At 39.1% G+C, this 288,358-nt stretch overlaps 1 protein-coding gene across 1 annotated transcript; it reads right to left on the bottom strand.

Moving 5' to 3' along the window:
- LOC100737183 (cytosolic beta-glucosidase) lies at window positions 112,562-228,173 on the bottom strand. Its single transcript, XM_021101070.1, has 5 exons — window positions 228,016-228,173; window positions 189,927-190,154; window positions 178,619-179,415; window positions 177,809-177,932; window positions 112,562-113,800 (listed from the first exon to the last, which is right to left on the bottom strand). The coding sequence occupies exons 1-5, from the start codon at window positions 228,071-228,073 to the stop codon at window positions 113,598-113,600; spliced, it is 1,410 nt and encodes a 469-aa protein (XP_020956729.1). The 5' UTR covers window positions 228,074-228,173; the 3' UTR covers window positions 112,562-113,597.

Genomic DNA, 288,358 nt, shown 5'->3' with positions numbered 1-288,358 from the left:
TATGTAATAAGTGTACATAGCTCAGCAGTTCTAAACCAGCGTGAAATAATACACTGGAACATCTTAAATATTTGTAAAAGATGTCATAAAGAATCTGTTAGTAATAATTATCAAAGTATAAAAGTTGAAAATAATTTATTTTTTAAAAATTTGAGCCAATACAAGATAATTCCTATAGCAACATTTCCTAAATTTACTTCATTTATTTAGTACTGTCAGGATTTTCTCTTTATATTATTGCTGCAGCATATCTGCACTAGTATGCCTTATGTTTACTGTTATTTACTTAAATATTTTTTTCTTTTTTTTCTTTCTTTTTTTCTTTTTTATTTTTTTTACTGCACCCACTGTGGGCAGAAGTTTCCAGGCCAGGGGTCAAATCCATGCCACAGCAGCAACCTGATCCACTGCCATGACAACACTGGATCCTTATCCCTCTGAGCCACCAGGGAACTCTGTAAATCTTTTTCTTTTAATGGACTCATTTTTTTTTACTTAAATAAATGTACTTATGGGGAAAGTTTATACCTACTATAAATAGAAAAACAATATCACTTGCCAAAATAGAAAATAAAATATAAAATAAATAAAATTACCAGACAATGTTCTTAAATTTTCCTCAGACACTGTTACTTACCATATACATTGTTGGTAGCTGAGAACTCTGAGTCAGAGCTGGGTTTTGATCTGTTCAAAAGGGGAGATCGTAAAAGCTGAAATGTTTAAAAGCACACTGGCAACAAATTGAGTCGTTCCCCTTGATGTAATCTAAGATTGAAGGAATTTAAATAGAATTAAGCAACTAGGTGCATCAGTGTCATTTGATTCCTATCTGTGGAATACCTAAAACCACTCTTTGTGGAACTCGGCCCTAAGGAAAAGGCCACTTTTACTCATTTGCGTAGGGATATGCTTTTGAGAGTGAGAGTGAGAGTCGAGGGTGAAGCTTCAGTTCACACACCAAGAAATTTTAGTAATCCTGCCAATGCCATGGGTTGTGAACATCATCATTCATCTGTGTCCAGGAGGTAGAGGGGCAAGGAAATCCTGCCCTAAATCCAGCTATTGTCTCAGAGCCATGTCTTGGGGAAAAAATGTCACAAAAATTAGTCATCCATACCCATGGGCCTCAAATCCCAACCATCTTTCCCTCCCAGGTGCTCCTGGATGAAGTTTGGCTTCCCGACTTGAGAGGGCTGTTTTCCACTGCCAGATCTCCTTGACATGCTCTCTGGAATGTTTGTGTCAGAGGCTGCCTCAAATGTTTTCATCAACCAAACACTCCTCCCATGAAAAGAAGATGATTTGAATATCTGGTCGGCAAACCTAACCTATAATTATGCTGAGGATCTGTCTGCCTTTGATATTCTTAAACTTATACTGCACTCTAGGAAAACATTTTCCTTTTAGAAACAGACAGTCATGATGCATGAAAATAGTTGTGGCAGCCAGTCTGTCTCTTCAAGTGGCATTCAGCTACGGCTAGTTATCACAGCTGCAAAAGGGAAAGACCTCAACTCTCAAAAAAACTGGGACAATGAAACACTATGGCCGTGGATAGACTAGACATTGCAGGAGAAGTGTATCAGAATATGCTACCCTAAATATGCCACTTTGGCATAAGGATTATTCTGAGCTGAAGGCAACTGAGAAAGGGAAAATACAAGAAAAGCTCTCTGCCCCCCCTCAATTTGCCTAAAAGTGACATAATTCATAAAGGTGGCCCTTCTCCCCATCAGGAAGGACAAAAGTAAATCACTGGGGACAACTCTAGGCCCTTATCAGCCCAGACACACATCAGAGAATCTACATAAAAATCTCCCCTAAAACCAGCCCTTATCTACCCTTAGTTTTCCTACACATTTGCCTTCACATAGTGTACATCCCCTAGAAACTCAAAGTCCTTTGTCTTATCCCTTCCCTACAAAATTATTATTCTTTGCTAAGATGCTACAACACTCAAGTTCTAACCATTGTCTTTGACTTGCTCATCATTGAGTGCTTCCATGTATATGTGTGACATACCTGTTAATAAACTCCTTTTTGGTTTTCTCTTGTTAATCAGTCCTCTGTCAATCTAATTTATAGGACCCCAGCCAATGAACCTGAGATGAGATAAATAGAAAAGAATTTTTGTGCCCCTTCTTCCCAAGAATCCAAAGACTAGATATACAATTTCTTAGGTATAGAGATCGAAGTTCAACTTAAAATTCTGGTTATCACACTGAGGACAAACAAATGTGACACTAAGATGCATTTAGTGATAACGGAGGAAATTTTATTGATGATGGGGATAAAGAGATGATGTTTGAGTCGTGCTATGTAAATTTAAAGGTTAGCCCATGTATTTCTCCCCACTCTTTAGAGACTTGCAGAACATGACGCTAACTTATTCTGATTTTACTCCCTAGTGGTAAGTCAATCAGAAACTCTGCAGGTTCAGGAACTATCTCAACTTTAAACATTTATCATTTTTCCCCTAAACCATTTACTCTCAACTTGGAAGTGATGAGGTACAGTGAGGGAGTTACATTAAGATCATACTACTCAGCCATAAAAAAAGAACAGAATAATGCCATTTGCAGCAGCATGGATGCAACCAGAAATTCTCATACAAAGTGAAGTAAGATAGAAAGAGAAAGACAAATACCCTATGACATCACTACTACATGGAATCTAAAATATGGCACAAATGGACCTATCTACAAGACAGAGCACACTCACAGACACAGAGAACAGACTTGTGGTTGTCAACGGGGAAATAGGATGGACGGGGAGTTTAGGGTTGGTAGATGCAAACTGTTACATTTAGAATGGGTAAGCAATGAGGTCCTACTATATAGCACAGGGAACTATATCCAATTTTTTGAGATAGAACATGATGGAAGATAGTATGAGAAAAATATAATGCATGATATAGATATAGATAGATATAGACATAGATATGAATGGGTTACTATGCAGAGCAGAAATGGACAAGACTGCAAATCAACTATACTTTAATAAAAATAAAATAAAATGATCATATGGGGGCTATTACCCAGTCCTCTGAACCCTCAAGATTCTGATGTCCCTAAGAATTTCCCTTCCCAACAATTGAGAAGAATTCCCTTAGCAAATTGCTGTTACTAAGAGTAATCTGCGGGTAAGCTGCAGGCTTCCTTGATTAGTAAATGCCCCTGAAGAGCTTATATTTTGGAGACCTGGGCTGCATGTCTAAGATTGCTCTTTACAACTAAGAATAGGAGAGAAACCTCTCTCAAACCTCTCTACGCTATCTTTCCCTGAGTAGAGCCCAGCTCTCCCAATTTTGTATGTCTCTTCATTCCATTTAGCATAATTTTCTTGGTGTTGCAGGAACATGTGCAGGAGGACATCTCAACATGCCCTCCACCTTGAGATATCTTTGATCCCATAATATAATCATAATGGAAACTACCATTAATACTTGTCAGGTAACAGAATCCAAAATCTCAAAACTTAAAAGAATCCTATTATATCCTTCCCCGTACTTCCCAAATGAGAAGAAATGACCTTATCTGGGGAATTATTTTCAGCTGCAATTTTTAGCCATTGTAAACCAGGCTCAAAACCCAGAGCAGTTGGATAGAGATCCTTAATTTACATTTAGAAAAATATATTTAAATCTCTTCACATGTGTGTATGTATTTACTGTGTATAACTAAACTGCCTGATAACAGAAGGCTTAAAGAATGCTAGCAGTGGGGAAGAGTTGTAAGCGGGAAAATGTTGCATTAGTCTGGTTCTTTAATTACAAGCTGTTTGCACTGTGGGTTGCTTATCGATGTATTTTTGTTTGTGTATATACAGGTTGAGCCTGATATTTGCAAAAAAAAAACTTGCGAATAGAAATAGTAAAGATGGTTTCATTATTCCCCCTAAATGGAGTCTTATGATTTGACCCTTTTTTCCAGAATCACAGACATGTAAAATTTCAGGGTTAGAGAAGAGATTATAGCAATCCAGTTACTGACTCAATTATTTTTCTTAAAATGTGCCTGACAAAATGTCATTCAACCCCCATCTGAGTGCCTTGAGTCAAAAGGAATTTCTGGAACAGTCTATGCATTTGCAGCAGATGACTAATGTTTTAGCTCTGCATCTTGCATTTCCTCTTCTTATGAAGGAGGCACCTTGGTTTTCCTTAGGGGAATTGTTCTTCCCCCTTTAATGCTGTCTTAATAGTATCATCAGTAAGAATGGCCTCTTTTCTGTTAGCCAAGGAGTGCGCATGTGATCCAAGCTATGACAATCCAAATCTGTCTCTGAAGGATTTAAATTCTGAGTGTAAGGGGGTAAGAGAGAAAAATAGTTGAAACCAATTTATCCTAATGGCAATACCTTGAAGAGCCTGGTTACCTGTAAGAACAGATCCTTCAACTTGAATTTCAGATTGGTGAGTACCCAACATTTTCTCATAAATTTGATTTTTGCCTAAAACTAGGTACGTCAATTTATATTATTTTCAACCAAAAAATATTGCTACCCTACTGGTCTTGTATTTACCCATCTGGAGAATATAGACAGGCATACTCTCTCTTTAATATTGTAGTCCTTCATATGTACGCCTACTTAGCATGTTCTTCAATCATTTTTATTTCTTTATATGACTATTTAAGAGGCCAGTTCACCTTTGTTCAACATCTACTATGTGTCATAAGTTTCCTTTTCCTCCATCATTCTCCTTTGTCTCCCCCATTATTTGGTATTCTTGAAAATATCTAGAATACAGGATGACAAATACTCATCCAATTTTTATTAAGGTACTTTTGCAATGGTTTGTAAAATCTGTACAGGAAGAACTGTAAAACTATAAATTCAGTAACCAAGGAGTTGACATATGGTGAGTGGAAGCTGGAATTCCCCAGGCCACAAAATTTCACTGTTCAGCACATCCTTTTTTTTCATTCTTGGTGACTGAGGTATCTCAAGTCTCCTTGATTTGCTTACATGTTGATTTCCATTGTATAAGATGTGGTGTTTCTGGCCTCCATCATCCTTGGGGCTTTAGTCATTGGCATTATTTTCTGAGACCCAAAGAAAATTCTTCCTTTCCTTGCATAAATTCAGTTGTATGTTTGGATATCTGAATTCCTTTGAAAATACATGGACACGTCTTCCCAAATGGTAAGGAAGAAGGAAGAAAACCCGTAAGTTCTTTTTTTTGCATGGCATAATTGCTTTTCCCATTAACATATAGTTTTGAGATTCTCACTCTCAGAAAAAGGTAAAGAGTAGCTTCTGGCTTCCTTTGGAATCTCTCTTCCCAGTCAATTTCAACCCTTTCCATTGTTCTTCCTGTGAGGGGATGATCCCCTACCTGCCTAACAGGAAGAAGCCCACTACTAGCCCACCTGCTAACATAGATTCCAGCTGGGTTTCAACATGACTACAAGTCCTACTCATGTCTGCTTGATCTCTAACAGATCAACATGCTCCAGCTGATCTGTCCCACTCAATTCCATAATTATGTACTGAGCCCCTACTAAGTGCCAGGATCTCTAGGTACAAAGTCGAATTACACATGGATCTTGTCCTCCAGGGTAGATGGACACATAAGCCATGGCAATGAAAAGTGATGAATTTAATAGTACAATTGAGCCCGCACAAGATGTCAGTGATTAAATCTGGTGAGCATGGGATCGAGAAAAGATGACCTTGAGTTGTCTTTGGAAAGATAAATAGGAATACACCAGGCAGACAAGGGGGCATGTCATGAACTTAAAAGTGAATGTGTCACACCAGGTGTGCAGAAAAAGGGGAATGATCGCTTTCTTATATCCTCTGTAATTGCAGCCTATGATCACATTAGTCTTTTTGGCAGCCACAACACACAGCTGGCTCACAGAGGGCTAAAGCCACTATCTTTCTTGCATTGTTTTGCCACATCAACCCTCATCATTCATACCATCATTCATTATTCTTTATCAAGGAAGCAAAAGCAAGCTCTGAGCTCCTTTGGCTGTCCCTCCTTGATCACTGCTCCTTGGTCCTGGGGAACAAAAAAAAAAAAAAAAAAAAAAACCTGTCTCTTCCACACTCTGTATGAAAACCACTTCGCCAATTTCCCCTCCTCTCCTCCTCACACATCTCCTTCAGTGATGATGTGCTCCAAGCTTTGCAGGAGACAGAAATCATCTTTTCACAAGTTTTATGGAGAGTTAGAGGCAGCTTCTACCCAGCTGTTGTCCAGTGTTCTCTGAAACCAAACAAAGGAAAAGAAACCAAAAACATGTTTGCAAAAATCAAATTAAAGCCAAGCTCTGATGGAGTCGCAGCTATCTACGCCCATATGGGCTGCCTGCCAAGAATGTTTTTAATGTAATAATCGCTCATCCATAGACCCATAATAATTGATATTTGCAATTCGATAATGCTTCTTAACAATTTTTTATTTGTTTCCAATCTCTCTGCTTCCCTCCTCACCTCATCTGCCCAACAACCCCCTGTGTCAGCACATTCATGGCTCTTAATGACCCTTTCAGCTGCTACTGATCAAAGTCAAATTTTAATTATGAGTCTAATTTTGGAAGTTTGCTTCCTTTTAATCTGAACTTTTAGTCAAATGTGTGCTTGCAACAACTCACAGGAAACATACCAAGCTCTAGGACTACTTAAGCACAGGCAGCCAACTAGTTTTGAGCTTCATGCTCCCTATCAGTTTGTATCTACCTGGTGGTTATGCCTATAGAATGTAAAATACATAACTAATGACTGCAGTCTTACCTAGGAGACAGGGATAGTGCAATCAAGATGCAATTGTGTGAGCACAGAACCTTACTCTCATCATTTGAGAATAGCTGCTTTTTCTGCCATACTCTTCTCTCTACACAGTTTGGTTTGAGCCCACCTCAAGTTTTCTCTGCTCCTTGGCACTATTACCACTATCCCTTCAAGAATATCTTACTTTAGTCTTTGGAAATCCTAACCATTCTTACAAGACTTCAAAAACTCCATCTTTAGTCCATTTTGTTGTTGTTGTTGTGGTTGAGCCCTCCCAATAAAAAAGACCTCACACTGGACATCTCAGAGCCCTTATTATCATCAATAATACCAACAAGTAATCACGATGATAATAGCATTTATTGAGTGTACACTATATTGGTGCCTAGGAAACATTATCTTACTTTATCCTCCCCAAAATTCTGTTGTGTGCTATTTTCATCCCCACCTTATAGATGAGGAATCTGAGTCTCCTACATTAAAATATGTTCAAAATCTAGTAACCATTTAGTGGTGGAGTGAGAATTTGAATGCCAAGTCTACCACAGCAAACCACAAGCATTTATATGCCTCCCACATGCACAAAAATAATCTCAATTAGAATGTAAGCTTGTACAAGAAAGAAATTATATCTCATATTCTTGGATTCTTTAATGCTCACAAAATTTTCATTTAATAAATATTTTTGGATGGGATGACTCCCTCTCAAAATGAATGCAAATATATTTAGAAATTTGCTCATGATGTGGAATATGTAACTTTTAAAATATTATTTCTCTGCTTCCCAACACTATCTTTAGAAATTTGGCACTTCAAAAAGACAACAAAAGTGCTACCTAAATAGCACCACAGCAAACCTTTAATGGAAAGATAAAAGCACAGACTTAGGCATCAATAGTGCCATCATTACACAGCAGTAAATAAGGACTTGATATGTGGGCACTACCATGCTAGCTGCTGTACATGACATTAAGATGAAAATAATTATTCTTGCCATCAAAGGAGTATTCCATCTATTTAGGGGCACACCAAACTCCCCCATATTTCCTTTTGCTAATCCAGATAGCCTTCTGAAAAGATTAGATAATGATAATGACAGTTTTTTGTTGTTCTAGAGATTATTTAGACGAATAGTGTGTGCATTTGGAGTGGGATCCAAAGGGAGAACTCAGTGCTTATAAATAATGGAAGGAGAATTCCAGATAGACTCTGGACTAAAACAAGAAGACAGCAAGAGAGAGAAACTGTCAGTAGCAATGTTTTAGGAGAAAAAAATAAATGTGAGCTCTGAATTGTAAGTTGTTCAATGGGGCTGCAGTGGAGGGGGTTCATAATGTATAGCCCTCTTCTACGAAATCTTCAGTAGGGTCCACACTGATCACTTGTAATTTTATGCATGTGAACATTTCTGTGAAATAAAAGCATGTTTAATTTTACATCTGTGTCAAAGCACTGCAGTCCAAGGGGAGCATGGAGGGGCCCTGATAGATTCGCCAAAGAAAAGTGAAAAACGGTTGTCCTTCAAGATGATCACAGGGTTGCAGCCCACCCCCACTCCTTCATACCTTGTCTACCCTTATTCTCTTCTTCCTGAATTTGTCTTCCCGCTCTTTTATCACTGGGCTAGTGCCCTAACCCCGGACCCCGTTGTTTTGGTGGAATTCCCTTTTAACTTCTTGGCCCCAGTACTCAGTTGAATCATGACTTTCAAATATCTGTACCCATCCTGAACCTCAGGATTGATCTTATTTGGAAATGGGGCTTTTGAAGACATAAAATCAAGAAAAGATGAGGTCATACTGGATGAGGGTAGGCCCTATTCCAGTGACTGATATCCTTGTAAGAAGAGAGAAATTTAGGCAGACACTCAGGGAGAGCTCTAAGTGATGACGGAGGTAAAGATTGAAGTGATGTGTCTATAAGCCAAGCAATCCAAGATTGCCAGCAACTATCAGCAGCTAGGACAAAGGCAATAGAGCAGACTGTCTCTCAGCAATTCCGGGAAGAGCCAAACCTGCCAACACCTTGATTTTAGACTTTCGACTTCCAGACCTATGAGAGAATAAATTCCTGTTTTGTGAGCTGCCCACATAAAGCAAGCCTAGGAAATAATACAGACTCTTATTTCCTAACCGAAAGTCAGGATCCTCCAATACTCACTGAGACAGTCTTCCTCTGTCCCATGTCTGAGAGTCCAGTTCTAGCCAGATTTGCCCTAGGAGGTGAGGTGAGACAATTCAGCAGAGATCCTTACAGAATTTTCTTTCTTCCTTCCTTTCTTTCTTCCTTCCTTCCTTTCTTTCTTTCTTTCTTTCTTTCTTTCTTTCTTTCTTTCTTTCTTTCTTGTCTTTTTATGGCCACACCCATGGCATGTGGATATTCCCAGGCTAGGGGTCAAATCAGAGCTATAGCTACCAGCCTATACCACAGCCACAACAATGCAGGATCTAAGTCATGTCTGTGACCTACATTGCAGCTCATGGCAATACCAGATCCTTAACCCACTGAGTGAGGTGAGGGATTGAACTTGCATCCTCATGGATGCCAGTCATATTCATTTCAGCTGAGCCACGATAGGAACTCCATATTTCTTTTTTCTTGAGATCCTGACAAGGTAAAACCCTAAGATATATTTTTTCTATCACAACCCTTTCTGATTCTCTATATAATAAGAGCTCAGGACTCTTTGGAGGTTTAGGGCTTCTGAGTGATCAAATCACTACAGGAACTCCATAACCCGTCATGTTAACAGACAGTTAAGTACAATGTGGCAAACTTCATTTATACTTGAAAACACAGATGATAGGACTGTCACTGTCCACAAACTCATGTGTTCATCTATACTCTGTAGACAGACAATAAATACATATTGACCTAGAATATGGGTGTTCTCTGCCATGTGGGCATTTCCTTAAATGACCTGTCCAGAATTTTTCCACGAAGTGAGCACAAGGCAAATATGATGCTGGTCTGATAAGTGACTCCCTTCAGCCATTTGACAAATATTTTTAAGTACATATTGGGAGACACGGGATTAAGGACTTAATTATTAAAGAAAAAAAAAGACACAGGACTCAGGGTACAGTTAAGAAGGAAGAAGCACAAGCACCCATTTCTGATACATAGAGACAAATGTTAGGGCTTGGGCCCTGGGAATTCATAGATGTCACTGAAGTTTCACAGATTCAGGAATGAGCTGAAGACTTTTCCACAAATTTAGATTGTCAAGTTTAATTGTTTGTGTGGTGGGTGAGTCTAGCTAACCGCCCAACATTAGCATCTCAGATTTCCCTGTTCTCTATTCATCTTGTGTACATAGTTACTCTAGCGAGTGATAAAACCTTTGTTTCTTTGAGAGAAATGATCCTCCAGTGAGAGATAAAACTTTAGTGTGAGCTGAAGACGTATATAACTTGCCTTGTGCGTCTAAAGACTCCAAAACACCAACGGGCATGGAATTTAAGAAAAACTACATCACCTAATCAAATATTGTCATTGTAGAAAATGGAGACTTTAGACCACAGATAAGTGGCAAAGTTCACTTAATGAAAATGAGAGAGAGAGACGTTTTGAGCACAATCAAGTAATAAAGATCTGATGCTTCATTGTTTGGGGGTGAGAAGTTTGTAAAAGCATTGGTAGACAATATCCACCCTTTTGTCCTTGTATTCACATGAGAAATATTCAGTTAGCGTGAAAATGCCAGCCTCTCTTCCTTATTCTTATTGGTCTTCCAGAAGAAGGTCAGACAGGGGATTCATAAAAGTAGACAAAGACACTAGGCAAATGTGGCTTAGCTCTTCCTGTCCTCTGTATTTTCAGAACTGTCTTTCCTTAAGAGGCACTTCTGTAAGAAACCCTATCACGGGGAGGCAGAGCTGGACAGCCCCTGCTGCCTTTGCCTTCCACTCAGTGGATAAGTATAATTCAGCAAAAGCCAGTCTTAGGACCTCAACTGAGGCACAGACACCCAAGCTGCACCTCCAAACACCTTTTCAGTCACAAAGGTGATCCTGTGCTTTCCATCTTTCTAACGCCTGCATTTCCTTCTCAGTGGGCTCCAAATTCAGGAAGGAAAAAATATCAGGTGTGATTCATCAATGCCTCAGTCACTCCCTACTGACTCTCTTCTCCACTGTCCACTGGGATTGTTCCCTTATTATCTCCTAAACTCTGCAGCCATTCCTGACAGGTTTCCAGTTTAGGAAAAATTTTAGGCTACTTTTCAGGTTGGGAAACTGTGTTCAACTCCGTGGGCTCTCCTTTTCCACTGAGCACTGTGCCATGCTACAAATGTGACTCTGTGGCAGTTCCATTCTGCCTTGAGTAGCAATTACTTGAGTATTTAATCTTCCCTGCTAAGTCTTACCCACATACCACCAAGCCATCTGTTTCTACCTCACCACCTTCTTCACATGCCTGAACTTCAAGTACAGGGATAATGGGAACTCAATCAACTTTGCAGTTTCTCAGGCATTTGTGGCAAGGTTGGTTGCAAGGGAGTATCTTTGGAATCTATGTCTCATTCATGAAGAATCTTTATTCTGACACCCCTGTGTCCCACTTCCCTAATTTCAAGGTAAAAATACCATCACAAGTCCAATTAACTATTCAAATATCCCTATGCCTATATTAGCAGTGAGTCTGGGGTTCTCCTCTGGGGGCTCACTTTCATCACAGGCTTCAATTAGAGGGAGGTGCCCACCTAAAGGTACGGTCAGTTCTGCTTCCGAATGGCAGTGAGAGAGAGAGAAATGAAAAATCTTGCCAATCACAGAGCAACATCTGATGATTCCCATCACTCATCCACCCTCTGTCTTTATGGAAAATGTAGTAGCTTTGGGGAACTTGGGATTCTTTTCTGTCGGTTCAGTTGGGACCATCTCAAACTATCAAAGAGGTTCTGGTTACAATCCATTCTTCTAAGAGATATGTTGGCCACTATGCAAATTTGCCTGCCACAGATTTGTTTGATCAGCTCTACATTAGGAGGCGGTAGTCTTGGTAAGGACTCAAAATATTCAGTCCCACACAAATGCATCCACATTCATCTCACAGTTGCGAAATGAACTCTGCCCTGAAAAGACAATGGTGCTCTAAACGCACTGACTGGCTCCACTAACGAGGCAATTCACAACCTCTATAGCTACAATCTAAAATTAAGCAAAGTACTTTCTGCTGGTCAACAAAGTGATTCAGTGATACATGTACACGCATCCATTCTTTTTCAGATTCTTTCCCCGTATAGATTATCACAGAATATTGGGTAGAGTTCCCTGTGCTATACAGCAAGTGTAACATTGTAAATCATCTGTACCTCAATAAAATATTTAAAAAATGAAAAATAATAAATTTGCAGCACTACGGATGGACCTAGAGATTATCATACTAAGTGAAGTAAGTCAGAGAAAGACAAATACCAGATGATATCACTTATATGTGGAATTTCTGAAATGGTACAAATAAACTTATTCACAAAACGGAAACAAACTCACAGACTTTGAAAACAAACATGGTTATCAAAGGGGAAGGGTCAGTGGAGAAGGGAGGAGGGGGGTTTGGAAATGACAAAGGCACACTTTTGTATAAGTAGTCGATGATCAATGGGGACCTGCTGTATAGCACAGGAAAATCTACTTAATAGTCTGTGATAACTTATATGAGAATGGATATGTGAGTATATCTGGCTGAATCACTTTGCTGTACAGCAGAAATTAACACAGTATTGTAAATCAACTATACTTCAATAAAATTAATTTTTTAATTAAAAAATAAAGTTAAGTAAAATAAAATAAATTACACCTCACCAAGCACCTCACTAAAATTACTTGTGTCCAAAAAATATATTTATGCATCTGTTTATTTGCCAATGCAGAGTTTATATTTTTTTTTTAAATACAAATGCCTTAGGAAGGGCATATAAACTCCTGTTCTTCAGAGGATCTAACTAAACGTGGAAGCACAGCTTTCTGCCTGGCATCTGCAGGCACTTGAGTTTGATTTATGGGTCCATAAGAGTAGTTACCCCCCTGGGGGTGTGAGTATGAAAACACACACACACGACCATGGAGCTGGGAGAAAGCATAACACTGACAATACTTGTATGCTCCTGCTATTGATCCTAGAGCTCTTTTAGCAACTTGTCCTCTGAACAGTCACAGGTAAAAGGATGAAAATTGAAGCCTATCTCCATAGGGAGAGAAAATTTCCCCATAGTCACCCACAGGACTGAGGCTCTTTCCTGTCATGCATGTTATTGTGATGATCAGATTATCTGTTGAAAAGTTGAAAAGTCTACTCCTTGGGATGTACGGAAACAGGTCAGTCATTGCTCATGAGAACCACCTACAAGGCATGGGTAGCCTGAAAAATGATAAAGGGGAACCAGGCTCCCCCACAACTCCCTTCTTCTTCAGAGAAGGAAGCTCTGTTTTCATCTGTTCTACATATAGGTGGTCCCAAGAGGAGAAAATGAAGCAGATGAGAGAATCATTTACGAGTTAAAATAATTTTTTAAATACTCTTTTTAGAGAATGCTACACTCCATTTATTTTGCTTAAGTGACATTGAAGATGTCCTTAACCTCAGGTGTGCATTAAAATCACCTGGGGAGATTTTAAAAAATGATGTCTGGGTTCAACCTCCAGAGATGCTGATTTTTAACTCATCTGGGGTGTGACCTGAGCATTGAGGATTTTAAAGTTCCTGGGATTCCTATGTACAGCCAGGGTTGGAAGCCCTGCAGGCGAGGGAGAAGGACAGATTTTGGAGTCACAGAGATAGAGTGTATTCTTTGACTTACCTCTAACTGTCCATATGCAAGCTTATTGCATAAACTCTCAGATCCTCCATTGTATGCATCTATATACATTTATGAACGTATATGCTATTATTCACTTGCACCTCTTTTGTCCTCTAAATAACTTCAGGTGCCTTAAAGAACTGCATATAGTATGGCAAGAAATTTTAGAAAAGAAAAATGAAGCAAAAGTGGAATATTCCCTAATAGTTATCAGATAGATGTCTACATTTCCTGAATCTTCTTAGCAGTGAGTATAAGTAAAGAGGGACACACAACTGTTTGCACAATCTACAGCTCCCATAAGCCACCAACTGCTCAGAGAATCCCTAGCAATAGAGTTTTGTTATGAGGTTCCCTAAAGAGATTGCTGTGTGATGTGATAAACAAAATCCTTAAAGCCATTGTAAAAATAATAAAGAGCTTGAAGGGCAGAGCCTCTGTTTCCTACATATAAAATACATAGATTGCTAGTACCTACCACATAACAAGTGTCACCTTGCTCCTTAGCAACAGAACCCTGGAGCAACAATGTGTCCAGGTATGGAGGAGGGAGAGAGAAAGAAACCAAGAACCAGAACAGGATGGAAATAACAAAGAAGGAGGAAGAGGAGGAGGAAGGAAGAGGAAGAGGAGGGGAAAGAGAGGGTAGAAGGAGAAGAGGAAGGAGAAGAAGGAGGAAAAGAAGAAGAAGGGGGAGGAGGAGGGAAGGGGAAGCGAAGGAAACGGGAAGGAGAAGGGGGAGAAGAAGAGGAGGAGGAGGAGGACAATGAAGAAGAATGAAGGAGAAGGACAAAGAAGAAGGAGAGAAACAGGAGGAAGAGGAGGAGAAGGAGTCCTATGTCTCCTCCATTCGCTTGCAGATGGTTGTAGACAATGGCATGTAAATAGGAGTTGTTAATGACCAGATTGTCAAGGAAATCTCTTTAAAGGGAGCTGCCCTAGGTGGAGAAAGTGTTCTTGTTCTTCTTCCTTTCCACTTATGACAAGGACATAATGGCTGGACTACAGCAACCTCAGGACTACAGGACCACAAGGAAAAATAAAAAGAATTGCAAAAACGTTGTCCTGAACAATGAGCCTGGAAACTACAGCCAATGACCCTTGGATTCCTGATAACATTGAGCTTTGCCATTGACATCATTTTGGTCAGGTCTCACCAACTTGCAGCCAAACTCAATTCTTAATATAGGGACAATTATATCTTAAAATCTTGTGAAACTTGAAATCAACATAAGCATTTCTTAGTGTTAATTATGTTATACATCCATTCCTTCAGAATATATGAAATGCCTCCTCTGGTCCATGCACCATTCTTAGTGCTGGAAAACACAACCTGGCCCTCATGGGGCTCATATCATACTGAAACATTACTTCTGTTTACCCAAATATTTCCTGTTTTTATCCCTATTTATGTTTTTTGTTTGTTCGTTTTTTTGTTTAACTTTTCAGCTTATGCAACATCTGGGATTCACCACTTTCTATGGCTCATTTTTAGCATTAGATCCATTGCTCGAATAGGGTTTGCATGTATGTGTGCGTTTGCTATGTAGGTACTGATTATACCTAACCTACAGTCTCTATTCTCAAGAATCATGGATTTTGCCCAGAAGAGATCATTTGAATGAATAAGTAACAAACCCAGAAAGGCCAGACAGACAATGATGCTAGTAGCTAACACCTACCAACCTAACATTATATGCCGTGCATTTTTCAAGCATGTCACAGAAAATATCTCATTTATCCCTCGCACTAAATTCTCGAGAGTGTTTAATATTATCTTCATTTGCACCCTATGTAAAGTGCTCCAAAACTTATAACTCCTAAGTGGTAGTGCCAGGTTTCAAACCCACTGAGTCCAGTACGGGAGCTCGTGTATCCCACCCTTACTATACACAGGGTTGTAACCAGAGATATCAGGAAGAAGTGATGACAGCCATCAATGGGAAAATTATTCCAAACCCTCTTCATTCATGGATCTTCTTCTATAAGTTAAACATTGGTTGAGATACAATCAGTTCTATTAGAAAACAAACAAAGAAAAATCATCCATCAGACTGGTCATCATTTACAGTCACAGTATAAGTAATCGCTGTGACGGAGGCAAAGGTTTTGTGTGGAGAATAAGGGAAAATGCTTTCAGTATTTTTAGTATCTTAAGTACTGGCAGGCAATGAAATTAGACCATATTCCTCAGTAATCCACCCAGCGGCTGAGAAATCTCACCACCCCTAACTCTTCCCCTGCTCTTCCCAAATCAGTTGCAGAACAATTAACCTTCTGTTGTCTTTCTCCTCCTGGAGGCCTATGTGACAACTGGTTTTTTTAAATCTGTTGGCATTTCCTTTCCTCTTCCCCCTTAAAAATTAGGTGTCAGAATGAGGGTTCATGAGGCACTGCCCAAATTTGGCGAGATGTGAGAGGCAGAGACCAGCATGAAAAACCAGAACTGTATTTCAAGGATGGCTCTGCTGGGAGGGAATCATTTGCAGAGAGTGTTGTCTCTAGTGGGAGAAGGACCCACAGACCCACCCCTGATAGAAACCCTTAGACACAGGCTGTGATCATGCTTTTCATCCTGAGGGCTCTTCACGTTCACAAACCCCAGCGAGCCAAGCTGAAGTATGGTTCATTTCTCTTTAAGAGTAAAGAATATGCTCAGCTTCACACCTTCACACTTTGGGAAACAAAAAAAAAAAAAAAAAATGAAGCTATCATATCTTTTTTTGGAAGTAAGTCAATCTGTTGTGTAAGTGTGTTGTGCCTATTACAAATAATAGCCACCATTTACGAGGCATTTATTTCTGGCATGTACCTGCCACTGTCCTCAGTGTTCTGTGAGCTGTAGTTTCTCATTCAGACTCTCAACAACCTCATGAGATGGGGTCTTTTGTATACCCTATTTTACAGATGGGAAAAATGAGGCTGTGTGCTGTGGAAAACCGTTTGGTGGTTCCTGAAAATGTTAAAAATAGATTTGTCACGTGACACAGCAATTCCACTCCTAGGTTTATATCCCCAATGACTTGAAAATGGGTATACAAACAAATGTGCCTACACAGACGTTTATAGCAACATTATTCACACTAGCCAGATGGAGCACCCCAAATGTTCATCAGTGGACAACTGGGTGAACAAGTGTGGTGCAGCCATACAACATGTTCTTCAACCACCTAAAGGAACAAAGTACTGATAGTAGGAATACAATATGAAGGAACCTCAAAAACACTGTGCTCAGTGAAAGAAACGAGGTACAAAGCATAACATATTGCATTATGCCGTCTGTATGAAATATCTATCAAGTAAATCCATGAAAGCAAACGTACATTTGAGGGTTGCCAGGGGTTTGGGGAGGGGGAGATGGGAAGTAACTACTTAACGGGTACAGCATTTCTTTTTGGATGATGAAAATATTTTGGAACTAGATAAAGTTGATGGTTATACAACAATGGTGAATGTGCTAAATGGCCACCAAGTTACATATTTTAAAATGGTTCATTTCATGTTATGTGAATTTCACCTCAAAAAACGATAAGAATTTTTAACATGAGATTTCACGTCTGTGGTGGCCCTGGAGGTGCTCCCTCGGCTCAGGCTCAAGAGGACTTGCTGCAGGGGAGGGAGCTGGCTGACAGCCTCCAGCTGCTGCAGTATTTACGCCCCAACACCATGCTCTCCGTGGGCTGTTTCCAGTCAATGATCGGGCACAGCAGGTGCTAGAGCTATACCATTGCTACCCAACACAGGACTCATCGTGCAGGTGAGCTTTGCTTACAACTGAGCTGCAGGATGAAGTTCCTCCCACTCGCATCTAGTTCCCACTCTTCTTTAACACATCAGACTTGTACTTCATGTCCCCACCTACTCCTGCTCCTTATCACTTATCCATCACTGGAAAGTCCCCCTAATGGCAGTCTAATCACATCGTGGTGTCTGCTTCTTAGAGAAACCAAAATGACAGTAAATAAATTGCCCATGGTTACACAGATAGCTGATGGCAAAGCTAAGACTCTGTGTCCATATTACTAATCTTTATCAATGGAACATAAATGCAAGATAACATGTATTTGATGATGAGCACTACCTCAAGAGGGTTTTCATGTTTTCCTGGTGGAGCGGTTCCAATTCTTTCATTAAATAGCTGTCATTTTGAGCAAATTACTTATCTTCGTGTATCTCTGTTTTTTTTGTTTGTTTGTTTGTTTTTTATTTTCCCACTGTACAGCAAGGGGGTAAGATTATCCTTACATGTATACATTACAATTACATTTTTCCCCCACCCTTTCTTCTGTTGCAACATGAGTATCTAGACATAGTTCTCAATGCTATTCATCAGGATCTCCTTGTAAATCTATTCTAAGTTGTGTCTGATAAGCCCAAACAATCTCTGTTTTTAAAAATGTAAAAAAGAAAGTTCACCCACTTACAGTTTGTAAACCCCTTCTCCCTCATGTGTTCATGGCTGAGCTCATTAGTCCATCCCCAGCCCTTTCTCACCTTAAGGCTCCAGGCATCTATTCTAATCGATTAGAGCTGGGCATAGGTATAAGATGGAACACTTTCCTCAGATACAGACAGACAGCCAGCTTAAGGCGACTAAATCATCACACTCTTTTTGACCTTTGTACTACACAGAGCCCTGAGTTCTCCAAGCAAGACATCCACTCCTCCCTGTTCAGCATCCTTACCACCGTAATCAGCCTAACCCAGGACACCCAGATGAAATGATCTTACCCTCCTTCTATATTTACATCAATCCACACCAGATGCCCCATCTCCCAGGGCATGCACATCAACCTACAATTCTGGAAATCTTTTCATATGATTCCATCTCCCATTTCTCCCCATGAGCCTTCTAGAATTCATGGCCATTGTCAGCAAATCCCTTCTTTTAAGGGCATTCTGTTCTGCTTCTCTTACTTACTCTAACTAAAATCTTGGGCTATGCTAAAGATCCAGGGTAGCCCATAGAACACTTAAGTATGCCTTCCTTTCTCCCCCATAAACCTTATGCCATAGAACCTAGGGTATGGTGCTGTCTTTGCACCTCCTAGCAATGTCTAGGCCATCCTTTCTTCTCTTCATTGAAATCCCCAGCTTTGAACTTAGCTCAGTCAGACTGTACAATGATTATCACCCACCTTCTTAATCACTAGACCTTAGTCACTTCTCATTCCTTTTCTCTATTTATTTATTTAGTTATTTATTTACTTACTTTTTAGGGCCACACCCATGGCATATGGAAGTTTCCAGGCTGGAGGTGAAATCAGAGCTGCAGCTGCCAGACTACGCCACGGCCAAAGCAACTAGGGATCCGAGATGCATCTGCGAATTGTGCCACAGATCACAGCAATGCCACATCCCTGACCCACCTCTTTGAAAGAGGCGAGGGAGCAAACCCGCATCCTCATGGGTACTAGTTGGGTTCATTTCTGCTGTGCCACAATGGGAACTCTAATCACTTCTCATTTCCTAACAAATTCAGTGCCTGGCTCATTATTAGTCTCCGATATTCCTCCTGTCATTGACTTTTGGTGATTTTTCATACCCACATAGACAGTTCTTTTATTACTCTGAGTTAGATGTTTCTCAACCTTCCCTCTCCATGATGAAGTCTAACTTAACTTCAGCCACTCAATCCTTAGGCTATATCCTGCACTTCATCATCACCATAATCTTCATTTCAAGTATCATCTTCTCATACCACATTTCCTCTCTGTGCAGCTTTGTCACTCTTGTGACATGACTCAAATAGTCAATGAACCCCACATGCAGCAGTAAAACATTGATTCCAGCACTTACTCTTCCCTTTTCCTCATTTCCCAGCATTCCCAACTTAGATTCCATGGCTCTTTGCAAAGAGGCTCAAGTGCCTTCCCTTCTCTTCCTCCATTGTGATTCCCTTGCCAAACCCCAATCTTGAATAAATGCAGTTCTCCACTTTCTCTGTGCCTGCACCAGGATGATTAAACTTAGCTGCAGAAAAGCATACACAAATGCTCACTCATGTCAATCACAATCATTACCATGGCTCTCAAGAGGGTCCTTAAAGCTGGCTGACAGTTCCCAGTTTGGTTTTTCCTCCCATGATTCCAGCTGGTGATGTTATACCTTTCCTTTTAAATTTCAACACCTCCTGCCTCATCCTTACTCTCCACAGTGACATCACTTCCAGGTGCACTGAGAAAATAGAAGCAATCAGAAGAGAACTTCAAAACCCTCCCACTAATGCACTTACACACACACACTCCTTTTTTCTTACTCCCATGTTGTCCCACCTCAATCTGATTTTTACATAATGATTATTGACGTCATTACTTCTTTATTGTTTTGTCATCCATTTTCACCTCTAGAGTCTAATTCCCAAGATAGTAGATATTTATCTTTGTTCATTGCTCTATCCTGTGCACCAGAGCAATGCCTGGCATGTAGTAGCATTTATTAAATATTTGCTAATCATATAGCCATTATGTTGTTTAGCCACAGCTCGTGTCTTCAATCACCAAGCAACCATACTTTGTCTCCCATTGTCCTTTTAAACCCACTCTCATGGTTCTAGTCATGCCAGGAGCCTCTGCAGAACTCATGATTTTGGGGGTGGGTGTCTTTCTTCAGTTTACAATTAGATTTTTGTCACTTTTAAGCCAAGAACACTGTCTCAGTTCAGTAATTAAAATGTGTAGTTCTGTGTAACAGTATATCTTCAATTAAAATTTCTCCTTCACTTTGGCTCAGACTTATCCCTTTCCTGGTGTTTCCCCCTCTTCTTTTCCCTCTTTCCCAATTTGCTATCCAAGGCTCCTGATGCCTTCCTCTCAAATCGAACATTGAGTGAAGTAAGAGAAGAAGGTTAAAGAAGAAGGACATTTCTTATTAGCTGACTATCATGTTGACTTGTCATTGACTCTTTCTGAAGTTGTCATATGTTGACAACTGACTCTCTTATAAGTCTTTTAAGAATCATTTGATGTCCTTCCATCACTGAGGTTCTAACCTGCAGTTTCATAGATGGGATGAATGTGTCTCCATTTTGGTTGACTTTACTCCCTTCCTCAAATCCTAGGAATCCAATAGCATCTCCAGGTTCTCTCTGCTTAGACATGCCCACCTCTTTTGGATAAGACTTTAGACCACTCCATGCAGATGTCCCTTGTGTGTAGCTACATGGATTCATATAAAATACTCATTCTTCCTTTACTCTCACAATCTCTTAAGTGCCTGCTGCCCAGTGCAGCACTCTCGCCTTTGTTCTACCAAACTGGTCATTCAGCTAGCCAATTCTGGCTGTAATTTGACAACAACATGAGTCTCTAAGTAGCCATGTCAAAATAGATAGAAATTTGATACTTAATATATCCCAGTAGCATTTGAACTGCTTTAAATATATTCATTTGTTTAATCTTCTACCAGCCATGAGAGGTAGTTATTGTCATCATGTCTATCTTACAGATGAGGAACTGAGGCATCTCCTTTGTGGCAATCCTGGATGCTGGGTTCCAGTGTCACACTTTGGGGCATGATTTATAGTATCTTTAGCCTTAGCCAAAATAACCGAACTAATTAAGTAGTAATTCTGGAGTAGTTATAAGGTTCTTTCCAGAACCTGTAATTTAAATTTTTTAAATATCACTTCCACCTCCATCCATGGTAAGGAATAGGAGTGGGTATAATTTGTGGTGGCAGTGATGGTGCTAGTAGGGGAAGATTGGAAAGGATTTTGTTGGCCTAAATCCCTAGAGATCAGTATGATTCTAGCCATGACTTTGTAGTTCAGCAGAAGACTAGCTGGTAAGACATAGATGGTATTACTCATGGAACCATGCAGTTATAACTCTTCCCTGGTCTTATTAACAGATGTTTAATTGACCATTTAAACTTGCACCAAACTGCATGAAGCAAATGAAAGCTTTGTGCCAGAGAGACGAGACATGAAGACCTGCTTTTAAAAAATGTATATACTTAAAACCAAATTCTCAACTGTTTATGCAGCTCTGCTCCCCCAAATTTCCAACATCCTTCTATTGAAAAGATTTCATAAGAAAGGAACCATGATAACTAGTTGGCAATTTTCTGATACAGAAAAAAAAAAGGCAATAAGAATTTTAGGACAGTATTTTGGTACTTGCTGCTGAGGCATCTCTTGCCTGAAAGGGAAAGAACTGGGGAACTCAACAATGAGTTTAGAAGGATATTTAAATTGGTTTCCTGAACTGGGGTCTGTCACAGACTCTCGGTATCATTTGTTAATGTCCAGCTAAAGAGCATCACCATGATGTAGGAAGAAGGAAAACAAAAAGATATTAAATGTTAGAAAGCTCCTACACCTCATGTCTTGGATTTTGAAGGCTCTGCAGTGCACCTGGAGAGAAGAGTTCCCTGTCTGCCAGTATGCAGCTGTAACTGGTGAGACATCTGTGAACTTGTAATTAAAAGCTAAAGAGAACACATAAAAGTAAGTATGTGGTAGTAAGGTGGATTGAGAAAGATAATGATACCTAATCGTTTCCTTCTATCTCCACTACCATTGTCTTGACTTGGTTTCATTATCTAATTCTTTTCTCTGCTTTCAGCCTTCCCTGTTCTTATCCAAACTCAACTTCACAGCCAGAATCATATTTCTAAAATGCAAATCTGATCATGTCACTTCTCTGCTCAAAAACTGTTGCTCCCCACTGCCTATAGGCTAGAGTCCAAACTCATTAAAATGGAAGTCAATGCCTTGAAAAGCTGGCACTGACCCACCTTCTGGCCTCATTTCTCAATGTAATATTTCCAAACCCATCATGCCCTCTGCTCTGCAAGCATTTGCACATGAAGCCCTCCTATCTAGAATTTCCTGCAGTTAGGAGAGATCAGTTTCAAGTAACAGAAAACTCAGCTCAGACGGGAAGGAAGCCTATGTATTGGCTCACAGATTAGAAAGTCAAGAGGCCAACAGATTTCAAAGTTGGTTGAACCAATGGTTGATCAGCGTTATCAAGGGTTCATGTTCTTTTCATCCCTCTTCTCTGCCTTCTGTAGTATCTATTTCAGTATTTGGGAGGCTTATCTTGAGGTAACAGGATGAGTTACCAGTCAGCAGTGGCCAGGTCTACATGGGAAGCAGCATATACACTGTGAGGAAAGAATCTTGGAAAAAATCTGGATGCTGAAAGGAGAAACAGAGGGGAAAATGTTAACCACATCTTTCAAGTCCCAGCTCAAGTGCTCCACCAGCTGTGGGGAACAGTCCCTATCCTCCAGGCCACACTAATAATTTCTTTCTTAATGTTCATCTGACACATTATACATAGATCTGTCATTAGGATTCCTACAACTCATAAAAGTTTTCATGTTGGCCTACTATGTGCTGACTATTTGATATACATAACAGTCAAACTTCGAAATAGATATTGACATCTGTTTTACTTAGGAAAAAAAACAGTTCTGACACATTACTCTCCCCAAACTCTCTAACTTCTGAGTTCATATTCTTTGTTCTATACTAAGCAAATGAAAACACATTACAAAATATCCACTATATAGCAGTCAAAGAAAGGTATGTTTCTTTTTTATTCTGCCACCAGCCTATGCCACAGCCATAGAAATGCCAGATCTGAACCACACCTGTACCATACCACAGCTCACAGAAAACTACACCACAGCTCACAGCAACACCAGATCCTTAACCCACTGAGCAAGGCCAGGGATCAAACCTGCGTCCTCACGGATACTAGTCAGAGCTTTTCCGCTGAGCCACAATAGGAACTCCCAGAAAGGTATGCTGAATGAATCATAACACATATCACACTGTCTTATATTTATGGGTCTCTCATTCACACCACCTATAAAACTTATAAAAAAAAGGAGTATTTCTTATTCAAGTTGAAAGCTCTCAAGTGTCATGGTTAAAATCATGGGCTTCAAAGACAAACTACCTGGATTAATATTTGAGTGTCTTCACTTCCTGTGAGACCTTAGGCAAATTTCTTCACCTCTGTATACTCAGTTGCTTCATCTGTAAGATAGGGATAATAATAGTACTTCCATCATGGAGTTGTTGTAAGGATTGAATAAGGTACAGAAACTCAACTGAAACACTGAATAACCTCAGTAAGTATTGCATTTATAGCATTGTTATTTATCTGTTGTCCCATTAGGATAGTGACTGACACAAAGCAAAGGAGTCAATGAAATATGATCAGAGTCATGGGTAAGGCCCTTACCCTGTGGAAAACCTTTAACTTTTCCTCACATTTTCCTGTCTTCTGGCTTTAGGACACAGAACTATTTCGTTGATCTGCAAAGCAACCAGGAATTCTTTAGCACCGAACAATGACCCTTTGATGTCTGGTACAGCACAACATGGAGGATTAAAAAAAAATTCATGTTTTAATGAGATGAAATTATACATTGTCTAAAATAAGGAGATTTCAGTTCCTAGAGTTGCTGTTTTATTTTTAACCATGTGGATCATTGAGGTGAAATCAGTAGAACTAGATGACTGAATGTGGGGTTTGAGAAAGAAGATGAAATTAAGAATCATTTGCAGTTATTCTGATCTAGTTTGATTTCTATATCTGTGAGTGTGTTTCTATTATGTTCTTTTTTTAATTTTTAGATTTCACATATAAGTAATAAATATAACATCTTCTTTATCCATTCATTTGTTGGTGGACACAAGTTTCTTCCATATTTTGGTTATTATAAAACATGTTGCTGAAAACATTCAGGTACTTGTATTTTTTATATATGTATTTTTTTTATTACTCAAATGAATTTATCACATATGTAGCTGTATAATGATCATAACAATCTGATTTCACAGGATTTCCATCCCACAGCCCAAGCACATCCCCCCACCCCCTAAACTGTCTCCTCTGGAGACCATAAGTTTTTCAATGTCTGTAAGTCAGCATCTGTTCTGCAAAGAAGTTCCGTCTGTCCTTTTTTCAGATTCCAAATGTCAGTGAAAGCATTTGATGTTGGTGTCTCAAGGTACTTGTATTTTTTATAATTAATGTTTTGATTAACAGAAACCTTCTTTAAAATGGAGTCAGGGGGTAGAAGAGGAAGCTGTCATGCCCTACCACCACCTGAATTGCAGACCCCCAAGGAAGAAATACACCTTGCGTCTCCAAACAGAAAGAAGGTTACTACTTTGCTACCCAGCAGGAGGAAGGAAGAATTTCTTCTTGCCTGGCAATAGCCCCACCAATGAGAGATCATCACAATCCTTGATTAAAAAAAAAAAAAACTTTAATAAAACATGTTCTGCTTCCATTTGTTTACATTCAAAACTAAGCAAAGACTTAATACAGTCCATCCTTGGTATCCTCTGAGGATCAGTTCCAATACATGCTATGGATACTTAAATCCACAGATGCTTAAGTCCCATAGTCTGTCCTCCTTCTATATCTGCTGATAATGCATCTGGGAGTTCAACCAACCTGGTATGCTACTGTAAGCACCGCAGATGTGGAACAGGTAATAGGGAAGGCCAACTCTATACTACGGTTGACCTTTGAAAAACACAGATTTTAACTGTGTGAGTTCACGTATATATGGTTTTTTTCAATATATATATTACTATGTATATGGTTGATTGGATCCCTGGATGCAGAAAACTTGGATATTGACGACCATCTATGGGATATGGGACTTGAGCCTCCACAGAGTTTGATAAAAACAGCAGGTCCTACAATACATACCCTGCCAGTACAGAGGGATGATGGTATAATATATTGCGTATATACGTATATATATTGCAGAACTATAAAGAAAAAAAGGATCATTGACAAAATACTGGATAATACAGAATAGATATTTTTTTTGGGTGCATGGTCACATGCAATCAAGGGCCCTTCAAAGATGCTGGTGATTCCTAAACCTTAACTGGTGAATGGATACAGGGATGTCATTTTATTATTTTTTTAGTTAATATATTTTAGTCCTCTAGATTCTTCTCTTGTATAAGATAGAATGTGTGTGTGTGTGCATGCAATGTTTCACAACAAAAACAAGGAATTAAAAAAGAGCCTATTGTTGTGGTCCAGGTGACAGTGGTTTGGTCCAAGCTGGTGGGGTCAGATAGGTAACACATCGTGGAGGAAGAAGGGACAGGGGTCTGTGATTGCTCGCATGTAGGAGTGGGAGTGTCAAGAATGACCTGAGGATCTGGCATGAAAACTGGGTAGACACAGCATTAGGCATTATTTCTTGAAATGGGTGACTTGGGCAGTCCAATTCAATGAGGCAGTGTGTAATCCTAAGTAAATTTGTAATGCCTGTGAGATACTCGAAAGGAGGTGGCTTTAAGCAGCTGAGTGTGTAGGTCTTGCTCAGAAGAGAGTCTGAAACTGGAGGACCCAATAAGGAGTCATCAGCACAAAGGTGACATTTCCTACCATGTGAATGGTAGGGATCAGGGGGCACCGAGAACAGAGGAAGGCTGCCTGTTCAGTGGCTGGTGCCTAGGTCTCCGAGTCAAATCCATCCTCTGCCAAAATGTCTTGAGAAACTTACTATCCTCACTGGCTTGGTTTTCTCATTCCATGAGAACAAATGCAATTAAGGCCATTGCACAATCCTAAAACACAGTTGGTATGTGATGAAATGTATCTCTTAACTAATATTATTGTATCATCAAAGGGCACAGAAAATGCTGACCCAGTGAACGAGAAGGGAGACCTAAGAAAGTGTCCCTATTCAATTCTGCCCTTTTCCTTCTTGCTGGGGAGAAATATCTACCCTTTTACCAAAACTGCATCTTTTATTCCCAGCCTAAGGCAAGTGGAAAGCAGCAGAGAGAAACCAAGGAAGGAGGAAGGAGGGAGAAAACACTGGCTCACCAGATTATACTGCATTTTAACACAACATAAATCTCACTGCACTTGTCTCCCGCCTATTAGCCTCACATCTTACTCTCTCTCTCTCTCTGAGTAGTCAGCCCAAGTCCCTAAATGTATCTGAACCAAGCATAAACTTCATTTTCCTTTCCTCTTTTCTTTACTTTTCATTGAGCTCATCCACCCACATCATTTTCTCTCGATGAAAGCCACCATGCTCATCAAGAAAAAACATTAAGCTCTCAGTTTTATCTGTCACTGGGAAACATTTTCAGATATTTGGGATGAAGATTGCTGAAGAAAAACAAATTGTATTTTCTCCCACCTGCCAGAATAGCTGTTGCTATACCAAATATAATGAAAGATTGCCATCAGGTGTCTAAATGCTTAAGCGACCCAAAGGTCAGAGGATGCCTTATCTGCCATTGCAAAACCTAATGCAAATTACAGACTCATAGAGCTGAGAGAGAGAGAGTAAACAACAGATACATCATGAAACTCCTTCTTTGTCTTGTCCATATTTTCATGCAAATTTTCAAAAAAATTATAATATAAAATATTTCTATTAAAAAGTGGGAAATTAAAACTCACCTGTTACATCTCTCCTGGCACTGTGTTGTTACATCTTCTGAAATTGAAACATTTTCTAAAATTATTATTATTAGGAATAATCTCTTTTTTTGTAGAGGTTTTAACCAAAAATCTCACTCCTTTTGAGTGAAAGTGAAAGGATATAAGATATTGAAGTGGTTTTAACTCTCAGGCAATTGCAAGACTATTCTTCAGTTTTAAACACAGTAATTCATTCACGTATTCAAGTACTATTTAGTAAGCACCTACTAAGTGCTAGAGACTGTTCTAGACTCCAGGGAGAAGCAATAGAACAAAGCCGACAAAGTCTCTATATTCTTAGAGTTTATACTGTCATTGGGGGACAGGGAGTTGAAGTGGAGAGGTTGAAAATTAAAAAATAAATATATACATAAACAATTCCATTACTGAAGATGAGAAGAGATTTGAGGAAAAAATAAACAGGATGAAGAATCAACCCTGGGGAACACCCGGGAGTAGAGTGTTCAGGAAAGGGGAAATCCCTCTTAGGAGGCAGTATAGGCTCTAATACCAGAAGGATGGAAATGAGCCCTTCAGGTGACGATGAGGGTGAGGGAATTTCTAGGCAGTGAGGATGGAAAATGCAAAGGCTGTGGCTGGGATAGCACTTGGCATGTTTCAGATCACAAAACAAGCCAGTGCTTGGGATATACAGAGGAAAGAAGTGAATGTACAAGTGCATCTACAAAGCTTTATATGCAATGAGAGGGTTCTATTAAAAAGCAACCCATTACCTTTGGTCCCAGGATTCATATTATTGACTGAAACCATAAAACAGCCAGTTTTTTTAAATCAACCGAATGGGTTTATTAAGCGACATCAAAGAATTGCAATTCTGGACATGCAATCTATGGGAACCACAGGCAAGTCTGGAGAACAAGTAAGAGGAACATTCTTTATAGAAGAGAAGGGGGAGTTGGGAGGGGCTGTTGTAAATAAAAAGTCCATTGGAGGAAAGTGGGAGTTTGAAGTCTAGTGGCTTTTCGATGGCTGAGTTGTGACAGTCTCTTATTGGGCTATTGCCAGGCAGGAAGAAATTCTTCCTTCCTCCTGCTGAGTAGCAAAGTAGTAACATTCTTTCTCTTTGGAGATTCAAGGTATATCTCTTCCTGCCAGGTCTCCCACTGAAGTGGAGTGATAGGAGGTAACAGACCCCCTTTCTGACCACTTGACTGCATTTTCAATAAGGTTTCTCCTAAACAAAAACAGTAATTGGAAAAGATATACACACCCCATTGTTTAGAGCAGCATTATTGACAATAGCCAAGATATGAAAGCAACCATGGAGTTCCCATAGTGGCACAGCAGAAACGAATCCAACTAGGAACCATGAGATTTCAGGTTCAATCCCTGGCCTCGCTCAGTGGGTTAAGGATCTGGCGTTGCCATGAGCTGTGGTGTAGGTTGCAGACACAGCTCAGATCTGGCATTGCTGTGGCTCTGGTGTAGCCCAGCAGAAACATCTCCAATTAGACCCCTAGCCTGGGAACCTCCATATGCTGCGAGTGCAGCCCTAAAAAGACAAAAGACAAAAAGACAAAAAAAAAAAAAAATGAAAGCAACCTGTGTCCATCAACAGATGAATGGATAAAGGAATGCTATGTATATACACAATGGAATATTACCCAGCCATTAAAAATGAATGTAATTTTGCCATTTGCAACAACATGGACAGAGTATGTTATTCCTAGTGATGTAAGACAGATAGAAAGACAAATATTGTATGTTATCACTTACAAGTGGAATCTGAAAAATAAAAGAACGAATATAACAAAATCGAAACAGACTCACAGATGCAGAAAATCATCTAGTAGTTACCAGTGAGGAAAGAAAAGAAGAGAGGTACATGTTAAGAGGTACATAACACTATGTATAAAATAAATAAGTTGTAATTTCTATATTGCACAGCACAAGAAATATAGCCAATATTTTATAATAACTTTAGATGGAGTATAATCTATAAAAATATTGAAGCACTGTGTTGTACACCTGAAACTAAAATAATGTTGTAAGTCCTTTATACTTCAATTTAAAACTGTATCCAGGAGTTCCCCCTGTGGCACAGCGTTAATGATATGGCTTGTCTCTGTGGAGGCACTGGATAGACCCTGGCCCCATGCAGTAGGACTAAGGATTCAGCATTGCTGCCACTGTGGCGTAGGAAGCAGTTTCAGCTCAGATTCTATCCCTGGCCAGGGGACTTCCATATGATGCAGTTGCAACAGAAAAAGAAAAAAATAATAATAAAATAAAATAATATGGCATCCACAAAAATAAGTAAGATTTGTGTTTATTAATTTTTACACTCCCCATTTGTGAGCAATCCAAGGAGAAAACTACTGCAAATCTGGTGGCTGTTTTGATTTCTCCTTTTTTGTTGGCCCTGTCCTATGGTTGATCAGGTTTCCCTATGCACTGTTTTATAAATCCCACGCAAAGCTTCTGGCCTCATTTAGGCCTTCAACATTTTTCACCTGGCCCATTGAAGAAGCCCCAGGCTGTGGCATCCTGCTGTCACCCTCTCTTCCTTCAGCCTAAAGTTTTTCCACTCTGCTGCAAAGTTAGCTTATTAAGTTACCTCTGACCAGGCTACTCTGCCTCAGACAACCTCAGAAGCTCCCCGCTGTTCAGACTGCTGAACACACGGCTGACGGGCTCTCTCAGTCTAGCCACAATTTACATTTCCTGCTTCATCTCCTGTTTTAGTTTCCTAGGGTGGCCCTAACAAAGTACCACAGACTGGGTGGCTTAAATAAAGTTTACTGTCTCACAGTTCTGGAGGCTAGAAGTTCAACACCAGAGTTGGTTCCTTTTGAGGAGCTGTAGAAGAAGCATCTGTTCCAAACCTCTTTCCTTGATTATGGACTGCTGCCTTCTCCCGATGTCACTTACCATCACCAACCCTCTAGGTGTGTCTATGTCCAAATCTCCTCCTCTTATTAGAATGCCAGTCATACTGGATTGGGGCCCCCCGAATGACCTCATTTTAACTTGATTACCTCTGTAAAGACTATCTCCAGGTAAAGTCACTTTCTGAGGTACTAGGGGTTACAACTGCTACATTTGAATTTAGGGGAAGACACAATTCAACCCATAACACTTCCGATCTCCCACCCAATACTTTCCTATCCTAGGCTCCGATCCCATTTAATATTCAGTTCCCCAAATCCTCCTACATCTTTGACACCACCAACTATTTCCTCATTCTTTTCCTTCTGCATATGGATTATCCTTCATGTCTTATTCCATTTGGTGAAATCTTACTCACCAAAAGAGCCAATCTCAAAAGTTATAGCCTCTATAAATCCCTTATTTTCCCCAATACACATATTTCTGCAATGGAAAGAAATGGCCTCACCCATTTGTGCCTTTGTAACTCTTTGTTTATAACTGGACATGCCAGTGTGATGCATTATATTAATTAGCTTGGGGCACGTCCCATCTTCCCAGATAGAAGGTGGTCAGTTGCTCCATGCCCTGCATGTATTAAATTCTCAATAAATGCTTGGTGGACCACACTGCCTGGCATTGTTTTTAGTCTCTTGATTTTCTTTTTAGAAATATTTTTGTTGGAGACTTCTGACAGTGACAGATGGCATTATCAAAATAATGATGGAGACACTGTGATGGATCATATTGTCAGACTCTACAGTTTCTTTTATATATGAAGTATTGACCAGTTGTGTGATTGAAGGAAAATAAAAGTACTATCCATTGGATGAGTGGTTGGACTTGACAAACTTTAAGCTCCCTTCCCCCCCAGCATGTTATGACAGAAATTTCAGTTGGATTTAAAGAGCAGTTTAATTGTTAATCCATCCCATACCCCCCAATAAACAATACTTTATTACCCAGCTTTTACATGTGCAATGCAGTGAATGATAACCCAGAACATTAGCAAATGAATAAAGGTGTCCCAAGGTCAACTGAGTCTGACTAAAGCTAAATTCCAAATCTTCCTCTTGAAGATGACAATGATGTCAACATATTAAAGACAGAAAAATCCAGCAGCAAAGAGGACTTTTTAAATCTTTCAACATTTCTCCTACGTGTTCAACTACATAAAATTATACATATATATATACACACACATATAAATAATGCATAAATTTATTAAAATATATTTGCATGTAAATGTATATATTGTATTAACATGTTATTAAATTCATGATTTTTATGTAAGTGAAGTCATAAATGTAGGTAGGTATATAGATAACAATATTGCAAACAACTGCAAAAATTTCATGGGAAGAAACTAGTGTTCCAGGAACCTACTTTAGGAAAGGCAGACCCAGTAACATATGCTGACTCAAATAATCAAAAAAAAGTATGTTTTATTAGAAGTGGCCATTTATATTTCTTTTTTAATACTCTATGCTTATATTTTTTTTCCCACTCCACACATACATGAATTAGAGGGAGTAATATAAAACTCATTTCTCCTCCTAATTCCTCCCTAAAGACATAGCAGCAAGAGTCCTGAACTTCTGGAGACAAAGTAAAACCAGTGATTATAATTTCAAGGTAAAATTGTTAGCACTTAAGGTAACAGATTCTCGTAATATTTGCTCACCAGACATTGTCTGTGATTTTGGAAGAGCTCTACATTAAATCTCTGACTCATGAGGATTTTGCAAATGATGATTGTGATAATCAATTTCATGTGTCAATTTGGCTGGCTCTAGTCCTAGGTTATTCAATCAAACACTAATCTAGGTGTTTCTCTGAAAGTATTTTGCAGATGGGATGTAAGTCCATAATCAGTTGACTTTAAATAGGAGACTTTGTTTTAGATAATCTGAGTGGACCTGATTCAATCCATGGAGAAGTCTTAATTGCAGCTGGGGCTTCCCTGATGAAGTGCAAGTTCTGTCTGTGGCAGCAGCTTTCACTTGAGTCCATGAATTCCAGCAGACCCTTACTGATGGCCCATCCTATGGATTCTGGACTTGCCTAGACAGTCCCACAATTGCATAAGCTAATTCTTTGCCATAAATCCCTTAATAGGTATTCTCTGCTGTCTCAGCTCTTCTGACTAAGCCTTAATTGATATCAAGATAATATGTTTTCTGTGGCCACCACCCTACACTTTATTTTGCTGTTTTTGATCAGGAGATTTTGAAGGGCAGGGAGCAAATCTCATTCATCTCATGGGCCCGGTACCCATGGGACTTGGCAAACTCAAGCTCAGTAAATGTACACTGAATGATATAATTAATCAACATAGGCTGAACTCACAGCAAAGGCATATTTAAATAGGCTTTTCTGTGTTTCTGTATGGTTTCATAATAACCCACTGAGGTCATATTTTTGTGGTTTTGCTGATAAAGAAAAAGAATTCTATTTTTCTCTATCCTTCTAGAGAGTGGAAGGAAAATATAAAAGCACTATAAACACAAGCCTTGGCTAATTATTAGGGAAATTACATGGAGCAAGCAAAACAAACAAGATAGTTTCAAGGGTAATAACACTGTGGCATTTTATATAACTATATGCTTTTTTAACGAGAAAGTTTCTTATAATACAATTCCATACTTTTGTGAATAAGACTGATTTTTTTAATTATTTTTTTTCATACCCTAAAATGCAGGTGTATCATAAGGAAAAACTTAGATTTTCAAAGGGGCTGTGTTGGTAAGTATAAAGAAAAATAGCATAATTTTCATCAAATGTATATGTGATAGATGTTGCTCTGGATGGTTTGTATTCCCAACAAACCTGTCCTCCCTCAACAACAGGTCAAGTGATTATGATAAAGTGAAAGGGGGTTACGAATGCACAGAGGATGTGTATGTGTGGGGGTGGAAAGGGGGGAAGACGAATAAATGTTACTTGTTCAAGAGAAGAGAAATGAGGAAAATAATTCACGGTGCATATCTACTGTATGCCAGCCCTAGTGATACTGAGAGATAATAAAGTTATCCATGTTACATCATTTAATCTTTACAGTCCAGGGAGATGGGTTTTGTTTATGATATTTTACAGAGAAGACTCAGAGAGGTTGAATAATTGGGCTGATCACTAGTCAAAGAGATCGTATCGAATTCAGGGCCAAGTCCAAGGCTGATGTGCTTTTCCACTATATAAATGTTTCCCTTGCATTTCTATCTTGAATATTTTTATGTTTTATCTTTAATTAATGTATGGGTTTGGGATCATAAATAATTACACCTATTTTCCGCACCCATCTCTTAAAAAAGGATAAGAAAATTTAGATGGATAGAGAACAAGTATCCCCTTTTTTATATGCAGAAGTGGAAGAGAGAAGCCAGCTTAGAGGGGCATCTACACATTAGGATTTCACAATACTACTCCCCAAATCAAGACCTTAGGAAGACCCACTGGAGGGAGAATGTAGGTGTGTTTATCAAACACTCTTGCTCAGAACATTTGGACCACATGACTTTTCCCTTATTGGTAGGAAGAGTCAACTCCAGCCCATCCTTTAGAAACCAGGCTTAGACTCTGATCCATGTGTGCGAGCCCTCTGGAAGAACAAAGCAGAGAACAGCCATGCTGTGGGCAGGAAGATCCAAAGGAAGAAACCAGAAATGATTCACCTGGATGTGTGAGCCTTCTCTCAATCTCATAAGTCAGAAGAGCCCCACTTCTCCAAAGGAGAGCAGTGAGTGAATGGTGGAGAAAGATGAGAAATATACCATCTAAAATTTTCCCTCCAGAAGTGTTGTGGAGCCCCACTCCACCACCACTCCTTTCCCTGCAAGTCACCAAAATTTAAGGAGTGAGAATTAAGGCCCTTTCTAATATCTTTCAACTATGTCAGTCAGAAGGTAACTACCTTCCTGGATGCAGATGAGGAAAGAGTGGGAGGGCAGCTGAGCTTTTCCTTAGGGAAGGCTCTGAAATTATAAAAGATAATATTAATAATAATTCATTAAACACCAAGGCCAGGTTCCACCCCCAGTTTCAAAATCATTCCTTAGTCTATGTGCCATCCAAAATTTTGCCTAGCAAATTTTTCTACATGGCTTTCCAAAGCTATACAAAGTACATTAGTTTCCTTAGGCTGCCATAACAAATTACCACAGACCACATGATTTAAAACAACAGGAGAAAAACTCCTAAAGAATAGGAGTCTGCAGTCGAATGGTCAGCAGAGCTGTGCTCCCTCTCAAACCTTTCCTGGGAGTTCTTCTTTGCTTTTTCTAGCTTCTGTTGTTTGGCTGGCAATCCTTTAAACTCCTTGACTTTTAGATTCACCATTCCAATCTCTCTCCATCTCTGCATGGATGTCTTCTCCATGTGTATGTTTGTGTCTTTGCCTGGTGATCTCCTTTCTATATCTCTCTTCTTAAACACCTAACCAACTTCTTTCTATATCTTCTTAAACACCTAACCAACTTCTTTCTATATATCCTTTCTATATCTCTCTTTCTTCTTAAACACCTAACCAACTTCAATAGGACTTCAGCATAACTTAATCCATCATATATAAAACAACTCTATCTCCAAATAAGTTTGCATTCTGAGTACTGATAGTTAAAACTTCAACATGCATTTGGGGTACACAATTCAACCAATAACAGGAAGTCATCACATAAATATATAAAGGTACAATAAGACAATACTACAACCTACCCCAAAGAGCTCCAGATCTAAACAAATCTTTACATTCCTAGAGAAAAATTCAATTTTCAAGATTAAATGTTCATGTCTTCCAAGTTAGTTTCCAATGATATGACAGTCCAAAATTTCTGAAATCATTTCCAAATTTACATTATTCTGCTGCACCTCAACCAGAATACCTATGATGTGTTCCTCCAGGAGTTGTTCAGCACTCCCTGGACTGGAGGTGATTCTTTCATGGAATAGTTCAATACAAAGAATGAGTTCAATGCAGTTTCTTTTGTACCTTTTCCTCACAGAAGTCCGAAGACTCAATAGGACACATAAGAGTACCACGCCCAGAGTTCCCATTGTGGCTCAGCGGGTTAAGAACCCAATATAGTTTCCAAGAGGATGCTGGTTCAATCCCTGGCCTCTCTCAATGGGTTAAGGATCCGACATTGCCCCGAACTGTGGTGTGGGATTCAGTGTTGCCCTGGCTGTGGTGCAGGCCTGCAGCTATAGCTCCAATTCACCCTCTAACCTGGAAACTTCCATGTGCCACAGGAGTGGCCAAAGAAAGAGAAAAAAAAAAAGATTATCACCCCTATGTCCACACAATTTAGAGAACAAGACAATCCCCAGTACCAAAAGAAGGCAAAGTTACATTTTCCTAACCCAGCAGTCGGTACAATCCAAGCGAAGAGGAAATATTCAAATAAGAGAAGACATCCGAGTGAAGGAGGAGAGTTAATGGTAAGACAGTTACGTCTACGTTTCGTGCTTTCCAGCAGGTCCGCTACCAATATCTGTGGGACCTGGAGCAAGAATACATATAAATGGAAGCCCTCATACCATTGTTTAAACATTAATTCATAAACCAAATTAACAAACTATGAAATACAGTAAGTTCTATCCTCCCACCTAGACAGAAATACAGCATGGAGGTCAAATTAGAACTTATACCTCTCCAACTCTTCTGTGTTCTCATTCTAATGACACATTTAAGAGCAATTAGACCCTGGGGCATCCCTTTTCTCCTGGACCCTGTAATCACAGAGCTCTTCTCAGAAACTCCCTCCAACTTTTTTTTGGTCACTTTTTGGTTCTACCTCAGTTTTCTCTCTGCTGTTCCCAGAAGTACACCTTCTCCTGAGTTCTGGCTCTAAGTTCATCTAAAAATATCCTCAGGTTAGTTTATCTGCTCACCCAGGTCTTTTCCCTCTTTCCATGTTCACCTGATTCCTGAAAAAAAGACATTCTAGATAAAAGCCGTCTTTGGTACATTTGTGGCCTTTGGTTCGTGATGCCCTCATGCAACATTTTCTCCTCCTCTGTTCACGGAAGCTGTTCCAGTGGATGGAGAGCACCACTAACCTTGATCTGTTTATCAATAAAACACATTATTCTCCCATTATTGAAGCCAGGGCCCAGGCAGCTGGAATAAAAACCATTGTCAGAACTTCCATAATTGACAAGCCTAGAAACAAAGTGAAACTATATGATGGGGGTAAGGGATACAGAGAATGAATGACTCTAGGACTCTGAACAAGCCACATGGAGCCAAGGCGGTGGTCCTTCCAGAGTCCTATTATTGACCCTCTTTATCACTAGTTCACAGAAAAGAGGCAAGAGAGAGAGAAAAAAAAGAAAGAGAATCAGGGCAGCTAGTTTATTGCCCTTTATATCTAGCAAAAACAACTTAAAAAGTTCAAATCTAAAATAGTTTTTTTGTGATCCAGTGAAACTTAGCTGTCCTTTGCATTTTCAAGTTCTGTTCTGAAAGTTCTAGGTGAGAACACAATAAAAGAAACAACAATAAAGATACTGTGACAAATACTGATAGGTAAAATGTCAGCATGCTGCAGATCTGCTCATTTGAAGTGAGCTTTAATGAGAAATAAAAATAGCCTTTTCCTTATAATCTAATCACTGTCCCAGTTAAGCCTGAAAGGTCAAAGTCAGCTTTAACAGTCCATTCAGCACAGCACAGGTAAGTTTAAACAACTAAAACAAGAACAAGGATACCAACTGAAAAACTTTGCTGGTGGTTCTCTCTTGTCCTCACTGTCATCCAAATGGGTCAATTCCTACCAAAGGAATTAAGACAGTTTGAAGGAAGAATCAATTTAGTCCTCTTACAAGATGACATTGTCTCCACTTTATAGGTAAGAAAAATCACCCGCCTTTGCATCATGAGCTGAACACACATTGATTATAACATGGATGAACAAAGATCTACAGCTGGTACCTTGAGCCGCGTAAGAACAAATGAAGTGAATATTTTTTTTACCCTTGAAGATTGTATTATCTTGTAGGAAGGAAAATAGTTCTAAGTAATGGCCCTTTTTAATTCTGAGAATCTATGTATCTAAGGTTAGAAATTTTTGTGAACCAAGACAATTAAAAGTAGGTTATATTGGAAAGTTCTAAGTAAGAAAAAACATTCAACTGAAGGAATGGACCAGATTTCAGAAAGGAAGTGACATTTGAAATAGGACGGGGTAGATTGAAGTTCACACTCTTTCTCTCATGTAACTATTTATCTATAACACCTTAATTTTCTCATAAGCCCTATCCTACATTTTGGACACCAGCAGACCCAGTTGTATCATTTCAAGATTGTTCCATTAGTTTTTGATTGAAACAACTTCTTCCAATTTAACTCTTTCTCTTTTTTTGAACACGTTTCCAGAATGGTTTGTTTTGTGCTTTTTTGTTCCCTTTGGTTTTCAGGATCTCTGCCCACTCTTTTACTTCTGTCTCCCTTTAGACTTGATGTAAAATCACAGAGGCCCTGCCCTCATGGTCTTACAAGAAGGAGCAGTTGTTGGGTTTGTTTTCACCCGCAGACCCACATGTGGTCTAACTGTTCCACAAGGTCATGGGATGCCCTGCCCTAGAATCCACAGAGGTGTGGCTGGATACACCTACATCCCTTTTATATGGTACTAACACCACCACTGTGGAGTATGGTGGTCACTTCCCTGGCCTGCACTCACAGAGTATCCATCCTCATCCCCATCTCAAGCCCCTCCCACTCACCCAGTCTTCTCAGTGTTTCCCTACAACCTGAGGCGGCCTGGGAATGCTCAACTGCTGCCTACGGATGTCACTGAAATTTGCGGGACTCTATGAAGCTACCTGAGTCCTGCCCCTTAAGCAACTTCATCAGCCACAAGTATGGAAATGCCCCCAAGGAGAAAGCAAAAAGCACATCCTGAACTTACATTTACAAGCCCTTTCCATCTTCTCTCCACGCTCCTCTTTCTCCTCCTTCTCCCTCCTCCCGTCTCTCTCTTTTCTTTCCCCTCACCTCCCTCCTCCTCTACCATTTTCTCTTTCTCCCTCTCTCTCTTTCTCTCTCTGGTTTGAACAACCCTAGTGCCCAAAAGTCTTTGCTTTCCTTCCCAAGTAACAGAAACTTCCTTTAGGGTATAGAGTTGACCCTCCCTATGGATCCAGACAAGTAGCGGTGGAAAATATCCAAAACAAGAAAAATTCCGGAAAGTTTCGAAAGGCAACTTTTGAATTTGCCACGTGCTGGCAACAATTTACATAGCACGCTTGCATTGTAGTAAGCATTTAAGTAATCTAGAGATGAGTCAAAGTAGATTGGGGGGTGGAGAGATGTCCTAGGTTATATGCAAATGCTATGCCATTTTATATAAGGAGCTTGAACTTTCAAGGATTTGAGTGTTTGCAGGGGAAACTGGAACCTCTCTCTGGGGATAATAAGGGACAGCTGGATATGATAACTTACCTTCTCTACAAGCTGTTCCTTGGATGGCCTCTGATAGACAGGCTTGCCTTTTCATCTGCAAAATCCATCTTTGAGAAGAGAGGGGCAATATCACTTTCTCTCAGCACAGCCAGGCTCCTGGAAACACTGAAACTCATTAGTGGCAGGGTGGACTAGGAATAAAAATAAAGCTATTGCAGTTGTGTGATTGCTTAGGACTGTCCAGGGCTTCAGAAGCTAGGAATTGTGTGGGCTTCTGTGGATGCCTAGCATAACAGGCTGAGCTGAGACAAGAATTCATTGCAGGGGACTTTTTTCATTCCAGTTAAGACTCCCTTCAACATGAGCAGAGCGGCTCTATGTTGACTTTCTGAACACTGTTTACTCTTTTTTTTTTTTTTTAGTGCTACTTTTATTATGCTTCTTAAACATTACTTGAGGCCAGGAGTTTTAAATGCAAGGGACAGAAAATTCCACTGAGCTGCAGACTAATGGCATTTGAGGTTTGAGCCTTTAACTGATAGTTTGGGGAACAAAGTGGTGTTAGATTTGCTGCCTGAAGTTTTGGAACATTCCATCTCTTTTGAACTACCTGTAGACAGGGTCAATGTAGGGACTATGGAGGAGGCCACCTGTTTTTCCCATGCCACCAACCCACCCCTTTCCTTGCTCCTAATCACCTCCAGGCTTCAAGTTGGCTTTGACTATCTTTTGAAATGTCTTCAAGTCAGAGTATTCAAGGGCTTATCCTAGGCAGAAAAAAATAAGAGCAACAACAGTAAGTACACAGAAATGAGGTGGAAGGAAGGGACAGCAAGTACTTGTGTTTGTCTTAAGTTTACGTTTAGATCATTTTGTGAAGGGCCATGATTATAGAGTTTATTCAACAGACAAGGAAGAACCATTAAACTATTTAGGTTTGTGAGCGATGAAACTGAAAACAACCTGGGGGTGGGGGTGGGGACCTGCTCTGAAACAGTCCTCAGTAGGTGCTCAGAATAGATGTGACTTTAGGGAAAAAACATCACAGTTTACACACACAATATATGGACACAAGGAGACTGCGTCCTAGAAAATGTCCCTTTCCCCAAACCTGAATCAATAACTTTTACTCAAAAGACCATAGAGCTCTCTCTTTAATAAAAAATGGTTATTTATATCATTAAGGCATACACAGAGTCTCAAGAAGTACAAAACACATCCAGACAGTTTTTTAAAGAATATTAAATATAGGTCACTCACAGATCCCCCTGGCTGATCACATCGGCTGCATTCAAATTATGCTCCAATGACTTACACCGTGCCAGCCTGGCGTGACTTCCGAGTGGCAGCAGCTGAGATGTGCTTTAAAAATAGATTTTCTTTAATTGGATTCACAATCAATTAAAATCCCATTAGAAACATAATTGTAGTGATACAAATCATAAAATGGTATCTTTGAAAATATACTAAAAAACGGGGGTGGGGGTGGGGAGGGTTTGGGCATAATGAAGGCTTGGTACCCTGTGGGCTGCATCACACTTTTCGGTCACTTCTTGCCAAGATGCTGGTAGATGCCTTCTGTTACTGAAGAAGGGACCCTTGGAAGAGCCTGTCAGATGCAAGTGTGGACTCCAATAAAACGTATAGATCCCCACTGGGTCTCTTCTGAGAGAGGCAAAAACCTTGTAGATATTCCATCATGGTTTTGGACACATTCTGCAACTTTTCTATCAACTAATTAACCAGGAAGAACAAACGAAGCAACGCGCCCTTCCATCTATTTTTACCTAGTATTCAAGATCCAAGTCAATATTGTTCCTTTGACAAAGCTTTAGAACTACCTGTAGACAGGGTCAATGTAGGGACTATGGAGGGGGCCACACCTGCTCTGCCCACCCCTTTCCTTGAAGTTAACTGCCTTCCTAATTCCCTCAGCTGCAGTTACTAGCTGGCACCTTAGAACAACGAGGACACCGTTCTTTGGCTTTTATCGCTTCGAAATTGCTTTCAATAGCCTCTGTCCTTGTTCCCAAAGTGTGGTCCTCAAACCAGCAGCATCAACAGCAGCTGGAAGCATGTTAGAAATGCAGAATTCCAGGCCCCACTCAGAACTGCTGTATCAGAATCGGCAGTGTGACAAGATGCTCAGGAGGTTCATCTAGACAGACAAGTTCCAGAAGCAGTGCACTTGGCCTTGTTCTTAGGAGGGTGCCTTGGAAAGAAGAAATTCTCAATATGTACAATTTTAAAGAAATAAATGTTTTCTAAAATTTTGAGATAGTAGTAAAATTACATTAAAAATTGAGTCCAGTTTTTCTATATTGAGGGCACCCTTTGCTTCTGAGAAGTAAGAATTAAATGAGACAATTACATACAATGTGCTTATACAAGGCAATTACATTTAAAGCACTTAGAGAGTCTATTAGAGAGCTTATTAAATGTTAGTTAATATCATTATTATCCAGACTGTTTTGCCAATTGGTTTCTTTACCCATACAGACAAGATCTCCCTGTTTTGGTCAATGTATTCAAGTATAGCTTGACTGTATTTTGCTTCCATTTTAAAGCAGGTAAAAAACACAATATTGTAGAATCATTTTTTTGGGAAAAAAAAAGTACAAAAGCCAAGGGAAATGTGAACTTTTTCTTCTGTAACAAATAACTATGAACCTTAATCTGAGGAATACAGTTATTACTGTTATCATATAGAACATTTAAGGTGCCACCGAGTATCTGGAAAAATTCAGAGACCACAGAAAACATATGTTCTATTCAGCATAGTGCTATTAAAAATGATTTTTTTTGGAGGGGGAAAGTGGGAGGAATCTTCCTTCAACCAAAATAAATTTCAAATTTTCAGTCATTTCCTTGTCAATCTTGCTTTTAAAATCTCTTTAAAAGATTTTTAGGGGGAAAAAAAAAAAACTCTGTGTTAGGAAAAAGTTAGACATTTCCAGTTTCTGGAATGATCCTTAAAGTAAGAACCTATATAAAAATGAAGTACATAGTTTGTCCTCTTATCAGATTGGGGGTGGGTGTGCCTGATAAGATTCCCTTCAGCAGCCTATTGACTCTTTCAACCTTGCCTCTTGAAACCTTTCTGAACACAGGAGCTGATACTGCAGGTTTTATATTTATAATGATTAATTAATTCTGCACTAAGCAATGTTCTTGACTGCAAGAACAAAATCCACTTTAGAAAGCCTAAATGACAGCTTGCCTAAAATAATTAACACCCATACTGATAGAATTGAAACATTCTTACTCTACACAGGCATATTTCAGCAATGTAATCACTAGTATTTCTAATTGTTCTAGAATTATAATAAAAATAAAGAGAACTTGACCATGCAATGGTGTAGATGAAAAAAAAAAATCAAGGATGGGAAATGAAGAAACAACACTCAAATGTGGTCACACCTACAATTATTACATACAACCCAGGCCCAAAGAGATATTTCAGTTGGTTGAACTACAAACATTAAAATGAAGCTGACTATGGTCTGAGTTTGGAGAGGAAGTTCTGAGAGCATCACTGGAAATCTCTGGAACTATTAAATACTCTGGCGAAGTATTATATAACTGTGGCTTCTGAGTGTCAGAAGTTTAGCATTTTCTTAAACTTGGTCCTGACTGTCAACTGTAGCTATTATCTCGTTCATCATGGGACTTAAAAAATCTCCAAATTTAAGAGTTCTGACATCTGGTTCATGTGACTTACGTAAATAAAAGAGGCAGAAGCATGTGATACTGTCTCTTGCCTTTTCCCACGAATTTCCGAGTAGAGTTCATAAAATTACCTTACAAGTGGAAGCTTTCAACCAAAGCAAACTCAGCATAGCGCCTGTCAGATTACGTCTTTATAAAGTGACAGCTTTGCTGATAAAAGACTTTGATGGCATCCTCACAGTTTTCATTCTCCCGTCTCCCTGTTTTGTACTCCCTAAATATCTGGTAAATGAATTCTAAATATTCCCTCCTGTTCCACGTAAAATCCTAACTACCTTTTTAAAGTCTGCTTTTAAAAATGTAAAAGCAACCGAGTTCCTATTTTGAGTGAACAAATTCATTTTTTTTTTCCTTAAGAGCAAAATAAGTTAGACTCTTCTTTGTAGAGGTAGCAAGTGTAGTCCAAAATTTCATTGACAGCATTAATTTAGAAAATCTTTGATCACGTTTTTTTCCTTCTTACTTGTTATACTGTGGTAATCTTTCTGGAGCTACCAACTTCAATGCCTTCTATAGCTTAGAGAATCAGCCAAATTGACAGAGCTGTCTAAAGCCACCCGATGCAGTGTGGTAGCCACTAGCCACTTGTGGATTTCAAGCATGATTTGAAATGTGGCTAACCCCATTTTGGAGGTGCTGTAGGTATAAAATGCATAATGAATAGCAAAGACTAAGCACAAAGGGGAAAAAAAGAATGCAAACACCTCATAAGTCATCTTCATATTGATTACATAATAAAGTCAAAATGTTTTCAATGGGAGTTCCCATCGTGGTGCAGCGGAAACAAATCCCACTAGGAACATGAGGTTGTGGGTTTCATCCCTGGCCTCACTCAGTGGGTTAAGGATCCGGCGTTGCTGTGAGCTGTGGTGTAGGTCACAGACACAGCTTGGATCTGGTGTTGCTGGAGCTGTGGTGTAGCCCAGCAGCTACAGCTCTTATTAGACCCTCAGCCTGGGAACCTCCATATGCCATGGGTGCTGCCCTAAAAAAAAAAAAAATTTCGATATACTAAGTTCAAAAAATATATTAAAATCAACTTCACCTGATTCTTTTTAACTAGTTTTACCTAGACAAGATTAGATCATATCTGTGTTTTATTGTGACAGGGCTCACATTCTATCTCCATTGGACAGTGCTGGAGGGCAGAGGGCTTTCCACTCAACAGTTTACAAAATACTCACCTGTATGTTATTAACATGGAAAGAGAGTAGGCTTTAGAATCTGAGAATTACGGGTGTATGTATCCTTTCCGAGATTTCCTATAAATGAAAAGCAGAATGCTTGTGTCTCAGAGTTACTTACTGTAAACAATAGATGAGTCAATTATTCAAGGGCCAAAGGTTAAGGTGGACAATGCTGCAGCAAAAAGAGCTTGGGTTTATCTCAGTGGACAGAACATCTTTTATTTTATTTTTTTAAATTTTATTAGAATATAGTTGACTTACAATATTGTATTAGTTTCAAGTGTATATCAAGGTGAATCTATATATATATATATATATATACTATATATATATATATATATATATATATATATATATCCATTCTTTTTTCCCATATAGGTTATTCCAAACTATTGAGTTGATTTCCCTCTTCCCTACAGTAGGCTCTCGTTAATTATCTATTTTACACAATAGTGTGTATATGTTGTTCCCATCCTCCTAATTTTTCCCTCGCCAGCCCCCACCCCACCAACAGTTTCCCCTATGGTAACCATAAGCTTGGTTTTGAAATCTGTGAGTTTGTTTCTGTTTTATAAACAAGTTCTTTTGTGTCATTTTTATTAGATTCCACACATAAATGGTATCATATGGTATTCGTGTTTCTCTGTCTGACTTACTTCACTCAATATGCAGAATAACATCTTTGAATACGTGCTTCTTTCCAGCATCATGGTTGTGATGACACAGCCTTGCCAGGCCATGGTGGTGACCGCCTTGTGCTCAACAAGTAGATGACATTATTAATAGTCTCAACACATGCAATTATATTCCTTTTTCTTTCTACCATTTACTACTTAACAGGTGCCAAGGATTGTTTTAAAGAATTTCAGACACATTTTACTATTTAACCCTCACCACCACCACAGCAACCACAGTTAAAGCCCATGGAGATTGGATCAGGTGCCAGGCCAAGTGCCTCATCTCTGTCATCCGTGTTGTACATTATGATGAAGTCTGCGCTCTGTAAACTAAGCGAGAGGAGTTCCAGCCCATCATGGCTCAGCAGTAACAAACCCAACTAGAATCCACGAGGATGTGGGTTCGATCCTTGGCTTCACTCAGGGGGTAAAGGACCCAGAATTGCCATGAGCTGTGGTATAGGTCACAGATGTGGCTTAGATCCTGCCTCACATGCTTGTGGCTGGCAGCTACAGCTCTAATTTGACCTCTAGCCTGGTAACTTCCATATGCTGTGGGTACAGCCCTTAAAAAAAAGAAAAAAAAGAAAAAAGAAAGCAGAGATACCAGGTGTTATTAGACACATTTTATCGATGAAGACATTGAGACTCAGAAAGGCTAAGTGACCTCCAAAAGTCACAAAGTTAGTAAGATTTGTTGGTTTTAAGCCATTCTCTTAATCGCCATAACGCTGAGTCAGCCTGCCCGCTCCCTCTTTTCACAGCTTTATTCCTTCCTGCCTTCCCTTTCCTGTCTTTTCCTTCCTCCTTCCATCCTACCCTTCCTTCCTCTATGTCTGCTTTTCTTTTATTCTCTCTTCTCGCCAACCACATCAAAGATGCCAGTTTACACGCAAATGGGATTATTTTTTTTTTCTCCCAGCCACGTCTGGTTAAGGGAGTCCAATAATTGTTTTTAACTTTTTTTAAGCATCTATACCAAAACTGTCTCTGTGATGAGGTGTTTGCACGTTCACTTGTGAATTACGATCTGGTGTATAGCCCTTGTGGTTGTTGCTCTTCTAATATACGACCCTTGTGGATGTGTGCAGCCATGGAGGTGCCTCTTGAAGTTTCAGTCAAAGGCTCAGAAGTCCAGCCAAAACAGTTACATAGCACTGCCACTAGATTCCAAACTGACAACAATATAGCTGACCTCACAACATAAATTATAAAATGCAGTACTAAGCATCTTGGACATCATCCAGTCCAGCTCTTCATATTTTACAAATAAGGCAATTCTACCCCCAGAAAGAGGTTGACTTGATTTTGATTTTCACATAGCTATTTAGTCATTAAGGTCTAGAGCCAATGCTATATTCTTTTTATTGTACTACTCTATGCTGCAAACTTATTTATCTTTAATAAATAGCTAAAATTCTACTGTTAAATACAAAGATCCATTTAAGAAAAGACAATTTAGGGAAAGCAAAGCAATATTAAAAATTTTATGGCTGAATCCCATTACTCCTTTTTCTATCTACATTGCTGTAATACTATATTATTTACATTAGTATATAATTATCTGTATTATATTTATCTATATGTCTTGACCCTGTTTTAAACCGTACCCATGTCCCCTAGTCAGTCACCTTTCCTTGGCCCCAAACTTCAGTGCAGAAAACAGCAATCTGTCTTGTCCCTGCTGCTTGACTTTCTAGCCTCCAATGGAAGACTGGTCTCCCAGTTTCAGGGCTGCAAATCCACCCACCTCATGTTGTACACATCAAAACAACGAAGGTATCAAGTTGTTTGGTAAATTTCTCAGTCACGCCTCTCTCCTTCCACGGATCCAAGCCCTCCATACACGTTAGGTGTTATTATTATGTTCAGGACTGGAGTTTTTGCATTTTAAAAAACACTCTGGGAAAACACGCAAAGCTGAGGGAAACCCTCTAAGTATTTCTGGTCCAACCTTCCTAGTCCTTTTCTCCCCATACCACTCAGATAGCTTTTCAAACTTGGGGCACCACTTCCCATTTATCTACCCTCACGAACAGGGAGCCATTGTGCAAGGCCAGGGAGGGCTAATGATTTGAAAACGCCTTCACTAGCAGAGTCTTCTCAATCTGAGAGAGGATTTACACACCCCTCCTTGGGGGTAGCTTATCCCCACATGTTTTATGCAGTCCCCAACCACCTCCACTTCTTGTCACCTTCGAGAATCAATTACTGTGATTACATCTTCTAAAGAAGGTGGCAGAAATGATCGTTTATTGTTCTACATCTTTCATACACCCATGAGAAATGAACTACAGATTTATTAACTTGGACCAGACTGTAATAAATTTGATGGAGATAACGTTAATTTGTAGCAACCACAGTACACGTTGACATGCCTCTAATCTCTGAGGCTGGTTACCAGTCCTTCTGATCCATAGCTCTAGCAGAGGAATCTAAATCTTTCCCATCTCCATGGGGTCATTAGTTCTTAGGAGAGTTAGATGTATTTTCCAATTGTGCTTGCTGGTGAGTGAACGGAAGGAAACCATGAGCACCAGTAGCTTTAAACAGCACAATGGAGTGTCTGTCCACACTCAGCAGAGCTCTGGGCATCGTATAAAAACAGCTAAGTAGAGGTGGTCCTGCCTTCCAGGAGCTTAAATAGATACCTACACTGTGGATACCTAGAGGCTTCAAGCATGCACATCTGCTCCTATGTGGTGATAAGAGCACTCTGCTATATAACATAAAAATAGTGGATTTCAACAACACGTACTACTCCAGCCCCTATGTAGCAGATCCTTCAGAAAGGTATTAAGGACTTTCTTAAGACCGTCTGTTTTTAAAACTTGTGTTGACTACCATTTTGCCTCAAGACTGAGACATAGATTAAACTTGCACTATAACTCAGTACCTGTCCATAGCCTCTTCCTCTCACATCAATCAAATGTGGAGCAAAGATGCAGATTTCTGAGGGATATGGGTGGATGTTCCAGGGATTAAATACTCTACAATACATCAGGCATATTCTCTCTATAATATAAAGAGATTGTTTAATTAAAAGGAAATAGAGGAGTTCCCGCTGTGGCACGGTGGGTTGGGTACCTTGCTGCAATGGCTTGAGTTGCTGCAGAGGTACAGGTTAGAGCCCCAGCAAGTGCAGTGAGTTAAGGTCTCCATTGTTGCCATAGCTGTGGAATAGGTTGTAGCTGTGACTTGTTTTCAATTCCTGGCCTGGGAACTTCCATATGCCATGGGTATGGCCCCCAAAAAAAATTTTTTTAAGAGGAAATAGGTCCCTACTTCTCCTATAACCCCAGACATAACAAACTAAGTTTGAACAGGTTCCCTTGAGAGTTGTCACTCGCGGATGGCTGATGACCTGACATGCATGATAAAGAAAGTTATGCCAATTTCCTTCTCTAAATTCTCCCTTGGCTGTTTCTCAAGGTCTCCTGGTCATTGTCCTCTGAAGCATTTTCTTGCTTCACTCCAGCCCATGGGTTGAAACCCTCTTCTTCCAGAAGCTTCTCCCACTTTCTCTTCTTCCAGAGTCCTCAGCAGGATCAAAGATGTCCACCTGGAGGTTGGGGTCAGAGTCAGAATGTCCACCCCCTCCAAACTGTGAGCTGGGGGGGCTGAGGGGTCCCGAAACATCACTGCTTTCCTCTCAGACCTCAGGGAGGTGAAGGCATCATAGCCATGTTTCACAAGGAAATGAAGAGAAGGATCACATACTCCGGGTGTCCACACAAGTGCTGCTGGGATCCCCAATCTCCAGAATCCTCTTACAAGTCATCAAAAAGTAGTCCATGAAGCCAAACCTACCAGACCACAAGAGTTTCCCCCTGCCTCACTTCACTCCCACCCTAACCCTCATGCAAAATCAGATTATGAAACATAGATAATCTGAACCACCAAATACAGCCAGGCAGGGGCTTCCTGGGAAACAGGAGAATAACACCTCATGCTTTCTGAGTGCCTCACGTAAGGTAGGCATTGTTTTAAACAGCTTGTGGATTCAAACCCTGACTCTGCCACTTTGGGCTGTGTGACTTTGGGCAAATTTCTAAACTCCTCTATGCCTCAGATTCCCCAGCTGCAAAACAGGATAATAACCATAACAACAATAATATGCATGTCATAGGTTGTTCTGAGGACCAAAGGATTTAGAATAACACCTGACACATAAGAAGCATGATTTGGGTTTTAATTTTTAATAATTCTCACGATAACACTCTTAAAATTAAATTTACTCTCAACTCGCAGATGAAGAAATGCAAGCCAGAAAAGTAATGTTGCGTGTCTAAGGTAACCCAACAAGGAAGTGACAGATCTGGAACTCAGGGTCAGAGATCCTAGAAACCAAGATTTTAATTCCTACCTCTTTATCTGTTGTGTGCTACAAAATTGAAATCTTCAGATGTCCTATCAGTGGTCCTATAAAATCTCCATTTGAGCCGCCTTTTTTTTTTTTTTTTTTTTTTTTTAGGGCCACACCCACTGCATATGGAGGTTCCCAAGCTAGGGATCAAATCGGAGCTGTAGCCTCCAGCCTACACCACAGCCACAGCAATGCCAGATCCTTAAATCACCTAAAAGGGATCGATCCTGCATCCTCATGGATACTAGTCAGATTCTATTCCACTGAGCCACCAAGGGAACTCCCATTTGAGCCTTCTAACTGATTATCTGTAGTTTTTGCACAGTAAGGGAAATAAGGAATAGTAAACAAAAGGCCCCCAAGGACCAGATCCTGTAGCAGTGCCCTCTGCAAAAATGTCTTCTCCTCTCAGGTGAACCAGAGACGAATGGTTGGTGATTACCGGTGTTGAGGGGCTGTGGCATTAGGTGTTAAAGGTTTAATACTGACTTCACTTGTCTTGTGTTGTCCTCCAGTGCCAACACTTTCCTCACACCCCACTTTTACACTGCATCTGGGCATCTGCCCTTAATTCTCTCTTCTGCACTTTATTCCATCAAATAACCTATAACCAAAGTTTTGAAACAGAAAACTTGGGCAGTGCATCCCTCCCCCTAGTGGTGATGTGGGGAATATCCTAAATTTGCCTGCATTACAAATGAATTGCTTTGTTAAAATCTACCTGCTTCTTTGAAAGAGGCAGCAGATGAGTATGGAATGTCAAATAAGGATGCAACAGGTTTACGATGTCCCCCCCCCCAAACTTAGGTTCTTCAGTCATCTGGAGGTTAAGAGAATTAATAAGTTGGAGGAAGGAGAGGGCAAGAAACTCAAAAATTCAGGGTAGACCCTTGTGGCATTTAAAGTCCCTTATGCAAGAGGGAGTAAGCTGTGTGTGGAGCATGAGGGGAATATAGAAAGGCTAGTGAGACTGGAATTCATAGAAGAGAGAGAGAATTATCAGGGCCAGTGCACGCAAGCTCTTTTGAGCAAAGTGTAGGATTCTGGGTTTGGGGGGGAGGGGGGTCAGTATCTAAAACAATGGGAAGCAATTAAAAGTCTTTAGTCAAAGAAGAGGCATGATCAGATTACCATTTTTACTCAATCCCTCAAATCATATCTGGTCATGCCGTTGGAGTCATGCTCAATCCAGTAATGTTGTTTTCCCCATTATCTTCATTTCATATTCCTGGACATGGATGTGACTAAACCAATAGCAGTAGAGACCTGCTGTCTTAACCAAGATTGTAGGAAGATGCACTCACTGGGAGTAATGCTGCCCCTTCCCTCCATTTTCACCACCACCATCTGCTAATCTAAGCTTCCACTACATCTCGTCTGGACTGTTGCAAAAAACAAATTATATTCTTTTCCTGACTTCCTATATAAAGCCTTCCAGTAGCTTCTATCGCATTTGAAGTAACATCTAAACTCTACCCAATGTCTTTCTGGGCCTCCCATAAACCAGCCCTGCCCATCTCTCTGGCCTCCACTCCTGTCCTCTTTATTCACCACACTTTAGCACACTCCCTTCTTTTCTGTTGGTAAAACTCACCAAGCTACTCCCACCTCAGAGCCTTTGCACAAGCTGCTCATTTCTGTATGGAATGTTCTTCATCCAGGTAGCTACACTCCAGCTTCCTCTTATCTTTCAGACCCCAGCTCAGATGTTGAACCTTCAGTGAAACACACTCCTGACTAGCTAATCCAAGGTCATCCCTCAGTCCCTCTCAATCACATCTTCATTTCATTTTCTACATGGCCCATTCTATTGCTTGCTCATTTATTTTTGGTCAGTTGAACATATTGATTGAACTCCTACTCTGTGATGAGAACTCGTCCCAAGTATTGTGGAATATGGTGGTGGAATGGCAATCTTGTCCTCCAGTTTACCTCCCAATGGAGAAAGACAGACAAGTTATTTATCCCTACCTGATGCTTTTCTGGTTTATTCATTTCTTAATAGTCTTCCCATCCCACTGCTCCTTCCACTAGAATGTAAACCATAAGACATTGGGAAACTCTTCTACCTTGTTCATCTCTGTACCTCTAAGGCTTTAAACAAAATCAGGAACATTTTTCTTTGGGTAAAAATATTTAGAATCAATAAGCAATGAGCTGCTACTGTATAGCACAGGAAACTATATCCAGTCTCTCAAGATAGACCAGGGTGGAAGATAATATGAGAAAAAGAATGTATATACATCTATGATTGTGTCACTGGGCTGTACAGCCGACATGGATACAACAATGTAAATCAACTATACTCTAATAAAAATAAAATTTTTTAAATAATGAACAAATAGAAGGAAAAAAAAGAATGGATGATATAATACTTATAACATGGCATTGCAAACTTCCGTCCCAGCTCCATCACTGAGCACACCAGTTCGCACAATTGAGCCTCAGTAAACTCACCTTTAAGATGGCTATAGTGATAACTACTTTAGGGTTATTATGAGCCTTAAAGAAAATCCCGTTTATACTGTTCTCCACAGTGTCTCACACACAGGGCATCCACAGTAAATGCTTAATGAGTTAAAAATTATGAAAGTAATTAGGAGCCTTTCTTTGAAACCTGAAAATTATGATGGAGACCCCAGGCAAATGTTTAGACTCTATTAGTATCTTAATTCCCCAGTCATCTTCCCTTTCTCTGCACACCTATACGATCTCATTCTTGCCAAACTTGTGATTTTCCAGTTTAAGCCATAGGCATTCAGATAACATGCTTCAACTGCAATAAGAAAGGTCCACTTATTTGCAGAAAGAATTACACATGGGCTTGTATTAATAATCCCTGTTAGTAGCAGGCCATCTCTTCAACTCCACTGCAATCGTCCTGGAAAGAGAAAACGACTCACACTTATCTTTTGGCTGCCAGAGAGCCCACTCATCACTACCACATCAAACCTCCTTATCTGTTGGGCAGCCCTAGGGAGAAGCCCCTATGATATGGAACCAATGACTCCAGTCTACATCCAGGTAGGCCCTATGGCTTCCTCATGGCCATGGGAGTCTCCTTGGCAGTGAGCATTCTCAGACTTGTCAGCAGCCCTGTGAAAGAACCTGGAATTGGATCCTTCTCCTGTTAAGCCTTGAGATGACTGCAGTCCTCAAATACACCTGATTGCACTTTTGTGGGAAACCCTGGGTCAGGGGCAGCCAGCTAATCCATTCCCAGATTCCTAACCCAAAGAAACTCCAGGGTAATGAATATGTGTTGTTTGAAGCCACTAAGTTTGGGGATTACTTGTTACACAGCACTAGATAAATAATACACCGAGGTAGAGCTCAGTCAATATTCTCCAAGTGAACCAAATGAATATCCTGTGACTCTTGATTGACAATTAAGACATTTGAATTCAGAAATTTATAAAAGCCACATTTTTACTTTCCTCTGCAATCTGAAACTACAGAAATATAAGTATTTCTGAATTAATAACTATGTATTTATTACACATTTTTGGATGACCCTAAGTGTCAAAAATTGAATATAATACATTTTCTGACCCCCAAATGGACCTTCCAGTCTAGAAGGAAGACAGCAGTCTTCCTATTACTCCATATAGTATTACCCTTTATGGAATGCTGAGCAAATGAGAACTTAATAAATCTGATAATATTTAGGTATATTAAGTTCCCAGACTAGTGACTGAATCCAAGCCACAGCTGTGATTTACACTGTAGCTACAACAGCACAAGATCCTTTAAACCACTGCACTGGGTCAGGGATCAAACCAGCACCTCTGCAGTGACCTAAGCCACTGCAGTCAGATTCTTAATCCACTGTGCCATAGCAGAAACTCCCTGATAATAATTTTTAAAAGAACCTGGAGCCAGACAAGGCTGTATATAAGTCTTGGCTCTCCACTCCAGATAACAAAGACATCTGGAAGAAGTGAATAAATCTCTCCAAGGCCTAAATATCTTTCATCGTGAAATAGGCATCATGATACCTACCCTGCTAAGGATTTATATGGTCTGAATCCCAGCTTCAGAATTTCTAGCCCATAAATATATACATATACTCATTTGTCATAAATAAAAACAGGATCATCAAATAGGAAAAATAAGACAGGGTCAACTATGGGTACCCCACAGAAAAGCAAGTGACTCAATGTTGAATAAAAACCCACAGGCAGGAATTCCTTACTGAACATGACTATAACTAAACCTATAAAACCAGCTAGGGACACTTAGATCTCAGACTTTTTCTCCATATCCTCCAAACCCATATGGAAGCAAGAATCACTTATAGTTTGAGAAAAATAAACTTTAAAAATGACGGTGTAAAATAGGTAGTAAACATAAGAAACTAGTAAACCTGAGAAATGGTATGGGATGAAATGGAAACGCAGAAATATAGCACTGAAAGGGGATTTTAAAACCCAGAGCTTATCTGAAAATCTTTAAAAAAGAGAATAAAAATCCAATAAAAGGCAAAATCTGTGTCACAATGTTTATTCATCAAAATCTGTGTCTCTTAGTCCCTTGGTGCCTATTTACCTCTCCTTTACACACAATTCTAACAAACATGGATATTTCATTTTTTTTAGTCCTCTCTAGATTAGGCTCAGTTGCATAGTGAAACAAGGTGGAAGTACTGGGAAGCACCAGTCTCACAAAAAGAAGACAAATGACAAAAAGTAGACAGAACCTAAAAAATAAAAAGAGCAATCTGAGGCATTTTAATGAAGAGGAAGGAAGTCCTACATAAGACAACAGCATCAATGCATCCCACCACCATGAAATGTTACGTAGTTGCCTCTTGCAGTCAGTCCCTGCCTTCCCAGGCCCAAACAACCAAGTCAACAGTACAGTTTTACCTTGTTTAGAATTTTAACAGAAATGGAATCATGGAGTATGAACTCTTTTGTTCAATATAAATATTCTGAGATTCATCTATGCTGTTGAGTCTATCAATAATTCAATACAGTTTTTTGCACTGCAGTAGCCCAGTGCAGGTCCACGCCAACAAACACTGACAGTGGCTACTTTCATACAGGGTCTCCTACAACTGGCAGTCTTCAGGTTGCACCATTTTGTTGGTTTCCCTTAAGTCCTCTCCTGTATTTGTAAAGAATTCCTTCACGAAACACTCATCAATGATCCCTTGTGGATATACCCTCTGTCTCCTGCTGAGCCTCTAACTGACCCACCATCACTTAGGAAACACAATATGAAAAGAGAATATGCAATGTTCATAGCAGCAGTATTTACAATAACCAAGACTTGGAAGCAAACTAAGTATCCATCAAAAGATGAATGGATAAAGAAGATGTGGCTTGCACACACACACACACACACACACACACACACACACATACATATATAATAGTATTCCATTATATTCCATCAGTTGAGTTTTGGGGAGGGGGGTTGTTTTCCTTTTTCTTTCTTTTTTTTTTTTGTTATCTGCAAAAATTGAGGGAAATAATACAAACCAGTATTTCACATTGGAATTACATTTCCTAAGCATAAATTTATCTTCCTCATTATGTTTACTTCTACAAATGTTTGGTTTTATTTGATTTTTTTTTTTTTTTTTTTTTTTTTTTTTTTGTCTTTTGTTGTTGTTGCTATTTCTTGGGCCGCTCCTGCGACATATGGAGGTTCCCAGGCTAGGGGTTGAATCGGAGCTGTAGCCACCGGCCTACGCCAGAGCCACAGCAACGCGGGATCCGAGCCGCGTCTGCAACCTACACCACAGCTCAGGGCAACGCCGGATCAGTAACCCACTGAGCAAGGGCAGGGACCGAACCCGCAACCTCATGGTTCCTAGTCGGATTCGTTAACCACTGCGCCACGACAGGAACTCCAGGTTTTATTTGAATTTTTTGAGAGTGGTTTTACTTGAAGATAAATGCAATCTAAGTGTACATCTAAATATTAGGCAGAATTCAGTCTATGATTTTAGAATTTCCTTAGATAATCCATAGAATGGATAATTCGAATACAGATGAATGAGGGTTGGTAGTATATTACAGTGACAGTTTTTTATTTTTCAGACAAAATATGTAAAGAAAATTCCTGTTACTTTTTTTTCTTTTTAATATAATGACCATCTTTGGGGATTTAATTGTTATTGACATCTATTTTTAGAATATAAATTTGTTCTTTTAGAAAAAATACTATTTAGCCATAAAAAAAGAATTAAAAAGAATGAAATAATGCAGCAGCATGAATGGACCTAGAGATTATCATACAAAGTAAAGTAAGCCAAGGACAAATATATTTTATCACTTAAAGGTGGAATTTTTTTAAAATGATACAAGTTTACAAAAGAGAAACAAACTCACAGACATAAAAAGAAATCTTATGGTTACTAAAGTGAAAGAGCTGGGGGAGGGATAAATTAGGAGTTTGGGATTAAGATATACACCCTACTATATAAAAAAATCAATACATAAAAGGACCTACTTACTGTATAGTACCTAGAAACATAGCCAATATTTTGTAACAACCTATAATGAAAAAGAATCTGCAAATACATATATATATATATATATATATATATATACACTCATCACTGCATCATTTTTCTGTACACTTGAAACTAACACAATATTGTAAGTCCACTACAATTTTTTTAAAAAGGAAAAAAAGCTTTTGTTCTTTAAGATGGTGAATGTTTCAATAGCCATAATTTTATCATGCTTTATTATGTCCATCGATGGCAAAGAAAAGTAGATATAACCCTTTTATAATAGCACAGAGAAGAGAAATATGGAGATAACCAGCCCCGTGTCTACTGTAGGTCATGAAATAGTAGATAGAAAACAGTGGGGGCAGAACAGTCTAAAGCCTTTAGTGTCCCTTTAATTATTTCAAAATAGCCTCTTTCTTCAGATAATACATATATGGATGTCAAATAAACATTTGAAAAATGCAGAAAACTGTAAAGAAAAAAATAAAAATCATTCATAAATCCACTTTCCCAAAATAAATATAACATTTCTTTCCAGCCTTTTTTTTTTTTCAGGGGGTCCATATGCTGCTGTTTTAAAGAAACAGCGTAGTTGGTTTTCTGCCTTTTTACCCCAACTATATATTGCAGCATTTTTGTTATCATTCAATATTATTTGCAGAGATTATTTTTAATGGCCATATAAATCTTCCATTGTATAGCACCTGTGTTTAGCTGCTCCCTGATTGTTTGTGATCCTTGGCTTCTAACAGGGACCTACATTTTGCAGAAAGCAAACCAAGTTTCAGTTTACTCATTGGCCATTACGATGGAGTTCCTTGATGTTTAAAGCCAGCCTCCACCCTAAATAGAATTTAAAATCAAAGGATTTAAGAACTGAGAGAAAGGTTCTTGACAGCTAATGGAAGCATTTGGGAAATATTCACTGGGCCTAACACAGAAAATAGTGGGGTTCTCAGTGCCCACCTCCATGTAACATCGAAAGGCTGCCCTGCTAAGGTTCAATTAAGAGGAGAACAATCAGGTAACTTCACAGGAAGACCATAATTCCTGCAATAATAAATGTCAAATGCTGCCATTTTAGCAGTTCTGAGTGACTGCCTTGTTATTTCTAAGGGGTTTAAGGAGAGTATTTGTCAATGGTAGTCTCACTGACTTTTCAAAGTAATTAACTTTGTATCCAAAAATAAACTTAATTGTTTAACCACCAGTGTATCAGATGCCATAGGAGGGATGTACCACTTTCTTCAGAAATAAATCTGATTCCTTCAGCCTCTCGATTTATTTCTCCAGAACCATGTTATTGTCTTGTAAAATGGTCCACCCCTCCCATTATCTCCTAAGTAGCAGTTAGGCTAGGGAGAAAACAGTTATATTGATATATGAAGTTGGAGGCAGATGCCAAGCTAATTGATCTGAGTAGGTTAAATGGGAGAAAATACTTCCAAGAATCAATAGAGGTGCTAATTCGGCTAATTGTTGGATAGTGTTTCTTTTTTAAGTGAGCGATTTTCCCAATTACTGTTTATCATGTTGATTTTTTTTTTTTTACCCTGAGTTTATCAGTTTTAACTTTACTAAACCTTCTATGATATTGGTTTCCAATGTGTCTTGGGCCCAAAGTTTTTATCTCCACCTGAGTGAGAGGTAGTTTTCCTGAATATGCTGCTCTTACAGCACAAACACCAGGCTTGGTCTTTTCCCAAGATGACTCCAGTAGGGACAAGTTTCTTCCAATGTCATCTAAAACAAGAGACCCTATCTCACTGGGGTGGATGAACCAAGAAGTAAAAGTTGCAGACCAAAAATGATTTTGATTTACCAAGTTCTTAGTAACTGACAGATAAACTGAAGATTCATATCTTACTAATTAAAAACTAGGAAGAGAAATGCAGAGGGAGTAGGTGATGAACTAACATCTTACCTTCCAAAGGGAAGGGAGTGTCCATAGATAGTGCTCCAAATTGATGGTTCAAGGCATTGGTCAACAAGGATACAAGGAATAGATGTGGGAGAAAAGTGAATGGACCCAGGAGAGAGAATTTTCTTTCTTTTATATAACCCTTCTCAATAATAACTTTAAAACAATAACAACATAAACAAAGGTGTTAAGAGTTTGGAAAGAAGAGTGAGCAAATGAGAAAGGAAGAGGAATCCTGGAATCCTAGAATGTCAGGACTAAAGGAGACCCAGGAGAATAGTCTTTTTTTCACTCACCTCCTCTACACATGAGAGACAAAGAAACAGATGGTTGAATAATAGACAATATTACAAACACTGAGATGCAAAAGGACAAAGCAGAGTAGAGTCTATTGATATGCATGATATTTTCTTGGAATAATACTTGGAAAACTCTCCTTACTAACCCCCACCCTCCCAAGCCTGCTCACTAATGCCTGAAATTTTTTTAAGATAGGATGAAGCTTTTCATTCCAAAATGAGGGATACCCTAGGGAGAAATTTACCCATTAACTCAAGGTTCTACTTGAGTGATTCTGACCTAAATTGGAACAAAGGTTTAAATGTCTGATATTAGAGTACAAAACTCTGAATGCAGAGATAGAGGAAGCCTTGTCAATGTGAGCTCAAAAAGGGATGACCAGAGGCACTGGATACAAATATTTTACATCATATATGTTTCCTGCTGTCGGTTCCCTTTCTCTGGCCTCCTTTTTTCTTTCTGTGCAATGGTCCGTGATGTTGGAGTTGGTTTGGAAGATAAAATCAGCATCAGAATTGGAATTTCCAATAGTTGCTGTCAGATTTTGGCTGGAATCTTTGGCATATCCCCCTGCTATAGTGTTCACTGCCATATCAGGGTAGTAATGATAAACTTGAAACGTCACATCAGCTGGTGACTAACTTGGAACAGAGAACTTTACAAGGTCTTTCCCAGGGAAAACAGTTCATGGAAACATCAGAAAACCAACAAGTATCTCCTTGCAAATGATGTGTTATCATCATCAACACAGCACTGGGTTCCCATATAACCTAGAACTTACATCACTCCTCTGAGATCCGCCTGCCTATCCATCAAATGGAAATATTGAACAAGGCCCTGTTCGCCTTGCAAAGAGACACAAATGTGGAAAAATTAATGAGGCAAAGATGCCTAAGGAAGCCATCAAAATGCACTAAGCATATATGAAAATAATCAGGAATGATTCCAAGGTCATGAACTCTTTGAAGTCAGGGACCTCAAAGAGCATATGGAGTGTTGCATATCATAAATATTCAAATATGTTTTATGTACATGTACCAAAGAAAACTAGGTAAAATAGACAAAATGTAAGTGATCATACAACTGATTCTGTAAGGTGGCATATGATTAATGAGGGATATGAATAGTCAGTGCTAGGATTTCAGATGGTACTGAGCCCTCCAGAAAGACTCTGGAGTAAAATTATGGAGGAGAAACTTCAGGTGAACTCTGCAGGACAGATCGGGTTTAGAAAAATTGAAGAAAAAAGATAACTAGGCAAAACATAATTGGCAAATTTATCCAGTTCTTATTATATGTTCGGATATGATTATCTGGAAGCCCTTTACATATACTCTTTAGTCTCCCCATAAACTTTCTGAGAGATAAATGTAAATATTACTATAAGCTCCCAATAATTTCATAGAGAAAACATGATTCAAAGACATTAAGTTGCCTGAGGTGGCAGAGCTAATCATGGGGAGGCCAGTCCTCCAAACCCCATGCCCTTAACCATACTGCAGAGTATTGGTGCACACAGTTTAGAAGTTAGAGACCCTTATTCACTTGACAGTAAGATGTTCTTGAACCCACAGAGGGTGTTCAGTCCTGACATCCCAGAAGAGATGCTGTTTTGTAGCCTGAACTCTGTGAAAATGCACATAGAACAGTCCTTCTTTATTTGTAGGCTCCAGATTTGTGAATTTGCCTACTTGCTAAAATGTATTGGCCAAAATCAATACTTGCAGAGCTGTTATGGTCATTTGCAGACCCAGACAGATTCACAAAATATTTGAGTTACCCAACATGCATGCTCCCAGCTGAGGTCCAACAAGGCAATGACTGCCTTGTGCTTTAGCTCTCATCCTATAAACAAATGTCCTTTACAGAGTCTATTTAGTGCATCCTTTCACAATTTTTTTGCTTTTTGTGGTGATTTCACTGTTGAAAGTAGCCCCCAGGTGCAGTGATAAAGTTCTGCCTAGTGTCCCTAAGCACAAGAAGGCTCTGATGTGAGAAGACAAGTATTAGAAAAGCTTCATTCATGCACGAGTTATCGTGTTGTCAGCCTTGAGTTTAATGTTAATGAATCATCAATATATATTAAATAAAGTGTCTTTAAACAGAAACACACATAAAACAAGGTTATGCATTGAATGGTGGACAAAAATATGACCAGAGACTCCCAGGAGCCTAACTCTGTTTTTCTCCAGAGAGCAATGGTTCAATAACCTCTACCTCAGTGTTCACAGCAACGTATGGCATGTAACTACCATGAATGACAGGAATCAAGTCTATTACCTTCACAACATAGCATGTCACATGCAGTCTCACTCATTGGTTACATATCAGAAATTCATTTATTGGACTTGTTAAGTCCTCTTGGGCATAGAAGTGAAGTTGCAATCAGGGACAGAGGGAGAGAATGGGATGGGTACAGCAATTTGACCTAGAGGGACAAGCACAGATGTCTTAGCACAATATCGAGGAAGACAGCCTCAGTTGGAGCAGCTGGAGAGAGTTGGGTGTTTGAAGTTCTGAGCGTGAGAGATGCAAAAAGGAAGCAAGGAGGGGGCCACTGAGTACAACCTTTGATGCTCCTTATTTTACCGCTAAAAGAAGGACCTCTACACATAGCAGTGCAGGAGGTACCCATTGCAGTCAACAGGAATCAGTCGTGTGACTTCGCTCTCCCTGAAAGCCTAGTTAACTCTCCAGTTAGGACCTAGGAACTCTGCAGTCTCCTCTCCAGTATCTTCAGCTCTGACTGGCCATCCCAGTCTCTGCTTCTAAACCATTCCATGGACTCAGTGCTCATAGAGTCAGAGGAATGTCCAAGTCTGGAGGTTGCCTGAAGTTGCCTATCATCAAGGTTCAAAGTTTCTTTGAGGGTTTATCTTTTATCACAGAAATTCAGAGACTCGGATGAATCTTTTGTTATACTCTATAATGAACCTGTGCCTATGTGTGCAACACAAAATAACATAAAAATTAAAAATTTTAGAATAATAGTTAATTTGTATGAATGTCGACCATGAGCCAGGCACTAATCTAAGTCCTTTACTTTCACTTTTTTTCATTAAAGTATAGTTGAGTTACAATGCTGTGTCAATTTCTACTGTACAACAAAGTGACCCAGTCATACATACATACATGTTCTTTTTCTCATATTATCTTCCATCATGTTGTATCCCAAGAGACTGGATATAATTCCCTGTGCTATATAGTAAGATATCATTGCTTATCCATTCTCAATATAATAGTCTGAGTTTGCATCTACTAACTCCGAACTCCCAGTTCAGCCCACTCCCCACCCCTCCTCCTTGTCTGTTCTGAATGTCTGTGGGTCTGTTTCTATTTTATAGATAAATACCCTATGCTATCATTTTTATATGGATTCTAAAATATGGCACAAATGAATCTATCTAAGTCCTTCACTTTCGTGGTCTTTTTAATCCTCACTGCATGGAACAGTATGATTGCTACTGTCATCATCCCCCTTTCACAGGTGGAGAAACTAAAGGCTTGGAAAGAATACTTTGCCTGAGCTCACTTTGCCAAATCAGTGCTGCAGGCAAGATCAAAACCCAAGGCAGGTAATTCCACAGCCCAGCTGGATACGTCAAGACCCAACCAAAGTTCCTCCTCCTCTGCAGATCTCTCCATGTCCCCTCTACACAGCCCAGGGTCCTCTGAAGACATCACATTTACTGTACCTCCCCTTCTGTAACTACATACTCCCTAGGGTATTGGGTATACTGTCATTCACATTTTTATGACAACATGCCTATGCCAGGGTTTCTAGAACTCCCAATTCCAAGACCTCAAGTTTGATAAGGACACATCTACATGATCAGGCCTGCCAGGGAAAGTCTTTACACTGGTTAAGCTAAGCAATAGGCTTCAGCTTGTGTCACAGACTTCAGCACCCAATGGAGGGAAAAAGGTCAAAGAGGGCAAAAGAAAGTGGTGGTGAGCGGGACACAACTGAAGACTTAAAATAATAATAATAAAGTTAGTAGAGGAAAAGAAAGGCTATGAATAAAAATAAATACATGTAAAGGGTATTTTAGCCTGGATGTGGTCGAGAGGTGTCTATTACCATGCATATCTCATGGCTTTCCCCCATCCCACATGGCCTGGTCCAGGCTCAAGGCCAGTGATTAGAAAATAAGAGCTCTGACTTTGTCTTCACAACTAATTAGTTAGAAAATCTTGAGCAATTTGACCATTTCCAATCAACGCACCTCACTTAATCTCAGCTGCTTCTCCATCATTACTTCTCCTGACCACTTCATTAGATGATTGGGAGAACAAAAGGAGTTCTTATGGTGTGAAAACATTTTGGGGGGAAAATGCATTTGGCAGAATATTCCATTGCACTTCTGTAAAGTATCACATATCAGCCAGGCTCCATACGGAGTGTTAGAGATCCAGAGATGAGCAAGACCTAGTCTCCACTCTCAAAGAACCCACAGGCCAGGGATGGAGATAAGATGGATTAACAAATGCATTAACAACGGCATGGCAAGTGTAATAAGAAAACACATTCCAAGAGTAGGGAATGGTTCACTCTATCAGGGGAGGGCAGGGGAAATATCGTAGAAAGAAACATAGGCATTAGTATTTGTTTTATGGTTTTTTTAAAAAAAAGGAAGGTGATGAAAGACAAGACATAAATAAAAATGTCCAGCTTTAAGCCCACCTGATTCAGGATCAGAGTAACAATGTATTTGTTAATGTCTGACTTCCTTTCTCTGCAATTTTAATCAAGTCCTAAAAGATACTTGTGAGATTAAATCACCACCCACAAGACCTTGATTTATCCAGAGAAAATGGACTATTTCAGCCTCCATTCCCTGAGCAGAACAGACAAGCCAATTTTGCTTTAAAAAATCAACAGGTAGAGGCATAACAAAGGTCATATATTATGAGGCTGCAGATGGAAATTCAGCCCCAGCAGTTACATCGACACAGTTATTACTGTTATTACAGCTAAACTTCCTCATTCCGCTGACATTATTAACCAAGACAAACGTGGCCCTGCAGCTTTATTTCATGGGGTAGATCACCTATTAAACCAAGAACAATATCACTGTCTTTTGCAGCACTTCCAAAATTGCTTCCTGCCTCTAAGAGGTTTCCTGGGCTTTTTTCCTCTTACCATCAGAATAGACACCATCTATCTCATAAATGTCGTGAAGCCAGATTCTGTTTTGCATATCTCAGTAAATCCCCAAAATATTCAAGCAGGAAAAAGACGTGCAATTGTTGTGATCATTGGTGAAACCATCAATATGCTCTCCTATAATATTATTTAGGTGATTACAGAGTAAATCCACCTCTTTGAATGCCCCAAATTTATCAAGGTATTTTTTTTCATCCAACCAAAAATGTACACTTCAGGATCCATGTGTGAAATTTACCCCAGTATTTGCTGAGTTTCCTTCAGCTTGGGGAAGAAACCAAGTCCCAGACAGTACAAATGATTTGACCAAAGCTACATGGCTATATGTGATTGAACAGGAACTGTAACTGAAGCCATATAAATTTTTTAACCTATTTAATCTAGGAAAATTGGCCATTCCTTTAAAACAGGACCAGAAGTCCTTACTTGCTATGTAGCTGATAACATAATTCAAAAGACCTTTATTTTGCTTGTAGGTTGGGCTGATTTTTGCATAGAAGTTTCCCTCATTTAATTATACCCTTTTCACCTATACTAATTTATTGAGTAAGTCATACTCGCACTCAGCATCATGTACCTTGGATTTGTTTCAATTTGAGAATGGTCCCTTCTTGTCAAAAGGGGAACAGATCCTCTCTGAGCATTGATGATCCTGGAACTGACAATTTTGACCATTTTTGGCACAGTCCTAGGTGGCCTATGTCATTGTAAATAAAAATCCAGACTGAAATAACTACATTAATCATGCAGCAGCATCCTGGATTCTCTTGAGAGTGGTAACCTCAGGAGGCAGAGTCCAGCAAGAAGGTTAGGACAATGTGATCCTTAAGAAAGGGGAAGTATCTTTCAGGTTGCGTGAAATTCCAAATGATCAAAGCTTTCCCAGGAGGTCTGCCATATGGCTGGGGCTTTTGCATGTCTTTTCTTGAATTTTCTTCTCTAATAAGACACATCAACATGTTGCTGTGGAACGACAACAAAATAGCAGGACTTGATGTTCCACCGGCATCAAGGTCGGGAGCCTGACCTCCAAGGACCTCTGTGGGCTGCCTCTCCCTCGGCCTCCACTCTCTCAGCCAAGCTGGCCACCGGCAGACAAGCATGATATGTGGGGGCAGAGCCCAGAGCCTCGCTGGTTCCTCTGGTCTGTGGGCAGCCGGACTGATCCAGGGCCAAACCTGGCTCCCCGGCTCTATGCCTTTTGGCGACCAGCCACCTGGAGTCTATTCAAATGAACAAGCTGCCTTTTCTTCCTACATATTGGTTTCTCCTCCATTTGAAAACAAAACTCTTCCCCATCTGCTTGCTTCTGGGATCGCCATAATTGCATGGAGGATAATTGGCGGCAACTCAATCTGAGGAAAACCCTGTTGATTCGAAGCACAGTCTCAATAAACGTTTGTGTTTCATCGTTTTGCTAAATGGAGCCTGTGCCCCAGCCAGCTTTGGTAATGCAGGAGTGGAAATTAATGGGAGGCATATGAAGAGGAGGGGAAGCAGTGAACAATATTCTACTGTGACCCTCTTTGTTTCTAAGAATTCTTGACTGTCAGGGGATCCATTGATTTGTCTGGAACGTGTCCCCCCAGTCCATAAAGCACCAAAGTAAATGATGTCAGAATGCCCTAAAAAATGATGGCACTGCCATGAATAGGACTATTTTCCTGACTCCATGTACTAAACTGTGGCTCTGGATTTGAGTACTGAGCTGGTCAACTCCCATAGAAAACAAAAAATCATTGCCTGAATACCTAGCATTTGCTTTCTGAAATAGTCCTTGACACCATGAAATAAGCCACTCAAGTTTGTACAGAGTCCAAGCGGAGAACCTTGGTACAAGAGAATAAACTTATTCACACACTTGGGTTTGAGTCTTGGCATTTACAAGCTTTGTGACCTTGAGCATATCCATTAATCTCAGCCTCAAGGTCTCATCTCTAACATGGGGGGCAAAGAATTTTTTCTAATTCATTGGGTTGCTGTGAATGAGATAGTTCACATAAGAATCACATCAGTATCTGATGCATAGTAAGCTCTGTAAAACTTGGTTACTATTGCTTCTTACATTTGCTATTCATTCAACAAACCTTCATTGAGCATTTACTATATACATCAGGCACTCCTTTATGTTCTAGAAATATAGCATAGAAAAAGACAAGGTTTGGCAATCATGAATCTTAGAGACTTGTAAGGAAGATGGGTAATAAAACAAGGAAATACATTAGCAAACAAGATCATCTGGAATAGTAACAACTGCTATGATAAAAATAAAACAACCTAAATATCCATCTGCACATGGATGGATAAAGAGGATGTGGTACACATACACAATGGAATATTACTCAGCCATAAAAAAGAATGAGATAATGTCATTTCTAGCAACATGGATGGACTTGGAGATTGTCATACTAAGAAATGTAAGGCAGTGAAAGACAAATATCTTATGATACCACTTATATGTGGAATCTTAAAAAATGATACAAATGAATGTATCCATGAAAGAGAAATATAGACCCTCAGTCATAGAAAACGAATTTACGGTTACCAGAAAGGAAGGCGGGGAGAGATAAATTAGGAGTTTTGGATTAACATATATATACTACTACATATAAAAGAAATAGCCAACAAAGACCTACTAAATAGCACAGGGAACTGTTCTTAATATTTTGTAACAAATAAAGGGAAATAATCTGGAAAAGTTGTATAACTGAATCATTTTGCTATACACCTGAAACTAACATAACATTGTAAATCAACAGTACTTCAATTTTTTTAAAAAAGAAAGAAAATAAAACAAAGTAGAAGAGTAGAGAAAGACTAGCATGGGGACTACTAGCTTAGATAGGATATTTAGGGAGGATGAAGGCTGGTAGTAGGAATAGCCTTGACATGTTCAACGGAGACCAGTGAGGCTGGAACATAGTGAACAAGGGATGAGAGAGACATGAGGTGAAATCAGATGACTTGGCAGGACCTTGTAGTTCAAGGTAGTATTCTTTCGTACACAGCAGAAACCCTTGCAGAGAATCATTGTTATGTGAGTTTTCATGTTTCAATGCTCCCTCTGCTTTGAGAACCCTTTCATGGTCAAGAGCAGGACCAGACCAACAGGAAACTGGTGCTATGGCCTTGTTGGGACATGACAGGGACTTGGACCAGGTGGGAGCAGTGAGATGGGGAGAGGTAGATGGCATTCAAGTCATATACTAGAACAGCATTGTCAGTCATCCTGGCACTTGCTTTCTTTGACTGATCTGATTAAGCCTAAGTTTTGAATTCAGTCCTGAGATGGCATTGTCTGAGAGTGTACAGAGACAATGGAGAGGGTTGAAATGAAGTATATTCAAGGGACTGCTTTTCACTACACCAAGTAGGCACAAAGGGGTAGTGGAAAGTGCCTGGGGCTTTTTTTAGTCAAAAGACCTAAGAGTGACCTCCATCACCTGCCAGCTCTGTCGCTTTGATCAAGACACTCAACATCCAGCTTCAGTTGTTACCTCATCTGGAAAACGAGGGGGTCATACCAAACCCATAGAAGTGTGAAGATAATATATGTGGAAACTGTTCTGTGAACTCTAATGTGGTATTAAAATATAAGAAAGTATTTCCATACAGAGAGCTGGAACAGATGGTTTCTGCTTTTCTTGATGTTCAGCACCCAACCACAGGGCCAACTGGGCCACATCTTGTTTGAGTTTCTATATTAGTTTCCTACGACAGCAGTAACAACTTAACACAAACTGGGTGGCTTAAGATAAGAGCAATGTATTTTTTCACAGTTCCAGAAGCTATAAGTCCAAAAAAAAAAAGGTGTTGTCGGGACTCTACTTTCTCAAAAGACTCTAGGGAAGAGTCCATCCTTGCCTCTTTAAACGTCTGGTGGCTCCAGGTGTTCTATGGTTCATAGCAATATTTCCCCAGTCTTTGCATCCATCTTCACATGGCCCTCACTCCTCCGTCTTCACTCTGTTTCTGTTTTCTCAGCTTATAAGGTCTCAACCACATTAGTATGACATCATCTTAACTTGATTACTTCTCCAAAGACCCTATTTTTAATAAGAATACCAGATACCAGGGATTAGACTTTCAATGTATCACTCTAAGGGACACAAAAAAGGAAATATGCAGATTGGGACTATCCTGGTATCTTGTTAAACAAGGGAGAAATGACAAGTTTTGAATTGCAGGAGATATCTTGGCACCAGGGCCAAACCAAGAATCTATGATATAGGACCATCGGTAGATGGGATGAAATGGGATACATTTGACATTAAGGTTACAAATTAAGCTGGAGCCACCTGGTGGCCCCAAGGAGGGTTGTCAAGTTGGAAGAACTAAGGAAAAGAGGGACCAGAGAATAAGCCAGCATTGTTATGAGAAAAGTAAGAGTTAACTTGGTACAAAGGCAGAAGTGGCCTCACACAGTGGACACTGCCTAGACATTCCATTAGTTGGGCAAAGACTAGGTTACTCAGGAAGAAACAAAGAAAATGATTCAAGGAAAGCAGGTTTCAAGTTCTGCGGTTCATTAATTGAGCACAGGTGGAAGCCCTAAAGAAAGTAGACTGTAAGTCACTCCGAATTGTATGTGTGTTTGACAGTGGCTCAGCCTGGCAGGTAGCCCTGTTCCTAGGCAGACAGGATGGAGAATTAAAAAAAAAATTTTTTTCTTTGTTGGTTTCCTTTTTTGGTTTTGTTTTAATACAACTTCAATTTAAACCTTCCATGACTATACGATTAACTTTACTAAACAGAGATAGCAAGCAATAATTCCAATTTATTAACATTTTTCCTTTCTCAGCTGGGGGAGGGACTCTAATCCCAGAATTAACTAGGTGCATTAAAAAATATTCAAGTGGAGCTTCATGAGATGTCTTCTGAAAGAAATTAATTCAAGGAATGTCAAATTTTATGTAAAAGGAAAGAATCAGAATATTCTCTTTCCACGAGAAATCATAGTGGTTTTCCAGGATCAAAGCAGTAGGCAAATCATTATCCCAGTCCTCCTGAAATGAAATGTGGACTTTGAATCCATAAAGTGGAACTGACGGTGTTTCTTTCACAGCATCAAGTACTGCCATGTGGATTTCACTACACATAATTCCACCCACATATATCACATGAAACTACATTAGGAGATATTTAGGCACACCAACGCTGTACCAACCTCTGAGAGACAGTCCACATGCGAGCATAGTTGCTTGTCTCTGTGTTATTATTTACTCTCCTAACCCCCACACTAGACTGGAAAGCCCCCTAAAAGTAGGGGTTGTCTCTCATTTTCATCTTCCTAGACCACTGTTTAATCAAAACCCAAGGAATGAATTTACCTAACATACTAACATGCAAATATCTCACTTCCCCCCAAATCAATGACAGAAAGCTCTCAGGGAAGATGCCGCCCAAACTGAGGTTTAGAGGAAGAATAAAAGGACATTCTAAGTGAGAGAGTGAAATGAACAGTCATGGAAGGAGAAAATCATGATGTGAAAATTAAAAGATGAGGACTTTTAACTTAAGACCAAAAATTAGCTATAGACATGCAGCAGTCCCATGCAAGTGATCCCAAACTGTCTTTCCAGGCTTCAGTATCAGTTGGGGTTCCTTCTAGAAACAGAAACCACCTTAGATGTCTTAATCAGGAAGGGATTTAACCTTGGGAATTGGGAGTTTATAGTATTCTTGGAGCTGCTAGACTAACTCCAGAAACATCTCCTGATCTATACAGAATGAGCCAGTAGGAGAGTTAGTATAACTGAAACAGCTGAAGCTATGCCAGAATCAGGATGCTAGAAGGTCCTCTGAGGGTCCACCATGATTGCCTCCAAATGCCTGGGAAGCTAATGGTCAATGCAAGACTGAAGCAGAAACAAAGGGCAGGAGGATGGAACTTTCCAACTATTGCCCAAAATCACTCATTGGTAGAACCTACTTCAAACCCAGAGTCCAATCCATAAAGGATTCTAGGAAATGTAATTCCAATGTAGTTTTCAGGTTTTTAACCCCTTCAACTAGAAGGCAGCTGGTGGTTTGAGTGATCCAAACCACAGCATCCAGAAAACCTATTTCAGGATTAAAGGGCTGATAATAAAAGTGATGGTTTAAAATTTTTTTTCCAGGATGAATTAAACAGAGTCTGAAAACAGAGAAACCAACATAAGCAAACGAAAACATTTATTCTATAGTATGAACTAAATACTAATCAGACATTTTATTGATGACAAAATTCTTTTTAAGAAAATATATTTCCTATTTTGGAGCATGCATGTGTGTGTATCTGTGTATATGTGTGTGTATTTTAAGAAAACTGTTTTATGACTGATAAGGGCATTTATCAGTAGGGAACAATGAAATACTGATAAGGAAAAAGCATCCCTCAGCTCAGAAGGACTGCCTACTGTTGTCATCTTACACAGTAGCTTGCTGAATCCTGGAGCCATCCACGGGATTTCTTGAATTCATTTGGCATTTCAAATATCAGCTGCAGTTTTAGGTCAAGCATTGGCTTAAATTTCTATGGGGTTTGTTCAATATGGTGCCTCAGGTTTGGGTATTGGCGAACTGTCATTGTAATTGTGCATCTAATTTGATGTGACTTCAGTATGCACCTTTCACTAAAACCTCCTGAGCGGCTTTTAGAATCCCTGATTAGTTTAGGAAAACAAAAAAAAAAAAATAGTTGCTCTATTAAAAGAGAGAAATAAAAATGGCCACTTTAGTTGCAAGGCTTTCAAGATTTGTGACTGTGAAAGAACAAAGAAAACATCACCTTACAGCTGCCTTCCAACTAAGTCCCTCCCTAGTGCACCTTCGGGCAGTGGGGATACAGGTTTTCAGGCTGAGCTAAATCCCAGTGCTGCTCAGTACCAGCCAGTTACTTAACTATTCCAAACCTCCGTTTCATCTTCTGTAAAATGGACATGATGTTTATTTTATAAGATGGTTGAGAGGATTAATAAGGTATGCAATTTCTGGCATACAGTGCATGGTATAGATACTACATAATTATAGTTTTAATAAATGTTAGCGTGTGCACTCTCTCTCATTTTCCATTTAATTGTGTGTATAAAGAATACATTGTGTATCCTCTTGTTCTTAGTACCCTGCATATATACCTGGCACATAGTAGGATCTGGAGAACTGCTTTTTGGATAATTAATTAATGTCAAGATGGACTGATGGGTTGTTCACAACAGCCACTCCTACCATGAGCATTGTTGGTTGATTGTCTGGGCTGTGCTTACAGCTCTGTAATGCTGGGTAGTAGGTTTATAAGGCAGGCACCAGCCCATGCTAAGCAATAAAGCAACAGTCATTTTCACTCCTGACTAGAACAGAACGGGACCCTCCCCTTACTGCCTTGGGGGGCTTGACTTGCATTTGAGGCCCCAGGAGTAATTGTCCTTTCCAAAGGGCTTATTTCACAGTCGATTATGCTGTGGCAGCCCCAGACATCCCATTTTAAACATGTATAGCATGTCCTTGAAGAACCCAATTGCTTCAACAAGAAGCAGTCACTCAAAATATTACATATCACTCAATCTTCAAAGCAACTTATCATATCATCCACCCTCTCCTGTGGCGAGATCTGCTATTATCAAAAAAGAAAAGAAAAAGAGAAAAGACTAGGCTTGAAGATGCAATCAGTCAATTACTGAGCCACGGTAGCCATAGCACTGGACATTATCAAAGGAACATAGCCTGGAGAAGGGCTCAGAGAGAGCTGTTTGGCTAACAGTATTGAAACAAGTACTTTGCACCAAATAAACACAGGGCTCTGTTTCTCTACGACATGAAAGGACTTAGATGTGCAGCTCCTGCGGTCCTGGTATGAGTCCCATGGCTCCCTCTCACCTCTCAGAGCCCCCAAGTGGTTATTTATCTTAGCTGCCTAAGCCACCACTGCTATCATCTCTGACTACAGAAAGAAATGCCAGGCTCTCTCACTGCTTCCAACTCCCTGTGGGTCACAGAGACAGGGGGCTTTGGAGAACTCCTGAGATGCAGGCTGCTAGATGAGGTTTTCTCTCCTCCATGAGAAGTAAAATTACATGAGCCTTTGATCTTACTTTATTTTTCTTCCCCAAAGTGAATTTTATGCCTGTGGAAAGGCCAGACCAGCAGGCCAGGAAAATGAAGGGCTGTTCTTGCCAATGAGAAAGGTCAAGGAGAAGGAAAAATCTTGCTCTCAGTGGTCATTTTTGCTCCCCCTTGTCTAGGGGATTTAGGAGAAAACAGACCAAGAATCAGATAGTTTCTTATCCCTGTTTCAGTCTAATGTAAAATCTTGTCCAACTTCCTTGCTCCACCGTGGTTTTCCCTTCTGTTGAGTGGGCAGAATAACTCAGATTTTTCTTCCTCAGAGAGACACTTGAAAACAAAGGTGCTTTCAGGTCTGAGGTGCCTCTGAGTTTACTGAAGCATAAGCATGACAGCAACTCAGCAGCAAGAAGCAGGTCAGCTTCTGGGCTGTGAGAATGTATGGAAGGAAAAGCAATTGTCTCCTGACTTCATCAAGTTCCCACTCTGTTCCCCAGACTGCACCCACTTCTGCATGGAGCAGACAGAGAGGCAGAAATGGCATCCTGCCCTCGGTCAAGGATTGTTGGTGCAATTTCCTGATTTTTCTGAAAATGGAAACACAGACCTAACCAGAAAAATAAAACTAAGCCAATGAATAATTGAGACGGAAAAAAAAAAAACTAAACAAAGCTGACTTTAGCATAACTTAACAACTGTAAAGCATTATGGACAGAGCAATAGCACCAAAGAGCTACCACCCATAAGGCTGGTGAAAATGCCAGAAAAGATTAACATCATTAAAACAGAACAAAGACGGGAGTTCCTGCTGTGGCACAGCAGGAATGAATCTGACTAATGTCCATAAGGATGTGGGTTTGATCCCTGGCCTCACTCGTGGGTCCGGGATTGTTGTGAGCTGTGGTGTAGGTCACAGATGTGGCTCGGATCCCATTGCTATGGCTGTGGTATAGACTGACAGCTGTAGCTTTGATTCAACCCCTAGCCGGGGAACTTCCATATGCTGCACCTGCAACCCTGAAAAGCAAAAAACAAACAAACAAACAACAACAAAAAAAAAAAACCACAGAAAAAAGACCAATAAGGCTGAAACTCAACTCAGACTTTTGAGGAGGGAGTGCTGCATGGCTGGAGCCAGTGTCTCCGAGGGTATGTGATGGGGTTCATCCTGCAAAGGTTTGAAAAATCCCAACATGATTTCAGCTGCTAGGGTAAAGAAGCACTCCCCTGAGGGACAGTGACAGGAACCGGAAGTTGAATAAAATAAGCAGAAAACAAACTGGGAGAGGTTCCTTCTCCCCTCTAGCCTTGCTCACAGTCTCCCCCTAGTGTCTCCTTTTATCAAGACTTGACAGAGAATGAGGCAAAGTGGAAAGGTGTTGCCGAGCCCCACGGTCAGCATCCCAAAGAGGAATAAAGCTCTGGTTAGTTTGGAGTGGGGAGACAATTCCTTAATAACTGGTCATTGGGGGATAGTCAAGGAGAGAAAGAGATACGTACCATTTGTGGGGTTGATGCTGTAAAGACAGAGGCTAGAGGATAAGCCTCAAGAGAAACCAAAAAAAAAAAATGGAACAAGAGGCAACAAGTAAAAAAATAAAAATAAAAATAAAAAGTAAGCCTTTGGAATTCACAAAGCAAACTTTGAAGAGGGAGTAAACATAACACAGAATGTAAGATTAGGATGAGGCCACTGGGGAGGGGACAGGTAGTGACGAGCCAGATAGATCTTAACACCAACCTGTTAAGAGGCATGAACTTTGATTTAAATACAAGTTCTGTAAATTGCTCAATGTTGGACCCTTGGCAACTTGTTCAAATTCTTTGAGTTTCTTTGTCCACTTCCACATAGTGGGGATGATAACAGTATCTATACTATAAAGTTATTGTGAAAGATGAATGAGGTAATTTTGCAAAAGAACTTAATGGAGTGAATGGCAGAAGCCAAGTTCTCATCATTTTGTTTTGTTTCTTTAACATGTTTCAAATCTATTTACACTTGTTTTTCTCTTTAGTGAAGCCATGAAAGAAACTGTTATTAGAATTCCAATATCCACTTTTTCTTTCAGCAACTTTTAGCTGGCAAATAGCTATGCAGAGTAAAGACTCTGTTTCTCAACCATCTGTGAATCTGTACCCATTAGACTAATTTATGACCAATAGGATAAGAAGACAAGTGATGGTGCAACTTCCATGTGTTTAAAAGAATAGGGTACCATCTCTTCTCTTTCTCCCTTCCTGCTGGCTGGAATGTAGACATCGTGGGGAGCCATCTTCAACTTTATAGATGAAGGCAGCACATTAGGAATGGCAGAACAACAATGTAAAATGAGGCTTTTCACAGGACAATATCACAGAGCTATCACACATCTCTTTGTGTGAGAGAGAAATAAATTTTCATTGTGTTAAAGTCACTGTAATTTGGAGTAAAATGAACTTGGTCCCTGTCTCAAGGACCTTGTATTCTAAAAAGAAAGTATGGCTGTTATAAAGATGTGTCACAGGATATTTTAGGTTTCAAGAAACAGAATAACCAGAAACTAAAAGTTTTTAAAATAAAGATTTGGCTCACATTAAAAAGAGTTTGAGTGGCTCAAGGGTTCCTTAATAGCTCGGCAATAACAAAATGGTCAGCTTCTCTGTGATGCTCTTGGATCTTTCCTCATGGTATAAAGACAGCTACCATACCACCAAACATCACATCCTCACACACACAAATATGTAAAGCAAGAAAAATGGAAAAAGATGTGCTTCCTGTTTGTCTTTTCCATCAGGATGGAAAGTTTTTGACGTGTCCTTATTAAGTTTACTCTCAAGCCTCATTGGTCAGAATTGGAATATATGCCTATATCCTAGAAGCAAGGGAGGCCAGTAAAGTATGGAACTGATGTTTGCAGGCTCTATAGGCTTTGGAAGGTGGGATCTGCAAAAAAGGAGAAGTAGGCTGACAGTGCTGTTATGCATCAATCTTTTAGGAATGCTTCCTTGCTTTCTGTAATTTTCATGTGGGTAAGTTAGTGCTGAAATTCTTCTCCACATGTGCCTATTTACACTCCCACTTTCTTGTTGAGTAGCCCCCTTGTATTGTAGAAGAGTAGGGTTAATTAATTTTAAAAAATTCCATGATGACTATTTAATTCCATTCTACCAAGCATCGGCTCTATGTTGAATGCTTGATACACATTATATCATTTAACAAAGCATGGTTTCTGAAAATTGCTGGTTATCTGCTTGTTACCTTCTAAAGCACTGCATTTTAGCATGAATAAAAATAAAGCTGGATGATAGAAGGCACTGTGAATCAATTTTCAATATGTTCAAGAATCAACATTGCAGAAAGCAGACACCTTATTATCTTGGCCAAACTACATAAAGTGTTGGCTTAGCTTTTAGCTATGGCTTCAAATCGATTCTGATAATGGTGACAGAAAACGCAACGCAAAACTAAAACACATCTGGAATTCTCCTGTCAAATAAACCACCCACTACTTGGGAAATAAGACATTGGTTAAGAATTTAGATTGACTCACCAGGGTCACTCCAGGACTTTTCAAAAAGTCTGAAAGTTCTAATTTGCTTAAATATTTGCTGCAGTTGCGCACTCTGCCAGTTACTTGCAATGCATAAATTTTTACACATTCTCCTTTGACTGTGGGCTTGCCTTTAAATCTGCTGAGTTTAAGGAATTAATGCTTGGAGACTTTATTAAAACTGTCACCATCACATCTCATCACCCTCAAGCAAATGGTCAGATTGCAGATATGGTAGAAGCGACTATAGATGCAAAGAAGAAAGTTATAGAAAGGATTGTCTGAGGAGAGTAGTCAGCATCCTCATTATGGAGCATAACTCAAGGGTGGAATCAGGTCTGTGGTCTAGGCAGTTGCGTAGAAGATCATGTCTTGGCTACATCTGAACACTTATCTGCAGAGGCTCAACACAAACAGAGCATAGAATCATCGGCTCTTGTGTCTTATCCCAAATTGTGTATTGAGGGGATCTGGGCTAACAGAGATGAATCTGCGTATTTGACATGGGCCCCAGGTGGTTCTGATGCAGGTAGACCAGACCACAGACCATAATTTGAGAAACATTGGTCTATTTGCGCCTGCGTTGGCACTTACTATTCCAGCTTAGAGTTATACAGTGTAGTCTTTGCAAGGAACTATGAAGTTGGCCTAAAGGAGGGTTCCTTTAAAACTGAAATCACATTGGCCAAGCTATACAATGATTAGATATCGCAACAACCAAGGTGGCATTACCATGTTGACTGAAATGAGGTTTGCATGTGTACAAATACACCCCCCACACACATACACCCCCACACCCATATACCAGCCCAGTGACTGACAGAAGCAGAGTTATTAAAGCGCCTCATCACCATCACTTAGCAAATAAATTATCAAGTATATCAGCCATAGAATGTAAAGAGCATGATAATTACTTTAAGACCACCACAAGCTGCTATAATTAAGTCATCTGATATTTTTATAAGAAGGATAAACTTGAGATGCCCTCTTCCTGGATAAACTCTTATATTAACGTTAAAGAGTAAAGTTTTGCTAGCCAAGGACTTAAGACACCTCAACTCTTACCCTAACAAATAAGGTTTCCCAAAGAGATACATGTAAAATGCAGAAGCAGGATGTTTAGAATGAAAGAACCCCTAAACTAATAGCAGAGCACAAGACTCTCGTACCATTTCACTCTGTTACGTGGCAGAATTGGAACAAGTTTGTTTTTTATCTAGAGACCTAAGCAAGGCCTAAAATTCTCTCCTTCTTCCTGCAAATCTAAATTGTGAAGCAATTATAGTCATATCTGTAGGGAGAGGGATGAAAGACAGTGGGGAGGATACAAAGAAAAGAGAAAGAGAAAACAAATGAGGAGTAAATATAGAGGGTGAGTAAGGCTTGAGTTACCTACCTACTCGTATGTGGAGAGAGACTGAAAAATAATTAACTCTGATTCTTCTCTAGGATGTCAGGCCCTACCTAGATGCACATATTATGTGAAGAGATATTGAAAAGGAGAGGGAAAGAAACCATTCCCACCATTACAGGCTGTAAGCCTACCTGTAACAATGGTATGGCCCAAAGGAGTGCTTTGATCCGAACAATCGTATTAGCAACTGCTTCCTTGCAGCAATACCAAGGGATGAGGCAAAGACAGTGGACGAGAAGTCCATGTTTTCTCCCTGCGGTGATGCACTTCATAATTGGCTTTGATCTTGAAATGGAATGGTCAATCTTTTTCCTCACTCCTACCCATCTTTTTAAATCTTACTCAACTTTTAGGATTCAGCTCAAACACATTCTTCTGCCTGACACCTGGGCAGGCAATTCTTCCCCTGCCATCAGAGGGCGCACACCTGGACCATCTGATATTTGCCAGCTCACCTGTTGGCAGATTGTGAATGATTACACTTATTAGAAGGGATGCTAACCCTCGGCCAAATTCATAGAATCATCAGGAGGGAATCTGAGAATGTGATTATGCCTTGTCTCCTTAACTGGATCCTCTCGTCCTCGAATACAGAATCTGTGTTTGAAATATTTTTGTAATCTTCATATCACCTGTAATGCACAATTCAGAAATCCCCTCACTTATAAAGTCAAGTTATAAACAAAGGTTTTCACTCAGGCAAAAGTTAAGAAATGTACTGGCCATCAACAGATGGTGGACATGGTCCCCTGAGCTGTGGGGAACAGGTCTTTCATTAATTAATGACAAGTCTGATGCAGTATCATGTTATCAACTGATTTTTGACAAAAGGAAAAAAAGTGAAAATGCAAGCATATTTGAGGAAATGTTTAAGAGGGTTTGAAACATCAAAACTGTCAAATAATCACTGTTCTTTTATAAAGCTTGACAGAAATATGCTGACAGAGATTGTGCGGTGGGTATCCTGGGACTTCTGAACAAATAAGGTAATGAACAGTCTTTTGAATCTTGACTTGATCATAAGTTAAAGAAGAGTTTGGACTGGCATGTAGTAAGTACGTAGTCCATTGTTATCTGATTTTCATTTCTTTGACTTCACAACTCAATTTTCACCTTTTCCAAGGCGAAAGCCTTATCAACTGCTTCCTTTGCATCCCCGAGAAAAGACCAACTACAGTGCCAAACACCATTGCCAACCACAGAGACATAATAAATCAAAAAAATCATATTAGTCCATAGTGCATACATGTGTTTGAGATTCTACACACTCACCCAGATATTTGCCTCCAAGACATCATCCCCGGAAAGGAAGAAGGAAAGAATGTGGAGAAGAATTTCAGATACTTGTGTGCAACAAAGCAACTAGGTCAAATAGCCTGATTGTTTCAGAGGGAGGAATTTGTTAAGTTTACAACTTTGAGTAAGTTGTCTATTCATTCTGTGCCTCAGTTTATGCTTCTGTAAAGTGGAGGTGACAACAATAGCAGGACCTATCCCATCCAGACACTCTGAGGCTCAAAAGAATTAGAGGTTGGCAAATTACAACCCACAGCCAAAATCTGGTTCAATGCCTGTTTTTTTTATAAATAAAGTTTTATTGAAACACACAGATGTGTTAATGTATGTGAATGCTTAGAGCCTTCCTGTCCTCTTGCCAATGTTCAGTGAATGTTGACCATTGTTTTTGTGGGCTCGGGAGACCTAGGCTATAGCCCCAGCTCTGCTGTTACTGAGCCTTTTGATTCATTCTATGTTTCCCTGTCTGAAAAATGGAAATATTTAAATATTTAAATCAGATGACCTCTAGGGCTAATTCTAACCTGAGTTATTCATATTCATATTCATATTATTCATATCATTATTTTCAGTAAAGAACACATATGATATTTAAAAAGAAAAAATATATAGACAAATAAAAGAAACCAAGCAGAGTACATTATTTGACACAGAGCATACTTCCTCCTCCCTCACATCCAAAATAAAAGGTAGCTAAGAGAAGGAACAGTATACAAGAAGAGATAGTGATTCTATAAAGGGAAAGAAGAGGCAATATTTCACTCAGGACTCTATTGCTTTTATTAACTGGGAGACAAATTCGCTCAGAACTTTTAATTCTTCAAATAACAGGCATCATAAACACCATTATCTGTTTGCTTATGCCTGTAGCATTTACTGTAATTCCTCAGATGAAAACCTCAGCTTCTAATATTACAGGACAAGGATGGAGTGAGAAAGACTTAATGCAATTCAAGATATTCAAAGGTAAAAAGCTGCAAATGAAAATTATCACAATGAGCAAGAATAAAATTATTATAAAACTGTCACATTTCTAATATTTCATATCACTTCTGACCATAAGCTCTGCAGCTATAAAAGCAATATCTTTTACTCCCCAGCGTGCAGTGGTGATGGTTCGCATTCTTCAAGGCTTATGATGTTAAAATGCCTTTAATTATGTTCCGGATAGCTATTCGGAAGGCATTTTTAAACCTCTCCAAGGTCAGCATCTTCCTTCTCACTGATTCTCAGATCATCACTCTATGATTCTAGCTTCCCTGACACAATATTCATTTCATCCTGGGGAAAGGCACAATTGCTGAATTGGTCACACTGGCATCCGGGACGGGAGCAAGATTGTCCCAGAAGGTGCCTTTGCTGGGCACTTGATGTCTGCATAGGTCTCCTCTGCCATTTTTAGAGGTCAGCCAAACAGAAAATTCAGGCTGGTACTTAATGCAATTCAAAAATCTGAGTGCTGCGAACAGCCACCACCTTTTGGGGCTACTTGGAGACCCTGAGTGTGAAGCAGATGGTAAGCGGCACAGCCCCTTATACATTTGTGTTTCTGGTGACACCTTACAATGGGGAACATGAAAGCAATGTTGAGTCACCCATCTCAGTGCTAAGTGGGCACCCGTAAAATTGAAAGCCTAGGCCTACCCATAGTTTATACTGAAGTTAAACAATTGCTGGTATGCTGTATATATAGTAATAGATTCAAGTCCCAAACCCTTAATTTAGATGCTCAGATACCAAAACCCAAAAAAGAATCCACTTCATGGATCACTGGCCTTGTTAACAAGTAGCAAGTGGGCTAAGTTATATTTCAGGAGCACTGGCTCACCAAGTTTCTGTTAAGGGCATAGTGATTTTGGAAATGTCCCTGTTTTCAGGGATTTTCTTTTCATTTACACACATATCCACCCACACAGACCCATACATCTGTTTCCTGTATATGAAATTTTGGAAAGGCTATGAGAAATAAGTAGAAAGGGAATCCAAAGCCCAAAGCCATGCAGAAGGAAAGCCAAGTACAAAATGGGATAGAAAGTCTCTTCCAGGGCCACCCAGGTAATCAAAGAGATACTTGATTCTCTTTTTAATATTTTAACTAATAACTTCAGTGTGGTTTTTCTGCTTAGTGAGAGAAATCTATGCCCATTATAGGAAACTTGGAAAATACAGAGACGTGAAGGTTGAATTCTACCACTCAGAGACTTTGATAAGGTTTTCATGTATTTTTTACCTATGTTTTTCTAAGCATCATTACATTATCTAAGTTTTTTACACCTGTTTATTTCTAACCTAGACCTAATCACAACGTGTTTTTTTTTTTTTTTTTTTTTTTTTTTTTTTTTTGCTTTTTTAGGGCTGCACCCATGGCATATGGAAGTTCCCAGGCTAGGGGTTGAATTGGAGCTTTAGCTTCCAGCCTACGCCACAGCCACACCAATGGAGGATCCAAGCCACATCTGTGACCTACATCACAGGTCATGGCAACACTGGATCCTTAACCCACTAAGTGGGGCCAGGGATCAAACCCACATCCTCATGGAGCCCAATAAGTTTTGTTACCGCTGAACCACGATGGGAGCTACCTTAATTGCAACCTTCAATGATGGCTTATTTATTTGTTCATTGTCTGTCACCCCAACTCTGACCCCAAACCCTCCTTCTGCTCTGCAAATTATGCTTCTGAAAGGGAAATATTTTGTCCTATTTGCTTTCTCAAAACCTGGGACCTTTTAGGTACCCAGTAGTTAGTGAATGCACCGATTAATTGAGATCCTATTGAACATGTAACTTTAGGTCTTTTATTTCTCTCCCAATATTTCAACAAGTATAATAAGCACATCTTGTATATCACTACGCAATCCCTCTAATCTCTTCACTTATCTGAGTACTACAGGAATGGCAGTTCCCTGCAGGCCCTGACGCGGTTGTGGAATGCCTCATGCAGATGTTTGCTTCCAGCCTAAAGGCATCCTTCATCCCCCAGACAAGGACATTCACAGGAACCCTAGGCATCACCTGGAGGTGTGCCCATGAGGCCACCCTTGACCAATGACAGCCAGGAGCCTGTGGATAAATGCTTCCCTTTTTTTATCTCTGAAGAAAGAAGATGGTTCTGAGATGTATTTCATAAAACCTCTCTGAAGGTCCCGGTGGGTTTGAATTCACCAGTCATGCACAGCATGCAAACACATCCTTGTTTTAATGTTCCCTCCTTCCCCCTCCTGTGTTTTGAAAGCCTGATCCATGGAATCCCACCCTAAAGATTCTATCTGCACACAAGCCCTCATCTCAGGTTCTGCTTCATGGGAAATCATCCAAAGAAAATAGGGTTTTTGTGTATTATTATAAATCATTTAAAATATCATTTGAAGAGTTCCCTTTGTGGTTAGCCCAACTAGTATCCATGAGGATACAGGTTTGATCCCTGACCTCACTCTGTGGGTTAAGGATCCAGCATTGCCTCAAGTTGTGGCATAGGTCAAAGATGCAGCTCGGACCTGGAGTTTCTGTGGCTGTGGCCTAGTCCAGCACCTGAAGCTCCAATTCGATCCCCGCCCAGGAATTTCCATATGCCACAGATGCAGCCTTTAAAAATGAATAAAAAATAAAATATCATTTGAATGTCTACTAATATGAATTACTATAGATGTGTAATGTAATAACTTAATATTACTGGAAGTTTAGGGGGTTTATATCTTCTAATCTCACAAATAAAGCTATGTTGATCATCTTCACATGTAAAGCTTCTTCTTCATTTAAGAAATGGAATTAATGAGTCAACAATAAGAATATTTTTTTAAGTTCTAGATCATATTGACCAATTTCTTTCCAAAAAAGTTGGTACCCTTTTATAGTCCCACTAACAATATATAAACTTGTTCTTTCATTGCAACTTCACCAGCACTGAATATTATATTTATTTATATTTTTGATAATTTAGGAAATTGAATATATATTTTTTGTTTTATATCAATGACTTTTTACATTTTTTTAGTAAAGTATAGCTGATTTATAGTGTTGTGTCAATTTCTACTGTATAGCATAGTGATCCAGTCATACCTGTATATACATTATCTTTCTCATACTATTTTTCATCATTTTCTGTACCCTGAGACTAGAGATAGTTCCCTGTGCTATATAGTAGGACCTCATTGCTTATCCATTCTAAATGTAATAGTTTGCATCTACCAACCCTAAACTCCCAGTCCATCTCACTTCCCCCTCCCTCCCTCTTGGCAACCACAAGTCTGTTCTCTATGTCTGCCAATCTGTTTCTGCTTTGTACATAGTTTCATTTGTGCCATATTTTAGAGTCCACATGTAAGTGATATCATATGGTTCTTTTCTTTCTCTTTCTGACTTACTTCACTTAGCATGAGAATCTCTAGTTGCATCCATGTTGCTACAAAAGGCATTATTTTGTTCTTTTTATGGTTGAGTAGTATTCCTTGTATATATGTACCACATTTATTTTAATTTGCATTTCTTTTTTTTCTAATATTTCCTCTATTGGGAGCTGTCTTTTATGGAAGAGCAATACTTTTCAAGATTTTGTGAAACTCTGTTATACATACCCTACAGTATAAGTCTAATCCCCCCACAAGATGGCCATTTGAGTATTGAGGTTGGAGAGGAAGTTGAAGGGAAGTTTTGAATTAGAAAAAGAAGGGAGATCTTCAGTTAAAGAAATATGGTGCCCACTACATGCTGGGACGCATTAGACAATACTGAAGATCCGAAGATAAAAAAGATAGAAAATGCCATCTTGGAGTTAATAGTCTAGTGACCACGCTAAAGAGAAAACTGAATGTCTGAAATAAAGTCATCCTAGAGGATGGTTTGACTGGAAAGGACAAACACTAGCTGAAAATCCTCTCATTTTAGATTAAGAAAAGTAGATTGTTTGGATTGCATTTAGTTTGGCTATGAAAGAAATTAAACATTGCTGGTGGTTTAGAGCTAGACATAACTGGATTAAGCTCAAGTGATACCAAGCAGGGGTAGGTGGTAATGTGATATTATAATAAGAAAACCTGAGCATAAAAATCAGGCAGCCCTAATTTTAAGACTGGGTTCATCCTTTCTAGTTTATGGCCGTGGGCAAGTTAATTTCTCAGGATCTCTATTTTCTTATCTGTGAAATGAAAATCATAATACCTTCCCGGCAGAGTTGTTATGTGACTTTAAAAAAGATAGTGTATGAAACAGCTTAACAAATTCTAATGCACAAAGTAGAAAATCAATAATAATTATGAAGAAAAAAATCAATGCTTTTTTAAAGTCAAAGACAAAATTCCTCTCGGGATGAGAAATGTATTTTGTTAAGTAAAATTATGTAATATTTAATTATAAAAAGATAGAAACAAGCCCAGAGTCTAAACCTGAAGGAAAGACTCTAGGAGATAGAAACGATGAAGAAAGTAAAAAGTAGTATACAAAAAACAGTGCTAAAAAGAAACTCTCCCAAAAATTCTTTTCAAGAATGAAGGATATGAAACATCTGCTTAAAAGTTGTCTGTTGCATTGTGACTATAGTTAATAATACTTGAAATTTGCCGAGAGTGTAGTAAAATTTCCCAAGTGTCTTTCCTGTTCTCAACAGTCATACACAAAAAAGTTAACTATGTGAGATCATGGGCACATTAATTAAATTGATCAGGACAACCACTGAACAATGCATATGTATATCAAAACATAGCAATTCATCTTAAAGGTGTATAGTGTTCATTACCAATTATACCTCAACCAAGCTGGAAAAAAAAGTGACTTTTCTGCTCACCAAAATGGGCAGTATCAATCTTCGAATTTTGACAATAAAATTTGTGAATTTTTTTACTTAATTTTTTAAGTCACATATTGTAATACCATATTATTAGCAGGATTTCCCCCACATTGAAATAATAAAAATATTGTCTTGAAAAGACAAGTTATGTGTTGGGCAATGCTGCTATATAACCCTCCTTCTATTTCCAGAACTACAACAAAACAAACAGCTCAGTGATGGATATGTTAATTACTTTGATTGGGGTATATTGCACACTTTATATTACAATTTTGTTTGTCGGTTATACCTCAATAAAGTTTGAGGAATAAAAACAAACACCTCTAAAAAACTTTGTTGTACACATAGTCTAGTAAGTGCGTTAATCAATATGTATGTATGGTTTTTCTTCCACAGTCAGGACTAATTTATTGAAAAACCTTGTTAGATATAGGAATGATAAAATGATAAAAAAAATGATACATACATACCTAAAATGTTTTTATCTACTACTTTTTTCATGTTATTGTAATACCTTCTATTCAAGTAAAATTCTCTCAGTTGGATTCCCAGGCATCTTTCTTACATAAACCATATGTATAAGACAGCATTAATTTCCATTTTGTTTTTTCAAAGTGGAACACAAACTTAAAACCAGTTGCAAAATAATCTGAATGCAGAATCCATCTAGAGCCTTCCAAATTTTTTATGGTTATTTTTCCCAGGTTTAATTTAATGCTGTTTTTAAACAATTTATACTTATTGAGACTTGGCAATAATATTTCATAATAGACAAAAACTCTTACTCAATTGTTTAGGGTAATATTTCTATAAATTAATTATTTATGCTAAAAAATATCTGTAGTAAGTCAGTTTAGCAACAGACACACCTAATTTTGATAAGCAAACAACCTGACTAGTAGAGGTACAGCTGCATAAATGTAGTTCTGGAGAGAGGTCTATAGTGACTTATCTTTCTAGCAGTATGGCAGATTAGATCATTCTGAACAGCCTTACTGACTAAAACAGCTACACTGTTGGACAAGACATATATACTTGATCTTCTAAAAAGAACTGCTGAGTTGGCACAAGAGGAAGTAATTCACAGAGGTTAAAGAAAATGTGAAAGCAGGAACCTTGGAAGATAAAGGATACCAAAATCAAATTATATGTAGAGGTTTCTGGTAAACCTTGGAGTTCCTGAGCTCTGCAATGATGCTGTAAAAGAGGAGGGGACTAGAGTTAAAATCTAGGATTTGCCCAAGGATGGAACCTGTGAAGCAAACTCCATTAGGCTCAGCTTCCAAGGACTGCATACTCAAGATAAAAAGGGAAACAAGGAAAATTGCATTTATCAGTTCTTTGCAGTTGTTAATTCAATGCTAAATCAAGAAAGACAAAAAAAAAAATCTCTTATGAGAATTTGTTACCAATAGGCAATCATTATAGAAGTTTGCAATCCAAATTCATGTTACCATTTGAAAAGTAATTTTAAAAATTCTCAAACAAGTAATGTGATCCTGTGTTAGTAAAGCTGCCAAATAGCCTGAACAAACACAAATGCAGTTTGGAGGAATCCAACTACAATCTAGGCCTCAAGAAATTCTCACAGATAAAGTGCCAAGGAAAATGAGAAGACCACAGCCAAAAATCGCAAAACACAAAAGTGACAGCCAGCAGGAACAAAGAGATGGCAATATCAGAACTGACAGTCTTCAGTAATTGCAATATCCAATGCAGAGTGTAAAATACACAAATTCAATATGTTTAAAGAAATAAAAGAAAAGCTTGAAAGTAAAAGCAGAGAAAAGAGACTATAAAGAGCAACTAAATAGATTTGGAAAGACTTAAATTACAGTCCCAGACATGAAAAATAAATTAATTAAAATTAAGCATACAATGGGCAAATTAAATGGCAAATTGAAGACAACAGAAAAGAGTGTTAACGAGCTAAAAGATAGATCCAGATAAATTGTCTAAAATGCATCCCAGAGAGAAAAGTGATTGGAAATATAAAAGGGAGTCAGAGTCATGGAGAGTAGAGGGAAAATGCCTGGCACAAACCTAATTGGGGTCCAGAAAGAGAACCCATTGGAACAGGCTAGTCTATGGTATAGCAACAAAGTAAGCCCCAAGTTTTAGCGGCCTAACAAAACAAGCTTATTTTTCACTCACATAAATTCCACTGTGAATCAGGCAACTCTTCATGGAAATATTCTCCCCTGAAGTGCCCCAGGGATACTGTGGCTCTTCTATCCCAATGAACATTCACCAAAGTTTCTGCCAAAGGAGAAGAGAAAGCTGGAGGGTCATAGAATCATCAAAAATGATAAGGTGAGTTTAGCATAGCATTTTCCCTGCGTTTGTTTGGTCATCAGTCATCAAACCATTCTATTCTTCTACCCACACATAAAACACACTCAGCCCTACCTAAAGCCCACTTCTAGTGACTACCCTCAGCTCAAAAGCCAAAAATTCAGATCACCATTAGTCTCTCCAAATATGGCTTCGCTTTTCATGAAATCATCACTCTGCTCCATCCCATCAAGTCAACAATGGTGAAATAGAAAAAAAAAATCATTGCTATAAATATTCCCATTCTGAAAGGAAGTGAATAGAAGAAATATAACAAAATGAAACTGAAATCCACTGAGCAGACATAGTATATGCTCCTTATTGAAGGGAGATTTTCCTCAATTAAGCATTGATTTTCCTTTTTAGAAATATCTTTGTCCATTTGTCTTACACCCATGGTATCAATCTCCCTAAAGTTATTCTTTTTACTTGCTGTCCTTTGCCACATCTGGTTTTGGGAGTCAGCCACTCGTGGTCTGCACAAATTTCACAACTGACTTTCCATTGATGGAAAGTTGGAAGCTAGGGGTTGTTTTAAGTCTTAAAAGTTCACGTCCTTTTTAAAAATCCAGGGTCTTAGTTTCTTTGTCACAGGTTGGGTTCTCCAGAAAGAAGATTTTAATGGGATTTTACTGTACAAGATGATTATGAAGGAATGCCCTTGGGGCCATCAACTGTGAAAGGAAAGGGAAGGAAGATAGGAAGATTGAACAGAGGGAGAAAATTGAGACATGAAGGAGGGTCATGAAAGCCTCAGTCTACCCCAGAGGGAAACTGGAAGTAAAATGGCCCAAGAAAATTGCTGCATGCTGGGCCAAAATGGTTGGGTGTTTATACATCTGTTTTGATCAGTCAATAGATATAAGCCACCCCTGGAAGGTTGTGACTTTGGGCAAGACGACTATCTGCCGACAAGAAATTCTGTGAAGAAGATGTTATCTAAAGGAGCTCTGTTAATGGAACTCTGCGACACACATAGGAATACATCCTATGAAGAGACATCTAGGCAAAACAACTCCTTGTCCATCACCTGTCCACCCCTTGTGATGAGGAGTAGCTTCTCTACAATTCCTGTAGGCCTCTGTTCTCAAGGGAAACTTAGAAGAGGAAGGAAAATGGAACAAAGGACATCCTCCACTACCTCAGATGGTTTCTGGACCACACCTGGTATTCAATATCTCTATCCTCCACTACCTGGTACAGTCCTTGGATGTCATGGTTACAGGCCTACTTGCATATTTATTTGCTATAAACTGGCATAGTATTATGTGGGATGGGCCAGTGAGTCAAAGATCAGATCTGGAAGTCTTTCAATAGTGATGCTGGTTGAGACCCTGTAGTCAGGAAAGAACATGTACATAGAACATGCATCCTTTCCTGTGACACTTGATTACTAGACCCTCAATGGTAAAAAGTGACCAGTATAGTCAACTTTCCACCACCTGGCTTATTGGTCTATTCAAGGAGCGGCACTGTACAGAGTCTCATCATTGGTATCTATTATCAATCACCTGGTCTTTCGCCAGTTGCAACAGCCACATCAGGCTTGAAGAGTGTGAGTCATGTCATACTCTGTCTCTGTCACCATGTATACCTCATTCATGTACCCATCATACCATCATTGTGTGGCCAATGACAGAGTCTGGTCAATGACCACCAACCAAGGGTTGTTTTTTCCTTTGTTTTGTTTTGAATATTTGGTTTTCAGTACCTCTTTCATAGGGGATACTTTCTTCTGAACATTAATGTCCTTTAAAGATCTTTTCACTTAGCATTCATTCCCATGTATTCGCCTACATGCCTCTACCCCAGATGACCTTGTCCCCAGTCTTCTAATCCATCTCCTTCCAGATCTCTTACCACATGTCCAGGAGAGTCACAGCTTCCCATGAACTCATATATATTTTATCTTGAGGTTGTCACTCCTCTGGCCACACAAGCTGATAACAAGTTATACCGCTTGAATATCTGCCAAATTTGCATGGAACCAACATCCCTTCCACCCACATTCCATTGTCCATAACTCTATTATATAGTCTTAACCTAATTTAAAGAAAGTTAGACAAGCTAATATCATTCTATTTCTGGAATATTCAAAGCTTTGTCTCTGCTACAGAGATAATAGAGAATAGAAAAAAAAATGTTTAAGAATGTTGAGAATTTTCCAGGGCTCTTTTTAAAAAACACCAATTTTCAGTCCTAGGAATTGGAACAAGTCCCAAGAGGATTAAATAAAGATAAATAGACATCTCAAGCATTGTAATACTGAAAAAACCAAAGAAGATATCTTAAAGACAGATTGCTGACAAAGAAATGGATATTAGACCAATTTATTATTTATTAATAACAATAATGAAAGCCAGACTGTATTGGAATAATACTTTGAATGTTATGAGAAAAAAAGAAAGTTGAACTATTGTTCTAGAAAGAGGGTAAAGACATTTTCAGACAGATAATATATGAGAAGCTCAACTTAGCTTCTCCCTAGAGTAGAGTCTATGGGCTATACATTAAACAGAAGGAAAACAATCACAGATAGGATACCTGAGATAGAATGATAAGAAAAAAAGTTTGGAAATATGGGTAAATTTAAATCAACATTGATTATTCAAAATAACTATAAAACTTTTTTTTCTGCTTTTAGGGCTTCACCCACAGCATATGGAAATTCCCAGGCTAGGGGTCAAATTCAAGCTGCAGCTGCCAGAATATGCCACATCCACAGAAACTCAGGATCTGAGCCACGTCTCTAACCTACACCACAGCTCACAGCCGTGTCTGTGACCTACACTACTGCTCACAGCTCACAGTTAAGCAGTATCCTTAACCCACTGAGCGAGACCAAGGATACTAGTGGGGTTCATTCCAACTGAGCCGCAGTGGGGTATAAGATATTTTAATTGTTGGGTGAAAATAGAATTAAATGCAGAATAATACTGAGATTTAAGTTGGAAAGAGGGGTGAACAATATAAAACATTTAAAGTCCTTGAATATCCAGTAGAATAATAAAGTGGTGGTGGGTGGTAATGGTTAAATAAATCTGTTAAAGATGTTCAGTAACTAATATAGATATTATATATATAATTAAAATATATTATATATTATTTATATATAAATAAATATATGATTAATATCTATATATATATATATATTATTAAGCACATAACATCCAAACATACAAAGGGAAAAAATAAAATAAGGAGAAGAAAACAATATTTAGCCAAACAAATATGTCACAGAAGATATAGACAAATATATAGACAGATCATCTTATTTTATTTACATATAGATAAAAATAAAACAACATATCTTCATGTGTACGTGTAAAATCATAGAGGGAATGTAGAGAGGGATTTAGAGAAAATTCAGGGTGGTGGTTACCCTGCGAGAGTGCAGGGGAGGAAGAGTAATGAGACAGATGCCATGGAGGAGGAGCAGGCATGTTTCTACTTCTTAAGCCAGAAGTTGGCACCTGGGTATGTCTCTTATTTTCTTTTAAAGGAATCATAAATATTTCAAATACTCTTTTACATTTTCATCAAAAAGTAAATATACAGGGAAACCGACCTTAGAAACCATGGTCTACTGAGTATGCAAAGTGGATGTATGGCTTGTCAGCACATGTATTTTAGAGAAGGAATGGAGAGTGTCAATTAACGCAATAAATGGATCCAGAAAAGCACCAATCCAGCAGGTTGATTAAAGAGAGATCAGATAAGAGTGATTCTACTCTGGGTAAATACAACTATTTGGATATGCTCTCCCAGGGGTGGAGAGGAGAGAAAATATGGTAGAATTCACTGCTTCTGGTTTGGTTTCTTGAAAACTACTCTGGGTCTTGGTTGTGGGTTTGTCTGACTGTGATGCCTGCTTCAGTAAGACTATGTGTTAACCACATTTGCATCGTGTACACACAATGTCACTTGTGTGGGCTATATACTTTTCTACGCTGTACTTTTTATACATCTTTTTATTTCTTTATTACTCAATGAATTTATTACATTTATAGTTGTACAATGATCACCACAATCCAGTTTCCACCATGAAAAGCACAGCAGCAGGTTACTGTTCAACAACAGCAAAAAAAAAAAAAAAAAAAAAAAGACAGCTAATAAGGCTTGAATTTTATATAAAGTTGCTTGAATAGTGTCTGCTCAGCTCCTTGAAGAAACTAGGATAAAATAATGGTGGATATTTTAGTAAAATATGCAAGGCGTTTGAACATTAAAACTGCCATTATCAGTAGAGAACTTGTATACCTAATTCTCTATACATTATGCTAAAAAATTAAAGCAGTCTATCTAATACAATGTAAGCATCAACGTTAATACAAAAATTAACTACAGGAAAGCACAAAAGTGAAAGAATGGAATTCTAAACGAACAGATTAGAAAGATGTTAGCATTAAGATATCTACAGCTTCTAAAATTAATACAGAGAGTTTCTAATGCAGCTCTCTGAAAAATTCATCCGTGGAAGTTCTACCAATAGTCATTTACATTTTCATAAGTGATATGTAAAAGGACTAGTTGTTAAAATGCAGTATTGACTTTAGGTTTACAGTGAACCAATAAACCAAGACATGCCTGAAAGTGTATTCATCCAAACCGTCATCATCCGCCAGACATGGTGCTTCATCGCAGAGAAATACGAGGACAACACAACCAGTTTTTGTGCCTAGTGGAGTGAGTGAAGCAAATTCAGAGATTTCCCTGCTCACATAATGAGCCCCTGATTCCTGGTTCTCTGTCTCTTAGTAGATGCTTATTGAAATGTTATTTGAATGATGCCTACATGGTATGTTGGGTCAAAGAACTTTCAAAATACCAAGGCGTAGATATGTTTGAACTGAATCTTTTAGGAGGGACAGGGCATTTCCAAGAAGAGAAATATTCAGTTGGCAGTGATCAATGGAAAGAAAGAGTGCTTTATTTCCATTCAAAATGGAAGATAACACAGGGGTAAATGGACACATAAGCCCTGAAAAGTTCAGAATGTCTGGAGGCTGAGGGTAGAGATGAGACTGGGATGTAGAATGGGCCATATGATAAAAGACATATAATAAAAGACCTCCATTCCAAACGGAAGAGCTTGTACTTTCTCCTATATAAGGTAAGTCTTCAGAGGTTGTTTAGCAGGGGAGTATTATGCAGGCTAGTTTCTATAAAGAGGAGAGCTCCTACAGCATACGGAAGATGGATTGGAAGAGGAATTCCATGTCTTAAGCCCTGTGTCAGAGACCTCATGAAGATGAAGGAGATACTGTGACTGCCTTCCAGGTGGTGGATGCATAGTGGTGGAGGCAGGTAAAATCAGGGAACAGATAATTGCTATGCAATGGCTAAGTGTTGTGATGAATTTATACACCATGGTGCTTTGAAAGCACAGAGGACTAACTTCCTTTTGGTGGAGAAGTCAGGGAGGGCTTCCAGGTGGAAGTGTCAGCTGAACTGGGCCTAAAAAACCAGGAAATAAAGGCACACATGGTGTATTTTAACTCATTCCTCAGGCCACACCATAAGGTTAAGAGATCATAACTGATTCTTATCCAATCGAGTTTATTTGGGGGAACATGGCAGGATATAAACTGAAAAAAATTAATTCAATACTCAATAAAATAATAAAAGCAGTATATAACCTTATTAACCACAGGAATGTTTCATTGATTAACCATGCACAGAGAGAGTTTATCAAGGGCTAGGCACCAAAAAAGCTGCAGAAGAATTGTCAGAAGTACCAGAACTATGACCAGTGAGATTCTCACAATGGGAAAGGCCTTAGAATGGGTCCCATTTTACTAAGTTCCCTTGGATATTGAGATTCCGTTTCTTCACCATCAAGAAGCTATAATGCCATTGATAAAGCAGATTTTTTTTTTCTTATCAGAAAAAAATAAAGGTCTAAACAAGGCTTATTAAAAGCTAGGGATATGAGTTCCCATCGTGACTCAGTGGTTAACAAATCCACTAGGGACCATGAGGTTATGGGTTCGATCCCTGGCCTCGCTCAGTGGGTTGAGGATCTGGTGTTGCCGTGAGCTGTGGCATAGGTCACAGACACAGCTCAGATCCCGCATTGCTGTGGCTCTGGCGTAGGCCAGCAGCTGTATATCCGATTAGACCCCTAGCCTGGGAACCTCCGTATGCCCTGGGTGCTGCCCTAGAAAAGAAAAAAAAAAAAAGGATAGGAATAAGTGACATGATACAAAATGAAACTTCCAAACTTCCACAGGGATTCTGAGAGATGAACTGAGAAATTCCAGACAGAGGGAGTGCTCTGAACAGGGGGCTCAGGAAGTAGCAAAAGCATCGCTTTCTCTTTATCCCTCCTCCCTTCCTTTCTCCTTCCTTCTTTTCTTCCCAACTTTCTTTCCTTCCACCCTTACTCCCTCCCTTCCTTTCTCCTTCCTTCCTTTCTTCCCAACTTCCTTTCCTTGCACCCTTTCTCCCCCCTTCCTCTCTTTTTCTCCTTTCTTTCTTTTCTTCTTCCAATAGATATTATTGAACCTAGAATTATGTAAAAAGTCAAAGACATATTCCTTTACTTTAAATTTAGTTCAGTGAAGGGACACCAAAAAGAGAATAGAGCCTGCGCTCTTCCCCTCCTAAATCTAATCCATCCTTTGGAGACGGAATAAGGGATTCACCAGGGCATACATCCCCAAAAAGGTGATGAAAAAACTAATCATGAAGGAGCCCAGAAGGTGTTCAAGGAAGTAAAATAACTCACACCAAAGGAAAATATGGAGTGTGGTATATTCAAGGAAACACAAAGATTTCACTGTACTTGAAGCTCAGGATGTGCTGGAGGGGATGAAGGTAGGCCCTGAGCAGCAGTACCATGATGATTCACGGAACAGGAGACTGACCTGGGCCATGGTGGGAACCATAGGATGTGAGGTCGAATAGGTCATCTAAGGTTCTGCCAGCTAGAAAAGACCAGATGGCCTTTACATAGAAAAGGTTCCTGATAGTCCTTCAGGACTGTGTTTGCTAAGCAATTTTGCACACTTGAGAGCAATCTGGGTACATTTAGGCCTTCTAACTATAGTTTGTGTTACCTGTAATTATTATTAATTAAGGAAGAGACTGGTGTATATGAAAGGAGTGTGGAAATCTGCAGGGTTCATTTTCGTATTTGTCAACCTTTATTTGAAAACAGCAGGTGAAATTCTGATTTGGGCAACGTTTAGCCTCAAACTATCATGCAGATTGTTTTGGTATCTATGTAATTGCAAAAGACTGCTTTGGTCGAAGCTCCTGAATACTTTTTATTGCTAATTTTGGCAATAAACCTGTTAATTAGTTAATTGTAAAACATTAGTGAATCAAGCAAAAAGAATCCATCTGTTTATAAAATTTCAAAAATCTCTTCTGGGCATAACATTTAAAAACAAGAGCTGGCTTGCACTGTATTGCCTACTAACTACAAACCATGTCTGTGGAATATTTGTACAGTCCCCTCTTAGGGCTAAGAGGTGATATTTTAATGCAACCATTTGCTGTATTTGAAAGTAATTTTGTAGGCGCATGGTGCTGCATACAATTTGTTTCAGGGACTGTTGGAAACTGAAAAATTGGTGAGAGATATGTGACTTTTTCCTCTATATCCCAAGCTGAACCTAGAAATAATTAGCCAGGCAGGGAATAAAAAAAAAGCAGAAGGCCATTTCACACAGAGGCACACAGTTTTAAAAGCAAAGATTGCGGGGGGAAAAAAAAAAGACAGAGTACTGCAAAATTTCCTAACAAAGAAAATCTGGAGTGCTCCTAGGAGAAGGGCCATAGAAAATACTGGTGAGCATGGCTTGGACCAGACTATAAAAAATGTGTTTCCGTAAAGAGGGATCTTTCAGCAACTATACCATCCAAGTCATGGGAATGCATTGAAAATCCTCCATTTGGAGAGTCCAATGAAAAATGTGTTTTGGAGAAATATTGACAATCTTCCATTTGGAAAACTGGGGAGATTCTTCAGGGCCTCCTTCTTGCTGAGCCCAGAGGTAAGTATAATGAGAAGCCCAGGCAAGCCCAGGCCCAAGAATAAAATAGGTGAAAAGGTCACCAGATTAGAAGCCAGAGATATGGGTTCTAGTCCCAGCTGTGTACTAAGTAGTGGGTGAGCAAAGCCATGTCACCTATCCCCCAGCTCTCTGCTTTTCTGTTGAGGAACATATTTAGTCTGGGTTTAGATGGATAGATTTACATGCTCCCATTCACCATCTCCTGCATACATAGCTAAGTTACTGATAATCGTTGATGTAGGCATGGCTATGAAGAACTCCTACCACCTGGAATTCAGACTAACCTGATCTCTTGACATAAAGGTGCAGGGACAGAAGCCAAATCACAATGAGCTAAGGCACACAGAATTGGAATTATAAAGGTTTGGAGGAAGAAACAAGGCTTGAAATGTAAGATTCCAAAAACTATCCATGGTCCATAATCATAAACAGAGGTTATAGTTTTGATGGACACCTCATCAGAAGGGGAGTTAGTCCATTTGTTATCATCTGAATTTTTGGTTACAATTTGCCTTTCAATAATGCAAGTGATTTCTATTGATTTTTCTTTTGTCATTGGTCTTCATAGAATTTGGTTTGTATTCTATTAATTGTCTGAATTTCCTTTTGGATCTTTAATAAATACACTTAAAAATAACAAAGGAAGGTAGTCTTCAGATATATCTATATCCACATCATTTGTTTCGTTTCTTTAAGCATTCCAAAACATCTTAAACCTCTTTCAAAAACACGATTAAAATGAACACAGATTAGGTCTCTGGAGAAGGGAATCAGAGGATCTAAAACATTCAAATAGTCTACCTCTCATTTATGCTTTCCCTTTCTGTGGAATTTATAATGTCTTGATGCAACTAGTTATTTCAACACTCTGGGAGACCCAGCCACTGGTAACTCCCACGCTCATCGATGACCTAATTGTAAGTCAAAATTCCATTTAGTATATCATTTCAAGGCTCGCCTTGCTTTGATATTTCCACTTGGAGATCCCAGTGAACATCTGTTGTTAAGGACTCAGATTTGCTTATGAGAGAATATACCATGATATGATAGAGAACCAAACTAAACTGGAGACATTTATGTCAGAAACAACGTGGAGATGGTCAATGTGGGTGCATAATGGAAACTTAACCTAACCCTACAAGAACTTACAGCAGAGTACTCCAGCTACTCCCTGAATGCCAGGTGTGTTCATGCTATCTCCAGACTCCAGACTTCCTTGTTTTCCTGACTCAGCTACCCTGATCCAAATAAGGAAGAAAACCACCAGGCAACCAATTGGATAAAAAAGCCCAATGTCTTCTCCATTTATCCCATGAAAACCCCCAAATCTGTGAGCAACTTGGAATTCATTGAGTTTCCTGGATAGCTGATGAAAGCTTTGCATCTTTTTGCTTCATTTTATTCAGTATGCAGAGTTTGGTTTTTGACATGTGGAAAGAACACCAAGGTAAGAGCCAGAAAACCTTGCCTCCAGTTCAGTCTTGAGAGCTGTGTGGCCTGTAATAATTCATTTAATTTCCTTAAGCCTGAGTTTCCTCAGTTATAAAAACAGAGAGTTGGACCGGGTATCATTTTAGACACTTTCTAGTGTAAACACTCTGAAATTTTATTTCTCAGGCTACTTTTAGGGGCGTCCATTTGCTTCCAGCTCAGGCAAGCAGAGGCTAGTGCTGTTATAACCTAATAGCTAGATAGATAGACAAAGAATATAAATTTCCCTAAGTACTCTTGATTCTCCATTTTTATCAATAAATAAAAAGACTTAATTTTCCAGAGCAAATCCTGAGTTGCAAATGCCATTTTTTTCTTCACAGGGAAGTAAAAAAAAAAAATTAGCATTTAAAAATATGCCAGCATGTAGCATTTCGTTTGTTTCCATAATGTCTGATTTAAGGATAAAGATCTTTTTTCAACACTGAAAGCAAAACCTCCTAATTCATCGGGCTTAGAGGATAATTTACATATCCAATGGAACATTTATTTTATCTGACCAGAATTGAAGATGATACAACATTCTTGGCTGAGATTAAAAATATATAAGGATGGAATATTGATGGCAATACACAGGATAGAGAAGAAGAGCCTAGATGATGCACTGTGGATGATAAGAATGAAATGGTTCCTAGCTAAAGTGAAATGATAACCTCGAAAGATATAGATTAATGACAGTAGTTTATAAGATTGAAAAAGGAGAGGCAAGGATAAAAGAGGAATAAATTTAAGCATTTCAACGAAGGATGGAGAAATTTAAAGGATAGTGTTAATTGAATTATGTGTTGTAACCAGATAATACTCTATTATACAAAGATGAAAGCCACAGCTATATCAAACCATCAAGTGGAGAGACGTCAACTGAATCTGCAAGGGTTATTTTTAAAGCGGCAGATTCTAATACAAAATCTGAATCTCTGGCGTACAAGTTTAGTTTAAGCTTCCTAATTTATAATGGTGATAAACTTAACTTGATTGCTCAGGAACATATATCCAGATATGCAGCAACATCAGAATAGCTGAATGCACTGTTACTTTTCATCCATAATTCACTTTATTTATTTTGTATACATTTATTGAGTTCTTCTGAGTCCCTAATCCTAAGTGATTCAAAGGGCATTGTTTTTTCAATCTTTCTTCATTCAACAAACCTTTCCTAAGTACTTTCTGTGTGAAAAGCATTGTACTAATGTTCAATGACTTAGAAGAAATTAATATGTTTTTATGGACAAGAGCTATATTGCCTTTATCTTGCCATGCCTAGCCAGAAGGTCTGGTCTGATACATGTACCAGATAAATGTTAAAAGGAACTGAAACTTTTAGGGAGGCAGCTATATATAAAACTATATGCAAGGAGAACCAAATAATAAAACACATAGAACATGAAAAATGTTGGAGGAAGATATGGAAATAACCTAAGTGTCTATCAACAAATGAATGGATAAAGAAGATGTGGTGTGTGTGTGTGTGTGTGTATACACACACCATGTATGCATATACAATGGAATACTACTCAGCCATAAAAAAGAATGAAATTTCGCTGTTTGCAGCAGTACAAAAGGACTTGGAGAACATTATGCTAAGTGAGATAAGTCAGCTGGATAAAGACAAGTATTGTGTGACATCACTTATGTGTGGAATCTAAAAAATACAAAGGAGTGAATATGACAAAATAGAAGTAGACTCTCAGATACAGAGAACAAACTAGTGATTACCACTGGGGAGAGATAGGAGGAGCATTACGGAAATTAAGAGGTATAAGCTATTAGGTATACAGTAAAGTTATATTGTACAATGTTTATTTATGAGAGTCAATTTTTATAATAACTATAAATGGAGTATTACCTGTTAAAATTTGAAACACTATATAATTTATATATATTTTACATCAATTATACTTCAACAAAAAATAAAAGCTAAAAATTTATATTAAAAAGGTGCAGATCTCATATGTCATTGAATGTAATGTTTCCTAGGTTTGTTCCATGGAATAACAGTAAAAATGCTATTAAAATTAAAAGGGGTTGGAGATTCCTTGTTGAAATAATTTTGAAAGGAAGAGAATCAAACAAATTTCTTTACTTCCCAAAGATTTCAATGTGCTAAAATGTTATATTTCTCTCAAAGTCAGCTATAGCACATAGCATTTCCAACCTTATTGATTCAGGGTACTTTTATTGTGACTCAATATTCTGACTTTGGAAAGGGCTCAACTGGTCCATTTTCCTTTTATCTCCTCTTCTCAATCACTCAACCTAGTGAAAGACAACTTTGCAACTGCCTAAAGAACTCAGTGAATAAGTGATTCATCTGATTGTTTGAGCAACTTGTTCTATCATTGGATAGCCTTAATTGTTAGAAATCTTTTGAGTTTTGAGCTGAAATCTGCCTCACAGTCTACTAGAGCATATGTTGGCAAACAATGGTTGGAAGGAAAAATCTGCCTTGGTGGCCTGGTTTGTTGTTGTTGTTGTTGTTGTTGTTTTTATAGCCCTCAAGATAAGAATGCTTTTAGTATTTTTTAAAAACTAAAAAAAAAAAAAAAAGATAGAGAGAGGGAGAGAATATGCAATAGTTATTTTATGTAGCCCACGCAACCCAAAACATTTATAGGTTGGACTTTGACAAAAGAGTCTCCAGACCTGTGCTCTAAAGAAGTGGTCTCCAGACTTTCTGATCATGAACGTTTGGTAAGCAGTGTCTAAGGTAGTCCCAAAATATCCCTACATCCTTGTATTCAAGTCCTTGAATAAGTCCCTCCCCATGAGAATAGGTTAGTTTTGGCAACTGCCTTCTGTTATTTCTATTCTATTCTATTCTATTCTATTCTATTCTATTCTATTCTATTCTATTCTATTCTATTCATTTTATTGAACAGACTTGCTTCTATTTCACTGACTAGAATATGGCAAAAGTGATGAAATGCCTCTTCTAAAATTAATTTATAAAAAGACTGGCTTCTGACTTGGCTACTCTCTCTCCTTCTCCTATTCAAATGCTCCAAGGAAAGCCAGCTGCCGTATTGTGGGCTTTCCTATAAATAGTCAAGGAAAGGAGAAAGCCTCAAGCTACCAGCAGCAAAGGACTAAGGTCTTCAGTCCAACAGTCTGCAAGGGACTAAATTTTACCAATAACCAGGTGAGTGAGCTTTAAACAGATTCTCCTCTACTGAGCCTTCACATATGACACAGCCCTGGCCAACAGCTTTAGTTCAAATGCATAAGAGATCTTGGGATAGAGGCAGCCAGCTAAATTATATCCAGATTCCTGACTCATAATCACTTTGGGGTAATAAATACTTGCTCTTTTAAGATACTATATTCTGGGATAATTGTTATCCGGGAATAGATGACTTACAATAGATTCCCACTAGTAACAATTTTCAGAGCATGCAGTCCCAATATATGTATATTTACTTGTGAATTATAAACATGCACTACTGTAAATTTTTACTTTAACTACTAGTAAGCTTATATTTTTCTTATTTTTAGATAAAAATATAGAAGGGAGTTTCCATACCACGCTATAGGTATGGACCCTATTGCCTTGGTTTATCCAGCTCTTGATATGCCCACTTTTATGTTGGAGAATACAATATGTAAAGTAATACACACACAATCATAATAACACAAACAATCCCTAAAATTATAAACATAGAATTTTATTTGTCAGATCATACCTTTTTGATAAAATCAGATCATCCTGTCTAAAATAATTTATTTGTTCAGAAATGTTAGCTCTTCATTCATGTTAATCAGTAGATAACTCACCACAGATGTTACCTTGGAAACCTGTCCTTAGGTTTGTAGGAAATTTTCAGATGTCTAAGAGAGTTTGTTCCTGTCTTAAGGGTTACTTGGCCGCTGAAGAGGAATGTTAACAGCTGTGGGAGAAGCAATTAGTGTCCATTCTACCCTGATTGACAATTCTGTAAAATGCCCAGTAGCATTTGCTATGGTTGTACAAAATGGCGACCTTCTGTTTCCGAGTGCTGGGTAGATTGCGTTCTGGGTACAGTTATCATCATGCAGATGCCCCATGTGGCTTCCAATTAGAGAATCGAGACTAATTTCCCTCCCCAACCAGACTGAAATATAAAAGAGATGGATAAGACCCTCATAGTGAGGTATGAACAGAGATTTCAGGCCAGCAGAATACATGAATATCAACTTTTAAGAACCTTCAATTAAAAATGCAAAGGCAGAGCTCTCTGAAAAACTGGAAGGCTCTGGATGAAAGGAGAGAGATTAGCGAGAACCCCGCGATGAATGCGCAGTTTTCATACAATGCCCTAATCAGGAGGACGAGTGGCGGTTGTAATGAAGCAGTGAGTTTGGAACAATGCCTTTCCCAGGGAAGTAGTCACTACAAAACAAGAGCTGCAGAAGGACAATACTGACTTATACACATGAAAGAGAATAATTACTTGAAGATGTTGTGTTCGACATCTGGTGAGCATCCTTGGTCCAAAGACAAAAATCCTAGAAACTGGAAAGTAGTGGGTTATTTTTTCCCTTGGCTTCCAAACTTCCTATTTTTCTCATGATGCATTTCATATTATCCTAATTATCTAAGTTGGTGCATTAATATAGAAAAACTATGATCTTCCATTTTCCCTAATTAAGACTATTAGGAAGACATTTTATGCTCTTATTTTTTTAATGAAATTCAATTTAAAGTCTGTGTATCAGATCTTATTAGCGGCTACATCATAACATATAATATTTCATTGGGGGCAAAATGCCTAAATCAAAAATTAGATCCAAACTTAAAGAATGCAAACTGTGATAGTAACATAGTCATGGTCTTTTGCATATATTTCATCCTGTATAAAATAAAACCTCCCTTGTGCCAAGTTTTAATCAAGCATATCCCTAGGAAGAACTATGACATGGAAGACCTGGAAAGATGTTTTACCACTCTGTCCTTTTAAATAATAGGGCATCCGAATAAAAAGCCCCACATACTTTATGGAGGGCATGAGTGGTGAATAAAGGAATTAACCCACCCTACACCATTTTTTAAAGAAAGAAAATAGGAAAATTTCATTCAGTTAATTCAGGAGGTATATTTAAGTGTTAATTGCATCGTGAACATGAAACTAATCACAATGGGATGGGATAAAACCCTGGAGAAAGCCATCCCTACTGCCCAGCATGTAGCAGCTGTTCAATATTATATTTTTTAAATAAATGGGTCAAGTGTTTACTTTTTTCCCTAAAGGAACATGCAATCTAGTTGGGATTAACATACATTCTCTCATGTAACGTTCACCCGCTAATTTGACCAACGAAGATCAGGGAACTAGAGAGTATGGAGCCAGGAATTCAACCCTGTCTGTCTGACTCTGGAGTCCAGGCTATTAAATTGAACTTGCATCTTTCACCTGCTGGTGTTTCACTCTTTTGAGAGCTAAGGAGCATCCTCAATGATCTCTTGAAAGTTCCTCCTTTCCAGATTCTATTCTAGTATGTTTTCTTCCCTTATCTATTATTCTCCCTTAGAAATGTTATGGAACGACAATTCAGCCTCCCAGAGGAAATCTTCCAGCCAGAATTATTAAAACACAAGTAAACATGGGCTTGAGGGAAAACTATATTTCAGGTAAAACCTTGAGGGCTGCCTGGAAAGCGACTTTGCATGTATCCAGGGCTCCGAACAACCACCACCAGGACCATTGCTGTGCAGGGATGTTTTCTTTGTCACCTCTGGACAAGAGGACCTTTCTCAGTGATTTCCTATCACCACTCGAAAGTGATAAGTTCTATGAACACTTTAATGGCCAAATAAAGGATTTCTGGATATCCCATGGAGGGGATTCTCAATTTTGCTGTGCTCCTGGTCCATCTCACAGGTATGCTTTGAGGACACAACCATGTTCACATTTTCACCAGGGCTCAGAATCGTCTGTTTCTCTTGGAATAGCTTGAAGTGGCTGAGCTCAGCTAAGACTAAAGATAAAGCATCCTAGGAAGCTGACAATTTAATTCAAGGCCTCAGTTTTAGCTCATGGGGACATACAGGTTCTTGCCTAAGATCTTTTTTAAGCCTTAGAAAATTTGAACAATAGTGGGTAAATAAGCCAGAAAATAAAAATGTCAATTAGGATTCCCCAACCAACAGGAATAAATTGCTTCCTACAGCCAAAATATCCTGCCGCTTATTTTCTAGGTGTGCTTTGTTTTATTTTTTTACAATACTTAACTTGTAGCATTCAATATTTAACCTGTAGCTGTCTTTCCTAACATCCCAACTGTTGAAGGAGGTACAGCCACTCTTGGCCAGTAGGCTTCATCCATCCACACAGCATTGGATCAAACTGAGAAAAGGGGCAGCTTCAATTCCCAAAAAAATGACAGATTTCCAAGTGCAACAAAAACAAGAACTTCCAGAAACACCACAGAATTTTTCTCACCCAATTTTTCTGTACTTTCTTCTGACTTGTAGCCTATCAATAGTCTGCACTGCCTTTGTCCTATAACCATGATTATTAGGGATCAAAGTTTTTGTTTTCCCATCCTCTTAGGCATCCTTTTATCTTTGAGCAGCATTCATTGAACAACTGGATAGAAATAGATGATCACATTGAAAGATAAGAAAAAGTTTTAAATCTCAGAGGGTTTTTTTTCTCAATTTGTGAAGTGCTTTCAGTTATATAATTTGATTGGCACCAACTTTATTATAAGAACGTGAATTCTACAGTGAGGGAAGAAACTTAGAGAAGTTCATTGACAAAACTAAGATGAACAGGGCATTTAAACATTAGCACTGGAAGCTCTACTTGGGTCTTCCAGTTCTTAGGCCAATACCATTTCCACCTCACCACTATTAATGTTAATTGACTCACTGGCATACACCAAGGCCTCTCAAAGTGGCCAGCATCTGGCAATCTTGAGAAATGCAAAGTCTCAGGTACTCCACTAGAAGTGCTAAATCAGAAATTCAGAGATTGGGCCCAGCAATATTTTTTAAAACAATCTCTAGGTGATACTGATGCTCACTAATGTTTGAGAACCAGTGTCATAGCTAAACATTGTAGCCTACATAATACTATGATCACCATACAATTTTTCATCAAATTTCTTAAGAACCACACAATATGCTCCAACTTTTGGTATCATAAAGCCATTCTAGGAATTAGTCCCTATACCAATAGTTTTTATATGAAGCCTCCAGAAGACCTCAAAACCACAAAGGGCAGAATGGCTAAAGTTTATCCAGACAATGCAGATGATGTGGCCATCATTTGCTACTTCTCTTCCCCTTATCCCTACAATTTGTAGATAAATAAAATGATTTTTATTTCTTGAAATCAAGATCATCCAACAATTCAGTTTTATTAGAGTCAAAAATTTTCATCTTAGTTATGCAAATCCTCCCTTAAGGGTCTTCAATTTCTTCTCTTTTCACAGAATTAGAACAAAATATTTTAAAATATTTCATATATTTTTTGTGTATGGAAACACAGAAAGACCTAAAATAGCCAAAGCAATCTAGGAAAAGAAAAATGATGCTGAAGGAATCAGGCTCCTGGACTTCAGACTATAATACAAAGCTGCAGCAATCAAAATAGCATGGTACTGAGACAAAAACAGAAGTGTGATTCAGTGTAAAGGGATAGAAAGCCCCCAAATAAACTGAAGTACTTATGGTCAACTAATCTATGACAAAGGAAGCAAGAACATACACTGGAGAAAATACTGTCTCTTTAATAAACGGTTCTGGAAAAACTGGACAGCTGCATGTAAAAGAAATTTTTATGTTAGAACACTCTCTATCACCACACACACAAATAAATTCAAAATGGATCAAGGACCTAAGCATAAGGCTGGATGCTATGGAACTCCTAGAGGAAAACATAGGCAGAGCACTCTTGACATAAATCACAGCAATACCTTAATTGATCCACCTCCTAAAGAATGAAAATAAAAGCAAACAAACAAAAATGGGACCTAAGTAAACTTAAAAGCTTTTGCACAGCAAAGGAAACCACTAAACAAATGAAAAGACAACCCACAGAATGGGAGAAAATATTTGCAAATGAAGCAACTGCCAAGGGATTAATCTCCAAAATACACAAATATCTCATGCAGCTTTATATTAAAAAAATGCAACCCAATCAAAAACAACAGGCAGAAGATCTTCATTTCTCCAAAGAAGACAAGCAGATGGAAAAAAAAAAAAGCACATGAAAAGGTGTGCAACGTCACTGATAGCAGAGAAATGTAAATCAAAACTGCAATGAAGTATCACCTCACACCAATCAAAATGGCCATCATCCAAAAGTCTGCAAACAATAAGTGCTGGAGAGGGTATGGAAAAAGGGGAACACTCCTACACTGTTGGTGGGAATGGAAGCTGGTGCATCACTATGTACGGCAGTATGGAGGTTCCTTAAAAAATTAAGTATGGATCTACCATATGATCCAACATTCCAACTCCTGGGTGTATGGTGGGAAAACCATAATTTGAAAAGGTATAGAACCCAATGTTCATTGCAACACTATTTACAATAGCTAAGACATGGAAACAACCTAAATGTCCATTAACAAAGGACTGGATAAAGAAGATATGATACGTATATACAATGGAATATTACTCAGCCATGAAAAAGAATGAAATAATGCCATTTCAGCAACATGGATGGACTTAGAGATCATCATACTAAGTGAAGTAAGTCAGACCAAGACAAATATCATAGGCTATCACTTATAGGTGAAAATTAATTTAAAAGATGCAAAAGAAGTTATTTATGAAACAGAAAGAAACACAGATTTCAAAAACAATCTTGGTTACCACAGGGGAAATCATGGTGGAGGGGGTGCTGAGGGAGGAATTAGGAGGATGAGAATAACATATACACACTGCTGTGTGAAATAGACAATTAATAAAAACTGACTATTCAATAGTTTGTAATAACCAATATGGGAAAAAGAATTGATATATGTATAACTGATTCACTTTGCTGGATATCTGAAATGAATACAGCATTATAAATCAACTATACTCCAATAAAATTTTTAAAAAGTTCCTTCTCAGTCTACCTGGAATTGTATTTTCATCCAATTCATACGCAGCCAGAAAGCGTGGTTACCTCTCCCCACCCCTTACCCGCTTCAGGAACACTGGAAATGTAAACCCTTTCAAGGGCTTTATTCCACGGTAGTTTAGAATGTGCATGTCTTGGATTTCATCAAGAAAAAAGAAGGGAGGTTAAGCCCCCCGTCATATGCTCCATAGCACTCTGTGCTTCTTCACAGTACTCATCACACTTCTAATTACTTGTTCAATGTCACTGTCTAATTACTTGTTCCCCACATGTTCTCTATTAAGACTTTTAGAGGCCCTAAGCTCTGACAGGATAATGGTGTCTCCTCCAACACCATATGGATTTTGAAATTAAAGAAAAAAATTAAAACTTTCAAATAAGTTTAAGATGTCCAGCAAGGCTTTATTTCCCATCATGACTGCTTCGAGGCTTTACTCCAGATATCACATACTCAGCTTCATTTTAACAGAGGGGAGGAGGGCAGCTCCTTTGTCAGTGGTGCCTTAGGCATGGGTTGATTTCATTTGGTAACCCAGCATAATTTCCACATCAATTGTAAATTTCATGAGAACCAAAGCTGTATTCTGTATTGGTCACAATGCCGTCCTCATGCTGGCTCAGTGCCTGAGTGAAGAGAGATTCTTAATAAATGTCTGATAAAAGGATCAGAGAATGAGTGAGTGAATGAGTGGGTGAGCGAGTAAAGAGAGCCAGAGGAAGGGAAAGGGGCAGAAAAGATAAAGTGACCACGAGGAAAGGAGGAGGGAAGGAAACGAGGGGGAATAGAGAGGAAGAAGGGAAATAGAGAGAGGGCAGAGGGGCAGAAAGAAATAAAACCAGTTGGTTATCATCTTAATTTTGCTATAGTTTAGGAAAAAGAGGTACTGGTACTAAACATTTTAGTTCATTGTTAGCACACACAAAGAATTATCTGTTTCCTTACTGCTTACTTCTGGAATAAATGATGCACTCATCTTTTTATAGAAATATGTACTGTGTCTTTATTTACTGACACGGCCCAATTTTCAAATACGTGACAGCCTACTGCTCACGTTGCTTTTGTCATGGAATTAGGGAAATGTAGCATAAGCTTGAAATTTGCAGCTGCTGTCCAGTCAATGAGGAGGGCTCACCACGCAGATAGCGCTGTGATACATGAAGTTAGCTATTCAACTGTTAGAGTCCTTGGGACTTTTGATTTCTGTCACCCTGGAAAATGAACAGTGTTTGTGCTGACAGTTTTTCTTTTTCCCCAATTCACCCCTTTCTAGTGAATCTAATCCAAACCAAGGTATGAATTTAAATAAATTTTACAAGCCATATCAAACCACAATATTAACAGTACTTGCTGAACAAAAAATCCCAGGCAAATTATAGGGAACTTAGACATGCAATACATTTAGCCAAAGTGGAGCTTTTAGATGACATCAATCTTAAAGGTGTCAACACACAGCAATGATATTCAAACCTTATTTTCTCCTTTTTCTCGATATGAACAAAAGTAGGCTTTGGCACAGCATTCAAATTCATCAAATAAGCACCCAAGAATGGACGTATTGCATGGTGTAAAGTTTAGTAGAGGAGGCCCATATGCTGTGTAAAAATCCTCCTATATCTTTAGGTCCCAAGATCCTACTGTGACAAGGATATTATTATCCACTAGAGTCATAAAGCCTTTTATAGAGATATTTCCCCCCTTAGCCCTGTTATTTTAATTTGTGCACAGATTTTAGTACAGGCAATTTCCCCCTGCCAGGGCTTTTCACTAATAGAATTATACTATCTTAGCTCAAAATGGCCTTTGGTTCTTAGTCCACTGGGCTCAAAAGATTATTTCCTTGTGGTGGAGAGCCTTCCACACCACCCAGGAGCCCACCATTATCTGCACCGAACACCCCAATCCTCTACATCCTTCAAGAGGCTACACAGCTGGGCCCAGCATGAAAATGACAAGCATTAGAACACTCTAAGAGTTTATTTTCCTCTGGCTGGGCATCTTGGCTTCTGGACTCCCGTCAATGCCATCACAACGCATGTCTTTCAATAAAAAGTGATCCTAACAGGATTAAATGTAATTTAGAGTCAATAAGGAGAAGTTTGCCATCGGGCGGAATTATAATAGACAGTGTGATCAGAACGAAGAGAATCTGGAAGGTTTTCAGAACGCATTCTACTGTAAAAATGAAACACAGAGAAGAGGAAAAAAACTCTGTTCTCAGCCAAACTCTTTCACTAGTTCCATCTTGCACACAAATCAATTCACAGTCTATTAAAGTAATAAGAACCATGTATTGTCATTTACTGGCAGGAAAAAAGAAAAAGAGAGAGAGAATGGAAAACGAGGGTGACTTTTACACTGCTCTTCTTTGTTGCTATGCACATGGTAAATTAAATAAAATGTTTTGGGTTCTGCCTGATGTGGAATCTGAGCCCACAAAAGCACATGGAGCCCAACACAGGATTCTAGTATAAGATGGTTCCCAAGTCATCACTCAGAAGGCAGCGACTTTAGGAAGGCAAGTTGCTCTTTTGGAAGACAGCCTTCCTGGGCAGGGCAGCTCTGGAAAAGTAATGGAGGAATTAGCCACTGGATTGCAACTCTAGCCCCGGGAAAGCTAACTCTCCACTGACAGAAGGATGAGCTGCTGCTTTCTTGGATCTGCCAGTGATGTTCTTCATTGAATCACTGCTTTAGTACAGATGGAAAGGATAAGGACGCCAGGTAGGCCTGTAGCAAGAAGTGGTTGCCTGAAATTCTCTTTCCCTAATTTTTGAGTCTTTGCGCTAATATTAACAGAAAACAAAAATAATAAGAGTTACCACTAAATGGATGTGGTAATTTCCATTGAGTGGAGAGTGTTCTAAATTACCTAATTTGTACCATCTTATTTAAATTCTCACTACACTCCTATAAAGTAGGTAGTTTTATTTTAATTCTTACTTTACACATGAGGGAAGTAAAAATCAAAGATATGAGTAGTTACTTAAGGGTGTACATTTCATAAACGCTGGAGCTGCGATCAAACCCTGGGTTATCTGACACTATCCATGAGCCTAATTTTATCTGCTCAACTGGTGATTGGAAATGCCGAATTTTATCATAGGAATAATTTTAGTTTGGTCAATGCCATTGCTGGGAAGAATCACTAGTTTATTAAGAGAGAGAATGCAAAAAAAAAAAAACAGCCTGCATGAATGGAGACACAAAGAAAATAATGTTTGATAAGGACAATGAAATCTTAAGGAAAGAAAGAAACTACACATCTACTATTTTGTGAAATGACTGGCTGTGAAATGTGGAAAATCAGCTCAAGTTTTAGAGACATAGAAGACCTCACACTGAAATGTAGTGGTTTGGCTAAATCGTTGTGTCATTGAAAATAACTGGGAACCAAAAACCATGGTTGCCAGGCTTGATTCTGCCACAACCTTATCAGGAATGGATATGAAGTAGCATTTTGATGTCTGGGAACAAACTGAGTTGCAACACTAGCTCCACTACTTACTGGCTTTGTAGTTTAGACAAGTTATTTATCTTTCCTCTGCCTCAGTTTCCTCATCTGGAAAATTGGGATAATAATTGGAGAATTTAGTTCATAGCAAAGGATTAAATGAGTCAGTCTCCATCTTAAATTTTCGTTGCAAATAAGAATATAACTCCCTAACAATCCACTACATCGAAGATTTAATCCACATTTGTATGTTGCTAAGATATGCCAGGTATCATGCTAAATGCTGGAAATATTAGGATGAATAAGACCTCAAGTTGTTTGCCTTGGACAAAGGCAAAAAGAAACCTCTATATGTGACAGAGATATAATGAGTTGGTGATTATAGACTAGGAGTGGCAATTAATTTTTAAATATATCAAAGGTGTAACAAGTACTTTAAGAACATTTGTTGCCATGATGTGTTTAAAGTATCACCTACGTGGAGTAATGTGTATACTTTTCACTTTCTGCCAACTGTGTCATTGTTTCCTTACAGAGCCATCACTGACTTACCTATGTGCATTACTCCAACAACCAATGAATCACCTGACTGCTGAAGTTTGTTTTAAAAATATTTTCCAGGAGTTCCTGTTGTGGCTCAGCAGAAATGAATCCGACTAGTATCCTTGAGGGTGAGGGTTCGATCCCTGGCCTCATTCAGTGGGTCCGGGATCTGGTGTTGCCATGAGCTGTGGTGTAGGTTGCAAATGGGGCTTGGATCCCGTGTTGCTGTGGCTGTGGTATAGCCCAGCAGCTGTAGCTCTAAAGAAAAAAAATAATAATATTTTCTAATAATAAAGGAAAAGAGAGCTAAGTTAAAAATTTAGGGAACAAATTATAAAGAAGGAAAAAACTAGCTGTCAGACCACAACACCGAAAGAGAAAAGAAGGACTGTCAAGACATTAATAGTAGTTATTTCTGTCTTATCTTTAGTCTCTGCCATTTCCATATATATAGGTTATTTGTCTATATTTAATATAGTGTCTAATGTATTATTAATTCTTTCCATATACAAATTTTTTTTTAGGGCTACACCTGTGGCATACGTAGGTTCCCAGGCCAGGGGTCTAATCAGAGCTACAGCTGCTGGGCCATGCCACAGCCACAGCAACGTGGGATCCAAGCTGCATCTGCAACCCACATCATAGCTCACAGCAATGCCAGATCCTCAACCCACTGAGCAGGCCAGGGATCGAACCTGCAACCCCATGGTTCCCATTCAGATTCCTTTCCACTGCGCCATGACGGGAACTCTTCCATATACAATTTTAAAACTTTGGTGGAAGAAATAATTTTAGATTTTCAAAAGAGTTGCTAAGAGAATCCAAAGCATTTCATATATTCTTCACCTAGCTTCCCCTAATGTTAACTCCTTGTATAACCAGAGTGTTTATCAAAAGAAGTTGACAATAATAAAGTAATATTAATTAAACTGAAGAGGTTATTTGGATTTCCCAGTGTTTCCACTAACTTTTTTTTTTTCTGTTTCAGTATTTGATCCAAAGAAACTTGTTGCATTTTAGTTCCTGAGTATTTTTTATAATTAGTTATAATTATACATTAACTCTCCATATATGCATGTCCCACTTTAACCAGGGCCCTTAAATGCATCGACTGTGTTCTTCTAGAAAGGAGCTTTCTATCTGATTCCTACCTCCATATTTCTACACCACCTTTCAACATGTTGCTTTTAAATCATCATCCTGCCCAGAAATCTTCAACTTTCCTCTAAGAGAAAACCAAGACATCTTTAAAGAACATCAGAGACTCCACATTCTAGCCCCAACCTGCCCATACTCTCCCCTAAGGAGAATTATCTTAGACACTACCTCAACAAGTGTTGTGCTTTCCATTTCCATTTTTTATATATATTCTTCATACTGTATTTTTGGCCACCTCCTCAGCGTGCAGAAGCTCCCATACCAGGGCTCAAACTTGTATCACAGCAGCAACTCAGGCCACAGCAGTGACAATGCTAGATCCTTAACCCACTGAGCCCAGGGAATTCCTATATTACATATTTTATATCATATTGTCTTATTTTTCCTTGCCCATAGAGTCATTTCTCTCATCCCAGCAAGCAGAGAGCTGTCTCCCCCTCTTAGCTGCTGGAAAATCCACTAAGCATCGTTTGTTATCATTTCATGTCTTTATCCTAGTTCTAACGCTAGACCAAGAGCTTCTTTAGAGAACTGTCTTGTCTGCAGTATTGCATCTCCACAATGTATTGAAGTTTAGTTTTAAAAATATAGACTGATTAGGCTGCTGGAAATGTCATTTCTCATGATTATGAAAAAAATGGTGACTTCAGTTTCCAGTCCAAAATGTAAGGTGCTTACATGTTGTTGCTCCCACCCTAAGGACAAAAAAAAAAAAAAAAAAGCCAAATAAACTGTAAATTAAAAATTCTTCTTAGATCCACCAGAAAATTGTGGTCCTGGGGAAAAAAAATGCTGCCACAAAAATTGGAGAGACAGTGAATCACAAGCTACCAGAGCAGAAACCTCTGCAGGAACCAGAGGTAATGCACAGATTGAAATTTAAACATGATGGTTCACACTTATTGTACCCAACTGCTCTAAACCATGTTTCATTTAACCTCACAATAGCCTTAGGAAGAGCCCACTTAACAGATAGGGAAACTGAGGCTTAGGGGCACTCCATAAGGTTCCTCATGTCACTTGGCTGGGACATGTCAGAGCCAGAATTTTTTTTTTTTTTTTTTCAGGGCTGCAGGTGCAGCATATGGAAGTTCCCAGGCTAGATGTTGAATCGGAGCTGCAACTACCAGCCTACACCTCAGCCACAGCAACGCCAGAGCCAAGCCACAACTGCCACCTGCATCACAGCTCACAACAATGCTGGACCTTAACCCACTGAGCAAGGCAACAGACTGAATCTGCATCCTCATGGAGACTACGTCAGGTTCTCAGCCCACTGAGCCACAATGGGAACTCCAGAGCCAGGATTTAAATGCAAGTGGGTTGGCTCCAGAGGCCACGTTCTTAATGTTACACTATGTTTGCCTCTTCCCAGGCGCCAATACCACTCAGGCCAGGTCACATAAGGCAGTCATGGGTCAGGTGACACTGAGAGACACTGGGAAAACTGGGACAACCATGGGCTCTGTTTACTCTTCACAGGAGACACCAATGAACTCATCATTAGGAATCTAAACCCCCACTTCTACTGTCTCCCCAACTCACCTGCTGCCATAATTTATAAGGTTTCTTCTCCCCTCATGCTGCCATAACCCATAATTCTAAAGGCCACCGTAAAGTGTCTCTAAGTCCAAAAGTCTTCTAATCTCATTCTTTAAGGCTCATCACGCTTTGTACTCTGTATTCTATCTCTCCCAGGAAAGCTAGAGCCTAAAATATCATGATCAGTGATAGATGTGTTCTCCAGGCCAGGTGTATTGCTAGTAATTAAACAGTATTAATTCCATCAGCTTTGATTTATTCTGCTCTTTCAATAATGAAGCTCAATCTTCTATTTTCTTTCTGCCTAGCACCAAGCAATAGAATTGGTGTTTAAGGATTATCGTATAAATCTACTTTTTGGTCAGCCAGTACTGGGGAATTTTTTCCATATATTACAAATGTATTCATTATTCCCTCGTTCATAAAAATAATTAAAAACTACAGGTCGAACACAAATTCCCAGACCACAAAAGCCTGAATGGCACTCCGCTGCCAAATACCAAGGTTGCCATTGTCTTAGTTTACAGGTTTTTTAATGAGAACTCCTACCTTCTCATTCAATAAAGGGCTTACTTAAGTGGACCTTTCCTGGTGGTGTTTGCATGAGTTCAAAATGAAAGCCCTATACCTCAAAATGAAAAAGGACTGCTGTTACCTTCTGCATGTTTCCTGCAATTCAGAAATGACTTGCCCCAAATGAAAATTATTTTTAAAAAAAATGTTTAAATAGATCCCCAGGATGTTTATAACATGTGTTCACAATTCTGTTTAAAAAAAAAAAAAAAGCAAGGAAGGAAGGTAGAGAGAAAACAAGTAGATTCAATCCATCATTGTGATATCCAAGTTTTTCCTTAGATAAAACAGGCATAAAACATGTGCTTTACAAGCTTCAGGATGACCTTCAAGACATCTAAGTACAGTATCTATGGATTTTTAAGTATAATTAACAACTCCTGTTTTTCCATTGAGAGAATCTAAGTTCTGTTTCCTTGACAGGCAAAAGCCAATCAATTTTGTTCTCAAATGCTAATACAAGCAATTAAAAATAACATTAATTAAAATACTACAGGGGCTGTTGGGGTTTTGGCTGGCAGATTTTTTTTTTTCCTTCACCTTAACCTCACGGCAATTCTAATTTACAGGGCTAATTAGAGAAGCACCCTTGGTTTGATCCATCTCTGGGAGGAAGAGCTGGCCTTTCAAAGGCAGCAGAGATCTGCAGGAGGCCACTGCACTGTGAGGCAGCCAGGCACTGCCGCTAGATTGTTTGTTTCACCTGGTAGACCAAATGTGACAGATCGTTTTATTTACAGCACGAATATTAATTTTCTGGTTTTGGTAAGGAAAATACAGTGCTCATTTGTATTGTTGTAAAATGTGTAAATATGCCCTGTAGGATAAGTAATATTCAAAGCAACATCCTAATTAAAAGGAAAACTCAGTTGTCTTGCAAGATAATATAAGGAGAGCACATAAATTGTAAATAAGATCCATGGTAAAAATGAAAAAGACAGGCTGGATAGGAGAGGAATGAAATAAGATTTGGAAATGTGCTTTTTAAATGAACACAAATTGTGAGATAATGTCTCCTTGAACAATAAAAATAACAAACCAGTGGCAAAGATGTAATAGAATTTCCTGTGTATACCGTTTTAATCTTCATATAATTTTCCCCAGTGCATCCACATTTATTGAACTACTACAATCATTTCTCTCTCACTCTGTTCAAAGTTCCTGAGAGAGTGTACTTTGCTGTAAATAATTCCCTGATTATGAACATGGAAACGATCCAAAAACTGACCACACTTCTGTTTTGTTTTTGTTTTTTAAATGACAAGAGCATCCACTGAAGGTGAAAGCCCTAGGAGAATGGCCAAGATTGTGCTGTTTCCTCAAGGAAGCAGAAAGAGAATGTAGAAAAACACCCTCCCCCCATCTTCCAGCCTAAAGTTAACTCCACACCCTACTTTCATTTTTCTTTATTCACAAAATGCCATGGAACCCCAACTTCCTCTGTGCTGGACAGAGAACAGAGCTGATGCCAAGGAGATATCAGGCTCAGTAAACAAGCCTGGAGGTGACTTGAAAAATGCACGTGATTGTGGCCTGCGTCTCAGTCTGAAAAATGGGGGTGATAATGCTTACCTCTTTGCTTCAGGCCTGATACACAGGTGAAAGTTTAGTAAATGTTACTTAAATATGGATGTATGCCATGGGAGCAGCTCTAGAAAAGGCAAAAAGACTATATATATATATATGGATGTGAGGACACAAATTCCACATCTGTGGAAGATTTGCTGGAATGAAGCCATGAAGTCCATAGGAAGCCCACCATCCGCTACTGACCCCCCTGGGGAAGCTCAGCGCAGTAACACATCCAATTCCACTGACCACACACACATACATCTCAGACATTCAACTGCCGAACAACGAACTCCCCCCGCCCCCGCTTTGTTTTCACTTGTGTAAGTCAATTAACTTATGTATTTATTTCCTGGCTGTCACTAATGTTCTTACAGATCCTTAATTTTTAAAAATATCCCAGAGTTGGGAGTTCCCATTGTGGGTCAGCAGAAATGAACCCGACTAGTACCCATGAGGATGCAGGTCCAATCCCTGGCCTCACTCAGTGAGTTACGGACTCCGGCATTTCCATGAACTGGGGTGTAGGTGGCAGACAGGGCTCAGATCTAGTGTGGCTGTGGCCGTGGCTTACGCCGGTTGCTGCAGGCCTGATTCAACCGCTAACCTGGATATTTCCCTATGCTGCACCTGTGGCCCTAAAGGACCAAAAAAAAAAAAAAAGGAGAGACCATGCCCTGCTCATTCTTTTGTTTTTAATTTGGTGTCACTATACAGTAAGTATTCAATTGATGTTCAATATCCATACTCAAATACTCCTTTTGCCATTTACAATCTAATTTATATTATTTATGTATTGTTTTTCAAAGACTTATCAGGCAAGAGGAAGATGTACTCATTCATGCAAAGATTAAAATAGTTTTCAAATACATCAACCAATCCTTTTTATTAAGTAGGTTATCACTTAATCCTGTTGGTGGCTAGAATGCATAGCTATATAATGTAACTAAATTTTAATTTTGATTTGTAGACTAGATTAAATAGTAAAAAGTTATGAACCACATTACAGTGGATCTACATAAGCAAACGATAACTTACATAAACAGAAAACAATAGGCTCATAAACAAATATTCTTATAAGTGGTTTGCTGTTAGAGTTGCAAATCATGAGCCTACTGTGCTCATAAATTTTGCGGTTTTTTTTCCCAGAAAAATTCTAAGGATCTAAAATGAAGTTTCCAAGTCTACCTGATTTCTTAACATAAAAATCAGTTTCAGAGTTCCCATTGTGGCGCAGTGGTTAACGAATCAGACTAGGAACCATGAGGTTGCGGTTTCCTCCCTGGCCTTGCTCAGTGGGTTAAGGACCTGGCGTTGCCAGTGAGCTGCGGTGTAGGTTGCAGACACGGTTAGGATCCTGCATTGCTGTGGTTCTGGCGTAGGCTGGTGGCTGCAGCTCCGATTGGATCCCTAGCCTGGGAACCTCCATATGCCGAGGGAGCGGCACAAAAAAGGCAAAAAGAAAAAAAAATCAATTTCAGTGGCTTTCTATTCTATTTTTTTAAAGCGTCATTGATCAAATACGAATAGAGGAAAAGCCATGATTAAATACATCCCCGGGCATGACATATTCAGACTTTGCGATCACAGATCAGCTGGGAGGACCTCTTGATTACAAATGCAACTTGAGGATGTCTGAGGGATCACCAAAGCAGATTTCATTATTGAGAGCAAAGGCCTCTTTTCCAGTGACGTCGCCCAGCCATCATTTCTACAGAGGTCCTTCCAGGCCATTGTTCCTGATGATCTTAGCATACTCCTTGGCTGATGTGTAAGGCACTCGGGGTCTTGCTGGATCTTCGAAATCAACATGGAAGAGACCAAACCGGCTGCTGTACCCCTGGCACCACTCAAAGTTATCCAGAAGAGACCAGGCACAATATACTTGAAGATTGACTTTATCAAGTTGTATAGCTGAAATTAAAAAAAAAAAAAAATTACCATTTCCCCCAAGGTTTTATGAGAACCCAGACAAAATCATCAGTGACCACTGTGGGTATCTTTCTTCTTCAGAGGATCCCAGTGGGAACAGAAAAAAACCTTGTCTCTATTCCGTTTTCTAATTATCCGTTTTAACCATGCAGGGGCTTCATTCAACAAGTTAAATTCCATAATTCTAAATATTTGGTTATTCATTCACTTTGACATTCATTGTATTCATTCATTCATTTGCTCAGTACATATCTTTTCAATACTTACTGCTTTTCAGACACAAAGAAATGTGTGCATGTCTCTCTCTCTCTCTCTCTCTCTCTCTCTCTCTCTCTCTCGCTCTCTTTCTCTCTCTCTCTCTCTCACACACACACACACACACACACACACACACACCACACACAGTTTCTCCCCAGTATGCTAGGATTCTACTCAGTAAAAACCCTACCCAGCTTCTAAATGTAACCTCAAGATAATCTAGAAAGTCCATTGTTAATTTGGGAAAAGTGATATTTAACGCAACTGAGAAAGCTCCAGCACTTACCTTGTGTCCCCATGATCAAGTTAAGATATGTCTTATAATTCTGGAAATAGAATCTCCAAAGTGAAAAGAGCCCATGCAGAGTTGTGGCTGTGCCTCTATCCTGGACTGAGTAGGCCCAGAAATGCCATGACATCCTCTCTGCCCCACAACTAAACTCGAATCGTGCTTAAGCCCTCTAAGAACCAAAGCAAGAGACACCTCCCCTCCAAATGCACATACTTACAAAACAATATTTTGTATAATTTCATTCAACGGATGCCCCATAGCCCAGCCACGGATGCCACGTTGAGACCTCAAACTGTGGAGAATTCTTTAAGTAGTTTTGTACTGATTTCTATCACTTTAGTCGGGGAGTTTGAGCTCATTTTTTGCATTAGCATTTTATAAGTTTGGCAAAACTCTTAGGTTGAATGAATATTTTCATCAAGCATTTTTTAAAAAGAATAACAAGTAAACTTTATATATGGGATGGGATGCACTAATATCTGTTTCATGGTGCAGCAATTAAATTAAAAGCCAGTTTTTCTTTACAAAATAGACATATTCCTAAATAAGCCCAGTGAACATGAACATTTATGTAACAAATGGGGATTGCTTTAGACCAAATAACTCTTATAACTTTAGCAAAGCAAGATCTTCCTTTATTTTTTCTGTTGTAAATCTGCATTTTTCAGGTCTCTGAAAAGTACTATACCCATATACTACTACACACGTGTTGATCTCCAAATCTTCTTGGAATTTTTTTGACTATGGATATTGTATCAATAAAAGTTTTCTGATAGGTTAATTGATGTATAACCCCTCTACCTTTGTGCATGGAGGCACACAAAGTACTTTATTTAGTGCCTTAGGAATGGCTTTCCAGGCAGGAACTGGCTCTTTTTAAAGTGTTGGAAAATGAAATATGTACAATTCAAGCACATCAAGCATTGCAGGAATGAAAACATTTCCTTCTCCTACTTGTCCACCTACCCACATGTGTTTCCTGCTCTCTGTCAACCACAATCTTCAAAATACCAATATTTTAAAATAACTCTTGAAAATTTAATTTCTGGATGGCATATGTCTAAGAATTAAAATGACCGAAACCAAATACCAGGTCAGAAAATAGCACTTTTTTTTGACTGCCTCATAATTCAACGCAGGGACATGTGAGAATCTGCATATTTTCTTTCTCATTTGCAAAACTACTGCCTAACAAGCCCGTCTGCCAGGTATAAAGCCAGACAGTTTCTGAAAACACACACAGTCCCACTGATCACGTACAAAAAGGATTGATTCATGTGCTAAACCAGGGGATAAAAACGATGCCCTGCCTGCTTGGAAGGGAACAGAAAGGAAATCTTGACAATTTCATTGTTAACTGCCAGGAGTTCCGCAGCAGGTACTAAACGGCCCGAGTGACACTGGTGGATGTCTCTGCGTTTTCATTGCAGGCACATTCGAGTAGAGAATTACCTAGTTAGGGCTGAGGCGCTAGCCTACCGGAATCCTTCTCGTGGTGCCACCACCGGGAAAAATTACAAAACCGTACTGGAACCTGCATGCCTCTCCTGTTCCAATCTCCTCGGGAACAGGAAGAGACTGTCATCACACTTCTTGTCACTGTGATTTATGAGGTCCCCAATCTTTAGTAGGGAAAAAAACACTTCTGTGAATTCATTCTCTTTCTCTGAGCAGAGTCGCCGGCAGAGTAAACAGACTGACAGGAACTGTGGGTGGGTACAAAGTATGCAGGGCTGAGTATGACACCCATCACAGAGTTGGTTTGGTTTGGGACCAAAAGGCCAATGGGAAGGGTTAGCAGGTTGAACATAAATATGCAAAGAGAAAAGTATGTAAGACTAGCTAATATAATATAGCCTTAGGTTGTTCTCATTATAAGAACTCCATGCCAGCATTATACTACACACACACACACACACACACACACACACACACACACACACACACAGCAGTATTCACATATACACTCACTGTTCAGTACTGGCCGAACTAAAAAGGTGAGGAAAATGTCCTTCACCAGACTCCCCTCACCTGTGACATCAACTCCAAATTCAAGGGATTGTCAAAATCACACTCAGTTTCAGTAATTTGCTAGAAGGAATCTCAGAGCTCACTGAAACTTTTATAGTTTATTATAGCAAAGGATGCAGATTACTATAAGCCAAAGGAAGAGACACGTAGGTCAGAGACTGTTGGGCTTCAAACACGAAGTTTTCATTGTCTTCTTCCCAAGGAGTCAGGACAAGTTACCCTACTGGTGTTGGCAGGTGACAACACATACACAGAGAATTGCCAACCAGAGAAGCTCACCTGAGCACTGGTGTCCTGGGTTTTTATAGGGACTTTATTAAATTGGCATGATTGGTGGTGGATTGCCCATGTGAGTGACTCGGTTCCCAAGTGGGACCTAAAGCCCCCTGATCAGTCACGTGGTGGGTTTTCCTAAGGTGACTAGCCCCCACCCTCAAGAAGGACATTCTGTCAGGTATGAACGGATTACCTCCCAGCTGAGGGCAAAGACCAATCCACTCTTTGGATTGGACAGAGCCAATTCTTTATTGCACACATACATAGGCACATGATCTATTTTAGAAGCTCATTATCTCGTGATATTGGGCATATTAGTCTCAATGTACTGGTTTACATGGTGCTGCAATCATGCCTGTGTCTCTCATGTTACAAAAAGCTAGGAATTGGGCACTCAGCATCAATGAGATTTATTTTCCCACAGTTTATGAACAGAGGTAATCTTTATTTTCAAGATTGCCCAGGATTTATAGAAGACATCTGTGAATGTGGCACAACTAGGAAGCTATGAAAACAATCCACAGACCAGGAAAGGTCTGGGACAGCAATCTCACAAGGAAAAAATGAGAGATAAAACCCCAAGAATGCATGAGAGGAAAAATTACAGGCCTCTAGATTTCTGGGCTCAGGTGGTAATGGCAGACTACACTATGCAAGCAAGTAACAACAACTGGTAAACATGCTGGATTAAAAAAAAAAAATTATGGTCATACCCACAGCATATGGAAGTTCCCAGGCCAGATATTGAATCCAAGCCACAGCAGTGACCTATGCTGCAGCTGCAGCAGTGCCAGATCTTTTAACCCCCTGCACTGGGCCAAGGATCAAACCTTCACCTCTACAGTGAACTGAGCCACTGCAGTCAGGTTCTTAACCCACCACATCACAGCAGGGATTCCTTGGATACAATTTTTAAACAAATCTTCAAAACAACAGAAAGAGGACAATTTCATAGAGAATTACAGGGCCAAAGCAGAAAGTGGAAACAGATTGGTGGGCATGGCAGCTACTTTGCCTGATGGAATTCTCCAATCTTAGGAAATCAGAAACGTTTTATATTTTTTGAAGTGAAAATAGGTGTCAAAGAAATCAAATACGAGACCTCACACACAGAAAACTAAGGCCTCAAAAGACTAAACTCTCAGGGCAAAAGTAAGCCAGAAGCAAACCAGTCACCAGAGTCTTGAGTACCCTGGAGGTTCAGAAAATATCAAGTCTGGATCTTGGATTGAGGTGATCTCAGCCTAGTGGTACTCAAGTACTGTGAAGATGTACATTCAAATTCTTTCTAAAGCAAGATACCTATATTCTAAACCTCCAATTATTATTAAAATTATTTTAAGTATAATTACTGGCACATAATTAAATATAACCAACAAACATGGGAAAGTCACAACATAAAAAAGCACCAGCATCAACAGACTACAGAAACAAACCCAGACTGATCTCAGTATTAGCATTGTCACACAGACTATAAAATAACCATGCTCATTATGTTTAAATCATAGAGACAAGCCTTAAATATATTTTGGAAAAGGAACCTCGGCAAGCTTGGGTCTGAATCTCGGATGAAGCAGTTACTTGGTGAAGGGACCTCTCATTTCTCAAGTACAATGGAGACACTACTATCAACTACGAGTACAATTGTAAAGATGAAATGGGATAGCATGGACACTAGCACAACACCTGGCCCATGGTAGGCTTCTGGTTGCTTTCCTCTCTAGCCACCCCTGAGGAGAATGCAGAAGCCAAAGTAAAAATATACGTGGATGTGCTCTCTCCCCCAACCCAAACAATCTGTTAAAGTAGAAATTGGGTTTAGTGAACATCTGGGACAGTGTAAAAGGGAAAATGGGTCGCAGAGACAACATTCAGTCTAAGAAACGTGAATATCAAGATGAAGGAAGAGCTATAGACTGTGTAAATCTGAAGACAGGGCTCTTTACATGAGTTGACAGACTTCTTTCTTTTCTCCAGGTCAACAACTCCAAGTCATTGCCTGGCTTCCTGCCTCCCCAAGTCCTGAGAGGCAGTTCTGAGACCCAAGCATTGAGTTCTGAGTGTCCAAGCTCTCAATCCCGTATGGTGTTACTTGAGCAGGTGCATCAGGTGTGGAAAAACCTAACAGAGTGAGTCTGAGTCAAAACCTTAAGTACAATGTAGCTAAATCAATGTTATTACAAGTACAAAAGACAGGACATCAAATAATCTCAGATTCAAAGTCATTGAAATAGAATGATAACAGATCTGAGAAAAAGACACAGGAGTTGTGGAGAGGTCTTGGGGAATGTTCATCGAGTATCTTCTGTTTGCGTTAACTCGTTGCTGTATATGTGATGTATGGAAAAAACTAAGCCAATATAAAGACATGGAGCCCAAAGCAAATGTTAAATCGTTACCAGTCCACCAGGGAATTTTCTCAAAATGTTGACTCTGACCACCTAAACCAGTTAGATCCTGGGTCATAGCTTTAAAAAAGTTTGTTAGCCCTACCCCAAACATACTAAAATAGAATCTCCTGGGCTGTCTTATGGCTAAATTACATTCCCCATAAATCCACATGTTGATGTTGAAGCCCTAACCCCTAGTACCTTAACATATGACCTTATTTGGACATAAGTCTTTAGAGAAGTTATTAAGTTAAAATGAGATCATTAGGGTGGGTCCTAACCAGTATGACCCGTGCCCTTATAAGAAGAAAGAGAATCACCAAGGGAGTATGGGCACAGAGGGAAAATCCAGGGAGCACAGAGTGAGAAAGTGGTTAATTGAAAGCCAGAGAAAGACTTCAGGCAACGTCAAACCTGCTGATAACCTTCATCTAGGAATGCCAGTTTCCAGAAGTGTGAGAAAATAAATTTCTGTTGTTTAAGCCACCTAGTATGTGGCGTTTTGTTACAGCAGCTCTTAGCAAACTAATACAGGTTGACAAGTGAGAGTTTCTATTTTTAATAAATTCCCTGAGTGATTTTTATACTTTATCAAGTTTGAGACGCAAAAGCCTACCATAAGCTCTGATGGTCAACCACAATTTTTTTTTTAATTAGAGTATAGTTGATTTACAATGTTGTGTCCACACAGAGACCAAGGGGAAGATGCTGTGTGCTCAGGATTGTCAAATGCCTTTTCATCCCACTGCTGAGTCGAAGCCAAGCCTTATCACAGTGGATTGCAAGAAATCATCTCAATTCACCACGTGAAATAGGTTGTTTGAAGGCTCCTCCAAAGGATTTGTCCAGCCCAAACCTGTGAAGTGACCTGATTTGGGAAAAGAGCCTTTGCAAATGTAAGGAAGAATCTCAAGATGAGATCATCCTGCATAATGGTGAATCGTACCGCCAATGACTAGTGTCCTTAGAAGAGAAAGAGAGAAGACAGAGAGGGAAGAAGGCCATGTGAAGACATGTAGAGATGAGAGGGCTCTGCCTACAAGCTAAGGAATGCCCAGGCAGCCACCAGAAGCTGGAGGACAGGCCTGGAACAGATTCCCTTCAAAGCTTCCAAAAGGAACCAACCTTACTGGCAAACCTTGATTTCAGTCTCTGGCCTCCAGAACTCTGAAAGAATGAATCTCTGTTCTCTAAGCCACCAAGTTTGTGGTCATTTGTTATAGAAGCCACAGGAAACAAATGCATCAGACTCTTTGGGTGGATGCCAACTAGGCCCTGAGTACCAAACCACCCACTTGATCTTGCTGAGTGTTTGTGAGCCTCTCTCTCAAGACCAGCAAAGCTGGAGAGAGAAAGCCTTCCTGGAACACAGTCAGAAGCAGATTTTCTGGCAGCTTCCCCACACACTAACTTTGGAAATGTCTTTCTCTGCCTTTGGTGGACGTACATATGAATGCTATGACCAGAGGGCAGCTTTAGTTAAACGACAGTTTCTGCAAGAGGAGGCACACCAGCCAATTTCCCCTGTCTTTAAAAATAATAAAATAAAACAGCATCAAGAAAATCTAAACATAGAAAATGCACAATAAGTCCTCCCCCTCCAACAACTCCAGGTGAATATTGGGTTGGGCAGCACCTGCGAAAATGCCCAAATAATCCCACAGCAGGAGGCCCCACCTGCCCAAGGGAACTCCTAGAATCAAAACCTATGACTCTCTGAAGAGACAGACTCTGAAAAGCGAAGGCTAATCTGTAAATATTTTATAGGGAAATGACAATTAACCAGAAATGAGCTGTAAAGATCTCTTAATTATCTGCATCATTCCTATTACTTACATTAGATTTAGGGGTGAGGAGGTGAAAGCTGCAAATAGCAAGCAGATCAAAGGTATCATACACAATTGTATTTTTATTCAGTTATAAAGCTGATCAAAGGATGGGTACACATTCAGTGTCATCTTGCATAACTTTTCCATCAATATTACTCTTACAGTTACTTCTGTTGCGGGGGGGAGAGTTCTTATAAGAACCAAATTTCTCAGCAAATAAAGCTCTTTTCTACCAGAAAATCTCTCTTTCTTGCTCTGCCCCCTCCCTTTCTCTCTTCCTTCCTTCCTTTCTTTCCTTCTAGGACTTTTCCCTTCTGTAAAGTGTGAGTAATAGAATCTCCTTCCTAGGATTGTGGTAAGTATTAAATATATTAATATGTATAAAGGTTTAGGAATAATGCCTAAGTTATAGTAAAGACTCAATATACACTACTTGTTGGTACTGTTGTTGTTGTTGTTATTTCCCTTAGAGTCTAGAAGGTCAATGAATGAAACCCATTTTTTCTCTTTCTCCCATCTGGCTCCAAACAGCTTTCAGAGGGTGTGGAGTCAGCACAAAACACTCAGTGCTGAGAACCAGAGAAATCAGGGCATCCAGGGAAAGGGCAGCATCTGGGGCAGGGTTGGTGCTCAGTGGGGAAGGGTCAGTTGTGGGTCACGAAAAATAAATCACTAAAGACAAGGACCTTAGGTTGAGCCTGCCAGGAACACCGGTGTTGCTGAAGCCCACCTGCCTCGGTGCTCTCAGAGGTGAGGAGGGCATCACTTATGATTTCTGGGATCCTACTTCCACCTTACATATATTAAAGAAATATATGTGATGCTAGGATTTGGGATGATAAAGGTGAACAAAATAAGCAGCCCCTCTTTTTAAAGAGCTTAACAGCCTTCGCGGAAGACATAACTTAATCAAATTGCCACTCCGTGAGCCTTTAATTACAGTCTGTGAAAAGAATTACACAAGGAAAGACATGAGAACTATAAGAACAGCATATTAGCTAACATTTTATTGAGCATTTGGGTACAGCTTTAAGGGTTTCATGTATGCATTAATTCATTTCATCTTTACAGTAAACCTGTAAGTTAGGAAGATATTACTGTTGTCTCCATCCTACAGAGAAGGGAATTGATGCACAGAGAGGGTAGATAACATTTGCAAAATTCAAATACCAAGTCAGTATGAGAGTTGAGAATGAAACTCAGGCAGGAAAACAACAGAGCCAGGACACCATACTGAGTCATTTGTGTGTTTGTGTGTGTGTCTGTTTTACTTACAACTCCAATTTTTTTTTCAATTTAAAAAAAAAATTGTGTGCACGTTTTACAGCTTACTTTCCATTTACAGTTGTTACAAAATATTGGCTATATTCCCTGTGGCATACAATACATCTTTGAACCTATCTTGCAGCCAATAGTTTTGCCTCCCACTCTACCTATTGCCCTTCCAACTGGTAATCACTAGTTTGTTCTCTATAGGAGTGAATCTGCTTCTTTTCTGTTGTATTCACCAGTTTGTGGTATCTTTTAGATTCCACATATAAGTGATATCACACAATATTTGTCTTTCTCTGTCTGACTTATTTCATTTAGCATAATGCCCTTCAAGTCCAGCCATGTTGCAGCAAATGGCAAAAGTCCATTCTTTTTTGTGGCTGAGTAGTAAGTATTCCATTGTGTGTGTGTGTGTGTGTGTGTGTGTGTATACATATCTTATACAAAGAAGATACACCATATCTTCTTTATCCATTCATATGTTGATAGACACTTAGGTTGCTTCCATACCTTGGCAACTGAAAAGAATGCTGCTGTGAACACTGGGGTGCATGTATCTTTTTGAATCAATGTTTTTGTTTTTTTCAGACACGCTAAGGAATGGAATTACTGGGTCACATAGTAGCAAGGATATGAAGAAAAGGGAACCCTTGTACCCTGTTGGTAGGAATGTAAATTGGTGCAGCCACTATGGAATTAACAATGTGGTTTCTTAAAAAAAATAAATAAAATAAAAAAGAACTATTGTACTGAGTATTGACAACCATGGTAATGGAAGATCTATCTTGGTCAGCAAGGGTGGGAGGATGGGGTAAACAGAACAGTTCGCTGGTGTGGGCAAGAGCTGAGAGTTCAAGGGTTATTTGGAGTTATCAGCCGTTCCAGCCAGGGTTCTTTCTTACTTGTAAGTGACAGACGCTAACCTTCACTGATGAAGCATGAAAGAGGTGAAGTTGGAAAACTTGCTCAAATGAAGCTCAGAAATAGTGCCCAAAAGCACAGAACAGAACTAGTGAGTGGAAGAAACTTCCTTAACTCCTAATGACCCTTAGCTATAGGGTGCTAAGTCCTATAGCTCATGTTGCTGTCAAAACCCATCTTTCTTGCAACCACAACAGCCCAGCATCTCAGCTGCTTTTGTACCAAAAACTAGATTTTATAACCACTGTCATTCTCAAAAGCTAGATGCCTCTGATCCTATCCTACCAGCACAATAGCTTCTGCCTCCCTCAAGCAGTTTGCTTTCAGATTAAATTTGCATACGACTCAATCTAATTGGTGGAGACTAGATCACAGGTGTGTACTCTTGCTCCAAAGAAATCTGGGGAATGTCATTCTCTACCTTGACGAGACAAAACTCTTTAAGTCTGGATATTCCTCAAATGTAGCAGGTGTATTCGACAAGTGCTAGACAGCCAGAAAACCTGACAGATGTCCACTTCACTAAATGAAGAGCGAAAAAATCCAAGAAAAATGAACAATATGTGAGAAAGACCAGGCAAGGAAAAGTTCATAGCACACTTAAGGAATGTAAAAAATATAGTTCAATGGATCATAAAGACTTATCAGGAACTCATCAAAACAGAGTTTACAGTGATGGTTACCAAGGGCTGAGGAGTGGGGGAAATAAGGAGATGTTGCTCAAAGGGCCCAAACTTTTAAATATAAAATGAATAAGTTTGAGGGAATCTAATATAGAGCATGGTCAATATAGTTAACAACACTGTATTATGAGAGTGAAAGTTACTAAGAGAGTATATTTTTTTATTTTTATTTTTTCCATTATAGTTGATTTACAGTATTCTGTCAATTCCTACTGTACAGCAAAGTGACCCAGTCATATATATATATTCACACACATTCTTTTTCTCACATTATCCTCCATCATGTTCCATCACAAGCGACTATCATTCCCTGTGCTATACAGCAGAATCTCATTGCTTATCCACTACAAATGCAATAGTTTGCATCTATTAACCCAGACTCCCAGTCCATCCCCTTTCCTCTCCCTCCCCCTAGGCAACAAGTCTGTTCTCCAAGCCCATGAGTTTCTTTTCTGTGGAAAGGTTCATTTGTGCCATATACTAGATTCCAGATATAAGTGATATACTATGGTATTTTTCTTACTCTTTCTAACTTACTTCACTTAGTATGAGAGTCTCTAGTTACATCCATGTTGCTGCAAACGGCATTATTCTGTCCTTTTTATGGCTCAGTAGTAGTCCATTGTGTATATATACTACATCTTCTTAATCCATTCATCTGTTGATGGACATTTAAGTTGTTTCCATGTCTTGGCTATTGCGAATAGTGCTGCAATGAACATACAGGTGCATGTATCTTTTTCAAGGAAAGTTTTGTCTGGACATATGCCCAAGAGTGGGATTGCTGGGTCATATGGTAATTCTATATTTAGTTTTCTGAGGTACCTCCACACTATTTTCCATAGTGGTTGTACCAATTTATATTCTCACCAACAGTATAGGAGGGTTTCCTTTTCTCCACACCCTCTCCAGCATTTGTTATTTCTGGACTTGTTAATGATGGCCGTTCTGACAGGTGTGAGGTCCTACCTCATAAAAGTTTTGATTTGCATTTCTCTAATAAGCAGTAATGTTGAGCCTTTTTTTCATGTGTTTGTTGGCCGTCTGTATGTATATCTTCTTTGGAGAAATGTCTATTCAGGTCTTTTGTCTATTTTTCAATTGGGTTGTTGCTTTTTTTGCTGTTGAGTTGTATAAGTTGTTTGTATATTTTAGAGATTAATCCCTTGTCAGTTGCATTGTTTGAAACTATTTTCAAATAGTTGTAAATATTTGAAACTATTTTCAAATAGTAGGTTGTCTTTTTGGGTTTTTTTATGGAGAGTAGATATTAAATGTCCTTGTCACAAAAAATAAATTGCAATTATGTGAAATGATGGAGGTTTTAGCTAATGCTATGGCGGGGATCATTTTGCAAAATATAAGTGTATCAAATCAACATGTTGTACATATTAAACTTACACAATGTTATATGTCATTATATTTCATAAAAGCTAGAGGAAAAAAAAAAAGAATTCTAGAGAGAAAGAGAGCCAGGAGTCAGCGACCAAGACATGCAGGTCATTATGAAGATTTCAGGATTTTGATCTTTATCTCAACAGCAACAAAAAGTCATTGAAGAAGTTAAGCAAGGAAATGAGTTTAGCTAATTTTCAGCTTCAGGAGATTTTTGTGACCTCTGTGGAATACAGTTGAATGTAGCAAAAATGGAATCCAAGAGAGCATTTAGGAATGATTGCAGTAAACCATGAGGGAGATGATGGGAGCTTGGTCTGGGCTGGCAAAAGTGAAGAAAGAGAATCCAATTGATTCAACAGATACTCAGATGAAATCAACAGGATTGAGCGATTTATTGGTGATCAATGGTAAAGGAGATAAGGTAGAAAAGTCAGTACCATTTGATGGATGGTACTCAGCTTAATGAAGACATTATGGTGACTTTTTTGACCTCCGAATGAAAAATTGAATAGGTTGTTGGATAAACAAATAAAGAGCTCAAATTAGAGTCTGAGATTGAAATCTAAATTTTGGATTCATCACGTAAAGATGGTAATTCATAGCTGATGAATTAATATAGAGAATAAGAAAACAGGACTTGGTACAAGCCTTATGTTATCTCAACATTTAAAGATACGCTGTAAAGAGAGATGGATGAGGAGGACCAGAAATGCCCCATGTCCTTGAGCTGATACAACCGTAGGTGACACTTTCTGTGGATATAATTTAACTAAAGACACAACTAAAAGGGGGAATTTTGGAAATGATAATAGGGCTGTCTGACTCCTCAGCCCATAATCCTTCTATCAGAATAACATGGAAAGAGTGAAAATCTAGGACTATGGGTGACATGATAGTGCCAAAGCCACCACGGGAATCTCCTGGCCATACCATGTGGAGAGCATAAAGTGGGTGAAGTTTGGGGTGGTACCCGTAATGTAAATTCCTTAAGAGCAAAAATCTAGTGCTTGCAATGCAGGAAAAATACTCGAGTCTCCACCACCGCTTTTATAATCCTCTTATACCTCTCCAGGGAAAATGCAAGATCAAAACAAAAAAAAACTTGCCCCAGTGAGAAATAAGTACACTCGGTAATTGGTCCAAGTTTTCCTGGGGTGATGCAGTTAGGTTATGCAGTTATAACCTACGCAGGGAGGATTTCTCTTTCGTGAGATCGTGAAGTCAGAATGGTCATATAGCACAGATTCCTTCCCCTTGGAGCACCCTTTGCCCATGCTCAGACTTTATTCGAAGTCTTTTTTTCTTCGGAGTTCCCTGGTGAAACAGTGGGTTAAGGATCCTGCATTGTCACTGCTGTGGTCAGGTTCTCTGGTCAAATACTACATGATGACTCTAAAATTTATATCTCCAGCTCTGGCAACTCTCTTATCTGTAAAATCTATATGAAACCGATGACTTTATTTCTGCTCCTGTGGTCTAAATGACATTTAAAATTTAATATGTACATTTGTACACTAATGTTCAAAACAATAGAATATTCTTCAATATTAAGAAAAATAAAATGTTGATGCATTCTATAATATGGATGAATACTGAAGACATGCAAACTAAAACAAGCCAAACATAGAAGACACCTACTCTATGATTCCATTTATATGAGGTAACTAAATGTCAAATTCACAGAGACAGAAAATAGAGTAACACTTACCAGAGATGGAGGGGAGGAACAATGAAGAGTTATTATTTAATCAGTATAAAGTTTCAGTTTGGGAATATGAAAAAGTTCTGGAGATGGATAGAGATGACAGTCGCACAACAATGTGTGTGTACTTAATGCTACTTACCTGTATACTCAAAAATAGTTAAAATGGTAAACTTTAAAAAAAACTGTAAATTTAATTTTGAAATTTTAAAATTAATTTTAAAAATCTTTTACACTTTAAAAATAAATACACAAAATTTAACATGTCTAACATAGAACCCTTGATTTTTTTTTTTTTTGTCTTTTTGTCTTTTTAGGGCCACACCCATGGCACATGGAAGTTCCCAAGCCAGGGGTCGAATTGGAACTATAGCTGCCAGCTTACGCCACAGCCACAGCAACGCAGGATCCAAGCCACGTCTATGACCTACACCACAGCTCACAGCAACGCCAGATCCTCAATCCACTGAGCGAGGCCAGGGATTGAACCCACAACCTCACAGTTACCTGTCGGTCTGTTAACCACTGCACAGCGCAGGAACTCCAAATTCTTGATTTTTAAACCCACTCCTCCAACCTGACCCCATTCTAGATTTTAGAATCCCAACACATGGCTTCGCCCATTCAGTTCTTCACACCAAATGCCTAGACGTCATGCTTGCTTCTCCCTTTTCCAGGTCCTCTCCCCTGCCCATCTGTAAAGGGTTCTGCCTCCTCCAACTCCCTAGCCTTTTAACCACCACGGTAACTTCCTGACTAGTCTCTTTGCCACAACTCTTCCACACAATACGGCCAGAAAGTGTAAATCTTTGCAAAACCAATTTCCCTCATCTCTTCCTCTTGTTTAACTCTCCCAGTTAACAGTTTCCTATTTCACTTAGAGCAAAATTTTAAATCCATATCTCTGCCCGGCTCTCTTATGTCCTCTCCTTCCTGCCTTCCACTGGCCATTCTCCAGGCACACTGGGCTTCTTTCTCTTCCATTAATGGACTTTACACCGACTCTCCTGCCTGGATCACTCCTCTAGGTCTTTACTTTGTGGTTCTTTGTTGCCCTTCCAGTCTTACTTTAAATTCACCTCCACAACTGAATTTTTATGATGCCCCTATTTACATTCCCAACTACCCCATTCTCTCTCATATCCTGTACTATTTTCCTTGTGGTCTTATTGTTTAGTGGTATTGTCTTGTGCATGTATTGACTTGTTTTTTGTATTGTTCTTCCCTATAAGACTGAAAATCCCATAAGAAAAAAAAGGGGGGGAACTTGTCAATTTTTTTTCAAAATGTGCAGCTCTGAGAATAGTACTTAACACGAAGTAGACTTTGAATAAGCACTTGTTGAAGGAATGAAGGAGAGAGGAAGGGAAAAATATATGGGAGAAAGAGAAGGGAAGGAAGGAAAAATTAAGGAGGGGAGTCATTTAATATGCTCTTAATAATACTCTGGTCTCAGTATTCCAACTGGGTATTTGAATTTTACCATCTTCAGGCTGAATAGTCGAGCCTTCAATGGCCATTGATTGCAAGTCCCTATCCAGCCCCTGAGTCCCTGTTATTGCACTGCTGTCTGTTCCTACCCCATGGGAAACCACTCTGCTTCCAGTCCCAACCTGGCTACTCCAGCTCTCCATCCTTCAGACCTAAGATTCCCTGGCACCATCCACTAGCCTCCCATTCTCTGACATTTCCCAAAAGCTTCCCACTACCTCAACTTCATTTCTGATTCCCAGTATCTCTCAAGGAACCCTTTGTTTGACCCTTGGCCGCATCTCTGGGGTAGTCTTCTTGAGGTTTTTTTCCCCTTCTTTCAATGCTCTTGAGCAGTCTCATTCCACTCTCCTGGACACAGCACTAAGTGTGAATGGTGGCTCCTGATCCCAGGAGTCTCTAGGGTACCATAGCAGAGCATCAGAGGAAAACACATCTCCTTATATGACCTAATCCTAGGCCTGAAGTACACACTTCAGAATAGCTATTATTTTTTAGATCATAAGAGTATTAATCTACTTGTATGTAGAACTATCCTATGTCTAATAAGTAAGAATAGTCCTCAAAAAATTATCTGGTGCCACAGATAGAAATATCAGAGTCCTATACTTCTACATACAGGTGAAAGCCTAAGTTCTGGGTTCTATGGCTCCAAAGCTGGAAAAATGGGCACCACTGGTAAATTAAAAATGGCATAATAAAAATGTGCAGTTTTTCTCTAAAACTGATTAAGGCTTTAGAATTGAAACTTGTCAAACCATATTCCAAATAAATGGACTAATCTAGTACTTTGTTCTTGGTTTTTTCTTTCACTGCTTACATCCATAAAGTACTTTATACTATGTAGCATCTACTGTATACAATGGTGCAGGAGGAAATCTCATGCAGACCTTGCCCTCAAGGTGAAGTAGAAGACCAAAGACACCACATCATTTCTCTGTTACGTGTATTCACTCAACACTGTAACGAACCTCCCTTTGTGGAAGTGAGTAAGACCCAGAATTCGCCATTTGTTCAGGGTCTGTCTTCTATGCCAGACTCTACACTCCATGAGGACAGGAAGCATGGGGATCTTGTATTCCCAAATCTTGGCACATTAGCTGATGAAGAATAGTTATCTAATGAATATTGCTTAAATGAGGGGATGACCACAAAGCTACGTTACTGAACATAATGTCAGCAAGATGAGAGTAGAGAAAAAGTCATTCTCAAGAAGGCAGGATTATTTTCAAGATGACAAGAATTCTATTCCAAATGCACTGTGTCTAAATAAAGAAAAGAAAATATTTCCTTCCAATCTTATCAACTCACAGTGCATTTGGAATGCTGGAATATTTTTTTATGATCATCTAGCTTCAAGATTATGTCTCTTGTCACTTACTACTATTCCTATACATACCCAGTAATTGTTGAATAAATTATATTAAATACCCCCTAAAAAGCCACCCTCAGAAGAGTCAATGCCTCCTTTTGTGAATGACAAAGGGAGAGAAAGCAAGGGTTAGCATTCTCCTCACCACAAAAACATTTCGAGTTCTTGTGTACAGAGGCCACTGCAATTGCCTGAAGTAGAGATATAGGAAAGTGAGCCGCAGAGAGTTGGGAAGAACAGTGACACATTTTTAAAATGCTACCGTGTACATTTTCATATTGCTGGCACCAAGTTCAAGCCCAGGTGGGTACACCTCACCCAGACGGCCTGTCCTAGCCTATTGTACAAGTCTCACCAGTCTGATTTTTAAGGACAAGGAAGGACACTGCTTGGTGATGTGGCCACAAGCTGTTCAGGGAAGAGACTTTGCTCAGCACATTTCAGCTAGTGAGCAAGGCTGGGCTCGTTTCAGAGAGCCACATAAAATAAATAATCATGCAAAAGCAGATTCCTTCTGATAGGGCTCTGACAGCTGCTCCGAGAGGTGGGTGCTTGCAAGCCCATCTTTCAACAATGAACTGACCCAAAGATCCAGGAAAGCTCCAGACAGGACCATATGGCCTGGAATAAAAACATATTTCAAACTCTGTTTATTATGCACATCTTTCAAAGGTTCACTACTCTGTGATGAAACATTGCACCTGCAAGGCTTTAATAAGCTTCCCAAGCAAGTACAATTATAAAGTCCAGGCACCTGAAGAATTTGTTTTCTCTTACACTTAGCCATGACTGCCCACCAATGAGTCGTCTCATTCTTAATTATATGGGTTTACAGTATTTTGTAACCTCTGATCAATACATATTCAGAAAATAAAACTTCTTATTAAATATCTCTCCTCCTAAATTTTGGGGACTCCAAACTTATTGCCTGTAGAACCCTCCAGTCTGCAGAAAAGAAAAGCAGTAGTTTAATCATGCAACCCTTCAAGGACAGGAGAGCACTTGGAGTGAACTGAGGTAAGGCTTCATTCACCAGCAATGGGTAGACCCTGACCATTGACAGTTTCCCTCCACAAGTGAGCCCTATGACTCCACATCTGATCCAAATATTTGAGAAATGCAATCTGTTCATTATTCACTCAACAAATATCCACTGAGTAGCTAATATGTGCCAGACCCCAGGCCAGGTATGGCGATTTGGAGATTGATAACACAGAGTTTCAGCCCTCAAGAGTTGATGGTCTCATTGGGAAAATATATCCAAAAAGAATTGGTAGGTCCAAAGAGACACTGCAAGGACAAAAACTGGAGTGACTTAGCTCTCCTGGGAATCCACAAACAACTTTCCAGAAGAACAGGCATTTGAATCAAAACTTGAAAGATAAATATGAGTTCCTTAGGTAGTCAAGATTGGGAAGGCATGAGCCGCATCTGGGTTGAAACTTTGTTCGTGTGTCCATTTTAATGGCCTCTCCCAAGCTCAAAAGCAAAGCAATACAGTTTGATGCCCTGATTCCTATTTCTATCTCTGCCTCTGAATAGCCTATGCATGAATGAGACGTGTATCTGAGACCGCTAATATGACCCAACAATGGAATGGGCATCATGGGGGCACAGAAGAGGAACTCCTAATTCAGGTTTTTAAACAACCCTATGAGGCTGATGTCATCCTCATCTCAGATGAGAAATCAAATGACATGTTCAAGCTCCCATAAATAGCAAGAGAGGTAGAATCTGAACTCTCTCCATCTCATTTTCTTTCCCCTATACAATTCATGTAATACTAGTAGCAAAATGATAATGATGATAGGAAATGTGTGTTGAATGCCTAGGCCCTCTTCTGAAAACTTCACATTTAGCAACTCATTTAATCCCCATGACAGTTCTACCTGGTAGGTGTTATTGTTGGCTCCATTTTTATCACCAAAGCAAATGAGTCCCAAAAGAGGTGCCAGCATAAGCACCTTATAAGCAGTATAAGTTGGAGCAAAGAATCTGCCTGTTGGCATATCCCTGTGGGGAAAGTCTAGCACCACGGCAAACAGAACCATGGAGCTGTAAGTCAGTGACCTGACCCATCTTGTGTTCCTCAGAAGAGGCCACGGTATTTTTTTGTTGGTGGTCTTTTTTTCCCTTTTCTTTCTTTTTTTTTTTTTTTTTTTTTTTTTTTCTTTTTACAGCCCTACCTGCAGCATATGGAAGTTCCCAGGCTAGGGGTCAAATCAGAGGTACAGTTGTGACCTATGCTGCAGCTTGCAGCAATGTCAGATCCTTAGCCCACTGAGCGAGGCCAGGGATTGAACTTGAATCCTCATGGAGACTACATCAGGTCCTTAAACCACTGAGCCACAGTGGGAACTCCCATGGTTCTTTCAAAGCCTGTGAACTAGGAAAAAATCCAGAACTCAGGCCCTTATTGTTTTAACCCACATATGAATGTTGAGCACCATATCCCCCATTCTACCCTCAATTTCTTGAGTTTACCAGCACGGATATCCAGCCCCTCCTTGCTGGGCCGCTAGCATTTGCCTTCTGAAATCTAGAGCCATGCTCCATGGATCCAGTTTGCATTTTCAATGGGGAGCCATGCTCCAGCAGCTTGAGTGTACTGGGCTGTGCTATCCTGGAGTGGGATTAACAACCACAGGCTTGAGGAAACAGCCCTCTGGAGGACACTGCTCACCAAAAGCCCATTAGCCAATTACTCAGAGCCCGTTTAGTAAATGAGCTTTCTCTGTACTAATTGGAGTGCTGTGAAAGGAAACCTGCAGTGAGAAGCCAGCTTGCTGCAGCCAGATTCCTCTCTTGGTGCACCCGGAATCAGGTGTGCTGGAGAGGCAGGTGGTATAGTGGCACAGCCACACACTTTCAGCCCAGGATGCCCAGATTTAAATCCCAGCTCTGGTCTGTGCAGATTGCAGCAACGTATTCTGGCCTTGGTTTCCCCATCTATGCAATGAGGATCATAGGGCCTGTTTCGCTGGATTTGGAGGTCTCAAATGAGATAATGCACCTGCGTTCCATACATAACTATTGAGTAAATGTTAACTGATATTATTTACTGTCTTTGTTCGCTTGTGTGCAAAACCCCACCATATTCCAAAGGATGCAATATTTAAAAAGTGAGAGGAGAGAGGATACATTCACTCCAGTTTGATTACTCAGGTTTGAGTAATTAAACTTACTCAGGGCATCTGCAATGTCTGTACACCACTCATTTGACGATTAAGATATACTTTATTAATAGTTTGCATCTGTTTGCTAAGTGACTTTTCTATATGGAAGCATTTGTTCTCTCATCATTCTGATTTTATGCTCCTTGAAGACAGGTTCCATATTCCTTCATGTCTGCCAGTACCATCCAAACACTCAATAGCTATTTGTTTGCTGATTGATGTTCTCGATGTTCAGAAATTGAGTAAATTTCTGTCATTCCTAATGAAAATCAGCTAGAGTGATCACTGGCATGTTAACTTTACTACCATGAATATGTAATTCTTTAAGATTGAAAGATTCTTTATTTTATTTTTTTGCTTTTTTTTTTTTCTTTTTCTTTTTAGGGTCACGCTTGGGTCACATGGAGTTTCCCAGGCTAGGGGTCCAATCAGAGCTACAGCTGTTGACCACAGCCACAGCCACAGCCACAGCAACTCAGGATCCAGGCTGCATCTGTGACCTACACCACACCTCACAGCAAGGCCGATCCTTAACCCACTGAAGGAGGCCAGGGATAGAACTCGAAATCTCATTGTTCTGAGTCAGATTTGTTTCTGCTGCGCCATGACAGGAACTCCAAGATTGAAAGATTCTAATCAGTTTAACCTCTATTCAGGTTTTGGTGTCAAATTAAACAGACACGTAGTCTGACCCATAGGGCAAAATGGTAGTAAAATAAGCCAAGGCCAGAACTTATACTTCTCCTGAGCCACAGGTAGTTTACTTTATGAGGACTTCATAAGAAAGTTAAAGTAGACGAACACAAAGGCTTTTGTGATCTTATGCCAGTAGAGTTGGACTACAGTCAGCCTAAATAGAATAAGCATATCTGCTGTAGCTCAGCGGTAATGAACCTGACTAGTATCCATGAGGACACGGGTGCAGTCCCTGGCCTCACTTAGTGGGTTAGGGATCCAGCGTTGCTGGTCTGCCATGTAGGTTGCAGACGTGGTTCAGATCTGGTGTTGCTATGGCTGTGGCGTAGGCTGGTGCCTGCAGCTCCAATTAGACCCCTAGTCTGGGAACTTCCATATGCTGCAGGTGTGGCCCTAAAAAGACAAACAAAACAAAACAAAAAGAAGTAGAATAGACTTTAAAAAGCAAAATGAAGTCCTGCATAAATTAATTGTAATTGTAAAAACTGTGCAAACTTGATCAAATAATTTTATTGTCTGAAAAACCTGAGGTCTATTTTAGTATACATGAAAACCATATGTTTGGTATTATTAAAACAACATTAACCCAGTTCGAGTACTTGATGATTACTCATTGAAAATTATAGTTGTCAAGATAAATACTAAAAAGAATAACTTCATAATGTGGGAAAAGCCAATTACTGCCATTCAATTTCTTTTATTTTTAATTTAATATCTCTTAAAAGCATAAAAAATAATATGTTGATTTGTTTAAAAGAAAAATAAGAAAAAAACAGTCACATCTTTTGTTAAACATAGATTGAATGGAAAAGTCAGAATTGTATACCTGCAGACCTGTCATTCAAACAGACTTAGGTAAAGAGTTAAATTACTCCTAATTATCAAGTTTCTATGGAAATAAATTTGTACTTTAAAAAAAGAGAAGAAAACCCTGAAATAGTTTCCTTTCTTTAGTGTGGTCATTTTCCTGATTCCACAAGCAGAAGCAAATACAATGTGACCAGCTAATTCCCAGCTGTGTAAAGATTTAAATCCATGTCTGAACATTGGACAATCAAATTATGTAGTATCACAGTAGCCAGAAATAAACCCAACACATAAATGCAGTTTATTCAACATTATTAACACAAATAAAATTTATACCTACAGTCCTATGCATTAAAAATAACTTCTCTCACATCAAATAGCAATATTTTGCTATGCCAATCAAATTAAACCACCAGAAACATATGGAAAGAAATCAATTCTATAACAAACCTTTGAAAAATATGGCATTCATCATGTTCAAGACAGGTTAATTCCAGTTCTAAACAAACTTTCTCCTTCCAAGTTGGGGTTTTTGTTTTATGTTCTTTCTTTTCTTTGCTGGGAATGTACACAACAGAAACATTCTGTCAATCTAGACACAAAATCCTTTTCTCCCACCTACATGAATTAAAAGGAGGAGAAAAACAAAACAACACACACACAAATCCTACAAGATTCAGAAATTTTAACTGTATTTATTTTAGGCAAAAATGGGACAAAATCTTATGCCAAGAACGAGAAACTGAAAATCCTGGTGAGAAATGTTTATAGAAAAAGGCTGTCCCCTTGTTTTTTGTCAACAGCTTTGGAAACTAAGTGTAAAATCACATCAGCAAATCTACTTGACTAAAGGGAGAGAAGCCACATTTAATGGCCTTCAAAACCCTATGCTCCACATAGCTCTCCAGATGAAAACTGATCGCCAGCCCCAAGGAGAGCCTGACTCTGAACAATAACTGCATCATCCACACCATCTGAATCATATTCCCAAATTAGCATCCTCTGCGGCTGCCATTAGCTCACATTTGAAAGACAGAGTCAGGACCAGTCTTCCAAATCATGGACCACAATAGCCTCACCTACAAGTTATGAGCAGAGGAACAATGGCTGCTCTAAAGTGCATACAGAATAGAAAAGGAGGAAAAGAAATGCACAAGTTATATATTTTGCAGCAGAACGAGACCTTACCAATTACCTAGTCTGGTCTTGTAGCTTCCATCACATGAGAATGTGGGAGTGAAAATGTGGAATGCAAAAACTTTCCCCACTGGCAAAGAAGAAATGAACATACAGTGCCAAATGCCCATGGGGCTTCTCAGCATTTCTGCAGGTACCTACTTATTCTCCACGAAAATGGAAACAGTCAAAACTATTGTGTCAAAATTAAGAAAAAAGTTGGCTTTTCAGCTAGGGATTTGAAATTTGCATTTAGTTAAAACCAGTCAGTTGAAACATCAAAGTAAGTTTATTTTGTCTCAATTTTATCTTCAACATCCTAATTAATTCATCAGGCATTCACTTATTAAGTCAACAAATATTTACTGAGAGCTACCAAATATCAGGCACTGCCCTGGCTGCAGGGGTAGAGCAATAAACCTAGCAAAGAAAGTCTCTGGGAAAAAAAAAAAAGCAAGAAAGTCTCTGGAAGAGGGTTGTCAATAAATAAGTTCAGACATGTATATACATCAGGTGATGGTAGGTGATATTAAAAAAAGAAACTAGTGTAAGAGCTGAGATTGTCAGAAGATGCTATTTTATATAGAATGGTCAAGAAAAGCCTCACTGATTAATTGATATTTGAGACAGCGTTTATACAAGAAAGAGAGCAAATTTGAAACTATCCAATGAGAGCATTCTAGGCTAAGAAACAGCAAGTGTAAGCCTCTCCAGTGAAAGAATGTTGACATGTACAGGGATCGGAGGAAGAGTTGGAGAGCAGGAGGGGGAGAGGAAGTGGGGCCTATCAGGTAGGCTTCTTGGAGGCACTACAAGGACTTAGGATCTAATTCTAAGTGAGATGGAAAGTCAAAGTGTTTTGAACAAAGAAGTGGCACGATGTGACTTGGCTGCTGTGTGAAGCATGGACCACCAGGAGGTCAAAAGTCACTCTTGGGGAACCTGCCACACAGAAGAGTGAAAGCCAGTCTGTAAAGGAAGACAGACTAAAGGGCTCTAAGAAAGCCTGAAAAGCCCCTTGCCCTAAACTATTGCCTTCCATGTGATTACAATGTAATTCTGGTGCTAGCTCATTGAGGAATTGGCAAACGCACCCAGTTTAAATTGTGAGAACACCACAGTGAAAATTTTCGACATTAAAAAAAAATGCCATTATCAGAGTTTCCCTGTGATGAATCAGGTTAAGGATCTGGTGGTGTCACTGCAGCGGCTCAGGTGGCTGCTGTGGTGCAGATTCAGTCCCTGTCTGGGGAACTTCCACATGCTGCAGGCGTGGGGAAAAAAATGCCATTGTGAAAGGCTGATTAAATAGAGCTTATATACATTATACATTTATAGAATTAAATTCAAGACAGTTCTCTACATGTATGTGTAACTGGGTCACCATGCTGTACAGCAGAAAATTGACAGAACCCTGTAAACCAGCTATAATGAAAAAAAAATCATTATATAAATTAAAAAAAAAAAGTTCAACAAAATTTTAAAGTTCTCTCACAAAATTGTATTCATTTGCTCTTGGGTTTTCTAAATTCTTGAAGTTAGACAAAAATATCATTTTTAAGAATTGACTGTTTTAAAATCATGTGTATGACAAACTTAAGAAAGAGCATTAGAATGGCATTAGCCTGCCTCTACCTCCTTCACTGTGATTCTATGGACAAGTTCCTTCCTTTGCAGAGATGATATTCTCAGGAAAGAGTTGTAATATGGAAAGTGTTCCTAGTCTGTGCATTTATAGTCCTTTGGGGAGGGTCCCTCCTAATATCTGTTTCTCCCATCTGTTCTCACGGCCAGGTATCCTGGAATCACTGTGCATTTCTCAGGCACATCAGTGAGCTTTGCCTGCCTTGCCTGTACCTCCCACCAACCACTGGTAAAAACACCTCAGCTTTCCTGGAAAATCATACTGCCCATACTCAGCGCACACATTTTGGATGGGACTGGCCCCATCCCCTAATCTAGGTCTGGACACAAGCTCTATTTCTGGTCAATCGACTTTTTTCCCAAACTGAAGTCCTCGTGATTGGGCCCAAGGATGAACTCCTGATTCAGGTAATTTAGCCAAGGCTAAGCCAAGCATAGGCTAGAGAAAAGGGATGATGTAATTCTCTTCCCTTTGATCTTGAATCTACATGATGTAAGCCTGGATCTGCCAGCAACTACCACAAAGAAAGAGAATGGGAGTTGAAGAAAATCCATTGAAAAACAGCACCTAGAGATGGAGAAGAAACAGATCTCTTTAAACCTCTAAGTTCAAGTAATTTGAAAAACTATCCTTGGACCTCTAAATCACTTGAGCAAATAGTTCCTTTCTTTCTGCTAAGTTTTTGTAACTGAAAGAGATGTATCTGATGTACTTGGTCTACAAGTCAAATAATTTATTTAGTCTAATACAATGATACACAAATATTCACATAATACAGGTAGATTATGAGCAACTAAAATATAAATCAGCATTAAAATAATTCTCTAACTGTAATATAAATCAGCATTAAAATAATTCTCTACCTGTCTTTACTAGGATTTTCTCAATAAATATATAGTAAAGGTATCATTAGAAAAGCTTGGTAGCCCCTTCAGGTTCTAAAAGCTTTGATTTTGCATTACATAAATCAAGGTATAAAACTGTTCATAAAATGACACACAGGCATTGGTCTTCAGAGATTAATCAATAAGCAGCTGTGGACTTTTGCTGGTATTGTGACAATCATGTTACATTGTGGTTTTTGATGATTAGAGACATGGAAATAAATAAGGCTGTGAATTCTAAAACCAAACCAAACAAAAAAAAACATAAAAATCCTAAAGATGCCTTTTGTTTTGATCCTTCTTCTGGTGCCAGTGGAGACTTCACACCGGTAAAATAAATCACCAGCGTGCTAATGAAGCTGTGTTTCTCACTTTAAGGTCTTTTTGTGCTTCCTCAAAGTGATAACAAATGGAACATCATCATTTTCCTTAGATCTGAGATCACAAAATGTCCACAAGCTATATACAGTTGTAGTGATACAATAGCCAGCAAAAAATAATGCTTTAAATATCACCCGCCACAAAACCTGGAATATAAAATGTGAAATTTGCAGAGGCATGACTAATAGGGTGATTTCTATTTTTTCAGCAACTGAACACCCAGTCCATGAACTATGCACATATAATACTTAGAAAACAGTCTTAGAGAAAACTGACAGATATATGGGGTATTTTATCTTGCATTATGTGATTTGTAGAAGTAATCTTGACTGGAAGTACTTCAAAGGAAGGCATTAAACAAGTATAAAATAACTAATCTACAAGTATTTATTAAGTGTTTGCTATGTAGCCAGCCAAATCCAAGGTGACTGAGGAGGAAATAAGGTGAAATCTAGGGACCCTGTTGAAAGCGACCTGCTAACTGTGTCCCCCTCTTTCAGCCTCTTCCTTGCAAACCACTATACATGTGGGTCCCAGGCTAACTGGTTCAAAGCACAGTCACACTTCATTCTCCAGCTCAAGGATCTTCAGTGGCTCCCTGATGCCTATTAAATACATTCTGGATACCTCAGGTTGGCACAACTCAGCCTTGATCTAAGTGTCTAGTCTTATCTCCCAGGTGACATGGACACAAGTTAGCATTTTTTCTGAGAAGGAATTAGTTGGCTAGAATGGCTATGACAATTAGGATGGAGAAGAATGAGAAAAGGAGAAGAAGAGGAGACTAACATTCTTTGACTATTGCCATATGCTGTATATTAGCCATTGTGCCAAGTATTTAATGTCCATAGTCTCATTATAACCCATAAGAAGTGCACACATTTTCATCTCCATTTTTTTTAATTGAGGTTAGATTCACATACCATAAAATTAACCATTTTAAAGTGCATCCACATCTGGTGTATTTACAATGTTGTACAACCACCACCTCTGTTTAGTTTCAAATATTTTCATCACCCCAAAGAAACCTACATTTCTATCAAACATTTTCTCCCCATCCTCCCCTCCTCAAAGCCCCAGCAATCACCCATCTATATTCTGAGGAAATTCAGTCTTAAAGTGGGGAAGCTACTCATCCAAATTCTCACTGGAACAGAATTGGGATTCTGTCTCTTGGCTTATAACAATTAAGCTATGAGGCTTTTGAAACACAATTACTTGAAGAATAAGCTTGCTATGAAGGTAGGGATTAGAGAGTGGTTAAGTGGTGCACCATGGGGACCTAGTAACCATAAAACAGACCAGATACCCCAGCCACCCTGAAGGGAACACAGGCAATGCATCCAAGGAGATGTCACTGGAGCTCTCATTCAGTAACCTGAAGGCTTCTAGAGGTTCATTTCTAGCCAATGTTTGCTCCCACCATTTATGTACCAGATGATATGCATTGAACACCTACTATGAGCTTAGTGTATAGTTTCCAGCTCTAAGCATAGTCCATTGATTTTTTTTTTAATGCCTTTAAAACATCCCATGAGGGACAAAGTTCAAAACAACTGTAGATAAACCTGTACATACCTATTCTTGGTAAAATGGGCCATTTTGTTTGTCTCACGTTGGGAATCCAGTTCTTTTGTAGACTATAGCATGAATATTTTAAAATATATAGCAGATATAAATATCTCAGACTATAATATGATAGGCATACTGCAATATTATATTTATATGACATTACATATTATGATAATTTAATCCAAATCTAGATGTACTATTTACACATAAGCAATCATACAAAGAGAAGGATCAAGATGGCAGAAGAGTAAGATGTCATGATCAAATTCTCTTACAAACACGTAAAAAAAATCTGCATGTAGAACAATTCACACAGACCATCTTCTGAGAGCTGGCAGAAGACCTCAAACCTCCAAAAATGCAAGACACCTTCCACATAACTGGGTAGAACAAAAGAAAAAGAGAGAGAGAGAAAAAGATATCAAGACAGGACTACCACTCCTGAGAGGGAGCTGTTAAAGAGAAAAGGAACACACACCCTGGGAAGCCACCTAACTGACGGAGCGACCAGCTGAGATGGAGCGACCTTGAAGTTGCCAAGAAAAACACAGCAGCTGGAATGAGGAGGGCAAAGCAGAGTGAGAGCTGCACAGACCATCTGCTCTACCACCCCAAACACCACAGACTGAGATGCTCAGGTGGAGGCTGGGAACTGAGAATCTGGCTTCCGAGGTCAGTTCTGGGGAGAGGACTGGGGTTGGCTGGGATAGCCCGAGGGGCTAGGGAGTGGTGCGCCATGGGCTGGGGAGCAGAAAGCCACAGTCGAGGAACCTGGGAGGAGGTATTGGCCCATAGGAGAAGCAAGGAGCCATTGCTGGTGAGGTTGACAGGAGGAAGGGCAGACCACCATAGGAATCTCTTTCCCTGTGGACACATGGACTCTCAGAGGGTGACATGCCTCTGGCACAGGATATGGGTGGTGATGCACTGCTTGCTCAAGCTACAGGAGACCAGGAGCCTCTTGTGCAACTACACATGGCTGGGCAACTCTGTGGGCTAAGGGCAGTGGGGTGCTAAGAGTGATATGGCACCTCTTGCATGACCTACAGGCAGCAGGGACAAACCATAGTAGTCATCTTAGAAACCAGAGGAGGGCTGGGCTGCCACATTAGGGGTCTGTGAATAGGCACCACCTGTGGCCCCACTCACTTCAGAGGTCAGCAAAAAAAAGGGCACTGCAACCGAGTAACACCCGTTGTTGCTCTCACTCCCCTGGGAACACACCTGCCCTGCTGCTACCACTGCCAAATGCTCCAGGCACCACCTACGCATACCTGATTACTGTCACCTCCCAGAACCCTTCAACGAGGAGAGGCCTGAGCAGCACCTCCTGCATGGGCCGAGCAGGACAGGGTGCTTCTTATATGGTCTACAGGTGCAGGGGCAAACCCACCAAAGTTATCTCTGACTCCAGAGGTGGACATGGCCCACCACCACTAGGGGTCCATGAACAGACATCACTTGTGGCACCAGTCACCTCAGAGGGCACCAAAGAGGAGAGCATTTCAACTGAAGGCCACCCATTGTTACTCTCACACCCCTGGGAACTCACAAACCGTGCTGCTGCCACTGCCAAATGCTCAGGGCACTGTCTAGATCTACCTGATTTAGGGCTCTGCAACTAGGAGTAGCCTGCACAACCTTCCAGTGGGTCCTTGCTAATGTCAAGACCCAGCAACGAGGTGCTGACTACTAGCCCTGCCCATTGCCTCCTTCTCCGTGGAAATACACAGCACCCTATCAAGGGGATAACAGCCTGCTCACACTGAAGAAAGAGACAGCAAATATACAAAGTTCCACACCAAAAATAAATAGCAACCCCTCACAAAATACAAAGGGGCGCTCTTGCATAGAAATAGCCCTCCAAGACTACAATAGCTGATTTCCCTAAACTCACAGAATAAGAAAAATATAAGCAAAATGAAGAAACTCAGTAAACATTCCCGGTTAAAAGAACAGGAGAATTCACCTGAAGCAGCAAACAATGAAACTGAACTCTGCAGTCTAAGACACTGAGTTAAAAAAGGAGATATTGAAAATACTGAAGGAATTAAGTGTGAATATGAAGGAATTAAGAGCAGATTTAACCAGTAATGCAGATTGCTTTAGAAAGAAACTAGAAAATATGAAGAGCCAAGAAAAATTAGAAAATTCATCTGAGAGATGCAAACTGAGTTAAAGGCACTAAAGAGCGGAATGAATAATGCAGAGGAACGAATTCGTGACTTGGAAGATAGAATAATGGAAATCACCCAATCAGGACAACAGACAGAAAGCCAAATGAAAAAAACATGAAAGAAATATAAGAGATCTATGAGCTAATATGAAGTGGCCAATCTATGCATAATAGGAATTCCAGAAAGAGAAGAAAAAGAAAAGGGGATTGAAAATATATTTGAAGAAATTATGTCCGAAAACTTTCCAAATCTAAAGGAAACAGACATCAAGATACAGGAAGCACAGAGGGCCCCAAACAAGTTGAACCCAAACAGGCCCACACCAAGACATACCATAATAAAAACGGCAAAAGTTAAAGATTAAGAGAGGATTCTAAAGGCAGCAAGAGGAAAACAAAGCATCAATTACAAGGAAACCCCTATAAGGCTATCAGCTATTTCGCCAAAATAAGAAACATTAGGGCCAGAAAAGATTGTGGCAAGATATATTCAAAGTTCTAAATGGGATAAATTTGCAGGCTAGAATATTCTAACTAGCAAGAATATCATTTACAATAGAAGGAGAAATAAAGAATTCCTCCAACAAACAAAAACTAAGAGTACAGCAATACTAAACCCATTCTAAAATAAACACTGAAGAGATTCTCTAAATTAAAAAAGAAGTAGAAGAAAGAATGGAGGAAATCACAATTGAAAGCAATCATTAAAATAAGCCAGTATTCATATCTAAAAGAAAAAAAAAACCTATTGTAAAAGTGACAATAAACACCAGGAACAGCAAAAGGACAAGAATGAAGATGTTAAAAATGGACTTTAAAATCATAAAATGTGGGGAAGGAGAGGAAGAAAATCTAGACTCTTTTTTTTAGAATGTGTTTGAGCCTCCATGACTATCAGGCTAAAGCAAGCAAATATAGGAAGTGTTAACATACTTGAAAAACAGGGCAACCCGCACATCAAAACCAAACATTACATTCACAAAAACTAAAAAGAAGAGGGCACAAGCATAAAAGAAAAGGAAAGCATCCCAAAAAAAAGAACAAAAGAGAAACATAGAATCAACTGAAAAACAAGGTTTAAAATGGCATTAAATACAATTACTAATAACTACCTTAAATGTCAATGGACTGAAAGACATAGAGTGACAGATTGGATAAAAAAGCATCTCAGCTCCACCCAAAGACGGCCACCGGTGCCCACTCCCGGCTCATCTGGGAAAACACAGGCACCTTGGCTCTGCCCAGAGAATCAACAGATGCTTGCACCAGCAAAGCAGCACCAGGGGGACAGGGAGGGAGTGGGATGGATTGGGTATCTGGGGTTATTAGATGAAAACTCTTGCATTTGGAGTGGACAGGCAATGAGATCCTGCTGTATAGCACAGGCAACTACATATCTAATCACTTGCAATGGAACATGATGAAAGATAATGTGAGAAAAAGAATATATATATATATATATACATATATATGTATATGACTGAGTCACTTTGCTGTACAGTAGAAATTGACAGAACACTGTAAATCAACTACAATGGAAGAAAATAGAAATCTTTAAAAACATTTTTTTTAATTAAAAAAAGAAAAAAGAAATCAGACCTGATCTTTAGTGACCTTCAACTCATTTTTAAACTTGTTTCCAAAGTTGAGAATGTAGATTTCCGCCCTGTAGAAACCACGGGGTTATTATGGGATGATGGAAGTATACTCTAATTCAAATATTTCAACAAATAAAGGATAATAATCTTTAAAAAAAAAAAAAAGAAATCATACAAGTTAACTCTAAGAGTATAATGTTGTAGGATATCTCACTTGACTCTGGTCTGGATGAACTTCTAAAAGAGCTGCATGATTTATGCCCCTAATCCCGCCCCTGCTACCTGTCTCAGAGTATTCCAGAGAAACAGGACCAATAGGATGTGGGGAAGGAGGTAGACATAGAGAGCGAGTTCTTCGGGTTTTTTTTTTTTTTTCTTTTTTTGTCTTTTGTCTTTTGTCTTTTTAAGGCCGCAATCGGGGCGGCATATGGAGGTTCTCAGGCTAGGGGTCCAAAATCGGAGCTGTAGCCACTGGCCTACACCGCAGCCAGTGGTAACAATGGATCCTTAACCCACTGAGCAAGGCCAGGGATCGAACCCGCAACCTCATGGTTACTAGTCGGGTTAGTTAACCACTGAGCCATGACGGGAACTCCAAGAGCTAGATTTATTTTAATGAACTGGCTCATGTGATCACTGGGACTCAGAAGTACAGAATCTGCAGGGGAGGCTAGAGTTGATGTGGCACCTTGAGACCAAGGCAAACTGGAGGCAGAATTCCTTCTTCTCCAAGGGAACCTCATTCTTTCTCTCTTAATTTCTTCAACTGATGGAATGAAGCCCACCTGTACATTACAGAGGGTAACTTGCTTTACTCAAAGTCTACTGAGTTAAATGTTAATCCCAACTGAAAAAAAAAAACCTTCAGAGCAAAATCTAGACTGGTGTTTTATCAATCTGGCTATTATAGCTAAACTAACACATAATTTTTTTTGTAGGTTCCACTGAATATATTTTGCATTTATTTTTTAAAAAACTTTATTATAGTCGATTTACAATGTTCTGTCAATTTCTACTGTACAGCAAATGGACCCAGTTATACATATTATTATACATAATTAAGGGGGGGCCCTATCTTATTAAACTAGTGTCCTTATAAAAAGAGGAAGTGAAACGAGACAGCTTTATCTTCCCCCTTTGCTCAGAGGAAAGGTCACGTGAGGACACAGCAAGAAGGCAGCTATGTACACACTGAGAAGCCTCACCAGAAACCAAATTGTTAGAAATTTTATCTAGCCTCCAGAAACGTTAATAAAATGAATTTCTGTTGTATAAGTCACCCAGTCTGTAGTATTTTACTATGGTAGCCCTAGCAAACTAATACACTCCCCAAATCTCCTCCTGGTGGAGCAGCCAGGGGTCCACTGAGAACATATATCAGATTCCCTCCATCCTCTGCACAGAACCTTACAAGGACTCCTATCTCCATCCAAGTAGAAGTCAATGCAATTAAAGGCTTACCCTGCCCTATGGGACCTAATCATATACTTTTCCTCTCTCCCTCAGGGACTTCTTTCCCCTCAGCATGATGTTCCAGCCACACGGGCCCCCTTGCCTGGGTCATGCCAGGCCAGATCTCAGCTCACAGGTCCTATGCTGGATCTCTCTGCCTGGAAGCTTCTTCCCAAGTGCAAAAACTGTTCCCACTCTCATCTCCTCCAAGCCAAACCTCATAAGACCCCTACTTAATGAGATGTATGCTATAACCAGCCCTTGACCTTCACCTCTATCCTCTGCTCCCAGCATCTCTGGTCCCCTTGCCCCTGCTATACCTCATCAATTCTCAGGAACCCCATGAAGCATATGCTATTGTTACCCTCATTCTACAGAGGAAGAAACTGAGGAACAGATGTTTTAGTTGCCTTGCCCTTTCCCATGAATCTCCAAAGTGGAGAGACCAGAATCTGAGGCCAGGCCGTCTTACTCTAATTCCATACCCTTCATCACTCAATTAGACTCTCTTAGCTATTTAGAGGGAGAGAAGGAAGTGCCATTTTTTCCCAGTTTTACTGAGATATAATTGACATATGACATTGTGTAACTTTCAGATGTTCAATGTAGTGGTTTGACATACATATACATTATGAAATGATGACCACAGGCAGTGCTGCTTTCTGAGTGAGCAACGAGCCAGACATAGCCCACAGCCTGGTGCTGGTGCACACATTTGTACACTGTTTCATTTAACTGCCAAACAATTCTGTGAAGTCAACATGGTTTCTTTTATACAAATGCAGAACAGCTTTTTACGGAGAGATTGGATAACACAGCAAATGAGAACATCCCAACCTCCTCTTCAAAATCTGTATTTCCTCTACCCCATGCCCGAGGAGCCAATTCTCTTCATCCCTCATTCTGACTTCAATAATACCTGCTTCTGTTATAGGAGTCCCTCAATGCCTCCAACGTTCCAGACTCTCCTCTTGTGAATGTAACACAATGGCCAGAATTTCAGACTTTTCTCACATCACATGAGAAAGACCAACGTCTCCTTTAATTGCTTCAATGGAAGGGATGGAAACTATCTTTGCAAATATCTTCTTGTATCCTTTTATCTCTCTTTGGGTAATATCCCCTTCCATGCTCCAATCAGAGCGTCTCGGGAATGGGATTCTCTTAATGACTTGAACTAATTAAAGCTCTTCTCTGAAGCTAGGAGAGAACCAGGCTTGCTAAAAATAGGTACCCAAAATCAGGACCAAAGGAATTGCTCAAAGGAAATGTGGGATGATGTCAGAAGAGATAACATATGTCCACTAGGAAAGGATGAGGTATAAAACCATTGTAGGTGTTTAATACTTAATCAGGATATTAGTGCATTCACTGATTTCCACATGTGGTGCCTAGTTAGGTACAAGGAAATGAGAAGAGTGTGTATGGGATGATAGTCTGAGTGGAGTTGATGGGGACGTGTAGGGGAATATTTCATCTCCTGCCGCAGGAAATGGGTAAACAAATGCAAGAATGAGGTCACGCTGAGAGGACTGAGTGCCTTAGGTCAGCCACGAGCATCAGAAGTTTGAGGCAGAGCAAGAACAGGAAGGCCGAAAGTTGCATGAAAGAGAAAAAGGTTTTGCTTACTTGACAATTTTGCCTCCTCTGTGAGGCATGAGCTATCAGACAGGCAAGCTACAAAACAAGAAGAGATCGACTCTGCAAAAACAAGCATACATTACAGAAATTCTCAGATGGGATGATCCTCCTGAGAATTCTGTTATGTCCTAGCTAATTAGCCAAGTAGATAATTCATTTTACTCTTGAGAATCCCGTTTCCCCTTGGGGGGGGCGGAATATTCAAGGTCTGCAAAAAGAGAGTCCCATACCACTGTGAGTGTTGCTAAATACCAAGCATTTGTCCTCCAGGGCAGGAGCCCAGCAAGGGCAAAGCAAAGCCAAATTACCTGGCTTTGGGGATAGCCACTCCCTCATCCTTCCCATCCTCCCCCTCCATCTAATATTCCTGTCACCTCCCCAGCATTTAGGCATGGAGATATCTCATGCTGTGGGAATGCAGATCCTAGAGAGAATTCCTCTTGTTACAACCAAAGTATACAGTAGGAGAATCACACAGCATGATGCGGGCAGACACAGGGGGAACAAAAGGCATACCCAGTGCTCAGTGATGAGAAGAGCATCACTGGATAAAAATGAGTGAAAGCAGATAGCTGCAGAAGCCTCTTGAGCAACATAGTCCCACCCCTGCCCCCACCTCATGCAGAACAGGGCTGGACAGAGCTATAATGAAGGTGGGAATGCATCTAAATACGGAATGGAGCAAGAGAAAGGAGTTTAGCCATGACAACACAGGAAGTTGGGCAGAATTTGTCAATATGTGTCCAGCATCTCAAGGGATTGGTGCCCTGGGCAACAGGTACCATTTTTTGTGCCCGCATGTAGGAATCACGTTATAATAGAGGTGAGTGCATCAAGCTAAAAGATGACGCTGCTGTTCATCCTTGCCCTACCATCACCATCTAGCCACTTTTTAAGCTTTTCTTATGTTTCACCTACAGCTTTCTTCCAGAAAAAGAATGTGTTAACTAACAGTATTTCAAGTCATAAATTAATAAATTGACAGTTTGGTTTATATGTCAGTGTCTTGCAAGTTCTTAGATGCAAGTCTACCCCATGAGAAACTGATATACTTTGGAAATGCTAACACTTTAGTTCCTGAACAAGAAAAGTTAAAGAGCATGGCTATAACCATACTCCAAAGGGCCATGTCCAACTCTCCGGCTGGATTCTCCAGACCTCACTCCTTTTGTTCCATGCCCTTCAGACTACAACAGCAATGCAGGGTCACCACCAAGCTCAACTTAATGGCAAAGGATCCACTCTAATTAGAAATGTAAGAGCCAGCTTTGTAGGTTGAAATGTTATGGCCGCCTTATTCAAAGCAGCCAAAAGGCAAAACACCAAACAGAATTTAAGAGCTGTAGTATTTTTTTTAAAAAAGAATATATATACATACATATACGTAAAACTGAAGCACTTTGCTCTACAGCAGAAATTGTCACAACATCGTATATCAACAATACTTTAATAATAATATAAAAAAGAGCTGTAGTGAGTATGCATTTCATAAGCGAGGACAGAGAACCTCCAAGAAGTCAAATGACTTGAATATGGTCACAATTATTGGCAAAAACAGAACACAAGATTCTTGATTTAAGTCTAGGTTTTTTTTTTTTTTCTACTGCAGCGCAATGGTCCCCAAAACCATCAAAGTTATCACCATACCCACAAAAAGCCATGTTTCTATGACATCTCTCTTTTTTGTGTGTGTGTGTGTCTTTTTGCCTTTTCTAGGGCCGCTCCCACGGCATATGGAGGTTCCCAGGCTAGGGGTCGAACCAGAGCTGCAGCCACCAGCCTATGCCAGAGCCACAGCAACATAGGATCCAAGCCGCATCTGCAACCTACACCACAGCTCACGGCAATGCCAGATCCTTAACCCTCTGAGCAAGGCCAGGGACTGAACCCACAACCTCATGATTCCTAGTCAGATTCATTAACCACTACACCACGACAGGAACTCCCCTATGACATCTCTTGAATTCATAGTTATTCCTTTTTTTATCCAGAAATCTTTTCCTTCATTTTTAAATAAATTTTATTGGAGTATAGTTGACTTACAAAATTGTATTAGTTTCGAGTATACAACAAAGTAAATACATATACATATATCCATTCCTTTTCAGGTTCTTTTCCCATGTAGGTTATTACACAGTACTAAGTAGGTTATCCTGTGCTATATAGTAGGTCCTTGTTACCTATCCATTTTATATGTAGTAGTGTGCATGTGTCAATCTCAACCCCCTAATTTATCCTTTCCCCACCATGTTTCATAGTTATTCTTAAGCAAAGTAAATTTGAAGATATAGCTAATTCCAGTCTTTGTCCTCAGTATAGGAATTTGATTGAATTTCAAAGGTGAAATGCTCCAACTAGTTTGTAACCAAATTCTAACTGCTCTCATATTCTCTGCTTCCTTACTATAATGATGCTAATATTTCATAAAAAAGTCAATACTGATCAAGAGAAATCTTAATCTCAATATGCTGTCAACAGACATGAGTTCTAACTCTTGCATACGACACAGAAAGCTACTGACAAAATTATAGACTGTCAAACCTTATTTATTTTGGTATCAGGAGATGATACCGTTTTGTCTCTTGAAGAACTCACATGCATCCTTCCACTGAGTAAAGAAAACAATACCACTCACAGTTTTTTGTTTTTTGTTTTTTTTTTTGTCCTGGGTGATGGGCGACTCAGCAGTACATGTAGTGTTCAATCAAAGGGACTGTGCCTGACTGACTAGACTTCATGCCTTTCACATTAAGCTAGCCATGCTGAGTTCAAGCCATATTCAGGCAGAACTTCTGGAGAAAGCTATTTAGTGATCATGAAAAGTGGAGAGTCTAGGGATGGGTCACCTATGTTATGGGCTGAGCTCACTAACTAAACATTTAGCAAAATGAAAAGCTAGGGAATCAGATTGGAGAGAGAAACTATAGACAATAAAATAGAAGTGAAACACATGGTGGCTAGAGATCTGGAAATCTAAAGAAAGTAACTACTCAGGGGAAAATGCCTATGAATTCAGCATAGAGACTCTGCCATTTTCCTTGTGATTATAATGATTGGTTTCCCAGCACAACGTAGATTCCTGAAGAGTTATCTTCTTTAGTGTTACACTTTTGTTACTTATCTGCCTAATTGTATATGAGAATTTTGCTTTAAGCCCTCTCTATTCCTATATGAAAGCAAGCAGCCAAAATATAAAATACCCATTTTAAAAATGTATTATGGTGGGAGGGATGAATTGGGAGTTTGGGATTGGAGTATGCGCACTGTGGACTATGGAAAGATTGGCCAACAGCAACCTGCTGTAGAGCACAGGGAACTCTACCCAATATTCTGTGACAATCTATATAGGAAAAGAATCTGAAAAAGAATGAATGTGTGTACAAGTATAACTGAATTGCTTTGTTGTAGAGCAGAAATTATCATAACATTGTAAATCAACTATAATTCAATAAAACCTTAAAATTATTGTTTTAAATGGTTGCAGGAGCTAACTGGTAATGCACAAACCATATATGGATGGGTGAGCAACCATCTTTCTTTTAAAATATGACTCTGATCCTAACTCTGGGCAGTCAGGTGTCTGGAGTGTTGAGAAATAGCAGAGTGCAACCAAAGTGGACTGAGGCAGCAAGAGTAGTGGGAGACAAGGTCTAAAAGTCTGAATAAGAAGGCGACTGTGTAGGACCCTGTCAGTCCATTAAGGGTTTTTCACTGTTCCTCTGTGTGATGTGGAAAGCCATTGAAGAGCTCTAATCAGGATATATACATGATCTGAGTTCTGCTTTAAAAGGATAGCTCCAGCTTCTGTGTGTTGAAGAAATGAGAAACCAGTTACAAGCCTAGTCCATTAGTCCAAGAAAAGATAAAGCTGGCTTAAACCTAGGTGTTTGCAGATTTATTGGCTGAAAGGGCATTAAAAAAATAGAAGAGACAAAAATAATTCCACAATTTGGAGCTCAAGTCACTGGGAGCTTGGAGTTGCCACTGAATGAGGTGCTATGGCCAAGGACCAGGCATGCAGGGATGAACAAGACATGGTGGCTCTGAGAGCCCACGGTCTAGACGAGGAGATGGACAAGAAAATTGATGTCAATAAAAGCAATTGCATTTCTTAGACACTTCCTTTGTACCAGGCACTAAATTTTCTACGAATATGACATAATCCAGTCTTTATGATGATGTCATGTGGTTGATACAATTCACCCTGTTGTTCAGATGGGAAAATTGAAGCTCAGTAGAGGGAAATGGCTATCCGAGGAGCTGAGAGCTAAAAGATGGAGAAGGGGTTTGAAACCATATCTGCCTAACCTCAAACTTATGCTCATTAGTACTCTGTCTGAACCAAACTCTGCCTCAACCTAATCTGATGGAGTAAGACAGTCAGGCAATCTAAAGCAGACCCATGAGGACAGGGAGCAGTTTACCTATGACAGAATGATTGCATGATCACTTTTAATCCAAAAAACAATAAGGATGGACTCAATGATTTCCACAGTTTCTATCAACACTAAAAGCCTATCATTTTAAAACATGGTGATGCTTCTTTACAGCAAAATGAAAGTCATTTTTATTCCTTAAGATTGAACAGCATGTAACCCAATTCTCTTGTTTATACAAAGCTATTCCAAGCTGAGCCGAATTGAGCCTCAAGCCTTAGAGTTTGCCCATTTTGAAATAAAAGACCATTAAGGGTGAGAGAAGACAGTGAACACAGAAGGGTAAGGAGAGAAAGGACAAGGCACATCAAGGGAATAGAGGCCTTGTCATAAAATAAGAAAGGGGAATAAAAATGAGCTTTGGAAAGTTGTCATTTTCCAGAAAACTGAAGAACTTTTGCATCATTTATACTGAGACATCTTGATTGTGTACTAAAAAGTTCAATGACAACTAAAAAAGGAGCCTGTGTTTTAACAGAAACTTTCCTTTCTACAGTCTTTGTTGTTCCAAATCCTGGTTTGTAATAACACATCTTCAATTTATCACAACAGCAAAATCATATGAACATGTTTTCACCCAGAAAGGACATAAATCACACACAGCCAGAAAAAGATAATGTAACATATTTATGTTTGCCTTCGATATGAGATATGTCTGTGAGATTAAAGTAAAATTTGGCCTAGATGTAAGGAATCACAAAAACAACTTAGGGTTTAATTAGCATGTAACAGGGGACATGTTTTTCTTCATCATCGCCACTAAATTTATGATGGGCGTGCATAAAATGTAGGGATCCAGTAGCAGTAGGCAGCTAAGGGATATGTCACTTGACTTGCTGATATTGAAAGAAGATGAAGTTACAGTGAAATGACACCAAAGTGTTTGATTAACATAAACAGAAAAGGAAAAGTTCTAATCTGTGGTTTTTGAACTGTGGCTCATGGAACTAGAGTGTCATATTCCAAAGGGAAAAACGCTCTCTCTCTTTTTCTCCTCTTTTAGATGGTTTCATATGATATTGCTGATACAATTACAGCTTAAAAATCTCATTGTAAGTTTTTTTTAAAAAGTTGTGTAAAACTGCATCTAAGAATATAATGAATGGATTCCATGTTAAAAAATATGGAATATTTTTCCATCGTGGCTCAGTGGTAATGAACCTGACTAGTATCCATGAGGATGTGGGTTCAATTTCTGGCCTCACTCAGAGGGTTAAGGATCACGTTGCCATGAGCTGTCATGTAGGTCACAGACGCAACTCAGATCCTATGTTGCTGTGGCTGTGGTGTAGACTGTCAGATGCAGCTACAATTCAACCCCTAGCCTGGGAACTGCTATATGCTGTGGGTATGGCCTAAAAAGTGAAAATATATATATGTATATTAAAAAATGGCAGACTTTGCCACCTATTTTAAAATCATCATTGTCTTTACATACTATCTGGAGACTGCTAGGAAAAATGCTATTCAGTTGCTATAATGGCTAGCATCTTCTCAGAGCACATGCTAAAAATGAAAACCATAATAGGATGTACAGACAAAAAATAAAAGGAGATCCCATCGTGGCTTAGCGGAAACAAATCTGACTAGTATCCATGAGGATGCAGGTTCGATCCCATGCCTTGCTCAGTGGGTTAAGGATCTGACATTGCTGTGCCTGTGGTATAGGCCAGCGGCTATAGCTCTGATTTGACCCTTAGGCTGGAACCTCCATATGCCAGAGGTGTGGCCCTAAAAAAAGACAAAAAGACAAAAAAAAAAAAAAGAAAAAGAAGGTTTAGAGGAATTGAACAGCTGCCTCATAGAAGACATTTAGATAACTAATTAATAAATGAAATATTCTCTAAAATTAAATAAATGTAAATGAAAACAATAGAAACATATATGCAAATGTAAATACCACATCAAATTAGCAAACTGTATGTCACCTGTATGTGTGCAATTTAAGTAATACTTACTATTTATGATGTGGCAAAATGGGTAACCTAGTAAGTCTTAAAAATTAATTTCTAGAGATCAATTTGAAAATATATATTTAAACACCTTTAAAAATGCATATTTTTGACTCAGTAATTTTCCATCTTGAATTATATTCTAAGGACATAACAGAAGCTTGGTCAAAAAAATATTTTCCAGTTATTTACCATGATTTTATATATGATTTCCATGTGAGCACAAGCACCTAACTCTACCAATTTCCATATTCCTATAAATATTTCAAAATGTACATAGTGAAACCTGCATCAATTCCAGAAACCATAAAATATTTGCTCCATCTGCCAAAAAAGTAAGGTTTTTGGTTTGTCTGCTGGAGAGAGAGAGGGCAGATGGCCCCCGAATGAATGGATGAAGAACAGAGGGTACATTGGTGTGGACAGGAAGTAAATACAGAACATGTCTATGGAAGATCACATCAGCAGCAGGAGGACCACAGCTTGGTTCCATCCAAAAGAGAAGGAAAACAATTAGACCTTTGAGAAGGTACTGCCTGTCATAAGAGAACTCCTAAAAATATAGAAAATGCTTTACTCTGAAAGAGATTACTGTGGGAGTTCCCATGTGGTTCAGCAGGTTAAGAACTCAACATGGTCTCCATGAGGACACGGGTTTCGATCCCTGGCCTCATTCAGTGGGTTAAGGATCCAGTATTGCCGCAGGCTGTGGCATAGGTTGCAAATGTGACTCAGATCCCATGCTGCTGTGGCTATATAATAGGCCTCAGCTGCAGCTGTGATTCAACCCCTAGTGGGAACTTCATATGCTGCAGGAGCGGCCATAAAAAAGAAAAGTGAATGAAGAGAGAAAAAGAGAGAAAGAGAGAAAGAAAGAAAGAAAGAAAGAAAGAAAGAGAGAAAGAAAGAAAGAAAGAAAGAAAGAAAGAAAGAAAGAAAGAAAGAAGAAGGAAGGAAGGAAGGAAGGAAGGAAGGAAGGAAGGAAGGAAGAAGGAAGAAGAAGGAAAGAAAGAAAGAAAAGAAAGAAAGAGGAAGGAAGGAAGAAACTTATTGCAAGAAAAGTACACGTTTCCAAACTGTCTGTCTTTTTGTCTAATTATATGAAGATTTAAGTAGTCATAAGTTCAGGAAAAACACATGGAGAAAATTAATTAATGACTCAAAAAGCACCATGGTGGTAGAGATCAGATAACCAGGCACAGTCAAAAATCAAATTAGTGAAGTGGAAGAAACAATGGAAATCTGCCCAAATCACACAGAAGGGCAAGAAGATTTAACTGTAAGAAAAAAAATAAAAAGACATGGAGAACAGATCCAGAAATGGCGATCTGTAAAAGTTAGAATCTCAGAGGCTGTGGTATAGATGAGACACACCTATCAAAGTTATAATAGCATAACATTTTCATGAGCTTAAGAAAAACCTGAAACTAATGTTGCAAATGGTTCATCAGTAGGCTACATTAATGAAAGGAGAAAAATCATAGGTTACATAGCTCAAGAATTAACAGCTGTTCTCATAAGCATCCATGTAGGTGCTTGATCACCCACAGAAAAATACAAATCAATTTGCAAACTTCGCTTCCACAATGGTAACATCCAGAAGAAAAATTGATCAAACTTTCTACTAAAAAAAGAAGAAGAAGAGAAGTTGGAAGGGGAGAGTTTTAAAGGCTTACAAGTTGTTATTCATGTGCAAAGACAACAGAAATGCACTCTCAAACAGTGTATTACAGAAATGCTCTGAAAACATCACACCTGTATAAAACTCTTCCTAAGTATTTTTCAAATAAATTCTACCATTTCACAATAGCTCAGCATAAATGAGAACACTGGTCTGAAGTGTCTCTTAGAAACTAGGTCTTTTTCAATTCTCAGATCCACAGAGAGGCTATGTTCTATGCAAACGATGCTCCACAAATAATAACATGGAAATTTTTAGATTTCTCTTTACTATTAGGAGATCAAAGCCCTTAAATCAATGATTCTCAGCATCATCTGCACATTAGAATCTCCTGGGGAACTTGTAAAATCCCTAATGCCCAGGCCATACCCCCTACATTTAAATTAGGATCGCTGTTTCTGTACTCCCATTTTTCCTGTAGTGTTATTCACTATAGCCTAGATATGGAAACAATCTAAATGTCTGTCTTCAAATGAATGGATAAAGATTGCGTGACATAGATAATAGATCTCATACATATGTGTGTGTGTATATATACATATATACACTGTATATATAGAATATATACATATATACACAATGTATATAAATATACACATACAATAGATTTTGTAATGTTATTCAGCCATGAAAAAAAAAAGAAAATCCTGCCATTTGCAACAGAATGGATGGACCTTGAGGACATTATGCTAAGTGAAATAAGTCAGATAGAGACAGATATTGTTAAGATCTCACTTATATGTGAAGTCTAAAAAAAAAGCTGAACTCATAGAAACAGAAAATAGAATAGTAGTTGCCAGATGCTGAGATGGGGAGGGGAGAGGAATGGGAGATGTTGGTCAAAGGGCACAAAACTTGCAGTTATCGGATAAACGAGTTCTGGGGATTTAAAGTACAGTATGGTGACTATAATTAATAACACTGTATTGTATACTTGAGAGTTGCTAAGACAGTAGATCTAAAATGTTCTCACCACAAACACACAATAAAAGGTAATTATATGAGGTGATAGAAGTGCTAACTAACCTATTGTGGTAATCATTTCACTGTATATATATATATATATGCATGTATATAAACTTCACCCTGTACACCTTACAATTACACATTGATATGTCAATTGTTTCTTTTAAAAAACTGGAAAAAATAAATTATAATCACTGGGGGAGAGCCCAGATGGAACCCAGTATTTTTTAAATCTCCTCGGCTATTCCAACATGCGCCAAGATTAAAAAGCAGCACTCCAAGTTTTTATCCTGTATACAGTAGAAAAGAGATCATTTTAAAAGAAGAGTAATGTCAGAATATGCAACGTCCACTATAATATTTTTAAATTCTGTTATTTTGCTTTTAAGATCCTTTAAAAATACTTGCATGCCACCATAAATGAAATTTCAAGCCCTGTTGGTGGATCATTCTCAATGACTCCAAAATAATGGCTTGGGGAAACTGTCTCCATCACACACTCCCTCTGTATTATATCCCTTACTCAGAACACATTAATCCGAGCTACACTTGGAAAACATAATTTTAAACTGGGTTAATTTCAAAGTCCACAAATGGAAAGGAGACACATACAAAGGGACTTTAGCCAGTAGAGGAAATAACCAGGTCTGCAGACTATATGGCAAAGGAATATTTTTAAAGATTATTTCAATATCTTGTATATTTTATTGCAGTAATAAAAGCAAGCATTACATATATGGATGCGTAATTGACTCAGGGTCAAAGTGACCCCAATGTTATGTTAAGTAACCACTAAACATGGCTCCTTCGCCATGTTTATGTTCATGCTCCAAAAGGAGAATGTTCAGGAGTTCCCGTCGTGGCGCAGTGGTTAACGAATCCGACTAGGAACCATGAGGTTGCGGGTTCGGTCCCTGCCTTGCTCAGTGGGTTGACGATCCGGCGTTGCCATGAGCTGTGGTGTAGGTTGCAGACGCGGCTTGGATCCCGCATTGCTGTGGCTCTGGTGTAGGCCGCGGCTACAGCTCGGATTGGACCCCTAGCCTGAGAATCTCCATATGCCGCGGGAGCGGCCCAAGAAATGGCAAAAAGACAAAAAAAAAAAAAAAAAAAAAGGAGAATGTTCATCTCCTAGGTCACTGAGACAGCATGTGGGTCAGTGACTATAGGAGATACACTGATGAGATTCTAACACTCTTTAATGAAGTGTGTGAAAGAAAGGCCTGATCCATGCAACAGCGAAGGTCATGACTTTGGCACAGGCCAGAGAATTCAGACCAAAGTTAGGTTCACAATGGGAATCTCCAGATTGAACCTCCAAAACTGTTCTGTCCAGACATTTATTTATTAATGTTCTCCAGCACAGCGAAGGAGGTGTCCAAGTCGAACGCCTCGTGATTGACTGGGGCACACTTGACTTTAAAGAATCAAGTGTGCTTACTTATAATTCCACGAAGTCTCTGTAATTCATGTTCTATCATCCATGAGAATCCCTGAAATCCAATTCCAATGCAAAAATATTTATCTCAACAGAGTTTGAGGAAATAAAGCCAACACATGTCATTCTGAGCACGTATTAACTTTAAAGACCAGAAGTCAACCAAAAAAAAGAAACTAACTTTTTATATGCTGTAATCGTTTGTGTTATGAAAACAAAACTACTGGATCTTAATAATTCCAAAAACTAAAAAGAAATAGGTACATGAGATGATAGAAGTGCTAATTATCATAACAATGGCAACCATAGCACAACTATAAATATATCAAATCAACATGTTGCACAAATTCAATTGTCACAATCTTGTATGTCAAATATACTTGAATATTTTTTTTAAGGCAAAAAAATAGCAAAGCCAGAGCTTAAATTGGGAGACCAAGTAGGACTTGGCTATGAAGTGGTATTCCAAACTGTTCTTCCATGCTGGGCATAAGGTTAAATATTACTGGCAGGTTGGCAGTGTTTCAAGACCTCATGACATCGGACTGCTCTAATGTGGAATTTGTGAGACTTACATCAGGGCCTTGGCTAAAACTCCCGGAGATTCACAGAATTCAGGATGGGAGGTGATCACATCCAGACAGCAGCTGTGCCTTATCTATTTCTGTGTCCCCCAAAGAAACAGACACGCCATGGGTATCCATAAATATCAGGTGATTGCTCACACTTGTGGAATGACCATCCCACATGGGACAGACATCCTCTCAACAGTGTCTTTGACAGATGCGCATCTGGCATCTGCTTCCACGCCATCTATTGACGTGTATCTAATGATCTGCTGAGGACATCCGTTCCCTTACTCAGCCCCGCTAATTGTCAGAAAGCTCTGTCTTCTATTGAACTGAAACTTGCTTTCATGTAATGGGCCCCCACTGGCCCGAGCTCTGCCCTCTCCAACAACACAAAATGAGCCTTTTATGTGATAGCTCTTTAACAATTTTCGCAAAAATTAACAGGCCTCTCCCGAGATGAGATTATTCTGGGTATGATTTAGATTGTTAATATTAACATTAATGCTTAATAGTGCCATAGATAGAAGATAATATTCCAGATATAAATGGAGAGTGATGCCCTTGCCTCTTTTAACCAGGAGATTTGGCACTATAAATGCAAGTAAAGCAAAATTTTATGACTTTTTTTTTTTTTGTACTTTTTTTTTTCTTGGCCACCCCATGGCATATGGCGTTCCCAGGCCAGGGATCAGTTGCAACCTGCACTACAGCTGCAGCAGTGGTAATGCCAAATCCCTTAATCCACTGTGCCAGGCCAGGGATCGATCTGTGTCCTGGCACTACACAGACACCACTAATCCTGCCACAGGAGGAACTCTTAAAGCAAAATTTAAATGACTAAAACATGTACGTTTGCTTCCATGGAGTATATTCAACAATTCCTATGAAGGTTCTAGCTTGACTCCTTTCAAGTTTCATGTCCAAACCAAGAATCATATTGCCTAATATCCTTCGGTGGTTCCTATCAATTTCTTTCAATCAAGAGAGTGTAAAAAAAAAAAAAAAAAAAAAAGAGAGAAATGTATTAAGTTCCTATTATGTGCCAGGAACAGTTCTATGTCCTGGGTTGCCAGAAAGGAGCAGGGAAGCTTGTCAAGCTTATAGTCTATGAAGATGTGTCAGGAAACCAATAAGAAATACAATTTCAGGTCAATAAAACAGATAAAAAGTGATTGGAAATGGAGTCTGTATCATAGATCTAAAGGAAAAGCCTCTGTGAGAAGGTAAAATTTAAGCTAAGACCTATTTGATGAACATGGACAAATCATAAAAGTAGCAGCAAATATGTTCCTAATGGGATTTTTGTCTCTGCAGAATTTGTCGTGTGCAAATTTGAAACATCCCTCAACTCTTCACCCAAAGTGTTGCTTCAAATGTTGCCTGGGACAGGATGAAGACAAAAGAAACTTTAAGCAGTTAGGAGTTTCCTGCTAGACTGCCTTGTTTCCACATCTAATTACAAGGACTTTGCAAAGCAAATAATAGGGTTTCAGGATTTCCAAAGCTGGACCAGAATTCCTCCCCTACTAAACTCCCATCAATAGTAGAGAGGATAGTGCACTGCCAGCTATGGGGGTTGTTTTCCTCGCCAGCAAAGCCACCTAGTGAGGACCAAAGGAACTTAGATGAATGCATTTCAATGTATTGATACTTGCCACACCAGCCCCAGTGGGAGGCTCACAGCTGGGTATCTGGGACCGATACAGTTAAAACTTCCTTTCCCAGAGCAAGGGTGTATTTGCCTCCCCTGAACAACTTGCCTTCATCTGTAGCATACCCTTGAGTTAGCAGATGAAGTCTAGGGCAAGCCTGAACTGCGTATGTGTTTACACAGAAGGCGCTTGAGGGCAATATTCTGGAAATGGGGTGACACAGACAACGCCTCCATAAGTTATCATTGGCCCTGCCACCAGTTCACCTACAAAAAGCAAAAGTCTTACACATCTTCCTTGTGTTTGCCTTTGCAACATATTATCTCCAAAGAAGGGACAATTTCCCTCAACCCCTACGTTTAGCTAGAAAACCCTCCAATTAATGCTAAGCACACACATTTTATTTAGATTCCAGTTGCTAGCCTATTAAGCATACTAATTCATCCAAACTCTGTATAGCCTACAGATTTTTATACCTATAGCACCCCTTATACATAGGACAAGTGCTTGTGATAATGCAGGTTATATTTGCACAACTCCAGAGAACACACTTGACATAAAGCCATTGTAGATTTGTTTAGTCTTTGACATCATTTTCCAGAAAATGTTATGTAAAGTGTCTTGAAGAAAAGGAGCCTTATTCTAAGGGGTACAAAGACACCATGTGGGCTAACTGTGGAGCTTCTTCATAAACCCCCATGTAGGAAATGCCTTTCAAACATATGAGCTACTCAAGGACATTCAGTACAGCACTGTTTGTACAGGTGGGAAAAAAACATGCCCATCATTTGGACCCCAAAGGTCTATCATCAAGAGAACAGATAAATGAATGTGATCTGGTCACATATCAGAATATCATAGATCCATTTTTTAAAATGAAATAAATCTAAAAGTACTGACATGGATAAAATTGATGAATGTAATGTTGAAAACGGTTATGTGTAGTGTGACATCATTTATATAAATAGTAAAATACACAAAACTATGTTCAAATAGGTTGTAAGTCCCTGCGTTTTGTAGCAAAATGTACATCTAGAACACAAGTTGACACAAACCGTCTTCAGGATCAGGGTTATCCAGGAAGGAAGAAAGGAGATTTAGGAAGGGCACAAAGGGGTTTCACCTGGGTCAATAGCATCACATTTCTTTTTTTAATGTAAAATATATGCTGCAAAATATTAACATTTGCTAAATCTGGGTCACAAGTATGTGGATACTTGTATTTTTCTGTATGCTTGAAATACCTTTTTTAAGTGAAAGAGAAAGGAAGTGAAGCTTCATTTCCCCAAAGGAGCTGCTATGTTTCCCCCCTCTGATAATGAGATCCCTATTATTCAGTGGCTTTCCAATTTTTCTTTTTTTAGCAACAGAGTCTTCCTTTCAAATGAAAATTTGTATGGATTCCTAGTAGATACAACCAATGAAAGCTGAGGTGCCCTGGAGCCCTGATTTATCACCTTCTCTCATGCAACGTGAGTCCCCAAAGATATCTCTGCAGAACCCAAGGCTCCACAGTGCACAATCTGAACTCTATTGAAATAACAAATGGTGAGCCTCTTTTGACCAGGATGCCAGAAGCTAAGCTCCAGTTTTCCAGCTTTCTGTCAACATTTATGGTCAGGACATTTGCATTCTCCCTTTCTCTCCTGGTTCTGGCTTACTAGGTGGTATTTCTTTTCATCAAGAACCTGGATGTAACAAAATGGCCCATCTTCAATAATTGACAAAAATTAATACCTCTCAACAAGTTAAACTGGCATTTAACTGTCCTCCCTACCATTATTCTGAATAACAGAGATTTAACAGTGCTTGTGTTATTCAAAATATATTTTTAAAAATAGAAATACAAAAAGAAGATGATTTTTTTTAAAGAAGCAAATCTCACATAAAAGGAAAGCAACAAATGACTTAGACTGAATACAATTACACATATTTATAAGAGAATCTAGGATTAGGAATATCAAAAGTTAAAAAATAATTTAGATTTATTTGAGGGATGACACAATATTTACAAATATTGAATAATTATACTGTACACCTGAAATTAATGTTACATATCAATTATACCTCAAAAATTTAAGTTAAAGAATAAGAAACATCATACAATATTCCCTCAACTACTAACCAATATGATATGGTATTTCTGTGACTAACAACATATTGGTAGAAAAAGCTAGTGAAAATATTTTAACTTTAACTTTGTGAACATTCTTAAGTTTTAACATTTTATATTAACATAAATTAATTTGCTCTGCTAGGGAAATCTGATGCTATACTTAGGAGAATGTCACATTTCCTTAAAGAAGCCTACTCAATAAAACATTGCAATTGACAATTCTAATATACCAAAGTTCAAAATCATGCTTCCCAGAAGATTCAACATGGTCCTATAGGGTAAATATAGTTTGTCAAACATGAAACATGTTTACAATTGTCAAGAATGGCCATCAACAAAAAGTCTACAAACAATAAATGTTGAAGAGGGTGCAGAGAAAAGGGAACCCTCTTACACTGTTGGCGGGAATGTAAATTGGCACTACCACTATGGAAAATGGTATGGGGGTTCCTCAAAAAACTAAAATACAACTACCATATGATTCAGTAATCCCACTCCTGGACATCTATCTGGAGAAAATCATAATTCAAAGAGATGCATGTGATCCAGTGTTCACTACAGCACTATTTACAATAGACAAGACATGGAAACAACCTAAATGTCCATCAATAGAGAAATGGATAAACATGTGGTACATATAATCAGTGGAATATTACTCAGCCATAAAAAAGAATGAAATCATGCCATCTACAGCAACATAGATGGATTTAGAGATTTTCACACTAAGTGAAGTTGGTCAGACAGTGAAAGACAAACATCATAAATACCACTTATATGTGGAATCTTAAAAAAAAAAAAAAGAATACAAATGAAATTATTTGCAAACGAGAAGCAGAGACACAGACTTCGAAAAACTTATGGTTACCAAAAGGATCAGGTGTAAGGGAGGGATGTACTGGGGATTTGGGATTGGTATATGCACACTGGGGTATATGGAATGATTGGCCAACAGGGATACACTGTATAACACAGAGAATTCTACCCAATATTCTGTGATAATCTATGTGGAAAAAGAATCTGAAAGAGAATGGCCATGTGTGTATATGTATATGACTGAATCACTTTGTTGTACAGCAGAAATTATTACGACCTTGTTAATTAATATCAATAAAACTTAAAAAAAAAAAAAACAGACACAGGTTTTCTGTGGCTGGAGAAACAGTGATAGCCTTACCATTGAGTTGCTGGCTTTTTTTTCCTGGGCTGGGGGTCAAATCAGAGCTATGGCTACTGGCCTATGCCACAGCCACAGCAAAGCAGGATCTGAGCAAAGTCCGCAAACTACACCACAGCTCACGGCAATGATGGATCCCCGACCCACTGAGCAAGGCCAGAGATCGAACCTGCATCCTCATGGATACTAGTTGGATTTGTTTCTGCTGCACCACAATGAGAACTCCCAAGTTTCTGGCTTTTAATATATGTTTATACAATGAGAAAAAGAGTCACTTTGGGGTGAAATTACCCACAGTAGTAGTAACAGGCAACTTACCCTATGAATTGATCTGCAGTTACCTAGTGAGTTTAGTCTCAGACAACACAGGGTGAGCCTGCCTATTGCTGCTTTCTGGCTTTTTGCTCAGGCTCACCTAGCATCCACCCAGAGGTCACCAAGGAAAGCTCTATATTTTGACAGGAGCATCCTCCCCAATCCTGGCTTCACACCAGGGCCAAGAGTTGCCTGACCTTGCAAAGAAAATTTAACTCCTCACCTTTCCTTTCTCCCCATTTAAAGAAACAATTAGCCTCCTTCTACAGCTACCATTGTTCTCAGTAAGTCCTGGGGATGTCAGCTGAGATGTGAAAAACACTGCAGAAGAGAAGACTGTCAGTTGGAAGGGGGGGATACCAGGTCAAGACAGAGATTTAAGGGAAGGCAGCATGAGGCAGACAGAGGGGAGTGGATGAATACTATGTCCTATGGTCATCAATTAAGCCTCTAAAATCAATCTGCTTGCCTGAAAATCTCCCTTACTGAGATCACAAAGAAACAATAATACAGATAATTTTTTTAAAAAAAAACTTTATTTCTAACACAGGTCAGTGGTGAAGCCATCTTTTAAAGCAGTGTGTGATATCATGTGGGAGAAGCAACAAAGGGGGGGGATGTAGAAAATTCAAAGAACCACAAAAATGATTAAAAGCATGGTGATGTTTTCATGAGGAAGGTCATGTTACCTAAGAAATCCAGTGAAGATAAGTCTAAAACATGATTGAATGAGAGTAAGTGCTGATGAAACACCAAGATAGATTGATTACCAATGTCAGTTGAACTGTCCATCGCTGGAAACCCATAGGAGAAGAATAGACAACCCTCAGGGTTAGAAGATGCACCTGCACAAAATCAGACTGGATGACTAGTATTATGACCTTGTCATCAAAAATGTGCAGAGGGCATTGTATAGATTCAGATTACTGTTTAAGAATATTTAAAGGTTAATTCTAGAGTTTCTTCCAGGCAATAAAGTCAACACATTGGCTCTGAGAATGGATATAAGATCAGTATCAAATGAACCCATACGGCAAATGTCCAGTTGATCCCTAGGGCAGCATTTGGATTCCAGCAATATACAATAAGCTCTTTATTAGTCAGGTCGTCAGGAAATGGAGTGCTCCAGCTAATCAAATATTTTCTGTTAATTGTTACCACATGCCGAAGGATTACAAATTTTTAAAGAAAGAGAATAAATTAAAATACACTTAACACTGAAACTAAACTGATTATAATTTAATCTTTCTCTAATTATTCAGAATGCATTTCAGGGTCATCAAGAGAAGCATAAATTGTCAGTGCTTGATGACTGTGCAGGAAGTCACAATTTTTCTAAAATCCTGGTTAATAGATGCTAGGTAACAAGGAATTCACTGCGTTCGTTATCATTTGGGGATTTACATGCCAGGCGTTTTGTTTGGATGTGAAGTGTATCATTAATCCTCACTAAAAATAAAATTTCACAGATGATGAACTGATATTCATAGAGTTAGAAGAACTCATCCAAGGTTATACAACAGGAAAGGGTGTCAGCTAGATTTTGAATATAGAACTTTAAGTAATATGCGCTTTCACTATATCAAACAAGCAAATCCTTGTTGTGTAAAAGTATCCAAAAAATTTGCTGCCTGGGAAGTCCTATTGTGGCTCAGCAGATTACTAACCTGACTAGTATCCACAAGGATGTGTGTTTGATCCCTGGCCTCACTGAGTGAGTTAAGGATCTGGCGTTGCCATGAGCTGTGGTGTAAGTTGCAGGTGCAGCTTAGATCCTGAGTGGCTGTGGCTGTGGCACAGGCCAGCAGCTGCCACTCCGATTTGAACCCTAGCCTGGGAACTTCCATATGCCACAGATGTGGCCCTAAAAAGCAAAAAAAAAAAAAAAATCCTGCCTATCCGTATAAAGTGAAGTACAGTCAGTGGGTCATATAGTTTGTTTTTCCAAACATGCTGAAGAATTTTTCTGAACCATTCTTGAGATTGCTACCATGTATTCATGAGGCAGCATGTTTTGGCCCTGAAACATTTTTGCACGTTTTTTTTTTTTTTTTTTTTTTTGATATAAGGCCAAAAGATTAAGAACACAGGGCAAACATCTTTGGAAAAATATTTTAAGAGACTAAATTAGCACAGCCTCATCCACATAAAAAAATGATTTACCAATAAGTATATATACTTCCTATACATTCATTTACTCATATTTTATGCAATTATCTAATTTTTATATTATCCCACTTATTTTTCACTATGAAATATATTTGACTTGACTATTACTCAAACAAAAATAGTCATTTGAAGCTACATAAGACTTTAGGCTGGGTGTACATCTATAAAAGAAGATGTGGTACATATATACAATGGAATACTACCCAGCCATAAAACAGAATGAAATAATGCCACCTGCAGCAAAATGGATACAACTGGAGATTATCACACTAAGTGAAGTAAGTGAGAAAGAGAAAGACTAATACCATATGACATCACTTAGATGTGGAATCTAAAATATGACACAAATGGACCTAACTATGAAACAGAAGCAAATTCAAGGACATAGAGAACAGATCTGTGGTTGCCAAGGAGGAAGGGGTTGGGAGAGGAACGGAGAGAGAGGTTGGAGTTAACGGATGTAAGCTATTATGTATAGAATAGATAAATAACAGGGTCCTAATGTATAGCACAGGGAACAATATTCAATGTTCTATGATAAACTATAAATGGAAAAGAATAGGTCAAAAAAGAATGTGCATATATGTATAAATGAAATGTTCTATGATAAACTATAAATGGAAAAGAATAGGTCAAAAAAGAATGTGCATATATGTATAAATGAATCACTTTGCTGTGCAGCAGAAATTGTAAATCAAATATACTTCTATTTTATGAATAAATAAATAAATGGAATTCCACTCTTTAGGGGAGAAAAAGTTGTTTTATTAACAAACTGATATATTCCTTCTCCTATCACCTACTTTTTAGTCCTAAATGCATTCACAATGTCACTGGAGACATTTATGGCTTCTTGTTCACCTGTATTCACAAAGACCAACTAAAATTTTTCAAGGTTCAAATGCATGTTCTTCCTCCATCCATAATGGTTTCATTTATCTCTAAAGCAGGCAGTGATTCCCATAATGGAATTTCACAAACAAGGGGGAAATATGGATGAATTTTAGAAGAGCACCGAATCATCTCAGGCCATGATACGGTTTCATTAGCTAATCTCATTCACACACAGGAGACTCTGCAGCTCTGAGATGACCCTCATCAAAGAAACTGGCCTTCCTCCCCTCCTCTGCAAGAGGCATTTCTAGATAAGCCTTAAGAATTACTTTCTATTCCAAAGAAACTATTTTCATCTCTAGCATCATGCTGATACTTTCATTGTAATGAAGAAAATGTGACCTAAACAGTAACTTGGGTTAAAAGGAGCCCTGATTGGAGTAAACGCTCTGCTCAAAAGTTCAGACTAGAAAAGTAGACTTCCCACATATGCAGTCCTACACAGAATTACGGTCGGGAGGTAATTCTGAAATGCTATCCCTCCTTCTAATTCAGGATCTTGCCCAGAGACAAAAGTTTCCTGCTCAAGTTAAATTTAAGGAAAGTTAAAATTACTGCACTGCCTAACTGAATTAAATTATGCATTTATGGCGAAGCTTGAAAATCATACTTAACTGTCTTAAAACTTGATAGATTAGGTGGTGCTGGCCAGGATCGTGTTTTGAAAGGTGATTTCACTGCTTGTGATTGTAACGGCCATGGAGTTGTTCAGTTGGGAATTTTACTCTAATGCTTTGAACTGATTTGTTCATTCAATTTCCTCTCTGAGATTTTATACCCTCCACAGTAACTTTGTTAAACTTGAATCTGAGGTGACCCTTCTGATTCTGAACTGCAGGGGAAAACTTTCTCAGGGGAAGAAAAGTGAGGTTCATTTTCAACATGAATGACTAAAAGAGGAAACACCCAGATTGAAGGTCAAGAAAATGTTACCTGGAAACTGAATCAATATCAATAGAAAGAGTTCACTGAAGAGCAAGGTCTAATTTTATGGCCAGATAAAAAGTGTTCACATTGCAAATTAAGCAGCTGGATAAGAAGAATGGAGAAAAATTTTAAAGACTATTAATTATAATTCCTTAACCTTAATTTTATAGCCTAAGGAGTTATCAAGAGTTCTAATAAAATATGATCCTTGACAAACCTGTCTAGAAAGAATATTTAAAGGGTCACATAATTCTTAAACTGGAAGGATCCCAAAAGAATAGCAAGTTCAACTTTTTTGTTTTGTTTTGTTTTATTAAATTTTTATTAGAGTTGATTTACAGTGTTGTGCCATTTTCTGATGTACAGCAAAGTGACCCAGTGTGTATATATACACACACACACACCTTCCCTTTCTTATATTATCTTCCATCATGGTCTATCCCAAGAGACTGGATATAGCTCCCTGTGCTATACAGTAGGACCTCATTGCTTATCCATTCTAAATACAGTTCAACTTTTCCTCTTTTTTTTTTTTTTTTTGGCCACACCCACAGCATGCAAAAGTTGTAAGGTCAGGGATCAAACCTGCACCACAGCTGCGATCCAAGCCACAGCTGTAGCAATGCCAGATCCTTAACCCATTGCACCACCAGAGAACTCCCAATCCATTTATTTTTCAAATGAAGAAACTGAGGCACAGAAAGATTAAGTGCATTTACAGAAAAAAGATTTAAAAACTTCAGCTTCAATAGACTTCAGTTATTGTTACAGCAAACCTAAGTTTAATATCAAAAGGGTATTATTAGCACCCATGCATAATGCCAATGTATGAAAATTGTTCTCATAATGGTAAAAGCAATCTACCATTTCTTTACAATTTAAAGCAAAAATGGTATATTAATCTAATATTTCATTGAAATTCTCTGGAGTAATTCAGTTTTTCTGCTAATCTACTCAATCTCCTACCCACTCATTAAATATTTGCTGAGCACTTACTTACTGAATGCTAAATATATAGCTCAAAAATCCAAAATGGTATTCTGGTCAGAATTTTGTCTGTAAAAAAATGGTGAATAAAATCTTACTACACACCGTTCCTGCCTATGAATGCTTATACCTTTCAATAACTTCTATTTTGTCATAAAATGGTTTTCTCCCTTTCAAGATTAAAATGGGCATTGTCTTCAAGAATCAAAGTGTTTTTCAAGTTCCATCTTTTCAATTGTCTTATTCAACAAGTATTTAAGTGTGACAGGGCTGCAGTTATGCAAGGATCCCATGGATCAGTTACAGCATCAGTGTTTAATGTTTTCATTTGTAATATTGTTTCTTTTTTTTTTTTTTTTTTTGTCTTTTTGCTATTTCTTTGGGCCGCTCCTGCTGCATATGGAGGTTCCCAGGCTAGGGGTCGAATCGGACCTGTAGCCCCCAGCCCATGCCAGAGCCACAGCAACGCAGGATCCAAGCCACGTCTGCAACCTACACCACAGCTCACGGCAACGCCGGATCATTAACCCACTGAGCGAGGGCAGGGACCGAACCCGCAACCTCATGGTTCCTAGTCGGATTCTTTAACCACTGCACCACAACAGGAACTCCTATTGTCTCTTATATAAAGTGTCATACTCACTATTGAAAAAAATATATAGAATGTAGTTAACCATTAATTTAGCCAATTAGAAAGCTGGCAGAAACAACATGTATGTCACTATGGAATTTGCCCAGCGTTGAGTAATGTCAAAGGTGTAAATAGGTAAGATAAGGCCACAGAGATGAAGACCATAGAGCTTGTGAGTTTAACACGGCTTAACACGGCTTAAGGTCTAATTATCCATGCTGCAAATTCAGAGACTCATTTTTTTAGAGCACACAGAGCTAATCCCCACCGATGAACTCCTAAGACTCATTTATAAGATATAATGTCAGTGTAATGATTTATAGTGGGGAATATCCTTTTCCAAGCTTTGGAAAACTCCAAAAGTTTCTTATGTTCCCTGAGTAGGAATGGCTAATCCCTAGCCATCCACTTCTCTTTCTTCTCTCCAAAAACCCACTACTTTCCAAAGAATCCTTAAAACAGTCATACGGAGAACCTCCGCCAATCATACAGAGATAAATTCTACTAGCCTCGTTCCAAAGCAAATTCTTAGATAACTTATGGGTCAGGTAGTAATCAGCTTATTTTGGAGATTAGGAAATAAGAGTTAACGTAGGCAGACACTTGAGGACCACTTCACCTGGGCCCTGGGGAAAATCTGAGAAGTTCACCTTCTCTCAATTCCAATAGCTCTCTCAACACCTGAATATTCCAGCCTTGCTCTCTCCTGGAACAGGTTAAAAAAAAAAAGTCATTATCTCTTCAAACTCCTGTTTCCATTTCCTTTGTATATATACCTCAAAGTGGATTTGCTGAATCATATGGTAGTTCTATTTTTGAAGAACCAACATACTGTTTTCTATGGCAGATGAATCAATTTACATTATTACCAACAGTGTACAAGGGTTCTGTCATCCCTACAGCCTCCCCAATACTTATCCCTTGTCTTCTTGGTGATAGCCAAGAGATGTACAAATTCCTATGTTCACTGAAACATTATTCATAATACCATGACATGGAAAGGATCTAAGCATCTATCAACAAATGATCGACAGATGAATGAATAATAATAAAGTTGTGGCACACACACACACAGTGGACTATGCCATGAAAAGAAGAAAAGGAAATCCTGCTATTTGCATCGACATGGCTGGGACTTGAGGTCATTGTGCTAAGTGAAATGCCAGACAAAGACAAATCACTTACATGTGGAATCTAAAAAAGCCAAATTTGTAAAAACAGAGAATGATGGTTACTAGATGCTGGGGTGGGAGAGATGTTTTTTAAGGGCACAAACTTGAAAATTTAAATAGATATGTAAAGTTCTGGGCATGGTAAGAATCGACTAGAACATGAGGGGGCGATCTCTGCTCAGGGACGATCGGCGTGGTGAGTGTGGTAGTCGAGACAGTAGATCTGCGTTGCTGTGCTCTGGGTAGGCGTGCTACAGCTCGATTCAACTAGCTGAACCCAATCCAGCCAAAAATACAAAAAAACAACAACAACAAAAAAAAAAAAAAAAAAAAAAAAAAAAAAAAAAAAAAAAAAAAAAAAAAAAAAAAAAAAAAAAAAAAAAAAAAAAAAAAAAAAAAAAAAAATAAATAGATATGTAAGTTCTGGAGAGCTAATGCACAGTATAGCAATTAGTAAACAATACCATATTATAAACTTCAAAGTTGCTATGATACTAGATTTTAATTGTTCCTACCACCAAAAAAAAAAAGGCAATGATAATTCTGAACATAATAGACGTATTAGCTAACACTAAGGTGGTAATCATAATATATAAATATATCAAATGAACTTGTTGCCCACCTTAAACTTACAGTGTTTTATCTCAATTTCATTTAAAAAATCATTATCAAGTCATTCTTTTTCTCCATTTCTTTGAGATTCTATTGATTCTGCTATTTATATTAGAAAAATTGATTTTCTTCTATTTGGCAGTTCAATTATTTTACAGGTATCTTTTACAGTTATAAAAATACAACTGCACTTCTGTTTGCTGCTACATAACAAAAAACTACTGGACAGATTGTCATAAGAATGGAGGGTGAGTTTGGGATGCTCTAAATAAATGTTTCTAAAAGCTGTATAGTAGCCTTAAAATTCACTGGGCCTGGGGTGGTAAGGGACCTTAAGTAATTATCCCCTCAAAGCAGTTGGAACTGCATTAAGAAGATGCTCAAGAGAATGTCCATCTGCAGGGGCAGATGTATTAGAAAGCTATGGGAACAGAAGATAAAGAATGATTCCTAATCAGGAATCACAAAGGCAGAGTCTCTGATGGCTGATTAAGCTGCTTCTCACATGGGTAACTCTATGAAACCTATTCCCATGAAGTAGATGCAGCAGGTTCTATGTTTCTAAGAGAGTGCCTGCTAAATGGTGTATGTTCGTGATCATATCATGTTCCTGAGCATCACCTGGATAAGCCAGATCAAGTACCTCAACAACAGTGTGTGTGTGTTTGAGAGAGAGATTCTGAGCTTTACCAAGCACCATGCCAGTCATCTAGTTACAGAACACATTCTCTAAAACCCCTAAACATACCCCACCATCATCGCCCTTCAGAAACATGGGAAAAGAAGAACCACAGTATAGAATCTGAGAGATGTAGGTGTCAGTCATGATCTGGATGCTGAGCACCAATCCCTTCTCTTTGCAGTGGAGAATACTAAGGTCCAGATTCTATACTTTGGCCACAATGGTGAATGTTCTGAAAGGTATAAAGTAACTTTATCAAAGGAGGAAAAGAGTACCTACCATTTTACAGAGTTCGGGGCATATGAATACATAAATTATCTATAAATTATCTTATTTCATTTTCACAACTGACTGTGGGTTAGGCAATATGGCCATTAGCATCCATCCCATTTAACAGGTGAGGAACTTGACATTCTGAGAGCCTGATGAGAATTTACCCGAAGGCACATCCCTAGCGCACAGGACAGAATCTTCACTCTCCAGAACCTGCACACTTTCTACCCTGCCATGGTTCATATAGGGGATGGAAGACAAAGGTAAGGATGCCACGGAACACAAGTAGGGGAGGAGCCACAGGGGTGGTCACCTGGCATATTTCTGTTTAAGGTTGACTATGTAATCTCTGGCTAAGTTTATGCATGGTCTGAGCATGTAAGTTGGTGGGAAACAAATATACTGGAAATTGTTTTTTTCATGACGTCTCAAATTCCACAAGTCCATACACCAGCACACACTAACAATTCTTGTGCACAGCCTTCGAATCTCATTCTTCCTTCTCTATTATGACCTTGACTCCTCTTTGCTAGCTGCCATCCAGTCCAACGAGGACCAACAGTCCCAAGTGAATCAAACATCCCACATACACCTACCCAAGGCTGTGAGCTCTCCATGAGCTATGAGATGAATGGCTCCTTGGGGCTAAGGTGACAAAGGTTTACTTTGAGAAGCAATAGAACAATAGGCATAGAGTGGGCCTCTATATTCAGATAACTGAGTCTCTATTCTGCAATTGCAATGGATTTTTAATTGGTTCATTTTTCCAAAAGGTCAGTGTGTCAACCTTTGAGATCTTTCCTTAATTCTTAGGATTTTCTAAATGCACATTTAGAAAAACACAGGTGCTTAACACATTTTGTCCAGTTAAATGGGCCTCTGTAATCTGAAATTGACATAGGCAGGTGGCTGCCAGGTCTGCACCACTTTGGGAAATGGATGTATTTCTCCTTTCCCGCCTCCCTGGGAAGGGGAAGCGGAGAAGGGAGGGAGAATGCTGACAGTCAACAGCAGGGTGATTCTGCGCTCAGCATCCTGTCTTGGTGGTATACCCAAGAGCTGCAAGATTTATAACCTTCTTGTTACAATGCATCAGCTTCAACACTTTCAGTGAAGTCTTCAATAACTTCGATGACATCTTGCTGAGGGGTTTTGTCATTAAAAGCCTAAAGCTGGTCATTAACAAACCTTCTCTGCAATCATCTACCGCTGTGCTAACTCAGGCATGGATCTGACTGGAAAGTTGGGCTGGCTCAGAAACTTTCCAGAAGGCTGCTTTTTTTTTTTTTTTTTTTTTTTTTTTTTTCTTGTGTAGGGTATATTTCTTTAGGGAAAGAAAACACAATTCCCAGTCATTTCATCATTTATTTCTCATTATCTATTGATGAACTCTTCTCTGATAGACATAACCAAATTCAACAAACATATGTAGAAAGCTACTATATGATGGAAATGGGGCTCGAGGCTGAAAATATAATTATTAAAAAGACAGATCTGACTCTCAGATGGTTCAGAGATTCCACACCCCCCCTTCAAATTAATCATCATTTAGGGACTCTTTCATAATGTGCCAGACTCTGTATTTAGGCTTTATAAGCATTATTTTGTTCATTTTTCACCGTGTTTTAGAAGGCAGATATTCTTATTATCTCCATTTTTAAAGAGTAGATGGATGAAGTATTGTTTGTTCAAGACTTTCCCCCAAATTATTGAACTTATAAGTGGAAGAACCAAGTTTCAAACCATGTCTTGTGTGACTTCAAGCTTGTCAATATACTCAAAATAATAGGATTGGACCAGGAAGAAGGCAAAGTCCGTGCCATTCCAAGTTGAGGAAAAATAATGAGCCAAGTGAAGGGTACAGACACATTGGGTGGGCACAGGATGAACCCAGGTGGAATCCCCTCCCAGGAGTTTATGCATGGGCCAGGTGTCACCAACTGGGAATAACCTTCCCTGGTTTCACAGTCTTGCTCACCTTCTCAACAACATTCGAATTATTGACATATCCATGTGTGTGTGCTTACCTATGAACTTCAATTGCCTGCTGGATTTGGAGCAGCGAGGACTGGCATAAATGTTATGAATATAATAAAGATTCATATCAGGTGAGAAAAGCCTCAGTCTTTGTAGATCGCTGCTTCCCAACTTTTACCAAAATTCTTGTGGCAGAATAATTCCAGCCACACAGTGATTTGACAGTTGTTTCTCCTGCTAAGGATTTGATTTTTTTCACCTAATGTCCGGTGGAAATAATGAATGGAGGAGGTCCTGACTGCTTTGTCCTCCACCAGATTCAACTGTAAATAGCCAGTGGGTCAATGTTTCAACATTAATTCAGAGGTTTCCCAAAAAGAATGATGGAGAAAACTGCAGACATGAGGAATGTTTGTTAAGTATAACCTAGAGACTTGGGGTGGGGAAGGGAGATTAAAAAAAAAAAAAAAAAAAAAAACAGTTTTGGGATGCTCTTTTTTTAATAACAAGGAAAATAACTTGAGATGATAAGTACATTCTTAAGAGTGCACATTTTGGAATCACAATAAGTATTACCATGGGTTGAGGTCCTACTGTGTGGCAGGCAATTACTTGGCGTTTTTAACACAGTAGCTTATGAAATGGAATCCTTAAAACAACTCTGCCAGGGGAAATGTTATCCCATTTTTATAGATGAACAGAGGGTTTGGGAAGTGGAACAATTTGCCCCTTATTGAATAACTGGAGCTGGAATGCAAGCCTAGTTATATGTTATTTCACATTTTTGTGTCTCTTCTGTGTTGCTTTTCTCTTATCTGTATCTACATTAATTAAAACACAACCTATTTAAAGGCATTTAAATAATGCAATGATTAAAAAGGCATTAGCTGATTCCTCTTTTTTTTTTTCTTTAAATGACATTTTTCCTCTTTTTTTCTCTTTCCCAAAAGGAAACAGAAACATTAGCTTTCTTTTTACTGCTCAGTTAATTGCTGTGGGATTTTTACCTGAAGAGATTAGTAAGACCTCCAGGCAGACGCCATTGATCCAACTATAGTGTCATTATGTGCCTGTCCTTATGCGGATGCTGGAGGGAGGGCTTTGTTCATGGAATCACAAAGACATCATCCATCTGACTCCCTGGGTTCTGGCGGGCTCTCACCTGCAGAGCTTCCCACCAATGTCTTCCTTGGCCTGTTATTATTTTTAATTGCTCACAGGGTATTTATTACTAGTAAAGTTTTCGCCCATCAAGATCATCAGAGCTACCTCAGAGGAGTCTCAGAAAATTGATTAGTAACTTCAGCTCCATTCCTCTGATACGAGGCATGATAGGGCATTGTATGAGCTTTGCCCAAGCTCATCGGACCTGCAGGCTCCTACACAGGCAGCAGGAAGCACTTTCAAAGAATCTATGCAAGCCCAGAGCACCAAAAGTTAAGGGAAGCGTTCTATAAGACTGGTGGGACAAGCAAGTACCCTGAGTCAGAAAGCCCTGGACTCATAGATCTTATTAAACACCAAAATAATAGTAGTAGTGGTAATAACACACACATTTTGCTTCTTCCAATAAATATTATTTGGAAAGATTTTGATCTTGAGCAAATGACTCAGTCTCTTCAAAACTCAGTTTTCTCATCTGTAAAATAGGTGCAATGATCTCATCTCACTGTTTTGAAAATAAAATGATGGTAGCAATGAAGACCCTTGTGTTCCAAGTGATAGAAACAATTAGAATCAAGTGAAACCAAAAGAGTACTTAATGGTAATTAAAAGTAATGTCTCTCACTTGCAATAGAACATGACAAGATAATATGAGAAAAAGAATGGGTGTGAATATATATATATATATATATATATATATATATATAGACACACCACACACACACACGACTGGGTCACTGGGTTAGAAATGGACAGAACCTTGTAAATCAACTACACTTGAATTTAAAAATTTTAATTAAAAAAATAAAAGTAATGTCTCGAGAACATGAATGCAGCTGAGTCTGAAGGAAAACTGGAATTAGAGGGGCAAGTGCCATCCTGAAGCTCTTCCTATTTCTTGTTTTCATTTCTCTTGATGCACCTGCAGTTTCTGCCTCTTCAGTACTCACTTGAGCTTCACATGGCAAGACACAGCCACCAATGACCCACAAAGTCACATCCTCCCCTTGCCAAGCCAGGCTACAAGACAGACACTAAATGCTCCAAGTTCTAAATCTCAGAGAAGAACTGGGATTGGCTCAGCTCATGTCATTAGCTTACAGCTAGCCCAATTAATTATCTGTTGACAAAGAGCACTATTTTATACTACTTACAGGGCTGTCCCTATGGTAAGCCTAAGAACAGGAGGAGATGGGTATTTCACAGGAAAAAAAGGGATTAGTTACTAGATTTTCTAGCTTCCTAATTTTGAGTTTCACCACAGATGAACTAATTGGTGTCCACTATAATAATATATGAAATGTAACTATCGCCAAACCCAGTCCAGAATAGACAGATTTAATATGGAGTTTTCTATCAATGTGTAGACTTCTGCACGTTTTGAATGGCTACATTTTTAAAAGCAAAATACATACAATACCATATGTCAACTATACTAAATATAAATCATCTAATGTTAAGAATCAGGAGAGAATGTAGATGCTATGAAGAGTTAATGGTTTAAACGCATCATACCATTTACATCAATTCAAAAGGACAAGAGAAATTCAACACGTTCAGAAACAAGATTTTGTTCCTAATCTATTCTTCTGTCCTGTCATTCAGAAATCCGAATCGTCTCACATTTTCCATTCTTATCTTCATGTGCTTTTCTACAAGTTTTTAGTATTAAAGATCTAAGGGACTGTATAAAGTACTTGAAACAATTTCTGAGAGCAAGGAAATGGCCTTATATGTTAGCACTACACAGAGCAGCAAGCTGGGAATGAAGAAAGCCAATTTCTATTTTACTCTCTTTTCCCTAAAATACACAGACCAATTTTGGACAAGCCATTTGTGGTCCCTCTGCAATCCACAAATCTAATGGTGGGAACCAGCCCTCTTGTCTCTTAGGGTGAAGCTGCGAACATCAGCATATTCACTATGAATAGAGTCATTTACAGGGAACAGTGGGGAGGAATCCCAGAAAACTAGATATTTCCCTTTCTTATCAGAAGAGGAATTCCCACACAGAAGAGGATCTGGTGTGTGTAGAACACAAAAGAATGACTGAGTGTGGATCAGATTGTAGGAATCCAATTGCCCTCTGCCGATAAACTCCGGCCTGAGTGAGGGATTGAGTCAGTATATTTTAGGTTTGGGAAAGAAACCACTTTGTGTCACTTTCTGGAATTCCTTCTGGCGAATTCCAGTATATTACTGATTTATTTTGGAAAGAATCATTCCAGGACCTCTCAGATAGATTGTTGAGAAATAACTGCGCCCATCATCGCAAAAAAAGGTGTGTGGGGGGGGATTGAAAGTCTCATTTTCCATTGGATTTGGTTACAATGAAATGACTCCTTTATAAGGAGGAGAAATTAAATTTGCGAAGCAGCATCGTTCCAAGTGGTAGCGAAAAGGGAAAAATTAACCGAGGTAGAAATGGGTGTTACCAGTTAAAACTTATGCCTTTACATTTGTTTTCAAATATGAAAAAAATTCCGTGGGGAAAAAAGGAGTTACCAGAATAATAATATTGCCTTGAAACGAAATTCACAGATTCTGTATCATAAATAAATTAATTAACAAACAAACAACTGTTTCTGCCACTTGGTTACAGTTTAAACGAAATAGGCATTGATTGAAGATACATACTACTTTATATTTTATTGCACAAATGCTTAATTTTGGTCCCTTAAGAATTCTGTCAATTCGTTTTCTTGGTATTTAAGATGTTAAAAAGTGCAAATAAGCATGCTCACATGCTCTAGTTGGTCAGTGATGATCTTTTTGTAAGAAGCAGTGCTCTCTTCCAGCAGCCACCACTCCTATTCACTTTCCCCTTCACCCAGGAGTCACAAAATGCTGAAGACCGTCAATGTTTACTTGATTAAATTTCAAGAGGTTGAAGCTAGGCCAAAATCCTCATCTCCCTCTTTTCTAACTACTTTTTCTCCTCTGTCTCTTAATTACATGGCTTTACACTGATTTACATGAATGCCGGCTTTCAAAATCATTGGTCTTTGCTGAATGCAGATAGGCACATGGGAAAATTATATTAAGTTTGCTCAATTGATCTTTCATCATTTCAAATGGTACCTTTGAACAGCTCCTGAAATGTCTGTCTGAAATACTCCCAGCGCTGAGTGTCATCAAAAGATGCGGGGTCACCCTGGGGAAACCCATTCTCGGTGATGTAAATTACAGGGTTATTATATGTATCCTGGAAAAAAGAAAGCAGAAGTTTTATTCCAAACAGATGTTTAAAAAAAAAAAGCTCATAAAATAAGGTGCATTACCCTCTATCTTCTCTAGGCTACAACCCCCAAACTAGTTTTCATCAAATTGCATTGACCCTATTAACTTAATTTTCCACGCACTGACCTTTTATAACTAACAATGGAAAAGAAAAACTGTGCAAATATCCATGAAGACAGTCAAATGACTCTTGTTATAATGAGAAGACAGAAATATCTTCCTTCCATCAGCATCTGCTGATTGTCACTGCTCCTTAACCCTTTGGTCCCCTCCCCACAGCAGGGATCCTATAAACTGATAACTTAAAATATTATGCCAACCAGCATAATAGAAACCCAAAAAGAATCCAGCTATTGTGACCCTTATTATGGCTTTTAGAAGCCCCAGTTGTGACCCCAGCTTGAAAAATATGTCCGAGCTGCTACTCTAGCCACAACTAAAGAGTGAATTCCAACTTTATAATCATGGTTTTGAAGCTTTTTGTCAGCTAGTTACTCTTCATTAACTTAAATCCTAGTCTTCTCTTCTGAGGACAACAAATGCAAATACTACTGCCTAAACCATTCTATTTTTCAGGTTCTTATACACATAGACATATGCCTACCTTCCCATGTTTGGGTACTCATAGAAGCAAACAAACTGGGCATCTACCTTAATGTATTTCAGTAGTTTACGTATTCCCCATGGTACCACGTAGACCCACTTCAAACTTATCCAGGATGGGTCTGGAAAAACCTCAACCTCCGCATCTTGGAGAAAGCCCAGTTCTCCTTTCTCGTTCTCCTGGTACTTGACTAGACGAGTCGTGTAATATTGCACAGCAAAGAAATCAGCTGTGCCTTTGATCATTCTCTTCTCTTCTTCTGTAAATTCTGGAAGCCTTGACGATGGATAGCCTTGCTTTTTACTCATGAGGGCAATCTGGGACTTGACGACTTCTGGATAATCACCATCAATAAATATAGGCTTAGCAAAGAAATCCAACTGGAAGGCCATGGCTCTTTTCGCTGCTTCCTGGTCAGACACTGAATTGGGATCTGCTGGTTCCACCCAGCCAGCAAAAATTGCTAGAGACACCTTCCCCTTCTGCTCTTTTCGGAATAAGGAATCATAGCTGTGCCATGATCTGGCGTGAGCTTTAATCAAGTTATGAGCTGCCTGATAACCTTTAGTTCCAGGGTGAGGCACACCAGGAGGAAATATACCAAACTCATATGCCAGCAGGGAGAAAATATTAGGCTCATTGATAGTGATCCACTGCTTGACTCGATCCCCAAAGGTACTGAAACAAAACCGGGCATAGTTGTCAAAAGATTCAATGATAGTCTCTGACAACCACCCTCCTTGGTCTTCTAAGGCCTGAGGCAAATCAAAGTGGAAGAGGGTCACGATGGGTATGACCCTGTTTTTTAACAAGTCGTCAATGATCTTGTTGTAATAGTCAATTCCTAGGAGAGAAATAAAAGAAGTATGAGAATAAAAGTTACTTTTAGTATGTCGACAGTAAATAAGAATCGGGAGAGGATCAGGAATAATCAGTTTTTAAATAGCTTTAATCCAAAGTAAGATTTATTACTCCCTACCTATGATATTAAAGGCTGGGAGGAAACATGAGGAAGTCCAAGAAAGGACAGCTGATCAGAAAGGGGAATGGGAGGGGGGGTGACATGATTGTGCAGGAGGTATATCCAGAAAGGGATGCATTTGGGCAAGCACCTAACTTTGTGTCACTGACACTCTTATTGAAAATATCACACATGCTTCTTGGTGTTTGATTCATCTCTCAGCTCCACTAGAATACAAGCTCCCATGATAGCAGGAGCCTTGTCTCTCTAATTTACCTCTGGATCCCCCAAATCCTGGAACAATACCAGAAATTTAGTAGAGACGCAATAACCAGTTGTTCCACGAACAAATGGATTTCGACAATATTAAATATAAAGTAAAGAAACTGAATTCAATGACCGCCGCAGTGCTGCTCCAAACCCATCAATCTCTGAAGTCCAGGAAAAGAGACTCACTGAGCATGGACCAGAGCTCATCATTGGTCCCAGGGTGTGGGTTCCAAGGGCAGGGATATAGGGGCCTGGTCCAGCAAGAAACACTCAGGGAATCTCATCTAAAATTCTGGACCCCCCTATATTAATTCAATCATTAATTTATTCATTCCTCAAATACAGATTTACAGAGAAACTACTGTATGCTGGACTTATGATCATAAGATAAGAACCATCCTTGTCCTAAGAAAACAAATTTTAGTAGCGACAAAAAAGTTCATAAGCAATTATAATACAGTATTATTTTTAAAGATAAATTACAGAATGCTATTTAAACCATGTATTAAAGAGTCCAAATCCTAAAGGCGTTTGAAAATCCATTTTGAAAGTAATGTACTAAAATGGTTTCAAAAATCAACTGCTGTGATAGACTACCTAAGTTCTACCCCTTTACCCACTAATTCAGTGATCTCAGGTTATTTACTCTACGTTTCTGAATTATCTTTGCATGTCTGTAAGATGTGGACAACAATAGAAATCTATTTCAATAACTGTTGTGAGAGTTTAATGAGTTGATAGAGTGAATATACTTAGAACAGTTCTTGGCATCGTTAGCTATCATTCTAATAACAATTATTATGGTTCTCGTTGGCATGAGTGACATCTAAGTGGATACTCTAAAGATGGATATTAATGACACACATAAGGCAAGGAGGAGTGATCTAGGAAGAGAAAAAAGGGAAACAAATGTGCAAAAGATCATGGAGGAACAAAAATAAACTAAGGGCCCCCAAATGTGACCCTTCTATTTATTCCAAGCTTGCTGTAGCAATGAGTCAGCCATGGTTACTTGCAATAGTAGGTACTTAAATGCTGTCAGGGAAGAGGGAAAGATTTGTAATAAAACAAAAAAAAAAATGGAGGGAGGATTCGGCTACCTTCTGATTTAAGGAAGTTGGCACAGGGAGGTTGGGGTGACCTAACTAAAACCAGGGTATCCTTTGCAATGGGTTTGGCTTTTTCTTGTTGACCCTGAGTTCAAATTGGCGGGTAGAGAAGTGGAAAAACAGAGAAGCTGGCAGTTGTTGGCTGTGTTCTGACTATTCTGGGCTGACTGGACTGCTGCAGAGGTTGTGGTTTGGCTTCCTGGATTTCCCATGTGGGTCAGAGTTTTGTTGTCATTTATGGCATGGACATTGTTTTGTTTGAACATTCATTCTCTTAGAAGAATATGGCTCTTTCCGGGAACTGCAAATTCACAATAAGGAAAGTGTATAGCTCAGCAAAAGAGAAATAAGAACAGAGAGATATAAGCAGGGTAAGCAGAAGCCAAATTATCCAAGGTCATGTGGTGTCTGCCTAGCTGCCCATAAGAGAGGGTTATTTTAACAACAGCTCATTTAATTTGCAAACATGAACATAGCATGAAGCACACATAGCACCTCCACATTTGGAAGACCCGTTTTGATGCCACTACTGACTGATGAACATAATAAGCTACCCGCTGACCCCATCTCTGCTCCACAAAATGCCCATGCCATAATCCATGGAACATAAATAGGTCACCTTACAGATGTGATTCAGGTTAAAGATCCTGAGATGGGACGATTTCTCTAGATGGTTCAGGTGGGCCCAATCTAGGCACCTGAGCCTTACAAGTGAAAGAGGATGGCAGAAGAGTGGGTCAAAAAATGCAACAACAAAATAAGACACAATAAATGGCAGCATGAAAGGGACTCCACCTATCAACGCTGGCTTGGAAGATGGAAGAAGAGAGCCACAAGCCAAGGAATGCAGGTGGCCTCTAGAAGCTGAAACGGTCCTCAGCTGACAGTCATCAAAGAAATGCAGACTTCAGTTCTATGACCACAAGAAACTGAATCCTGCCAACAATCTGAATGAGCCAAGACTCAGCTAAGACTCTCTTAGATCTGTGAAAAAGAAAACAGCCCTGTAACCACTGTGATATAATTCTAGAGAGACCTGGGTCAGATTTCTGATCTACATAACTCTAAGATAATCAATTTGTGTTGTTTTAAGCAAGTAAGTGTGTGATGATTTGTTGCAGCAGCAATGGAAAACTAATACACTCACCAATGTATTAGTGAAATGCCAACGCTTTCCTTTTCTCCCTCAATAAAAGAGGGTTCCCCATCCCTCTGTAAGCCCACACTCCCTTATTTGTAAAGAGAAATATCCAAAGATGGTATGAAAGGATCATCTTGGTATCGGTACGTATTAAGGTTTTCACAGCCAACACCTTACATTGACTTTGAATATAAAAATAATAACAGCTCTTCTTTTTCACATTCATACTATATGTACATGATATCACACACTTTGTTTCATCTGCACTAAACCCAAGAGGGAGGCATTTTTAGTCTCAATAAACCTATGAAAAAATGGAGATTCAGAAAGTAACTTAAAACACCAATGTTTTCAGGTAGCGCAGCCAATGTTTAAAGTCTTTCTGTCTCATTACAAAGACTATACTGTTCCCGCCCTAACATTCTCACACTTACCAATGTTTCAGAACCAGAAACATGGTGATTCTGTCTTCCTTGCCTTAAAATCACCTACTTTGGAGCTGATGCGTAATATCTTTTTTTTTTTTAATTTCTGGAGGAATCAGTGATTTATAAGCATCATTAGATATGGCACTATCATTAATGATAACAATCAATGTAATTCAAATAACATGATGATCTGCAATTGAAGATTAAAAAAATTTTAAGTAAAACTTTTTCTCACTCATCACCATGGCAGAGCAACAAAGCATCGCATATTTAATATTTATCATCCCAGAAATGAAAACTGTACTTCTGGTTTGTAGTTTCTTTGATGCTGTAATTACACAGTAAAGCGAGGTTTTTAAGAACAGAGTTCTGGACCAGACAATTCAGTCAAGGGATCATGGAAACTTTGCTGTCCAGCCAAAATTAACACAACATTATAAATCAATTGCACATCAATAAAATTAATTTTTTAAAGGGGGATCATGGACAAATCACAGTGCCTTTCTACACCCACATTTCCTCATTTGTAAGAGAGGAATATTAATAGTGCCACCTCATGGAGTTTCCGCCACGGCAGAGCAGGTTAAGGATCTGGCATTCTCCCTGAAGCAGCTTGGGTGGCTGCTGAGGCTCAGGTTTGATCTCTGGCCTAGTGTAGTAGGTTAAGGATCCAGCACTGCCCCCAGCTAGGGTGTAGGCTGCAGCTATAGCTTGGATTCAGTCCCTAACCTGGGAACTTCCATGTGCCACAGGTTTGACCAAAAGAAAAAAAAAAAATAGTGCTACTTCATGAATGTTTAAGTATTAAATGAGAAAAAATAGAGGATTCTTTAGCTTTATTAGACTAGTGAAATTCAGGGTAACTAATTCCATGCGTAGATATGTATTTTCAAATGATCATATGTTACACATCTAGGAAACTTAAAACCCTAAGAGGTCATCTGGACCCTGTTCTGCATTTGGATATTTAGGGCAGGGTTCTTCTAAGTATTAAAATTTCCACAGCATTATTTCATAGTTACTGTCATCACCTCTGATTTAATTAAGCTCATTCATTCTTACTTGATTTTTGAAATTTAAGTTTATTTAAGTTAAAGGTCTTTTGGAAATAGGGAAACGACGTTCACTAAGATTAACTCAAATATAAAAGTGCTATTAGAGACAAGAGGCTGGTTGGAGTGGGATGCAATGGGTGTTATTTGAAATGATAACGGAGATAATAGACACCCAATGACAAAAATATAATTGCAACTGGGACTCAAGGATTTGAAGCTGAGAAAATCTTTGCCTCTCAGCAATGACTGCTGTCTCCCATCCCAACTTCTCTCAACACATCTGTTCCATCCTTCTCCTGCCCAAAGAACCAGGTTCCTTCATGCATTCAGTTTCCTACGGTCTCAAAATGACCTGCACATCAGCCCACCATACCTCATATCCCTAGTGCCAACAACCCACCAACTCAGCCTCCAGGTCCCTAATTCCAAACATCCCTGAGAGAGGGAAACAATTGAGCAGAATTCTTTTTTAATGAAGCTGCACAAATTATATATCACAGGAAAATAAGTTTTTCCCTCGTCCAGTCAGTTGTGGCCATGAGCAGAACTGGATTATTTAGAACAAAGAAACGGGGACATGCCCTTAGAGAGGATGTGGCTGAAACTTGCAAAGATGATTTCTCAGTACAGAAAATAACTGCACTGGAAATTCTCCTAGTCAAACTGTAAATGTCTCAACATTAAATTCGTTTTGACCAAGTGGCTACTGTGAGTCAAGCGTGATAACCATCTATGTCCACTCCTCACTAGACAAACACCACCGACTTCCTCCACTGCTCCAGCTTCTCTTGGCATATGGACTGGGTTTGTTTCCCATTGCTGCTGTGACCAATTACCACAAGCTTCGTGGCCTAAGCCAACACCAAATTATTATCTTACTGTTCCAGGCATCAGAGATCCAAAATAATTCTCACTGAGCTAAAATCAAGATGTCAGCAAGGCTGCATCCCTTCTAGAAACTCCCAAGGAGAATCCATTTCCTTGTCTTTTCCAGATTCTAGAGGCTCATGGCCCCTTCCCCCAACTTCAAAGTCAGAAATGAGAAGACCTTGTCTCCTCTCTGACCTCTGCTTCAGTCTTTATATCTTTTCTCTCTGACTCTGATCCTCTTGCCTCCCTTTTTCAGGGAGCTATGGGATTACACTGGTACCATCCAGATCATCCCAGGTAATCCCCCCACCTAAAAATCCTTTACTTAATCACATCTATAAAGTCCCTGTTACCACGTGAGATAATATATTCACACTTGCTAAGAATTAGAACATGGATATTTTTGAGGGGCTGTTACTGAGCCTATCACGTTGCCCAACAGAGAGGAGGAAATTTGCAAATGTTTCTTCAGTTATTTACTTAATGGCCATTCTTGCTAAGTGTGCTTATATTTGAAAACCTTAAAAGTGCAAAAGAAATGCTGCCTAACCATTCCTTTTTTCTTTTGTATTTCCAATATGTGAGCCTTTGGCTAATCACCCAAAACTTACATTTTCAGCAGATAGGAAAATGCATTTGAATAGTTGAGAAATACAGAAATATGTGATTTCAGTGGCCAGCTCCATCTCTTCTTGTTAAACCTCAAAAACTTGACATTTGAAAGAGAAAGGCTGTGCCACAATTCCATTTTGTAAAACATTCTTCCAGTTTGGGAACACCAGATTTTACTTACATATTTCTAAATGTCTCTCACTGAGCTTTAAAATAGGGAGTCAAACCAAAACAAACAAACAAACAAACAAAAAAAAAAATCAGGCTTCCTTGCTTGGGAAGGATAGTGACAAAGGCTTTCTAATTCTTTACATGCTCTTTGAGAAAATGTTTAAAAAGAAAAAACAAATGTTGGCCTTTCTGAGTTAAAACAGTTCCAATTGCTTCAACAGATCACTGCACAAGAGTGAGCAACCACTTATTGAAATTCTGCCTACTGGAAGCACCTCCAGTGCCCTCTTGTTCATGGAAAAGTCTGTAATATTAATCAGCAATGGCTTTACAGAAGCCGGTGCCAAACATAAAAAGCTCAGTGCTGGGAGCACGTGATCCCCACTTGAGAATTGCTTAAGGGATTCCCTGATGTTGTCCAGGTGGCCCCAGTGACTCCAGCCCACCTGCTGACCTCTAGCCTGTCCTGCTGTCCTGCTCTTGGATTCCTGATCTACACTGTGATCCATGAACGTCTGTGCATCGTAAGTTGGGTTCTAATAGCTGGGTATGTTGATGTATTAGTACAGGTCCAGAATCCTTTATCGGAAAAGCTTGGCAGCCATGAATTCAGAATTTGGGAAATTTAAAAAATAAACATAGAGTAAATATTATACATTAACACCACCAGTGCGTCTGGGTCAGTATCCCTTAATATTTCTGCAGTAAGGAGTTCCCACTGTGGTACAATGGGCTAAGAATCCAACTGTAGTGACTCAGATCATTGGTTTGATCCCCAGCTTGGCACAGTGGGTTAAAGGATCCAGCACTGCCACAGCTGTAGTGCTGGCTGCAGCTGTGGCTCATCTTTAATCCCTGGCCCAGGAACTTTCATATGCCATGGGTGGGACCATTAGAAGAATAAAAGAAAGAAGGAAGAGTTCATTTTTAATATATATATAAATATATTTATTTAAATTTACAATATCTATTTAATAAATTTATAATATATGTTTATTAAATATATATTTAATATAAATGTATGTTAAATATATGTTTAAATTTATAATATTTATAAATTTAAATAAATATATTTACATATATATTCCTGCAGTGAAATAGAAAAAATATTTATGTAAATATATATTTTTAAAATATAAATATATATTAAATATATATAGTTACATATATATTCCTGCAGTGAAATAGATAAATATTCTCACCAAGCAAAATTAATTGAGACGATAAAAAACTTTCCACCAACCCAGGTCAGCTTTTGCTGCCAAATTTGTTTTAGAACTAGACTTGCTAAAAAGGATTCAGTATTCAGAACCTTTTAGATTTTAGAATTTCAGATAAGGGATTATGGACCTATATTACAAGTTAATAGCTTGGGTCGTTTTGTTGTTGTTGTTGTTTGCTATTCAAATGGAGTCCTGGTGAAAACTCCAAACTCCTAGAATCCTAGGCTAGAACAGCGGAAAGAGTATTTTAGTAATGCAGTGCATCCACTTCATGTTCCTAGCAGGGAAACTGCAGCACAAGAGTGCACGTGGTTTGGTGAGGTTGTCAATGTCTCTAGCTCCTGCATGTTTGACATCAAACAGACCTAGGCTGAACTCAGCACTAACTAAATTTGTCGTTTTGGCAAATTCATACCCAGCCTGCCACCCCAGGTTACTATGACTCCCTCTGTTTAGAGAAGGCCCGTACTCAGAGGGCTGTTAGGAGCATAAAGTCAGCAAAAGCAGGAGCAGTGCCAGGCACCGTGAGCTGCACATACTACATGCTCAATAAAAGGCAACCATTTTCATCTTCAGGGTGATTTTGATGGTTGTTATTGACCTAATCCAATTAAATTCAGTACGTGTTCCCTGAATTTCTCCTGCAAGGCGCTATACTAGGTCACAGTGGTGGACAAGGCAGTCATCCACCCTTCACCCTGTAAACAATTCAGGATTCTCTTATACCTGTGTTATGAGCACATAGCACTGTCCCTGACATAGTAGATATGTGCTTGTTGGGTTGAAATAAACTCAAGAGCTCACAATTTAACAGGGGATTTGATAATGCTAAGAGCAGAGAATGTAAAAAATAGCCTAAGAGGTTTTCAAAGAGCTATGGGAATTTGTTTTTAAAAAAAGATTTTTTAAAAAATCATACAATAAGGAAAGACTTGAAGAAGAGGAAACACTTATGCTAGACTTTAACAATAGAATAAACATTCAGCGAGCATAGTTGGGAGTTTTAAATAGGCTGTTCCAAGCAGGAGGAAGAGCTTAAGGAAACTTCTACAATGTGGGAAATTGCATAGTATGTTTAATAAGTGGTGGTTTAGGTGCTTAGGGCATTGAGTGGAGGAATTGCATGGACCACATTCATGGGGGAATTTCAACCTGGAATGCTTCAGAGGTGAGTGAAGACCAAGTCAAATACAACCTGGAGTGATATATGAAGGAGTTTTGATGACTCAAAAATTTTTTATCTTGCTTTGATTGTTTAACAAGAGATGATGCAAGCCAGCATGACTTGGGCCAAGCTTTTTGAAAACTGCTGTGGTGGCATTCTGTACGAAGAATTAAAGGACAAAGAGGGTGGAAGTAGACAGACCTTCAAGGATATCAAAAAGCCCTTGATGAGAATGATAAACACCTAAACCAGGGCAGAGACAGAGAAGAGAACTAGGAGGGGAGATGTTAAAAAGGCATAAAGAGAATGGATCATATTTGGCAACTAATTAGATATAAGAAGCAAAGAAAAGAGAAAATTTCAAAGATTACTCTCAGTTTTAAAACCTAGAAGATTATGATGGTGCCAGAGAAAAGGCAGGGTGCAGATGGTGGAAAATTACAAGTTAATTTTTAAACTGAACAGCAAATTATCTCCTGTTCAAAGTCCAAAAAATGAACCTAGTGAGTGATGCTAAGAAAGTAGACCTCCAACAAACAAGTTAGTCAGGAATGTCTTTAGAATCAGGTCATGAACCTGCTAATCTTGTGCTGGCCTTATCTGGGGGAGGCCACTTTAAGGCCATGTGCTACAGATGAGTCCCTAAGTCGTGGTTCTGTTTCACATTGTAGAGATAACCCCACCTTTCGGTGCAAGTGCACAAGCTCACCTGGGAACTGTTATCACAGGTGGTTCTGACTATGTAGGAAATCAGATAACCCCTCAGTATCAGTGTTTGCCCTTTGAGCTGGAAGTGCGGTGAGGCAAGCAGGTGCCTTCACAAAAAAACTTGCAATTGTGAGATATGGAGAGTACATACCCTCTAAATTTTGCAAATTTTAAGTATCCCCTGCGTCACCTACTCCCAGACCTAGGAGTAATGTGAAATCTGTCCCAGAACAAAGGAGCAATAAAAGTTATTTATTAAGAAGTCATTATAGGAGTTCCCACTGTGGCTCAGTGGGTAAAAAACCCGAGTAGTATTCATGAGGATGCAGGTTCGATCCCTGGCCTCGCTCAGTGGATTAAGGATCCATCATTGCTGCAAGCTGCAGTGTAGCTCGCAGATGCAGCTTAGATTCAGTGTTGCCAAGGCTGTGGCATAGGCTGGAGGCTGCAGCTCCAATTCGACCCCTAGCCAGGGAACTTCTATATGCTGCAGGTGCTGCCTTAAAAAGAAAAACCAAAAATTGAAGTTATTACATCATCATGCAGGAGTTACAAAACTTTTCCTCTAAAGGACCACATAGTAAACATATCAAGCTTTACAGGCCAAACAACCTTTGTCTCATCTACTCATTTCTAACATTGTGGTGGGAAAGCAGCATAGACTACATGTGACAATGGGCACAGTAGTTTTACAATAAAACTTTATTTACAAAAACAGGATCCAGGCCAAAATTGGTTTTCCAACCCTGTCCTATGGCAGGAGTTAGCCAGAGTTTAGGTTAAAATTTCAGATTCACCAAAAAATACAAATTTATGAAACACCTGGATTTGAACATACACCTCTGTAAAATGTGATAATTTTACCTTCCCCACTAATTTGTGGCCATTAGAGAAGATGTATGTAAAATATCTCATGAATAATAGGTGTTCAAATAGGGCAGTCATCTCTTTAATTGCAAGGCATAAAACAAATGATAGCTAACACTTATTGAATGCTTTTATGCTATACCAGCTACTGTGCAAAGCCCTTTAAATGAATGTTTCATTTAGTCTTCCAACATCACCCTGAAGTAGGAAGTATTACGGTACCGCTTTCTACTCGTGGAGAAACTGAGGCACCAAGTGACATCCAAGAGCTGCTCTCACAGATAGTAAACAATGTGGCTGGCACTTAATCCCAAGTAAACAGACTCCAGGGGCTCTAGCGCTAACCTTTGTGCAAATTAATTAGCTCCACTAATTCAGCTCCCATTGAAATGCTCAGAATCTTCTCAAGTTCTTACAGAGCTTTTCATGACTCATCACAGCATAACACAACTGAAAATAGTTCATACACAACTTTTGGAAATTCACCTTCAAGTCAATATTCAAATAACATCTTACATAAATAAAACCCTTATATCAACCCCCATCCTGCCCATCAATTTCCACCCCCTCCCAATAAAAATCCCTGGTTGAGGGAAACCAGAATAGTACTGAGAAAGCTCATGCAAACCCATTTCAAAAAATTTATCCTATAATCAGTCTAAAAACTTGGAATTTCAAAGCTACACTGCAGCATAGCATACTGGATTAATTATGCCAGACTGCAGCAATAACCTTGAATTAAAGCTGCAACCTTCTATTTTTAAGAAACACTTGCCTTTCTGGTTGATGAAACCTGTCGTCCCATCAGGTAACAGACGTGACCAGGAAAGAGAGAAGCGGTAATGAGTCAATCCAAGCTGTTTGATACATTTCAAATCTTCCTCCCACAGAGTGTAGCTGCCACAAGCTACATCACCAGTCTGGTTCTTGAAAACTCTCTCTCTTCCCTGATGGGTGAATGTGTCCCAGACACTAGGGCCTTTTCCATCTGCATCCCAGCCTCCTGAGAAAAAGAAGAAAATGAAACGGTTACACTCTTGACATCGAGAGGCATATGTGGAATGTAAATATTTGTTGCCAAAAGAACATCCCTCATTAACTCAATGTGCCATATTTATAACTTTAAAATATGCCTTGAAAATAACATGCATGAGCAGGTTATGTGTTCGGCTGTCCTTGATCCCTGAAGCTGACTGGTGGCAAATGAAAAATTATTGCATAATGCCACAGCAGAGCGGGCTTTCACGGTTCATTATCTGAAGATCTCCCAGCTGGTAGACAGAGGCAGGGCTCAGCTTATGCATGTCTGAGCTGCAAACATCTCCTCCTTGTGAACGATTCTCCTGGCCATGACTGACATCCCTTGTCCTTGTGGTGCATGAAGCAATCTCAGGACCTTATCTTTGCCCTGGAACCTGAACCCTATTCTCTTGTCATCTGACAATGGAGTACAAGATGGTCCAGTCATTGTGGGGTGGGCGCTAGTTCCTGCCATTGTTGAGCAGATACTGTCATCCTATAATCACTCCTTCATACCTCCCGTAATTCAACAAATCATGCTATGTGTCAGTCAGGCTCTATGCTAAGCTCGGGGGATATCAGGGTGAATTCTGCTATGCTTCTTGTCCCCGGAGAACTTAGCTACATGCAATAATGGTAAAGCAGCTGGCATAAGGGATGTCACAGGGAAGCCAGGGAGGGTCGTTTATGGAGACATGGCAAGAGTCAGAGTCTCTTGAGAGACTTCAAGACTGAAATCTGAAGGAAATGTTGAATCATCAAGGTGAATTTCTAGGAGTGGGGGTAGGAGGGAAATAGGAAAAAAAAAAAAAAAAAAAAAAAAGAGGATCTAGGATCAGAATAAGCCCAGAGATAAGAGAGAGAGTCACAAACATTAGAGGGACAGAAAGTAAAAACTACATTAGATTTGAAATATCTACTCATATAGAAATGTTATTTAGAATCTGTTTTATGGTTTAAATGATTAGCTTAAAAAATCTCATGACACCTTAATTCCATTTCTAAAAGCACACCCTGGAGAAATGCTTACATATTTTCACAGAGATTATATGAGATTATTGAGGCAAAGTTTCCTGTCAGCAAAAATTCTGGAAGCAACTAGGTCCTATCAACAGTATAACAGATAAATATTTTGAGGTCTATCTGTAGAGAGGAAACACTAATCAGCAGTTAAAGTGAATGAATCAGAGTGTAGATAACCCCTCTGCTCTGGTCTGGATGTCTGTGTCCCACCAAACTCAGATGTTGAAATTCTAATGCCCAGTGTGATGGTATTAGGAGGTGGGACCTTTGGGAGATGCTTAAGTCCTGATCCTAGAGCCCTCATGAATGAGAATCGTGCTCCTAAAAGGATGCCCCACAGCACTTCCTAGCTCCTTCACATACAAAATGGTCTGTGATACAGGAGTCAGCCCTCACCTGGTCATGCTGGCACCCTGGTCCCCAACTTCCAGCATCCAGAAAAGAAATAAATGCTTGTTGCTTATAAACCCCTTAGTTTATGGTGTTTTGTTTTTGTTGTCCAAATGGACTAAGACACCCTCACAACTATAATGTTGAACAAAAAAATCAAAATTCAAAGAATGTATGTAGGAATAAATACACAGAGCCCAGGATATTTTATGACAGTGAAACTACTAAAATTGAACACAGATTTTTCACTGTGCAGTGGGTCCGCTCCCCTAATGCCACACTGTTCAAGGGTTGACTGTATTCTATATGATACTGTAGTGGTGGATACATGGCATTTGTCAAAACCCATAAACTATGAAACTATTTAATAATAACATCCCATGCTAATGCCAGATGTTAATGGTAAGGGAAATTAGGGAAGTGGAATAAATAAGAATTCTGTACCTTCCTTTAAATTTTCCTATAAATCTAAAATTACTCTGAAATATAAATGTTATTAATTTTTAAAACATATATACAGTACATTTATCATGTTTTGCATGTTTAACATATGTAAAACAACCCATGGTTTTTCAAGACATATACATATGAGGAACATATAAAGTGTGCCTGGGAATGATCAATTCAGGCTAGTGGTTGCCTTTGGGGAGAAAAGGGAGGAAAATGAAACAGGAAGGAGCCTGAGGGCAGTCTGCATCTTGTAAGTTTCACTCCTTAAGCTGCCTAAAAGAATATGAGGGGCTGTTGATACATTATCCACAATCCTTTTTATATCCCTAAAACAGTTCATAATGACATTTATGTAAGAAAGGAGGTCACAGCTAGAGTAAAGTAAACCAAAGCAATTAGAGGAAAATCCTTTGGTCCTCATTTAGCATCTGCTTACTCATATTTTGTGCACAATTCTAATAGGATTAGGTGTAGTCTCCAACCAACAAAAAGCCAACATGAGCTATAATTTATAGGAGAAACCATGGGGAGACAGAAAAGGCTGCTAAAAGAAGGACTGAAAAAGCAAAATGACAGTTGATGTCAAGGTAGGGTACTAGAGATCCATACAAAGAAAGCATGAGGATTAAAAATTATTGTACTCTGAAGCCATGTAACATAGAAGCAAAATGTTTTATATAACCGAATGGCTCTCAAGTTATGTCTATATATGGGTTTTAGAGAAAGAGAGAAAAAGAATACTGGTATTCAATCACAGAGTGAAAAAGGTTTGAATACTAAAATACAATTTTGGTCATGCATGGTGTGTTCATAGTTTTGGATAATGATTTACAATAAACGAAGAAGTTAAATCTCAGAGAGTTTAGGCAGTGGTGTGCTGGTAACTATTAACAACTGGCCACATGTTAAAATACATATATTTGAATATATGTATACATATGTTTATTGTAAGTGTTATTGATATAAAGGATGTGTGATACACAATTTCCAAATAATAATATGCAATTCTCTTTACTGTAAATTACATATAGCCAATTGATTTGCACAGAATGCTCATTTAGATTTTTGCCAAATGCTTATATCAGTAGCCAACCTATATATACAACCTTACAAATGTGAGTAGTGACTCATGTGAATGCTGACAGATATTTTTGTATAAATTAACAATGAAAGGAAAAATAACAAAGGTGTGGCAGAATTTTACTTATCCATCAGTGACATGAGCAACTTCTTCGCTGAATTGGATAATAGTTTTCAAACACTAGAAAAATATTTCCTTGATTTTTTTGTCCTGCTCACAATGCAACAATTATAAGCATGACATGCATACATTTATTGCAGTTAATATTTTCTCTATCACTTTCTTAGGTCCAGACAATCAATAAAACAATAAATCAAATACTGATTTGGAGCACTTGCCAATTTCTGTGGTGTAAATACTTCTACATGCCCAATTTCAAGCAACCAATGGGATAGCACTGAAGGCAGAATTGCAAAAAGATGAGCAGCACCACATTCTTATATAGTATTTCTTCTATACAGATATGAGCAATCTAAATAACATCAAGATCATAACTAATAACAAAATGCGGTAAAAATAATTAGGAAGTAATGATTTTGAATATTTATTACTTTTGTTTTTACTATAAATTATTTACTTATAAGTTCATATAATTGAATTTTTAATGCTGGATGTGTCTAAGAATAAGCTCATAAAATTGCTGAAAAATTAACAATAGGCACTGATGAGGCAGCACTAGCCAGCTTCACCACATCACTGATAAGTGACTTGCCTAAGATCACACTTTAGTGAGCAGTAGAACCAAGGTGTGTCTCTATATCTGTCTGATGCTGAAATCCAAGTCTTTCCAGGGGACCATGCCGTTCTTAGTAATAACGATTGACTACTGGCAGAAGACTCAACTGATGCCCCTGCTGTTCAATTTATGAAGTCTCAGAAGCACATAACATGACTTACACACATTTTGGAAAACACTCCATCTGAAGTGCTGAAAACAAGTTTTGACAATCTTAAGAAGTAAATGCCAGTTAGCAGGGAAATGCACTTACATGGAGAAGCTCATTCTAGCTGTACACGAGATGAAGCATGTAAAAGCAACATTGTTTCTATGAGAACTAGAACATTAATTGAAAATTAACCATTATAATTAAAAATTTGAAAAAAATACATAGTGGCCAGTACTCATTAATACTTGAATGTAAATCTTCCCACACGGGTGAAATTAATAATTCATGCGTTCACTGGGGATTTTCTCAAGATGCAATTATGTCCACATAGTAAAAGTCTGCTTGTTCTTTGTGAGGAATAAGACTAGCATTTCCAGGCAGACTGCATATCCTGAGCTGTCCTAGCAACTGCAATTGCTGGATGAAATATGGGAAACATAATTTTAAATATGCCACCAATCTGGCAGGATGTTAGACAACCCAAAAACAAAGTGAGAGAGGTAATTCAGAGGCATGAGTGAGCAGTGATGCAGGTTTTTGTCCGAGAGCACTTGAAAAGCTCAGATGATGTGAGTTTCCATTTTAATGGCTTATGGGACAAGGGAGAAAAGAGTCAACTTCTAAAGCTCACCAAAGATGGGAAGCCTCTATTGACATGCTCACATAAGTGTGATGACGCAAGGACTCCACATACTGCGCCAGAGTAAGAAGAAACAAGCTCTACCTAAGAAAGAGACAACACAACTGTCTTAACTCAAAGTTGCAGGAGAGACGTTACTCCTTAATGTATGTAACCACCACTCAACTTTTAAGCCACTAATGAAGCGTGAGAATAGATAAAGTTTTAGCAGACATATAAGCTCTCCCATGGATAGTGGGAAAAAAAATTCTGTCATTGATCTTACTGGAGGATAAATTTCTCCAAAACAATGATGTAAATCAAGAAAGACTAAAATCTAGGCTCCAGGAAATGAGGAATTCAGCAGAAGAATAACACAGTTTTGCAGGACACTCAAGGGGTAACCGGTCCATTTGAGCATGTCAAAAGCTATGGGAGATAATTTCTTCATGAATATTATACTACTAGAATATATAGTTTAAATTTTATTTTTTTAATTTAAAAGATCTACTAGGGAATTGTCAGCATGCACAATAGGAGAGAATAGTACAGCGAAGCCCCATGTACCTTGGATTCAGCTTTGGAAATTTCCAAACTTTTATCAATCCTGTTTCACCTCTGTCACACCCATGCTTCTTCATTCAATCTGTAAACATTTCAGTGTACTCAACTGACAAGAATATTTTTTAACTGTGGTAAAGTACACATAACATAAAACTTGCCATCTTAACCAAGCTTAAGGGTACCGTTCAGAGGCACTAATTGTACACATGCGGTTGGATAATCATCACCATCCATTTCCAGAACTCTTTCCATCACACAAAACTGAAACTTTGTACCAACGTAGCAATGACTCCCATTCTCTATGGTATTGGAGTTATGCATGGTGGCAGTTAAAGTGGGAAGGGAGAGGGAGAGAAAGTGAGCAAATGGGTATAAATCTTCATTTTCACAGGGAGAAGTCAATAGACTATAACTACAATAGAAAAAAAAATCCTCAACAACTAGTAATACAAGCATGCTATTTAAAATACAGTCATTGATGAATCTACCTCCATGATGGGATATTTTAATTAACCCAAGTTCTGTCAAACTTTTAAAAACAAAAACTCTACTCTTTTATGAATTATTCCAAAATATATGAAAGAACTCCTCCACTCACTTTATGTGCTTAGAATAACCTTGATACTAAAAACCTCTCTCAGAAACTGAAACAAAAGAGAATCAGGATAACGATTAACAAGATTGAGCTAATAGATACATAGTCACTGCACAATAATGAATGCTGCAATGAAAAAATATATATATACTCTTTTCATATAGACAAAAATATTATGAAAGTGGAGCACAAACTGGTTCATGAATAAAGTCTCCATAAATTTCAAAAGGTTGGAGAAATACAAATGGCAATCTCTGACAAATCATGTTAGAATTAAGTAACTAAAGAACATTAGTTTGGTTTTTCAGTAATCTGCAAAGGTACATTTGAATAGCTTAAGATTAAAGAAAGCATCAAAGTGGTCACCAGAAAATATTTAAAACTAAAAAATTGGAGTTCTCATTGTGACTAAGTGGGTTAAGAACATGACATAGGGTCTGTTAGGATGCAGATTCAATCCTCAGCCTTGCTCAGTGGGTAAAGGATCTGGTACTGCTGCACGCTGTGGGGCAGGTGTAGGCCTGCAGCTGCACACCCAATTCAGCCACTAGCCTGGGAGCTTCCAAATGCCACAGGTGCGGCTTTAGGGAAAAAAAATGAAAAACTAATTATGATATCAGTTAATGCATGTATTAGAAAAAAAAAACAAGAGTTACAGCTAATAAATTAGCTATGAGTTGTAGCTCATAAGCTAAAGAATATATATGGAGTTATAAAAAATAATCTGAAAAAGAGGGGGGAAAAGAATAAAGACAGATGGGGCAAAATAAAAAACAAATAGCAAGGTGGTAGATTTAAACCTAACCATATCAATAGTATCATTAAATGTAAATGAGTCTAAAAAACCTAATTGAAAAGCCGAGATTATCAGGTTGGTAAAAACACCAGACTCAGTTATATACTGCCTATATGAAATCAATTTAGGGATAAAGACAAAAGAAAGTTAAAAGTTACAGGATGAAAAAGATGATGCACCATGCTAACACTAATCCAAGGAGACTGGAGGAGATCTATTAATACTAGGATAGATTTCAGAACAAGAAATTACCAGGCACAAGGAAAGCCATATCGAAACATTAAAGGGGGTCATTTTATTAAGAGAACTTAAAATCCTAAATGTTTATTCACCTAATAACAGAGACTCAAAATACATGACGCAAGCAAAAACTGATCAAACTGCAAAAAATGAGACAAATCCACAATTATATTTGGATATTTCAATTAAAAAGACCAGCCAGACTACTTAAAAAATGGACAAAAGATGTTAAGAATTCCCTCACAGAAGGCAAGACATAGGGCTAGTAAACATTTTAAAACATGTAAGAGATCATTAAAAATCTGGGAACTGCAAATGAAAACCACAATGAGATACCATTCTACAACCACACAGTTGGCACAAATTTAAGAGCTGAGCAGTAGCAAGAGAGATTGTTGCAAAGCAGGAATATTTATACACTGCTGGTAGAAGAGCTATATGGAAATATTTAGGAAAGTTGAAGAAGCACACATATTGAAATTCTCTAATTCACATACCACTATATACCCCGTTGCTACAAATGTAGACCAAGAGACATGCACAGCCATGATTGCAGCAACAATAGCAACAACAACCCACACTGGAAACAGCCCAAATGTCTTTAGTCAGGACAATGAATCAATGAATGAATAAATAAACCAAAAGATACTCATACAGGGAAAGACTATAGAGGAGTGAGAATGAATGAACTACATTTATATATATCATTATGTGTGCATTTCCCAAATATAATATTGAGAGGGAAGAAGCAAATTTCAAAAAATATAGACAATATATTTCCATTTCTATAATGTCCAAAACATGTAAGGCTAAATAATAAATTGTTCAGCTATATAGGCTCATGTGCTGAAATTATAAAGAAAAGCAAGGAATTAATAAATGCAAAGTTCATTTTAGTGGGTACCTCTGGGAAAGGGGTTAGGAGATATTACCGAAGAAAGGTCCTAGAAATATGGTGACTATGCAGATATTACTGGGGGGGTTGTTTTTGTTTTTTATGGGTTTTTTTGTTTTGTTTTTTGGTTTTTTTTGTTTTGTTTTGTTTTTTAGGGCTGCACTTGCAGCACATAGAAGTTCCCAGGCTAGGGGTCGAATCGAGCTACAGCTGCGGGCCTACCCCACAGCCACAGCAACTCGGGATCTGAGCCGCCTCTGTGACCTACACCACAGCTCATGGCAATGCCATATCCTTCACCCACTGAGCAGGGCCAGGCATCAAACCTACATCCTCATGGACACAAGTTAGATTTGTTTCTGCTGGGCCACAATGAGTTCCCTATTTTTATTTTTTGATTCTATACCTATAAACTATAAATGCTTTTTCTGTATTGTTTCTCAAAGAAACAAACTTTATAATGCATTTTCTTGTTCATAGTAAAGGCCATTTACTGAGCATTCGCTCTCTCTTAGTCCTATACCAACAACTTTCATGAACCATCCATTCTTTTCCTTATGATGATCCTTAGAAGAAGCACTACTAATACGAAGAAGAACAAAAGTATAAAGACTGAGTAGGTATCCAAGCTCATGTAGCTAATAACTGTGAATATCAAAACATGTTTAATACCATGAACATATTTAAACGCTTGATGTTGATAAGGGTAAAACTAGTATATCATGAATATCAAAACGTGATATACTAGTTTTACCCTTATCAACATCAACAGTTTAAACTCCTTCATTACGTACAACTTAGGTGAGTCTTGGACAAAATTAAATCTTTTTTTGTGAATTAATGTTGTGTTCTACCTTCAAACATTTCCCCCCCAATAACTGCACTATCCACTTTACTTTGAGTACTTCACAGTCTAGTTGTTAGCAGATAAATAAAGTCTCAGACTACATAAAAGTTGTATTAAAATCATGTAAAAAACACTGCAGGAGAACCAAGAAGCAAGCACTCAAGAGTTACTCCTGTCTTTGGGAGGCAGATAGATTTGCCCATGAGAAAACATTTAACGCAGGTGTTGAAAGATGAGCAAGAGTCATCACAGTGGATCCAATGAGGAAAAAAAATATGTGCAGTTCAAGTGCCAATGCTGGGGCTGAATTGCAGAAAGAACATACTAGGAAGCCAAAGACCAGTTAGCAGATTATTGCAATATTTTTGGCATGAAATGATAAGCTCCTGTATTTTGTTTAATAATTCAGAAGAAATTTGAATCGTCTCTCAAATTCTCACCATATGAGGAAAGTATTCCCACAAAAAAGTAATTATTGATATTACCTATAAACCTAAATATCGAAGGCTTCTAAGGCTGCAAAAATTGTGGAAAGAGCACAGGCTGTAAAGCCGGCCTAGATGCATTTCAGGTCTATCTCCACTTCTTACTTGACTCTCTGTATGTAGAGAGGGTGTACAATATCTACTTTGTAGGGTTCTCATCAAAATCAACTGAGGAGTTCCCGTCGTGGCGCAGTGGTTAACGAATCCGACTAAGAACCATGAGGTTGCGGGTTCAATCCCTGCCCTTGCTCGGTGGGTTAACGATCCGGCGTTGCCCTGAGCTGTGGTGTACTTGCAGACGAGGCTCGGATCCCGCATTGCTGTGGCCCTGGTGTAGGCCGGTGGCTACAGCTCGGATTCGACCCCTAGCCTGGGAACGTCCGTATTCCGCGGGAGCGGCCCAAGAAATGGCAAAAAGACAAAAAAAAAAAAAAAAAATCAACTGAGCCACAGCCAAAGTGTCTATCAAGGTACACAGCAGACAGTGTATGTCCAGCAGGTGTTAGTTTTCTTCTCTTTTAGACTCAATGAAATAAACACTCACTACATTTGCACAAAAAGTGACCGGTTGCTCTCTTTTCTTCTTTCTGTGGCCAGCTCTTGATGCCAGAGCATACATGTAGAAAGCACTCTAAACTACTAATATTGGCAAACTTGTCTTTGATGAAGATCCAGTGTCTGGATCTGCATAACTTGGTCTGGGGGGCCCTTGGCTTCCTGATTTAGAAGCCATCACTACAACTGCTGTCATGTCACTTTCACTTTTGCCATGACAATGCCCTTTGTGAAGACAGATCTATAGAGACCTCGTCCTCTGCGCAAAGGAAATCACATCGAGCAAAAACTAAACAGGTGTGAGTGTGTATATGTACATATTTTTCCTTCAAAACTCCCAAACTGACTCGACCATACTATTTTTTCTCAGGAGCATTCTCTGACTCGCCACCACAATCACATAGCGCTGGACAGAATAACACATAGCATGGAGTCATCCTTAAAAATATCTTTTGCCTCCTTTTCACTTTGAGCCCTGCCAAGGCAGGGGCCATGTTTCACCCACTTACCTGTGTTTCTCCAATAGTAAGAATGGCGTATGGAAACAGGGTGTGCGGAGTGAAATGCTTGTGGTGTGGCATACTTAACGTAAAATAGGAATATCGATGCTTACTATGTCATTGCTTCACCGAGATAGGGAGAAACCACCTCCATATTTGTAAGTGATTGCAAATTATTTACTTGAAATTCAAGTGACTGCCATTTATAAATGAAGACCTGGTGCGTTTTCACATGAAAACATTTGTTTATTTTTACAACTAGCATTCATTAAGATATTGGCAACTATTCTACGTGAAACATTGAAGTTGTAAGGAGCAAAGATGCTCAGATCTAGAAACAGTGCTCTGTGCCTGAAGTTAATCCAGAAAGGACAGGAACCCCCAAAGTGACAAGAAAAGTCACCATATGATGTGGAAATGCAGTTCACTATCATAGCACAGGAGGATGGAAGGTTCCGGAAGGGATATCGCCAAGAAATAAAAACAAAAGAAATTGATGAAGTATGTGATGTGTTTGAACATGTCGAGAAGTAATTTACATTTCAGGCAGACAGTGTAGGTATGAATTAGTGAGAGAATCACAGAATAGGAAGCCAACAATAACGAAGATAAGAGCTCCCACTGGGATGCAGTGGGTAAAAGATCCTGTGGTTCAAGTCCCTGGCCCAGGAACCTCCATATGCCATGGAGTGGCCATAAAAATAAATAAATAAACAAACAAACAACAAAGACAAGTACCAACTCTCAGGCAAAATAAAAACCATGTGAGAGGAGTTCCTGTGTGGCGCAGTGGTTAACGAATCTGACTAGGAACCATGAGGTTGTGGGTTTGATCCCTGGCCTCAGTGGGTTAAGGATCCGCCATTGCCGTGAGCTGTGGTATAGGCCGCAAACGTGGCTCGGATCCCTCATTGCTATGGCTGTGGCATAGGCCAGTGTCTACAACTCAGATTAGATCCCTAGCTTAGGAACCTCCATGTGCCATGGGAGTGGCCCTAGAAAAGGTAAAAAGACAAAAAAAAAAAAAAAAAAAAAAGTGAGAAAAGAAACTCAATCATAAGATGTTAGGCTCACCTGCACATAATATGACATAAAACTTACTACATGATAATTAAAACAAAATTTGTTACATAACCACATTGGAAAAGTGGAGAAGAGAATTTTGCTTTGTTAGCAGAAGCTGTAACCAGACCTAAAAAATAACTAAATAAATAAAAACCCTAATCTAACATAACAGGAAGTCAATATGTTATGTTTTCAACTAGAACATCAAATAATATCTGTATAGGCATGCTATTTAGAAATACAGAAGTGAAGACCAGAAAAAGTAAAAGGATCCAAAAATGTTGGTTTGAGGGAAAATAAATAAAAAGCAGAGAGGAGTGACATAAAAATCTTTTTTTGGTGTTGGGTGTTATAAGTTTCACATTACTGAGTTTTTAAAATTTGCACATATGTTATGAAGACAAACCTAAAAGATAAGTTAGAAAGATAAAGATAACCACAAGAGAACGAAAATGGTAGACCTAGGCTCCAAGCTAGTCGCACTGGTTCACGGGTAGGAGGACACGTCACTGAAGGATGCATGTGGAAACGTGCGTGTGTGTTTCCTTTATCCCAGTGACCCAAAAGCTGCTGAAATTTAGTGGCAGAGCCAATAAAGAGATTTTGCTAAGTACAGAGCAGCCAGCCACAGACACCAAGGAATGGCTGGATCAATTGCCAATGGTACCTCCACTGGGAAACACTGCAGGATATAGGAAAAAGAGTAAAGAAAAATATAACGAGGAGGTAAAAAAGATAGGAGGGGCCGGACAAAGCAAAAAGAAACTATCATGTTAGAAGATATAAAAGAATGCAAACTATTACTTTTAGAGTGGGTAAGTAATGAGGTCCTACCATGCAGCACAGGGAACTATATCCAGTCTCTTGGGATGGAACATGATGGAAGAGAGTATGAGAAAAAGAATGTATATATATATATATATGTATGACTGGGTCACTATGATGTACAGCAGAAATTAACAAAACACTGTAAATCAGCTACACTTTAATAAAAATAAAAATTTTTGAAAGATATTGAAAATGAAATGGCAGAAAAAGGTTGAAAAGTATTGCTAGTCATAAAAATTATAAATCTATGAAAAAGTCCTATTTCAACAAAAGTAAAGATTAAGAGAAAAAAATATGTACATGTAAGTCCTGATAAAAAAAGAAGTAGATTTAGTAATATTAATATGATACAAAATAAATACAAAGAAAAAGCATCGTCACACAAAGAGTAATAAGCTTCTATTAATAAAAGTTATAGTCCATCAAAACTATAGTAATCATGAACTTTTGCATCTAATAATGGGTTTTTTGGGGTTTTTTGTTTGTTTTGAAATATACAAGAAAAAAATCTGCCACCAATGAAGGGATATATTGAAAGCTTAATTAACAGGGATATATTGAAAACTTAATTAACACAGTGAGATACTCTTCCAGAAGTTTACAAAGAAAGAAAGAATTTGATTAACATAGTTTATCCGTTTATCAGTTTATTCTCTATGGATAGGTGTTATGTATGACTTTATGCATATTGATAGATATGTATGTATGTATGTGTGTATATATAAATATGATACACATACATGTGAACGAGAAAACAGACTGGTGCTCAGCAATAGAAAATTATTGCCAAACAACCTTGAAATATTCACAAATATTAGAATTATGCCAGTTACATTCTCTGACAAATCAAAAAGAGGAAAGGAAGGGAGGAAGGAAAGAGGGAGAAAGGGAGGGAGTGGAGAGGGAGGAAGGGAAGGAGGTGGGAGGAGAGAAGGGAGAGGGAAGGAAAGCGGAAGATTTTTAACAACCAAAGAATAAGCCAATCTATCCACTTGGATTTTTTTTTTTTTAATTCTAACTAAATCTTAGAGTAAACAGAGAATAAAGCAGAATGATTTTTGAGGGAAAATGTGTTATTAAAATTATCTTAAGAAAAGGCAAAAACCTGAAAACAAACATCCTAATGCAGCTAAGTGCTGTAGAACAGACTTTTCCTGAACAGATGGGAGCTGAGGCTGACTGACTAGAGGAAGTGATGGGCTGGGGAGACAGCTTCCCATGCACCTGGGATACAGCCCTGCATGGGGGAGGTCTCTGGAAGCCACAGACGCATCCCTGTGAAGAAGAATCAGTTCTAAATATCTGCCAAAATCAGATGTTGTGAAGCCAACTGAAGAACTCGCCTTTTCTTTACCTTGCCTGTGACCAGGTCAACTGGGTTCAACCAGATGAGAAACTTTGGGAAACAACTAGAAATAAGAGAAGCAGGGGGGAAAAGACCACAACTCCTCCTCCAAGAGAGCTAAGAGAGAGACTTAACCTTAAATAGGATTTGGAGTTTTAACTATTTCATAGATTAATTATTCTAAAAACCAAAATGAGGCTATGTTTTGCAACTGAAGTGGGCATATGTATGAGCCAGGATCCCAGCAGGGAACAGATGGCATTCAAACTGGGTAATTGAGGAGAGTTTCTCACAAGGGCTGTTTGCTATGGAGTGAGCAGGGTTTGGGGGAAGCAACAAGGGGTGGGCTGTACCTCCAGGCTTGCAACAGCATGAAGTCATTAGCACCTCTGAGGGGGCTGGGGTGGGGCACAGAATGGGCTTCCAAAGCCTGTACAGAGTAGTGGCTTGCCCAGGGCTCCCTGGCAGAAGGGCCTTTAGTAGAGCCAGCCCACTGCAGTCCAGCAGGAGGGGAACAGAAAGAATAAATACTTCATCTTCTCCCTCCTTCCACCCAAACTCTGCCACCTCCTGCTAATGCTTCCGATTGATCAAGTCCAAACTGAAGCCCAAAGAAAGATATGATGTCATTTGCAGTGACATGGATGGACCAAAAAATTATCACATTAAGTGAAGCTGGTCAGATAGTGAAAGACAAACATCATATGATATCACTCTATGTGGAGTCTTAAAGAAAAAAAAAAAAAAGATAGAATGAACTTATTTGCGGAATAGCAACAGACTCACAGACTTTGAAAAACTTATGGACTGGCGGGTTGGGATTCGCATATGCACACTGAAGTATATGGAATGATTGGACAATGGGGACCTGCTGTATAGCAGAGAGAACTCTACACAGTAGTCTGTGATAATCTATGTGGGGAAATTATCTGGGAGAGAATGGATATGTGTATGTATGACTGGGTCACTTTTTTGTACAGCAGAAGTTATCACAGCCTTGTAAATTAATTATGCTTCTATAAAACTTGAAAAAAATAAAAAAGGAGCTCCCATTGTGGCTCAGCAGAAATGAACCCGACTAGTATCCATGAGGATCCATGAGGTTTGATCCCTGGCCCTGGTCAGTGGGTTGAGGATCCGGCGTTGCCGTGAGCTTTAGTCTAGGTCACAGACGTGGCTCGGACCTGCCATTGCTGTGGCTGTGGCATAGGCCAGCATCTGCAGCTCTGATTCAATGCCAAACCTGGGAACTTCCATATGCTGTGTGTATGTACGGCCCTAAAAAGACCAAAAAAAATAAATTAAATTAAAATTTTTAAAAAAAGCTGAAGCCGAAGGACAATGCATTACTTAGAGGCTGGCTCCCAGGGCCAAGAGCAAGGAAAAGTAGGGAGTGGATCTCAATGGACAAATGGAAAATATCCAATGTGATAGCTAAACAACAAAGTCCTACAGTATAGCACAGGGAACTATTCAATATCTCGTAATAAACTATAATAGAAAAGAATATGAAAAAGAATGTATGTACCTATATGTAGAACGGAATCCCTTTGCTGTATACCAGAAGCTAATACAACATTGTAAATTAACTCTATTTCAGTTTTCTTAAAAAGGAAGAAAATATTTAGTACACAGTAAGATTTAAGGCCACCAGAGAAACGGAGCCCCTCTGTGTTTTCTCCTAAAGGGAAGGGAAGAACTATCCCCACTAGGTAAGCATAAAGGTGTGATAGTTGAGGGTGTTCCCATCGTGGCTCAGCAGAAAACAAACCCCACTAATATCTGTGAGGATGCAGGTTCAGTCCCTGCCCTTGCTCAGTGGGTTAAGGATCTAGCATTGTATCCTTAATGGTGTAGGTCGTAGACGCAGCTCAGATCCTGTGTTGCTGTGTCTGCGGCATAGGCCAGCAGCTGCAGCTCTGATTTGACCTCTAGCCTGGGAACTTCCATATGCCACACCTACGGCCCTTTGAAAAAATAATAAAAATAAAAAAAATAAAGGGACAGTGTGGGGGGGGAGAGAAGTTGCTTTTATGAGTATGCCCCAGGTATGGTACTTGTGGACTGTATGATTATAATGTATAATGGACCCTGATTGTAAATTAATCACTGACTTAGTAATTTGGGGAATGATAAAGCCTTCTAGGAATAAATAGTGAAAGGAAATTTAATCCTGGTGCGGGGATTCAACCTTCTGGGCTCCAGCTGTGAACTTGTTCTGCTGTTTCTGATGCCCGTAATGTCTTCAGCCACAAACAGCCCTGAGCCTCCTTCATTTACTGCAGTCCTGCTTAACATAAAGCTTTTGTCTTCTCTGCTTTTGCCTCCGCTATTCTACGGCAATTATTCTTTTATCTTTCAATTAAGTCTCTGCATTCAGTCATTTATGCACAGAATTACCCCATCTAGCGCAAGACACTTTTTTCAGTCTTTGAAAGAAAACCTCTACTCTTCTTTTCAGCCATCAGAGCCCTGCATTCATCCAGACTGGCTTCAGCTTCTGATTGTCCCTATGCTAATCTGAGCCCCATTTGGAAGGATGGAATGGAACACTAGAAAAAGCATCATGATGATAATTATAGTTATCATTTATTAAGCCCTCGCCATGAGGTAGCAAGTTTGCTCAGCACTTTACATGAGCAGGGAAGGAAAAATTTTTTCCTTGACCCGCTAAGGGTCTCTGACTGGGCTTGAAAATTAAACAACGACAGATTAACTGGAGAAAAGCATACAGATTCATTTCATGTAAGTTTTACATGACATGGGAGCCTTCGTGAGGAAATGGAGACTGAATGAAATGGTTAAACCTGAGTGTTTTTATGCTGGGCTTGATGAAGAGCAGATAGTTGGGGAGGAATGTGACAGGTCAAAGAGTATGCATTCATGTGGGGGAAACTTAGCAAGGCTCATTTATTCAGATTTTTCTCAGTGTCCCCCTGTCTTCTGAGATAAGGATGCCCTTTTCCTCCAGGTAGAGGGAGAGCACGGGAAGGTTTCATGACTGTTTCCGGGGAAGAAGGTCAGAGTGACCTTCCTGTTTCTGCCACTTTCTCAAACTCCTACACTTCCCAAGCTGCCATGGTTTGGGAGACAGTACCCTGAACCCCATGGCATGCTTTTTGCCTTATGAGTCTACCCCTTTGAGACAGGAAGAATCTGAAGCTTCCTTGAGTATAAGGAGTGATAAAACCAAAACTGTAAGCTGGTGTAAGCTGATCCAAATCATGCCCTGACTACACTCAATGGCTTTTCCATTCATATTTTCTGTATATTAACTTAATGCTTTGCCTCACTATCTTTGTGACCTTGGAGAACTCACTCACCCTCTCTCTGCCTCCGTCTCCTTATCTGCAAAATGAGAACGATAAGAATGCCTGGGTCCTCCTGAGTGGCGGTGTTGCTGAGAAAATGTACTGGTTGCCTTATGGGAGTCGAGACCTTTAAAACTGACTGGCTGGGAGGCAGTGTCTAATTGTTGATGCTGGATAACAGTATTTATAACTACCATACCAGGCTATTCTCTCTCTTAAGGAGGGATCTCAGAGTAACTAGTCCTTTTAGGAACACCTTGTCTCCCTGCCCCCCTTGACATCCACAGGGCTTGTCTCCTTTCTAGACTAGCTGGCCCCCCAGCTACATTGACTCTCCAGGCTGGTGACCACCCAACCCGTTGGCTGTGGCTGGAGAATCTCATGTGGTTCCTCTCATGCCTACATCCTGTCATCTTCTGGTCATTCAGCACCTTGAGGAGGACATTCATCCTGTTCCAGAACCTTGGAGCAGGGGGGATGGCTCTTGAACAAAATGCGCTATAAATATGTCCCCCTAGAGGCAAGCATTTTTTTTTTCCAGCAGGCTTTTTTTTCTATTTCCCTTTTAAAAATAATAATAATAAAGTTCTCTTATTACATAACTATGGGACAAGGGATCAAACAGTGCTTAAAATGCAAAAAGTGTCCTACATTCAAATAGCTGTTGCCCAGAAAAAAACACCCTTTGCAAGACTTAAATAAACCCTTTAACTCTTTCTTGCTCCTGATGCATAAAAATTACAAAGAGCGCCATGCTTTCATCTGTTATTTCCTCCTGTGAGACACAAAATACCCCAAGAAACCTCAACTCCTGGGAATTCTGGCCTAATTCCAGAAGCAAATCAACCCCAAAATTTTATAAACACTCATTTTATTTTCATTATTTTCTTATCAACTTCAAATTACAGATTTTCATTGTACAACATAACTAAGCAAAATAATGGGCTCCCTAAATCTATTCTGTGAATTGGGCCAGGTAAATCGATTCTGTTTGTCCGTTAAATTCAAATGTCTCCTTTTAATTAATTCCATGTTGATCTATGTTTTCTAGAATACCTATAAAAACTTGGCATTCATGAAAATGGGCTAATGGCATTCTTTCTTCATTAGTAAAAAAAATCACAAGCTTCAGATGCTTGCTGGATCTTTCTTTTATCATATCAACAAATATTCACGAATAATATAATGGTGACGATACTAAGGCATGATTCTGGAGTTTCAATCCTACTTTCCATTTCCCAGAAGAAGAGAAAAGAGCTGAGGGTAGGTAGATAGGAGAGCTAACCTGAAGACAGGTGGGCCATATCCAGGTATTAGCACCTAAAGAGTGTCAAGCCCACAAATTAATGAAGCAAGAATTCCTGACAACCTGCCCAAACAGGAACATGGGTTTATTTTTCCATCTGTAATTAAAACTAAAAATTCTAGAACTCCCACATACTAATTCACCCTGGACAACTTAACTTCTTTGAAACTGTATCCTTATTTTTAGATAGGGAATAATTATATAGGAAATGCAGCAAATAGTAGTTGTTTAAAAAGTCACTTATTGTTGTTGTTATTATTATTATTATTATTATACCATAGTTCCCATGATAGCAAGCTCTTTCCATACGTGATTTTTAGCTTTTCAAATATCTCATTAAACTTGCTAAGGTATATTTAGATCTGTGTAATAGATCCAAATGCATTTAATGACAGACTGTGTCATAAGGGAACTCTGCTGTGGCTTTTGTCTTTGAGAAAAATGCTGTTCAGAATCAATGTATCATAGAAATTAAAGGCCCAACTTGAGGTATTATTGAGTCATAGTCCATTGCCCGAGGAGAGCAGAACCATCCATCCCCCACAGAGAGGTCTACACTTGGTACCCACGGGTCTTACTAAATCTTTATGTGATCTAAGTTTTGTTATACTTGAAATGGCTAATTAGAAGAGGTAGGGGAGTCTGAAATGTCACAGCAAGTTCCTCTTGGCCCACTGTCACGTTTCATGAATTCTTGTGCTGAACCCATTTGGATTAAGCAGTGACCCAGTCCAAACAAATTGCTTCTGTGCCTCTTATCTCCTATTACCTATTTATGTCCCAATACATCTGCATTGCGTGGCTCAGTAAGATCCATTAAGTCCTTGGGCAGTGTTTACAGCTAATTTTTTTTTTTTATTATTTCTTTGAGGCTCAGATTTATCACAATAAAGTGATAGAAAGCTACTGTGCAGACCGTGAGTAAAACGCTTTTTAAATGAAAGGGAAGAAAAGAAGTCTAAGATATGCAGTTTCAGTCTGGGAATTCTCAGAGCAACCCTGTGGGTGAGAGACAATCATTTCTTGTAGATTTTAAGTAAAGATACAATTTACCTTTATTTGCAGACACAAAATTCTAAGAAAACATTACTTGCCGTCAATTCCTCTGGCTTTAAAAATATTTATGAGATTGAAACGGTCACCGAGAGGCAGACATTTCATTTCGATGTCAAAGGTCAGGCACATTGGCTAACACCCCAGATGATATTGATGTACTTTCAAAATTTAAACTAATGTTTATACCATTTATTTATTCATTCATTCATAGAGCACCCATCTTGAAGGATCTGGGACACTGAACAAGGTTTACATAAATCTGACTGTTTTTTCCTCTGGGCCATTTGGCTCAGTCTGGTAGACCATAAATATTCAATAATACTTTACAATGACAAAGCATCTTTTATGCAAACATCTCTAAGCACATTATTCACCAATATTACAATCTCCTTTTTAACCTACTGGTAAAGTCACAGAAACTAATTGACTTTCTTCAAGGTCCTACCACAAATTGTTTATTTTGTAGAGTCCAGGTGTCCTGATCCGAGCTCTAACTAAAGGGAGGAAAAAAACAAACAATGACATTTTTTAGGTGCTTAAGCTGATGACCTCCACTAAATATTTCTAAATTGAATCTGTTTGGCAAAACGTCCTCCTTAAAGATGTTAAATGTTGCGATGCATCCAATCGAATTTTATAACTTTTGTTCCAATTTGCCCAGGGCCAGTTACCATTTTCAGAGCCCCGAGAATAACCTATTTTAATTGAATCCTGTTTAAATCACTTAAACTTTCACTCTTTAATCAAATCAGGTTTCTAAATAGAAATTAAGGTAGGAGCAAAAAAATAAAACTTTGCATGGAAAGGTCCAGCTGAAGTAATAACATGACTGTATCAAAATATTCCAGCAAAGTAAAAAGCTGGGAATTGCTGTGAGATTTGGGCAAGTCTCAAACAGTTCAGGTTACCTAAACAAAAGGAAATATTTTAAATTCTTTATTTTGCCTCTTCTCTCAAATGTTAAAGTAAGCAGGTTAAAGGTAGAAATTAAAAAAAAAAAAAAAAAGGAAGATTTTTTTTTTTTTTAATGACTTACAACTAGAACAGGGCACATTAGGGTGGCAGAGACCGGTAATTGCGTAAAACTTAAACCTTTATTACCAGAGGTTCAACTCCTCTCCCTAATAACATGTTCATAATTAATATTCTAAGCCTAATTATTCCTATCCTACTGGCCGTAGCATTCCTCACCCTAGTAGAACGAAAAGTGCTAGGTTATATGCAACTACGAAAAGGACCCAACGTTGTAGGCCCCTACGGCCTACTTCAATCCATCTCCAACGCAGAACACACTTTGCAAACCCTCAACTTCAGTGGGTGTAATTGACTGAGGGCCCCATCTGCTGAGCCCTGAAATCCATCACATGTGCTAGAGTTTGCACTGAGGCATACTTCTACATGTTGGCCCAGCTAATGATGAGTGTGGCAAGGCCGCTATGACAAGCCTGGACCTGGAAGATGCAGGACTCTTCTGATAGGAAATGTTGGATCAAGGACTCCCCAGAAACCTTGGTAAACTTTCTTTGAACTGCACTTAAGTCTAAATGCTTCATTCAAACTTCCTTTCTTCCTTCCCCCACGCCTTCACTCATCAGATCCCCATCCAAAACTTTCCTGGCTCCCACTCCAGTTTCTTTCATGGATACTTCCTTGAATAAATTTCTTCCATGTTCAATAGAATCCTGGCATCTGCTTCTTGGAGGACCTAGACTTAACACATCACTTAATGGTGTTGAGGATGATAATGATGATGGGGGGTGGTGGTGGTGATGGTGGTAGCAGTGGTGTGGCAGTCCTGATGGAAGGAAATATAATGATGATTAAGGACCAACGTTTAAAGAATTCTTGAAAAACTGCCATGCCCTATGCTAAGAGATTGCCTAAATTATTTCATGTGTTACTCCCAATGACCTCCGAAAGGTAGATATTACTCATCTGAGGGAAGTAAACCTTAAAAAGCTTAAGTAACAAAAACAAGACCACATTGCTTATGAAAGTCAAATTTGAATTCTTGTTTTTCCTAAGCCAGGGAAGCGTAGAAGCACTGGTACCAGCAACTACTGTATTGTATCACTGCTGTATTAATATTTTCTGTATAATCTTCCAGCCCTTTTTCAGAATAGTCATTACATAGTTATAATTATACCCCAAATAGTAAATGCAATAAGTTAGCCTTTTGTAAGAAATTAAACTTTACTTGAATTTTCTGATTCCTCTAAAATTTTCACAATCTAATTCATTTTTGTTGCATAGACCTGATTTGATCATACAAATACTGCTAGTTAACTTATCTAAATAATTTCCACATTTATATCACATGTACAAAGAGCAGCTTCTGTGTAGTGGGGGAATTTTTTCCAAGCCATTAAAACAAACAAAGGTCAAGCAAATCAGCTAAGGCCAAGTAACTTAGAAAACCAGGACCATTAAAACATCCAAAAAACAATAACCAGTCTTCTGTTTTAGAATTTATTGACACTATTAAATAGACCACTTGATAACAAACTAATAGGCTTTTTCTAAACACAACAACTTGTACAATAAAATGCACTTAAAAGGATTTATACCCTGTAAGTGTCTTTCTAAGAAGACACCAGCCTGGAACTCGTAGCAGCTTGCTTGTTCCAGAACAGAACTTTCTGATGGCAGCAAATTCCAAAAAGAATGATTTGAAGCTCCTCTGACTCATATACTGACTGTCCTCATGGTCCCCCAGGAATCACTGGGTCAGTCTTTACTCTTGGCACATTTCAGATGATATCTCAAAACAACTCCCTGAATACAGAGTATTCTGAAGTTTTCATGTGGAGGAATGATTGTAGTTGCTACAAATAGTTTCTACTATATGCCAGCTGGCAGTAAAAAGGGATTTCCATCAGAAACCTCTCAAAACAGTCTTCTTAAATAAATATGCATTCTAACGAGAAAAGCACGCTTGTCTTGCAAATAGAACTTAAAGACAAGCTCTCATGATATCAATTCCCAATAGGCTGTCCCTCTTGAAGATCCTCTTACATGAAAGGAAAGCTATTGCTGCCCTTCACTGACTCTTCCACTCATCCCATCACTAAAATTCCACTTCTACTGGAATTTGGATGGGGTCAGAGCTATATTGTGATACAAATCAATGACAATATCCTCAGTTGTGTTGGAGAAGACCCAATTTTCAACTTTCTCCATCCAGCCCGGTACAAACCTTTAGCTCTGACACTTAAATGGGCAAGACACTGAATCCCTGAATATTCTCTTAGCCTTTCAAAATCTACCACCTCTGCAACGCCTTCCCTGAATGTCACAACTCATAATGTTAACCTCTGTCCCTTGAAAACATGTATTGTCTCCACCATTGGGCTGGCTTCAAGTTCCATGTTGCCTTTTGTTGCTTTGTTTCTTATGGGCCTTCCCACATCATGTTCCTTCCCACATTGTGTTCCATCATGACACTATTGACATTGATCATATCAATCCATAGTCTAGCCTCTATAAAATAAGGAACATACATTGATGATTTAAAAAACACGTTCTGGGAGTTCCCTTGTGACATCCCTGGCCCGGGAACTCCTGCCATAAAGATAATTTTTTTAATGTTTTAAAATAAAAATTTTAAATATAAATAAAAATAAAACCCACATTCCCTGGAAAGGAGTCAGGAGTTGCCAAGCGGGGAAGAAGTGGTAAAGAAGGGAACACTAGGTGGACAGGCTTATATTCTCCCACCCTTCTCTTCAACTAGAGATGCTCCATCTGTGTCTGTTTTATGAAAGTTCTGAGTTTGATTTTCCTTGAAAACCAAGTTCAACTGCATTAAAAACTATTTTAGGAGTTCCCATTGTGGCTCATGAGTAACATACCCAACTAGTATCCATGAGGACGCATGTTTGATCCCTGGCCTCGCTCAATGGGTTAAGGATCTGGCATTGCTGTGGCTGTGGTATAGGCCGGCAGCTGTGGCTCTGATTCAACCCCTAGCCCAGGAACTTCCATATGTGCCAGGTGCAGCCAAAAAAAATTTTTTTAAACCACTGGACTCGACAGTTGCTCAAGTTCTTTCTAGTATTCTCATATTCTATAACAATGTCACTCTTTCTCACATTCTGGAAGAATACCACTCATCTAATTCTTTCAAATTCTTATGCAGCATTTAATCAGACTTTGCAAACTGCTCCTTTTTCTATTTACTTCCTCCCATTTCCAGAATTCTCTTTCTTTATGACTTGAACAATCAGCCGTACAGTGGTGACTACCAGCACATTCAACACAACAGGGAGATATAAATCTCCAGTCACTTCCTAGGCGTTTCCATGTACATACCCCGAGGGAATCTCAAAGTGAACCTATTATAATTCTACCAAATTCCAAACCTGCTTCTTCTCCAGTATACTTTCTCTCTCTTCATAGCATCATCTGCCAGAAAGGTACCTAATCTGATAGCCAAGAGTCGCTTTCATCTTTCTTCTGCTTCCTTCACACTCTAGATCATTTTTATGAACATATCCTTTTGGTTCTTCCTCCACAATGTCTCTTTCCGCTTTTTTCTCCATTTGGTCTCCTCCATTCAAACTCAGGTCTTTGTCATCATCTGCCTCCTCTGTTGCAGTTGCCTGACATCAGTTCCTTTGCTTCCATGGTTCCCTCCTTAAGTTCATCCTCCACAGAGTACTCAAAAGTTTTTGAATATACAGACTTGATCATACTACTTGCTGCACTTAAGAAGAAGCTACCAAGAACTCATTGCACATAATCCTAATACCAACCCCTTAGCCTGGTGCCTTATGTGCATCACAACATGGATCTATTTACTGTTCTGATTCCAGGTCCTGCCATGCACTGTATCATCAGAAAACATGGCCAGTGGCAGGCAGTCTTTCTCAAAACACAAGCCAACAACAGCACAACCACACAACCACATCTTTCTTTTCCTCATCAAGATTAAAAATTTTTGTTCTTCCAAAAGATACAGTTAAGAAAACAGGGAGTTCCTGTCGTGGCGCAGTGGTTAACGAATCGGACTAGGAACCATGAGGTTGTGGGTTCAATCCCTGCCCTTGCTCAGTGGGTTAAGGATCCGGCGTTGCCATGAGCTGTGGTGTAGGTTGCAGACGTGGCTCGGATCCTGCGTTGCTGTGGCTCTGGCGTAGGCCAGTGGCTACAGCTCCGATTCAACCCCTAGCCTAGGAACCTCCATATGCCTCAGGAGTGGCCCAAGAAATGGCAAAAAGACCAAAAAAAAAAGAAGGAAAGAAAGAAAGAAAGAAAGAAAGAAAGAAAGAAAGAAAGAAAGAAAGAAAGAAAGAAAGAAAGAAAGAAAGAAAGAAAGAAAGAAACAAAAAGCCATGTCAAGGCTGGAAGGAAATGTTCACAGAACATTTCTGACACAGCGCTTAAATATCTAAAGAACTCTTACCAGTGCAATAAGTAAAAGACAAACAATTCATTTTTAAATATTTAACAGACACTTCACAAAAGATGATATACAAATTGCCTAAAAACACAGGTAAAAATATTCAACATCACTAGATATCAGGGAAATGTAAACTACAACCATAGTGAGATACTAATTCCTACCTACCAATGTGACTAAGATCAAAGGGACTGACAATAATAAGTGTTGATGTACATGTGGAGTAACTGGAACTTCCATCCATTGTTGGTAAGAATGACTAATGTACAGTCATGTTGGAAAACAGTTAGCTCTGAGTAGCTCTTCAGGCTTTTGTTTCAACGCTTGGTAAAAGCCTTTGTAAAATGCAGTGTACTTATTTTTTAAAAATGTAAATTCCTGGGCCCCATTTGCAAATACCACTATTTTATAACCTGGCACTAGGATCCCAAATTTACATTTTAAAAAGAACTCTGGGTGACTCTCATACATTCTAAAGTAGTAGATTGCTAAACAATTTACCTCCTTTTACTAGATGTGGCTATACATTTCCCCAAATAACATAAGCATTCATACTATTGTGTCTGGACTCAAAATGTTTTCTTGGCCAACATGTCATTCCTTGTGACTTTCCTGAAAAATAAAACAAATTTCCCCTGAAAAGCTCAATTTAGGTGGCATACAATCCTCCCCAGCTTTATTCTTATAGCCCCAGCCTTCCCACCTAGGCGCCAACAGACTTTTTTTTTGTTCTTCTGTTACTTCGCATCGTAGTCATGTGTATGCCTCTCTCCCTCACGAGAATGCTGGATACAAATGATCGTTTTATTTACGTTGTACACCTCCAGACTCTAGCACTCACAGTACATAAATATTTAATTGGGAAGAACTACATAGTATTAATTCAAGTAAAGGTAGACATTCAATTTCATTTAATTGGCTAATTCATGCCAAGGAAACCAGGCCTCCAAGTCCAACACGGAGGCAGATATTTTCTGAATCTTCTTGTGAAATTTCTCTCCAGCCAAGAGAAAAGCCATCATCTAACAGAAAGCCAACCTGATAATTGTTTAGTGTTTTCTTGAATCACTTCAATGTAGTTCTTCCCAATTAGATATTTATAAACTGTGGGTGCTAGAGTCTGGAGGTATTCAAGGTGAATAAAATGATTGTTTTAGTATAGTTGTACCTGGTCTTTTAGAGCCACAGAGTGTCCTGGGATGACCCTGGAGGATGTTTGGCCCAGGTGTACAGTTTCTACACGGAGAACTTGTCCTTTCTTCCTTCATCAACTCAATTGGGCGAAAAGAATGTTTTGTGTGCCTATGTTTGCCAAGTTCTTGGCCCCACAAAGAACCAGAGGATACACTAGAGCCCTTGTCACATCCATCTACATGTCACTTCACACAAACACACAGGCCACAGCCAAAGCCCCTGTCTAATATTTCACCCCGTGTGGAGCTGTAGTCTCCCACACTCTGGTACTGAGTGGCTGCTGTATATCTCTAAACTGTGCCTGCCATCTAGACACAGATGACAATTTATAAGATACATAAAGGGACAGACCATCGAGAGAAATATTGCCCTTTCAAAGAGCCCCAAGTATGCATCCGTATGATGGACTACGATGACTCCAAAGGCAGATTATTGTCTTTAGAGTAAATAACACTCATTTCCCCCCAAGTCTCAAAGCCTGTATTTAAATGATTATTCATAGGTGTTGTGGGAGACTTTAAGCCTTAGCTTGGCAATTCCCAACATAATAATGGGAAATGTTTCAAAAGCCATGCTTATGAGTCACCTGTGTAGAAACTCACCATGGCCTCTTGCATTATGTTCCAAATTCCCAGGCCAACCCCCCAAATCTATTTATCTCATTACACACCTGAAGGGCACTCAGTGACACCAACCTCTGTTTACAACATTGCTCCGTTGAGAGCATATCCTCTGAATTACTAGTCAAGTGACATGTAAATACATTTCTCTCTGCCTGTGAGGATGCACAGGAGCCTTTGATGGTGTCAAAGGCTGAAAATGAGAAGCAGGTGAGATCAGATAGTTCCAGAAATCAGAGTCCTGTTAACCTTACACAAACATTTAAGAAATGCCCTTCTCCACATGATTATTGCTCATTAGGGACAAAAAAATTACAGCCTCCACAGTAAAGAGAGAGAATTTGAAGTTACTCCCACCTTCTCCTTGCCACCTAGTAGAAACATAAACATGGTTATAAAAGGAATTGACATTGAATCTGAAACTGTCCAACCTCTTGTCTGTATTTTCAATTTTTCCCCTAACTCCATTAAGTACTTATTGTGGTTGGTATACATTTTAAATAGACTATAAATGGGTGCGTCATAGGAAATAGTTTCCTATTTTGAATCAACTAAATTTACAGTTTCAAAATATAAGATAGGCTGTTTTAGATTAAAAAGAGAATAAGAAAATCCAGCTTGTTTTTTTTTCTATTATTAAAATGTAAAGGATTTTTTAAATCTCATTTATTTTGTCAATTGGTTTTGCTTAACACTCTTCAGCCCAGTCCACTCTCAATTATCCATGCTAAGGAAGGGGGATCAGTGGCCTGGATAATCTAAAACAGCAGACAATTTTAAAAGCCCTTGTATTTGGCCCAGGCATACTTTACAATCAAACTCTGATTATTCACACTAATGAAAGGAAGAGCAGACACCTTGAGAAAGATCCAAAGCCAATACAGATCTGCTCAGCTACTTTAGGGCACCCCAAGGCAGAGGCCCACATAGCAGAGTAGAAGGAAAATAACAGGGCCCCAGCTGCTCCCTTGCCATTCAAAACACTCAGCTGCTCTGTCCGTATCAATACCGCTCATGATATTAGTCATTCTTAAAATCATAGAGTTATGTCCAAATGCCCCCAGGTAAAAAAGACATATTATCCATATTGTTCCAAGTAATTAATGCAAGAATGCATTGTTTATAGGTATGAAAAACTTCTTGGGGGGTTTCCTTTGCCACACCTCACTCCCCAGCACCTTACTATCCCTGTCAAGCTCATATCACATACTGAGACGAGCAGCATAAAGGATAAAGACAAAAGAGGCAGTAAGCTGCAGTAGGAAAAGATCCAGCCTGCAAGTTAGGAAGCCTGGATCTTTGTCCTCTGTTGGTCTTTGCTCATGCCAAATGTCAGGTATGCACTCAAGCAGAGGGAACAGTGCGTGCAACAGTACATGAAGGTCATGGCACATTTAAAGAATTACTTGTGCTTCATTTTGGTCAAAGAACAAGATTTGAATGAAGTAGAAACAAGAGATAAAACTGGGGATGTAGTCAGAGGTAAAATTACGGAGTTTTTCAATTCCGTGCAAGATGTCCAGAAAGTATTCTGTAGACAGAAAGACAACAACAAATTTTTAAATAATTGTTAAAATTTATTGAATGCATACTGTTTGCCCAGCATGAATGCTCTAATCATCTGATGTTCATAAACACATTTAATACTTACAACAACCCCAAGAGAGTCACCTTTACTGTTCCTACTTTACAAATGAGGAAACAAGACATATAAAGCTTAGGTAACTTCCAGGATCACACAACTGGCAAGTGGTGGAGTCAGGGTTCAAATCTAGCCTGTTTGATCTCATAACTCATGTCATCTTTCAACAAATGGAATGGTGTGTTCAGAATTTTAAAAGACCACGCTAAAATCAATGTGCCAGAGAGACTGGAGGAGAGTGAAGGGGAGGGAAGGAGAATTTAAAACAAGAGATAGTGAGTTCCAGAACTAAAACAAAGGAAGTGGTAATAGAGAAGAAAGGTGTAATCAAGAGGTTTACAGGAGACAGAACAAAAAATAATTGGTTAAATAAAGGGGAGAGAAAGAGGAAGGGTCTAGCATGAGTTCCATATTTCTGTCTTGGACACTGTGTGATGACCTAATAATTTTTAAAGAATTGCTTAAGCTCGTGCACCAGTGATCTTACCTGGAAAGGAATCCCTACCAGATGGACAGGCCCAGGAAGGAACAGCACAAATAATGCTTTTTTTTTTTTCCATTATGATGCTGGCACATATTCATCCAAATACACAAATGTCCCATCTTAACTGATGAATTTAGTGGTGACAAATTAATTTATGTACAGATATTTAGGACAATATATAGAATGCTACTCCAAAGTAATGATTGAGATGCAGTAAATTTTCTCTTATTTTTCAAAGTTACATATATTGACTCACATTTAGCTTTCTATGTAACATTCATGTGTTTAAGAAGATAGAGATAGGAGAAAGGGCACCAGAAGAAGGGAAAAGAGGCAGACATTATAGCTTATCAGGATATTTATAAATGGCTACAGAAACCAAATCCACTTACAGGACATTCTAATTAGGGTGAACAAAATTATGTGATATCATGAAAGTCTGTGAATGTTTAGAAAAGAGCTGAAGTACATACTCAAAACTTGAAAATACCTAACTGGTGGTTCTATTTTATACTTTGCTTGTTTGTATATTTTAAATATGCAATTATTTTGTGGTACTTTCATAGTACAAATAAACATGTTTTCTTACTAAACAAATGTGATAACCATCCATTCTGTATCTAGAACTTTACCAATAGAAAAGAATACACAAGAAGGCAGACCATTATCAATAAATAACCTACATGCACCAACAGCAATTGCAACAGATACATTTCAGCCCTGAAACCAGATGAGGTACTGGGAAATTTGGTGCATGGAGACCCTGTGTTTCCAGAATAAAGGAAGGTAATCAATGATGAAAAATTCAAATGGCTTATAATAGCTGACCTCAGAAACAGGCACCTAGACATACAGCCTTTCTTGGTCATAACACCCATCCTTCACCATGGCTTTCCTCATATTGTCTGAATATTTCATTTTCTCTTGTTATGGTGTCTGAAACTCCATCATTTTCATGTTATCTCATCCTCTTCCTAAAAAGTATAGGACTAGAAAATTTCCAGAGATTGAATACATGTGTGACAAAGAGAAAGATGATAAGGTTAAGAAGCAGACAGGGGAATTTCATTGTTAACTTTAAATAATAACACATGGTTTATAAGACACTTTCCTTAGTAAACGCACGTTAATAAGGACTTCCAGTTCAAGATGGGGAGTGGAATGTACATATTTAATTTCTCTCCCACTCACAACCCCACTGAAATGACAGTAAATTTTTTTTAAAAGGATCCACAACCAAGCTGAAAACAAACAAACAAAAAAAGCCCCCAAAGAATACCACATTGACTCAAGCATTTCTGGCAAGTAGAAAAAAAAGAGGATTGAATAGTCTGAGAAACTAAAGCAAAGGATTGCAACATACACTTGCACACTGAAGACGGCTGGCAAGGATTAAGACGGGTTGCCCTTGAGAGCCTGTGGGTCAGCCACTGCTGAGCGCAGAGCAGGCCTCAGAGTAATCATCACAGTAATTAATTAAAGGATTATTTAATGTACTGCTGGCCTGACTGGTTCCTCTCCTCCATAAACAGAGCAGTTGATGCTGCCTTCACCCCATGTGCAAGTCTCAAGATGTGCTTAATAAAAGTGAGCAATGTGATGGGAAGGAATTGCTATCAAAGGTACTGAGACAGTTGAGAAAAGTAGAACAAACTCTAGAACCAACTGTGAAATTTAAGGGTAACACAGATGGGGAACAAAAGTCAAAAGCAACCCATCAGAGAAAGACAAATACTATGTGATCTCACATGTGGAATCTAAGAAAAGAGAAATAACCAAACTCATAGATAAAGACATCAAATGTGTACCTTCCAGAGGTGCATGAAGCGGGAATTGAATGAAGGTGGTCAGAAGTTACAAACTCCTAGTTAGAAGATAAATAATTACTGAAGATGTAATGTGCTACATTACTGTAGTGAACACTGTTGTATGCTATACTTGAAAGTTACTAAGAGAGGAGATCCTAAAAATTTGCATCAAAAGTAAAAAAATTTGTTGTATCTAAAGGAGATAATGGATGTTAGCTAAACATATTGTGGTGATCAATTGACATTTTTGTAAATCAAGTGTTTATGTTGCACACTTTAAACTCATACAGTGCTATATGACAATTATATCTCAATTAAACTGAAGAAAAAAGCAATAGACCTAATGAAAACATTTTTTAAAAAGCAGCTAACAAACTATTCTTTCTTAAAGTCCTCATTATCTGGCAATTATTGAGATCTAAATCTTGGCTCCCTTCCTGCACACGTAGTCCTTTATGAGAAGACTAACTGTGAACAAGTCCTACCTACTTACACAGAACCTGCTTCTTATAGTTATTGGGTCAGCACTGTTTCAGTTCAGTAGAACTACTTATCTTCAAAGGAATCCTAAGTTACTAATATAAACATATCCTTTCATTCAAAAATGTAAATAGGTATTCAGGGATCACCAACCATTTGACAAAAACAAAGAGCCTGAAAGATAAGGACCCAAATGAACAAAAAAACCCAAAGATTTCAAAGTGGATATAAAAAGGAAAAAAAAGGAAACAAAGAACTTAATTTTTTAATTAGCATTCTTAAAAAGATTTGCGGGATGACTATATCCAAAAAATAAAATATGACTTCCTAGAAATTAGACAATCAAAGACTCAGAATGTGTTCCTAGGAGTTGCCTTCTGGCTTAGTAGGTTAAGGATCTGGCATTGTCATTGCTGTGGCTCTGGTTACAGTTGTGGTTCAGGTTTGATCCCCAGCCTAGAAATTTCTTCATGCCACAGGTGTGGCCAAAAAGAAAAAGAAAAAAAAAACAGAATGTGTTCCTTAAACTTAAATATGATTGCCATTATTAATTATTCAATAGAGGGGTTGAAAACTAGAATGAACAAAGATAATGCCTAAATTAGTAATCTGGAAGAAAAAAAACTGAGGAAATCAATCCAGATCCAAAGAAGCAGAAATTTAAGAAAAAACTCTCCCTCTAATACTTATCCAATGAAATTTCAAAATAGAATTTTTTTTATTTTGTACGTGAGAAATCTGAGGATTGGAGAAATTAAGTGATTTGTCTCTATGGTAGTTTACAAATAGAGTCTGCTATATTCCAGATGTGTCCCATTCATAAACCTAAAGCTGAAATTCGTCATTACATGGAAGTCTGGCCCCAGTGGTTGATCACACCTAGCACCTACTCTGATTAGTTAATGTGGGTACCAGTCTAGTCAAGTCAGTTGTTGACAGCTGGCCTCTACTCTTCTTCTTCTTTTTTTTTTTTTTGTAATGATTTTTATTTTTTCCATCATGGCTGGTTTACAGTATTCTGTAAATTTTCTACTGTACAGAAAGGTGACCCAGTCACACATACATGTATTTTTTTTTCTCACATTATTATGCTCCACCATAGGTAACTAGAGTTCCCAGTGCCATACAGCAGGATCTCATTGCTTATCCATTCCAAATGCACTAGTTTGCATCTATTACCCCAAATTCCCAGTCCATCACACTCCCTCCCACTCCCCCTTGGCAACCACAAGTCTGTTCTTCAAGTCCATGATTTTCTTTCTTTTCGGTGGAAAGGTTCATTTGTGGTGTATATTAGATTCCAGATATAAGTGATATCATACGGTATTTGTCTTTCTCTTTCTGACTTACTTCACTCAGTATGAGAGTCTCTATAGTTTCATCCATGTTGCTGTAAATGGCATATTTTGTTCTTTTTTATGGATGAGTAGTATTCCATTGTGTATATATACCACATCTTCTTAATCCATTCATCTGTTAAAGGACATTTAGGTTGTTTCCATGTCTTGGCAATTGTGATAACCTCTACCCCTAATGGTCAATGACAGTTCTGATGCTCGTTTGTCCCCTTCCAGTTGTTTGCAGTTGTCATCCATTCTCATTAGTTAATGCAGGTGCCAGCCTAGTCTACACCTATTATTTACAGTTAGCATCTGATTGGTCAGTGTATCAGCTGATGAATATCTGAATATCATCCCTGTAAAAGCCCATACTTGTTCAATGATGGCTATGTGATTTTGTGATACAATCAAAAAAGGGGGTAACTACTGAGATCTCAAATTTGAAACCGGGGGAAAGAAATAAGGGTGGTTTTTGTCATCTCAGTATTAATCTATGAGAAATTTCATTGATAAATTTTTACACATTTCTCTTCTTCCTTTTTCCTTACACATCAAGAAATAAATGACCATGCTTTTAAGGCTGTTCCCACTCCCTTCTTAGTGGCCCACACAAAGAGCAGGTCTATATGGTGAGCACAGTTCTAGAAAACTACCAAGGGCAGCCAAGAGATCAAGTCCCAAACTGGAATGTTTACTCCAAGAGGTTTAGGTAGAAACTAGTGACAAAGATACACACCAAGATTGGTTGAGTGGAGAAGTAAACAGGAAATATATTCTAAAGAAATATGGGGTCTTTGCTGACATCTATAGCAGGTAGATAAAGTATGTCTCTAACCCAGGTTTGTATGAACCAGTTGAGTTGTTTTTTGTTGTTGTTGTTTTTAACTGAAGAAATTCTTAATTAGATTGGTTTTTCTTTTTAGGGCCACACCTATGGCATAAGGAGGTTCCCAGTCCAGGGTCCAATCTAATTGGAGCTGCAGCTGCTGGCCTGCACCAGAGCCACAGCCGCCAGATCTGAGCCGTGTCTGTGACCTACACTGCAGCTCATGACAACGCCAGATCCTTTAGCCCCCTGAGCAAGGCCAGGGATTGAACCCATATCCTCATGGGTAATAGTTGGATTCTTAACCTGCTGAGCCACAATGGGAACTCCTGAACCAGTTGAGTTTTCAAAAGGTATCAGAGCACAGAGAACTCTCTCCAATCTCCTGGGATGGACCATGTGGAAAATAACAGTTAAAGAATGTATGTATGGGTATTACTGGGTCACTTTGTACAGCAGAAATTGGCACAACCTTGTAGGTCAACTATACTTTAATAAATTAAAAATAAAAAATAAAAGATACCAGAGAAGAAATGGACAGCGTTACTGCAAACTGGACCTAAAAGCAACAAATTTAGCTACTTTATTTATTTTCTCACTTTTCTGAGTTGAAAATAAGCCCAAGTTTCTCAACTATAGGATTTCATCCTTGACACACCAAGGCAAATAGATATCCAAAGTTTGAGACCAGCCCCAATATCCACCAACATAAAGCCAAAGTCCAGTTAAATCAAAGTCTGAACATTATATTGATATCCAGGGCAGTATCAATGGTTGATACGGCGTTTGTAAAACCAAGGCCTTTGCCTCCTTAAAAACCACAAACTCAGATCCCCCCAGGAAGCGTTAACTGAGTAGTTTAGACTTTGCTTAGGATTTGTGGGATTTTGCAGAACATGTTCACCCTTTAAGAGCCTTCCCTAAAATCACTGAGTTATAAGCTCATAAGAGCTACAGAATTGGGCCCTAAATGTTATTTTCACAGCCCCTCTGTGGCTTACCAAGGAAGTAAACAAAATGCCATGGAGCTACCTTCTGTTTTGTCTCTCACACTCCCTGCAGCCGAAAGCACAGGCAGAGTCAGATTCACAAGGGGTTCAACAATCATGGGAATTTTTCTGTACTTTAAAAGAGTGCATGAAAGTCACTTGTGTACGTACGAGGATTATCTGCAACTTCTGCCCTGCCTCTTCATCCAACAAAGACATTTTTACCAGTTTTACAATGTTCTTGACAACTCACCCAAAATTCATAATTTTCCTTCTGCTTGTATCACTTGTTTGTTATTTACTTTATATGGCTCTTTCCTCCGAAAGGCTCAAGGCACCACACAGACAACTCTGATATAATCAACATTACATTAAACTCCTCTTTAAAAACCCTAGCCAGGGAAGTGACCAGCTTATAGGCACAAGGGACATGGCCAAGTTCAGGAAGAAGGAAAAAATACGCAAGTAGTCAGGACGTTAGGAGGCCCAGTTACCGGAAGGCCTGTCCTGCCCTTTCCGGTCACTCTACCTGCAAGACCAAGACAGTGCCTTCAATTCCAAAGAACAGAGCCAAAAATATCTCCATTTCTGGGGGGGGGGGTGCATAGGTCTGTAGGGGAGTGTCTGAAAAGAAAGATACCTACAGAGGCAATGCATTCCAAAAATAAATAGGAAAAGATACATAGTGACATTTTATGATAAATCATTGAGATAGACTGAAATCACCAAGATAGATTTCTTTTTTTATAGCAAATATAAGTCCTGCTCGATCCTCAGTTCTATGGAATGTTTATGATGTCCAAAGGCTCTATAGGCTTTTAGAGGTCAGAGCAACCTCAAAAGTTCAGAGCGTCTCAAAATCAAAAAGCTGAGGGGTCACCTCAGCTTCTAAATCCCAGACCACATTGATTTGGCAAAGCTACATGTTGACATCCTGCATGTGTGATCCTCCCAGTGGTGAAAGGGGTAATTAAACAGTGACTCTCCTAGCAGCTGCTAGTAAATCAGGCCAAAAATGAGCAAGAAGGGAGTATATCCTAATTTGCAGCCTAGAGAAGAAATGACCATTCCCAGCAAATGGAGCAAAGATGTCATTCTCCTATCAGTACAGACTGGGAGAGAATTCAGCAAGGAGAAAGAACACCAAATCCTCCTCCTCGTCCTCATCATCATCATTACTGTTACTATAGTGGGCTTGTCATTATTGTTATTTAGTGGGTGCTATGTGCCAAGCACTCTGGTGCTCCGGTTATACATGCCGACCTCTCTCATGCCTAGACCAAACCTATAGAATGGTCATGATCATTTTCTTAACTTTACCAATAAAGACCATAAGACGTATAAGCTATCAGCCCAAGTCACTCAGCTGGTAAGTGCTTGAGCTAGGATTCAAACCCAGCGCAAAAGGATAGGCAAAAAAAAAAAAAAAAAAAAAAAAACAAGCAAATGTATAAAAGGCATATGTGAGTTGACAAAAAGAGCAAAAAGAGAAAACATATTGGATCAATTTCTTCCTCCAAAAGCTACTGATTGAGAGAGAGTTACCTGTACAATAGCAGGTTAGGGACCACAAATAAAGACCTAATAAAGAAGGTAGCAGGAAGCCCAGTGCCGGTGGAAGAGGTGTAGCAACACAGAGACCCTGTGAAGGGGGGAGCTCAGGAGGGACCAGTAAGCTTATCTCCAGGGCCTGAGCGAGCAGGATTTGAGAGCTGGTAACTGAAACCCACTGTGTCATCTTGTATAATTGATTGCAGGTTTCAGCCACATTCCCGTGGAGTTCTAAAGTCAGTCATTCTCAGTAATCCCTTTGTGAACCCTCCCTCCACCTAAATATAAATACCGTGCATTGGGCACTTACAAAGCATCAAGCATTTAACACATAACATCTTAAACTTCGCAGCAACACTATAAGGTAGATACCATAAACAGCCCATCTTATAGATAAGGCGGCACAGAGAAGTTGAGTAACTTGCCCAAAGTCACAGAGTTAGTAAAAGGTAGAGATGGACCCACCATCTAGGGAGTCTGGCTCCAGAGCCCAACTTCCTAGTCTATGTTGTGCTCCTTCTAGAACCTGATTCTGTGCACTCCACTCCAGGGCACTACCATCCTCTCTCGGTTCTGTCTGACCTCTCTTCTGGGAAGAAAACTAGCCAAGTCTCTTGTTTTCCCTCCTAGAGGGCCAGCCTCATCAAGTCACCCACGCTGACCAAGTTGAAATTATCTTGGAAAAGGTGAAAGTTACCAAAAAGGAAGCGACAATTGATATGGATTCCCTGGTAACCTGGACATTCCCAGACATTCTTTTGAAACTGCCTTGTATCTCAGAGCATATATGCATCATAACACACATAGTCCCGATAGAAGACAGCTTCTACATGACAGTCATTGCAATTATTGTAGCAGAGATTCCTCGTTCTCATTTCTGGAGGTCTGGGAAATTGCAGCTGAAGCTGAGATTCAATTATGCCAGGACCATCCTGCCCTCTGTCTAGAAAAATCTTCACCATCTTCAAATGGCTCCCTCTTTCTCTTCCTTAAAGTTTTAGATTAGATGACAATAATTCACAGAGATCCTCTTTGATCACCCAATTCAAGTAGCCTCTTTCACTCAACTCTTGACCAAAACAACCTGTTGTCACCATAGCCCTGCCACGAGCAGTAATTATTTCATTTATTAATTCACTTGTTTTTGTTGAGGTATTTGTTGTCTAGACTGCCTTAACAAAGTGCCACAAACCAGGTGGCTTAAATCACAGAGACTTAGTTTCTCTCAGTTCTAGAGGCTGGAAGTCCAAAATCAAGGTGTGGGCTGGGCTGGGCTCCCTCTGAGACTCTAGATGCAACCACTCCTTGCCTCTTCTGGCTTCTAGTGGTGGCCATCGGTCCTTGGTGTTCTTTGGTTTTCAGCTGCAGCACTGCAGACTCTGCATCTGCTGTCCCATGGCATCCTCCATATGTGTTTCTCTATCCAAATTTCCCTCTTCTTACAAGGACACTCGTCACGCTGCTCCATCCTGCTCCATCATGAGCTTCCCTTGGTTTAGCTAATGACATCCTTAAATGGTTAGTTCTGGCCCCAGAAGTGTAAGAGAAAAACTTTCTATGTTTAAACCTTCCAGTTTATGGTCATTTGCTACAGCAGCTCTAGGAATATGCTGCAAGAAATGCTCTTAGCTTTATTCAAGCCTGGGTTTGCACAGTGATTTGACCTAATAAATAGTTTCCCATGATAGGTATTAACAATCCCTAATTTCTTAAGTGGAAAAAATATGTGTGTGTGTGTGTGTGTGTGTGTGTGTGTGTGTGTGCATATATATATATATATATATATATATATGAAAAGCTAAATGTCCTATTTTGTACACAAAGCAACAGAGCCTCTAGGAGGATACTATTCACAGGCTCATACATGGCAGAACTCAGACCTCCAACTCCATGCTGGGTGATTTTTGCCATCTTATGGTTATCCCCCCTCCCTTTACTTCTCAGCTGCCCAGGAAATGAGGGTGCATTGTACTCTCCAGGAAAAGAACAGGGCACTCTTCCACCTGAAGAACATCCTTCAGTGAAGTCTCTTGAACACTTTCAAGGTATTTACGCAAACTGTTCCAGCCAATAGGACAAATGGTTATTGTTTTTAGGGAGGTTATGGCAAATGTGTTTAAGAATCTGACAATAAAAGCAGCTGGTCCCATGTCCACTGAGGGCTCAGACAGTTGGATCTGACTGAAAATACACAGCTGCAGCTGGTCTTCAGCCCCTCACCTCCTCCACCCTTGTGCCTAAGGAAAGGGACATGGGAAATGTGAGCCTCTTCTGTGTGAAAGGGATAGTTTCAATTATAAAATTACAAGTTCTTCAATCCTTTCTTTTGCTTTTTAGGGCCACACCTGCAGCATATGGAGGTTCCCAGGCTAGGAGTCCAATCAGAGCTACAGCTGCTAACCAGCGCCACAGCCACAGCGGGATCCGAGCCAAATCTGAGACCTACACCACAGCTCACGGCAATGCCAGATCCTCAACCCATTGAACGAGGCCAGGGATCGAACCCTCAACTTCATGGTTCCTAGTCAGATTCATTTCCGCTGTGCCATGGGAACACCCCCCTTTTCCTTTTCTTTTTTTCCCCCCTCATTCTTACTGTCTCCCCCAGGTGTAAAGAATCCACCAGAAGTAATCCATCCCAGCCCCAGAGAAGGGGAATTGTTTCTCCTACCTTCCACTTGATAAGCTGAGGTGGCCGCCCCCCATCCAAATCCTGCAGGGAAAGCCATGCTTTCGGAACGCAGAGACTGGAGTACTCAGGCAACCGAGCCGCACACTTTAGGCAGCGTTGTCTGGCGGTTGTGCAAACAGTAAGTGAACTTTCACCCTTGACTGGAGTCTCAGAGAGCAAACAAGTATCCAAACAAGAAGGAACCTGATTAAAGGATCCCGCTTGACTGGCCACAGCCTTGATATGAAGAAACTTTAGGGCAAGCATTGATGCTGTCTTCTCTGGGCACTCCCTTATTCTTAGCAGAGCTGGACCAGCTTAGGGGCTGACCAACTCCCTGGGTCGACTAGCACCCATCCTTCTAGGCTTTTCCTTCTTTGAACAAAAATCATTATTTTTTAACTTATTTTTTCCTGCTTTGTTTAACCGAAGTATAGTTGATTTACCAGGTTGTGTTGGTTTCAGGTGTACATCAAAGTGATTCAGTTATATCTGTGTTATGTGGTTTATGGTTTCCTAGCTTCCAGTGTGGCTATTGAGAAGTCTGATGGTAAATCAAGTCCTAATCTGTTTTGTGTCCCAGCCCACCCTCCATGCTCCCCAAGCCTCCGGTTCTGCAATTTCAGTCATGTGCCTTGATGTGGAACTCCTCGTCCACAGTGCCAGACACTCGGTGTGTGGACCACACTCAAGCAGGAGATAAACAACCGGGGAAGCTGGGTACATGGGTACATGGAAACGCTCTGTACGATTTTGCAACCTTTCTGTACATCTAAAATCGATCCCAAATTAAGTGTTCTTAATACCTGTAGAGAGGCGAGTTAGGAAAAACCAAAATGAGGAAAGTTAATTCCTTAGTTCCCCTAAGCCAGTGCTAAGTCATCCTACATTGTGTAATGACAGGACTGGAATGAGGTATAACTGGATTGAAATCCTACCCTCTCCAGTCGTCCTAATGCTAAGAAGAAAAAAGAGGTTAATTATAAAAGCAAATGAGGGGAGGTATGTAAAGACATGGCTTTGGTGAAATGAGCATGAAAACTGTAGGCCACACTATTAAATTGAGTCCCTATGGTCATTCAGCACTAAAGCAATCCTCATAAATTGAATAAAAAATATATATATTAAAATATTTTCATTATTGAACACTAGATGGCAGTGTTGTAATTTTTTAAGTTTATAAATTGCTCTGTGAAGTGTTATGAAAATTTCGTTCTCCCATCAATGGCCACCCACCCCATAACCCCTAGCTGATTGTGATTGCACTTGTCATGATTTTTCTCTAGAAAGAAAACTACCTTCTCCATGCTCCACGTTCTCTGGAATTATTAGACCACAAAAGGAAGAATTTAATTTTCCTCAGCTCTGATGGGATTCTCCAGTAGAGCATTCTAAAGCATTTGGATGTCAGGACCTCTTTACACTCTTAAAAGGAATTGAAGCTCCTCAAGAGACTTTTCTCCTGTGGGTTATATTTATCAATATTTACTCTGTTTGAAATTAAAACTGAGATTTTTAAAATATTTACTTATGACTTCATTTAAAACAGCAAAATAACATGTGAGCATAAATATTTTATGAAAAGTAATCATATAATCTCAGACAAAGACTGTTTAGTGCGAAGAGTGCTTTGCATTCTTGCAAATCTTTCCTGCCTGACTTAAAGGAAGACAGCAGGATGTTTATATCTGCTTCTTACTTGTTTCATTGCCTCTGGGAAACTCCACTGTATACTTACAGAAGAATAAGAGATGAGAGTGAAAATGGCAATTACGTCTTAGTGTAAAGGTGGGTCCTGGAGTCCCTGTTACGACTCAGAGATAATGAACCCGAGTAGGATCCATGAGGACCTGAGTTTATCCCTGGCCTCAATCAGTGGGTTAAGGATCTGGTGTTGCCATGATCCGTGGTGTAGGTCTCAGACATATCTCAGATCTGGCATTGCTGTGGCTGTGGCTGTGGCTGTGACTGGCAGCTGCAGCTGCAACTCAACCCCTATCCTGGGAACTTCTGTATGTTGCAGGTGCGGGCCTAAAAAGACAAAAAAAAAAAAAAAAAAACAGCATAAATGTGGGTCCTCAAAAGGGTCTTGAGGGCACCCAGGGGACCTTAGCTCTCCTGACACCTCCTCCAGGACCCTCCACTGCTTCCCACCATCTCTTGTATTCTCACCTTACAGAGAGCACCATTCTACTAATACTCCCCACACAAAGCCTTTCTGGCTATCAGACCTATGAATTTGCAGCCCCAATCTTGAGTAAGAAAAAAAATATATTTTACATCTCTATTTTTTTGTTTTTGTGTTTTTTGTTTTGAAATGTATAAATTATTTAATTAAATTATAGTTGATTTAGTGTTGTGCCAATTTCTGCTGTACAGTGTAATGACTGTATATACATACATGACATTTATATGTATATTCTTTTTCTCAGACCATCTTCTGTCATGTTCTATTCCAAGAGACTGGATATAGTTCCCTGTGCTACACAGTAGGACCACATTGTTTATCCATTCTAAACGTAACAGTTTGTATCTACTAACCCCAAGTTCCCAGTCCATCCCACTCCCTCCCCCTGCCCACTTAGCAACCACAAGTCTGTTCTCCATGTCTGTAAGTCTGTTTCTGTTTTGTAGATAAGATAATTTGTGCCGCATTTTGGGTTCCCCATATACATGATATCGTAAGGTATTTGTCTCGTTCTGACTTACTTCACTTAGTATGGAGAATCTCTAGCTGCGTTCATGTTGCTGCAAATGGAATTAGTTTGTTCTTTTTATGGCTGAGTAGCATTCCAGTGTATATGTGTACTACATCTTCTTAATCCATACATCTAATGATAGATTTTTAGGTCATTTCCACGTCTTGGTTACTGGGAATAGTACTGCAATAACATAGGGGTGCGTGTATCTTCTTGAATTATAGTTTTGTCTGGATATATGGCAAGGAGTAGGATTGCTGGATCAGTTTCCTTATGCAAAAAGAATTCTGATTCCATAACCTCATCTAGCAAGACTAGCTGACAATTTAATTTGTTATCAAGTCCCCTCTTGTACGGCCATCTTAGAACCATACAAGAAAATTCAGTTTTTATGAAGAACAAATTAAAAGAAAATGCTTGGGAGTTCCCATTGTGACTCAGTGGGTTAAGAACCCAGCACAGTGTCCACAAGGATGTGGATTCAATCCCTGGCCTCACTCAGTGGGTCAAGGATCCAGCATTGCTACAAGCTGTGGCTTAGGTTGCAGATGAGGCTCAGAACCGGTATTGCTGTTGTTATGGCATAGGCCCCAGCTGCTCTGATTTGACCCCTAGCCCAGGAACTTCCATATGCCACAGGAGTAGCTGTAAAAAAAAATATAAAATAAAATGCTTGATGTCATCATTCTCCCACCTCCCATTTTGGTTCCTATTAGTTAATGTCAGGATGGCCACTATCCAATCGCCGTGCCTGCCATGGTCCCTTCCAGTCCACTGACTCTCTGCTTTTGAGGCATAGGAATCTTGTAAGATTATAAATCTGAGCCCTGAGGTTCAAATCCCTTTCAAACCATTCAGCAATCCCTTTGAGATCCTGCCACCTCCCTAGAGAACTGCCTGAGAACAGCAACCGGCCATTCAGCACAGCCACAGCTTCTGTCCACATTCCAAGCCAGAGGGAAATGAATATGTTATTTGCATTATGGTTTTGGCTACAGGTGTGCTCTCTCTAGAAGCCCTGGAGAGCTAAGAGACTATAAATGCTGTGCCCTCTGGGGTAAAAATATATCTTACAGAAACTCTTTCCTTTGTTAAACGCAAAACAAGCTGTTACTCAACAAGGATTCAGCCCATCAGTCAAGACTTCAACTCTCCCAATTTGAAATGCCAAGATTCAAAAACCCTGGCAGTGGGCTTCCTTGGTGACTCAGCCGGTGAAGGATCCAGTGTTGCGACCACTGTGGCTCAAGTCACAGCTGTGGCAGAGGTTCGATTCATGGCCCCCAAACCGACGCATGCCTCAGGCACAGCAAAAATCCCCGACATTCGCTTTCACAAAGTTCCTGTGTATCTGTGTCAGGCAAAAAGTAAGGTTCTAAATAAGCATTTTTCTACCTGCATTAAAGATGGCTATACATTAGCCAAATCCCAGTCCCTTTTCCATCTGGGCACAGAGACCCCATTTGTCAGCTCCGTTGCGGTTAAATGGGGCCATGTGACCATGTCCTGGCCAGTGGCATGTGGGCAGAAAGAATGTGCACTGCTTCCATGTGATACCGCTGAAATCTGCTCACACCATCATCCGCGTTTCATCCATATGTCATCACTTCCCTTCACCACCAACCAGATATAGATGCACTGCTGGAAAACTCCAAGGTCCTAGGAACTCCTGTGATAGAAGGAGCCCACTGTACCATGACGTGGAGCCGGCCCCAGGACCAACCCTGCAAACAACCCACTTTCAACTGTGGTGTGTGTGGTGTAAGTGAGAAAGAAATGTTGACTTTACTAAACCACTGAGATTGGGGAGTGGCTGATAAACAGACTGAATACTGAATAATGACTATGTTATAATCCAAAAAAGCCCAAGGAAAAAGTTGAGTGACTTCAAAAAAAAGTAAAAGAAAAAAAGGGGGGGGTTCCTATAATGGCTGGGCGGGTAAGAACCCGACTAGCATCCATGAGGATGCAGGTTCAATCCCTGGCTTCCTTCAGTGGGTTTAGGATCCGAAGTTGCCGTGAGCTGTGGCATAGGCCAGGAGCTGTAGCTCCAATTCACCCCCTAGCCTGAGGACTTCCATATGCCACAGGTGTGGCCACTGGAAAAAAAAATAAAAAAAAAAAAACTTCAGTAACTTCAAAATACTCTTTTCCATCAGGAGAGGCCCTGTGCTGATATTACACCACTGGGGAAAGAGAAAGTGAAGGAGGACGGGGTGGGTGAGGCCCACAAAGGGCAGTTCTACCCAGTTTCTGCCCACAGTTGTCTGCAGTGGATTATTTCTTGATTTTCTGCCTTTGCCAACAAAGATCTCATCAGCTCTTGATCATGTTTTGCAAAAGTGCATCCCAAACAGGGCCCTAGACTCCTAAGAGTCATCAAGCTATTTTTAATATTTGCATATTTCTAATTGCAAGTGTACATTTACTTCCTATTGGGCCTCACAGGCTATCTAAAACATCAAATTTATTGCTTTAGGCTGGAATTATATAAACTCATTGTGGTAATACCAATGTCTCATGCATGAAAATGCAAAAACGAATTCGTTATAGCAGTGCTCTGTTTCTCAGCAGGTAGAATCTGTCAAAACATGAAGGCCAGAAAGTAAATCGGTTATAAAAGGAATATTCAATAGTGAAGATTCTGACAACACATCATGTGTGTGTCCATGTGTGTGGGAGCCAGTGGGTGGGGCATTTATTAATCTGGGTCACCAAGAATTCAGTCAACTCTCAGATTCTTTTGGTAACCAAACCTGACTTTCCTGTGGGTATCTGCCTTTCCCCTAGGCAACGTTTAGGCTTCTGGAGAAACTGACACTGCACCCCACCCAATAACCCATCAGCTCCAGGGAATAATTTAAGGCCATCTTCATATCTCATCTTATTGGTTATAGGGATTAGATTAGAGTTGGGCTTGAAACCCATACAAACAATGAAACATGAGCAAATATATGTTAGGTTTTCTAAGAAAAAAGATTCTCACTCTTCCATAGAGACTGGATGAAAGGCATGCCTTTCCTGCTAATAGGGAAAGTTTTAGCGGATAATTCATAAATATGAAGAGGACTAGCTTTGGAATATGGGGGGAAAATTGAAGGAACTGAACCTTTGAGAACCAATAGATACCCATTATGGTGAGGCCTATTTGGGTTGAGTTTCCTGATACTTGCAACCAAAAGATTCATACACAGTACACATATATGTTTCAAGTATGTGCGGGCATGCATCTACATATATATAGATAAGTACACATATGTGCATGTGTATACATGTCTATTATATATATTTTTGCACATTTACATTTGCATTTACACGTTTGTACATTTATCCACACCTGTGGTTTTACGTAGATGTATATAAGTGAGTATAGACACAGGTACATGAAAGTGAATATATGTATATATACATGATTCATATGTGTATCTACATATAATAAATCCCCTCCAAATAGAGGAACTTGATAGATTTTTTTTCTAGCTGTCCTGAATGCCAACTCGTATTACCAGCCCTGCAATAAAGATATATGTGAGATAATTAATGGCATACTCGAGTGGGATTCAATTACATTATTTGCATTGATTTATTTATTAAAGGCCCTACACGCCATAAGATTTAGCATGAAAGCAACTGAAAGCAACAGCAGTGCATCGCTCGACATTGCAAACAGCCAATGCTATATAATTAAGGATTTACCATTGAGTAATTTTTAAAACAGACAAAAAATGCTCTGCCGTTCAAGGTGTTGACAGGTTGGTGCTAATAATGGGTGTACAAGGAATCACAAAAACCACTCAATACCACTCAAAGCTCTAGGAATGAAAGGCAGTCAGCAGAGGCAGAGCCCAGAATGCCTTTTGGGAGCCTTCCAGTGCACACCCAAAATGGTAGGGTCAGATTCAAAGAGTGGCGCCTCTCAGGTCATCATTAAGAATGCAGCTGCCATGTACCTCCTCAACGTGATTTAAATTCACCGGAATTGTTATTCAACCAACTCAGATTTAGCTACCCAGCTCATCCTCCTAAAAGACCCTTCCAACAAAACAACCTTAACTCCACTAGTATTCCTAAGGACTGTTTGCAGAAGTGTTCAACCAAGCTGGAATTTGGATGAAGCAGGTGCCTAAGGTGCAGCATTCAAGGAGGCCATGCTGGCCCTGGTGTTAAATACCAGAAAGAGAACACCCAGGTTCAAAGGCCTTGCTGCAGCTCATGAACAGGTTTTATTTTTAAGCTGTTTGTGGCAACGCACAGGTGTGCTCTAAGCCTCAGGACGAGACTGTAGTTAATCCACCTAAATCCCATGAGTGTTTGCACATCTGAGAGTATCTTTGATTCTTCATCTTGCTTCAGGGATTGGTTTGGAACTTCAAAAGCATTTTCTTCCCACAGTGGAAAAAAAAAGGCGATGCTTTGGAAGCCCACAATCTGGAAAGGAAGCATCAAAGAGTGGAATGGAGCCAAATAAAATGGAATATCAGAGTGAAAAAGAACCATCTCCGTAATCATCAAATTATTTTAGATGAATGTCATTGGAAGAGCAAGCACAGCTTTCTGTCTAGCAAGTTATGGATGGTCTAGAGAACCTGCCTAGACCTCTCTCTCAGGTCCTCAATCAAAGACCACCGCACAGCCTGGACACCATTCTTGTCTTCCTCGCCCTTCCTGCCACGTGCAGCCCACATCCAAACACGGTTGACTCTAATTCCTTGGCATGTTTCATCTGTGTTAATTTACCTTCATCCCTGCAGGCTCTTCTCTGGGCAAAGTCAGTGGAAATCCTCTACAGCCTGGAAACCTCCAAATGGACTCCCAACTTCCAATTTTGTTACCATCCAACAGATTCTTCTGCAGCCTGAACCATCTTTCTAAAACACAGATTCTTCAGAGATTGCCCTCTTCCCCAGAAGTTCAGAGCTGGTCTATATGAAGCCTGGTGACCTGGATCCCACCACCCTTCCCCACACATTCACACCAGTGTTCTTTCAATCTTTCTCAGCTTCTCAAATCTACCAAGCTCCGTGCTCTTTCTCAACACTGATTCTTGGCAAATGATGCTTCCTCTGCCTAGAAATTTTGCTCCCTTTATCTGGGCTCTCTTCCATTGGCCAGCTGAAGGTTGCTTTCTAAAGGACACATTCTCAAAACAAGTTAGGTCTCCCTGTCCCATGTTCTTGTTGCACCTCGCACACCCCTTATCATTACACTCACAGCATTTTATTTTAAAACATGTTTAGATGTCTCACTTCCCTATCAGTGTAGCACTTTTCCGAGAGCAGGGATTGCCTTAACCAGGCAAGCTATGGATGATAGGCTCAGTAGGTATATTTTTCCTAAGTTCATTGATTCATTCACCAAATGAAGAGTCAGCATTTACAATGAACTAGGCACTGTGCTAAACCCTACGAGGAAAGCAGTGAACCAATCCAACCAAGTCAGTCCCTAAACGTACTATCAAGGATGGAATCATCTTCCAATCTTCTAATTAAAGTTCCCCAAGTTGGTTAAATAGCATCCTATTTTTTACCCCCAGGTTACTCAGGGAAGAATCAAAGAGCAAGTGGAACCTTACCTGTAGTTTTCCTAAGTGTATTATTCCACGCCTCTCCTCAAGGACTTATAGATTCCAAGTATTCCAAGGAGTGGGATTAGGAGGAGAGAGTATACCAAAAACAGTGGGATATTGCTTTTGCTCTGCTTGCCTATGAGATCATCAAGGGAGAAAGACACTCCCTGGGACAACTGGCTGAAGTGAATTTAGGATTTAGACTCAGGGAGCCAACAGCAACGCTGCTCCTCAGGGAGCTCCATCAGAAAAGTTGTCTGCGACATTTCTAGGTCTAAGAGTAGCTGGCACAAAATCCACCTGGCCAATGTGGTGTCCTGATGGTGCAGGGCATCTCCCAGCTTCTGGCCAGGCCAGCAACACTGCCCTGTACCCACCTTCCCTTATTAGGGATCCCCTTCCTTGTAAACAACACCAGCCCCCAACTTGCATTTCCGTTCATAACATTTAGAACTAAAATATACTCTACCCATCTTAAGTGATTATAAAGATTATTATTCTAGTCTCATTTCACATGTGTGTTATGTTATTGCATCCTGAAAAATGATTTCGTGTGTTGTAACATTCATATACAATAATCAAAATGCATAAAGAATGAGCAATATATTAATACTATTTCTGAAATCAAGGTGAGACCATCAGAATATTCCAGGGCAGCTTAGTTCAGCAAGAAGGAGCTTATGACAAAGGAGAATTTTTCCCGAAGACCTCTTTTTATAACATTCATTTCCTGTGCTTAGAGTTTGGTGGAAGGGAGAGACGTTATACACACAAACCAGCAAACAAACAAGACACAAAATTCTATTTATAACTGGGATGAAACAGAGGTTCTAGCTTCTGATCACAGCAGAGTAGCTTGAGTCAGAATTATCCTTTTGCCAATTTCATTTGCAAACTCTTAACATAATACCAAAGACAGCTTTTGAGAGGAAGTGGAGATGATGCCAAAGTGGGTAGAAACCGGGGAAGAGTCAAACCATGAAAGAAGGGAAATGCCCCAGAGTGCCATCCGTTTGAAAGCTGTTCTCCTGAGGACACTCCTCAGAGAACTCAAGCAGAAAATGATGTCCTGATGGGGGAGAAAGAAAAGAGCTGCGGGGAAAGGAGGGCCGGAGACCAAGAGAGGAAATCCTGAAAAAAAGGAGGGCCTGAAGCGTAATAATTAAAAATTGGCACGTTTTCATTACATGTTCTGTTAGCTTTTACACATGACACATGATGCTAGTTTTCCATCCACCATCGTGATATAAATTTTTCTTTATAAATACATTTTTAAGTTAAAAAAAAATGAGTCCGCATAAAGTACGTAGGAATGCAGGTATTACAAAACTTCATTAAAAATATTATCCCTGGTAACCACATGTCTGCAATGTGAATAGCTGTCTTAGGCCATTATTTTCATCCACGTTAAACCATTGTCCAAACTATCATTTTCCCGCCATCTTGCATATTCTCCGACAGTAAGAAACGTGTCGATTGAGTTTCCCTTTGGTGATTTTTCTTGGGAAGGAAATTGGAAGGTTGTGTATTTTCAAACTGCAAGAGACCCCTTTTTTCTAGAACAGTGAGTAGGAGAGGAATGTGGCCTCGGGCGTCAACGGAGGAGCCCTGGGTGAGAGCAGCATGGCCATGGCACAGGTGTGTAAGGAAGGGTGCTCTTCTGGGCCTCTCTGAACGATGGTTTTCCCATCTGGAAACTAGTGGTCACTCTTAGGGACTGCTGTGAGCTTAAATGAGACCACACATGGGACACACGAAGGAAAGGGCAAGACTCGCAGCTGACATTTCATCAAAAACTGTCATGGGTAAGACATTGCTGTGTATTCAAAGTAGCAGTTCCACGTTGAGAGGGATCAAAGACAGTGATAAGCTGGGCTGGGCAGGATTCTTTTAGATATAACATCTAAAAGAAGCTAATTCTCTCAATATAATGTGGCAGTGGGAAGAAGGCTGAGGGGAGGGGCACGTGTCCAGACTCGGAGAAAATGTTAAAACTTACAATTACGAGGTGTGAGGGGAGCAATATTTTTCCCCTGGCTCACACTGGTGAGTGAATGGCTTCTCTCGTTAGGCATGGCTCCTCTGAAGTGGATTCTCCCACTTTTACAAGTGCCTGCTCCTGTTTATAGAAATATGGCAAAGGAATTGAACCAGAAGTCACATGGGTGTACTTAAAAACGTCCCCTGCTCACTCCTTCCAATTAGTGAGGGGCCTTGGGTGACCCCTTTCTTGCTGGACGTGCGGCCTTTTGCCATTTATTATTCTAAACAAGTCCCAGGGTGGTCCAACAAGCACTGTGAAAATAGATATCTCATTTGTCTAGGAAAAATGTGCTGTTTTCCTGTCCTCTCACACTCGCAAGACTTCTGACACCAGATGTGTGGGTTTATCCCCACACTGTCCAACTCTCTGACACCAACTGGACGTCCTGCAATTCGAATCCGTTCTGACACAACACACCTAGTGTTCGCATCAGATCCCAGGAGTTAAGGGCTCTGCCGCACAGACCACCTCCACTTCGGAGGCCAGTCACAAGTCCCAGGTTGCCACCTGTACTTTGGATGGGCCAGCCATACACTGGGGCTCCCATACCCCCCTTTTGGGGTTCGATCTTCAGTTAGAACCACTCACAGACTCCAAAAAACTTGTTCTTAGGTTTATCAGCGTTCTATATAATAAAAGATACCATAAAGGATAGAGATGAACCGCCAGATGAAGGAATAGCGAGAGAGGTCCAGAAGGGTCTTGAGGACAGGAACTTCTGTCCCCATGGAGCTGGGTGTGTCACCACCCCACTTGGACATGTTCACCAAGCTGGAAGCGCTCCAAACCCCATAGGGTAGGGATTTTTATGGAGGTTTTATCACACAGGCATGATGGATTATTATCTCCTCTCCCCTCTCCAGAGAATGGAGTGGGGGTGGGGGTGGAGCTGAAAATTCCAAGCTTCCAATTATGGCTTGGTCTTTCTAGTGATCAGCTGCCACCCAGGAGTCCACCAAGAGTCAGCCCATTAGAACAAAAGATGCTCCTGAAAATCAGGAAAGTACAAGGGTTGTAGGAGCTCTATGTCAGGAACGGGAGCCAGAAAAATACATATATTATATTAATATATAATTATACATTATATATTATAAATATAAACATAATTATTATTACTTCACATCAGTATAACTAACAAGACATTGAATCCTTGGGGTCACTCGTTTCTATATTCCAAGCAATATTTGCTACATGTGCCACAATAAAATTTCAGCCCAATCATACATTTTGAGAAGATATTTATATCATTTTTGTCAGGGGTTTGGCATTCTATTCTTTAGAGAAGCAGTCATAAACTATAGAAGTGAAAGAAGCAATAGGGAATATCAAGGCTGAGGTCTGGCCCATTCTATCTAGTGAATTCAGATATTACATTTGTTAGGACAAAATACCAGCATGTGTTGCCACATCCTTTTCTGGATCACTTTCCCCAGCTTGTGGCTTTTGTTTTATTTCTGCTTCTGTTATTTAGAAGCCTGGAGGCTTCTGCTAAAAATAAAGAGTTTATTTTATAGCATAATGGCTAATGTATAAGGCAAATATTTAGTCACGGGTGGTTTTCTTTCTCCAAACCAATTGACCCCCAAATCAATACTTTTTTTTAAAATTGGATTGTCAATGATTGAATGGCAAAAACTGTTAAATTCCCTCAAATTGCCTTCATTTCCTCTCAATGTTCGTGTATTTCATTTTGCCTCTGATCGGTTGAGCTATGTCTATGCTAATATTTTTTCTCTTTGTCTCTTGTGCTGTCCTTTTCCTCCCTCCCATACAGCTGAGCTTCCAAAAATTCTAGTGACTAGAATTTTGTGGCAATAGAAAGCAGGACACTCACCAAAGTTCTTTTTTCCTTGGTGGCAATCACCCACATACCTCCCACTAAGAATTCTAAAATGTCATCCATATAAAAGAAGAACGATTCTTCATTTTACATATTTTTGATGCCTTAAGAAGACCTGTCAATTTTACCAAGCTGAAGGTGAAAAAAATTTTTATTTGCAATATTTTCCACAAATATTCTATGGATGGCTTTTATAGTTAAAAACACATCATCTCCTCCAAGTGTAAATATTTTCTTGGGATGAAAAATCCAATAAAACCACAGGTCCCTGGCCTTTGTGGTTGATATAAACCAGCTCTGCTTTTAGAGCCTTCAGCCTCAAAATGGGACAGCCACACTTTTCTTTTAAAGGTTATACTTGGTATTTTTTGTTTAAGTATTTGCAGGATGTATTCATATGTGGTTAAATGTTTCCACATCTCTGAAGTCACCTGCTAGCATCAGCCCCACTTTACATATGGAAAATCATTTATGGAAATGGACAATATTTCCTTTGTATCTAGCCACAAGCTGGCTCAGCATCACCTTCACAATTGAGTTTCCAAAATTATTTTCCTGACATGCACTGTGATTATTTTCTTCTCTCAGAAATAGAGAACAAAATTGCCTTCTCCCAAGTCCTTACTTGAGCTTTTGTACAACCACAATGTTTTCCCTCTTCTGAAACATTTAGCTCAGCCATGAGGGAGTATGGTATAATATAAAGAATCCATTCGTGTTGCAAAAGTCACTTAACTTCTGCAGATCTATTTCCACACGTGGATGTATATCTTTCCTACCTCCCACTCCCCTTTGGCTTCTTCCTGATACATTTCTTATGAGCTCTATTTCCAAAATGTGGTTAGGTCTTGGTGTTAAGATTATGATGTGTAGACAACAGGCATACACTATGTATCAGAGGGAGAAAGCATTTTTCTTAAAATGAGACCACATGAGGGGTTAGAGAAAGTCCACCCACCATCACCAGACCTGATTCTAAGTCTTCAAAGCAAGTTGTGTGAGCATTCATCCCCACCCCTTCAAAGGGGGAGAAAACACATCTACACAAGCCCACTGTTCTCTCCTGAGCACTTGCAACAACTGTTTTGAATGGCAACATAGATGCATTGAGTAATAATGTCACAGCTGGCTGTCAATGGTTGGGGGCTAAATAAAGAGAACATTCCAGAGGCTCTGGCCCTTCCACTCTGTGATCTTTATTTGTCCGCTTAAGTACATGGTATTTTTTTAGGAAGCAGAAATGCTGGTAGTACAGCTGTTCTTTGTGCCAGATGGTATCACAGTTAACCACCCAGTGTCCCTTTCCAGACCTCTCCCTCCCTTTCCACAGTGGTCAAGTGTAAGCAAGACCTTCATTCAGAATCATAAAAAAGAGAACTGAAAAAGGCCCTATTCGTGGAGTTTGGAAAGGAATCCTCAGTGGAGTCATTGAATCTTCTGAGCTGGAAATGATATTAAAGGTCATTTAGGAAGATGTAATCATTTATAAATGAAGAAGAGGGAGAGGCAGGGACTCGCCTGGAAAGCACTGTTATAAGTGAGCAAAGCCAGAACTTGGGTCCAGGTGTTTCCAGTCCAAGTCCTGTCTCTTTCCAGCATTTTCATCCCATTTGGAGATACAGTTGATCGCTATTCTAGAAGGCAAAACACATTTCTACCATAGAACCACAGAGCTCATGTCCTCAAAGAGTTTTTCCCCAAATTTCTTTAATTTCTTTTTTAGCTTTTTACAGTCACTTATCTTCACTTGTTCCACTTTCCAGTAGGCATATAACCAACAACAATGAAAAGTATTGTGAAAATTCCACTCCAGGCCAATGTCTCTTACTGCATAGTTTTTTACTTTGTTTTGTTTTAAACAATCCCCTATACTCTTTTTCCTCTCTCTCCCTTGTTAAAAAGTAAAATGACAAGGGGACAAACAAATCCAAAAAATATGTGTCGATACACACGTAGCACTGGCTTTCACACACTAGAGCAAGGAAACTCTTGACATCATGGCTCCCTTGAGTTGTTGTTGTTGTTGTTTTCCCTAAGTACCCTTATCAGTCCCTGCAATCAACAAAGGGATTTGCTGAGGGTCTCAAGTTTGGGATTTTTAAAGCAAGAACTTTCAACTAACTCTTCTCTAAGATTACTTCAAGGTGTTCAGCACCTTGCTTAGCTCCATGGAGAGATGATAGAATGTGAGGAATGTTCCCTTCCTTCAAAAAGTACATAGTATTCAAAACTAATACTTTTATTTATATAGTTATTTATTTATTTATTGGCTGCACCTGCACCACGTGGACGGTCCTGGGCTTGAGATTGAACCCGAGCCACAGCAGTGACAACACTGATCCTGAACTGCTGGACCACCAGGGAACTTACAGAGCTAATACTTTTAAATTAAATAGGGAATAAAGAGGAGCTACTGATTAGAGTTAGAGCACATTGTTTCCCATTTATGGCTGAAAATATGGCATCTTCTTACTCTGGGAAACTGTTTTCATTATGACCAGAATCTTTTGATTCCCCCATATCCCATGCATTGCAATATCACATGTTCAATTCCAACACCAAGTTCTACAGGAAAGATGTTTTCAGTGGGCATCTCCGACTGCTTCTTGCTTATCTCACACTTGTTCCTCACAGCCTAAAAGAGGGTGTCACTTCTCTGACAGGTTTTACTTTCTGCTGATTCTTATGTCTTTCCTGGCATCCTCATTATCTTGGACACTTGTCTGTTACTCACTTCAAAAATGGCAGCTTTAAGGGTAACAATGAGGAGTTCCTGTCGTGGCTCAGTGGTTAACGAATCCGACTAGGAACCATGAGGTTGCGGGTTCAATCCCTGCCTTGCTCAGTGGGTTAAGGACCCGGCGTTGCTGCGAACTGTGGTGTAGGTTGCAGACGTGGCTCGGATCCCACGCTGCTGCGGCTCTGGTGCAGACCAGCAGCTACAGCTCCGATTTGACCCCTAGCCTGGGAACCTCCATATGCCACGGGAGTGGCCGTACAAAAGGCAAAAAAAAAAAAAAAAAAAAAAAGGTAACAATGAGTTTTAGTGTTAACAAGGAAATGAAGCACCATATTATTATTTTTGACTCCCACTGGAAGAGTCTTAGGACGCTTGATTTAGTTTTGAATTTTTCAACTGTAAGTTACCTATTTCATAAAATTTACACTACTGTGTAACTTCCTGAAATTTTTCTTAAATAACTGATTCTTTTTATTTAAATGTTTTATTAAAGTATAGATGATTTACAATGTTGTGACAATTTCTGCTGTACAGCAAAGTGATTTAGTTTTATATATATATTCTTTTTCATACTATTTTCCGTCATGGTCTATCCCAGGAGATTGGTCTATCCCTGTGCTATACATTAGGATCCCATTGCTTATCCATTCTAAATATAATAGTTTGCATCTACCACTCCCAACCTTCCAATCCATCCCACTCCCTTCCCCCACCCAACCACAAGTCTGTTCTCTATGTCTGAGTCTATTTCTGTTTTGTAGATAGGTTCATTTGTGCCATATTTTAGATTCCACATATAGGTAATATCATATGATGTTTCTCTCTCTTTATGACTTACTTCACTTAATACAGTAATCTCTAGTCACATCCATGTTGCTGTGAATGGCATTATTTCATTCTTTTTACAGCTGAGTGTCTTCTGTTGTATACATGTACCATGACTTCTCAATCCATTTATCTGTGGATGGACATTTAGGTTGTTTCCATGTCTTGGCTATTGTGAATAGTGCTGCTATGGACATAGGGGTGCCTGTATCTTCCTGAATTATAGTTTTGTCCAGATAGATGCCCAGGAGTGGGATTGCTGGACCGTATGGTAGGTCCATTTTTAGTTTTCTGAAGAACCTCTGTACTGTTTTCCATAGTGGTTTCATCAACTTACATTCACACCAACAGTGTAGGAGGGTTCCCTTTTCTCGACACAATTTCCAGCATTTTAATAACTGATTATCTGTAGCCATTTCATTTTCATTATTTTTCATTTGTATAATGTTAATTTTATACTACTTAAATGATTTAAATCTTTACCCTGTCTCCTTTAAACACAGCCAAGATGTTTAAGTGCTTAATAAGTACCAGACACTGTTCTGTATAATTTAACCCTCACACAACAACAAGAAAGGTATTAACTTTTTGTTGGTATTATCAACACCATCTCTCAATTGAGAAAACATAGGTTTATTAAAGATATATAATTTGCCCAAGAACCTATAGCCAGAAAGTGGAAGAGAAAGATTAGAACTGAGAGTCTCTGACTCCAAATCCTGAATCTTTAATTCCTTGGTTTTAGCATCTTTCCTACTATGTTGATATCACTCTAGAACAGAAGCAATGTATTGCTCTGATTCCAGTATCTCTTTCTAATACCTAGCACTTGCCTAATAGCTTCTTAATAAGTTCAGAGGAAGAAGAAAGAGGAGGAGGGAAAGGAAATGAATTCCAAGAATGGTACAGTGACTGTAATAAGGTTTCTTCTTTCTCGAAGGCATCCCTCTGCTTCCCTCAGAACCTTGGGCTCCAGCCAACAGTGCTCACTCACTGTGTGGGGGATGAGCCTGGGAGGCGGGGGGCAACACATTTCCAATTTTCTGCATGGATGCCTTAGTTACTATTAAGATATTGTCAAAGGGAAGTAATTTCAAAGAAGAGAAGCTAGCCTGATTAAGAAGTTCGATTAAGATTGACTTTTAAGAAAAATTAAAAGCTCGGAGGAAAAAGAAAGGATTAAGATTGGGAGCTGCTAAAGGGAATCCTCAGAATTCAGAATGGCAGAGGGCAGCTGCCCATTGGCGCAGCACAGAGCCTTTATACAGACAAGGCCTTTTAGGATAGCAATTGCAATACAAGTGTGCATTGTCAGACTGCCCGAGGCCAAGTACACTCATGTTATCTGCATTTCTAACAAGCTTGCTGTCTCATCAGAGCCTGGAGGTCCTCAGCTGAATTGCACGACCTCCCTGCTTACACCTCTTGTTGGCCCACTCAGGACTTGGACCTTAACTGTAGGACCTAATCCCCATTCCTTCCATCCAGTGAATTAATTTTTTCTCACCTTAAAGAATTGCTGAGAAAGAAGTAATTATCCCAACCTCCTCTCACTTAAACAAGAGATTTATTACTCTTAGCCAAATGTATTACCACATGTCAAGTTTCTTGATCGTGGAGTCCTTGGCTGTCTGTTCAAATTCCTCCAAACATACTTTGCTTCTGGCCAGTGCTGCCCACTAGTTGATGGTCTGGCTTCTGGCCTAAGGAAAGGATATCAATGAATGGTCCTCTGGGGGTGTCTCAGAGATGGGTCCCCTGGGTACCACTGACATATATCCATAGTCCTTGACTTCTGCAAATCCTGCCCATTTCCATGTTTGGGTTTTATGTCTTTGGCAGCATTTGAACGCTGTTGCTCAAAATGGGCCCTGGCTAATCATTCTTGGTCAGCCCCAATGTGCATTAAAAGTTCTCTTAACACTAACAAGTAAGGAGAAAGCTGTTGGGTTGGCCGTTAGCAGAACTGCAGCCTATAGGAAATGCCTAGAAAATTCTACTACAATTAAAACACTGGGCATCCCTGGGAGAGACAGGGACTAGAAAAATGACATTAGCAGGAAACTAGAGTGTCCCTTTCAGTTTTTTTCTTCCTAATTTTCCTTAGAGTAAGAAGCAAAGTCCTAAGTTTTAAGATGCCACGCTTTTACAGAAAAGGCCATAAGGATACCACACCCTAGGAGTTTATAAAAACAAATGGACAGTTTTTGCATTACTGTACATATTTGCTCAACACCTATGGAATTCTCACCTGGTAAGGAAGATTAAGCATGTCTTCCTTAATTTGCTCCAAGAAATGTGAAATTCTAAGTGACAACAGTTTGCAACTTGCCACTTACCACCATAATCCGTGTAGTAATGATCTACTTTTAGAAAATCTGAAAAGTATGCATGTGTGGGGAATGAAGGCCAGACCAGAAATACATAATATGCCTTGGAATCACCCTTCAGAATCACATTATGTTCTAATGTTACATTTGCCTTTCTGAACTCAGTAAACCCCCAAATAATTCTAAGTTAATACTTGTTAGTTTCTTTTGAACGTGTGTATGCGTTTGGGTGTCTGTGTGCTGTCGTCAACTTAAAATAACTTTGACTTTTTCCTTCTTTCTAAACAAAATGAAGCATTATTATAAATACATCAGAAAGACTCAAGAACAAAAACAAGAAAAGAAAACTCCCGCTCCCAGAGATAGTTAAGATTTAACATCTTGGAGTATATCCTGTCACTTGGTGTGTTACGTTTTCTTCTCATAAAAATGAGAAGCCAATTTCATTACATTTCTCCCCAGTGTTCTTCAGTGAAATACAAAATGACTTCTTTAAAACCCACTTTTAATATATGCAGAGTAGATCTTAGGAGCAAGAAGATGGGACCAAGTATCTGTATGTATTTGCATGTGTGTAGAGAGTCAAAGAGAATATTTATTTTTTATTAAAGTATAGTTGATTTACAATGTTCTGTAAATCTCTGCTGTACATCAAAGTGACCCAGATATACACACACACATACACACATACACATACATACACATATATATACATGTATATATATACATTCTTTTTCCTCATACTATCTTCCATCATGTTCTACTCCAAGAGAAAGAGAACATTTTAAAACTAAAAGGGACTTAAAATTCAATATGGCTAAGTGAATATTTTTTACTTGCTGCTCAATGCATGCTTTTTTTCAATATTCTACTAAATAATAATGTAGGGATAAATTTACAAGGTCAGAAGGAATGGAAAAAGAGATAGCAGAAACAAATTTTGAGAAGATAGAAAGCAAATGGACAAGTAGTAACAGCCTTAGCAGAATGAAGAAAAATATGGAAGCCAGCCCAGAAGCAAGATGCTTTCATCCTTTAAATCCAGAAAGACAAAGACAAATACCATATGATATCACTTATAACTGGAATCTAATATCCAGCACAAATGAACATCTCCTCAGAAAAGAAAATCATGGACTTGGAGAAGACTTGTGGCTGCCTGATGGGAGGGGGAGGGAGTGGGAGGGATCGGGAGCTTGGTCTTATCAGACACAACTTAGAATAGATTTACAAGGAGATCCTGCTGAATAGCATTGAGAACTTTGTCTAGATACTCATATTGCAACAGAAGAAAGGGTGGGGGAAAAAATGTAATTGTAATGTATACATGTAAGGATAACCTGACCCCCTTGCTGTACAGTGGGAAAATAAAATAAAATAAAATAAAATAGTTAGATAATAGAAAAAAAAAAAAAAAAACAAGAAAAGATCACGTCATCTGCGAACATACAGTTTTACTGGCAGCCACAGGCCAACAACAGGAATCAGGGCTAGATCTGGGCTCAGGAGCAGCTGCAGGGGCCTGGGCTGTTGGTATGCGGTTGTGGGTTCTAGGGGCTAGCCGCAGGCACATGCTTGGTGTTGAGGGCTGGCTGTGAGGGCCTGGACTGGTATTGTGCACAACGTGGCTGCAGCGGTGAGACTGACTGCCTGCAGTGGGGTAAATACCAGGACACAGAGCTCGGGGCATCTTGGCAGTGCTGGCTGTGAGTCGGGGGGGTGGGGGGTCGCTGGCAGGAGATGGGAACAGAGAGGGACTCAGGCGACTGAAGTCATGCAAAAACCCACGGACCCCTCAGGGGTGAAATCTACAGGGGATCCACAGTGGCTTTGCTGCCATTAATTTCCTCCATGGTGCAAAGCTGCTGAAGCCCTCCCCTGGGGTCCATGATGGGACCGTGAAATCTGCAGAGGATCCTCGGCGTCGCAAGGGCTTTGAAGTCCTCAGCGGCAAAGGCTATGGGGGTCCTCTGCAGAGCAGGCCACTGGGGGCTGCTCTCGCTCCCCCCGACCCCGTGATTGATGCTGGTAACCCCTGACCGTCTTCCCTCTTCCTACCCATCTCTCGATGTCTAATTATGCCCGTCTTTTAGTAACAAGAAACCAAAGAAGATCCTTCGTGCAGTGCCCAAAAAATGGGAGAAGCTAGGAACTCACTCTGGTGAGAGGAATCCTCTGTGTCCAGGGGGTTTCCTCTTGGCCCTGGACGGTGCCAGTCTGAGGGATGGGATAAAGCAGGGAAGGTGAAACTGTTCTTCCTACTCTTTTTGCGTGGCTCTTCTCAGACTTACTTGCTCCACTGTGGCATTACAGTTTCTCAAGTCGACTCAGAGCTCTCCTAGAGCTACTTTCATTCCTGGGAATCTGTCTGAATATTGTTCTTTGTGGGGCAACGGGGACTGGGGTCTCCTACGCCACCATCTTGGTGACGTCATCCAACGTCACTCTCCTTTCTCACCCTCTGTCCTGCGTTAGTCTGTGGTCCCACCCAGGAGCCCTGCTGCTGCCGCAGGCTTCCCTTCCCCCTTCACTTCCACAGTATGAGGAAAGCACAGAGTTTAGAGGCTGGGAAACCAGAGTTTGAATCTGGGCTTTGCTGCTTACAGTTGTGGGAGCTTTAGAAAATCATCTGTTCTTAAGTTGCGGGTTTTTTTTTTTTTTTTCCATTTTTTAAGAAATTTTATTGGAGTAGAGTTGATTTACAATGCTGTGTTAGTTTTAAGTGTAGAGCAAAGTGAATCAGTTATACGTGTACTTACATCCATTCCTTTTCAGATTCTTTTCCCATGTAGGTTTTTATACCATATTGAGTAGCTTTTCTCCTGCTATTCAGGGGGTCCTTGTTCCTTATCTATTTTACATCTAGTCATGCATGTATAAATCATGCATTGTCATTTATACCATCATCTCATGTATAAAATGGAAACGATAATATCTGATTAGAATGATTGGTATTTATACTAGAGATGGCGTATGGTTGGTGTTCTATAAATATTTGCTATTCTCGTGGTTATTTTCTTGCCTTTTATTCAACTCTTAGTTCTACCTGCTTTAGTTTGATGCTCAGTTCCTGTCAAAATTTGCTAAACAAATGTATCAAATTGTGTATTTATGTAGCTAAGAGAGAATTCTGAAACATATACATACACACACACACACACACACACCATGTCAGAAATAATCTTGCCTTGACAGGAAGAAGGATAATGATACCCAGTGGGTCTTTTCCATTTCTAATTTCAATCACTCTATAGTCCTGCAATTACTGTAGCCAACTAATCAACTAAACGTAATTATGCACAATTCCAAACATATTATGCAGTAATAAGCCTTTATTTTTCATTGAGCCCTGAATGCTTGCTTCATTAAAAACATAAAAACAGAATTTAATTTGGGCCCACGGAATGGAAAGTCAAAGGAATGAAAAAGAAGATAAGAAGGCCTATCCCTAGAATATATAAATACCTGCATCAAAATTTTAAAATGTATAAATAGGAGTTCCCTTATGTTGCAACAAGTTAAGGATCTGGCATTGTCACTGCAGTGGCTTGGGTCCTTATGCAAGCCAATATTGGAGGATTTTATTCTTGAATCCTTTGAGAATGCCTGTAAGTACATATCCAAAGTCTCTGATGAAATGTAAATGATCAAATGTCATGGAAAACCTAAACATATCTATACCAAAGTCATTGAGATACGTGCAATGTTCCATTTGTCCCACAGTCTGGCAAAAATGTCTGACTCCACAAGTCCAGACTGTGTGTATAAACTGCACAATTAATTTAAGGAACATCTTAATGAAGAGCAAGTAAGAGCATCTTTAACAATGTAGTTATAACTCCCGCAGCATATCATTCAATGAAATGACAAATGCCACCCTGTTCTGTAATCGTGGATTAGGTAGTCATGATCTTAACCTTGAAGCCCAGTAAAATTCTCATCATGAGAACAGAAAAAGTTATGCATCTTAACCAAAATCTTCAATATACAGGCGAGTATAGCAGCTCCCTCTATGTGCTTTTCAGAGAAAACCGAACAGAGCAATGCATGCATCTTCAAAATGAAAAGAACAGAACATCTCACCATGAATGTGGGGATGATTTTTAGCAATTCTTTTCTGAATTTGAGGATGAAATATGGTGTGACCAAGCTCTGTCTCCAAAAATCAACAAAATTGTAAGCTATTTTAAATTCTAGATGTGTTATAGCCCACTTTTTGCCCTGCGACGTGCTCTAATTTTAATCGGCACAACACAAAAGTTATTCTGTGTCCTCTCAGGTCTCTTTTTGTATTTCTATTTAAACTTTCCTGGAGAACACTGAGCATAGCTATGCATTCATCATTCTCTAGGCAAAACCATGTGTGAGTGCAGATTCCAAATTTTGTCCTTCCTATGTTACCTTATATGGACACACATTAAAATTCTGACTAACTTGGCTAGGGATTGTCATGAATAAAAGAGAAAAAATTAGAAGTGTTTAAATCCAACCATTGGAGCTTATTTCAGGATCCAGGGAGGGGACACCTTATATTTTTCTCCCCAGCTCTTACTCTTATGCAGCTCCTCTTCTCTTAGAAGGTAGAAGAAGGATGAGCTTAAACATCAAAGACAGATTACTCTTAAAAGGAATTTTATCAGAAAAAAAAATTAATTGGTTGCTGGAAAACAGCTATGAGAATAAAGGAATCTGGGGGTGAAATGAGAGATTAAAGCTAGGAAACATTGCTAATGAAGAAAGCAATCTCCTTTTGAGCATGTTGGAGCTTGCGTGCATGTGTTCATTTTCCCCAAATATCTAAGATGCTTAGATGAGCAAGGACATGCCATTAGCTTTGCCTGGCGAGTTTTCCCTTTGCCTCTTCTGGTTTGTGATATGAGACTTTTCCCCTCTTATTCTCCAGTCAAAGGGTTTAATTCTGATCTGTGTTGCAAAATACCCACACTGCCGCTTCCGTTCTGAGAAATGTACATTGAGGCTGCAGAGGAAATACACCCCTGCCTATGATCAGGGCTAAGACGTAGTAAAGAGAGACAAAATCAAAGACTGCTTCCTGTCCACCCAAGTGAGGTCACAGTATCCTGGCAGCATAGGTAGGTGTTTCCCCATCCAACATATTGGAATTCTCAGTGGAACAGCACCCAAGTCAGAGTGAGGGTGGGGGAGGCATGTGCAGTCTGGCGGGGCACCAGCATGTTGGATGTTCTCAGGAAAGTGAAGCAGAGATCAGAGGGTCAGCAATCCATCCTGCTTGTTCATTTCTGAATCTTTGCCTAAGAAAACCCAAGAAAGGCATTAGGGATCAAAGAACCAGATACAAGAAGTGGGAGATAAGTGGCTTCCTTTACTGTATCCCTTCCTTCCCCAAGCCTCAGAGCACCTCTTTTCTTTCTGCTCTCTTCAGCTCCATCCAAGACAGACAGACAGACACACACACACACACACACACACACACACACACACACACACACACACACACACACACACACACACACACACACACACAGCTTTTGAGGATAGAAAATTATTCAAGAGAGTTTTGCTTTCCCCACTCATCCTTCCACTTTCCAGCCCTCTCCTGATCTCATCTAGAGCTTTCATTCCCCAAAGCGCTCAGCTTCGAGAGCAACGATAATAATATTTATTATGTGTCAGGTATGATTCTTAGGGCTTTTGAGCCTTTTCAATCACACACCACCTGATGATCCCATGAAGTGATCTTATTATCATCCCCATGTCATAGATGATAAAACTGAGGCTTGGGGTTTTGAAACAATGTGCCTATGGTCAGGCAGATTTTATGTTGTGGGATGCAGATTGGAACCTTGATCTTCTGACTCCAGAGTGCACACTTTTAATCACTACTTCTCCCATGAATACTTCTATCTCTTTCCTCATTATCAAAATTCAATGTTCTGGAGGTCCAGCTGTAGCACCGTGGGTTAAGAATCCAACTGAGGCAGTTTGGGTCGCCATAGAGATTCGGATTTTTCCCCAACCAGCACAGTGGGTTAAAGGATCAAGTATGGCACAGCTGTGGCATAGGTTACAGCTGCGGCTCAGATTCAATCCCTGGCATGTGACTGAATATGCTGTGGGTGTAGCCATTAAAAATAATAATAATAACAAAACTTAATGCCCTATCAGCATTATTATGCACAAAACTAAGGTTATATAAATCTCCTGGACAGCAGCTGCCTATATTAGGGGTCTATTAATATCAGTCAGCCCTTTTCCCTATTCTCAATGGTAAATTATAAGATGAACCAGCCCAGATGTCCTGTTCAACTGCTGACTATCCTCCCCAAAATGACAGTGCCCTAAATCTCGAAGGAATGAAAAAGATACAGGCATCATCCTGGGAGATGGAAGAATAGAGTTTTTTTAAAGCCTCGGATAGTCCTGGTTATGTGTTTGCATGGAGGGGTTCACACAACAGCCAGGCAGGCGATAGCAAATGGTGTGCAGGTGGATTTTCCAGCTGTCCCCCAGAAAAAAAAACACATTTACCTTAGTGGAAGCTTGATTCGGGCCTTTGCTCAGTCACAACAAGGTGTGAGACATATAAGTTATTAATGAACAAAACTCAATATCGCACTTAGGTGATTTCTCAGGGCTGCTAAACAAGTAAAGAGCCAGTTAAAGGTCAGTAGGATGAGGTTAAAAAAAAACAGCCACTTCTTGTAAGCTTTGTGACTGTGTCTCAGTGTTGATGTCTATGTTACATACATTAAAATAAAAACCAAATGCACTTGTTTGGAAGAGCTGAGGAAAGAGAAGAGGAGGGAGTTTTTAGAAGAGGAGGAAAAATTGTTCCAATGTCTTGACGTAGGAGAATTGAAGGCATGTATAGAAATGTGGAAAAATCCAGTGAGGCTGTTGTGAAGCAAGTGGCAGAATGGTTTGGGGATGCCGTTGTTTTTCTTGTGGTCTTAATCTTCATCTCTCTGTTTTTGCAGCTGCTACCTTCTGGCCTCAGGTATAAAAGAGGCCTCGGCTTTGGAGTTCAGCTATATCTGGGCCTCTCCAAAGGACCTGGGGCCAGTATCTCCAGGAGGTGATTTACATGAAACTTTTTTTTTTTTTTTTTTTTTACTAAAAAAGAACATGCCAGAGGATTCAGCTCATGTGCTCAGAATAAAAGGTGCTGGAGAGGACAGGACAAGATCTCCTTCAGGGCATTCATGCCTGGGTCTTCTGGAAGAACAGCTCCAGAGGAAACGAAGAAATTATGTATTAAAAGGACTCAGGAAATGGGGCCCCCAGACACACGGCAGGTCTTTGTACAGAACCGATACTCCAGGTACAAGAGCTGAAACACCTTGTGTCCCCATATCTTGAATACAGTGAGGAGCCACTATAGCCAGAGGGACCCTTCCTTCTTCGCCAGTCATGTTCTGGCGAATCAAATAATATGGGGCCCTTTATTAGAATGAAAAGCACATTGTCAGCAAGAACAGGGCATAGAGAAGCTCGACAGCATAAGCAGCGCCTTTGAGAATTGTTCATAAATAAAGGATCACAGCACAGGCTTAGACATGGACCAAAGGGATCTCTCACCTGGTGCTCTGCTTTCAAGGGCCCTCATAGCATAAACTCGCCCTACGACAAGGTCTAAACTCACCCTCACAACATCTAAAAGAACCCTTGAGTCAGTAGAATGTAAAAGTGCTCTTCATTACAAGATGTCCTTAAGAAAAGGAAAGGAGGAGTTCCCGTTGTGGCGCAGTGGTTAACGAATCCGACTAGGAACCATGAGGTTGCAGGTTCGGTCCCTGCCCTTGCTCAGTGGGTTAACGATCCGGCGTTGCCGTGAGCTGTGGTGTAGGTTGCAGACGCTGCTCGGATCCCGCGTTGCTGTGGCTCTGGCGTAGGCTGATGGCTGCAGCTCAATTCGACCCCTAGCCTGGGAACCTCCATATGCCGCAGGAGCGGCCCAAGAAATGACAAAAAGACAAAAAAAAAAAAAAAAAAAAAAAAAGGAAAGAAAAAAGAAAAGGAAAGGACAACGCAGAGCCTGGGAGCAAATATGCACAATACCTGTATCACACAAAGGCCTTGTACACAAAAATGTCTTCGGAATTCCTACAGATGATCATTGGATAAAAGGCAACTAACTCAGTTGTTTTTGTTTTGGGTTTTTTTGTTTGTTTGTTTTGTTTTGTTTTGGCTTTTAGGGTCGCACCCATGGCATATGGATGTTCCCAGGCTAAGGGTTCAGTCAGAGCCGTAGCCACCAGCCTACACCAGAATCACAGCAATGTGGGATCTGAGCCACGTCTGCAACCTACATCACAGCTCATGGCAACGCCAGATCTTAAGGACCCACTTAAGGATCAGCTGAGCGACGCCGGGGATCGAACCTTCCTCCTCATGGATGCTAGTCAGGTTAGTTAACTGCTGAGCCATGACGGGAACTCCTAACTCAATTGTTTTTAAGTGGGCGAAAGATCTGAACAAACACATCATAGAAGAAGCTACACAAATGGCCAATTAACACATAATAAAGGGCTCAATTTCACTTATCATCAAGGAAAGGAAGGTCAAAACCAAAACAAAATACTCTTTCACACCCAGGAAAACAGCCAAAATAAAACATAGAAATTCCAAATGTTGACAGAGACCAGAAGCAACTGAAAATCTCATATAAAATGGTATCACTTCTGGAAAGTTTGGAAGTTTCTTGTAAAGTTAAACATTCTCCCACCCTATGACCAAATAATTCCATTCCCAGGTATTTACCACAGGAAAATTAAAAACAAACATACACTTGTTGTATGAAAACATCCATACAACAAATTGCATAAAGCTATTTAGAGCAGTTTTATTCAAATAGCCACAAACTGGAAACAACCAAACGTTCACCAACAAGAAAAAAGTTAAATTTATATATACCATAAATATATTTTAAATATATTTTCAACAGTAAAAGGAACTACAGTCTAGACAAAATAAAATGGTTTAACCTCAAAAACATCACATTGAGCACAAAAAGCCAAACACAAAATAGTACCTAATGTATGATTTCATATATTAAACAAAGCCCCACACAGACAAAATGCATCAACAGCAACAGACATTGGAACAGGGTTGGCCTCTGGTTGTTGTAAGGACTGACTAGAAAACAGGTGGAAGACATTCTGTGGTCATGGAAAGTTCAGTATCTTGAATGAGACGGTGGTTAAATAAGCATACGCGGTTGTCAAAAGTCATCTAATGTTACACCTAAATCGTACATTTTATCATACTAAAGTGTGCACAATAAAAAAAATGAGTTCTGGATAAAAAATATTAACTCTAAGGAAAAATTGTCCAAATCCAGATTGTATTTCATTTAAAACAATGAGTGCCTCTGCTTTCAGGAACTGGTGCTCAGCACTGAAAACATGCAGCATATTCCTCGGAGGGAAAACGCTTCCTTTACCCTCTTAGGTTTAGCAAGTGAGGCCTGCAAATTAAACAGTCAAATGGCAGATTAACAGAAAATTTTTTTCTGCATTCACAGAAGCCAGTGAAATAGCTGGTTTGTTATATGATTGAAGATTTTAGAGGTTTATTCACGTAACTGAGTAAGAAAAAGTTACTTTAGACCATTACTGTCAAGAGAACAGGAATTATGTATAATTTTGATTGCAGTCATGTAGTTAGAGATTTTGTTGAAATGCAGACAAGAAAAATACATTTTATAAAATAAATGTATAGTTTATAAGTTGTCTTTATTATTTATTCTTATATTTTTGATCCAGCCATTTGCAAAAAGAATAAGATCAGTCATGTTCAATACATTTGCCAACTTTCAGCCTTCTGCAATTCATAGTTTACACATATTTTTCCTTTTTGTCATCGTGAAGGCCCATTTTTCCAAGATAGGAAATACTACATACTTTATTTAATTATTTGTTGTTTGATTTATATCTTTCAAATAACTAGACAATGGTATTTGGGTCTCCGTTTTTACTCTTGCCCAAGGCTCTGTTCATGTAAGAAAAGATAAATGCTGTCATATGCTTGGAACCCAGAAACCTGCCTCTCAACTCTGAGAATCACTTAGTGGAACCATCTCACATCTGCTTTGACAGGACAGGTCCTGCTCTCTTTGATGTCTCTAGACATAGAGAGAGACATTGCTGTTTGGATCCTCTGCTGGTCTTGTGTCTCCTGTGGATAACTTAGCCAACAGTTAACAGCATGTAAACCTGCTGAGGGGAGAAGGAAATGGGGCTGAGGAAAAGGTGACTTCCTGTACTCCGTAAAAGTACTCTAAAAAATCATTATATGTAAGGGAAAAAATTATTCACTGAGTCGGTGAACCTGCACTGCCTTCCCAGACCATAAAATTTTCCTCATTGCCCAGAGAATTCATTCCCATCTTTTCTTCCTTCTCCGACCTACACACAGGGCTTTTCCTGTGCAGAGAAATTGGCACCTTTATGGTGACTTTTGCTCTAGCGTAGCTTGCCATTCTTAAATCTAGAAAGATTTAAGCGAAGCTCAAAAATTTGGTTTCTTCTGTCTTGGTCCAGATCAAATTCTTAGGCAGGGTGACTATCAATGTTCTTTGTAAACAGGAGGGGGTAAAAACACAGTTACAAAGACTTATTTTTATCAATTTTCGCATAAATCTTTAGGATTTTCTCCAATCTTCCAGAACTGTCCAATCTGACCAAGAAGGAGGAGTTTTCTCTCTCTGGCTATGTATATCACTATCCCACTGTGCCCACACATTCACGCTCCTGGCTCAATAGCATTGCTTTAGGCTGGCAAGTTCACCATTTCTCGAGAGGCAGCACATTGCCCGGAAGAGAATGGGTGCAGAAGTTGCTGGATTTCCTGCAAAGCTAAGGAAGCTTGCTTCTGAAGTCCTCACTGATACACAGCCATTCCAAAGCCCTAGAAGAGGCCCTAGCAACATGTTCTCATGGTCACATGTTTTCATGAAATTTGCAAAAGGGAGGCCACTATCTCTCCAATTTGACTTTTCCCATTGCATGTACACTTGTGTGAAGGTAATGCTGAAATAACTATGGACATTCTTTTTCAATCTAGCTGAGGGAAAGCTAACTTAGGATCCTTTAATGTGTGCTTAGTGGGATATAGTTATATGGCTTGTGATCATTTGATCTACAATGAAGCTATTGCTGACTTTCCAATGAACAAATTTTCCTTTCTACAAACTCACTTTACAAACTCACCCGATACAAAAAAAAAAAAAAAAAAAAAAAAAAAAAAAAAAAAAAAAAAAAAAAAAAAAAAAAAAAACTACAAACCCAGCATGACAATATAAAAGTTGGAGTGAGAGACTGCATAAGGGAATGATGGTGTCGTAATTTGTGATTTTTTTTTTCTCGTTCATAATGAGTAGTTGCTTACATTTGTAATTTTTCATGTATAAATTTGTATTCTTTATTCTAAATAAGATCTCCAAAGTCATATAATGTTCTGGCCCCATAAAAGCCGGTATGTCCCTAAGAGATGTTCAGTAAATGTTCGGTATTAAATTTTACGAAAAATTTGAAAAGTTAAGGTAGTAGATTAAATGCCTGAATCTTTAAATACTACTTCAGTATATCAGAAAAGGTGGGGGAAAGCATACACTTTAGAGTCAGATAGAAATGAGTTTATATCCTTCCTCTTTGTAGCTGAAACTTGATCAAGATTATTTCATTTCCTTGGGCCCAATTTTCCCCCTGTGTAAAATGAGGGTAATAATACTTACTTTGCGGAATTGCTCTGAGATGAAATAAGGTGAGATATGAATAGCACCAAATCATAGGACTGAGCCTGCAAAAGGCATCTAGAAAGAGAGTGTTGGAGGCAAGATGCAGGGGTTGAGCACACAGACTCCAAAATCAGATTACTTAATTTACACCATTGTTCTGCAGCTCAATCTGAGACAAAGCATTTTACCTTCCTGTGCCTCTGTGTCCTCATCATTAAAATGGGAATAAAAATGATACCTACATTATAAGGTATGTATGAAGATTAAATGAGTTAATATTTCTCAAGCACTTATAATGGTCCTTTGACACAAGGGAGGCTATATAAGTACATTAAATTGTCGCTATTTATTTATGGAAAATCTTTATTCCACTGGACCAGAACTGTTCTATTAGGTACATGCTAGAGAAGAGTAAACATAACATTATCTCTGAAAATGGAGGAAGTTTATTGAAATTAAATCTACATTTCATCATTCAGGTTTCTTGTAGTTGCCGATGTATGGGTAAATTTTAAAAATTGATTTGATTCAAAGCGTCTTGGTCTGCCTTGTTACTATACATAAAAACTGCGATTATACTACTTGGTACTGCCTTGAAAAGTATTTTTGGTAACAGTTAAACCAAAAAGAAAAAAAAAAAAAAACTATTGTTTTCTCTGGGATCCAAGAAATTTTAATTAAAATGCCAACATGATCAAGCAGACTAAGAATGTTTTCTCATTATTCCAATTAAGAGTCAGGAAGATTTGATTAATATTATTCTGATCGCATTGGGCTCTTGCAGATCTGTATTTTTCATTTAGTTATTCAAATCCTGAATATCTTATTAATTATCTCTCTTTCTCTCTGCCTATCTCTTCTTCACTGCAACCCTTTTTTTTCAAATGGCCTCAAGAGCTTTTTCTTTAAAATAGTAAGAATTATTTTAAGTGCTACAGTTAATTTTAGTCAAAATTTTAAATAACATTTTGAGTTCACTCATATTTCAGGTTCTTCGTATAAGGAATATGTGAGCTTTAAAAAATGGGATTTTCCTAGTTTATGTAATTTACTATGTAATTCAGAGTCTACCAGAGAATTAAAATGATTATTTATGTACCCAGACTCAGAGAATTAGGGAAACACTGAACTGTGCTGATTTTTTAAAACACAGAATTGTTTAGCAATACTTCATTTGTATGCAGAAAGCACAACACATATTAAAATGGGTACACTTCTGTGTTGATTTCACAGAAATGGAGGTGAGCCAGTTTATTGTCAGAACTTATATACCCAGTGTCCACCACAAAATTACATAAATGAGGTTCCACCTTTAAAATATTAAATTGGTAGGAGTCTAAAATCCAAAGTTACAACTCCCAAAGAAAGGATAGCTCATTCCTTTACATATTTACAATATTAAATTCTTGCCTTCACATATAATTCTGAGTAGGTCTGTGAAATGTCTTTCTATGGGGAGAATGCCTAGTTAGTACTCTTTGTCAGCCTCATAATTGTGCGGGAATTTGTAAATATAGGATGGAAGCCAGAGGTTTTGGAAATGGTCCTATGTTTTATCAAATATGAATAAGTGTGAGCTAGAATTATGCTAAAATTTCTAGGGAAACCACAATTCTGAACTGAAGAGCTTTCTGTGTTTTTAAAACTCACCTGCATAAACATGAATATAAAATGTGAGTTTTAAAGGAAGGACCTCTGTTATTATATTCTGGTCCTTTCATGCACTCAGTTTCATGTCTATGTGTTTGTGTACACACACAAGTTTTTGGTTCTTGTTCTATGGGTAAAAGTCCCCTCCCCTAAATTACAATGATATTGGGAGATAATATATTAAACGCACAACTCCATAAAAGAGCTTTGCTTTTTGTACTTGGTTTAGTTTCTTTTTAATTTTTTTCCTTATTTAAGAATTAGAAAAAGAAAGTAAAATATACTAACTCTTCCCCAACTGCCCACTATCATCACAGTGGGAAGCATGTCATCCTCCAGGTATGGACTTATGTACCCAAAGATAGCATTCTTGAAAGTGATTTTATACACAACATGCTTTTCAATTTCATTTATCCAGGCTGCATTAAGCATGGCAAGAATTATAATGATTTTAATTATTATGATTTCACATGATAAAAATGCCTTCATCTATGCAGTTCCTTGTTCATGACATGAAGAAAGGAACTTGAAGGATGAAGTGTGTCTTTTTTAAGGAATGAACAATTGGAGTTCCCTTGTGGCTTAGCCAGTTAAGGATCCCACATCATCACTCCAATGGCTCAGGTCGCTACTGGGGCAGGGGTTCAATCCCTGGCCTGAGAACTTCCACATGCCACAGTTGCAGCCAGAAAAAAAAGAAGGAGGAGGAGAAATGAAAAATTAAGGGTCTTGAATGACATTAATGACAAGGAAAATTCTTCCTTGAAGAGAATCAAAGGCTGCATTCTGATTCAGTCTTTGACAGCAAAAGGAAAAATATGGGGTGATGTGGTGATGCTCATTTTATTGTGATGAGATCACCAACTGTGGTATATCCTAATTCTCTTTACTGTGCTGGGCATTCTTTGCCTCCTGTTTCAGGTTTAAAGTAAAATGAAGAAAGTATTTTTTTTTTTCTGTGTTGATGACAGACCTCAGTGAAATAATTCACATTCTCATGAGATATTTAGCTGATACCTGATGTATAGTGGGTGCTAAACAAATGATAGTTCCTACTTCAAAACCAGATTTTAAAAAAATAACTTTTATTTTACCATCTCTAACAGTAGATGTTCTTTCTCTTTAAAACTCATAACTTACTCCCATGCTTACTGTGTACAGCAGCATTATCTCAATAAAATATTTATTATCTTTTTTCCATACTTCCTTTTAAGTTTATATTCATTCACTTTTTTTTGTCTTTTTTTTTTTTTTTTGGTCTTTTTAGGGTGGCACCTGCAGCATATGGAGGTTCCCAGGCTAGGGGTCTAATAAACGCCAGATCTGAGCCTCGTCTTCGACCTACACCACAGCTCACAGCAACACCAGATGCTTAACCCACTGAGCGAGGCCAGGGATCAAACCTGGAATCTTATGGTTCCTAGTCAGATTTGTTTCCACTGTGCCATACGGGAACTCCACTATCATTCACTTTTAAATTTGTAATTATAAGAAACACTCTTTTCTTTCTATTCCAAAATGAGTGTTCAGATTTGTATTCACTAAGTGTGTTTTGAAACCAAGTTCTCACTTAAATATGAAATAGTTTCATCACATACACAATTGTTTTTGTTTAAGGAATCTCTTTGTATGTTATTGTATCAGCAGCAGTTGCATGAAAACCACCATTTTTCCTTAACCGTGAATTCATGAGAACATAAGAATGTTATGCAATTTAATTTTCTTTATAGATTCTTCAATTTTTCCCTAAGAAATAAAAAGCACCCATTACCCTAGCATCCTGAACAACCAACAATTAAGTTTAAACTCTGATTTAATAAATATTTGGAAAGAAAATGAAATTGTGCTTAATTTCAAAGTTAGTTGGAATTAGGATAGTAGGAAAAATTCAAAGTAACAATAGGTACACTAGCCAACTGTGTGTTGTCTACAAGAAATCCACTTTAGACATAAAGATACACGAAGGTTGAAAGTAAAAAGATTGTTGCAACATTTTAAATCAACTATATGCCAATAAAATTAAATTTTAAAAAATAAAATAGGGGTTCCTGTCATGGCTCAGTGGTTAACGAACCCACAAGTATCCATGCGGACGCGGGTTTGATCCCTGGCCTCACTCAGTGGGATGAGAATCCAGCATTGCCATGAGCTGTGATGTATGTCGCAAATACGGCTTTTGGATCCCACATTGCTGTGGCTCTAGCATAGGCTGGTGGCTACAGCTCTGATTGGACCCCTAGCCTGGGAACCTCCATATGCCATGTGCGTGGCCCTAAAAAAAAAAAAAGGGACAAAATTAATTAATTAATTAATTAAATAGAAAATCATAAAAGAATGGAGAAAAATATACATTGAAAATAGCATTATATTATGGTTGAACTTATATCCCTCCTTTGTGATGCTGCTTAATTTTAACTTTATAAACTGCATTCTGGATGCATGAGCTCTTTTATCTAATCATAGGCTGTCAAGAATCTGTTTAGACATTCACCTGGGTTAATACACATATTATTGCTCTTCAGTTTGGAAAATGAAGCTTCCGACAGAAGCCATTATCTATGTGTGTTGGTTTGCCTGAGCAATTGTTTCCCAAATGCATGTTAATTGTATTTTTTGTTATTTTTAGCTCCAATCTCTCTAGGTCCTTGTGCCCTGAGCCCTTGGATAAAGACAGCTCTAATAAGTTGTGGGGAGCTGAGAAACTGGTTCCAGCTGTGACTGCATAACTAGGAGACCTTGATCATGCTGAGAACATGCTCTTCATCCAGCGAGAGACACTGAGTGGCAGCCGCTGAAGGCCTTTCAGATGTCTCCTCATTATCCACGGTGAATCCCAACCAACCTTAGACCCTTAAATGCCTAGAAATTAGGGGTCAAAAGTTAAGAGAAGCTATATACTACAACCCCATTGCAGGGCCGACTTTTATACGACTATCATAGGAAAGCTCTGAGAAAGCCTGAAAAAATTTAATCCAGAGTTTCCCCAATGTTTTTCATGTATGGTGTACCTTTGTTGAATTATGATAATGTACAATATTAGTTTCAGGTGTGCAACATTGTGACAATAATTTTATATAATATGAAATGATCGTTGCAAAAAGTCTAGTTACTCTCTGCCACCATACAAAGTTGTTACAGTGTCATTGACCATATTCCCTGTGTACCTACATCCCTCTGACTTATTTATTTTATAGCTGGAAGTTTACACCCTATAATCCTGTTCACCTGTTTTGTCTGTCCCTCAGCCCCAGCCAACCCCCTCTAGCAACCATCAGTTTGTTCCCTGTGTCTATAAGTTGTTTCTGTTTTGTTCTGTTTGTTCCTTTGTTTTGTTTTTTAGTTTCCACATATACGTGAAATCATAAGGTATTTGTTTCTCTCTGTTTGACTTATCTCACTTAGCAGAGTACCCTCCAGGTTCATCCATGTTGCTGCAAAGGGCAAAATTCCATTCTTTTATATGGCTGGGTAATATTCTATTACATATATGAGACACAAACACACACACACACACACACATATATATATATATATATATATACATGAGAGATTTGTATAGGTTGCTTCCATAACTTAGCAATTGTAAATAGTGCTCCGATGAACATAGGGCTTTTCAAATTAGTGTTTTCATTTTTTTTTCAGATGAAAACCTAAAAGTTCAATTGCTGGGTCATATGGCAGTTAGATTTTTTGGTTTTTGCTGAATTTCCATACTGTTTTCCAAATGTATTTGAGTGTGTAATTCTTTAAACAAAACAGCCATTAAGACTCTTTTTACTTTTATTTGTTTTTGAGTTTTATGCAATGAAAAATTACTAAAAAAGAAAGCAACAAATGTATGGGAAGTGAAACAATCGAAGTTGCCATACTAGTGGAATAGAATGCCTGTGAACAGTTGCTGAGATTCTAACTTTCCTCACCATATTTTTCTCACATATAAAACACAACCAAAATCACATTCTCTGACTCAGGTTATTGGTTAGAGTGGAATTCTCAAAGCATATTCTATAGATCATTAGTTCCCAGAGATGTAAATGAAGGCACCACAGAAAAAGAGTTACAAGGTCAAAAAACTGGAGCTCTACAAAGTTTCGATTGGACTTCTCAGAACTTTTAGTGTCCTAATGCACATGACAACGTTCCCAAAAGGAATGAATTTGCTGTGTTTCATCAAGTATATTTGACTATAGTTCATCTTTTTGCTAGAAATATTTTGAGGGGCATTTTTCTACCAAATACACTTTGGGGAATGCTGGTTTAAAATTTTAGTTCAGTGAGTTCCCATCATGGGTCAGTGGTAAAAAACCCGACTAGTATCTGTGAGGAGGCATGTCCATTCCCTGGCCTCACTCAGTGGGTTAAGGATCTGGTATTGCCATGAGCCATGGTGGAGGTCGCAGATGCAGCTCAGATCCCGCATTGCAATGGCTATGGCATAGGCCAGCAGCTGTAGCTCTGATTAGACCTCTAGCCTGGGAACTTCCAGATGCCACAAGTTCGGCCCTAAAAAGCAAAACAAAACAAGCGAACGAAAAACACTTAGGGAGTTCCCAACATGTCCAGCAGGTTAAGAATCTGACTCCGTATCCATGAGGATGCAGGTCCTTCACTGGCCTTGCTCAGGGAGGTAAGGATCCGATTTGCAAGCTGTGGCATAGGTTGCGGATATGGCTCTGGACCCAGGCTGTGACGTAGGCCTGCAGCTGCAGCTCTGATTGGACCCCTAGCCTGGAAACTTCCATATGCCACAGGTGCAGCCCTAAAAAGAAAAAACTTCGGTGAGTCCATGATTTCTGAGGTTTTGCAGTCTCTTTAGTGAAATAGCCTAAGCCCAAGACAATGATTACTGAAAGGGCTTGTGTAGTCAACCATGGTGCAGAAAAATGGGACCAAGAGGCTTGCAAAGATTTGCTTCAGGAAAATCATTTTAGAAGAGTAGATTACTGAAATGAGAACTCTGAGCCCCATTCGATCCACTGCCCCCAGTCGAAGATCTTATAAAGCACAGAATTGCGTTCTGTAAATTTATCTTCTTTTTGTGTCTCTGACAACAATGGCAATCTCTTCAAAATTTGAATTGAAAGCTCTGTTTACCTGGTGGTAATAAAATAGTGTCATTAAGATAATAAATGTTACCTCCTGTGCTTTATATAGAAAAAGAGATTATCACTAATGAAGACAGAAAAATAGTATTGGCTTTGAGAATAAGGTGGGCCTATCATTCAGATCATCCATGCTGAAGAAATACTGAAAATCTTCTCTTTTTGCTGACTGCAATCTGCTGCTGAATTGAACCTTTGAACCATTGAATCATTAATTTTAAAAAATTGCATTTTGCCAGACAATTACTCAGCATTCCGTGACATGATCAATGATGTTAAAGGTTTTCAGCTCATTGTATTAATCAATTAAGCACAGAATATAAACAAAAAACAACTGTCAGCTGATCTGGGTCCATCGCTGATGAACTGCTGTTTAAAACAATTAATAACGAAGTAATGTTGGAAAACTGAGGGCAAAGGCCTAATTGATTTTTCAAAAGTACGAACACTCTAAATGCTCAATTAGTTAATAATTTGCCTGCTAATTGATTTCTTCAAGGTGTCTGACTGGCAAAATTGAGGAAGGTTCTATAATCGCTATCCTTCTACAAAAAGCTTGTTTCTAGGCATCTAGGAAGGTTAGAAGATCAATTTAGACTCCCATTAATAGTGTGGGAAACTTTCTCCAAGGATGAAAAGGCAACTATCAAAAACAAAGAAATCATCAACTAATAAAACTCTGGGGAGCCTTCTATGAAATGAACCAATTTCATGAAGAACATTAATAAATTAAATAGGAAAAAAAGGAAATCATGCAAGTGCCCATTAGAAATAATAGACATTTACCAAATGCAACAGGACAAGTTGGAGACTGAGAGACTTGTGATTAAAATGCCTTTAATTGCAGGTAATGAACTAAATAAAGAGAAATTAACATCTGAGAATACTAAGAATTTTTCCAATTATTTAGTATTCTCTAATTCTGTCTTTGCTCTGTACAGGGTAGGTTACAAGATTTTCTGGCAATGAAACCTTATGAGCAATATGTAGATGGTGCAATAGAGATTATAGATATTAAAACAATCCGAAATCTACTTAGGTGAGATTACAATGATAATAGTCTGAATAGCAGTAGCTAGCATTTATTAAATATTTACTGCGGGTGAGCCATATTTCTAAGCATTTTATATAGATAGGCAAATTTAGTCACTGTAAATTCCTATGAGAAGTCTTTCCACAGGATGATTAATATTTCCAGAATCTGAATACAATCCAATTCCAGGAGCCATATCCTTAACGTCCTGTTCTTTATGAAACCGTGTGCGATTTTAGCAACTGATGTTGATTTTCTTGTTTAATCTCACAACAACCCTATGCAGTAGGTACTATTTTATTTATAAATAGATAAATCAGCAAAGAAATTCTGATCAAGTAATTTGCTCCAGGACCACTGAGCCAATATAGTATCTTAGGAACTTACAGAACACAAGGTCTTTGGACACGAGTGTGGACTAAGAGGCCAAGCAACTACCACTAAGTAGCAGTGACCTTATATTTTTAATTGAGGGGTTTGATTCAAACTCCTTACTGCTCTTCTTCCTCCTCTCACTCCTCTCACGGTTGTAAAAAATCATCTGACTTGACTTCTTTCCCCCAGATAGTGTAGAAATATTTTTAACAAATACAAACTGTATATAAAATTATAAAGAGGTTTGTATGAATAAGAATAGTTTATGTGTATAAATATTCTAAGTTCATTACTATAAATCGGCTTATATAAGAGCCAAGAAAAAAAATTTCAACATAGCAAGCATATGTTAGTTGTTAAACTAATGGCCAGAAAATCACATCCTTAAACCATCTGTTAAGGAAGGGATGCAGAGGACAAGAAGCTGCAGGAAGGAGGCAGATGGGAGTCCACCCTGATGACAGAGGCAGGAGCTGGTACCCAGAGGACAGGCTTCGGTCTCTAGTTTGGTAGAAACTCATGGTGAGCAGCAGCTCTGCAGGTAACGCAAAATGATCACTAGAGAGCCCTGAAGTAAGGTTGTTAAGTCCTTCCCTCCAGCCTTCCTATCACTTGGTTTATCCTCTGGGTATAGAGATGCAAATAGAACGACTCCATAAACACATTTTAAAGAATCAAGAGCATCCATCTTTCTTGCTGGTTCATTCCTGAATAACCTTGTGTTGGAACTTGCTGCTGTGAATAAAAGATAAGAATCCTTAATTAAGATTTTCAGATGCTCATCCAAGATCCTTTTTTTCCTTATTTTGAAATTGGTCATCAGCTTTTGTACTGCTTTGTGTGATTATGAAGATAAAGCAGGTCACTTATCCAGCATGCCTGGACATAGACTAACATACCTGTTATTCAACCTCCCTCCCACTCCACAAGCACACCCATCAGCTCTCTTTCCCTCTGCACCAAAGAGGCAGTTGCTGTATCCAAGCATTGAATTGTCCTTCTCCAGCCTTCAGCCCCAGTCATCCAGGTCAGATCCTCTAAGCTGCACACTTTCTCACCACCCCTGCTCCTTCCCTTCTATAGCTATCTGTGTATCTTCCCGGCCAAAGGAAAACCTAGGGTTCATTTCTTTTTTCCCTTTGATCTTGCCCCTCTGCAGTCAGCCAGAGACATGGTCTGAGGATGGAGATTACACAGAATATAGAGAACAAAATGTTATCCTGGCTTTGGTGTTCCAGAATTCTCTCTTGAACTCATGGTTTAAATGACACACTGGAAGTTAAGTTTTTTTAATTTATGAGTATAAGGATTTTTTTTCTTCTCTCTCTTTCTCTCAAAACAAAACAAAAAATTGCTGAATAGCATTGAGAACTTCATCTAGATACTCATGTTGCAACAGAACAAAGGGTGGGGAAAAAATGTAATTGTAATGTATACATGTAAGGATAACTTGATCCCCTTGCTGTACAGTGGGAAAAAAAAATAAAAAAAATAATAAACCACAGAAATTGGGTTTTGTGTATGGAAATTTTCAGTCCAAAGGATGGAGTCACACACTGTATGTCTAGCACTAGATTGGAAAACAGGTAGTGGAGGAACCAGAATACAACCTGGATAAGTAGATAGGGGTGTCCTTCTGGGAGAAGAAAATACTGTCAATTCCCGATATACCTCTCTAAAGAAGTGGGGCAGGCAATACTGGGGAGGTAGAATAGAGCATGATAGAAACTCCAGGTGGGTTTAGGGAGTATTCAGAGGTAAAAGGATCACAGCCAGTGCAGCACACTACAATAATGAGACTTACAAAGAGGTCACCATACCTACCAGAGTCAGCATCAGTGTGATAAAGCAGCATCGGAAATAGAGGCAGGTGTTTCTGAGCAGTGAGGACCTGAGTCAACCTGCTGAGCTTTATTCAGCTCTGGGGAGCATGAAAAAGCATCCAGAAGTGTCTGGTGATCATGAAAGGATGGGAAACATGTGTGGGAAGGGACAGAAAACTGGAAGGGACAGGGCACATCTTGAAAGAATGCATTAACCTGTTACTAGCAGCAACAATAGGGAACTACATGAAATTTTCGTCACTGAGTATGACCGTTTAGGGTAGATTTTACATATAGTTATTTCTTCCTTTAAAAATGTCTATTTTTTTTTATATGTTGTTGGATTCGGATAGCTAAAATTTTGTTGAGAATTTTTGCGTCTATGTTTTTATGCACCATCCTCAGCAATGGAATGAGTTGATGTCAAGAGCTGTCTAAGCCTCTCTAGATTTGCTAAAACGAATTGGAAGTTTTGTCACGATGAATGGAAAAATGGGTATGTGATTAAGAGTAATGTTGGCCCAAATACTTTTAATGTGCCATGGATAAAAATATTTTGTGGCATACACTCATGTTTATAACAGCATTATTCGCAAGAGCCAAAAGGTGGAAACAAGGCAGGTGTCCACAACTGGATAAGCAAAGTGTGGTCTATACATGAAATGGAATATTATTCAGCCTTAAAAAGGAAAGAATTTTTGACACATGTTATATGGATAAACCCTGGGGACATTATGCTGCAAGAAATGAGCCAGTCATGAAAAGACAAATACTATATGATCTTATTTATATGATGTGTCTCAGATTCATAGAGATAGAAGGCAAAATGGTAGTTTCCAGGACCTGCAGGAAGAGAGAAAGAGGAATTATTGTTTAATAGGTACAGAATTCTAGTTTTGCAAGATGGCAAGAGTTCTACGGACAGATCAGAATGATGGTCGCTCAACAAAGGAAATATACTTAATGTCATTGAACAGATGTAAACTATTACATTTAGAATGGACAGACAACAAGACCTTAATACATAGTACATGGGACTGTATTTAATCTCCTGAGATAGACTGTGATAAAGAATATTCAAAAAAAGAATATATATACATATGACTGAGTCATTTTGCTGTATAGCAGCAATTGTCACAGCATTGTAAATCAACTATGCTTTAATAAAAATAATCTTTAAGATGTCAAATTTTGATATGTGTATTTACTACAGTTTTTAAAAATTTTAAGACTAGGACAAAAAAGAAAACCCACATCTTGTACAAAGACAAGGAACTTCTGCTCGTCTGTATATACACAGCTCATTCTCAGAAGTCTTTAAAAATGTGCTCCTCTCTATAAGGAATTTACATGACTACCCAGGGCTTTATAACAGCCAACTTCTCCTAAATTCAAATCCAATGCTCTCTTATAATTCTAGTAAATGTACACTTTCATATATGTGAGTAAAAACATATACACACTCATACAAATACAAGTATAGTATGTATGGTTTTTATCAGGAGAAAAAGCAATAGTGTTTTACTGAGCATTTTAATATTACCTTGGACTTGTGAATTTCAAATCAAGTCATTTTTAAACAAAAGGTATTTTCAGAATGCCTTTGATATCCAATAATTTTGAGTACTTACAGACTTTATTCTTTGAAATGGCAAATCAGGTTTACTAAGTATTTAAATATGAAATGGTTCATTTCATTGTCTCTAACCATAAACCAACAAAAATTTATCCTTGCCTGCTCCATTAAAAGTACATCTGAATTTCATGTGCTGCCCATTTGTATTGAAATCCAACAAAAAATTTACTTATCACATATATATTGAAGGAGGAAACAGCTGTCATTAAGATTTAGAAATATTTTTATATTTATGTAAGACTTAGACATCACTAAAAAGAACTCACAAGTTCCAACAGGCTAAAAGTTTACCTTCAGAATTGTAAAAAGAACAAATATTAGTTTGTGATTGTATGTTTAAAAGCTTATTTTATTACATTTTGTATTTTTCTCAAATTTTATTTTACTATGGATTTAAAAATAAATAGAACTTTTTGTTTCTCGAGATTATACTTGGAAGGAAAGCAGCATTTTATGATAAAGAGCCTTGGCCAGGGAGTTGGGAGTCCAGGCTCTTTGCTGTGCAATGTTGGGTAATTTCACCTCCTTTGAGCTCATTTTTCTCCCTGGTAAAGAAATGAGAGTAGTTGGACTCGAATATTTTTCCATATTTTATATTCCAAGACCTCATGATGACTCAGGCATGTCAGCAGCCTGGGCTGCATCCAGCCGTCATAATACAGTAAACCAATATGCTCTTTCCTTCAACCAAGTTGGACTAAACCAATTCAACTCAATTTATAATTACTGAAGTCCTTCATTAATAATGACGATAATAATGACAGGTAAGATTTATAGAGCATTCACTATGTGCCAGGAACTGACTGATTCTAAAAACAGCCCCAATTTTCAAAAGAATTAATATATTTATATGGAGGACTGATGCACTTTGCTGTACACCTGAAGCTAATACAAGATTTTAAATCAACTATACTACAATCAAATTAAATTAAATAAATAAATAAAAGCAGGGAGTTCCCTTGTGGCTCAGTGGTTTCAGTGAGGTGGCGGTTTCAAAATCTGGCCTTGCTCAGTGATTGAGGGTCCAGCGTTGCAGGTGTGGGTCCCAGATGGCTCAGATGCTATAGTTGTGGCATAGGCCGGCAGCTGCAGCCTGGGAATTTCCATATGCCACAGGTGCAGCCCAATAGATAGATAGATAGATAGGTAGATAGATAGATAGATAGATAGATAGATAGATAGATAGACAGACAGATAGATAGATAAAAACAGTCCAAATTTCCCAATCTAACCCCAGATCAGTGCTCTTTGTAATGTGACTTGGCAGCTCCTCCTGTCACAAGATGGAGTCTATCTCCCGACCCTCTGCATCCGGCTTTGCTTTGGGACATGCTTTGTCCAACGAAATGCAGCAGGCATCATGACATGCCAACTCTGAGTCCTGGCTTCTATGCTTGTTCTTGAAATTCTGCTGCCACCAGGAGAGCAAGCCCAGGTTGCCTACCAGAAAATGAAAGAACACGTAAAAGCAGAGAGTTCACCTCATTATGACTCCAGACGTGTGAGAGAATCCAGCCAAGATCAACAACACTTCTCAACGACCCACAGATCTCCAGGTTCATGGGACTGAGCCCAAGAGCCCAGCTCCGCAGACCCGTCAGGCTGAAATAATAAAGAGCTATTACTTTAAGCCACCAAGTTTTGGTGTGGTCTGTTACACAGCATCATTGTAACAGTAAATAATTTACTCTGCTCTAAACACATCATGTGATTTTCTCATTTCCTCCTCACAAGAACCTTACATGAGAGAGATAATTATTATCCCATTTTAGAGATAAGGAAACTGAGGCATAGAGAGTTGAATTTACCCAAATCATAAAACTCCTATATTTTACATAATGCATCACCAATTGCAAGAGGCACCATTATTTTATACACCACTGAGAAAAATAGAGTGCAATTTAAAGTAAGACGTAGCCTAATTTCCGAGATGTCAAAACACGAAAAAGAAATTTCATGTCTTCATGCTTCAGTGGTTGTCAGGTGTTAGAGAGAGAAAGTACAGAGGAGTTTAGGGCAGTGAAACTATGCTACAAAGTTTACAACACCAAGAATGAACCCTAATGTAAATTATGCTGCTTGGGCAATTATGATGTGACAGTGTAGGTTCATCACTTATAACAAATGGACCACTCTGGTGGAAGATGATAATGAGGAGGTTATGCATGAGTTGGGGCTGGGGGCATGGGGACCTCTCTGTACCTTCCCCTCCATTTTTCTGCAAGCCTAAACTACTCTAGAAAGTAAAGCTTATTTAACAACAACAACAAAATGAAAAAAAGAAAAATGCATATTAGAATTGATAAAGTGAGAAAGTGGGGGGCCAGGTCTCTTGACTAGCCATCTTATTTGAAATAATTTAAGGCACTTGAATATTCTACTGATAGTTTGAGAATTGTAGCCACCTTTCACAGCTCCCTAGAATGGCAGATGATGTGTAGGGAAACTGTTCATCTTAAAAACACTTTTTTGGAGTTTTCACTGTGGCTCAGCAGGTTAAGGATCCAACATTGTCTCTCTGGCAGCATGTTTCAATCCCCAGCTCCTCATACTAGGTTAAATGATCCAGCATTGCCCCAGCTATGGCATAGGTTGCAGCTGTGTCTCAGATTCGATCCCTGGCCCAGGAACTTCCATATGCCACAGGTGCAGCCAAAAAAAAAAGTCTTTTGTTAGTACCTTAAAGTGATTTAAATTTTTTCTACTCAGCTCTGTGAACTGTGCTATATATCCCTTGTGCTCCAACCAGGACTTCTATTTTTTGCTGTATGCATCATTGCCCACATTATCTCATTAACATTTCCTCTTTCTAAATCTCTCTCTGGTTGGTTGTCTAAAAATTTCTCCAATTTATCTATGTCCCTTAAAAGAAATTAGACGCTCACTTACTAAATATAGTATTAACAAGACCTAATCACTAGTGATGAATTAGATTAATTACCTTGCTTGTTTGGAATGTGACACTCATCAATCAATTAATATTCCACATATGTGTGATTGCACCATTGTTTTTCCTAAGATAGATTAGTCTGACCATGGTTTTTGGAGGTAGATAGACCAAGATCAAATACTGCTGCTTTCTGCCTTTTTCTTGCTTTTTATATAACCTTGAACAAGGTATTAACATCTTGAGATCCAGCGTCTTCATCTAAGAGTGTATGTAAACACATTTCTATATTACTCAGGTTTTATTCTAAGAAGCAGAATTGCTAGAAGGAGATACAAATATAGATATAAACAGATCATTTATTCCAGAGATTTGACCTTATACAGGTGTGGGATATTAGGTTACCTAAGGGAGGCTGTTGCTTCTCTGTCTGCCACTATAGCCCAAAGTCAGAAAGATCAGCAGTCTAGAAAAGTATATAAATGTGAAATCGGGGGAAAGGACACAAAGGAAGGAAACGTTGAAGCTAATTAACAATAAAATAAAATAATAAAATAAAATAAAATAAAAACTTAAATCTCTTGTGGCCTATGCAGCACTGCATACAGGGAAGGAAATTCTGGAGTCACAGCTCCAACTTTGCCAAATTCACATATAAAAAAAAAATCCTCCACACAACACAACTCATACATTCGGAGAATTGAGTTGCATCATTTATTTGAAACCACTTTGTAGGTGTATGTTCGTATCTCATCTTTTCTTTATTGTAAGTTTTTACATTTTCTTATACAGCATTTTTCTGGCCTCATTTCGTTATTATGTCACATATAATTCTAATTTGAAAACCCTTTATCAGTTCTTTCCAATAGCACAATTGTAACTTCAGCTTCCTCTTGGAGGGCCAAATGCTCTGCACAACCAACTATAGCGAAGCGGTGTGGCTGAGCAAACCTCTGCGGTTCTGGAACAAGTTGCTCTTTGACTCAACATCAGGGGTCAGTGTAAAGCTTTAATAAAAGAAATATTCCTACATGTGCAAGAGGTAAGAAAAGGCTAAAATTAAAATAGCAGTAAATAGGAATTCCCGTCTCAGCTCAGAGGAAACAAATCTGACTAGTATTCATGAGGACGCATGTTCCATCCCTGGCCTCGCTCAGTGGGTTAAGGATCTGGTGTTGCCATGAGCTGTGGTGTATGTCGCAGATGCGGCTTGGATCTGGTGTTGCTGTGGCTGTGGTCTTGGCCGGTGTCTAGAGTTCCAATTCAAGCCCTAACCTGGGAACCTCCATGTGCCATGGGTGGCCCTGAAAAAAAAAATGTTCATGGTAAAAAAAACATTCAAAATTGGAGTAAAAAAAAGGAATATCCTGAAATTACCTGCAGACAGTATCAGACTAAGCTCATAATTTGCCGATAAAAAATAAAGAAGTGAATGTATGAGAAATGCTGAAAAAAAAGAAAAACAGGGAAAAAAAGCAGTAAACATGAAAATATATACAGCTTTACTAGTAATCCAACAATGCCAATTTAAGTAGCAATGAAAATAAGAGGACAAGTATCAAAAAGTTTGATAGTAGTAAGTACTGGTAAAGACACATGAAAGCAAGAAAGAGGAATTATTGTTGAAAATACAATAAACATTTCTAGAAACCAAAAATTTAAAAAAAAAATAAAATCAAGGCTTTCTTTGGTAATTGAGATTTTGTTTTTAACTTTTAGAACACATGGCAGGAATTTCTGCTGATTGCAGAGGGGGTGAGTTCCACATCATATGCCCCTCTTGGGATAAACAAAGCTGCTGGTTTTTACTTGGATGTTTATCAGCTATAAATCTGCCTTTCTGAAGCTCCTAATTGTTCATTATCTATAAATGCCCCTTGAGGGTGGTGAACACAGTAGAGCCAGGGAAGAAGGACCCTCCTACTGCAGCCACAAAATCACCAAGATTTGTGATGTCTAATTTTCTAGGTCGAAGCAGTGGTCTTGAAGCTGCCTGTCCATCGTCCCCCAAATCTTTGAGACTTTGTTGCTGTTTCCCCTCAGCCAGAGGCAAATGCCCCAAAATGTTTGCCTTTTTTTCCCTGCCCATGTGTGGCATATGGAAGTTCCCAGGCTAGGGGTCACATTGGAACTGCAGCCACTGGCCTGAGCCAAAGCCACAGCAACGCCACATCTGATCCACGTCTGCAGCCTACGCCACAGCTCAGACAACACAGCATCCTTAACCCACTGAGCAAGGCCAGAGATCGAACCCGCACCCTCACGGATACTAGTGGTATTCGTAACCTGCTGATCCACAACAGGAACTCCTGCCTTTTCTTATTTTAATTCTAAGACCCACACAAAGTAGTAAAAACTTAGTCCATTTCTGGACTTACCAAAAAAAATTTTTTTTGTTTTGGCTTTTTTAGGGCCACTCCTGTGGTATATGGAGGTTCCCAAGCTAGGGGTCCACTCGGAGATACAGCTGCCGACCTATACCACTGCCACATCAATGCAGGATCCGAGCCACGTCTGCGACCTACACTGCACCTCAAGGCAACGCCAGATCCTTAACCCACTGAGCAAAGCCAGGGATCGAACCGGAAACCTCATGGTTCCCAGTTGGATTCATTTCCGCTGCGCTACGACGGGAACTCCTGGACTTTCCAAATCTTAAGTGAGATCTGTGATTTAAAGAAATCCACATTGTTTTTGGAGTCATTTTTGACCTAGTGAAGATTTTAGAGTTCACGGGTCTCTGGTTTACAGTGTTAGAGAGATTTACAAGCTGTGTGGCCCTAATAAGGGTGATTCCAAGCATGCTTCAGCGGGAGGGGTGGTCAAGAGAGTTTCACGGGGCACAGTCCATTCAGATGCAAAGTACTTTTACTGTCCTTCACACAGATCCATTCTCCACAGGAAAGACGCATTTGCTGCGGACTGCGTTACAGATCTGGTAGCACACACACAAGCAGAAAAGGATTAGAGTCAGAAGAACATTTTGTAAATGGCACTTCTATGCTCTCTGATTCAGAAAGAGTCAGAATATGAGCTGGAACCTTTATGGATCGTTCAGGATGATTTCAGGAAACTGAGTTTCCCAGAGGGCAGAATGGCAGCTCCACCTGTCCATCCTGATCGTCGGGAGGCCACAGGCCACTTGCACGCCCATTCACTGAGGAGTTACTTAGTCTTTCTGTAACATCATAGTTTCCTTTCTCCACTCTGTCAGAGTGCTGAAGGTAGGGGGGAAATTAGCTTGATATTTGATATATTTAGGATTTCACACACATATGGAAATTGTGTCCTGTAATATGAGAACCTTGATCTAAGTCTACAATCCTCAGCAAGAAACCTATTTCTAATTAGTTATTTTTGATGTTAGTATCATTTGGAAAGATCTGACCCTATCCAAAGAACAGGTATAGAATAAGCAGGCCATGGACATAACCCTCAGATAGAAAAATTATAGTCAAAACTCCCCCCACACACACACACACCCACACCCACACCTAATGAAAGCTTTTATTGCACTTGTACTGTTGTCTCTGCTGTAAAGCCTTATAAGTGGTAAAAATGGGGCAAAGCACACAATGAGGCAGTGCCCTTTGGGAAAACAGAGCTGTCTCTTGTTATTCTATCATCCCCAAAAGTGTCACTTACTGGAATAATTGGACAAGGACAAGGAGCAGAGAGCAAGACCTTGGGAAGCTTATCTGGGTACAGCCAGAGCCTGTGAAGGGAGAACTAAGTCACCTGCTGTGTGTAGGTGGCCCATTAAGAATCAGGATTTGAGTTCCCTGTGGTGCAGTGGGTTAAATATCCAGCATTGTCACTGCTGTGGCTCTGGTTACTGCTCCGGTATGGATTAGGTGGGTTAGATCCTTGGCCCCAGGAACTTCTACATGCTGCTGATGTGAGCAAAAACAAACAAACAAACAAACAAAACAAAACAAAGGAAAGGAAAGGAAAGGAAAGAACCAGGGTTCCAATTTGTAGGTTAGGCAGAAAATATGGGTGACAGGGTAGAGGGGTGACATTTTGTGATGGAGGAACATTTGCAGCTGGATCACCTCCAGCTTCTCCCTGTTAACTCCTGCAATTGGTCAGGAAGGAGAACTTTCCTGAGTATTAAGTAATCCTTATAAATTCAATTTTAAAAGCTTATCCATACTGTGAACCTCCTATCTTCACTGAGATATCACTGTGTATGATTACTTCCTAAAATCACAAAGCCGCATTATTTACGTCACCGTTTCGAATGAGTTAAAAGACCATCACTCCATTAGGTCAAAGTCTCCCATTTATTATTAGCATAGGCAGTATCCCATAGGTACAGTTTCTGTCTCAACACGAAGATAACCAATCCTAAATGTCTTATGTTCTTAAACACTTCTGTACATAATTTGAAGTCTTCTCAAGTTGGAAAAAAACATTTCACTCTGGGAAATAATTATACCCCATCACAGACATTCCTAAAGAGGTTTATGCAAGCAGGAGGTTGCTACTCTGATGGGATTTACTGAACTCAATTTTTGTTTGTTACACCAATGATTTCATAACCCTACATTCAGTTAACTCATTTTCATAGGTTTGTTATGTACATGATCTAATTCTTCAGTTTACCAACATTTTCTTCACCTGAGTTTGTAAACTTCAAGTTAAGTAAATGTCGTTCCTCTTCTAACCTTAGAGACCTTGCACTTGATGGGATCCTGAGAAGTAAATCTTGTTTTCTTCTTTTTCTTATGGTGCACATGCAACATAGGGAAGATCCCAGGCTAGGTGTGGAATCAGAGCTGCAGCTGCCATCTTACACAACAGCCACAGCAACACCAGCTCCAAGCCACATCTGTGACCTGTGCCACAACCTGTGACAACACCAGTTGTGGCATACATCTGAGCAAGGCCAGGGATCGAACATGCATCCTCATGAATAATAGGTTCTTAACCCGCTAAGCCACAGTGGGAACTCCTGAGAAGTAGAACTTTAAATCCTTTGAATCTGATGGCTCTTGCATCCTTTCATTCTCAGAATCATAAAGCTTTTTAAAATACTAATATAGGTATACCACTCATGTATCATTATATATTACCTATGACTAATGTAAGCATATACGTACACAATTTAATTTGACTATTTCATGTCTGCTTTATGGTCACAACTTAAGCTATCATGCTACTCACATCCCTTTAAGTCAGAAAATACATTTACCTGAAGCATTTACATTTTTTTGTCCCCATACTCTTGAACAATACAATTAATGAATCAGTAACACCAGCATGATTAAATAAGACTCAACACTTGAGCTCTTCTATTTTGTACAAAATTATACACTAACAGTTTTTCAGCTTTAATGTATGTCAATTGACCAGAGCGATTATTCTCCTTTTGGTGCTCAAATTGTTTCAAGTACGCTTTAAATTGGTTCCTGTGGTCTTTTGACATAATACCATTAATCTTCAAATGCTTCCTAGCTCTCTGACCCAGCTAGATGCTCCATCTCTCAAGGAATCCTCCAGCTCAGAAATGGAATAAACATTTTTGCCAAGAGACCTCATGTTCCTTGGCACTAGATCACATCACAGAATGACCCTGCTCTTGGGCATGTCAGTGGACAGGGCTGAAAACAACATATATTCCTCCACAGAATGGTGTGAGATCTTTTCTTCATTTTTACTGAGCTAAAATTGACAAATAGAAATCGTGTATAATTAAGGTATACAACTTGATGTTTTGTTGCCCATATACATTGTGAAACAATTATCACAACTGAGCTGATTAACATATTCATCCCGTCACAGTTACCATTTTCTTTCTTTTATTTTTCTTTTGTGGTATAATTATGCCTGAGATCTACCTGTTAGCAAATTTCAAGCATACAATGCAATATTGTTAACTGCCTCTATAACTGTACTCACCATGCTATACATGAGACCTTCAGAACTTATTAATTCTACATAACTAAAACTTTGTAACCTTTGACCAACATTGCCCCTTTTCACCTTTCACCTTCCCCTTGCCACCACCATTCTACTCTCTGCTTCTACAAAACTGACTATTTTAGATGTCACATATAAATGTGATCATAGAGTATTTGTCTTTTCTGTGTTAGGCTTATTTCAATTAGCATAATGTCCTCTGTGTTCATTCACGTGGATGCAAGTGGCAGGATTTCCTTCTTTTTCAAGGCTGAATAATATTCTGTCGTATATAGATAGATGATGATATAAGGTGTCTGCACTTCTAGAAGCAACCTAATTGTCCAATGATGAATGAATGCATAAAGAAAATGAATAGTTTAAATAGGAATGCTATGCCATTGGAAATATTAATACAAATTCATGACTTTCCACTATGGCTGGAGCAAAGGACAGATTTTTGTGGATGGCTGAGAGCCTCTGCCACTGTCCAATGCATCTGAACAATTCCAAGAGAAATCATAACTACTATGTAAACTTTCCTAAGTTTTTTATTTTTTTCCACCGTACAGCATGGGGACCAAGTTACACATACATGTATAAATAATTTTTCCTCCCATTGTTGTGTTGCAATGTAAGTATCTAAACATAGTCCTCAATGCTACACAGAAGGAGCTCATTGTAAATCCATTCCAAAATCAATAGTTTGCATCCATTAACCTCAGGCTTCCGATCCCTCCCACTCCCTCCCTCTCCCCCCAGGCAGCCACAAGTCTATTCTCCACAAGTCTATGATTTTCTTTTCTGTGGAAACGTTCATTTGTGCTGTATATTAGATTCCAGATATAAGTGATATCATATGGTATTTGTCTTTCTCTTTCTGACTTATTTCCCTTAGTATGAGAGTTTCCAATTCCATCCATGTTGCTGCAAAAGGCATTATGTCATTTTAAAATAAATGATTCTTCAGGCAGGGGAATACTATATCCAAATATTGTTCCAACAATAGAAAAGCAAGTAAATATTCCTGAAATGCCTTCTTTTTTTTTTTTTTTTTTTTTGGAAGTTCCCAGTCTAGGAGTCAAATTGGAGCTGCAGCTACTGGCCTACGCCACAGCCACAGACACATGGGATCCAAGCCACATCTGTGACCTACACCACAGTTCACAGTGAGGCCAGGAATCAAACCTATGTCCTCATGGATACTAGTTGGGTTCTTAACCCTCTGAGTTATAATGAGAACTCCCTATATTTCTTTTACTAAAGCAAGATTTATCTTTCTGAACTGTTTATTGGAATAGCCTTTAGATAAGGTTCAAACTTTTTAATTTAGTGGAAATTAACTAGCAACTACAGAGACTTGCCATAAGATAGACTTCTTTTATACCTATTGAAACTAGCAAAAGTTAACAAATATTTTAAAATTGCATCCTGATTAAAATAGTAATTTCTTTTAATTGGCTTCATGTGGGTAATATAATGTCCATTGTCTTGAAGATTTTATAGCCTATCATTTCGATGTAAATTAGGTGAACCATGTCACAAACTGAATATATTATCCAAGTAAAAGAATCCACGATTCCATGATAAGACAATGGCAACTGATGATTGAGTACATCCACTCCCCTGAGAGCCCTAAACACACCAGTTTAATCTAATTTCTGTTTCTGCAGCCATCAGAATAAATTGAATTAGTGGAGTAACTCAAGAAAGGCTTAAAGATTTAATCCAGCAATGTGGTAAACTAAATCAGGCCACTGTTTCCTTGATAGCCTCACATAAATAGTTCAATCTGGGTGGCTGAAGGCTGTTTGATCAATGACATGTGATAACAGTAATGAGGTACTGATTTCCAGACCTAGGGATTGACAGTTTCTACTTTCTGGTCTCTTGGCCTTCTGGTTCTTGGAGTCCTGAGTTATCATGTAAGAAGTCTGAGAACTGCCAGAAATATTATGAAGATAGGACCTGAGACTTCATGGATAGAGAACAAATCAACCAGAGACCAGGTTTCCAGCCCAGGTCCCTGCTGAGGCACGCGACAGGTGAGTGAAACCCTTTCTGGGCCCTCTAGTCCAGACCAGATAAGCCCAGTTGGTACCATACATAGTAGAAGGGTCACTCTGCTGAGTTCTGTCCAAACATTTGACCCACAGATCATGATCACAATAGATTGTTGTTATAAACCACCAGTGTGGAATATCAGCTACCCACAAAGAGATGAGGAAAAAAAACTGGATACAGTTTCAGGCATTTAAAATGGAAACTCTACTTCTGGCAACATGGCAGGGTACATAGCCTGTAAAATCTCTCATTGCAAATACTGAACAAAACTTTTTTTTTTTTTTTTTTTTTTTTTTTTTGTCTTTTCAGGGCCACACAAGCGGCATACGGAAGTTCCCGGGCTAGGGGTCAAATCGGAACTGCAACTTCCGGCCTACACCACAGCCACAGCAACACAGGATCTGAGCCACATCTGTGACCTACACCACAGCTCACAGACACACGGATCCTTAACCCACTGAGCAAGGCCAGGGATCAAACCAGCATCCTCATGGATACTATTCAGGTTTGTTACTGCTGCGCCACGACAGGAACTCCCTGAATAAAACTTTTTAAAAATTGTTCTAAATGCACCGCTAAGCCCCCAGGAGGATAAGAGAGTATTCAGAAGTGAAGAATGGATGTGGACTGGTAAGCAGCACTAAAGCTGGCAGCTGCCCAAAGACATTGGCTCTAAAAAGCAAGAGCTTTGTGTTTTAATGGCTGAGAGACAGTCTTGGGCTTTCACAAAGCCGGGAATTAGAGTAGAGATGCTGATGAAGCCAAGAGTCTAACAGGTTGTGCCCCGAATGAGAGACTGAATAGAAAAATATCAGCCCTGCAAAAAGAATATAACTGGAAAACTATTTTTGGCTTTAAGGGAGGGGAAAAAACTAAGAATATATTTCTTCTGAGAATCTGTTAACAAAAGCAATCCTCAAATGGATTTGAGGTTCCAATTTAAAACTACCTGCATGCTCCAAAAAAGCAATGCAATTAAAGCTAAGAAATTAATTTAAAATGGTCTGAGTCTGGAAACAGTCCCAGGAACCTAACAAAAAATACAGACAAATCCTCTCTAAGGAATATATTCCTGATCATGATCTACTTAGAATTTCTAGAGATAAGGGAAGTTCTGGTCTTAGAGCTGGCTTGTGCCAACTGGCAAGAGCCAGGTGGGTACATTTCTTCCCAACTCTGCATTCAGCAACACTGGGTTGATAGTTGGAAATTGTCTAGGGTTGGAGTATTTACACCACAGAAATTGGCAAACACCATAAATTGAGTCTTTTTTTTTTTAAAGGAGCCACTTCAACAGCACAAAACTAGATAAAGTCCCCATAAAACATGAGCTATAAGAAACGCCACAACAAACCACAAATAAGAATCAGCAGAACCAGTACAATTCAGCTCCTAAAAGCTTCATATGATTGAATTATAAGCTAGAGAATGTAAAATAAGAATCTTTCACATGTTTGTAGGAAAGAGAATCATTGTGTTTTGACCTTATATCCTGCCAATTTGCTTAACTCACTTGTTAAATATATCTCCACGACCTACATGATTTTAGGTGTTTTTGTAAATGGTATTTTTACTTCAATTATTGGTTACTCTTTACTAATACAAGGAAAAAAAAATTGCGTTTATAAATTAGCTTGTATCCTGAGAATTTGCTAAACATCAACTTATAAATTTAACTTTACATTTTTAAGCTTTAGAATTTTTTGGTAGCTTACTTAGGACTTGGCACCTACAGCTTACCACCTACATGGTCATGACATAAGACAGATTTCTTTTGTGATTAATAAGCCCTTTATTTATTTTTCTTTTGTTATTGCACAAACTAATACTTTCAGCACAATGTTAAATTGAAATACTAAATGGATAGTCTCACCTTATTTCCAATCTTAAAATGTTATTGGCATTCCCATTGTCACTCAGCAGGTTAAGGACACAGTGTTAAATCCATAAGAATGCGGGTTCAATCCCTGGCCTCACTCAGTGGTTTAGAGATCCGGTGTTGCTGCAAGCTGCTCTGGTATAGGTCACAGATGCGGCTCAAATCTGGTGTTGCAAAGGCCTCAGCTGAAGCTCCCATTCAATTCCTAGCCCAGGAACTTCCATGTGCCACAGGTACATCCACTTTTTTTAAAAAGTGTTGTGTATGTGTATTTTTTTACTGTTAATGATGTCAGTAGGTTTTGTTGTAGCTGCTTTTTATCAGGTTGAGGAAGTTCACTTTTATTCTAAATTTATTGAGATATTTTTATCACAAAATGATATGATTTTCATCAGATTTTTTTCCTACATCTAACAAAATGATTATACTGCTTTTCTCTTTTATTTTATTAATATGATGAATTTATTGATTTTTAAACATTAAGTCAACCCTCTATTCCTGGGTCATACTGTATTGTACTTTTATACATTGCTAGACTCAACTTGCTAATGTTTTGTCCAGAATGTTCCTATCTTTGCAGCATTGTAGATATTGGCATGTAGTTTTCTTTCTTGTAATGACTTTGAATGATTTGGGCTTCATGGTAATGCCATTTGATAAAATAAGTAAGAAAGTATTCCCTCCTTCTCTTTCCTGAAAGGCTTTTTTTTAAGTTTGGAATTATTTATTTCTTAAGTGTTTGATATTTACCCCTGAAGCAATCTGAGTCTAGAGATTCCTTTGTGGAAAGGTGTATTTATAAATTCAATTTATTTAATGAATAAATTTGAATCAATATACAGTATATGAACTACTTGAATACATGTAGTAATATGTATTCAAGAAATTTGTCCATTTTGCCTGGATTGTTCAGTTTATTGGCATAAAATTTTTCATAACACTCCTTTATTTTTATTTCAGTGTGTTTATCCTTATATTGGTATTTTATGTTCTCTCTCTTTTTATCTTCATCAGTCTAGTTAGAGATTTATCAGTTTTATAAATTTTTTTCAAAGAGCCAGCTTGGCTTCATTGGGCTTTAAATTTTTAAATTAAATTTTACTCATCTTTAGTGTTTGTTTTTATCTCCTTACTTTTGGTTTAATTTGTTCTTTTTCTAGGTTATTAAGTGGATGCTTAAATCTTTGATTTTAAAACTTTCTATTTTCTTTTTTTTTTTTTTTTTTTTTTTTTTTTTGGTCTTTTTGCTATTTCTTGGGCCGCTCACGCAGCATATGGAGGTTCCCAGGCTAGGGGTTGAATCGGAGCTGTAGCCACCAGCCTACGCCAGAGCCACAGCAACACTGGATCCGAGCCACATCTGCAACCTACACCATAGCTCACGGCAATGCCGGATCGGCAACCCACTGAACAAGGGCAGGAACCGAACCAGCAACCTCATGGTTCCTAGTCGGATTCGTTAACCACTGCGCCACCACAGGAACTCCTCTATTTTCTTAATAACAATATATGTCATTGTGAGTACTGTGTTGACCATATCCCATCAATTTCAGTATTATTTTTCTTTCTTTTTCATTCCATTCAAAGTATTTTCTTTTGTGATCTATTCTTTGACTCATGGATTCAACTTCCATATATTTGGGGATTTTCCAGATATCTTCTGTTATTGGCTTCTAATTTTTGTGGGATCAGAAATGATAATTACGTATAAACTGTTTTTTTTCACAACAATTCCGACACCAAATATGGGTAGGTTTTTTAACACACCATCCAGTTCTCCAATTTTCCCCATACCAACTGGATGTCTATCATTTGATTCAGTTCTGACCCTACCCAGCATTCGTGTAAAACCCCCAGGTTAAGGGCTTAGCCCCACAAGACCGCTCCTACTTCAGATGCCCATCACAAGTCCCAGGGTCTCCTGTACTTCTGGATGACTGTAATCAGAAGTTGCCACAACCCCTCCTCGGAGTCAGTGATTTATTATAATGCTTCAGAGACCTCGTGGAAACACCTTACTTAACTATTACCAGGTTATTAAGAAAGAAATAAACAACACCTCAGAAACAGCTAAATGGAAAAGATGCATGGAGCAAGATATGGGGGAAAAGGGAGCTTGAAGCTTCAGTGGCTTCGGGTACATCACCTTCCTAGAACCTTGATATGTTCACCTACATGGAAGCTCTTTAAACCCCAACATTTACAAGTTTTTATGGAGGTTTCATTATAGAAACATGACTGGTTCCTTCATTGGCCATTGGCAAGTAACTCAATCCCCTCCCTCTCTCCCTTTCCTGGGGTTTGGGGTGTGGAGCTGAAAGTTCTAACCCTCTAATCATGCCCTGCTCTTTTTGGTGACCAAGCCCCATCCTGAAACTATCTAGGAAACCCCCAGCCGTCAGTCCTTTCACTAGCATACAAAGGATGCTCTTATTGCCCAGGAGATTCCCAAGGTTTTTGGAGCTGTGTGCCAAGAATCAAGAACAAAAATCTTCATTTTGATTTATACTACAGTGTATGGTTTGAATTCATTAAAATGTATTGGCATTTGTTTTGTGGATTTCCCTGCAAGCCACTTTAGTGAATGTTTTGTGTATACATAAAAGAATTTGTGTTTTAATTTTGTTGGATTAGATCTTTTACACATATCCATTTGGTTAATTTGGGTAATGGTAGTTAATAATTTGTCTACTATACCCTTACCAATTTTCTCTCTGCTTGCTCTGTCAACTGGTGGGAGCAGACAACTGAAACATCCAGCTGTAATTATGGATTTGCCCATTTTTCCTTTCACTTTTTACAGTTTTTGCTATATGTACTTTATTTATTTATTTATTTATTTGTTTTGTCGTTTGGAGGCTACACCCAAGGCGTATGGAGGTTCCCAGGCTAGGGGTCGAATTGGAGCTGTAGCCGCCAGCCTACTCCACAGCAAGGCAGGATCTGAGCAACGTCTGAGACCTACACCACAGCTCATAACAACACCGGATCCCTCACCCAGTTTGCTACATGTACTTTAAAAGTTTGTTATTTATATATTCTTATTGAGGATTTCTGTGTCCTTTTGATGGAAGAATCCCTTTATTATTATTATAAACTCTTTATCTCTGTGTTCCTTGTTCTGAAGTCTATTTTATGTGATATCAACATAACTGCTCTTGCTTTCTAATCTTAGTGTCTTCATGGCATCTTTTTTCATTCTTTTCATTTAAATTTATCTATATATTTATATGTAAACTGAGTCTTACAGACATCATATAATTAGGTCATCTTTTTTTCACCTGATCTGACAATTTCTATCTTTTAATTGGAATATATCATACATTTATATTTAATTAAGTATTGATATGATTTGGCTTATATATACTTCTTTCGTATTTATCCTTTCTCTTATTCATCTGTTCTTTAGTCATTTTATCCATTTTCCTGCTTTCATTTGGAATTGATTATATTTTTAGTATTCCTTTTATCTATATTATTGTCTCATTAATGATATCGCTTTGGTTTTTTAATGGTTGCTGTAGAGTTTGAATAAGCAGGTTTAATACAATCTAACTGCAATTACATTAGTTAATGTATAATAAAAGACTTCTACAACAACATACTTCCATTTCCCCACTTTCTGTATTTTGTCCTATTGTTTTCACACATGAGCTATATATTAACTCTATATATGTTCAATACCCCACAATATATTATTTTTTGTTTTAATAGTTAATTACATTTTAAAGAAATTTTAAAAGGAAAAAGTATTTATTTGCCCATGAATTTACTACTTTCGGTGCTTTTCATTTCTTTGTGTTGATTCAGATTTCTGCCAGATACCATTTATCTTCAATCTAAATAATTCACATTAACATTTCTTGTGATACTAGTCTGTGTATAATGCATTTTATTCACTTTTGTTTTTCAAAATTTTTTTTTATTTTTTCTTCAACTTTGAAGGATGTATTCACTCAATATAGATTTTTAGGTTGACAATTTCCATAAACACTTTAAAGATGCGAATCCATTGTCTTCTGCCTGGCAAAAGTTTCTGATAAATCTTACCTTTTTTCTACTGTATAATCTGTATCCCTTTTGCTAAGATTACTTTTAAAGTTTTCCCTTTTTCACTAGTTTTCCACAATTTAATTATGATGTACTTCAATATAAGTGAGATGGTTGGGCGATTTTACCATTCTATTTTATTTTATTTTATTTTTGCTTTTTAGGGCCACACTCAAGGCATATGGAAGTTCCTGGGCCAGGAGTCAAATCAGAGCTACAGCTGCTGGCCTATGCCACAGCCACAGCAATGTGGGATGAGAGCCACGTCTGTAACCTACACCACAGCTCAAGGCAAAACCGGATCCCCAACACAATGAGCAAAGCCAGGGATCGAACCCACATCCTCATGAATACTAGTCGGATTCATTTCTGCCATCCCACAACAGGAACTCCCTACCGTTCTTTAGTATCATTGAGTTTTTGCAGCTGTATATTTACAATTCATCATATTTGGAATTTGTCAGCCATTATTTCTTCCAATGCTTTTTCTCTCAGGCACTCTCTTCCACCTATTGAAATATTCAATTTATGTGGATTACATTGCTGGGTACTTTTCCACTAGCCACTGAAACACTGTTCATTTCCTTTTTCAGTTTATTTGTTCTCTCTGTGCCTTACTTTTTATATATTATTTTTCTAAATCTTAAGTTCACTGATCATTCTCTAGTTTTTCTTTTAATCTCAACCAGTGAAATTTTCATTTCAGTGATTTTACTTTTCATCTTTAAATTTTCCATTTTTAATCTTTTGTTTTCCTTCTCATGTAGACATTTTCCTTTAAGTATTTGACCTTAATCACATTAGCGTTTTAATGTTCTTGTCTGTTAATTCCAACCTCTGCCATTTCTGCTTATGCCGCTATTGACTGACTTTTTGATGCTTTTTTTTTTTTTTTTTTGACGTTTTGACCTTTTATGAATCACATTTTCTTGCTTTGGGGATGACAAAGAATTTTCAATTTTATACTGGAATTTTGAATGTTACCTTTTCGAGTGGGTTACCTCTGTTGTCTTCTTTAGCAAGAATTGGGCTCTATTTTGGTCTTTCAATGCCAGTTTGTTTTTTGGTTTTTTTTTTTTTTTGTCTTTTTGCCATTTCTTGGGCCGCTCCCACGGCATATGGAGATTCCCAGGCTAGGGGTCGAATCAGAGCTGTAGCTGCCGGCCTACGCCAGAGCCACAGCAACGCGGGATCCGAGCCGCGTCTGCAACCTACACCACAGCTCACGGCAACACCGGGTCCTTAACCCACTGAGCAAGGCCAGGGATCGAACCCGCAACCTCATGGTTCCTAGTCGGATTCATTAACCATTGCGCCACGACGGGAACTCCTCAATGCCAGTGTTTAAGCTCTGGTAGAATCCTAGGTTATTTATGGATTGAGGGAAACCTGGCAAATGGCAGTTTTCCTTAATCTCTCCCTTCTATGTTGATCAAACTTTTTTTTGTATCCATAAGACCTATGTTTTTACAACTCCCACTTTTACTCAGGCTTATTTCTGTACATTTATTTCTGCTCCTTACCAAAAAAAAAAGGGAGGAGGAGGAAGAAAAGGAGAAATAGCACACTTACATGGGGCTTACTATGTGCCAGGCACTATTCTAACCTCTCTATAAAATAACTTACTCATATCTTTAAACAATTTCACATGAGATAGATACTACTACTGTATTCGTCTTTCAGAACATGAAGGAGAAGCATAGCCAAGTCAAGTAGCTTGCCCAACCTCACATAGTAAGGAGTGGAATGGAAATTTCAACCCAGGCAGTAAGTCATCTTGAGTTTATGTTTCGAACCATCATACCACATAGTCACTTTTTGCAAATATCCCTGTATGCATTTGCTAAGGCTGTCATAACAAAACACCACAAACCATGTGGCTTAAACAACAGAAATTTCTTCCTCACAATTCTGAAGAAGGCTAAAAGTCCAAGAACAAAGGGTCAGCAGATGTGGTTCTTCTGGGACCTCTCCTTACCTTGCAGATGTCCATCTGCTTACCAAGTGCTCACACAGCTTTTATTCTGTGCCCCTGTATACATGGTATCTCTTTCTCTTCTTATAAAGAGAGCAGTCATATTGAATTAGGGCCCCATTCTTTGGAATTCATTTGACTTTTATTATCTCTTTAGAGGCTCTGTCTCCAAGTACAGTCACAATGGGGATTTATAAATTTA

The sequence above is a fragment of the Sus scrofa genome, chromosome 8 (genome assembly GCF_000003025.6).
Source record: "Sus scrofa isolate TJ Tabasco breed Duroc chromosome 8, Sscrofa11.1, whole genome shotgun sequence".
Taxonomy (NCBI): domain Eukaryota; kingdom Metazoa; phylum Chordata; class Mammalia; order Artiodactyla; family Suidae; genus Sus; species Sus scrofa.
Note: the sequence above shows the minus strand (reverse complement) of the source record. Positions and strands in the feature narration are given on the sequence as shown.

What these genes read in the sequence shown, in the direction of transcription:
- LOC100737183 (XM_021101070.1), bottom strand. Translation starts at nt 228,073, where the DNA reads ATGGCTTTCCCTGCAGGATTTGGATGGGGGGCGGCCACCTCAGCTTAT. An exon ending in AGGTTTCATCAACCAGAAAG is followed by an intron (nt 179,416 to 189,926) that starts GCAAGTGTTTCT and finishes TTTCTCTCCTAG; the next exon opens with GAATTGACTATTACAACAAG. An exon ending in ATTTCAGGAGCTGTTCAAAG is followed by an intron (nt 113,801 to 177,808) that starts GTACCATTTGAA and finishes TTTTAATTTCAG; the next exon opens with CTATACAACTTGATAAAGTC.